Source organism: Acomys minous, assembly GCF_964271855.1.
Source record: "Acomys minous genome assembly, chromosome: 13".
In the NCBI taxonomy this organism is placed as follows: Eukaryota; Metazoa; Chordata; class Mammalia; order Rodentia; family Muridae; genus Acomys; species Acomys minous.
In genome coordinates, this window is record NC_140495.1 from 87752761 (window position 1) to 88004019 (window position 251259).

At 48.3% G+C, this 251259-nt stretch overlaps 5 protein-coding genes and 2 long non-coding RNA genes across 11 annotated transcripts in view; 5 read left to right on the plus strand and 2 right to left on the minus strand.

Moving 5' to 3' along the window:
* The window catches only part of DNAJB12 (DnaJ heat shock protein family (Hsp40) member B12), a 22403-nt gene extending 15476 nt beyond the window's left edge, over nt 1-6927 (plus strand). Inside the window, 4 exon segments of the mRNA XM_084753600.1 lie at nt 1700-1809; nt 3042-3214; nt 3945-4042; nt 5124-6927. Of these exon segments, the coding sequence (XP_084609726.1) occupies nt 1700-1809; nt 3042-3214; nt 3945-4042; nt 5124-5153 (411 nt within the window). The 3' untranslated portion in view covers nt 5154-6927.
* An 8331-nt stretch (nt 6928-15258) lies between these two features.
* On the plus strand, nt 15259-16977 carry LOC311581409. The gene is made up of 2 exons (XR_014773767.1): nt 15259-15775; nt 16784-16977. It is a non-coding gene; the product is annotated as an uncharacterized lncRNA (long non-coding RNA).
* Nucleotides 16978-56495: 39518 nt separating this feature from the next.
* Nucleotides 56496-58590, minus strand: DDIT4 (DNA damage inducible transcript 4). Its single transcript, XM_084754441.1, has 3 exons — nt 58432-58590; nt 58058-58307; nt 56496-57792 (listed from the first exon to the last, which is right to left on the minus strand). The coding sequence occupies exons 2-3, from the start codon at nt 58245-58247 to the stop codon at nt 57299-57301; spliced, it is 684 nt and encodes a 227-aa protein (XP_084610567.1). The 5' UTR covers nt 58248-58307; nt 58432-58590; the 3' UTR covers nt 56496-57298.
* A 25353-nt stretch (nt 58591-83943) lies between these two features.
* On the plus strand, nt 83944-103032 carry LOC311581410. The gene is made up of 3 exons (XR_014773768.1): nt 83944-89932; nt 101358-101451; nt 102663-103032. It is a non-coding gene; the product is annotated as an uncharacterized lncRNA (long non-coding RNA).
* Nucleotides 92064-106058, minus strand: ANAPC16 (anaphase promoting complex subunit 16). 3 transcript variants are annotated; one of them, XM_084753607.1, is made up of 4 exons: nt 105894-106058; nt 100151-100317; nt 94993-95067; nt 92064-93503 (listed from the first exon to the last, which is right to left on the minus strand). In XM_084753607.1, exons 2-4 carry the CDS (start codon nt 100290-100292, stop codon nt 93388-93390), a joined length of 333 nt encoding a protein of 110 aa, XP_084609733.1. In that variant the 5' UTR covers nt 100293-100317; nt 105894-106058; the 3' UTR covers nt 92064-93387. The 3 variants fall into 3 exon arrangements, with proteins under 3 accessions (XP_084609733.1, XP_084609734.1, XP_084609732.1); XM_084753608.1 differs by having other exon boundaries at nt 105769-105903; XM_084753606.1 differs by lacking the exon at nt 105894-106058 and adding an exon at nt 105359-105555.
* ASCC1 (activating signal cointegrator 1 complex subunit 1) lies at nt 105694-190509 on the plus strand. 3 transcript variants are annotated; one of them, XM_084753593.1, is made up of 11 exons: nt 105694-105835; nt 107679-107820; nt 110093-110192; nt 114824-114921; nt 116407-116585; nt 139869-140005; nt 146224-146343; nt 155264-155388; nt 157330-157415; nt 188787-188944; nt 190239-190509. In XM_084753593.1, exons 2-10 carry the CDS (start codon nt 107712-107714, stop codon nt 188901-188903), a joined length of 1071 nt encoding a protein of 356 aa, XP_084609719.1. In that variant the 5' UTR covers nt 105694-105835; nt 107679-107711; the 3' UTR covers nt 188904-188944; nt 190239-190509. The 3 variants fall into 3 exon arrangements, with proteins under 3 accessions (XP_084609719.1, XP_084609721.1, XP_084609720.1); XM_084753595.1 differs by having other exon boundaries at nt 188787-188908; XM_084753594.1 differs by lacking the exon at nt 105694-105835 and adding an exon at nt 106128-106308.
* Nucleotides 190510-196123: 5614 nt separating this feature from the next.
* SPOCK2 (SPARC (osteonectin), cwcv and kazal like domains proteoglycan 2) lies at nt 196124-222054 on the plus strand. The gene is made up of 10 exons (XM_084753610.1): nt 196124-196720; nt 211148-211193; nt 211431-211545; nt 213310-213424; nt 214875-214989; nt 215384-215500; nt 215824-216042; nt 218246-218308; nt 219918-220055; nt 220189-222054. The coding sequence occupies exons 1-10, from the start codon at nt 196532-196534 to the stop codon at nt 220332-220334; spliced, it is 1263 nt and encodes a 420-aa protein (XP_084609736.1). The 5' UTR covers nt 196124-196531; the 3' UTR covers nt 220335-222054.
* Nucleotides 222055-251259: the final 29205 nt, after the last annotated feature.

A 251259-nucleotide genomic window follows, 5' to 3' on the forward strand; every position in this document is an offset into this window, starting at 1 on the left:
CTCTCTCTCCTCCCCCTCCCTCCCTTCACCTCTCTCTCCTCCCCTCTCTCCCTCCCTTCACCTCTCTCTTCCTCCCCCTCTCTCCCTCCCTTCACCTCTCTCTCCTCCCCTCTCTCCCTCCCTTCACCTCTCTCTCCTCCCCTCTCTCCCTCCCTTCACCTCTCTCTCCTCCCCCTCTCTCCCTCCCTTCACCTCTCTCTCCTCCCCCTCTCTCCCTCCCTTCACCTCTCTCTCCTCCCCCTCTCTCCCTCCCTTCACCTCTCTCTCCTCCTCCCCCTCCCTCCCTTCACCTCTCTCTCCTCCCCTCTCCCTCCCTTCACCTCTCTCTCCTCCCCTCTCTCCCTCCCTTCACCTCTCTCTCCTCCCCCCTCCCTCCCTTCACCTCTCTCTCCTCCCCTCTCTCCCTCCCTTCACCTCTCTCTCCTCCCCCTCTCTCCCTCCCTTCACCTCTCTCTCCTCCCCTCTCTCCCTCCCTTCACCTCTCTCTCCTCCCCTCTCTCCCTCCCTTCACCTCTCTCTCCTCCCCCCTCCCTCCCTTCACCTCTCTCTCCTCCCCTCTCTCCCTCCCTTCACCTCTCTCTCCTCCCCCCTCCCTCCCTTCACCTCTCTCTCCTCCCCTCTCTCCCTCCCTTCACCTCTCTCTCCTCCCCTCTCTCCCTCCCTTCACCTCTCTCTCCTCCTCCTCTCTCTCCCTCCACCTTTCTCCTCCTCTCCCTCTTTTCTCCTTCCGCTCTTGCTTGGATTTACCATGCAGTTGAAAACGACTTTGAACTCCTGCTGTCCCTGCCTCCACCTTACAAATACTGGGGTTATTCTTGGGTCACCATGCCTAAACATATGTGCTTTGTTGAAGGTGGCCTTGGTTTTGGTTCGTTTTATTTGTTTGTTTATTACATACATATTGTTCTGCCTGCATATGAGCCAGCAGGCCAGAAGAGGGCACCAGATCTCAGTATAGATGGCTACAAGCCACCATGTGGTTGCTGGAAATTGAACTCAGGACCTTCGAAAAAACAGCCAGTGTTCTTAACCTCTGAGCCATCTCTCTAGCCCTCGGTTTTGGGTTTTGAGACAGAGTCTCACTATGGAGCTCTGGCTGGCCTAGAACTTGCTCTGTAGACTAGCTGGTCCGGTACTTGGGTGTCTGCTGAGTGCTGGGACTAAAGGTGTGTGTCACCACCCCCAGTTTTGCTTGAGACAGAATTTGGGCCTCCCACCGTCAACTGTTCTCCTGTCTCTGCTCCACATTGCTGGGACCATAGGCATATCTTTACATCTGACAGAGAAGAGTTGTTTGTTTCTGCTTGTCCTGGTTTTTGTTTTTTGGGTTTTTTTCCTAAGAATCACACCCAAAGCCTTGTGGGTACTAGAAGAGCTCCATAGCACTGACTACATCTCAACCCTTAATCATACGCTTTTCTATCAGCAGTATATTTGTGTGGCTTGAAATTCAAAAGATGTGGATTGTGGGAGTCCGCCCCCCCAGGCCTGCCTTTCTTCTCTGGGAGACACACCTCCACTCATTCCTTGCTGTCTGCATACACCTTGTGCTCCCAACAGCTGCTTTGCCTTTTTCTGGAAATGCTGTCAAATGAAGGAGCTTGTGCCCTAGGGAGACCTTTGGGAGTGAAGGGAGGATGGCACAGCCACCTGGGTGCCCTTATGGTCCGAGTGCTGACCACGGCTCTCTTGCCTTCAGGGCGGGCTAGGAGTGTTTGTGCAGCTGATGCCCATCCTCATCCTCATCCTCGTGTCAGCACTCAGCCAGCTCATGGTGTCCAGTCCACCGTACAGTCTGAGCCTGAGACCGTGAGTACTCGCCCCTGGGCCAGGTCCCAGCAGATGCCCAATCATAGTACTAAAAGATGGCTTAGGTCAACAGGCATACTGTCCCTGAGCCGAGCCCCTTAGGCTGTCGAGGTTCAGAGGCCCCTCAGAAAATACAGAAGAAGCTCCAGGCCTTTCCTTGAAGCAACAACTCACGTACACTGTCCTGCATGACTTCAGGAACTTGACTCTCCACCACCATCCCCACCTCTGCTGACCCTACATGTCCTCTGCTCTTAAAATCTGTTTGAACAGGATTTAGTCAATCAGAGAAGGGTGGCTGTGCACCCTTGATTCTGCATTGAGAGCTGTGACCCCAGATAAGCTATGTAACCTTGGTTCCCCCGTCTGTAAAGTGGGAACAATAGCATCCGCCTCCCTGTAAGAATTACTGAGTAATGTGCGTCCGTGAGATCCGTCTCATTGGAAGGGCTCAGCGGTGTTTGTTGAGGAGACATCAATCTCAAGTGCCAATGGCTAACTTGGGTGACTTAGTTGACTCTAAGGTGTCAGTGCCTGGAACACTGGGTCCTCGGCTTCTGCTGATGCAAGCCCTCAGCTCCAGTCCCTTGGCCGGCCACAGCCTGCAGACTCAGCAACCCCCGCCTCCGCCAGCAGGGGGCAGAGTTGGCCTTGGCTCCTCCAGCAACCTGCTTGCCTTGAAGCTGATTAACCCTCTTCAGCAGCTAGAAGGACAAGATAAAGAGTGCAGAATGCTGGGCCTGCCCTGCCCTGAGCAGTGGCTCCTGTGGTGTTGTGGCTTCTCCTGCTGCCCGCACCCCCTGTGGCTGCACAGTCTTCCTCACATTTTGTTCCTTTTTGGTTTGTTTTTTTTTTTTTCTTTCTTGTGGGGTTATGAATGAACACTCAACTCGTGCTAGCATACAATTCTATTAGAGAGACAGCTCATGGCTCCAGGCCAGCCTAAGGCACCTGTGAGCTTAGAAACATAGAAGGCAAAGACCAGCTTTCTAGACCAGGGCCCTCCCCACATGCCCTGTTCTCAACAGAGCACTAAAGGAGGGATTGGCATAGGGCTCGGTCACGCAGTGGGGTGCTCTGCCTTTGTCACAGACCTTTGTTTTGGGGAGCCAGTGAGTTCCTGCTGCAGTGGGGGAGGGAGTCCTTTGTTCCTATGGCCTGTGTGGCACCTCCTGCCACTGGGCCATCCCCCTTCCAGCTGCCCACTTTGTGCCTGGTGTGTTTCTGGTCAGGTCGGTGGGCCATATCCACAAGCGAGTCACTGACCACCTGGGCGTCGTGTACTACGTGTCGGACACCTTCTCTGAAGAGTACACGGGCTCCAGCCTCAAAACAGTTGAGCGGAATGTGGAAGACGATTATATCGCCAACCTCCGAAACAACTGCTGGAAAGAAAAGCAACAGAGTGAGTGCACGCGTGTGCGTGTGTGTGCCCTAATGTGTTGTGTGTACCTGTGGAAACCTTTGTTCCTGAGCGTGGGAGGGTGGGGGCGGTAGTGGTGGTGGTAGTTGGAGAGGCATAGCCAGGGACCATGCTTGAGAATAAAAAAAAAAAAACCCATCTCTGGTGCTTTGTGCACCTAACACACAGCACTGCCCTGTGCCAGCCACCTGCCTGCCAGGACCTGAACTCCATTCCTGAGTTCCTCTGGGCCGGCAAACCCAGGACCATTTGATGGTTCCATTAAGGTCCTTCTGAGTCACTGGCACCTGTCATTGTAGTTGCTAGAGATGAATGTATAAGAGACAGATTGGGGGCTGGAGAGATGGCTCAGTGGTTAACTCTTCCGGAGGTCCTGAGTTCAAGTTCCAGCAACCACATGGTGGCTCACAGCCATCTGTAATGGAATCTGATCCCCTCTTCTGGTGTGCATGAAAATAGAGCACTCATACACATTAAATAAATAAATAAATAAATGTTAAAAAAAAGAGAGAGAGACAGATTGGAAACCTCTGGCCACCCACTGATCATATATGCCCAGTCTGTCTGTGGGACCCTGGTCCTGTCTTCCTGTCCCCTCCCAGGAAGCCAGGTCTGCACCTGCTCCTGGTCCTGTCTTCCTGTTTCCCCGTGGCCTCAGGCAGGTAAACTCTACGAGGTCCAGGGTCCCTGACCTTGCCCTGTGTCTTTGCAGAGGAAGGCTTGCTGTACCGGGCCCGATACTTTGGTGACACAGACATGTACCACAGAGCACAGAAGATGGGCACCCCGAGCTGCAGTCGGCTGTCAGAGGTGCAGGCCTCCCTGCATGGATAGTTCTGGGCCAGCCACACCACCCAGGTCCAAGTATGAGCCAGGGCTGCTTCTTAGCTGCAACTCCTGGCAGCCTTGGCCTTGGTCATAAGCAGAGGAGAGAGGGAGGGAGGGAGGGAGGGAGGGAGGGATGATGCCAGAGACTTTCTTCATCTTCACTGTCCTGACACTTCCAACCTCTTTCAGAGATGAGGCAGCTCTGGGCACCTTGGGAAACTAAGACCTATGGCAGGTCCTCCAGGCACCCTGCCCCACTGACCCTGTTCTCCCTTCCCCTCTCCATGGCTGAAGTAGTGAGGGAGGTGCCCAAAAGCCAGACAGTCAGGGCCTGTGGTTCTTTGACCTCCTCCAATAATCAAGCCCTCAGCCCTTTCCCAAGCCTGGCTTTTGTTGCTTGTGCATTCACATATTCCTGGGTCTAAGACAGCCCCTCACATACAGTGCCCCAGTGGAGTCAAGAAGACCCATGGGGAGTGAGTGGGCAGGAGGCCATCCCCCTCTGTCCTTCCAGGCAGGAGGACATGGAGCAAGATGAACCAGCCGTCAATGGGCAGGAGAGGTGTGGGCCCTGACCACTCTCTCTGGTAGGCTGTGAGGCCCTTGGCTCCAATGCTCTGCACCTGGGAGCCTGGAAGCCATGAGCATCCAGCCCCTCCCAGGCATCTCTCCTGTGGTCTTGAAGAAGGGAACAAAAGGTCACAAGTTCAGGGTCAAAAGCAGCCACTTGAGCACTGGAGGGGTAGGGAAAAGTGAAAGTGCTATTAACAGGCACCCCACCCCCACCCTTTCCCATGTGTGGGTAATGGGCTACGTGCCTAGTGCCCAGAGCGGGTATCCTGGCTCAAGCCCAAAGGAGGGTGGGCAGGGCCAGCAGCTCTTTGGATGGGTACCCTGCCCACCCTCTCCTTGCCTATGTCCCTTGTCACAGAGCCAGCCACAGACTGCTCCAAGGCCACTTGCTAGCTAATGTCAGCTCTGGGGCTCATCACTGCAGAGGGCTTGGGGTAGGGCCAGCTGCTGGATTGTGAGGCTCACCTAACTGTTCTTCTCTCCTCCACAGACTATGAAATCCCTGGAGAATTTTTGGTGACACACACTGAGCCAACCAAGGTGATGGACTGTATATTTAAGGAAAGACACAGAAAACATTTAAATGGAACTGGAGGCCAAACACGGCACAACCGCCCTCTCTCAGCCAGCGAATGCAGAAAGCTCTTAGGACAGACAGAAAGCCTGCTACGGGGCTGCTTCCTCCCCTCCCAGGGCTGGCAAGAAGCTCCACATCACTGGCTCCTAGGATACCGAAACCATGGCAACGAAAGTAGAATGTAAAACTTGCAGCAAATGTCTGTGGGGAAGGACTGGGGGAGGGGACACCCCACTGTCTCTCCTCGTGCTCCCAAGAGCCACCACTAGTCACCTCACTGGAAAAGCCAGGCAGAGGCAGGTGTTGGGCCAAGGAACAGAGAGGAGAGAATTCCAGAGAACATAACTTAGAAATGCATATGTATGTATATATATCTATTTATATGTAAATAGACATATATAAAGATATATATATATAAAGTCTTTTTAAACTATGCAGGGATTGGGTTAAGATTTTCAGCTGATTCTTCCATATTTTAGAAAATGAGGCCTGTTTGGGAAGGCAGCCTGGTTTTCAAAAGCTAACAGAAAGTCAAGTCAAATGCTCTTAGCATCACCCTTAGCCCCAGCCTGACTTAGATGGCAGCAGTAATCATGGTGGTATAAATCCATAGAAAACTTTGAGAGGTCTCCTGGCTTATGGCTAAGGTAGGGGGAGCAAGCTGGAGATAGCTGGTCAGTACTGGGCACAGTAGAGTCCCCACCCAGAGCCTACTGGGATGAGCCCAGCTCCTCAAGCTGCCTCCTCCCTGGCCAGCCTCAGGTGGGCTCTCTGCCCTAGTGCCCAGGAACCCTGCAGCCAGTTCCCCACCCAAGTCCCCAGGTGGGTTTGCCTTACAGGTGCCACAGGGCACAGCTCCACCATTGCCAACAGGCTTTCTCTAAGTTGTGCACCAAGGACTCCAGAAGGCTCTTCCTCCAGAAGTTGCCCCAGGACCTGAGTGCAGACGAGCTTGTGAAGAGGAGCCAGTGCTATGGGCGCCTGTCTTCGCTTCCACAGTGGACTCCACCAGGCCGCCTCCGTTCATTGGATGCGCAGTCCACCACAACCAGAATGGCATTCCCCTTCAGACGAGGATTCTTCTCAAAACAGCCATTGCTGCCAGGGGAACGAGGGAGGTCTGACCTCCCACAGTTATAATGGGCCTTTGGGAATTGCCATTTCCCCTAGTTTGTCTATGGTGGTGGGTGTGCCGCTGCACCTGCGGACTTCCAAAGCCTTACTTTCCCAAGCTGCCAGCACAGAGGTGGTAACTGTCCCCCAAGGGTCATATCTCTCTCTCTCTCTCTCTCTCTCTCTCTCTCTCTCTCTCTCTCTCTCTCTCCTCTCTTCTCTCCTCTCTTCTTCTCTCTCCTCTCTCCCTCTCCTCTCTCCTCTCTCTCTCTCTTTTAAAATACAAGCCCCTAACAATAGGATTCTTGCTGGGAAAGGAAGTTTGGTTAGGAATTGTCAAATCTGGTTTGTTTGCTTTTTTAACAAGGTCCCACCCTGCAATGAAGTGGCCACCCTGGCCTAGAAATAATAAGACCTGGACGCAAGCCCGAGTGCCCCACCCACAGTGGCCCTGGTGCTCTGCCTCCCACCACCCCAACTGTCCCTAGAGGGGCTGAGCCATGTGCAATAAGAACATAGATCCTAAAGGATCCCCCTGAGAAGTTGTATTTCTTGAATTAGAATTCTGATATTGTACATCTATAAATATATGTTTACTATGTGATTGGCAGTGGTGGGTCTGCATCGAGCAGGGGATGGGGCAGGGAGCAGCCACCAGTTACTATAGACACAATCCAAGCCTGTGCCTCAGGAGTGCCATGCCTGACCCTCCTGACATAGGGTATGGAGGTCAGATGACTCTGGGCTGCAGTATGTGGTCTGCCAGGCAGCTGTCCTAGATGGGGACCTGCCCACCCCACTCCGACACATTCTGTTTTCACTGTCACTAGGCAGGTGCCCACTGCTGAGCTGGAACATGGGGAAAATTCCCAAGTGGCTCTTGCCGTCTCTGGTCCGCAATCTTCCCTGCCACCACCTCCACTCCCTGGGAGATGGGGAAAGCTAACACTGAGGCAGCCTGGGGCTCCGGGTGAGTGAACAGCAGATCTGCCCGGCCTCCTGGAGACAAGGCCAGCAGTGGTGAGTGGCGGGCCCAGGCCCCTCCCGCAGGCACGCCAGCCAAAGGCAGGCGGGCTGCCTGGTGGTGCCACCGCAGCCTGGAATCTCATTGGCTGTCCCCAAGCAGGGTCACTGCAGCCTGCCCCCAGCCTGCAAGCTGCCACTTGTTAGCTTCACTTGGCAGAGGGGGAGCCAGCTTCCTGCCCCCCACCCTCCCTGACCAACTAAACAGTTCGGTGAGCCAGAAAGGGTGGGGCGCCACCCATCTGCAGCAAAAAAAAAAAAAGCCTTGAGCAGTCTGCTCCTCCCACTGTCAGGTGGCAAGAAAAGCCCTGCTGGGCCTCAGGGATCTGCCTGCTATCTCCTTGACCACCGGGAGCTGGAGGGGCCCCGTGGGACCAGGAACACGCACCTGGCCTGGGTTTTTTTTTTTTTTTTTTTTGCTAGTCACGTCACCTGGCTGGCTGGGGCAGGTGTACATAGTGCCGACATTTGATACTGCCTCAGGAGCAGCTCAGGTCCCTCTCAGACCGTATGGCAGTGAGTCAGCCCATTTCCCAGAGCTGGAAACTAACCTGTTAGAAGTCAGGTGACCCAGAGGTCTTCTGGAAGCTGTTGTGTTTGCATGTTTGGAGTCCAGCAAAATGATCATTCTGCAGAGTCACTTAAGTCAAATTTGCTGTGTCTGACATCATGTGGGTTTGGCTTGGTTTGGCATTTTGTGAGATAGCCTCACTCTATGACCCTGGCTGGCTTGGAACTCGCTGTGTAGACAATTTACAAGAGTGACCCTCCTGCCTCTGCCTCCAAGTGCCAGAAATTACAGGTAGAAACCATGTATCTGATGATCTTGATGACCATTCTGAGTTTTTCTTTCTTCGAGACAGGGTCTCTCTGTGTGTTAGCCTTGGCTGTCCCAGACTCACTTTGTTAACCAGGCTGGCCTCGAACTCATAGCGATCCACCTGCCTCTGCTTCCTGAATGCTGGGATTAAAGGCGTGCACCACCATGCCTGGCCCTCTTCTTTCTTTTCTGGACAGAGTTTCATGCCCTCAAACTTGCTATGTTCCAAAAGCTCACCTTGAACCTTGGTCCTCCTGTCTGTTCCTCCAGAGAGCTAGGATTAGGCATGAACCTACTACTCCACGTGCAATGGCACCAGCACCTTAGTTTAGGAACATGAACAAGATGAAAAGCCATGCTGGGAGGACAGACAAGTGTCAAGACATGGGTGTCCACCTGCTGTACAGGACTGTGTCCCTCACTTGGAATCAGCCCCAGAAGCAACATTTTTTTTTTAAGTTATTAGTGTCGCTCTGGACTCCTGCTGCCTCACACTCACGCTTTGTATGCACTGGCCGGGTGACCTTGGGCATGTTGCTTAACCTCTCTGAGCCTTGGTGGCCTCGCCTACACAATGAGAGGGGCACAGACGCCCAGTTTATGGGCAGTTGTGTGGAGTAAGAGTTGGCTCATGGAGCCGGGCGTGGTGGCGCACGCCTTTAATCCCAGCATTTGGGAGGCAGAGGCAGGTGAATGGCTTCAAGGTCTAGGCCAGCCTGGTCTACAAAGTGAGTCTAGGACAACCAAGGCTATGCAGAGAAACCCTGTTTTGAAAAACCAAAGGGGAGGGGGAAAAAAAAACTAAAAGAAAAACCAAAAACAAGAGTTGGCTTGCTCATGGGAAGCACTTCACACCGTGTCTGGTCACAGCAAGCTCCATCCAAGCGCTATTTGTCCTGTCAACAAAGATAACCTGACACTGGTGTCAGGCCCTATTCTAGACACTGACACCACAGAAATGACAGGAGCACTGCTCTTGAGGAAATGGGGCAGGCGGGGGTGTGTCTGGCGGGGGTACAAGGGCTCTGACTAGGGCCTCTGGGATAAGAGGGTTGGTGGAGAGGTTCCAGACCAAAGGAGCAGTGTGATAGAGGCCTGCAGGTGAAGAGGGACACACAGACACAGCCAGCGCAGGTGAAGAGGGACACACAGGCACAGCCAGCGCAGGTGAAGAGGGACACACAGGCACAGCCAGCGCAGGTGAAGAGGGACACACAGGCACAGCCAGCGCAGGTGAAGAGGGACACACAGGCACAGCCAGCGCAGGTGAAGAGGGACACACAGGCACAGCCAGCGCAGGTGAAGAGGGACACACAGGCACAGCCAGCGCAGGTGAAGAGGGACACACAGGCACAGCCAGCGCAGGTGAAGAGGGACACACAGGCACAGCCAGGGAACCATATGTAGGCCAGATCCCCAATCCGTAATTATCACACCGGAGTCTCGGCAGAGGGAAAAAAGCTTCACACCAATAATAAATACAAGTCCCTGGGCATCCTCTCCCAGAAGCATCCCGGCCATCCTTGGTACCCTTCCTGGCCAGCCAGGGTCTGGGGGTGATTCTGTATGGAAAGTGAGGAGACTGGGATACCACTCCCCCTAAAACTCCAGTAATAGGATGTTCCCCAAGGACAGGGCCCAGGCCCCCTGTCACTTCCACAGCCAGCCGGGCAGAAATAAAGGCCCAGCACACAGGCCAGTCAGAAGCAGCAGACCGCTGTGTAGGCTTACTCAGCCAGGCAACCCTGCCGAAGGCCCAAAGTTTAAAGGTTTTGTTTATGGAAAGGAGCGACTGGTGCCACACCTTGCTGGCCCAGCCCTTCCCTCCGATCTGAGTTGGTCTAAACGAAGTCCCTGGAAAGGACAGGATTGGCTGTGGTACTTCAGATACTGGGTAGGCTTTCCATGGAAGTGGTGCCGCAGTAGAGTTGGCACTGAGAAGGACAAGGGTCAGGCTTCGGGTATTCGGGCACTCGGTGGTGTTGACGGCTCCAAAATCTTACATCATTGTTCGCCTTTTCTGTTGGACATGGATGAGAAAACACAAGAGGCAGGTCCTGAATCAACAAGGATGCTGAGGGTGTCAGCGAGGCCTTACTTCTCCATGATAGCCCAACCATGTCACTTCTAGTGATGATGACACAGCCTGTCTACCCTGGCGTGCACATTGAGGCCTCTGTCGCTTTCCTGGCCTCTTGCCCACCTCCCTCTATTTGCACCATGGTGCTGCCCTTTCACCCGCAGCTCATGTTGAATACTCAGATGCTGAGATGCACAGATGACGTCGTCTTCTCTCTGCCTTCGGTGCCCAGGCCCCAGCTGTCAGCTTGAGGCGGTTGATTCAGAGGTATCTGCATAGTCCCCCCCTCCCCCCACCCCACCTCACCCCCAGTGTCTTCATCCCCTGGAATGGCAGGTGCTAGCATTGTGTATCACCCCGTCCTTTACTACACCCACCAGCTGTGTGGCTACACACTGGCAGGGGCGGGGGGGGGGGGGGGGCAGGAAGAAGGCTAAGGAACAAGGCTGAATGGCAGAAGGGACCCTGGGCACAGCGACAGCTGTCTACACAGGGCTTGTTCCTCCCCATCTTCTTTGCCAGGAGCTCCTGTGGGCCACTTTGCAGCCACAAACTCAGACCAAAGTATCTCTGTCTAAGGCAAAAGGCCCACTGGATGGTAAACCCCATGTCAAGTAGAAGGGTCTTTTTCCTTTACCCCACCTCCTAAGGGAAGCAGGCTCCTACTGGAAATGTCCCAAAATTCCTCTCTCTGAGTAAATTCAGGACCAGGAACCAATTTGAGAACAGCAGTGGCCAGGGAGCAGCCACTAACTCCTGCACTCAGCCTGTGCCAGGCAGCATCACCCTTGTCTGGAATCAGAAACAGTTCTGTTCTTGGCTTCCCCAGTATTGTCCTGGCCACCACCTCCTGGTCACTTCTGACATCATTACCACCTGCTGGCTACCAGCCCGTGGCCTTGTGCTCTAATGCTGACATTCGGGACCCCAAACTAGCCATAACAGGGAGCTACAGGCAGTACTGCAAGTGCCATGCAAGTAGTGGTTGGGTTCTGTAAGGGGGTCGGCCTCCAAGGCACAGGGCCCTCCCTGAAGCTGTGGACCTGTCTCTGGTGAGCACCTTTTCAGATCTGAGGCAATGCGCGAAAGGCCACGTGGATATCAAGGTCCAGTCCCAGCAGGAACAGAAAACACTTGTCACTGGTAGCTCACTCACCCTCACAGGGGCCTCCCCATGTATCACTAGGCTGCCACCCTCTGCCAGCCTGGAAGTTTCCAGGTGTTCAAGTGACATGGGCCCTCAGGTTCCTCAGCCCAAGATCCCAAAGCCCAGGAGTCAGTCTTGAGGACCCTGAGCCCAGCCTACGGCAGCTCATTCACTCACTGCCCGTTGAGGTAGGATCACAGCCCAGAGGATCAAATGGCATGACCTACATCTGCCATTATTAATAGCTCCAGAGCCTGGCTGCCGTCTGGGCCAGAGCAGCCAAAGCCAAAGCACACTTCAAGGAACTGTGGCCTTGGCTTGGTTTCCAGCCAGGCAGCTGGGAGGGACATGGGAACTTTTGGGGGGCAGAGGGATTGGGGTGGGGATACTAGTGAGGTGGGGAGGGGACCCCCTCACCTCTTACAGCTTCTGTGTCCTGAGAACCCAGGAGGCTGGCCTGCAGACCAAATGTCACTCCAGGGTGCTGTTTAATGTCAGCTCATGTGCCCAGGCCTATGGAACCCTGGGGGGACCTGTGCCCTGGGTTATACTGGGTCTGATCTGAGTGAGACCAGGCTTCCCTTTACTGCCATAGCCCTGCTCCTTGGCTTGCTCCCAGCTGACCAGTGCCAGGAGGACAGCTTCCCTCCTTCCTTCCTCTGGTGTCCTTTCCTACTTTGCATGATGGGTACCTACAGATGCCATCACCCCAGGGACAAACCTGAGCTCGGCCAGGTGCCCCAGACTATTCCTCCAGAAGAGTACCAGGGACAAGTGCCTAGCTCGGCACCCAGGGGCAGAACTGTGGAGCCCATCTCTTGAGCTGCCATATGCAGCTCTTGAAGTTGCCACAGACTCTTTTAGCCTTCCTAGCAGATGTCATCCTGGAGAGTCACTGAGGAACAGGGTGCTGATGGGACAGGTGCTTAGTAATGGCTGACATTTTAGAACCAGAAGATTTCATCTCTGGGTAGAAGGTTCCAGGAACCCTGGGGCCTTCATGAAAATTAGATAAAGGCAGCATCCATACCTTTCAGGCCTAAGCAACAGAGTGCTAAAAGCTGTAGATTCTGTAGAGAGGGGTTCTCCATGCCTCCCAAGGCCTCTGGGAGTGGGGCAGCCTGAAACTTCAGCCTCAGTAACACTCCCCTGCCCTGCCTGTCCTTGGTGCAGATGGAGTTTTGTTGAAGAGAGTCCATTGATATAAATAAATATTTAAGCCGGGCAGTGGTGGCGCACATCTTCAATCCCAGCACTTGGGAGGCTGAGGCAGGTAGATCTCTGTGAGTTGAAGGCCAGCCTGGTCTACAGAGCAAGTGCCAGGACTGAAAGGGCTACACAAAGACCTTTTTTTTTTTAAGATGTATTTATTATTTATACAGTATTCTACCCACACTTGTGCCTGCCCACCACAAGAAGGCACCAGATCTTATTACAGGTGGTTGTGAGCCACCATGTGGTTGCTGGGAATCCAACTCGGTACCTTCGGAAGAACAGATGGTGCTCTTAACCTCTGAGCTATCTCTTCAGCCAACAAAGACTTTCAATAACATTTATTTATTATTTCATGTGTGTGTGCATGTGCCACCGTGTACACATAGAGACAGAGGATGGGGGTCTCCTTTTACTATGTGGATCCCAGACTAAAGTCAGGTAGGTCATCAAGCTTGGCAACAGGCACCTTTATCTCTGAATCACCTCTCTGGTCTAGACTCACTAAAAGTAAATAACTTTTTTTTTTTAAATAGACCTTCAGATATGGTGACACATGCTTATAACCCCAACACTTGAGAAGCTGAGAGAGGAGAATCAACTCAAGTTCAAGGCCAGCCTGCAAAACCTAAATAAAAAGTTTCAAGCCAGGTGGTGGTGGCACACAATTTTAATCCCAGCCCTTGGAGGCAGAGGCAGGTGGATCCCTGTGAGTTCGGGGCCAGCCTAGACTACAAGGCTAGTTCCAGGACAGCCATGGGTATCTGGGAAAAACAAAACAAAACAAAACAAGGACAACAAAAGTTTCAGACCAGCCACAGATATATAGTGAGACCCCTGGCTCTAAAATAAATAGCAAAGACCTGACCTCACCCCATAGTTACCAGTGAGGAAGTTGCCAGCATCACCTGACTCAGGTGTGTCAAAGACACAGCCTGGGTCACCAAGCTCTGGACTAAGGAGAAAGAGCTTTGTCATCTTGTGGGTGACAAAAACAAAGAGGTGAGTTATCCCCTTTAGAGGCCCACGCCACAGCCACAAGTCCCCAGCAGAGGGGTTCCAGAAGACAGACCTCTGGCTCAGGAGTCTTGGGGTCCAGAGAAAGGAGCTCAATCCTGGCTAGACCTCTCCCCAATTCATTGCACAGCACAGAGTCACCAGGAGGCAGCCTCCCTGGGACCCAGCTAGCGTGTCACAAGCTTGTCATCAGGTCTTGCTATCCCTGCCCCTCCTCCCCACTGACAAAGGCCCTCTACACTCCCAGCTGCAGCTTCTGGAACCTTCCACCCACCCCTGCAGCCAGGCTCACCCTGCTCTTCACTGGTTTAAGCCAGTTCTGCCCTAGGCCCTAGGAAATAAATGGCAAAGAGAGCCCAGAAAGGAGTCTGTTAGGTCCTTGGCCTCCATCCCAGTCCAACTTTGCTTTCAGGCTGAGAAGGTGGGCAGGGCCACCCTAGGCCTGCAGCAGCCAGAGCCTGCTGGGGACCCACTGGGGTTGTAGCTACCTGTCTGGGTTTGAGGTGAGTCATTTCCTCCCTCAGCTGGCAGCGGTGGCAGGAGGGGAGGGGTCAGAGGGAAGACATCTAAAAATAACCAGGCCCCAGACTAAGGAAGATGGCCAAAAAGCTTCCTGGGCAAGGACCCAGTTTCGGGTGGCACTGATACCAGCTGGGCCCCCCAACCCCAACCCGCCCCACCAAGACCCCTGTCCTTCTGGCTCAGTGTGGACTGAGTGTGAGGCCTAAAGAAGACTTAAGAAGGAGAAGTGGGGCCTGAAGCAGGCAGGACCTCGAAGCTGGAGGTGCGCTCTCCAGTGCTCCACCCCCACCAAGGCTGGCAAGAGATGGACTCCCATCCCGCAGCTCTACTGTGCCTCCTCCCCTCCCAACCACCCACATGGGCACACAGACTCAGCCCCCATGCTTATCACCACCAGGTTTTTCCCTCCTCATAAGACCCATTCCCCTGCTGGGCGGTGGTAGCGCACATCTTCAGCACTCGGGAGGCAGAGGCAGGCAGATCGCTGTGAGTTCGAGGCCCGCCTGGTCTACAAAGCGAGTCCAAGACAGCCAAGGCTACATAGAGAGACCCTGTCTTGAAGGAAAAAAAAAAAAAAGACAGAAAAAAAAGGCCCATCCCCTTCTACGTGGCCCTCCATTGCTGGAGCCACACTCTGGGAGCCAAGGGAGTTGAGCTTAGGACCATCTGCACAGAAAAGAGGCGAAGGGCCCCAGACCCTGTGGGGTAGACCATTTGCCTCAGTGGATCTGGCTTCAACTCCTGTCCTTGTGACCTGAGACATGCATTCCTTCTCTCCCTACCTCCATCTGCCGGTCCACAGCAGGTCACACTATACACGGTGACTTTCCCAATGCAGCTCTTGGTGGAAGATAAACAGTTCTAAAGATGTCAGGGCTCACTGCCATTTTGGGGACCTATGACAAGAATCTGTCTGGGATCCCCTGTGGGGGCAGGAACAGAGCGAGGGGTGCCGAAGGAACTCTTTTAACAACAACAGCTGCTGTGTAGCTCAGGCTGGCCTAGAACTCACGATCTTCCTGCCTCAGCTTTCCTGAACACTGGGATTTTGGGTGCGCCCGCCCTCCCTCCCTCCCTCCCTACCTCCCTTCCTCTGCCTTCTCAATAGGCGTTGCTGTCTTCACCCTATACATGGAACAGAGGCCCGAGTGAGACACATCTGATGATGACAGTCCCTTGTGAATTACAGGGTCCAGGAAGCGGTCAGTCATGTCCAAGGTCGTCTGAGAGGGCATTAATCTCTGCCCCTTTCTGCTTTTGTAGAATGGCCTCTCTGATTAGGAGGCTCTCCTCCTTCTGTCCTATCCAGCCTCCCTCCTTCACGTCCCCAGCTCTCAGAAGCCCCGCTGGGAAGCATGGGGTACTAAAACTCACCACCCCATTGCTTTAGGCAACATCTCAGCCTGGGAAGCCACGCCCCCTTCCGACAGATCACAGACTGGTAGAACTACGCGGTCAGGGGCATACTTCCGGTCACAGAGCTAGAGGAGTGAGCCCTGGCATCACAGACCTCGCCGCAGGAAGTCTGTTTGGAATAGGGATTCTAGCATCTGCTGGGAGCCATCCCTGTTTGCACGCACTACGTTCCATGGAAAAACCCAAACCTCTCATCAGCTAGCCAGTCAGCTCTGGTAAGAGCCTCTTTCAGCTTCTCTGGCTTTCCCTACCGTAATCTGACTCATCCCCCCAACAGTCCCAGGGGACAGGAGAGAGCAGGCTTCCGGTGCCTGTTGCATGGATGCAGAGACGGGCAGGAAGGGGCTTACTGCAGTGAGTCAGGGGCCAGAGCTGGCAGCCGCCTAGGCGGGCAGGCCACAGGTACAGCTACGGGACTGGGGGAAGATCCCAGGCTGCCACTGCAGAGGAGCAGTCTTCAGTGCCTCTCCGGGATCTGTTAGGAAGGAGAAAAGAGGAAGGAAGGAAGGAAGGAAGGAAGGAAGGGAGGGAGGGAGGGAGGGAGGGAGGGAGGGAGGGAGGGAGGAAGGAAGGAAGGAAGGAGTGAGTTAGCTTCAAGCCCTGGATCAACGATGGCGTTTCTTTTCTTTGCTTTTTTTTTTTTTTAAGATTTATTTATTTATTATCATGTATACAGGGCTCTGCCTGCATATACACCTGTAGGCCAGAAGAGGGCATCAGATCACATTACAGATGGTTGTGAGCCACCATGCGGTTGCTGGGAACTGAACTCAGGACCCTTGGGAGAGCAAAGGGTCCGCTTAACCATTGAGCCATCTCTCCAGCCCCAGACGCCTCTAATACAGAAAATGTCAGGTCCCAAAGAAACAAGGGACAAGTCTCGCGAGTACCTTGTAGCTCCATCCACACTTCTCACCCCACCTGGTACCCTAAAGCCCCTCCAGCTTCCCCTCCCCCACCTGCTAGTCCCGTATAACAGCCATTTTGGCCGTGCACACTCTCTTGGTTCTCTCTTGGCCTCTTTGTCTTCTCTTGGTCTGCTTCCCCTCCCCTCCGCTCCTCTCTGTCTCTCTCTACTTCTCCCCCACCCCCACCCCCACCCCATTCCCCTCTCCCCATCTCTCTCCTCTCATGGCCTGGTTCAGTCTGGATCCTTTCAAAAGCCTCTGGCTGTGCGCTCCCTCATATCTATGATAAAATAGTTCTCTCCCAACCACCCTTAGGAACAATCGTGTCTTCATGTCCATTCAGAAAGCATGAGTATAAATCCAAAGAAGAAAAGCGGGAAGGCCAGCCTTGCCCCAGTGACAAAATGGGCCGAGGGCATCCTCACAGCTCAAGATTGCTATCCCGTCATGTATTGGGTGAGTCTTAGTAACTAATGGGGCTTGATGCTTTAGCCACTCTTTTCTTTTAATTTTGACTTCTGTGTGGTGTGTTTTGTTTGCATCGATGTCAGTGCGCCGTGTATATGCCTGGTGTCTGCAGAGGCCAGAAGGGGGCGTTAGATCCCTGCAACTATAGGGATGGCCATGTGAGCGCTGGGAATCGAACTGGGGTCCTCTGGAAGATCATCCAGTGCTCTTAACGATTGAGCCATCTCTCCAACCCCACCACTGTCTTATTTAAATCCCTACAACAACCCAGTAATACTCCCATCATCCCTACTCAGCACATTTAGTTATCTGAGGCTCAGAAAGGTTAAGCAACTTATAAAAGGACGCACAGCCTAGCCCTTGTTCCAACACGCCTGAGACAACAGGAAAGTAAGAAGGGGCTTAGAACTGCTCTCCAAAGAAGCACCCTAGCGCGTGCGCGCCCACGTGGGGCTGCCCAGGTGTGTCTGCGGGTTGGCACCCAGTCCAGGTGTATCTGTCAGTGCTTGTGGGGGCAGGGGAGGAGGGAGGGGAGCCGGGGTTGTAGGGACAGGAGCAGAACAGATCACAGGTGCCTGAACTGCACAGGAGCAGGGATGGGGTGGGGGTGTCAGGCACGTGCGCATGTATTCCTCCCCAACCCCACCCCGTGTGCTCAAGGTTCTGGGTTTTCCCCAGCTGACCGTGGAAACCCAGGGTAGGGGCCCGCCAACCGCTGGACCTACTCCCCCATCCCTGCACCTACTCCCATCCTCCCACCCCCCACCCCCCACCCCCACCCCCACCCCCCACCCCCCACCCCCACCCCCACCCCCCGCCCAAGAGCCCGCAGACTGGCGGGGCAGCACGTTTGCCTGCGATTGCCCCATCAGCCGGGTCTGCTCCTAGGACTTCGGCACGTTGCACACAGCGTGGGGGCGTGGCCGCCGAGGTTGGCCTGGGTCCCCCACGGTCCTTCTCAGCCTGAGTCCCCCGCGGCCCATTAAGCAGGCTGCCAACGCCTTCACCCAGACTCCTCTGATGCCTGCTGCCCTTTGCTCCTGCTGCCGGAGCAGACAAACGAGGGAAATGGAGTTAGCAGGCAGCCAGGCAGGAAACAACGGCCTTTTGTGTTCTTAAGCAACTTTAGGAGTGGGGGTGCAAGGGGACGTGACTCCTGCAGGGATTTCTAAAGCTGAGGAGATGGGGCCCCCCTACAAGTGCCTGCACCCTTTTGCCAGATCTTCCTGACTCCCAGGGCCAGCCAGGCTTGGGGCGGGGAGGCGGAGGGGAGGGGGGGAATGGGGCGGGGGCAAGCAAAAGCTGAGGCGGTCCACAAGTTCTTGTTTGAACTGGTGTACTCAATCTTCTCCAGACGGGAGGGGGCGGCTAGGTTTAGGACTCAAAAGCTGACGTTTGGTTCGGGATCATACGTTTGCTGTGGTTTTTGCTGTTTCGCTTAGGCAAATCTCTTGACCTTCCTGGCCAGCATTTCTCTAAGGAAGGGTTCTTTAATCTACGCCCTTAACCTAGAGCTATGATTTAAAACCGTATGACAAAAATATGCCCCAGTCACCTACAGAATCCAACCTAAAGTCTTGGGTATTCACTACCTCTCTCGCCTGGCTAGCCTCACCGCCACCTACACTCCTGCAGTACTTGGTAGTCTTAGGCTTTCCTTATGCCTTCGCTTCTGCTGTTCCCTTATAGAGATTGCCCCCCCTCCCCATTTATTTATTATGTATACAGTATGCATCAGATCACATTATAGATGGTTGTGAGCCACCATGTGGTTGCTGGGAATTGAACTCAGGACCTCTGGAAGCGCAGTCAGTGCTCTGACCCACTGAGCCATCTCTCCAGCCCCCTCCCCCCTTTGGTTTTTCGATACAGGGTTTCCCTTGTAGTCCTGCCTATCCTGGGTTCGCTTTGTAGACCAGCCTAGACTCAAACTCATAGAGATCCACCTGCCTCTGCCTCCCGAGTGCTGGGATTACAGGCATGTGCCACCACACACACCCCCACTTGAGATTACCTTTTTATTTTATTTTATTTTATTTATTGGGCTTTTTCGAGACAGGGTTTCTCTGTGTAGCCTTGACTGTCCTGGACTCACTTTGTAGACTAGGCTGGCCTCGAACTCACAGTGACCCACCTGCCTCTGACTCCCGAGTGCTGGGATTAAATGGGTGCGCCACCACCCCCCGGCTTATTTTATTCTTTTAAGATTTATTTATTTATTATATACACAATATATACAGTGTTCTGCTGGGATGTACACTTGCTTGCCAGAAGAGGGCAATAGATGGTTGTGAGCCATCATGTGGTTGCTGGGAATTGAACTCAGGACCTCTGGAAGAGCAGTCAGTGCTCTTAACCTCTGAGCCATCTCTCCAGCCCCGAGATTGCCTTTTTAATGTCACCATTGCAGAGCAGACTTTTCACAAAACTGAGTTCAAGCAGGGATTCTGGTTCCCACTCAAAGCTTCCTGCTCTTTGTCATCTTGACACTGCAAAGTCAGTAAAGGAGGCACCCTGTGTTGTCCTTCTCTCTGTCTGCTCCGCCCTCCCTCGGGTGCCTGGGATACAGTAAGGGCTCAGTGAACACCATGAAAAGAAGGGATACATGACTGACTGATGGAACTTGTCCCAGCTGGCCACAGGTGTCGACTGCCGTATATGATGGTAAGGGGGCTGGGCGGCGCTGCCAGCCAGCAAGCAATCAGCTTGTCAGGGGAGTACTGAATATATCTCTAAAAAACAAAAACACTTTCTTTGCTTGTATTTATTTGTGTGTGTGTGTGTGTGTGTGTGTGTGTGTGTGTGTGTGTCCATGTGAGGAGAAGCACATGCTTGTGTGTGTCTGTGTGTCCATGTGGGGAGGAGCACATGTGTGTGTGTGTGTGTGTGTGTGTGTGTGTGTGTCCATGTGTCTATGTGGGGAGGAGCACATGCTTGTGTGTGTCTCTCTGTGTGTGTCTGTGTGTCCATGTGGGGAGGAGCACATGCGTGTGTGTGTGTGTCCATGTGTCTATGTGGGGAGGAGCACATGCTTGTGTGTGTCTCTCTGTGTGTGTGTGTGTGTCCATGTGGGGAGGAGCACATACATGCGTGTGTGTGTTTGTGTGTGTGTGTAGAGGGCAGAGGTTGACAAGTGTCTTCCTCATCCACTCTTCACCTTCTTTTTTGAGACAAGGTCTCTCACTAGGACCTGAGGCTCAGCAATTAGGCTGGTGTTGCAGGCCAGAGAGATCCAGAGCTCTAGTTCTCTCTGCCTCCCCAGCAACCGGCTTGCAGGTACACACACCTGGCTCTTTATGTGAATTCTTCCACCCAACTCTCTGATCCTTGTGCACATTTCACCAACTGAACCATCTCTCTCTCTCTCTCTCTCTCTCTCTCTCTCTCTCTCTCTCTCTCTCTCTTTTGGTTTTTCGAGACAGTGTTTCTCTTTGTAGCCTTGACTATCCTGGACTCGCTTTGTAGACCAGGCTAGCCTCGAATTTACAGCAGTCTGCCTGCCTCTGCCTCCCAAGTGCTGGGATTAAAGGCGTGCGCCACCTTTAAGTCAAAGGGCTTGTTGTCCAAAACCCAAAAGCTGAGGCTGGAGAAGTGGCTTAGAGGTTAAGAGCACTGGCTGTTCATACAGAGGTCCTGAGTTCAATTCCCAGCAATCGCATGGTGCCTCACAACCACCTGTAATGAAATCTGATGCCCTCTTCTATCTGTTGTGCTCTTCTGTCATGCAGTCATACAGGCAAATAAAGTGCTTATATACACAAATACATAAATAAATCTTTTTAAAAGTCTAGAAAAAAACAAAACAAAAAAAAGTCAAAAGCTATACCTCAGGGGTTAGAGCATTTGCCTTCTTGTGAAATACAATAAATAATAAAAGTAGATTTTAAAGCGATTTGCTTTAAAATAAGACAGTACACATTAACCTAATCACTCTACTGTGTTAGAACGTTTGCCTAGCATGCTCCAGACTCTAGGTGCCAACCTTGGTATCAAAAGAAGAAAAAGCCTGCTGTAGCAGGGCAGGCCTATAATCTCAGCACTCCGGAGGCAATACTCACAGACCTCTGTAAGTTCAAGACCAGGCCTTGACTACAGAGTGAGAGAAGGGAATAGAGAAAAGGACAGTTTCCTAAGTGGCTGTCCTCCAGGCCAAGCAATTGCCATCTTGGGGCATTCAGCTGCCACCCCCTTGCAAAAGATTATCCCAGACAGACTTGTCAGTGGTTTACACACATGCCATAGAGGGATGGAAAGGACCCTCACCTGGGTATGCATGCTCTCTACCACCAGCTGTATGCACCTGCGTCTTCATTGCATGTACCCTGGGGGGAGGGGCTGGAGGAAGGACTAGGGGTGGGTGTGGGTACAGGAACCCCTCGTGTCTTATGGATAAGGCTTTCTGAGTGTGGCCTTATGGGAGGAGCACCCACAAGCCTGTAAGGAAGCCGAATAAACTTGTTGGTTCCCCAAAGTGAACTTTGGTGGAATTGTGACTCAATTTCTTTTGAGACCTTATGGGGAGGGGTAGATGTTGTGTGTCTCCCTCTGGGAAGGAATTTCAGCAACAACAAGTTTAGTTAGCCCAAGAGGACAGCGCAGATGTTTACTGTGCCCAGGAAACCTCCCTTAAGGACTGTCCCCTTGGGAGTCTCCTGTGGCCCAGGAGCTGCTTCTGAGTGAAGTGACATCCAGAGTATCCACGCAGGGTGGGTGAGAGCACACAGCCAACAGTGAAGTGACAGGCTGACACTAGGCAGCCATCTTCCCCTGCGGACTATCACCTGAGCAGCACCCCCACCCCCACCCCCGTGTAGAGGAATTTTAGCTTAAGCAGAAAGGGGGGAGTTATAGAGGAATGTTAATTCAGAACATGGCTGCTCTGGCAAGAGATCACATCCAAAGACCTCCTAGGTCTGTGTGATCCAGATAGAATACAGGCACACCTTTAACCCAGCAGACAGAGACAAGCAGATCTGAGTTCAAGGCCAGCCACTTACAGAGCAAGTTTTAGGTAAAGAAAAGCTTAGGTCCAGGTGTGGTGGTACATGCCTTTAATCCCAAGCAATAAAGGTAATGTCAATTTGTGGGAGGAAGCACCCATGTTTGAAAGTGGCAGAAAAAGTGACAACTCAGAGAAAGATTTGACAGAATAGGCTATGCCCAACTCTTAAGGGACAATGCAGAGAGGAGGCAGTTTGACTGGACAGTAATAGAGAGACAGGTTCCAGAGAGAGAGAATAAACTGGACTCAGTTGAAGGCAGAACAAGCCAGAAAATGAGAAGGAGCCAGAAGATTAGAGCTGGAGTTAGTTTGAGGCTAAACAGCAATTCAGAGGAAAGAAATTGAATAAATCAGTTAGGAGAGGATTCTGAGCCAGAACAGCTGAAGTGAACCAGCCAGAAAAGCTCAGAAAGAACAAGAAAGAGTGAGCTTATTAAGCAGTTAAGTTTCAGAGGCTGAAAACGTTCTAGGCCTAGGTTAGATTGTATGGGGGGGGGGGGGCAGGGGGGTGGCTAGAAGCTTCCAGGACTAGACCCAGACAACAATTGAGCCCAGAAGCTGGCCTAGTACAAGGGTGAATGCAGCCGGCTCACAGCTGGGCTGCACTGCAGGGGGCATACAGGATGGCAATGCTGCCTTCTTGCACACTTACCCACTGTCTGTCCCACATGGCTCCCATGGGACATGGAACAATTGGCTTAGACCAACTAGGCCAGGAAGGAAAGGCTGCCAGAGCCTGGGGTCAGCTGTCTAGGCTTCTGTCCCCTCGGGTACAGGGCTAGCTGTTGGCCCAGAGGCAGAGGAGAGCAAGCCTCAAGCCTGTTCCTGTTGAGTTAGCATTTGAGGGCTGGGTAAGTTACTCCGTTGGTATAGTGCTGGCCCATCATGCACAAAGCCCTGGATTGATCCCTAGCACTGAATGAACGGAGCATGGTGGGGCATGCCCGTATCCTAGCCCTTGGGAGGTGGATGTCGGAGGATCAGAAGTTCAAGGGCAGCCGAGCGTGTTGGTGCACGCCTTTAATCCCAGCACTCTGGAGGCAGAAGCAGACAGATGTCTGTGAGTTCAAGGCCTGACTGGTCTGCAAAGGGAGTACTGGACAGCACGGGATACACAGAGAAACCCTGTCTGGAAAAAGAAATTTTAAAAAGTAGTTCGAGGGCATTATTGTTGCGGTTATTATACCAGTCTGATAATTTAACTGCAACACATCCTTGGCTACACAGTGAGTTCAGAACCCACCTTCTGAGACCCTGTTTCTTTTCTTTCTTTTTTTTATTGTTCTTTTTTCCTTTTCTTTCTTTCTTTTTCCTTTCCTTTTCTTTTCTTTTTTTTTTTTTTTTTTTTCTCCAAGACAGGGTTTCTCTGTGTAGCCTTGGCTGTCCTGGACTCACTTTGTAGACCAGGCTGGCCTCGAACTCACAGCGATCCGCCTGCCTCTGCCTCCAGAGTGCTGAGATTAAAGGCATGCGCCACCATGCCCAGGGAGACCCTGTTTCAAACAAGCAGTAGCAAAGTTAGCACACAGAGCAGCAAGCTTCATTGTGCATTCTCCTTGAGTGGCCTGCCTTGCTGCTGCCTCTGGCCTCACCCTGGCCTCCCTCCCGCCCATCTCAGACCCTGTTTTAGCCCATCTGGGAAGTCATGGATAACACTCTGTTCTGAAGTTACCCAGTTGCCAGTGGTTTCATGTGACCCCGCCCCTCTGTGCCTCAGTTTCCTCAGTAAATGAGCCAGTGCACAGGAGAAGATCAGAGTCCACTGACATACCGTGTATGTTCTGGCTACTGTCCCTGAGGCGGGGATAACAACCCCCCTCCTGCATCTCTGATGGGGTTCAGCTCCCTAACACATGTAAAGCACTTGGCTGGGTGCTTTGGTTCGCTGTCTTGCAGGAAATAAGGTGGAGTTATGGCTGGACCTTGACCCTAGGGATTCTGGGGTCCTAGCATAAGTGTGGGTATCCTTTGTCCCAACAGCTATGACTTTGCGGGATTTCATGGTGCTGAATTCTTTGGCTCCCACTAACCCGTCTAGATCAACTTCTAGACAGTCTTTCCCAACAACTCTCCTGGCAGCTGTCACCACCAAAGGCACTGGGCAAAATGTCAACAGTGCTGCAAAATACGTTGGGACTCTATCTGACCCCTGGCTTCCATCCCAACCAGAAATACACTGGCTGGAACTCGCTGGCGAGCTGGAGCAAGCCCGGGGCTGCGGGAGGAAAGTGGTCTGGGTCCCTAGCTGCATATATTTCCTCCTTTTTACTAGTTAATGCTCTGGTTTCTTTGTTAGGATGAGGTTTTTAGAACCTAAGGCTTTTGAGGGAAAGAACACACCACCTCCCCACACTCCCGCATCTCACCGCCCCTTAACTCAGGTTAGTGCACCCCACACATTCTTCCCGCCCTCTTCGTGGACGCTTTTGTGTTCTGCAGGCTGGGGCAGTCTTGGGGTAGTGGTGCAGTCTGGGACTCTCCAGAAACTGCTCATGACCATGGCGGCAGGCAGCCACACCGGGGTGGAATAGGACCAGCTTCAAAGTGAGCCGCTCTCGCTTTCAGTCAAGACCTCCCTCCCCCCATGCCGCGGATGTAGGCAAACCTAGCAGGTCCTAGGCCAGTCTTAACAAGTCTTCCTGCTCAGTACTTCTAGAAAAAAAAAAGTCATTGTCACAAAAGAGGAGCCCCAGAAGCACCCCCACGCCAGACGGAAGACGGGAAGGGGGCTTGCAGGAGGCAGGGGCAAGCCTCGTCCTAGGTTTTTAGCTCAGAAAAACAACAGAGGTGGGAATTCAGCTGTGTATGGGTCCGCACCTGCCTAGCTTGTGGGGGTGAGTGGGAGGGGCGGGGGTGGGGAGTTTGATCCTCATCACCGCAATAATCATCGATAATAGCAAACAGATAAATGAATTAAATAAGGAAAAGCTTGTGGATGGAGGGAACTGGGGAAGAAAAACAATGGGATTAGGATTTGGAGTAGACATTCAGTTATATGGCCTCGAAAACTCACAGCAGTATCTGCCTCCACCTGCTCAGCCTAGCATCACAGGTGTCGTGTCTTCCCTCTGCTCCTACCTAAGCTGCATTCTCCAGAGCTCCAAAGCTCACCAAAACATGGAAAGACCCAAATAGTCAGAATTCCCTGGTTTCAGCCAGACAGTGCTTTTGATTGCAAGCCTTTAATCCCAGCCCTGGGAGGCAGAGGCAGGGGGATCTGTGAGTTTGAAGCCAATGTGGTTTTCAGAGTGAGTTTCGGGAGCTCTGAGCTACACAGGAAAACGCTGTCTTGAAAAATCAAAATCAATCAATCAATTAACCAATCACCCAGACAGGCCATGCTGGCACGCACTTGTGATCCCAGCAGTTGAGAGGTTGAGACAAGGATGGTGAGTTCAAGGCCAGCCTGGGCTACATACATCCTGCCTCCAAAAATCAAGGATTGAGGATGTAACTAAATAGTAGAGTGTTTGCTTGGAATTGGCAAGCCCTGAGCTCCATCCTTAGCACAAAGGAAAGGGGAGGGGCACAACACATTTTGAAGAATTAGAGAAAAACCCTGAAAAATCACAAGCTGAGTTTCGCCTTGGCTATCAGAGTATCCACAGTTTGGACTATGGTCTACAAAAGGAGTCTATAACAGCTAAGGATACACAGCTGGACTCACTTTGTAGCCAGGCTGGCCTCGAACACACAACAATCCATCTGCCTCTGCCTCCCAAGTGCTGGGGTTAAAGACGTGTGCCACCACGCCAGGCTGAGAAACTTTGTCTTGAAAAACCAAAAGAAAAAAGAAAAAAGAAAAAAGAAAGAGAGAGAGAGAAAAGAAAAACCAAAAAAAAAAAAAAAGAGAGAGAAAAACAATGTTAAATATACTATTTTAACCTTGTAAAAACCTTAGTTGTGTTTATTATTTTGTGTGTGTGCATTTATTTCGAGACAGGGTTTCTCTGTGCAGCCATGGCTGTCCTTGCTCTGTAGACCAGGCTGGCCTTGAACTCGCAGAGACCACGCATGCCTCCATGAGTGCTAGGAATAAAGGCATGTGCACTGCCACCACCCTCTGCCACCCTCCTCACTATCCCCTCTCCCCTACCCCCACTGTTCAGTTATTCTTGTGGGAGGAGGGGTGCATGCACAGTGCACATGTGGATATCAGAAATCAACTTTCAGGGGTTCATTTTCTCCTTCCACTGTGGGTCCCTGGCATGGAATCCACGTCATAAACTTGCAATGCCCAGCAAGCACCCTTGCCGGCTGAGCCATCTCAAGGCCTCTCCTTTTACTTTTTATTTTTAGGGAAGGTGTCATTAAGTTGCTCAGGTTGGCCTTGAACTTGGGATTCTCTGGCCTCGGTCTCCTAAACTTTGTGATGGCAAACCTGTGCCACCATGCCTAGCGGAGTCTATTTAGACAGGTGGATTGTGAATCTCCCCATCTGTGCTCTGGCTGGGTTTCTGAAGATTAAGGGTGGTCAATTTGCCATGCTTCTGCTGGGCCAACAGGGCTGTCTGATGGTGTCTCTGTGGTAGTTAGTGCTTGGAAACCGCTCCGTGAAGGACCTGGGAAAAACCACCTCAGCAGAAGTCAGATTGGAATCTGCCCACCACCAGTTTCCCATCGCTCCGCATGCAGGAATTAGTGTGCGTCAGTACAGTCTGGGGGAGCCGACATCCTGTTTGCTAGAAAGGCCTGACTCAGTGCCAGTCTCCAGCTTTGCCTCTGCAGCCACAGCTCTCCAGCTCCCTCTGCTCAGGCTTCCCAGGCTTTTCCCTGCCCTCACATCACATTGGGTCCCCCTCCCTCCTGTAGCTGCCTCCCTTTCCTTGAATAGAAAGGCTGCAACTACTAGCTGGCCACGGAAAAGAGAAGACCAGAAGAAAGAAAGAAAGAAAGAAAGAAAGAAAGAAAGAAAGAAAGATAGAAAGGAGCCGGGCGTGGTGGCCCACGCCTTTAATCCCAGCACTCGGGAGGCAGAGGCAGGCGGATCGCTGTGAGTTCGAGGCCAGCCTGGACTACAAAGTGAGTCCAGGACAGTCTAGGCTACACAGAGAAACCCTGTCTCAAAAAAAAAAAAAAAAAAAAAAAAAAAACCAAAAAAAAAAAAAAGAAAGAAAGAAAGAAAGAAGGGAGCTGGGTGTGGTGGTGCACACCTTTAATCCCAGCACTCCAGAGGCAGAGGCAGGTGGATCACTGTGAGTTCGAGGCCAGCCTGGTCTACAAAGTGAGTCCATAACAGCCAAGGCTACACAGAGAAACCCTGTCTCAGAAAAAGAAAGAAAGAAGAAACTGGATTAGGAGTGTGGTTCATTGTGGATGTCTAGCATGCACAAAGCCCTGGCTTTCATCTCTGGCACCTCATAAACCAGGTGTGGTGGCACACGCCTACAGTCACAGCACTCAGGCAGCAGAAGCAGGAGGACCAGCAGTCCAAGGGCATCCATCCTTGGTTCCATAGCGAATCCTGGGATACATAAGACTCTGCCTTTTGTTTTCTTTTTTCAGGTTAAGGTTTCTCTGTGTAGCCCTGGCTGTCCTGGAACTCAATCTCTGTAGACCAGGCTGGCCTTGAACTCACAGATATCTGTCTGCCCCTGCCTCCTGAGTGCTGGGATTACCGGCGTGCGCCATCACCTCTCAGCGGAGACTTTGCCTTTAACAAAAACAGTAACAACACAGCCAGCAAGCAAACAAATTACAACAACAACAGCTGCTGCCAGGAAGGTTCCTAAAGGTTGAGACAGAGAGAAGGAACGTCAGGAACAGGAGGTGGCCCAGGTAGAGTGGGACACCCCCCCCCAGATATGGCCCCTGAGTCAAAGTGCAGGTCTTCAGCAGACAGAACAGAAACATAGGCTCACAGGGGTCAAGAAAGGGGGCAAGGCAGGAAGTGGCCAATGCTCAAATTCTGCTTCTGCATTTCCCCCATAACCCCCATGCAGCTGTGGACAGAATTCCCAAGTCCCCAGGCCTCATGTCACAGCAGTCCACAGGCTTTATCCCCTTCTTCCTGAGAAGGCTTGTGGACAGGTGATGTGCCTGGCCCAAAGCCCTCAGCTGTTAGCTGTTAAAAAGCTAACAGCAGGAGGATGAGACAGGAAACCCCATGACCAGATTCCAGAGTGGCTGCGCCAGTTCCCCCAGCCCCAGCTGGGTGGCTGTTCCCTCCTAAGCCCCAGGGCCTATGGGAAAAGCCCTCACCGAGGCCATAACACCCTCATGAAAGCCACATATGTTCCACCTTCTGGAAGCAATTATTATTCCTATTCGACGGTGAAGCCTCCGGTGCTCAGAAAGGTTTAAGCTGATTTGCCTGAGACCTCACAGCAGCAAGCAAGGGGTGGCCTGCCCAGGTCAGAGGGGAGAGCATGTGGTGTTCCTGTAACCCATGAACACAGGAGTACATCTGGCAAAACCAGGGGACTTGTGGTGTGTGCAGGAGCTGAAGGGGCAGCTGTGTGGGCAGGAGGAGTTGGTGCAAATGTGTACGCAGCCAGCCTAGACAGCGGCAAGCGGCGCGTGGGAGCGTGTTGATGCAGGGTGTGGGGCGGTTCCACCATCGCCAATGTGTGTTTCTGCTGGCAGCTGGGTGCTCTGCTCCGTGTTGATAAACAACAGTTTGAGTAAGCAAGTGGCGTGAGCAGGGACAAAAGAGAAGCAGGCAGGGCTCTGGCCAGTGGGGGCGTGGCAGGGTGGCAGTGCCGGCCAGGAGGAGTGGTGACCTAGGGACTGGAAGTTCTGGCAGGTTGTTTTCTCAGCTGGGTGTGGCTCCCTGTGCCAAGCACCTGATGCCCATAAATATGAAAACAGGAGTGGGGACACTCTGTCAGGAAGACAGTGTTCCTAATGGCCCGTTCCATTGGCACCTGGACGCAGGGCAAATACGTCATGCCTCCCAGGCCTGAGGATTCCTCAAAAGTCAGTTTCTTGGAAGAGGCTGAGGCCCCAAGGCCAGTGAGGCTTGTGATTGTAACCCAAGCCCTTCATCTGGCACGGGGCATTAGCCCAAAAGGGACATTTGTATCCTGAGAGACTTCTGGGGTTCTACCTCACTTCATTATTATCCCAGAAACTACTCCAGTAGCTTCCACTCCATTATCTGAGCTCTGCTCCATCTCCAAGTCCCCTTTGTCTCTCACTTCCTCCTGGAAGCCCTCCAGGTTATGCGAGGAGAAACTCAGAATGAGCCGCCCCCCACCCCCTAGAGCCCTCATCTTGCCGAGGCTGCCTAAGGAGCTTCTGCAGGGCACTGGACACTGGGGAGAGAGACTGTAGGAGAAGCCCCAGGGAGTGCTCTCATAGTCTTCCAGCTTGGTGTTGGAGAGAGAGCTGTGTAGGTAAAGTGGTAGGCATGCAAGCGTGAGGACCCAAGTTCAAACCCCATGGAGAATGCTGGGCATGGTGCCCTGCATCCATAATCCCAGCACTGAGGAAGTGGAGAGAGAGCTATGTCTAAGTCTGGAAAACTCAGAGAGTGAGGAACCCTATCTCAAAACACAAAGTGGATAGCACTTGAAAGTGCTTCTCAAGGTTGAGCAAGGCACATGCACGCACGCACACGCACGCGCAAAGGCACCCTCGCTCCATTACAATAAAGTATCTTGCTCCTCTCGGTGCACAGCGATGTGATAAGGGCCAATGGAGGGCTATGTAAATGCGCTGGCATATCGACGAGAGTTGTCAGGCCTGGTTTGGACAGGAGCAAACAAGCCACCCTGCGCCAGTTAATTCAGGGTCCATTTGAAACCAATGCCTATGTCTCCCAAGAGGAGGAGGAGTCTGTTACCAGCTGAGGTTCCCATTTGGTGGGGACGGGGATGGGGGGGGGCCGGGGGGGGGAGAGGGGGGTCAGCGGGGGCTAAGCAGGAGTGCAGCTACCTGCCCTGTGTGCTTGAGGCCCTAGGTTCCATGCCCTCCGCAAAGGCACAGGAGAACAAAACCCAAAACTCGACCCTTGTTTGGTACCTGGAAGCTGAGGAAGAAAGTAGGGCCCTGACGCTTCCACAGGAGACTCACAGGTGCGCCCCCCACCCCCACCCCAGGATGAGTCTCAGTGTCCTTACCTAATGGCCTGATCCCTGGGGTGAAGAGCCGTCGGACCTTGCCTCTCTCTGTCACCGGCCAGACCCTGTTCCCTCATGCACCTCAAAAGAGCCACCTCTGGTCTTTGTACTTCAACAGCCCACTCTCCCCACCCCCACACACTGCTTGCCACCTCTGCGACCTTTGTTTACTAGTTGGCTTGTTTGTTTGGGGGCCTGCTTATTTGTGTGAGGGACTTGGGGTTGTTTCTGAGACAAGGCCTCTAGTATTCCACGCTGGCCCCTGACTCAGCATATAGCTGAACTACTCAAGCACCTGGTCCCCTTCATCCAATGACTTTTTGTTTTTGTTTTTGTTTTTGTTTCTTCGAGACAGGGTTTCTCTGTGTAGCCTTGGCTGTCCTAGACTCACTTTGTAGACCAGGCTGGTCTCGAACTCACAGTGATCCGCCTGCCTCTGCCTCCCGAGTGCTGGGATTAAAGGCGTGCGCCACTACGCCTGGCTCCACTGTGTCTATTTATTATTGTGGCTCTCGGGAACTTGGCCTCACACATGTTAGGCAAATATTCTACCTCAGAGTCTCATTGCAAAAGAATCACTTTTGTGGTTTATATATTTTTGTCCACTTTTTAGAAGGGTGGAGCAGGGTGGGATGGGGAGGGTCTTATTCTGTAGCTCAAGGTGGTCTTGAATTTACAACAAACCTCCTGCCTCTCTTAATCCTGGGATTACAGGCATACACCATCACACCCACATATTTTTATGTAATCAAAAATGAAGACAATGCTGATGTGGTGGAACACACCTTTAATCCCAGCACACGGGAGGCAGAGGCAGGCAGATTTCTGAGTTCAAGGCCAGCCTGGTCTACAAAGCAAGTCCAGGGCAGCCAGGGCTACACAGAGAAACCCTATCTCCAACCAAAAAAAAAGGAAAAAAAATGAAGACGATATTTTTGCTTTTCCGTAAATAAACCCATTGACTTTAAAAATATAAGCCAAGTGGTGGTGGTAGCGCATGTCTTTAATCCCAACACTGAATGGGGAGACAGAGGCAGGTAGATCTTTGAGTTTGTGGCCAGCCTGGTCTACAGAGAGAGTTCCAGAACAGCCAGGACTACACAGAGAAACCCTGTAAAACAAAACAAAAAAATAAACCAAAACAAAACAAAACATTTTGGAACCAGAGAGATAACAACTGAAGTCAGCCTGTGTCTACTTTTGTGGCTCAGACAATTAGGAGACCTCCCCCCGGAGAATACTTAAGTGCAGTTATCACAGTCCCACAAGAGGGGCAGTCCTAAGTGATGCACCTCATCAAGGAGCCATGCCCTGGACCCCCAGCCTTGGATGTGGGACAGATGACTGAGCAGAGGAGGGGGCAGAAAAGGGACCATTCCAAACACACACACACACACACACACACACACACACACACACACACACACACACACACACTGTTTCCCCAGCCCTCTGAGTACGAGGTTGCCTTAAGCCACTCCCTCCCGTGGCCAGGGGCCAAGACAAGGTTTTCTTAGTCTCCTTAAGTTGGAGTCTTCACATGCCTTCCTTGTTTAGCAGCTGCTTTGGGGAAGTGGCAAGGGTGGTTATAGCAGAGTATGCTAATCTTCGGAGCTGAAGGGGCCTCAGAGGTCATTTAGTCCATTCCCCTGCCTTCAGGCAGTACTGGCATGAACCCAACTAGGCAAGCCTTTATCTTGTTTTGAGGACTTCCAAAGGCAGGCACTCCCTTCCTTGGACACTGACTCTGATGTCTAAACATTTCTTGCCAGGAAGTCCTTCCTCGAGTCTAATCCAACCTCCTCATAGGATGATGAGCTTCTGCACTACAAGCCTTGTTGATCTGGTTGGAGGCTGTTTTCCTCCTTCCCTCTATCTGGGTCAGGAACCAACAGCAACTTGGTCAAAGTCCTCATTATCTATGTATAAGTCCTGTCCACCCTTCAGTCTCAGTTGTCTCCTCTGTAAAATGAGGCCAGCGATGCTCAAAAGGTTAGAAACAGGATCCTACGTGTAGAAAGGCATAAAGCCTGCTACTGCCGGGAGGTCTTCCTTACTATCCCTTTGCAATGCTGTTAGGTGGAGCCCAAGGGCCCTGCACATGCTAGGCAAGCCCTCTGCCACTGAGCAATACTCCAACCACCCCCTAGCATTGCTTTTTAAATATTTATTTAATTTTATGTGTAGATGGCGAGTCTGAGTGTTCGAATGTGTGTCACATACATGCAGGAGCCCACGGAAGTCAGGAGGGATTTAATTCCCTGGAACAGGGGTTTCAGATGGTTGAGAGCCACCATGTGGGCACTGGGAAGCAAACTCAGGTGCTCTGCAAGAGCAGCCTGTGCTCCTCACCACTGAGCCGTCTCAGGCAGCCCTCCTGTTATTACTGCTAAACGTTATCCAGAACTCCTGGCTGTGCTATTGTTTATGACCACATCCAATGTAACCGTACATGACAAATTTTATTACTTTTTGTTTTCTTCAAGGCAGGGGTTCTCTTTGTAACCCTGACTGTCCTGGAACTAGCTCTGCAAACCAGGCTAGCCTCAAACTCAGACACCTGCCTGCCTCTGCTTCTGGAGTACTGGGATGAAAGGCGTGCCCAACTGAAATAATTTTAAACAATACAAGAACAGGGACAGTGAGACGGTTTAGGCATGAGAGTAGAGGCCACTGGGCCTAATGACCTGAGTTCCATCCTGTATCCTGAGGACCTAAATGATAGAAGAAAAGAACCAACTCCCGCAGCTGGGCATGGTGGCACACACCTTTAATCCTAGCACACGCACACTACAAATAAAGTTTTAATTCTTATATGGAAGAGTGTTTTAGGGCCAGGCGTGGTGGCGCATGCCTTTAATCCCAGCACTGGGGAGGCAGAGGCAGGTGGATGGCTGTGAGTTCGAGGCCAGCCTGGTCTACAGAGCAAGTTACAGGATAGCTAGAACATACATAGAAACCTTGTTTCGGCCAGGCGGTGGTGGTGCACGCCTTTAATCACAGCACTCAGGAGGCAGAAACAGGTCTATTGCTGTGAGTTCAAGGCCAGCCAGGTCTACAAAACGAGTCCAGGACGGCCAAGCCTACACAGGGAAACCCTGTCTTGAAAAAAAAAAAGAAAAAGAAAAAAAAAAAAAAGAAACCCTGTCTCAAAAACAAATATATATTATTGCTTATAGCCAGGCTGGGGATGTGGCTCAGTTGATAGTTCTTGTCAGAAGGCACATCCTTGCAGCACTGTATAAACTAGGCATGGTAATCAGAACACTGCGGGGCAGAGGATGGAGGCCAGAGGGTCAGGAGCTCAAGGTCATCCATCCTTGGCTACATAGCTAGTTTGAGACCTGCCAAGAACAACATAAGACCAAGTTGAAATTGATCAGTCACAGAGTAACTAATGCTGTGGGCAGACTCCGGCTCAGGCACAAATCAGGGAGGCGTTTGAGGAAATGCTCATTTAAAGGAAAGCAAGCCAGTTGGAGAATGAGAGGTAAAGCCTTGGAGGAGGGAAGCATCAGGAAGGCATAGAAAACTGAGGAGAGGGCATCCACCTCAAATGTGATCCTCTCTGGTTTCTGGCACAATCTCTGCTTCCTCCCCCCCTCCCCGCCTCCAGCCCCCTTCCCCTGCCAGCTTGACACTTGCAAGTTCCAGCGAAGCAGGTCCAAGCATCCTGTTCCTATTCGTGGCTTCCCCTGCAGCTTGCTCTCCGATGCTAGAGGCAAGTAGACAAGGCTACCCCTGCCTCAGATCCACCTGCAGTGTCACTCGGCAGTTAGCCTGACAGCCAGTGATAGAAACTCGCTACATCTTAAACAGATCGCCTCTGTCCTCTCAGTTTGGAGGTAAAGAGGGGACCTCAGAGACAAACGTCCCTGGAGCCCTTGTCTGCTAGGCCCTACATGGGAGGCAGGGACCCAGTGAGAGAGAAAGAAGCCAAGCTTTCCAGGGACACCCACAGGCACATGGTCCACCTGTTTTAGCCATCTTTACTTTTTTTTTTTTTTACTACTACTACTTTGTTTTATTTTTTGTTTTTGTTTTCCCGAGACAAGGTTTCTCTGTGTAGCCCTGGCTGTCCTGGAACTCACTCTGTGGACCAGACTGACTTCAGACTTGCAGAAATCCTCCTCCTGTTTCTGCCTCCCAAGTTCTGGCATCAAAGGCGCTCACCACCACCTCCATATCTCCGTATCTGTTTTAACAGAGCTAGTCCAAAACCCAGAGAAGGCTTGGGGAAAAATGGCTACATCTGCCTAGGAGTCCTTAGCCTCCCAGGACCAACCAGGCCTTTCCACCAGAATAACAGAAGATGAAGGCCTCTTGGGGCCCCTGGACCAGCAGAAGAAGTGGGTCTCTATCTCTCTGACCATGGGACTCAGTAATCCCAGCATCCTCAGCAAGGACAGGTACAGGGCTTTCCTTGACAAGAATCTACATCAAGGAATTACAAGCATCCACAAGCCTGCCAAGGCTAAGCACTAGGCCCCAGGGCCCAAGGGTGAGCCACTTCAGCAGTCAACGTTCCTCATCTGTGAGCTGAGGACAGTGAACCTGGTCACCTTCCTATGTCCTGGTGAGGTTAATGAATGCCCAACACCGGACATGACTCTGTGTAAGGCCAGTGCAAGATGCCTGAGGCAAGTGCCTTACTGACCCCGGGTCCTCTCTTCCTGGCCCAGGACTGAGAGCAGTGTAAGACTTACAATTCAGCCTTGGTGTTCATCTTGTCCCCGCCCTGCCCTGGGTGTGGTTTTGGCTGGCACTTCCTGATCTGCTGATAAGCATCTGCTTCAGGAAAATGGCCGCTTGTGTCGGCCTATGTGGCTCTGGCCACTCTATTGCTCCACCGCACCAGGCTTCTCGGTCTACTTGAAACATAATTTTATTTATTTTTATGTGTGAAAGTGTTTTGCCTTGCTCACATTTATGTGCACCACATGCCTGCCCGGCGCCCACAGATCAAAAGAGAGAGTTGGTTACCCTGGAACGGGACTTAGAGGTGACTGAACCACCCATGTGGGTGCTGGGAACCAGACCGGGGTCCCATGAAAGAACAACTGTTCTTTTGTAGGGTTTTTGGTTTTGGTTTGGTTTTTGGTTTTTCGAGACAGGGTTTCTCTGTGTAGCCCTGGCTGTCCTGGACTCAATTTGTGTAGACCAGGCTGGCCTCGAACTCACAGAGATCTGCCTGCCTCTGCCTCCCAAGTACTGGCATTAAAGGTGTGTGCTACCACGCCCAGCAAGAACAAGCGTTCTTAACTGTGAAGCTATCTCTCCAGCCCTGGTTCATTCCTTAAAAATAACCGGAAGCGAGTTTGTCAGGTTCGGCGGCAAGCATCTTTATCTGTTGGGGACGATAGGCCATATGGCCAATGTTCAGCCATCTTGTCTAAGTCTGCACCTTTAAGTCTCTGTCTTTCCTAGAGCTTGCCTTTCACCAGAAAGTAGCTGACCCTGTTATGAGTCAGCAGTTAGACTAAAGACAGACAGAGATGGAGCGACCCTGTTGTGAGTCAGCAGTTAGACTAAAGCTAGATGAAGACAAAGCAAGATACCCTGTGTGGCAGGACATTATGACCCTGCCTGGAATTCCCTATGTTTTGAGAAAAGCCTGCAGCTGGGTTGCTATAGCAATATGCTTCCCTGCCTTCTGAATTATAAAAGCTGCTGCCTGACTAATAAAGTTTGAGAGTTTGATCAATCAGACTTGCTCTCCTTCCTTGTGTCTTGCATTTCTCAACAGGTGACCTCCCTCCCGAGTTTTAGTCCAACCCCGCAGGTCGGGGCATTTATCTATCTTGTTTTCAGAAAGCTCTGCTGAGGATGCAAGGACCACAGAGGTCCGGGAAACCTGCCCATTCAGGTCCTCCTGCAAGCCAGGAGTACCCATTTTTCTCAGCTGATCCGAGAGAAAGGCCTGGAAAGTTGAGCGCCGCCTCTGCGCAGCCTGCTGTGATCAATCTTGGCATGGTGGCTCATCCACAGCTGGCATTTGTCAAGGGCTTGGGTTTCAGTAATCCCGCTCTGTTGCTGTAGCAACCACATTTCCCTGAGAGATTTCTCATTGGCCAGTAAAATTGACACCCATCAGAGAGAACCAATCAAAATCAGACTACTTAAGACCAAGCCAGAAGCCAGTCTGCACCAGCAAACTAGTTATAATGCGGCTGTCAAGTGGGGTCCTGGAGCGCGGGTGGGGGGCGGCATCTCGCGGGGAAATTTCTCACGCTGAACCGGGTGCAGGGAAGAGGGGAGAAGGTTGGATTTCTCCTCAGCGACCCATGAGTATGAATGAGGCTGCAAGGTTGGAGAGCCCCAGGCCACAGGAGGAGGGAGAGTGTAGAGGAAGGTGGTAAGGGTCTCACTAGCCTGGATGACGACTTTGAATCCTTATGCCCTTGCCGCTGCATCACTTGTTTTTGTTTTTCGTGACAGGGTTTCTCTGTGTTGTCATGGCTGTCATGGACTCACTGTATAGATCCAGATGGCCTCGAACTCACGGCGATCCTCCTGCCTCTGCTTCCCGATGGCTGGGATTAAAGGCCTGTGCCACCACATCCGGCCGCCGCAGTGTGACTTTATACATTCACCTTTCCTCTCTGTGTTACCCAGGGGCGAAGGAGGAGTCAACGTCTGTTAACCTTATATTAATCCTCGGGCTGAACATCCTAAGAATGTTTTTTGTTGTTGTTTGTTCTTTGTGCAGCCCTGGCTGACCTAGAACTCACTCTGTACACCAGGCTGACCTCAAACTCAGAGAACCGCCTGCCTCTGCCTCCTGAATGCTGGGATTAAAGGCAGGAGCCTCCACTGCCTGCCTCTAAAAATGTTTTTTTAACTCCCTCAATACAATCCAGCAGTAGGGGGATGCTACCTTCACCCCATTGTATAGACGAAGACACTGAGGTTCATGTGAACCCTGTGCCCAGGCTGTAACTGGTGATTATCTGAGGGGGAAACAAGCTAAGCCATTCCCAGCCCCACCCCATCCTGACCTCAAGCGGCCTGCCCGGAAGGTTCGTGCCAAAACCGGTGGTTTCCTTTAGTCAAACTGCGTCAGACTCTCTCAGGGGGGTTAACCGACAGGAACTGGTGGCTCAGCCTTGGCTGTGTGAAAGATCAAAAAGTGGACAATGCCAGCCTTCTGGGCAGAGTTAACACCGTCCCTGAGAAGAACGGAAAACGTAACTCCCCCATGTCCTTGAGCCCACATGTGTGCTCCCCGGGGAGAGGCTGGACCATAAACCTCTGCTTGGGGAGAGCCCTGGATTTGACATTGGACAGGGCCTCCGATGTGAGCCCCCACTTTCCTTAGCTGTAAAATGAGGTTGATTACTCTGGGACATGTGTTGCTCTTGTCTGTGATGCCAACACGTGGGAGGCAGAAGAAAGGGGAGTACCACAAGTTTAAGTCCAGCCTGGTCTACATACCGAGTGCCAGGACACTTAGGAATGCAGAGTAAGTCTGTCTCACAAAACAGAGGGGGGAAAGGTAAGGCTATGAAGATTAACTCCGAGGGCTAGGGGTATAGCTTATTGGTGGAGCCTTGCCGAGCACATTCAAGACACTGGGTCCCATCCATAGCACTGTAAATAAATAAATAGATTAACAAATTGATTAAATACAGCTGGGGATGCAATTCAGTTGGTAGAGTGTGATTATCTAGCATTCGTGAATTGAATTCAATGCCTGAATTCTTTTTTTGTTTGTTTGTTTGTTTGGGTTTTGTTTTTGTTTTTGTTTGTTTGTTTTGAAACAGGGTTTCTCTGTGTAGCCCTGGCTGTCTTGGACACGCTTTGTGGACCAGGCTGGCCTCAAACTCCCAGCGATCTGCCTGCTTCTGCCTCCCTAGTGTGGGATTAAAGGCATGTACCACCACCCCAGCAAGATTTATTTATTATGTATACAATGTTCTGCCTGTATGTGTGCCTGCCTGTCAGAAGAGGGCACCAGATTTCATTATTGATGGTTGTGAGCCATCCTGTGGTTGCTGAGAATTGAACTCAGGACCTTTGGAAGAATATCCTGTGCCAAGGCTACACAGAGAAACCCTGTCTAAACAAACAAACAAACAAACAAAAAACTGTGAGGGTAACACATGCCTGTGACCCCAACACTCAGGAGAAGAAAAGAAGAACAGAAACTCAAGGACACCCTTAGCTACTTAGAGTTTGTGGTCAGCCTGGGCTACATAAGACCCTATCTTGCTGAGTGGTGGCAATGCACACCTTTAATTCCAGCACTTGGGAGGCAGAGGCAGGTGGATCTCTGTGAGTTCAAGGCCAACCTAGTCTACAAAGTGAGTCTAGGTCAGTCAAGGCTACACAGAGAAACCTTGTATTGAAAAAAAAGAAAAAGAAGGAAAGAAAAGAAAAGAAAAAAAAACTTTAAAAACAAACAAAACAAAAACACAAAAGCAGCCGGGCGTGGTGGCGCACGCCTTTAATCCCAGCACTCGGGAGGCAGAGGCAGGCGGATCGCTGTGAGTTCGAGGCCAGCCTAGTCTACAAAGTGAGTCCAGAATGGCCAAGGCTACACAGAGAAACCCTGTCTCGAAAAAGAAAAAAAAAAAAAAAACACAAAAGCCAAATCTAGAGAGAAGGCTCAGAAGTTAAGAGCACTGGCTATTCTTCCAAAGGTCCTGATTTCAATTCCCAGCAGCCACATGGTGGCTCATAGCCATCTATAATGAGATCTGGTGCCTTCTGGTCTACTGGCTCCCATACATGCAGAATACTGTATAAATAAAAGATATATATTTTTAAGTTGCTTCCAAAAAAAGAAGCAAAAACGAAAAAAAATGACCTTGTTTCAACATTACTATCATCACCACACACACACACACACACACACACACACACACACACACACACAGGCCTCTTGGTGCAGCCTGTGATGATCAAGGATCACACAGGATGCTCACCTGGACCCCAACAAGGCTAAATAAGCATCTACTCAGAGGTCTTTGGGCCTTACTTCCTGGGGCCAGTTCTCCTTACTAAGCAAAAAGGCCCCAATATGCCTCGCACTGGAAGGTTTACTGCTGGGTTCTGAGCAACCTTTTGTTTGTTTGTTTGTTTTTGTTTTTCGAGACAGGGTTTCTCTGTGTAGCCTTGGTGTCCTGGACTCGCTTTGTAGACCAGGCTGGCCTCGAACTCAAAGTGATCCATCTGCCTCTGCCTCCTGACTGCTGGGATTAAAGACCTGTGCTACCACGCCCGGCCTGAGCAACCTTTTGACCATCCCAAAAAGCCATTCCTTTCTCCAGAAGGAAAGAAAGAAAGAAAGAAAGAAAGAAAGAAAGAAAGAAAGAAAGAAAGAAAGAAACCCCCAGCCACGCCCATTTTACAGACTAGGAGGCTACAGTTCAGAGAAGTCAAGACAGTTCACTGGGAGATTGCGCTGCAAAAATGTGATGCAAATGTCAGAAAGCCTGACTCAACTGGCATAGCTAAGAAGGGAACTCTGGAACTTTCTCAGCTAGGAGAACCAGAAAAATGCACCAGGGCTTCCTTAAATCCTAAACAGACTCGTTTGTCAAGCTGGAGCCAGGGTGCTGCTGTGTTGGCCTGTCTAACTCCAGCACTGTACCCTGGCTCACCTCATCCTTAATGGGAGCTAGCCTGGGGGCAAAACTCAGCTTCCCTCTCTACTGTCCCCCTATTTCTCTCAGTTCCCACAGCAGTCCTCACCTCGCTGCAGCTCCTCTTGTTGCCTGGAGGCCTTCAGGAGCTGAGCCTAGCTGTTGCCTACAGGCCTTGAGAGGCCCTCCCATAGCTAGCCAGAGTTGCACTTCAGTAGGCCAGCTGCTTCCTAGCTTCCGAGCAGAAGGGTGAATATTCTCACTGCTCTCCTTTTTTCTTCTTTTTCTCTCCATAGTCTCTGCAGCAAGCAGGAATTCCACAGCAGCCAGTTACTCGGTCCCTTAGGACGTCCGTTATATGCCTTTATTTCTGAAAATTCTGTCATTAGACAGGTAAGATTCTCTTGTCCCTAAAATAATGGAGCAGATTTATCCTTGCTATATTGTAGCCCAGGCTGCCCTTGAACCTGAAGTAATCCTCCTTCCCTAGTCGCCATGCTTAGCTAGAGCAATGGACGTTATTCTTTGATGCTTTAGTGTAAAACACATTACAGAATTCTTTTGTTGCCGGGCGTGGTGGCGCACGCCTTTAATCTCAGCACTCGGGAGGCAAAGGCAGGCGGTCGCTGTGAGTTTGAGGCCAGCCTGGTCTACAAAGTGAGTCCAGGATAGCCAAGGCTAACACAGAGAAACTCTGTCTCGGGAAAAAAAAAAAAAAAGAACCTTGGCTGTCCTGGCTTTCTAGACCAGGCTGCCCTTTAACTCTGCCTCCCAAATGCTGGGATTAAAGGCATGTGCCACCACTGCCCAGCTCACATTATAGAATTCTCAAGAGCAAGTTTTGTTACCATGAGCACCATTTATCGTTTCACTGTTTTGCACTTGTTCAAGCCCTCCCCCATGAGTGTGCATGTGGTGTGTGCTGTCTCTAGCCCTTAAACGCTCCTCGTGTATCGCCTCATTTAATTCTCACAGCCTCTGAGACATATACTTTTATTTTCCTTGTCTTACAGAGCAGAAAGCAGGCCTGGGGAGGCTAAGGAGTTTGCCAAAGGTCTCCCAGCAGCAGAGCAGTGATGGTAAGGCAGGAAGTCTGGTTCCAGTTCCTACAGTCTGTCACTGTTTCGTATGCTGACTATACAAGGCACTGATGACTGTTTTTTTTTTAAATATCTATTATTTATACAGTATTGTGTACAACAGAAGAGGGCACTGGATCTCATTACAGATGGCTATGAGCCACCATGTGGTTGCTGGGAATTGAACTCAGGACCTTTGGAAGAGCAGCCAGTGCTCTTAACCTCTGAGCCATCTCTCTAGCCCTGATGGCTGTTTAGTATACTCACGTAAGCAAGGACACCTGCTCACGCGGCTGGCTGCTAGGGCCACCTCATTGTACAGAAGAGAATGTAGAGGTGGCTAAACTCGGATGGCTGGTGAGTGACAGCTTCAGGATTTCACCCCAACAATGCCAGCTCAGATCAGCTCAGCCCGACCAGAGACCAGAGTTGGCTCAGTGGATCCCGGAGACAGGGGCAGCATGGTGACTTTCACCTTCCTTCATCTTGTTTCTTCTCCCAATCTTCTCCTCTCTCCTTCCTTCCACACAGCTGTGTAGCCACTAAGAACCCAGTAAGGAAAGAACCCAGGAAGACCAGAGCAGATATCTTCCCAGAGAGCCGACTGTCCCTCAACAACCAAGTTGGAATGTAACTCAGTGGCAGTACAGCAATTGTCTAGACTACACGTAAGGGTCTGGGATCACCACCCCAGCCTCTGTTTCTTTATGAGTATCTGGGGGTGGGGCCTGTGTTGAGTTCTGAGTCCATAGCTGTTTAAAGCCTTTCATTTCTTCCATAGGAGGCTGAGAGAGACTGACCCAAGGTCAACCCAAAGCCAATTCCAACCTCACTTCAGAGCTCAGCCTCTCACCACCAGGCTGGTGACCTTTAGCTGGAGATGCCCAGTAGGTCTTTCTGAGTTGATGTGTGTGCACACACAAAGACACAAGTGCCACACACAAACACACACAGCGCCTCTAACTCTTTGACTCAGGCAGTCAAACTTGCAGTCTCCCAGCTCTTTTCCACCACCAGGAACCAAGCCATCCCAGCAGGAAATGGGAGGGGGGGGGGTGTGGAAGGCCACCCCTTAGGGCAGGGACAGACCGTCTGACTTGAGGACCTGTGTCTGGAAACCCCTTAGGCAATTGATAACAGGGCAGACTAAAAAAGGGACTAAGTGTTTGAAAGGTCTCCTAGGATATCTCTAAATGACTTTCCTGGGCCCCAGTTTCCTCCTCTGTGAATTGACCAGTCATTAAGCTGTCCCTGAAGGTTATCTGTGGGAAATGCCTTAGGGTCGGCTAAATGCCTAGCCTTCCCAATTTCTCACAGGGTTCTTCCTGGATCTTCACTGCAAGTGCGTTTCCTAGTTTGCAGAAGCATAGAAAAGGCTCAAGAACTTGCCTGGTGGTGCATGCTTGTAATTCCAGCAGTCTGGGAGGCAGAGGCAGGTGGATCTCTGTGAGTTTGAGGCCAGCCTGGTCTACAGAGCGAGTCCAGGATAGTCAAGACTACACAGAGAAACCCTGTCTCGAAAAAATATGTCAAGGACCCACTCAGAGCCTGGTGGAATGGCTTCATGATGAAGCACTTGCCATAAAAGCATAAGGGCCAGCCTGGTGTGGTGGCGCACACCTTTAATCCCAGCACTCGGGAGGCAGAGGCAGGCAGATCTCTGTGAGTTCGAGGCCAGCCTGGTCTACAAATCGAGTCCAGGACAGCTAAAGCTACATAGAGAGACCCTGTTTCGGGGGGGTGGGGGGGTGGGGGGGGGGAGAAAGAGCATAAGGGCCAGAGTTCAGATCCTCAGATCCCATATAAACTCAGCAGGCAGAAACAGAAGATTCCCTGAGGCAAGCCAGCTAGCTAGATTAGCTGGAGCTAGTGAACTCTGAGTTCATTGAGAGACTCTGTTCTTATAGGTAGAGTGAAAAAGTGACCAGTAGGGATACCTGGCATCCACCTTGGCCCTCTACACACAGGCATACACGCATGCACCCACGCACAGGAGGACGGGGCACCCATTCAGGTGTTTTTATTATTATTTTCTTCTTTCTGAGGTAAGGTCTCTTGTATCCCAAGCTAGTGTTGAACTCACTGTAAAGCAAAAAAAACTATGAACCCCTGACCCCCCACCCGCCCCGTTTCAACTCTTAAATGCTATATTTATAGTTGTAAGCCAACACCCAACAAGTCCAATTTTTTTTTTCTGAGATAGGGTTTCTCTGTGTAGCCTTGGCTGTCTGGACTCACTTTGTAGACCAGGCTAGCCTTGAATTTACAGAGATCCACCTACCTCTGCCTCCTGAGTGCTGGGATTAAAGGCATGTACTACCACATCCAGCTAAATTTTATTTTTTTTTAATTACATTAATTTATTGGTATGGGGAATGTTATACACATGCTATGGCTGAGGACAACTTTTGGGAAGCTGGTTCTCTCCTTCCACCGTGGGTTCCAGGGACCAAACCAAGGTTATTATCCACCAAGATGCTACACCAAACCATCACCAACCACCCCCTTTGAGATCAGATCTGTGCAATCCAAGCTAACTTCAAACCCACAATCCTTCTGCCTCTGTGTCTTGCCTTATTTTATTTTTGAGATGGAATCTTGCTCTGTCACCCTTGCTGGTCTCGAACCCTTAGATTCAAGCAATTATCTCACCTTAGTCCCACGTAACTGGGACTCACCCATAACCCCACACAGAGTCAATCAAGCCCTCATGGTACGCCATAAGCTAAGATGAACCTAAGAGATAGAGCAGTGACCAGGAGAGGTCTGTCTTACCTCTAGGAATACAATCCCCACAGGGAGGAGGTGACACATGGGGAGGAAGGTTCAGGTCAGTGGTTCTCAACCTTCTTAAGGCTGCTCAATGCTACTTTGCTACTGTTAGGAGTCATAATGTAATGCAAATATACCTGTGTTCTCCAATGGTCCTAAGTGACCCCTGTGAGAGGGTCACTCAAAGGGGTCACAACCCACAGGTCAAGAACTACTGGGTTAGATGGTCATAGTGACTAGAGTCAGCCGACTTGGTGGTGCAGAGCAGGCTCTGCTTTGGCTCCCACAGTGAAGGATCCATCCTAGCAAAGGACTGAGAACGGAACGGAAATGAGGAAGCCTGGGTCCCTGACCTCAGTGTGCCTGGCTCTGTGTGCTGACTCAAAGGAGAAGTCAGAGCTGCTGACCCTCCGCACTGCTCCATCTATCCAGGTGACTTCCCGGCCCCGCCTCATGCTCTCAGTGCCCTGCCTGTCTGCAGTTTCCATAGCCTAGGTGTTTTCCAGCCCCACCCACTTTCCTGGAGCTGGATTCACCCATCACTCCTGCCAGGTGTGTGCCAGTGTCACTCTGAGTAACCCTAGGGACCAGGGTGACCTCACCTGATCTTGATTCAGATTGAGTCACCTTACTTCCTGCACTGACATCTTGGGGAGTGTCAGGTCCCCATCATGACTTCCTCAGTTAAACCAGCTGGATGTCACGCAGGAGACCCTGGCCGCTCAGAATAATTCACTCCCATAACTCAGTAATGATCCTAACATGCCTGACCTGGGGTGAGGGGCGCTTAGCAGGGCCATATAATCACTTCACAGACCTCATGACATGCCCTTTTTTTTTTTTCACTTTCCACAGGAGAAAACTGACCTTAAAGAAAGGATTTTTCTTTTCTTTTTAAGTGCTGAAAATGGAGTCCAAGATCTCCTGTGCAAAAAGCAAGCCCTCCTGAGTTGCATCCACCACTCAAACTTGGCTTCTTCAAGGACACATGGCAAGAAGTAGACAGAGGTGGGGCTGGAACCGGGGACTCTAACTCCGGAAATATTTGATGAGTATTGCACACCTAACCTCTTGGTGAGAGAGAGGCCTCCCTGCCCACAGAACCCAGGCCCATTCAGACCCAGCCAGTACCGCTGCTCCTTTGTTCTGTGCTGGCCTTGGATGGGACTCACACTTCAGAACAGCCACTATTTGTTGGTTGTTTTACACAAGAGACTCAGGATTGTCATTTCCTTAGTAGACAGGACCTTAAGTTGTGGGGAAAGCCAGCTGGCCTCCTCCGATGAGGACCAAACCTGTGCTATCTTGTGGGATTCTGTCTCTCTCCACAGCCTTCCTTTTACAACTAATCCTTGCTCTGTAGGATTCCCCAGCTGCCTTGCGTGTGTGCGCGTGCGCGCGCGCACACACACACACACACACACACACACACACACACACACACACCAGGATTCCTTTCCTCTTGCTGGGCACCAGTCTCCATCTTCTGCTAACCAGCCTTTCTGGCAGGTAAGGCTGGAGCTCTGTGCTAGCCACCCACCCACAATGGCAGAGCTCTTGAAAAGAGAGAGTCAGCCGAGACTCTGAATTTTACATTTAATTTAGTTCCAATTAATTTGCATGTGAGTTGTAAAATGCTATGCAGCCAGGCATGGCAGAACATGCCTTCAGTCTCAGGAGGCTTAGGTGGGAAGATCGCTGTAGTTTCTTGGTCTACACAGTGAGTTCCAAACCAGCCAGAGCTACATCACGAGACTCCTTCTCAAAAAAAATCAACAAATAAAAAAGTGACATACAAGTCAATCATTGGAAAACTTATTATATTTAGACAAACTTAGGCATATATAACTCTCTCTCTCTCTCTCTCTCTCTGGCTTTTCGATATGGTTTCTCTATGTAAACTTGGCTGTCCTAGACTCACTTGGTAGACCAGGCTGGCCTCGAACTCACAGCGATACTCCTGCCTCTGCCTCCCGAGTGCAAGGATTAAAGGCATGTGCCACCATGCCTGGCTCATTACTTTTTTTTTTTTTAAAGATTTATTATGTATAGAGTGTTCTGCTTGCATGTATACCTGCAGACCAGAAGAGGGCACCAGATTTCATTATAGATGGTTATGAGCCACCATGTGATTACTGAAAACTGAACTCAGGACCTGTTGAAGAGCAGGCAGTGCTTTTAACCTCTGAGCTACCTCTCCAGGCCCCTCTTTCCTTTTTTAAAGATTTTTTTTTTCGAAATAGGGTTTCTCTGTGTAGCCTTGGCTGTCCTGGACTCACTGTGTAAACCAGGGTGGCCTTGAACTCGCAGAGATCCGCCTGCCTCTGCCTCCTGAGTGCTGGGATTAAAGGCGTGTGCCACCACGCCAGGCTTAAGACTTATTTTTATTTGTGTACATGTATGTCCTGGGTATCTGCCATGTGAGTGCAGTGTCCACAGAGGCCAGAAGAGGGCATTGGATCCCTTGGAGCTAGTTATTAGTGGTTATGGTTATGATTTCCCCAATGAGGGCGCCAGGACCTGAACTCTAAAGAGCAACAAAAGCTCTTAACCACTGAGCCATCTCTCCAGACTCCTCATTTTTTTGTTTTTGTTTGTTTGAAACAAGGTTTTATGTAGTCGAGGCTGGCCTCAAACTCATGATGCTCTTGTCTCTAATTCCTGCTGGGATGACAGGTGCATACCACCATGCCCCGCTGTTTCTCCATGTAGCCCTGGCTGTTCTGGAACTCTGTAGACTAGGCTGTTCTCAAACTGGGAGATCCTCTTTTTTCTGCCTCATGGTTCTGGGATTAGAGGCATGTGCCACCACCTGAATCTTTTTTTTAAACTGTAGTTTAAAAAAATCTAAATATAAACTCTTATTTTTTATGTTTCTTTGTTTATATTTCTAGACATTGTTTTTGGTATGTAGCTCAGGATGGCCTGAAATTCTAGCCTTATGCCTTTGTTTCCTGTGAAATGGGATTATAGGTGGACCTAGCTTCAGATGATTTTTTTTTTGTTTGTTTTTTTGAGACAGGGTTTCTCTGTGTAGCCTTGGCTGTCCTGGACTCGCTTTGTAGACCAGACTGGCCTCGAACTCACAGCGATCCGCCTGTCTCTGCCTCCCGAGTGCTGGGATTAAAGGCGTGCGCCACCACGCCCGGCCAGAAGATCTTTTTTTGTTTGTTTGTTTGTTTTGTTTTTCGAGACAGGGTTTCTCTGTGTAGCCTTGGCTGTCCTGGACTCACTTTGTAGAGCAGGCTGGCCTTGAACTCACAGCAATCTGCCTGCCTCTGCCTCCCAAGTGCTGGGATTAAAGGCATGTGCTACCATGCCTGGCCACACCCAGATTTTAATAAAATTTTAACAAGTGGTCAGGCGCTGTGGCAAACACCTGTAATCCCAGCACTCTGGGAGGCAGAGGCAGGCAGATCTCTGTGAGTTGGAGACTAGCCCAGTCTATGAACAAATGTTGTTAAGCATGAAGAAAGCACCAGACTAAAAAGGCTTAATTAATCTAAGAAAATGTAAATGGGGCTGGAGAAATGGCTCAGAGATTAAGAGCCCTGACTGCTCTTCCACAAGTCCTGAGTTCAATTCCCAGCACCCACATGGTGACTGACAATGGTCTATAATGTGATCTGATGCCCTTTTCTGGAATGCAGGTATACATGCAGGCTGAGCAGTGTACACATAATAATAAATAAGTAAATCTTTAAAAAGAAAATGTAAATGATCTCATTAATATTTTTATTGACCCATGGTGACAATACTAGTTTATATGTCAGATTAAGTAAAATATATCATCAAGGTTGATTTGCCTGAGCCAGGTATGGTGGTTCATTCCTTTAATTGCAGCATCTTGGAGGCAGAAGTAGGATGATTGCCATAAATTTGGGCTGTAGGCCAGGCATGGTGGCGCACGCCTTCAATCCCAGCACTTGGGAGGCAGAGGCAGGCGGATTTCTGCGAGTCGGAGGCCACCCTGCTCTACACAGCGAACCCAGGACAGCCAAGGCTACACAGAGAAGCCCTGTCTCGGAAAAACAAAAGAAAAAAAAAAAGGTGGGCCACAGAGTGAGCCCCTCTATCAAGCAAACACATTAAGTATTAATTTCATTTGATTCTACACTTTAATGTGGCCACTGGGGGAAAAAAAGTTTAATTTACGTATATGGCTTACATTATATTCCAATTGGATGGGACTTGCTGGAAGGGCAAGCATTAAGGTTTAGATCTTGTGTGCCCAGGAGTTATGTAGCCAGCTCTCAGGAAGGGGAGAGGACAGGTGGTTCCTCCCTGGTGGGGCTGATCAAGGAACAAGTAAGATGTCTGTAGAGAGTCCACATGGTGCCTGGCATGCAGTAAGCACTCACGGGGGAAAAAAGTGGTTATAGTTGAAATTTTACTCGGACACTCTAAAGTGCAGTCCAGTAGATCTCAGCAGTATCTCGAGAGCCTGCTGTGTGTGTGTGTGGGCCCTGGGGACTTGGTGGAGAACAAGCTTAATAACGTCTTGATTTTCAGGGTACTCCCACTCTCCAGTGGGAAGGGAGGCCATTGCTTAAAAAAAAAAAGGCTCAGGCTAAGTCAGGAGAGAGAAAAAGAGAAACAGGGAGGCTTTAGCTGCGACAGCCGGGGGAACACTTCCCTGGGGGACAGAGAACTGTTGAGCTGCACCTGACAGTTCAGGGGCCAGCCAGGTGCTGCTCTGAGTGCTCTGAGGGAGAGGTGTCCAGGCAGCCGGAACAGCTGATGCCGAGGCTACCCAGTCAGCCGTGCACCGGCAGCATATCCTCCACCGTCCACCATCCGCTCCATCATAATTATTCTTTCTTTGCATCTAGTACTGCTTACCACTGCATGGTGCCCGCCTTCACGGAAACCTTGTCAAACAGCCCCCGAGCTGTCCCCCTTCTCATCCAGTCCGCCCACCAGATCTCTCCCCCTCCTTTGCTTCCCGCCCTCTTCTAGGACGTTTCCCCTGATGCTTGGATCCCTGTGGTCTCTGGCTGGGATTCTTTTAGAAGACTATTTTTCACCCGCCCCTCCCCTCCCCCGTTCCTTTCCCTCTTTCTAGGTCAGTCCTGCCTCTCCAGCAATCTTGCCCCTCTCTTCCACCCGCTCCAGTGCTGGGCTAAGCTATTCAACAAGACCTAAGGCTCGCTGCCGCCAAACTCTGGGGACTCTGAGAGGGATGTCTGCCTAGGCAGAGTGGAAAAATCCCTCCTTGCGGGGGGAAGGGCCGTGGAAATTTCTTCTTTGGGAAGTCGTTCCCGACTTGGACGCCCCCCAAGAAAGCAGTCAAACATTTGCTCTGTGACCTGTGAGGTTGGCTCCGGCTCTTCCTCTCCACCTCCACCCCAGACTCGGGGTAGGGGGTGGGGCGGCGAGGGGAGGGGGAGGAAGGATAGGCGCTGGAGGAGAGGTGGGGAAAAGGAACGAAGACCCAGGACAGCTGGCAATCCAGCCCCGCCTCAGAGTCACTTTGGGATGTCATCCATCCTCTGCGTTCAGAAATGATGAAACAACGGACACTGATGAAATCACACAAGCCACAGGTCACTCCTCTGCGGGTCCAGGCTCCTTCTGCTGCCGTGTTTTTGGTTTTCCTCACCTGTAAACTGGAGATAAGAGTTGCGGCAACAGCCTTGTAGGGCTGATGATGTAATTTGACTATCAAGTGGCTGGTAAATATGAGTGATCTAGCCTCTGCAGGCTGAGCTTGCTTTGTCACTCCATAGCTGGCAGAATGCCCAGTTCCCAATCTCGGTCTCCACGGGGCCTGTCCCCCCACTGTAGACTGTGTCCCTAGCACTTTCTCTTGTAATTTTTTTGAAACAAGCGCTGCCTAGGCTGAACTTGACACCACCACCACCACCATCACCACCACCACCACCACCCCCCAACACACACACACACACCCTTCATGCTATCATCCTCCTGACTCTGCCTTCTGAGTAGCTGCCATTTTGTTGTTGATGTTGTTTTAGACACGGTCTCACTGTGTGTCCCTGGCAGGCCTAGAGCTCACTATGTAGACAAGGCTAGAATCAAATTCACAGAGATCTGCCTGCCTCTGCCTCCGGAGATTAAAGGTGTGCACTAACGCAGCCAGCTGTAGCTGCATTTTTCAAAAATGTTTATTTTTATTTTGTGGTGCTAGGAAGGTTGGACTTATGTGTGCATGCTTTACCATTGAGTTATAGCACTAGCCCTCTCTTGGTTTGTTGTTGTTGTTGGTGGTGGTGGTGGTGGTGGTGGGTTTTTTCTTTTTTCTTCTTTTTCTTTTTTCTTTTTTTCTTTTTTGTTTTGTTTTTGTTTCTTGAGACAGGGTTTCTTTGTGTAGCCTTGGCTATCCTGGATTCACCTTGTAGACTAGGCTGGTCTTGAACTCACAGAGATCTGCCTGCCTCTGTCTCCCAGAGTGCTGAAATTACAGGTGTGCATCACTGAGTCTGGTTTAGCCCTTGGGTTTTTTGTTTGTTTGTTTGGTTGGTTGGTTTGGTTTTTAAGGCTGGGCCTGGGGCTATGTAACCCAGGGTTTGAATTTGAAATACTTCTGCCTCAGCTTCCCAAGTATGGGGATACAGGCTTGCTTCATCTTGCCCCATTCAAGTAGCTGTCTGTTAGACTGTGGCAAAGTCTAATTTGTCTTTCTATTTTGGTGCACATACTTATGGGTAAGCAACCACTCACTCATTTTTTTTAAAAAAGGCAAAAAATATCACCAACCCAAGCTCAGGACAATCTGCCTCTATGTTTTCTTCTAAAGGTTCTATACAGTTTGCTTCTGTTTAGGCCTATAGTCTACTTTGAATTGAAATTTTGAGGGTGGAGAGATGGTTGAACAGTTAGGAGCACTGTCTGCTCTTCCAGAGGTCATGAGTTCAATTCCCCACAACCACATGGTGGCTCACAACCATCTATAATGTGATCTTATGCCCTCATCTGGCATGTAGATAGGGCACTCGTATACATGAAATAAATAAAGAAATTTTTTTTTTTTTGGGAGACAGGGTTTCTGTGTAGCTTGGCTATTCTGGACTCCCTTTGTAGACCAGGCTGGCCTCGAACTCACAGTGATCTGCCTACCTCTGCCTCCCGAGTGCTGAGATTATAGGCGTGCGCCACCATGCCCGGCCCAAGAAATCTTTTTTAAAAATTAAACAATGTGGGTTTTTTGTTTTGTTTTGTTTTGGTTTGGTTTTTTGGTTTTTTGAGGCAGGGTTTCTCTGTGTATCCCTGGCTGTCCTAGACTCACTTTGTAGACCAGGCTGGTCTTGAACTCACAGTGATCCACCTGCCTCTGACTCCCGAGTGCTGGGATTAAAGGCGTGAACCACCACACCCAGCATTGTTTGTTTTTTCAAGACAGAGTTTCTCTGTATAGCCTTGGCTGTCCTGGACTCATTTTATAGAACAGGCTGGCCTCCCAAGTGCTAGGATTACAGGCATACACCACTGTGCCTGGCTTGCTTTTGTTTTCTTTGTTTGTTTTTTCCAAGACAGGGTTTCTCTGTGTAGCCTTGACTGTCCTGGACTCACTTTGTAGACCAGGCTGGCCTCAAACTCACAGCGATCTGCCTGCCTCTGCCTCCCAAGTGCTGGGATTAAAGGCGTGCACCACCACGCCCGGCCTGGTTTTGTTTTCTTCAGACAAGATTTCTCTGTGTAGCCCTGGCTGTCCTAGAACTCATGTTCTTTCTGTATTTTTTTGTTTGCTGGGCTTTTTGTTCATTTGTTGTTGTCTGAAACAAGTTCTCAGGTATCCTAGACTTTGTAGACCAGAATGGCTACCTTGAAGCCTATATACTTTTTTTAAAAAGGTTTACATTTTATTATTTTAAAAATTAAGGCCGGGCCAGGCGTTGTGGCGCACGCCTTTAATCCCAGCACTCTGGAGGCAGTGGCAGGCGAATCGCTGTGAGTTCGAGGCCAGCCTGGTCTACAGAGTGAGTCCAGGACAGCCAAGGCTACACAGAGAAACCTTGTCTCGAAAAACCAAAAAAAAAAAAAAAAAATTATATGAGCTGAGCATGATGGCACATGCCTTTAATCCCAGCACTCGGGAGGCAGAGGCAGGCAGATTGCTGTGAGTTTAAAGCCAACCTGGTCTACAAAGTGAGTCCAGGATAGCCAAGGTTAACACAGAGAGACCCTGTCTCGAAAAACAAAAACAAACAAACAAAATTATATACGCTAGCTAGGCTTGGTGGCATATGTCTTTAATCCTAGCACTCAGGAGGCAGAGGCAAGTGGATCTCTGTAAGTTTGAGGCCAGCCTGGTCTGCAGAGTGAGTTAGTCCAGGACAGCCAGGGCTATTACACAGAGAAACCGTGTCTTGAAAAACCAATGTGTGGGGGCTTGAATGATGGCTCAGTGGTTAAGAGCACTGACTGCTCTTCCAGAGGTCATGAGTTCAATTCTCAGTGATCACATAGTGGCTCACAACCATCTATAATGTGATCTGATGCCCTCCCTTCTGGCCTGCAGATGTACATGCAGGCAGAGCACTGTAACCATAATAAATAAATAAATATTAAAAAAAAAAGAAAAACCAGTGTGTGTGTGTGTGTGTGTGTGTGTGTGTGTGTGTGTGTGTATTTGCATGTCTCAAAATGGACATGTGCATTTTTGGGATCCTTCTGTGGCTAGACTTATTGTTAGTTGTGAACTGCCTGATGTAGGTGCTGAGAACTGAGCTTGGTCTGAGCTTTCTCTCCAGCCCCAGTTTATAAACCTTTACTCACTCTACACCTTTGGAATGTTTTTTCTTAGGCACTTAGGCATAGAGAGCGTTCATTCAGGGTGTACCATTTTGCCTTCTTTGTGCCCTACCTATCGTTTTTGCCTGTAAATGTATGTGTGTGTGTGAAAGAAACAGGGTTGGGGAACGTGGAAGAAGCCTACGCTGTCATCTACTAAGGATTCCTGCTCCCTTTGTCTTCTTTTCCATGAAGCTCCCCACAGCTCCATGCACAGGTTGAATAAGGGAAATCTATAATGAAATAACAATCCAGCAGCTTCCATCTTCACAGCCGCCACCATGTGGCAACCAGCTGCCCCAGATATCTTCGTGAGCTGCCCTGATTGGCATGGACAAGAAGACTCCTCATCCGGTCCTGCTGTCTAATCTGTGACTCCATTATCAGAATCCCTTTCTGCTGAGTGGTGACAGTGCATGCCTTTAATCCCAGCACTAGGGAGGCAGAGGTAGGTGGATCACTGTGAGTTCGAGGCCAGCCTGGTCTACATAGTGAATCTAGAACAGCCAAGGCTACACAGAGAACCCTTGTTTCGGGGGAAAAAAAAATCCCTTCCTTGGGGATTATTGCCATGCCCTGTAATGATCTACTGTATGATTTCGGTGTCTGTGCTGATGCTTCCTTGGCCTTTCCCTGGATCCTCCCAAAGGTCAGATGCAGCCTACCTAAGGTCACCTGAGCTGGAAAGCCTGGAGAATGTGGGGTATCATGGAAGGCCCGGAATGTTGGAGAACCCTAACACATGCTCCCTGAGCCACCTTGGACTGCAATATTTCCTTCTGAACCACATGGTAAAATGAAAAGGGAGTTATGTGCCTAACTCAGAAGATGAGCTGGGTAGATGGTGTTTTCTATGAGAACTCATTAAGGTTGGGCTGAGGGGAGAAGCTCAGTGATAAAGCGTATGCTTAGCACGTGTGGGAGCCTGGGTTCAATCTCCAGGTCTACAAAGTGAGTCTGGGACAGCCAAGGCTACGCAGAGAAACCCTTGTCAAAAAACAAAAACAACAACAACAACAAAACAAAACAAATGTTTTCTAACTTGCCTTGGTCATGGTTTTTTAATCATAGCAATAAACACGTAAATAAAACACCCAACACCAAAAGACCAACATATTATTATTATTGTTGTTGTTGTTATTTACTTCCCTGAGTGCTGGCATTATAGGTGTGTACTACCACACCCAGCTCACTTTATTATTATTATTTACATATTTTTGGTTTTTCAAGACAGGGTTTCTCTGTGTAACCCTGACTAGCCTGGAACTAGACCAGGCTGGCCTCAAACTCAGGGATCCGCCAGCCTCTGCCTCCCACGTGCTGGGATTAAAGGCATGCGCCACCGCTGCCCAGCTTCAAACACACTACTATTTCAGACTGGTTTTAAAATACTGACTTCTGAAAAGATGTTAGAGGAAAGCAAGAACAGAGAAGAGAGCCAAGGAGCCGCTGTGAAGGGACGCTTGCTCTACAGCCAGTCCCAGTACTGCTCAAACCCAGAGCTGGCCTTGCCTCTGCCCACCACAGACCCCGGTGACGTCTTCTTTAGAGTCATTTCCCAATATTACTACCTCTTCACAATCACAAAGATCAAGCGACTTGTTCTAGTTTATCTGCTACAAAATGTCTGAGTCAGGGTCTGAATCCAGATCAAATCAGTTCTAAATCATGTGGCTCTAGCCACAAAGACATACGTCCTCGGAGGCCTCAAGCCTTTAAGGGGCCAGGAATTAGGCTCAGCTGGGTAGAACAACTGTCATGCACATATTTCAATCCTCAGCACAAAAGACTTTAACCGGAAATAGTTCCCGAAGCTAGCTAGTAGTCCTACTGAACAATTAAGTGTCTCTACACTTTCTCCTCACAAGGCGGAGGTTGGAAGGACTTAGTATTCTCTGAGTCTAGGGGGAGTGAGTAGCTGAAGACTCCGACGGCAGGGGAACCTAAGAGCACCCCCACAGGGCTGTCAGGATACAGAGCAAACAGATACAGTGACATCTAGGACTGCCAAGATTTTTTTTTGTTTGTTTTTCGAGACAGGATCTCTCTGTGTTAGCCTTGGCTGTCCTGGACTTGCTTTGTAGGCCAGGCTGGCCTCGAACTCACATCGATCCACCTGCCTCTGCCTCAGGAGTGCTGGGATTAAAGGTGTGCTCCACCACGCCCAGCTCGTGACTGCCAAGATTTCAACATGGTCATTGTGAAAGGTGGGGGTGGGGTAGGCAGAGGAGAGCTTTGAGAGCCTTGAAAGGCCTGTACTTTTCCCTGAGCTTTAAAGGAAAGGCAGAGGGGAGCCACGTCCCTGGCAGAAGCCTCCAGAAAGAGCAGAGCCTGGACTGTGCCGGCTTTTTTTTTTTTTTTTTTTTTTTTGGTTTTTTGAGACAAGGTTTCTTTGTATAGCCTTGGCTGTCCTAGAATCACTTTGTAGACCAGGCTGGCCTTGAACTCACAGCAATCTGCCTGCCTCTGCCTCCTGAGTACTGGAATTAGAGGCGTGGGCCACCACGCCCGGCCTTGAGTCGGCTTTTATAAGCGCCGGGCGTGGTGGTGCGCGCCTTTAATCCCAGCCCTCGGGAGGCAGAGGCAGGCGGATCGCTGTGAGTTCGAGGCCAGCCTGGTCTACAAAGTGAGTCCAGGATGGCCAAGGCTACATAGAGAAACCCTGTCTTGAAAAACCAAAAAAAAAAAAAAAAAAGAAAAGAAAAGAAAAAAAGAAAAAAAAGAAGGCATCTTGGATGGTCACAGTGGTTCTGAAGAACCAGTCCTTCCTCCTGCCTCCACCTGACCAGCTTTAAAAAGGAAGGGCCTACTGAACCATCCCACTCAGGCCTGTAGATACCAAGGCAGGGGAGGGGCTGGCCATGGCTTTCCTTGCTCCGACTCGAAGACCAGGAACACAGAAGACCAAAAGATGGCACAGCCTCAGTTTCTTGAGCAGTGTCTGTCAGCTAAGAGGGAGGGCTGGGCTGCACTGCACCCTCAGGCTGAGTGAGCATGGGTCAGCCTTCATCTGAGGAGATGCCCATTCTCCACATGTAAAACGTTACAGGACACTCCTACCTTACCCACCCCGCCCAGGGTGAGGTGAGGACCTTCCTGAGCCTGCCTCCCCCCCCCCTCTCTCTCCATGCTTTATTTTAGTTTGCTGTATTTTGAGAGAAGGAGAATCTGTGTTGCTATAGCTGATCTTAAAAACTCATTACGTAGCCCAGGCAAGTCTAGAATTCACTATAGAGCACAGGCTGGCCTTAAACTCCCTATGTACACTGGCCTGGCCTTGAAGTCATGGCAGTTCCCCTGCCTCTGCCTCCCAAGTACTGGGATTCAGTTGTGCACTGACTGCCACGCCTGACTCCTAACGCGGGTTCATTCATTTCGGGGAGTAAGTTCTGAGGGCTCTATGAAAGAGATGTGGGTCTCCTGAGTTACTCCAGGCCCTGGATAACGCCCCTGAGGAAAGTAGTTTTTTTGTTTTTTGTTTTTCATTGCTGCCTTCAACTTACTGAAGGGATCTGGTTTTCCTTTGTGGTTTATGGGATGTGGAGATTCAATGTATGGCCTCTTACATGCTTGGCATGTGCTCTCTGCTGTGTTATATTCTCAGCCTGAGGGATCTCTTCTAACCAAGCCCTCCAAAAGGATGCAAAGTAAAGAACCACTTTACTGTCTTGGGCACACAAAGACAGTCTGCAATCAGGAAGAGAAACAGAGGAGGCAGCAGCTCTCCAAAAGGCCAGTCGGTGTGGGTGGACCCTGAAGTCAGGGAGAAGTGAGAAAGGCAGGCCTTGGCCTTCTTGGCCCAACTCCAACATTTCTGATAAGGAACTCAAATGCAGCCCATTGTCTGACTGGGCCCTTTCTCCGGTAAGGAAGCCAAGGGTCACCCTAGTCATCCCTCTGCAGCAGTTGTGTTGACTCAGCGCCTGCCTGGGCCACGTCTCCTGAGTCTAGGTTCCTTGTGTAGTGAGAAGTTTGACTCGAGTTGTTCTTTCCAAAACCTTTTTATACCCAGAACAATTTAGACTTTCCTCAGAGGACAAGGCCTCAGGCTAAGGAGAGCCAGGTAACCCTCTTTATGGGAGACTCTGCCTTCCAGGGAGGTCTGACTCACCCTTTACCTTGGGGTGCTTTCCAGCACATTCCCCCAGTAGCTGTAGCCAGCTGAGGGAGCCTGGGTTCTCCACCCTGCTGGCAGTCCCCATATGTTACCAGGTTGTAGCCCCTAGAATCTGATGAAACTTGTCTTCAACAGCACCAGCCCACCCCTCTCTTTTTTAATTCACGACACTGATGAGACTCAAGTGTTTTAACAAACATGTTTATTAGAAAAGTAAAAATATTGCATAGGTCTTAATACTTGAACATCAAGTGTATTCATGAACCGTATCTTCATGTAAACAGTTCTAGATGGAAGACCCAGGTGGCACTCCTCTGGGGGAGGGGCCCCATCCCCTCACAGTTCAATCCTCCACACAGGGCAGGGGATGAGCTGGACGCAGCAGCTCCCGGGTGTTGTTGTTTGTTTGTTTGTTTTCAAGTGTCAAAGATCCCAAATGATCCTAACACCCACCCCCTTCCTGCTCTTACATTCATATGTCTGTAAGATAGCTGCCTGGAACAGGTCAGTAGTGAAGCTCCGATCCCCAAAAACAAGATACAAAACAAATGACAAACACACTTGGTCCTCTCAGACCATGATATACACAAACTATCTCGGAGAACACCCCACCCCACCCCTCCTCAATAGCTAGCACACACCCCTGGTAGAGGCCAGTGCAGACCAGCTGCCTTTTGGCTGTCACTACTGTTGTAACTGTCAGTAATACAAAAAAATAAGGTACATGCTACATACACATCCAGCCAGAAGCCTGTGTGGCCCCTAAGCCTTTGTTTCATGCTACAGTACTGAGGGGTATGTCCCCCAACAAGGAGCCACCTGCACACAACCTAGAGATCTTCCTTCTCCGCACCACCCCCACCCCCCCTTTCAGGTGGCCATTGTCAGTTTCCTAACACAGGCGGCAGTCCTTCAGTCCTTGCCTGCTGGTTCCTAGTCTCCACTTTGGGGGCAGTGCGCCCCCCCACCCCCACTCCTGGACGGAAGTTCAGCACTCTTCGATGAGCAGCTGCTCCGAGCTGTACAGTTTCTTCTTGATGACTCGGAAGCCGGTGCTCAGCGTCAGGGACTGGCTGTAGCCAGGGACCAAGGACGAGTTGGCAGAACTCAACAGCCCCTGGATTTTGGGCCAGAGGCGAGAGTCCAGACGCAGCACCAGGGTCAACTGAAAGGTGGGCACTAGACTGGGGTCGAGGGCCAGCTGAGCCACGCTGTGGCAGCTCTTGCCTTGCTCCACACAGACGTCCAGCAGTGCCCCCCGCAGGCCGCACGGCTCGCTGTAAGCCAGGCGCAGGAGTTCCTTGCCCACCTGGCTCACCAGCTGGCTCGGCATCAGCAGGCGGGCAGGGCGCCGCGAGCCCAATCGCGCCTGGGACAGGCTTTCCTGCAGCAGCTGCATCAGGTTGGCACACAGGTGCTCATCCTCCGGGTCATTGAGCAGCTCAAAGTCGGGCAGGGATACCCCATCCAGGTATGAGGAGTCTGGAAGAAAGAACACAGCGAAGGATATTAGAGCGGCTTCCACAGGAGCTGTACGGGCGGGGGAGGTGCAGTTTTGCTAAGAAAACAGCGTGCCTTCCCACTCTGTGCCTCAGTTTCCCCCTCCCAACTCGTGTCCTCTAATCCCGGGATAATCTGGTTTTCGTGCTGGGGTGGGAAGCCAAGGTGATTTTGATCTGGTTCAGCTCGGTTTGTCCCCACCTCCCGGGTCCCTGGAGTCCTGTTTAGGCACCGGCTGAGTGCTCACCTTCCTCCGGTCCGAAGCCACTATTGCTGCTGTCCAGGGACTCGCAGTCCGAGCTCTCCAGGCTCGCGCAGCGGTCAAGGCCCTCTTCTCTGGCCGCAGATCCCCAGGCGGAGCGCGGCGACCGATCAGTGGCTGGAGTTCGGGACGAGGACGAAGAGGAAGACGAGAAACGATCCCAAAGGCTAGGCATGGCGGGGTCAGACGCCAGGGCTCTGGCTACTGGGCTTCGGGTGATGGAGAACAGAAGCCGCTGAAAGACAAGAAGGACAAGGATCCCGCGTCAGTGTCGGCGTTGCACAGGACTCAGGGCGCTGGGGACCCAACAGCTAAGATCGCCCCCCTCCAAGATATGCACACCCAGAAAGGACACTCACCAGCTAGTGCGGTCAGCGAGGACTGTGGACAAGCGCGCCCTGCCTCTCGAAAGGTAAGCGAACTGGTGCCAACCCCCGATTGCTGCCGGGGCCTGTCCCTTCGAACCCTCTCGCACCTCCCCCCTGCCTGCTGCGATCCCTAGCAGCAGAGCGCAGGAGCCTATAAGGGCTCTCCCGGAGAGGCCACGCCCCCTCCACGTCAAGGCCCAATCCAGACCCGGGAGTGTGGCCCACCTCAACCAATGGGCTCCGGGCGCACGTTCGCAACGTTCTCTCCTGCCTGGTGACAGCGGCTTGGCCCCGCCCCCACGGAGCCCCAGAACGCTCCTGGCCAAACCCCTCTCCCTCGCTTAGCTGCGGCCACACCCCCTTTCTGGAAGGGATCCGAGGCGGCTTTCAGCAGCTGCCAAGGTCCCTGAGGGCGCTCGCGGCAGGGGAGGATCAAGGAAAGACTTGTTTATTATAGGGTCGTGTAGCTGGGGGAGGGGACAGCCCATGACTGCACTGGAACGAAGAGTTGGGGGACCTGGAGAGGCATTGAGCAGGGGAGGCAGGTACCCCCAGAATCTGAGAGCCCGAGGGCTAAGGGCACTACCGGACGCACAAGGGGATGTCCGTGGGACCGTGGCGCGGCGACAGACGTTACCCCGCTGTCCCGCGAGCATCAGTCCTACGCAGTCTCTGCTGGCGACACGCGATGCACGTTTGTTAATAGGTCTAAAGACAAGGCAACCCAGGCCTGATGGCTCCCATGTCCTCCCCTCAGTCTTCCTGTTTCTCTACAGCCAACGCCCCCTGGGGGGGTGGTTCATAAGGACTTCAGTAATCTCCTGTGCGAGTTTGTCTCCCACGAGAGGGTTTGGGTAGGGGTTAGAGTTCACTGACTGAGACTCAGAGCTCCGGGTCCATGACCAGGGAACTAAGACTCACAGGAAACCGACACACTGACCCACCCGCAAGCCTTAGGAATAGAACACTGCGGGGCTAGTCCCTACTCAACCCGCTGCGGCAGAGCCCCTGGAGTCCGCGGGGTCCTAGAACTCCTCTCAAGCTTTGTGTTAAAAAACAAAACAAAACAAAACAAAAAACCAGGAGAATTCAGGACCGAGATCTCGGAAAAGCCAGTATGCAATAGCCATCCGGGGTTTCATCATTCAAGCAAAGCGAGGCAACAGGAAATCTAGCCTGGCAGCGTTGCTCGAGGGCAGAGAGTGATTGCTTAGGGTAGGAGAGTCAGACGGACTTTTTTTTTTTTTTTTTTTTTAAAGCTTTATCAATGTAGGACACTGGGACCCTGATGGAAGAAAAGACCAAACTTGCATCAGACACTCTACCCTGCGGGCAGGAACCAAACCAGATCAGACAGGCGAGCATCGCATAGCTAGCTACAGGGCAGTTTTGCTTGTGACACCTGACACTTGCCGGGGAAGTCAGGCCACGGTCCTTTCCCGCCCAACCCCCCACACCCCAGGTTCATCTTTTTGACAGTCTCACGGCTGGCCCGGCTGGAATTCACTGTATAGATTAGGTTGGCCTTGAACTCTCACCCTGCCGTTGCCTTCCTAGTACGGGGATTAAAGGCATAAGCCACACAGTTTAGCTCCTACCACCGATATTTTAAAAATTAAAATTAAAAGCTTGACTTTTAGAACAGCCAGGTCCTAGAACTGCAAAAGGACCAAAGTCCAAAATGTCCCACACTCTCATTTTACAGGTGGAAGACCCATTCCTTAAAACACATTCATGGTGAAAAAGCCCCTCAAGGGGGGACCGGTAGGCTCAGATTAGGAGCCACAGTTAGAGACAGCTACAGAGTAGAGTACTGCGTTTGCCTCTGGCAGCCCCAGGCCTATGGTAGCATTCTTTCCTGACATTTAGATCTGCCACTTGCTGGGATAGGATAGTGAGCTGAAGTGCTTCAGCGAGAGTAGGTGACATCATCTTATAATTCCTTTCGAAGAGGTGAGGGGCGGGCTGTATGAGTGAAACTTCCTGTTGCCAGGGAGAAAGGAGAAAGATCAACTGACCAGTAGGGTGCCCATTCTTCCTACTAGGCTTTTCTTTACCTTCCCACCCCCACCCCCCCACTAGGGATGAACCCAGAGTATTTCAGGCATGCCACTAAGCTAAAACTGCCCTTTCTCCCCCTTTCCCTTTCTTCTTCTTTTACATTTTTGATAGAAAAAAAAAAAGAATTACTTCAGAAAAATATGACAGTAATGGCCCCCCAAAATAGTTTTTCTTTAAAGCGATCGTCAATAAGCAAAAGAATCCCTGACCAGTTTGGAAAGGAGTTTACTAGAATTTACCCATTCGACCGACAGACACCATCTTGGGCTATGTAACCACCTTTCCCGGTGTGTGTGTATTTTTGAGACAGGGTCTCATGTATCCCAGGCTGGCCTAGAACTTGATATGACCTCTTGAATTTCGCCAAGTGCTGGGATTACAAGCCTGCACCCGGAAGCCTGGTTTGTGCTGTGCTGGGGGGCAGGTTGACACCCCCCACTCCCTATTCTGTGCACACACACACACACACACACAGAGAGAGAGAGAGAGAGAGAGAGAGAGAGAGAGAGAGAGAGAGAGAGAGAGAGAGAACGCCCATGTGGAGGTCAGAGGACAGCATATAGGAGTCAGTCCTCCTCCTGCTCCACTGTGTGTGTGTGTGCCAGAGACAGATAGAACTCGGGCTCTTGGGTTTGGCAGCAAACATTTTTTTGCCCACTGAGCCATCTCAACAGCCCTGAGATATCCTTAGTTTTTGTTGGGAGTTTTGTTCACTATTTGTTTTTTTCTTTTGCACTAGGGATTGAGCCCAGGGCTTCACACATTCTAGGCAAGTACTCGAGCACTAAACCATAATATCAGTTATAAATCTCTCTTTAAAAAAAAAAAGTGAGCTGGGCGTGGCGGTGCACGCCTTTAATCCCAGCACTCGGGAGGCAGAGGCAGGCAGATGCTTGTGAGTTCAAGGCCAGCTTGGCCTACAAAGTGAGTCTAGGACAACCAAGGCTACACAGAGACCCTGTCTCAACCCCCCCCCCCAAAAAAAAAGTGATAAAAAGAAAGAAAGCCAAAAAACTAGTAATCTAGCCCTGGTGATCTTTTTTCATATTAGGAGAGGGTGGATAAAGGACTGTCCTACAAGGAGGCTTGACAGAGGCCTAGAGTGGGGGGGCCTGGCTTGCCTTGTGATAGCTACTTGATATGACAGGGACCGAGACCTATCATTACCTGCTTAGAGAACATTTGGACCTAGAAATAGGGAGTTTCCAGACCATTGGCTTCTCTGGGGAACTGGAGAGACCCCATGTGAAGGGACAGCCCTGTCTGCTGGCTTCGGAACCAGGACCCCTAAGAAGCCGTAACTTTGCATTCAGTATTCACTCCTCCTTCTCCCAGTGCCCTTGGCTAAGGCTGCCTTCCAGGTGGGCTTGCCTGGACATGTTTCCCCTGCACCCCCATCCCCACCCCAACCCTTAGGTTCCGTCCTCCTCTTTCATCCTCCCACCTCAAAGCTTGAGGAAGAATGTTCTGCCCATCTTTCTACATCCTTTAGCCAGCACTGTGCTAGCTCCATAGGAGAGTCCCAGGAAGTTCCCCCTGCCCGAATGAATGTTTGGACGGGATCAGCTACACAAAACAAAAAGACAGCATTCCCAGAACTACACAGAGGTATAACTAAAATCTCTAAATCTTGCTGGGCGTGCAGACTGGTGCTTCAGAAAACTTCTGTGCTCCCTTTCTAGCCCCTTTGCAACTTGAGCGGGACACAAAGCCGAATAGTCTCCTTTCTCAGGTGGGGGTGGGGGTGGGGGTGGCGGGAGGCTGGGAGGCTGGGAGCACCACCCAAGGACATCCCACTTCTTCCAGCCTGCAATGCAGCTTCCCTAGGCAACCGGCAACCAATCACCCCTGTTCCCAGAGCTCTTCTAGGGAGTCTTGAAAAACAGTGTTTTCCCTTTAAGTACCTGAAAACACTGACAGTATTTTATTTTATTTTTCTTGATGTTGGAGCTGGGAAGGGATCCCACAGCCTCGCACATGCTAGGCAAGCGCTCTCACCACTAACATACACCCCCCCCCCAGAGTGAAATGTTTTTAAAAACTGAGGTGAGATTCTTATTGAAAACTTATCCTTTCAAGGCGAACAAATAGTAGGTGCAAAATGTTGCCAACTACCTCCTCCACTTGTTTCAGAACATCTCTACCACCCCAAAGGAGACAAGGTACCATCCATCACTCCCTTCAAAACACCTTCGGGGCTTAGCATCCTTGTCAGTGAGAGCAAACAGGGTGGGCCCCTTTGTCCAGCCATGGAAGTGTCATTCCCATCAGCATCTTCCTTTTGCATGGAGGGGTCCTGCTCCAGAGGACAGGTCACACACACACACACACACACACACACACACACACACACACACACACGCTGTGCAACGTGCACCCTACATAGAGAAGGCCCTAGTGCACAAGTGGCTTGACTTCCAGTTGGAGGTGGGTTAATGTCACATCTTGGGTGACCTGCCCCTCTAGAGTTGGCAATCAGGCCCCACGCACACCCTAGTCTCTGTGGCCAGAGGCCTGACCATGCAGAATAGATGATGCCTCGCCCTTGGTTGTGCTCTGTTCCCGTGGGACCCACCAGAGCCTGCAATTTAAAGTCCCTAAGCACCACTCTGGGCCACCTGCTCCTCCCTCTGCAGGCGGTGCCTGTCCTGAGCACTGGTTCCCAGGGCCTCACTCAGTCTGGCAAGCCGCCCCAATCGGGTTTGGGAAGTTAAACCAGATCTTGGGGTGGGGGTGTGTGTGTGCGTCTGGGAGCCCCAGCATTTGAGATGAAAATCCCTGAAGACCAGCCAGGTTGCCTCTACTTCTGTGCTAGTAAATAAGGCTTCCTCAGCGCTCCGGTAACTTCAGGGTGATGCTAACTTGGAGGTGGCTAAAGAGCACTGAGCACCCCTGGGGTGGTGAGGGACAGGGTGGAGCGGGAACAGGAGGAGGGGACAATAAGCCTGCAAATGTGTTCCCTAGGACTTCTCTGGCTCGTTTGCTTAAAACAACAACAAACAGCTTGGTCAGAATAGCAAGATTGGAGGCGCACCTGGCCCACTGGAGGGTTGTGAAAAGCTGTTGACAGCTCACAACTCAAGACTTCAAGTGGGATTTTGATTGTTCTAAAGGCAGAGTTAAAAACCCAGTGGGAGGCTTTTTGCAAATGAAGCTGCTTTTTGAAATGGAAATACTGACAACACAACGTAGCACAGCTTTTGAAAGCAGGTTTAAAAAAAAAAAAGCTTATCTGGAAAAGACACCCCAAAGAAAAAGCCCCCAACCCAAGATCCCATTAATCTTTCCATCCCCAAGGGGCTTTTGAATCTGATTAAATATTGGTATTAGGTGCTGGGGGTGTAGCTCAGAGATATAGCAAGTATTTAGCATGCCCCACGTTTTGGCCTCAATCCCAGCGCCACACACAAAACAACAGCAAAGATTGTTTTCCAGGGAGGGGACTTGCAGCATAAAGGTGCCCCTCTCTCAAAACCCAGTTTCGGTGGGGGTGGGTCCAGCTGGGGTCCTTTTGTACGAGTGACCCCATGGAATTCTGTGCTCATCTCTGCAAATCTGCTGACCTCTCAGGAAGAAGGTCAGGGCCAAGGATGGAGGCTAGGCTGGCTTCTCAGCTAATCCAAACCTCCCTGTGGGGGCAGGGTGCTGTGCCAGGGGTGGGTGAGGGCACACAGCTGCAAAGACAAGGCGTACATGTGACCACAGTGAGCTCACAGATGGCCAGTTCTGCCAGGGTCCTGAGTTTCACAAGATGTCATTTCCTCTGGGGACAGGGCAAAAGCGATGGGAACCCCCACAAAGGGCTGGTCTGATAAACCCACTCCTGTTGACAGCCAGAGAGATCTTGAGCGCTGGGAGGGCAAGCGCAGGATGCTGCCAAACCATTTATCCCAACAGAAGCAAAGACCCAGACAGCCCGCCAGCCTTGGTGTGTGTGCCCACCCATCTTTTCATTTCGCACCAAGCTGGAGTGCTCCCAGGGATCCATCAGCTTAGGGATCCAGCTAGACTTGGAACTCCAGGTCACCGGCTCTTTTCTCCCTCACCCACCCATGCCAATGGCCTCTCGTCATCTAAACTTCTACCAGTTTTGTAGGACTCCTCTCACGTCCTGGGTCTGAACACTGATGCAGAAAGAAAATGACAGAATTGGGGAGGGCTAGGCAGCCCCTTCCCTACTTAGTCCCTAAAGACAGGCTATATAGCTCTTTATTTCCTGCAGCTAGTGGAGGGCCTTAACGGACCAGGAGTTCAACTACCCTGGTTTCAAGGCTGTTTGGCTGCTAAAGATGGTGGAAGTTGTTCTGGGCTATTCCCCTAGTACAGATTGCAGGAGGCATATGACTTTATTATACATCATACGACATCGCATTCTGTTATATAGTTGATCTATGTTAATATAAGTAATAAAATTTACTCACTATATTATTTAAGCGTTGCTTAAATCTTTTTGTTTGTTTGTTTGCTTGTTTGTTTTTTTAAGACAGGGTTTCTCTGTGTAGCCTTGGCTGTCCTAGACTCACTCTGTAGACCAGGCTGGCTTCAAACTCACAGCAATCCACCTGCCTCTGCCTGCCAGAGTGCTGGGGTTTCAGGCATGTGCCATCATACCTGGCTCTGCTTAAATTGTGTGTGTGTGTGTGTGTGTGTTAGCTTGTAGAGGCCAAAGGACACCTCTCTGGAGTTTGTTCTCTCCTTTCATCATGTGGACCCCTAGAGTCAAACTCAGGTCAGCAGGCTTGGTGGTAAGCTATCTCACTAGCCCTTTTTTTGTTTATTTTTTTTCTCATGTAGCTCAGGCTGGCCTTGAACCCTCTGTGTAGACGAGGATGATTTTGAACTCATGATCTTCTTGCTTCTCCCTCCCATGTTAAAGGATTACTGGGGTGTGTGCTACCATGCTCAGCTTTACAAAGGAAAAAAATTCCTTTAATAAAAATAGAGACACCCACAGCTAAAAAGATGCACGATGGTGGGGGGGGGCAGGGGGGCAAGGGGGGAGCCGTGGCCCACACCTGTAATCCCAGCACTCAGGAGGCGGAGGCAGGCGGATCACTGTGAGTCCGAGGCCAGCCTGGTCTATAAAGTGAGTCCAGGAGAGCCAAGGCTAGACAGAGAAACCTTGTCTCAAAAACAAAAACAAACAAACAAAAAAAACCAAGAGCTAAACAAAGAGATGCATGATGACACAGCAGTTAAGAGCACTGGCTGCTCTTCCAGGGGACCCAGGTTTGATTCCCAGCACTTACAGGGCAGCTCTTAACTGTCTGTAGCTCCAATTCCAGGACATCTAGCGGCCTTTTGTTGGCCCCCCGGATTACCAGGGGACCACGCACATGGTGTGCAGACACACAGGCAAATCACCCCATATACACAAAAGAATAAGTGAAATTAAATAAATAAAACAAAGACACCAATTGTTTATTCTGTTGCTTTATGCGAGTGACATTTTCAGAGGCCTGTTCTGAAAACTCAGAAGTAGAGACTTTGAACAATGTTTTCAATCTCACAAGGATCGTGGGGGTGGGCCTGGCGGTAGGTGGAATAACAAATTGCCAGGAGCTGCTTTCCCAAAAATCCCAGGCCAGAAAATGGGGCCTGGCCTATAGAAGGTCTCAGTGCGGCGGAGGCCACAGCCATCGCAGCCACAGCCACTAGCCACGTCCCATCTGTGGGAGCAGGGACAGGGTGGGGCTTGTTCCTCTCACAGGAGACTGTGAACAGGAAATAAGAAGGTTGTTCCTGCTGGAGGTCAGAACTGAAGATCACCAACTGCCCACACAGCACAGCAAGCTCAGTTTTCCTCCTTTCTTTCTTTCTTAATGATTTATTTTTATCTTATGTGCATTGGGTTTTGGATCCTCTGGAACTGGAGTTATCATGTGCTGCTAGCTCAGTGATGGGAGTAGAACCTGGGTCCTCTGGAAGAGCAGCCAAGGCTCTTAACCTGGGAGTCATCTCTCCAGCCCCCTTTTCTTTTCTTTTTAAAAAGATAAATTTGGGGGCTGGAGAGATGGCTCAGTGGTTAAGAGCGCCACCTGCTCTTCCAGATGTCCTGAGTTCAATTCCCAGCAACTACATGGTGGCTCAAAACCATCTATAATGTGATCTGATGCCGTCTTCTATAGATAGGGCACTCATATGCAATAAATAAATAAATCTTTTTTTAGAAAGATAAATTTTATTTATTTATTTATTTTTGAGGCAGGGTCTCGAAAAACAAAAACCAAAAAACCACAAAAAACATGCATGTTGCCAGGTGGTGGTCATGCCTGCCCTTAATCCCAGCACTCAGGAGACAGAGGCAGCTAAATCTCTGCATTAGAGACCAGCCTGATTTACAGAGGTAGTTCCAGGACTCCCAGGGCTACACAGAGAAGCCCCGTTTTGAAAAAAAAAAAAAAAGAAAAAGAAAATTGTATGTGTATGTGTGTCTGCGTACATATGAGCACAGATGCCTGAGAAGGGTGGAAGCCAGCATTGGTGGTGTTGGATTCCCAAAATGTGAGGGGGATGGGGTCTGGGTGGGGTGGGGCTCATGGGTGTCAAGAATTGAACTCAAGACCCTGGGGGAACATCAAAGGCTTCTAACTACTGGGACATCTCTCCAGTGTTTCCTTTTTTTAAATTTTTTGGGTTTTTGAAACAGGTGTGTAGCCTTGGCTGTCCTGGACTCACTTTGTAGACCAGGCTGGCCTGGAACTCACAGAGATCCACCTGCCTCTGCCTCCCAAGTGCTGAGATTAAAGGCATGTGCTACCACGTCCAGTTTATTTTATATTTCTTAAATAGATCTTGCTATTGTAGCCTTGGCTGGGCTGGAATTTGCTATACAGATCAGGCTGGTCTCAAACTCTTAGATAATTCTCCTGCCTCTGTTTCTCTAGTGCTGAATTCTGGGGTGTTCCACAAGGCTCAGCTAAAATGTCTGTCTTTATCTCCAATGGCTTTAGCAGCCAACAGCGCAGTGTTTATATATCTGTCAATTAAAGTCATCAGTACAGGGCTGGGAAGATCGCTTGGTCAATAGAGTACTTGGCTCACAAACAGGGTAACCTGAGTTCAACCCCGAGCATCTAAGTAAAAAACCAAAAAAACAGGCACAGGGTATTCCAGCGCTGGGGAGGTTGAGGCAGGTGTATGTATGCCCAGGGCTCTAACCGGCAATTGTAGACTAATTAGCAAGCTCCAGATTATCAAGAGACCCCCTCCTAAAAAGACAAGGTGAACAGATTCTGAGAAATAATACTAGAGGTTGGTTGACGTTTGAGCCTTACATGCATGCGTGTGCGTGTACACACACACACACACACACACACACACACACACACACACACTCACCAATATCGTAGGCAGGGTTTGGGTTTAGAATATGGGAGTTTAGCTAGGTGGACTGACAGCCTACAGTTGCACCATGAGCAGATTGGAATCATGATTCTAGATATGTCCTGGATGCTAGGCCCCAAATACTCTCAGCTGTGAGCCAAAGGAGACTGCGGAGGTTGGTGGGGCGGAGCACCGCTGGGGCCCAGAACAGCTGGAGTGAGCACCTGCAAGCCATGGAGTTGTTGACATAAGACACCTCTGTGCTATCTGATCAGCTTCTTCCTCCTTCCGACTTCAGCAGGGCCCTCACACTGCTGTCCTGACAAAATGGTGAGAAAAGCAGGCTGACACCCAAGCTGGTTCCCTTCACAGGACATTCTGAGTCCCAGAAGTGATAGTGACTCTGTCTCCACATCTCCCATTTGGAGTCCACTTAACCTTCCATCCCACCCAAAGCTCTGATGTCCCCCTAAAAGCGGTGTATGAGAAGGGGGAGGGTCTTCCTGGCTCTAGTTGTTCAGTAACAAAGGGACAGAATTTGGCATAGACCCCCAAGAACTTTGATTTAAAGCAGGGCGTGAGCTGGGAGTGGTGGCGCACGCCTTAATCTCATCCCATATGTGGGAGGCAGAGGTAGGCGGATAGCTGTGAGTTCGAGTCCAGCCATGTCTACAAAGCGAGTCAAGGCTACACAGAGAAACCCTGTTTCGAAAAACCAAAAATAAATAAATAAATAAAATAAAAATAAAATAAAGCTGTGCTTAGTGGCACACACCTTTAATCCCAGCACTCGGAAGGCAGAGGCAGGCAGATAGATCTGAGTTTGAGGCTAGCCTGATCTACAACGTGAGTCCAGGACAGCCAAAGCTACACAGAGAAATCCTGTCTCAAAAAAGTCAAAAAACAAGAAAGAATGAAAAAAAAAAAAAAAGAATTTTGATTTAAAAAGCAGTCTCAGGGCTGGGGCTGTAGCTCACTTAGTAGAGAGCTTGCACAGCATGAAAAAAGCCCTGGGTTCAAAACTCAGCATTGCATAAACCAGGCAAGATGGCACATGCCTATAATCTCAGCAACTGGCAGGTGACAGGTGAGACAGAAAGAAGTTTATGATTATCCTCAGCTGCAGAGTGAGTGCTACAGAGGCCAGCCTGAGATACTGGAAACGGTGTCTCAAAAAAAGTAAAAAAATAAAATTTAGAAAGTAACAAATGCAGAGAAACACAAAGACTTACAGGATCTGCTCTGCATATTGGTACACCCACAAACACGCAACTTCCCAAAAGTGTGCAGTGGCCAGAGGTTGGGACGCGGGGGGCGGGGGGGGGGGGAGGTGAGGGTGTGTGGGGGGACAGGGGGGGAGGGGAGTTGCTGCTGTTCACTCTTCCTCCTCCCACACATGAGGTGCTCCCAGGCTACGGAGGTGACAGATGCAGAGCAGCTGACTTGGAATAGGGACTCTTTCCCCACCGACCCCCTACAGAGGAGAAAGCGAGGACGTGACTCAGAGAACGTGCCTCTGGTGGTGGTGGGGGACTGTGGACAGAGAGCAGGAGACAGGCGGGGCCTTCCAGGCTCCGCCCGCCGCATAAGCGGCTAAGGTGCTGAGCTCAGCACTCTGGCTGCAGCTGGGGGTGGGTGGGGGTGGGGGGGGCGGGCCACGACAGCCTGCACTTTTCTGGAGAGGGTCTGGGAAGGATCGAAAAGTGGGGAAAGGCTAAAGAGGCCCTCACAACCCTGAGGCTGTTAGGGTGGGGTCGTGCTAACAAAGCGGGCTCTGTAGGGATGAGGGGTGGCGGTGGGGGTGGGGAGCCTCGCGTACACTGCACGCACAACCTAAAGGATGGTGGGGGGTGGGGATTTGTGTGAGTCACCACCTAAACCCTCACTTAGCCCCAATAACTTACCTCAGAGAGGCCAACCTCTGTGCTCTCTGACCTAGGATTTACTTGGTGATGGGGTGATGGGGGTGGGGGTGCAGGGGGGAGCTGGGGCCTGCAGTCTACCATAAGACAGGGACTTTTTCAGGCGACCTTGAGGAGAACAGAGCAGGTCAGCAGTGCAGCTCTTTGTCTCCACCTGGCACCAATGGTTACCCAGGCTAAGTGGGTGGGTGGCTATTTTTGAGCTGCCCTACATACCTATTTGCCTCTTTATCTTTTTATTATTGCGTGGTTATTATGGGAGCTTCTCTGTAGGACTCTGTGGGGCCGTGGTGTTTGCTGAAGGCTGCACAGTGAAGCTCTAGGCACTGTCTCACTGGCCCAGAAGTTTTCAGAGAGTCTGGGCTGAAAAGAAGGGCATCCATAGGCCTAAAGAAGCTTCCCCAAGCTCTTCCTTCGACCTTGGGGTACCAGCCCCGCAGGCAGAGAACCGGGCTCAGATTGGACAAATAGTGTCACTGGTATTTATTTCCTCTGCCAGCCTAAAGTGGTGGGTCTGGTTCCTTGGCAGGGTGACCCTATGGTCTGCAGCCCTGAACTGTGGCTTTCTTTTATAGATGAGGAAGTGAGGCCCAGAGATGAGTTGTGGGTAAACTGGTTTAGGAGTTATTGCTTTTAAGTGTGGCCATGCACCCCCATCCCCTGCAACTCTGTTTACCTTTGTTCAGCCTCACTTAAAGCCTCAATCTCCAAACCTTTTAATAGCTCCTTCTGGTCTTGAGAGCACGTCTGGCTCCTTACCTCAGCCTAGCAAACCTCCAGGGCAAACCCTTGCCTATCTGGAGATTATCTCCCTCCCACAGCCCAGGAGGGGGAAAGCACATATGGTTCCAATTACTTCTGAAACGCTCTTAAATTTTCCATAAAGTACAGTATGCATGGCTTTGCACACATAGCTTTGCACAGTAATGTGGATGTTAAAAAAAAAAAAAATACAGCCACTAAGATGGATCCTAAAGGGAACACCAAGTGCAAGGATATAATTTACAGTATTTTTAATCAGACCTGAGACTGAGCTGGGCAACAGCAGGTTTCTGTCTTCTCTCATCTGCTACCTCCCCAGCCCCCACGAAATTTTTAGTCCCTGAGAAGATTGGATGGAGTAGGGGAGGATTTGCAAGCATTGTTCTTTTTTCATTCTGAGTTTTCTCCCACCTCTTTCTTGTGTGTGTGTGTGTGTGTGTGTGTGTGTGTGTGTGTATGTGTGTGTATGTGTGTGTGTTGCATGCCATGGTGCACCTTGTGAAGGTCAGGCGACAACTTTGTGGAGTTGATTCTATTCTCACCTTTCCACCTTTATGTGACTTCCGGGCAGCAAGCTCAGGTCTTTGAGTTTGTCCAGCAAGCACCCTTACCCATTGAGCCATTTCACTGGACCTTTACTTGGATTTTTTGGTTCAGCGGTGTTATAATTGACTTTGTCAGGGCCTTCTGTGCCTTGTGCAATGGCATCTGTTGCTCTGTGATCTCAGTTCTTTTCCAGCCAGCTCTCCCTTTCACATCAGCTAGTCAGCCTGTATAGCCATGCCTTTGATGGAGCAATCTAGAGATAAAGAGCCTCAGAGGCTAGGCGTGAGAGACGTGCAAGTGCAATCTTATAGTTGTAAGAGAGTTGTTAAGCGTCAGTGAATGCTGGCAGGGGCAAAATGAGGAAGCTACAACTCCCCCCCACCATGGATACCAAGGAAAGGCTGTGTCCTTTCCAGAGGTCCTTTTTATGGAATAGCTTCGACCCAGCTTGTCTTGAACCAGGCATACTTGCAAGAGGCCTTTCTCAGACAGATCTATTCCAGTACTGGGGAGAGCAGGGCAGAGAGAGTGGGGCAGGCCTGTTTGCCTTGGAGCCAGAGCTTAGTCCACAGCTTATACTGAGATGACCCTGCCCTAGGCCGGAGCCAGTGTTAACTTCTTCAGAGCTTATGTATGTATTTAGTTTTTAAAAACAATTTATGTATGTGTGCTTGTGCAGGTGCACGTGTGTGCAGGTGCCTGTGAAGGCCAGAAGAGGGCGTCAGGTTTCCTGACACTGCAGTTAGAGGTGGTTGTGAGCTGCCTGACATGAGTGCTGGGAACTGAACTCGGGTCCTCAGCAAGACCAACAAGTGCTCTTAACCACCAGGCCATCTCTCCGGTAGCCCCAGACTGAGTGTATTTTGCCTATTTGTGTCTGTGCCACTGGAGATGGAATGCTAGGCAATCACTCCCTTGGGCTATGTCTCCAGCCTGAACTCACAGATTTGAAATATTTAACACCTTAACAGCTCCCCAGCTCTCTTCAATACCACCTGTCCACGTTGGACACATGCAGTATATATTCATGCAGTCAGTATTTAATGGAGCCAGAGCCCACCCACACATCATGGCCAATGGGGAACCGGCAGGAATTCTGCTGTGACCTCTCCTCAGCAGTAGGGAATTCTGCTTCCTTTGAACTTGGATAGCATTTATTATAGTCACAGAAAGTTCAAACTGGAAGGGGGATTTCCCTTCTAAACTTGAGGACACTGAAAGGGAAGTGTCCCAAGAACACAGAACAGGGAACCAGATCCCATGGTCTCGCTGTTGCAGCTGCCACCTCTTCAGAGAGTGCACCCCAACCTCGAAGCACCCATTCCATTCATAATCACAAATGTGTTTATTGGTCAGTGGCCCCTGCGTGCTTGTCTGGTCAAACCGCAAGCTCTAGGAGGCAAGGGTCTGCATCTGTTTTATTCTGGATCTTCCAGTGCCCAGAGTTACCCAAGCAATAAGCAGGAAAAGAAAGAACACATGAGCATCCATTGTCCTGAGAATGTTTCTCTAAAGCAGCCCGCCCCAAAGCTGGCTCAAAAACTGCTGAGTTGACTGGCCTATAGGGCACCTTGCCAGGAGCTCCAAGGCCACACCCTGGCCAGAAGAGCTTAAGGTACAAGGGGAGATAAGACACCACCGAGGCTGGGAAGATGGGAAGCTTGAAAAGACACACCAGATGGAAGATGGACTTGTGGGTGTGAATGGCAGATTGGGTGTTTGAGAACCCCCTCCCCCCCCAGGTGGGTTTAATTAGCTATTGAGTGTGATAATGGAAACTCACCCCAATGTTTGTTGTAGAGGAGTTGTTCAATAAAGTACAGTGTGTCCAAGTGATGAGGAACCTCGAGGATGTTAAGAAAGGAAAGGTCAGTCGGGCGTGGTGGCGTGCGTCTTTAATCCCAGCACTCGGCAGGCCAGTCGATGTGAGTTTGAGGCCAGCCTGGTTTACAAAGCAAGTCCGGGACAGCCAAGGTTACACAGAGAAACCCTGTCTCAACCACCCCTCCCCCCCTAAAAAAGCCAGTGGTGGTGGTGGCACATGCCTTTAATCCCAGCAGGTGGGAGACAGAGGCAGGTGGATCGCTGTGAGTTTGAGGCCAACTTGGTCTACAAAGCGAGTCCAGGACAGTCAAGGCTACACAGAGAGACCATGTCTTGAAAAACCAAAAAGAAAAAAGAAAAAAAAAAAAAGAAAGGGAAGGTGGAGAAGGATGTAGCTCAGTGCCAGAGGGCTGACCTAATATGGGCAAGGCTCTTGGTGCATCCTCAGCACTGCAGTGACAACAAAAAGGGAAAGTCTATTTGAGAAAGATGTCCATGCCACATTTTTAGAGGAAAAGGGGTTGCATGCTCACACGCTCACACACACATACACACACACTTAAAAAATAGGTCATAGCCCAGGCTAGCCTGGCACACTTTATGTAGTTTAGATTGGCTTGAAACTCCCCCACACACACTCCCACACACGTTGAACAAACACATAAGATGTAGAGAGACCGTTATCTCTGAGGGAGGGGCTATGGCCCCTTATTCTCCATCCTTCCCAGTGCTGGAGTTTCACCATGAACACATATTACTTTTTTCTTATTTTCCTTTCCTCCCCTCCCCATTTCCTTCTTCCTCCTGCTTCCTTTTTAAGATGTGTATTTTTTTTCTTATGTGTATGTGTGTGTCTATGCGAGTGTAGACCATGTGTATACTGTGTATACCTTAAGAACCAGGAGAGGGTGTTGGAGCCCCTGAAGCTGGAATTACAGGCAATTGGGAGCCACCCACTGTGCAGGCTGGGAATCGAACTCAGGTCTTCTAGAAGAGCGTGCTGTTAACCACTGACCCATCGCTCCTACCCACTGACCCATATTTTTCACCCATTGACCCATCTCTCTTACCCACTGACCCATTTCTCCAGCTTCCTTCTTCTTAGGGATGGGATCTCACTCTCCTGGATGCTGTGATCACAGCCATGGACCCCCACCATATTAGTCTCACAGTTTATTTTCTTTATTGTTCTCTGGTTTTTTGTTTTGTTTTATTTTGTTTTTTTGTTTTGGTGCTGGGCATATTCTCCAGGGCCTCCAGCTCCTTGGACAAGTACTCTTACCACAGATCTACATGCCCAGCTTACCAGAACATTCCTACTGTGGCAGGATTGAGGTGGACTGAAGTTGGTGAAGTACTGCAGAGAAGGGACACCTAAGAGCGAAAGGCTATGGGGACAGTGACACTTGGGGGCAGGTAGAGGGGGCTCATTTGAAGTGTCTGAGGGGCTAGGTACCCTGGGCTGGAGCCTGCATGCTTGTGTCCAAGGCTAGCAAGCGCTGACATTTGGGGAAGACTAGCGAGGAAAGAGAGCAGGTCGACCTTTAGGACCCTACGGATTCCCTGGCTGTCAGCAGCACGTCCTTGGGTACAGAGCGTTCCCTGCTGCTCCAGAGAAACAAACAGATCTAGGAGGGGCCAGAAGCCAAGCCTGGAGTGGAGGTCTGCCTTCTTTACCCTTGGTGGTGCAGCCCCCACCCCCTCCCGCCTGCTGGAGCAGCCCTAGGCTCCCATCCAAGCCCTGGGTGAAAGGCCGCTGTTGCTGGAGGCCTGGAGTAAAGGAAGCCAGAACAATGCAGTGCACAGAGAGCTGGGGCGGGGGTGGGGGTGGGGGATGGGGTTGGGGACGGGGTGGGAGACGGGGTGGAGGTGGGGGAGGGGGGAGAGGAGGCGCCTGAGTGGGGGTGGAGAGGAGTTTGTCTCAGATAAGCTAGTAAGAGCCTGCAGAAGGTCAAAGATAGGGGGATGTTCTGTGATTTCGAAGACAGCAGCCCATTTATCTCGTAAACACTTGCTCTGAGCCCAGAGCTGCCGCTGCCGGGAGGACATGGATTAGGAGCTGCTGCTCCCTCGACTATGCTTACAGTTTTCTCTCCAAGGTCTCCGAGCTTCTGGGAGCAGCTGTAGCATGCTCACAGGTGCCTGGTCTGCACCAGAACCTTCTAAAGAGGGTGTTCTTACAAAGCGAAAGAGCTGAGGATGGGGAACACGGTGCCTTGCCCAGGACCTGCCTGTTAGGAAGTGTAGAGACTTGGATATGAACCTGGGTGTGCCTTCATCCTGTTATAATTTAGCTTCTTGGAGCTCAGGACACATTTTCCCATGAAAACAGTGCTGTGAGGAGTGGTGAGGCTACCGCAGTGGCCAAGTTCACCCAGGCTGTAGCCGAATTAATTTTATGTTTCAGTGCGGTTGTGGATGAATCAGGCTTCTGTGGGCCAGCCTGGAAAGCCACAGGAGAGTGGTGGGTGTGCCCGCCCAAGAACTTTTGCCCTCAGCGGAGCTGCCTGGCTCAGGGCAAGCCGAGGACTCAGAGGGCAGTTTTCAGCCACGGTGGGTTCTAGCTAGTGTTTCTGGGTGTGTGTGGCAGGACCCCTAGCAGGCTGTTTCTAAGATTTAGAGTGACACACACATTTAATCCTAGCAGAGGCAGGTGGATCTCTGAGTTCGAGGCCAGCCTGATCTACAGAGCGAGTTCCAGAACAGCCAGGACTACACAGAGAAACCCTGTCTCAAAAACCAAACCAAACAAACAACTAAGATACAGAGTGCCTTGTGAGATCATGTGTTAGTTTTCACTAGGGAAATCTTAGTGTGTTCTCTCTCTCTCTCTCTCTCTCTCTCTCTCTCTCTCTCTCTCTCTCTCTGTGTGCATTCATCCTTTTGGAGAGAGGGTCTCAGGTAGTCTAGGCTGGCCTCAAATTCTCTATGTAGCCGAGGATAACCTAGAATTCCTGGTCCTCCAGCCTCTACCTCCCTCGTGTTGAGACCACAGGGGTGTGTCACCCCGTCTTGCTATCTCTCTCCTAGCCCTCTACTCCATCAGGGTCTATAAGGATCCATCAGGATCTAGGGTTCACTGCCACCACTAACCGGAGGCAGCGTAGACAGCCAAGAGGCATTCGGGTGGTGTTAGAGGTGACGATGGGACACGGCCATGAGAAGCGCGAAGTGAGGCAGGCCTTTACCGAGACTTCATGCAACTGTTCATTCAGCAAGCATCTGCCCCGAGTGTGCTCTGCACGTGTACTCTTCTGTCTGTCTGTCTGTCTGTCTCTTTTCTTTCTTTCCTCCTCCTCCTCCCCCCCCCCCTTCTCCTCCTCCTTCTCCTTCTTCTTTTTTGTTTTTCCCGAGACAGGGTTTCTCTGTGTAGTCTTGGTTATCCTGGACTCACTTTGTAGATCAGGCTGTCCTCGAACTCACAATGATCCACCTGCCTCCACCTCCCAAGTGCTGGGATTAAAGGCGTGCGCCACCATGCCCGGTTTGAGCATAAGTACTCTTTTTAAATTTATTTATTTTTATTTTTTGAACACAAGTACTCTTAACCACTGACCCATCTCTCCAGCCCCTAGAAGTAATATTTTTTTTTTCTTCTCTGCATAGCCCTGGCTTTCTTGAAACTCACTCTGTAGATCAGGCTGGCCTTGAATTCAGAGATCCACCTGCCTCTGCCTCCTGAGTGCCGGATTAAAGGAGTGTGCCACCACCTCCCAGCAAGACTGAATCTTTTTATAGCTGGAAATGAGTCATTTATGTGTTCAAGAAGGCAGGAATAGGACTAAATTTTGAGTAGCTATTATAAGTATGAAAACTGAAGTCTCACTAGAGGCAAGAATTTGCCAAGTATCTTCTTGCAGGGTCCCAGTACCTAGCTAGAACCTACTGCTCCCAGCGATCCGCTGCCTTCCTCAGCATGCCCCCGCCATCTCTTATGGGTTTCTTTTTCCCCTAGACTGGAGTGGGATTGGGGAAGGGCAATGGGTTCCTTTCTTGCTGGTGGTAACAATGCCTGGGTTGCCCCCTAGGATGAGGTTAGGCCTTTCTGATGCTGGAGTTCTCAAAGATTACAGACTTGTCCTAGTTCCTTCAGGGAGTACCTGCCCTTGGGTCCTTACAAGCACGCCAGCTCAGCCTGACCCCTTTCTCTGCCTCCTCCTTCTGCCTCTTGTCGTTTTATCTGTTTGACACAGGGTCCTCATGTAGTCCAGGCTGACCTCAAACTCAAAAAGCCAAGGCTAACCTTGAATCCCTGATCTCCTTGCCTCTGGTTCTCAGTGCTACAATTACAGGCGTGGCATTCTCTTTTCTTAAAAATGCATTGCTAGGCAATTTAATTGAGAAAATAATTGATGTAATAAACTGCATTTTCAAAGTATGCCACCTAAGCTTTAAAAGTTTAATCAGTGCATAATTTATGAAATACAGTGTTCTGTTCCAATACTTTGTACAGTGTATGTTGATTCAATCAGGGTAATTAGGTATCTGTTTCCTTTAAACATTTACCGTGTGTGTGTGTGTGTGTGTGTGTGTGTGTGTGTGTGTGTATGTGCGCGCGCGCGTGCGCACGCACTCTCGTGTGTATTAAGAACATTTAATATACTTTCTACTAGATTTTTTTTTCAAGGCAGAGATTTTCTGTGTAGCCTTGACTTTCCTGGATTTACTTTGTAGACCAGGCTGGCCTCGAACTCACAGCGATCTGCGTGCCTCTGCCTCCCAAGTGTTGGGATTAAAGGCATGCGCCACCAGTGTCCAGCTAGATTTTTTTTTTAAAAAATAAACAAAGACAGGGCCAGTAATGCCAGCACTCAGGAGGCAGAGTCTGGTGGATGAGTTCAGAGTGATCCTGGTCTATGTAGTGAGTTCCAAGACAGCCAGGGCTATGTAGGGAGACCCTGTGTTAAAAAACCAAGAAAAACAAACAAACAAATAAACAAAAGACAAGGCCTTACATATCCCAGGCTAGCCTTGGAAGTAGCTGAGGATGATTTTGAACTCCTGACCCCTCTGCCTTCACCTTCTGCACTTTTGGATTGCAGGTACAGGTCACCTCGCCCAGTTTCTGAAGTGCTGGGCTCTCATGCATGCTGGGCCAGCGTGCTGTGAGCCTGTTGTTCTTTGTTCGAGACAGGGTTTCGTTGCGTTGCATAATCAGGCCTGCCTTGAACTTGCGGTCCTCCTTCCTCAGCCTCCGGGGTGCTGTGCTAGGATTACAGACATGGGCCACCACGCCTGGCTGTCTACTGGTTATTCTGAAACATGCCATTAGCTTTTGCCATGCATAGTTACCCTACTTGTCTTAGGATGTTGGCTTCATTCCCCCCAAGCAGCTGTACCCCGTGGGCCCCTTAGCCATGCTCTGTTCATCCCTCTTTACCAGTTCTTACTTCCTCTTTGGATTTCAGTTTACAGACCTCTTCCTTAAGGAGATGCTCTTGGGCCTCTGGTGTTAGGTCTGTGCACACCCCCAGGCCCCCTGGGCACCCCGGGACAGTGGTTCTCAACCTTCCTAATGCTGTGACCCTTTAATACAGTTCCTCAAGTTGTGCTGACCTGAATGAACCGTAAAAGTCTTCTCATTGCTACTTCATAACTGTGCTTTTGCTACTGTTGTGAATTGTATGGTATTTGGGATATCTGATATGCAACCCCTGTGAAAGGGTCATTTGACGTCCCAAGGGCTTGAGAACCACTGCCTCAGGCACACCAGGAATCCCGGGGATTGTTGTTGTTGTTGTTTTTTTTTTTTATTGCATGTCTGTATTTCCAGACTGTGTTGTCTCAGAGGGGCAGAGTCCAAGGCTGCCTTTCTCTGTTGTGTACTTGACTTTGGCAGTTGCATGACCATTGTTCTAGCTTGGTGCAGAGCAGGTGTTCAGTGTGCAGTCAGTCCTCAGCTGGCCCCTTGCCTGGAGGAAAGGGCTTCCAGTGAGAGACCTTAAAGACTGCATGCAGAAGGCTGAGGGTGTGATCAGACACAATATAATAACTTGAAAGGGAGGTGTTCAATCTTTTTTTTTAAAATGGTTTATTTATTTTTATGTGCCTTGGTATTTTGCCTGCATGTATGTCTGTGTGAGGGTGCCAGATCCCATGGAACTGGAGTTACAGACAGTTGTGAGCTGCCATGTGGGTGCTGGGAATTGAACCTGGATCCTCTGGAAGAGCAGCCAGTGCTCTTAACTGCTGAGCCATCTCTCCAAGGGACAATCTTAAGAGAGAAATCTGTAACTCAGCACTAAGGCTGAAAAGTGGCAAAATCCTCCCTGAACCAGAGAGCCTCTGCTGTGATTTGGATGTGGCTAAAGTGTACCTTCTAAAAGTCTGTGTCCTGGAAGCTTAGTTCATAAAGTGGTAGGCTGTTAAGGCCTTTAAAGGCCTGGGTAGGGCGTTGGCCTCAGTTGGTAGACTTTGCCTTATATGCAGGAGGCCTTGGGTTCAACCCTCAGTAACACACAGATCAGGCATGCTGGCACTCACCCGTAATCCCAGCGCTTGTAAAGTGAAGGCAGGAGGATCAGAAGTTCAAGGTTACCCTCAACCTCACACCCAACTTGAAGTCATCAAGGGATACATGAGGTTGTGTGTCAAAAACCAAACCAAACCAAACCAAACCAAACCCAAAAAACTAAGTTGGGGCTGGGGAGATGGCTCGCTAGGTAAGATCACTTGTTGTTCTTGCCAAGGACAAATGTTCAATTCCCAGCATGCACATGGGGCCTCACAACCATCTGTACCTACAGTTCCATGGGAATCTGTCATCTTCTTCTGACCTCCATGGGTGCTAGACAAGCATTTTACACACACACACACACACACACACACACACACACACACACACACACACACACTCTGTCTGTCTGTCTCTCTCTCATACAAATAAAACAAATCTAAGCAAACAAATAAAACCTTACAATTTACTAGGGCTGGGAGATGGTTCAGTGGGTGAGAACAATTGCCCTGCAAGCACAAGGACCTAAGTTCAAATCCCCAGTATCCATGTAGACAGCTGAGTGTGGTTTTGTGTGCACCCCAGTGCTGGTGGGGTGGAACAGAAACAAGAGGATCACTGGGCATGTTGACCACCAGCCTAGTATGAAGGACACCCACAGCACAGCTTCAAAGAGACTCTGTCTCAAAGGCATAAGGGAGTGACCGAGGAGGACACCTGATGACTAGAGTTTGAGCCGTGCAACCTGTGGTGGAGAGAAGAGTCTCCCATGCATGTCCTCTACATGCACACTGCGGTGTGTACACACACACACACACACACACACACACACACTAAACACACACAATAAAAAAGAAAGAGGAAAGAGAGCGCCTATTGTCAGGCCTGGTGGCTCGTCCTGTGATCCCAGCACTTGGGAAACTAAGGCAGAAGGACTGTCTAGAGTTCTAGGTCAGCCTGGGCCAGATGAAACTGTCACAAATGAACAAAATGTCTTTTGAGGTTAGGGGTATAATTCAGTAGTGGAGTTTGTTTGGGGGCGTGTAAGGTCTTGCATTCTATCTGCAGCATTGCCAAGATAGAGAAAACAAACAAAAACGAATGAACAAACAAAAAAAAGCCCAAACCATTTAAAAGGCTGTATTAGCTCTCAGCATCCAGAAGACAGGAAAACACATAGATGGTGGTGAGTTCTACCCTCTTCCTTGAACTTCAACCCTGTCACTTCAAGGACATTTTGTTTTGAAGTGCTCCTGTGTGACAGCACCATAACCAGGAAGATGCTATGGAGTCGGCTGGGGACCACACTCCATAGGGGTGACAGGACAAATAGCTCTGCTGGGATACCAAGGCTGAGGCCTGGTGAGGTACAGCACTAGGACCCAGAAGCTGAGAAGGGAGCAGCCCCCACACGCTAAGTTCAGAGCCAGAACACGATGTTCTCAGCTCGCCCACAGGAAACCCTGAAGAAGAGAACTGCACACAACCTCTGTTGGGCGTGTTCTACTCTTGGCCTTTTATTCTTTCTTCTAACCTCGGTCCTCACTTTCACATCCTGTAACCTGCAAAGCCGACACACCCCACCCCTCTGGGCTGGTTGGTCCCAGGCCCCAGGAGAGCAATCAAGGCAGGAAGCCCAGGGTCTCTAACCTTGGTTTCCTGAATGGACGCTTTGTGACGGAAACTTTTTATAGTGCAGAAGGCAGGCTCAGACAGAGCTGTGCTTCTAGCTCTGGTGAGGGGAAACAGCTGACGGCTCTGCACCTCCTCCTCCCTTCCTCCTGAAAGGCCAGGCCCCACCTGGGCCCAGTGAAGGCTGCCACCGTTGCAACATAAATCAGCCTTGGGGAGCTGGGGCCACGTTTGCAGCAGAACACCCTGTGATGTGGTTCCTAGTTTTTATTTCCACGAATGCTATAATATGTTGTCCCATAGAGCTATTTTTATTGAATGAAAAAACAAAAAAACAGCTAACGTCTGCAAAACCAGGAGGCCTGGTAACAGGGAAGGACAAGGTGAGCAGCTTCCTTCCTTGCAGCCTGCTAACTTGGTTTGTGGTCTGGTGTCCCTCACAGCCCGGGTGCTATCTTCAGGCTTGAATTTTTTGCCTCTGTGTCTGTGGCTTTTTTTTTTTTTTTTGAGACGATCTCTGAATGAGCTGACCCCAAACCCATGGTAATGCTCCTTTCTCAGCCTCCCCTGAGTGCAGTTGTTATAGCCATGGGCTACTGTACCTGGCTGTAGGTGTGTTTGGGGTCACAAAGGCATGCCTCTGAAACCTATGCCACTTGTTCTAGTGTTTTCTTAGTGACTTCTCCAAACATATGGCTGCTCACTGGCTTTCTGGGTCCAAGAGTGAACAACAGAGAGCCCAGCCAACTCAAACAAGTGCTGGCCAGCTGTGCTGTTGCACCATTCACAAGACAGGCACAGAGCTGTGTGACACACTGCTCTCCTTCCTTCTTTATTACGTGAGACAGGGTCTCATATAGCCCAGGCTGGTCTTGAACTTGTTTTAGAACCTCAGAACTGAAGATGGCCTTCAAACCCTGATCTTTTTACCTTTACCTTTTGAGTGCTGGGGTTACAAGTCTGTGCCGCCACACCCAGTTTTGCACAGCGCTGGGGGCTGAATCCAGGGCCTTGTGTATACAGGGCAAACAGTACCAACAGAGCCACATCCCAAGGCACACTCTGCTGCTCCTGGAGAAGTCTACCTGAGGACCTCAGCAATAAAAGCGCTAGGTTCTTAGTCCCCCCCCCCCCCCTTGCTGGTTGTGTATGCTACTTTTTCATCCAAAGCCTCCATGCCCTCATTTAGCGACAGCTGAGGGCCACCAAGGTACCTTAGCAGGTAAGGATGCTTGTTACCAAGTCTTATGATTTCAGTCAACCCCTTGCACACACATGGTGGAAGGAGAAAACTGACTCCTCCAAGCCATCCTCTGACCAGCACATGCACACACAGCTAAATGTAGTCATTGTTTTGATTTAAAGATGGTTGGGCTGGACACTCCTAATAGGTATCAAATTACATCTTTCCAAAATTCACACGTGGGCATGTGTGAGTCCTAATCCCAGTACTTCAGGAATGAGCTTCTTCGAAGCGAGATCTTGACAAAGGCATTCAAATAAACAAAGCCTGTAGGTTCCTAATGCACCCATCCAAACAACATGGGGAGTACTCATAAAAGAGGCCCACAGAGGGAAGACTAGAGGGACACTGGGAGGGCTGGTGGAGTGCTTGCCTAGCATGCATAAAGCCCTGGGGTTGGTCCCCAGCATTGCATAAACTGGGCATGGCTCGGGAGATTGGTGGCAGGAGGATTACAAGGTCACTGTCAATTATAAATTGCATTTGAGGCCAGGATGGGTCTCATGAGGCATGTGGGGGTATTTACAAGCCACATGGAACATTCTAGAACAGAGCCTTCCCTCATGCCCTCTGTTTTTGTTTGTTTGTTTGTTTTGTTTTGCTTTGCTTTTTTGAGACAGAGTTTCTCTGTGTAGCCTTGACTGTCCTGGACTTGCTTTGTAGACCAGGCTGGCCTCGAACTCACAGTGATCTGCCTGCCTCTGCCTCCCAAGTGCTGGGATTAAAGGCATGAGCCACCACCGCCTGGCCCCTTGTGCCCTCTGAAGGGTCCTTACTGACACAATGATTGTGGACTTTGGGCCTCCAGAGTTGAGTTAAATTTCTGCTGGGTAAGCGGGTCAGTCTGTGGCATGTTGTTACTAACAACCAACATTGTCCCCAGGTCCCTTGAAGTTTCTTAGGCCATGACTCTTCTTGGCTATCCTTGCCATGCCTTGGTGGCTTCCTCCCAACCACAGGGCAGTTCCTTTTACCCCTTTCTCAGGGAGTAAATGACATGTGTGGGAAGTCCCTGGCACAATGCCCCACATGTAGTCACGCCTTTCTATGTTAACCACTGTGACTGGAGTGTCCTTAGCATTCCCAGAGCTTGGGTACCACTGGTAGCTACCCCATACTCTGTTGAAACAAGAGGCGTGGCTTTGAGCCCAGGCTCTCCCGATCCTGCCTTTGTTACTGAGGACTCCTTCCCACCTCAGCAGCTTTTAAAATCTAAATGTGCCCATTTGGCACTTGCTAGAGCAGAACTCTTTAATGGAAGCTCATTTTGGCCACAGAGTCAGCAGGTTTAGAAAACTCACAATGGGAAGTTGTTTCTCTGTGAACCCATGGTTGACTTGGCTTTCCAGGGTAAGTCAGAACTGCAGACCTCTGGGATTAAAGCCCGGGTCGGCTATTAGCCTAGTGTGGGCTCCTGTTGATGGCAGAGTATTGATGAGGCCTGACTCCTGGGGTTTATAATTTCAGGAATTAATAATTTCAGACAGTAAGTTGTGGCCTCCCCCACAGTTTCTGTTCTTTTCCTTTTCTTTTTGGTTTGTTTGTTTTGTTTTGTTTGTTTTTCAAGACAGAGTTTCTCTGTGTAGCCTTGGCCATCCTGGACTCACTTTGTAGACCAGGCTGGCCTCGAACTCACAGTGATCAGCCTGCCTCTGCCTCCCGAGTGCTGGGATTAAAGGCGTGCGCCACCACGCCCGGCTTCCTTTTCTTTTTTCCTTTTTGTTTTTTTGGCTTTTCGAGACATGGTTTCTCTGTGTAGCCTTGGCTGTGCTAGACTCACTTTGTAGACCAGGCTGGTCTCGAACTCACAGTGATCTGTCTGCCTCTGCCTTCCGAATGCTGGGATTAAAGGTGTGCACCATGCCCTGCTTTTTTTTTTTTTCTTTTCTTTTCTTTCTTTCTTTTTTTTTTTTTGAGACAGGGTGTCTCTTTCTATAACCTTTGTTGTCCTGGAATCACTCTGTAGACCAGGCTGACCTTGAACTCACAGAGATCCACCTGCCTCTGCCTCCTGAGTGTTGGGATCAAATGGCCTACACCCCCACCGCTTCTTGTCTAGCTCCTAAGAGTCCTCCTCTGAGTCTGGGGTCTCTGGAGGCCGTACCTCTTGTATCTCTGCTGCAGTCCTAGATCCCTGCCTGGGTCTGACTTCCCATTCCTAGGAATGCTGTCAGAATGCATTCTGTGAATGGGGCCACAGGTGAGACCTGGGTCTTCTCTAGGCGGTGACACAGGATTGGGATGAGAGTGTCCAAGGTTGTCTCTCAGCTATTTTGAGTTTGTCTTGAGCCAGGCACCCTGACTTTGTAGGATGTTCTAGATGGATTTTGCTTTTGAGGCCCAGTAGAGAGCTGAGTGGGTACTGTGAGACCCAGTCAGCCCCAGTGTGACCTTGGGGTCTGCTGAACAAATTAAATGCTGTGTTTGTGTGGTTAGCTTTCTGGTGCATGCCCAGAGACTTCGGAGAACAAGGGAGAGACGGGCCCAGGAGTCAATTGAGGGTTTTAGGGCCCCAGGAAGGGAGGAGAAGCAACAATCTGGAGAAAACAACTCCCCACAAGGTCAGTACACTCCTCTGAATGGATCACTCTAAGCTGCCTCTTATCCTGACTCTTGGCCAGGAGCCCGGAAGGGAGGGGCCTTCACTCATTCTCTCCCAGTTTAAGATGAACGCCTTTTTCCTAAAGCAAGTAACTTCAAAGCTGTGGGTGCTGGGTTCCAGTCCCTCCTAGTTTGCAGATTACCCCTGATGCACTGGACCAGCCAGGGGCTCTTCCCCCAGCCCCAGAGCCTGGTTTCCCAGCGTCTATGGTGGAGTCTCTTGCAGACATTTCCTGGCTCTTTTGGTGGAAAGTGGAGCACAGAGAAGAACAATGTGCTTCTTGCTTTCTTCTCCCAGAGACTGCCACTGCCGCCGCGCACCACTCCCCTGTTTACACGGTGTGTGTTCCAGCTACACCAAATGACTAGGAGTCCCACAGATGTGGCCCTGACTTTGCACATGCTGTTCTCCGGGCTTGGAACACTGGTTTGGCACCTTCTCAGCTGGGTTAATTGGTGCATCTTTTCACCCTCAGCCTGGGCTTATCATTACTAGGAAGTTGTCTTTACTACCCTCTTTGTTCCCACCTGGCCCTTTTCTGTGCCTCTTGGACTAGGCCAAACCAGCAGCTACCACACTGAATAGTCTGTGCTTACTGCTCCTTTGTTCCAAATCTTGACTATGGAAGAGACACATTTGAGTCTGACAGCTATTGAGCACCAGGATAAAGGAGACTGTAGTTTTATTTATGTGGTGTTCATCTATGCATGAATGTTCGTGTGTGTGCACAAGCATATATAGGCCCATAAGTGACTGGACATCTTTCCTTACTCATTGAGGCAGTGTCTCTAGGCTGAAGCCAGAGCTTGCTGATCTTGCTAGCCATCCTGCCCCAGGGACCCGTCTCTTGAGTGTGGAATTACAAGCAGGTGTTTGCATGCCTACCTGGCATTTATATACATATAAGTTCTGGGGATCAGCTCTTTAGACTTGGGTGGCAAGGGCTTTATCCTGTGAGCCACCTTTCCAGCCTTTATTTATTTTCAAGCAGGGTGTCATGTTGTCCAGGCTATCACCAAACCTTGCTATGTAGCTGAGGATGGGCATGTATTTAAAAAAAAAAATCCCTTCAGATGTCTGAGTGTATGTCTGCAGAAGCCAGAAGAGGGCACCAGTCTCCTGGGACTGGAGTTACCGTGATCTGCCATGTGGGTGCTGTGGATTGAGCCTGGATCCCCCAGAAGAGATACCAGTGCTCTTAACCACCCAGAGTCGTTTCTCTACTCTGGACTCTGACTTTCTGATCTTCTTATTTCTATGTCCTTACTGCCATGACTGCAGATGTGCATCACCACATTTGCTGTATTTGATACTGGGGAGGATGGAGTCCAGCGCTTCAAATATCCTAGACAAGCATTCTCCTGAGCCATAGCCCTGGCCAGGAACCTGTATTTTTGTTTGGTTGCTTTTTGGTTTTGTTTGCTCTATACATAGCCTGGAACTCACTATGTAACCTAGGCTGGTCTCAATCTTAGAGATATGCCTGCCTCTGTTTCTCAAGTGCTGGGATTAAAGGTGTATGCCACCAGGCCTGGCTTGGAGCCTGTATTTTTATTTGGCTTGATTATGAGGCGGGGCCAGGCCTGGGAACTTCAGGTTTTCATGGTGCTGTGTTGTAAGCCAAGGCGTTGCACATGCTGGGTGAGCACTCTGCCAGAGTGGCTGCCCCAGCCCTGCTTTTTATTTCTGCCTCCTGCATGCTGTCAATGCCCCAATGCTTTTCTTTCACTTCCCTCTCTCTCTAGCCTAGGACTGCAATTTGCTTACACCTTTGCCCTTACCATGCAAAACCTCCACCACCAGCTATTTCTTGTTTTCTTTCCCATTGCCAGGCTGTGGGAACTCTTATGTACTTCCCCTCAGGACTGTGCCAGGCAGTGCAGACTTTACTGCTACTGCAGTCCTCCCCCCACAGACCTCACATCTGCCTGCCTCTTCCTTTAGGCAGAAGACTAGCTTCTTTTCATCTGAGAACAGGAGCCATCAGATGGGACCTCCCTCAACTTCTGTCACCTCACCTATGCGGTCACCCACATCAGCAGTATCCTTTCCCCAACCAGTTGCCAGTTTCTCAGCCTCCAGAGCCCCCTTCCCTTTCCCGTTGACTGGGTCTGTCTATGTGCCAACTCTTCTGAAGAAGGACTTTATGGACTACGCTTTGCCTCATCCTCCCCTCCCCCAGCTGTCACTGCCTCCCTGACCTCTGATGTTGCTGAACAGAAGAAGATCAGCAGCTGACGCCTTCATCCCTAAACTCACTTGTGTGGCTGCCCTAGCTTCTGTTGCCTCGGCCTCTGGCTTCTCCTGCCATCTCTTTGGTAACTGCCTGCAGGTCCCTTTCCTGGCACCACCCCCACTCTGCCTACACATGTTGGCAGTTCCTGGGGTACTCTTGTGGTGACAATTCTCTGCTCACTTCATGGACTCTCCCTCTGGACAGTTTCACCTGTACTGTGCCAGTGTTGTTCCTGTGGTGCTGGGAATGGAAGCCAGACCCTAACGTATGTATACCAGGCAGATACGTTGCCGCTGAGTTTACTTCTCATTGTCCTTTGGCTTAACAACCCTAGGCTGCTCAATTTGGAGTCCTGTTCTCCCAAACTCTAGACTTCCTTAGCCTGCTCCTGTCTGAGCCCTTATCATAGCGAGTAGTACTACCTGACACGAGAAATTTGGCTGTCTGCCCTAAGTCTGGCAAATTCCACCAACTACTGAGTCCTTTACAGGGTACTCTTGAGCAGATCCCAGATGAACCCCCCCCCCTCGCTACTGTCTTTGTGTCTTCAGGCTATTGCCATTTCTGATTTCCAGAACTTCTCAGTTTTCTACCATGCTCAACTCAGTTCACTTCATCAGAACCAGAGCTTGGCATTTCCCTTCCTCAGCCCTCAGTGGCTCCCATGGTCTCAGGGGGTCAAAGTTCACATTGCTTAAAGAACTCATGGATCCTAGCCTCACTGCTTGCCTATAGGCACTGAACCATCCACGGCAAGTCACCTGCAATCCAGAGCATGGAGCCCTGCTCACTCCAGGGGCTCTGCACACATTTAATTCCCTCCCATTGAAAGTCCTTTTTCTTCCTTGCCTGCCATTTTTATTTTTTTGAGAAAGGGTTTGTGTAGTCTTGGCTGTTCTACACTTGCTTTGTAGACCAGGCTGGTCTTGAACTCACAGAGATCCACCTGGGTGCTGGGATTAAAGGTGTGCGCCACCATGCCTGGCTTTCCACCTGCGTTCTGTTCAGGTCTTGGTTTAATCACACTCCTTCTGGAAAGCATTCTCAGACCTGTGACCCAGCTGATTTCCTCTCAGTTGTGATATTTTATAGCACTCCAAACTTTCTAATTAAGTTCCTTTGTTGTGTTTCCATAAACTCCAGGGGCTGATGACTGTGTCCTGCTCTGCACCATGGCCTATTATCCAACAGACCTACACAGGCAGAGTTAGTGCTCAATGTGTGTTGAGGCTCGCCCCTCCTCCCCTTCTGGAAGTGATAACCAGCATGCTGCTTCATTATCTGCTCTGGACAGCGCGTTATAACAGTGACACAATGCTGGCTTGGGAAAACAACTTCTAGGGAGACTGGGCAGACTGGAAAACTAATGTGTGAAGCAGGGACTGGCTTGTGGATGCTGACACTTCGCACTGCCACCATGCCATTTGCATGTGGGTAGGAAGCCACCAGCATTACTGGCCTCAGCTCATTGCAGGGATGTCATCATGTGTTGCATGATTCAAAGTTCCTATTTGTTCTGTAGTTTATGCCCATCAGTGGAGCACATGACAGAAGGGGCTCTGGGCTAAGTCTAGGGTGGTCTTGCCTCTGCCCCTTAAGTTTCTGAATTACTTCATACAGTATTCCACTGTGAATTTTACATCGGAAACTGCTAGTAGTTTTTAGACTAGAGAAATGCTTCAGGATATAACTTAGTCAAGGTGAAGCCCTGAGCTCAATCCTGTTAAGGTTTGAATATAAAAAGGCAAGTGTTTGAACACATGGTCCCTGGCTGGAGTGCTGTTCTGGAAGGCTGGAGAACCTTTTGGATATGAGGCCTGGCTGGCAGATTTAAGGCTGTAGGAGCAGGCTGAGAGCAGGATAGGCTCACCTGGCTCCCAGTTTGTTCTGCTTTCTGGTTGGAGCTATGTAACTGACAGTGTTATATACTCCTAAGGCCATAGACCAGGTCTAGCCCTTGCCTTCCCTGCCACTATGTCCTCTAAACTGTACCAGGAGCCAAAACAAACCTCTCCTGACTTAAGTGAATTCTGCCAGGTATTTGGTCACAGGATCAATAAAAGTAACATACAAATTCCAGCAACTGAAAGCAAAAAAGACCTATTAAATGCAGTTAGTTAGTTAGTTAGTTCTGCAGTGTCCGGCATGGCATCCGGGGCTGTGTGCATGCTAAGTGCTTTACCACTGAGCGATATCCCCAGCCAGCCCTGTTATCTTTTCCTATGTAGCATGCAGTGCTTCAGGCACTGAAGGCTCAGCAGTCACAGCAGGTTGCATCTTCCTGTCCTGTAAGTCAGGCAAACATCTCTTCTAGCTTTAAGACCCTCGACCCGCCTTAACCAGATGCTAATAAAGGGATGCACGGAAACCAGTGTGCAAAGCAGCAAGCAGCAGGCTGTCTCCCCCCAGCAGCCATCTCCTTCCCAGATTTCACTTTGGGAAAACAGGAAAAAAAAAATCTGGTGTTATTTATGCTCTGCCTGTAGTCCAAGATTTAACTCTCAAGTTTCGTCACTTTTGTGACACTTCAGGCAATTATAAAGAGGCCTGTTGAGATATACAGGCAAAATTAGGTGCTTTGGCAAAAGGACAGAGGCAGGTGGCCTCTGCCTGAGCCTGGTGTCTCTAAGGTGTGCCTGGAACGGGGCTTTGTCTTCCCTCAGCATGATGGCTCTCTCCTGCTCTATCTCCTTCCTTTACAGAGGTGAAGACTCTCAGCTTTAAGGTCCAAGATTTCTACAACCCTTGCACTTGACTGGGAACAGGGGACTCAGGGGCTTCCAACCACGTGGAAGAAGCCACAGCTGCAGATGAATGGGAAAAGCTCCTTGTGCCAGAGAGCTGGTGTACAGTCCAGGGCACTGACACACTGTATGAGCATCAGGTATGTGGTGGCAGTGACAAATAACACTCTCAGGCAAACCCTGCGAGATATGCCTGTCACCTCAACCCTCGGGGGCAGGAGGAGAACGGCCACAGAGGGGTTCAGAGCCATCTTCAGCTGCATAGCAAACTCAAGGCCAGCCTTGGCTACATGAAATCCTGTGCCAGAACCAAAAGGGTGTGGGTGTGCCAAGACTCCTCTGGGTCTACATACAAAGCTAGGAACCATACAGTGTGTCTATAATCCCTGTACAAGGCAAGGCAGAAGAAAGAAAGGTGAAGAATGGCTGTGATGACACCTGATACCAACCAGCCTGTGGCCTTCACATGCACACACATATGCACATGCATATGCATGTGTATACACATACAGCACACACAATACACTAAAATGTACCAGGGGAAACTCTAGCTGTGCAGCTTGTCCTGGGCCTCGCTCCTCTCCCGTGCTGTGTGTGGGGTATTGTATATGCTAGAGAAAGGGGAAGGTATGCTAGTGACCGTGTAAGTGTACAGATGAAAGGAGTCAGATGGTCCATTTTCTTGTCCAAAGCATGGCAGAAGTGTGGGTGAGAGATGAGGCATGCCTTCAGAGAGTAGCCAGAGTCCTGCTGGCAGGGCTTGTGATGCAGTTGTGATTCATGCAAACCATTCACAGATGAAACCTGTGGTTTAGCTCCAGGTCTCTTTAATCTCTCTGTTTGACCTCCCAAGTGCTGGGATTACAGGTGTGTGCTGCCAAGCCTGGCTTCTCTTTAATGTCCAAGGTCATATTAAGAAATGCTCAACTTGGGCTGGAGAGATGGCTTGGTGATTAAGAGCACTGGCTGCTCTTCCAAGGGTCCTGAATTCAACTTCTAGCACCCATATGGTAGCTCATAGCCATCTGCAATGGAATCTGATTCTCTCTTCTGGTGTGCATGAAAACAGAGCACTCATATACACTAAATAAGTCCTTTTATTTTATTTTTTCCTCTAGATGGGGTTTCTCTGTGTAGCCTTGGTTGTCCTGGACTCACTTTGTAGACCAGGCTGGCCTCGAACTCAGAGATCTGCCTGCCTCTGCTTCCTAAAGAAATAAATCAGTGGGCCCAGGGGTCCCGCTCAAACTATGGCTCCTGCCAAGGACAATACAAGCTGTAAACTTCAAACCCCTACCCAGATCTAGCCAATGGACAGGACATTCTTCACAGTTGAGTGGAGAGTGGGGTCTGACTTTCACATGTACTCTGGTGCCTCATATTTGACCACGTCCCCTGGATGGGGAGACCCGGTGACACTCAGAGGAAGGATAGCAGGCTACCAAGAAGAGACTTGATACCCTATGAGCATATAAAGGGGGAGTTAGTCCCCCTCAGTCACAGTCATAGGGGAGGGGAGTAAGGGGAAAATAGGAGGGAGGGAGGAATGGGAGGATACAAGGTGTGGGATAACCATTGAGATGTAATAAGAATAAATTAATAAAATTAAAAAAGAAATAACTCAGGAAAAAAAAGGGGGAGGGGGAAGAAATGCTCAATTTAAATAAGTATATACAGCCAGGTACGGTGGAGCACACCTATAATCCCAGCACTCGGGAGGCAGAGGCAGGCGGATTTCTGTGAGTTCCAGGCCAGCCTGGTCTACAAAGTGAATCTAGGACAGCCAGGGCTACACAGAGAGACCCTGTCTCAAAAAACCAAAAGCAAACAATCTACTCAGAAGGTAAAGGGAGGTAAGTGTCAGTGCTGCTGCAGTTTCACATATGAAGTGAGGGCGACAGCTTCTGATCCAAGGGCTTACTGCACTTACTGCACTGGGACACTCTATTCTTCTGTGGGGAAGCAGCCCAGTGACAGCTGCTGGGCAGTACAGCTGGGAAGAGTGCTCTTACAGTGGCTGTGCAGTATAATATGGAGAAGGTGAGTCTGGTGGGCTGGTACTTCTTAAGTTCTAGTTTGCTTCAGGCAAGAACAGTGGGCCCCCTAACCGATCAGTTTCCATCCACTGCAACTTACCAGGCTGTCTTCTGCCTGATCTATCTGCCTCAGCAGTAGTCTATCTCCACAGGGCTCAAACTTTACCAAGTGAGTGAGATCAACTCCTCCCTGTCAGGGAGTGTGTGGTAAGTATTTTGAACTCCTGAGATTAAGGCCAGTTGCTACTAGATTAAATTTATTCATAATTAAGCAACTCTAAGCAGATCAGGGGTAAGTTATTAATTAACAAAAAGAAAGATAAATACTGGATAGGGCAAATTTGTATGTAACATAATACGTAATCCTCCTAATTGTGCAGCATGAGGTCCCATGACAAGGCCTTTTGTCTTCCAGGTTTTTCTCTATCATTGTGTAAACACCTAGTGAAGAGAAGGAGGGTAATCTTAACACTTAGTGGGCTGAGGCAGGAGGACTACTATGAGTTTAAGGCCAGCCTAGCTACAGAGAGGGCCAATGCTTCAAACAAATGAACTAAGCAACAAGTAACCCACATTCTCACCTACTGAGGCCGCAGTAAGGTGGACACTTCTGTAAAGCAAACTGCTCAGAAGTAAAACAAATCTACTGTTTACTTAGGAGACATGACTTTAGAGTCTAATGAAAAACTAACCTGACCTCTTTTTTCTGGTCCAAATCCCCCAGACTTTGAAAGGATAAGCACACCAATTTGGAACTCTTGTAAGGATTTATTTGCTACAGAATTGCTTTCATAGTCCCAGTGAGCTGGACTAAGGACTTTTGGGTCTGAAAGGATTTAGGTCACTTTACTTTTTTTTTCAAGTGCTGCAACATTCAAAAAGCAAATTTGGGGGCAGTAATGGGGTGGCGTAGCACCATTTGGCATGTCATAAGAGTGACAAAAATAATCTATAATATTAGATGTCTAAGAATAGAAGGAGAAAGAACACTTTAAAATTCTCCTATCTGGATAGACCCTGAGCTGAAATCACATTCATTGTGAAGAAAATGTTTGGGCTGAAACCACAGATGCCAACGTTGATTGGACTGGACTGGTGAGAGCTTCCGGATACTCCATGAATGGCAGGATATACGCCATTCAGTCGGCTGACACTGGCATGTGTCCACTTGGCTTGTAAGAATAAGCCTCTCTTAAATCCCAACCCATCTGGTTCCCTGAAAGGGCTGTCTTAATCTGATCCCCAATACTTGTTATTTATTTGTTTGCTTGTTTGTTTTTTGAGACAGTCTCTCTACATAGACCTGGCTGTCTTGGAACTCTATGTAGACCAAGTTGGCCTTGAACTCACGGAGATCCTCCTGCCCCTGTTTCCCAAGTGCTGCCCAATATTTTCAAGAGCAGAAATGTGACAAACATCGCAGCACCACTTCACATGAGATTTGTTGCCTATTATTAGAAACAGAGAGACCAAGTATGGCTGTGAATTCAGACATGCAGCTCACGGTACAGCTCTCAATATCTGGGGGCTGTGCCCCAGGGGCGACTGTGCAGGCAACATCAACCCGAAGATGGTGTGAACCCCAGCAGCTGCTCAATGGGTTTAAATCGCCACTCGTCGGCCTCCAGCTCTTCCACCAAACCAGCCAGTTTTTCCATCCGAGCAACTTGCTGATCTGTAAGGAGTCAAGAAGTGACAGAGCACAGCAGGGCATTTCTCACGAGACTGTCACCAATCACCAACATGACAACTGGTCTAGGCTTAATTTGCAGATGGACTTTCCACTTGTGATTTAGTAATGGGGTCTTCCAAATGAAGGAGAAGAGAATTTAGTAAGAAATTTTAGGGCAACTCGCTTTCAAGTGCCTCTCTTGCTATAGGGAGCTACTTTGCTACAGCAATAAAACTCTGCTTGCCTTGGTGTGTGTGTGTGTGTGTAGCTTAATACAGATGTAAAGCAAAGGGATTTATAGAAATAGAGACCCTTAGGAAAAGGAGAGTACATACCCAGGAGTGGGTTTGGCTTCTCAAGAGTCACCTGTATTTCAATTCCTAGCACCCTTGTCAGGGGCTCACAACCATTTATGTAACTCCAGCTCCAGGAAGATCTGATACCGCCAGCCTCTTGAGGCACCTGCTCTCACTTGCACAAATCCATACACGGATGGCACACACAAAAAGAAGAGAGTGAGAGAAAGACAGACAGACAGACAGACAATCAGAGATACACACATACAGAGACAGAGGGGAAGGGGAGAGAGACAGACAGACAGACACACAGGTGGGGGAGAGAGAAAGGAGGAGGGAGGGAGGGGGAGAGAGAAAGGAGGGGGGGGAAGAGAGAGAAAATGAAAGAAATAAGGTGTGGTAGCTCAAGCCTAGCACTGGGGAAGTGGAGGCAGGAAGACTATTCAGAGTTCCAGGTCAGCCCGAGCTACTTAGTGAGTTTCAGAATGAGAGACTAATAAGGGGAAAACACAGTTATTAGACTGGGGATGAGCCCCGCGGTGGAGCGCATGGCTAGCACGTGCGTGTGCCAGGCCCCTTGTTTGAGCCCTAGCACTGTAAAAAGTCAAAGGACAAGTGGCATCCTCTCACTCGCAGACGTGCTGGAGTCTAACAGCTGGAGCTGACCTAGTGGCTCACGACTATAATGCCGGCCCTCAGGAGCCTGAGGCAGAAGGCAGTCATTATGAGGCCATCTGAAAACATAAACAGGCCTTTGCCCTCCATGCCACAGGGACTCTGCTCAGAAGCTTCTATGGTTTCTTCCAGGAGGAATGGTCAGGAGAGGAAATGGTTTCTGGATGCACAATGGAGACGCGGTAAAGTGTACACATCACTGGGGGCTCAGAGTAGACGACAGAGCTGAAGATGCTACAGATACAGAGGAAGGTGCCGCATGAAGGGACGCAGCAAGAGGTCACAGAAGGACAGGTAAAGGCAGCGGAGGAATAGGAAGCAGCAACTCACTCCCCCAGAGAAGTGAACCCGGAGCTTCAACTTCTAACCTCTAATGGGATTTTCAAGCTAGATAGGCTCTTAGGATGTTCTTCAACAGGAAGTTCACTTGACTAGTGGGGCTTTTACCACAGCAATGACCTTTCAGGACACACGCCCCTTTGCTACTTACACATGTACAGGACAGCAGCCCATGTACTTACCGTGCTTCACCTGTTTAAGTGTGGATGCCACTTGATAGCTGAACACCGACTCACAGAGGAATCTCTCAGAGCCATCTATGAGTGAAAGGACACAGGCATTAGCTTTCACGGCCTCTGGGAAAGCACAAGAGGCTGTCCACTCTTTCCCTGCTTCTACATTTGAGGTTTAAGGCCTTTCTGGCATGAACAAAGGGGGTCCTTTAGAACACTGCTCGGTAGAGGCTACCTCTTCTATACCTGGAATATTAAAATAGTCCTACTTGTTTGAGAGTTCAAAAATAGTGTCACAAAAACAAAAACAAGAAGTCTAGGCCTGAGGTCCTGGTCACTACTGCCCGTCCGTCTCCTGACCTGTTCTTTTCTGTACCGTAGGCAAACAAGGCCACTGGCACACCCAGCTCTGCAGTACTTGTGTCACTTACTGTGACAGAACTCCAATCACTTTCATTCTAAAAGACAGAGCCAAGGGAAAAACAGCTGTTGACTTTTAGTATATCAAATTACATCATCATGACCATCACAAAAGCCTGCTGGGAAACTTCATTCTGTAAACACAAATTGCAGCTTTGGTTTTCCAACTGAGCCAAGCACTGCAATTTGAATGTCATAAGCGAATGGTGGAAGCTCAGAACTGAGCATGAAGCTGGTGCCAACAACTGCCAACGAAGACGGTGGCTGGCTCAGTTACAGCGCTCATCAGTGCAAAGGCTGATCCTGCAAAACACATCTCCAAAGACACAATTCACATAGGAAAGTTCCATGTTTTAGAAAGGGCAGCAACTCCCCCTCCCCCAGGGCAAGTCTCAAACAAATGGAAAGAGAGGACACAGCAGTCTGAAGGGACACAAGGTAGGAGCTCACATCAGCTCTGCTGGGTGTGAGTGCTCATTCGTGAGTCATGGACTAGTCCCGGGTATTAAGTGACAGGGGGATATTCACACTCTGGCTGCACGCTGAGTTTACACAGCAAACCTTGCTTTACAACTCTCGATAATCAAAGGCAAAGCAGAAATACTCACGCTGAGTGGTGTGACTACACAACCAAAAGGGCTTCCTGCCAGTACTATCTTCCAGTCAATGCCAGAGGGACAGAGACAGAAAGGGAGATGTGGGGTGGGGGCAGGGTGATATATGTCACTCTTAGGATGAGTAGTCTGTAAGTTCAAGTCTTTTTCCACCCCTGGCTTTCCATCTTTCTTTCTTGTAGTCACGCCTAGAGCACTGCCATGCCAAGAGTACCCCTTGCTTCTAACTGTGTAAAGAGTTAGACAAGCTGATGACATCATGAAGTGTCTTTAGATAAGAGCAGAGGGCAGTCCACCAAGGTCAACACTTGACACCAATGATACAATTTATTATGTTCTTGCATGTAAACAACACAGTGGCATCCTTCTTGTTTTTTTTTTTTTTGTTTGTTTTGGTTTTTCGAGACAGGGTCTCTCTGTGTTAGCCTTGGCTGTCCTGGTCTCTCTTTGTAGGCCTCGAACTCACAGAGATCCACCTGCCTCTGCCTCCCAAGTGCTGGGATTAAAGGTGTGCGCCACCAAGCCTGGTGGTAGTGGCATCCTTCTCAAAGAGTCAACTATAACTCAGGGTTTACTTTACAAAGAGCAAAACAGAGAAGTTGAGTGGGCCTGCCAGGTGGTTTGATTCTGAATTGTGGGAAGTGGGGGTGATAGGCTGTAAGGATCAAATGATGTGTGAAGAGGATCCTGGGAGTGTTGCCTCCCATCATCATTTAATCACTAGGCTACAGTGCTAAAGTTATCACACTGGTAATGAGTTCCAAAGAAACACAGAAGCTCACCTTTCAAAAAGGTGCCTGGGTACCACTCTCCCACACTTCAGGCCTAAGAATGCATTCCAGCTGTCATGCAGCTTTGCATTAACTACATTAAACCACATCCTATCAGAGACACCATCTACCAATCTAAAGGCTGGGATTTCTCTACAGAGGAGCCAGCCCGAGGCGATGTGTTTGTAATCAACACACCAGTCAGCAGTGTATATCAGCTTTCCTCTTAAGGGACAAGCAAAGATTATATGTGGCAAAAAAAGTTCAGGAAATGGCTCAAATTGAACTCCATCACCAATTGCATTAAATTCAATGCTAAGAAAACTCATTGAAGAGTTATTACTACACAGTAGGAAGCGAGATAATCTCAGGTGATTTATAAATCAGTGGCCTGTGAGGTCCCTAAAATACAGCCACTTCTGGGCTGGAAGGCAGCCTCTAATTTGCTCACTAATAATTGGTTGAGAACAATCTTAGCCAAGGGCAGGAGACTGTTGAAGCTTGCTGCATGTTACTCTTAGCAGACAGCAGATGTACCCAGAAGTTCGCTTGAGAGGTTAAGTATAGGTTGCATGGATTTATAACTGAGGTTTAGGAGTAGGCAACATCAAGTCGAACCTGTTAGGATTATGACCCAACCTTGATTCGTAAGTGCTTTTGTGCTGTACTCTCAAAGGCAGCCTTCAGAAAGGCTTGCTCTTTGCCCAGGCTGGCACAGATGTTTCTATGTAGCCCAGGCTATCATCCAACTCACAGCAATTCTCCTACCTCAGCCTCCTTAGTGTTGGGGTTACTTGAATCTATTAATATGATTTGTCTGTTTGGTTTTTAGTTTGGTTTTTCGAGACAGAGTTTCTTTGTGTAGCCCTGGCTGTTCTGGGTGGACTCAAACTCACAGAGATCCACCTGCCTCAAAGCGTACCACCATTGCCTGGTTTAACATGATTTGTTTCTGTTTTCCTCTTCCATTACACTAATGAAAGAAAAATGGGGATGCAGCTCAGCTGGCACTGTTGGGTTTGATTCCCTACATGGAATAAACCAGACATAGTAGTATATGTCTGTAATCTCAGCACTTGGGAGGTAGGAGGAAGAGGTGGTGGAGGAGGAAGAGTTCAAGAGGTCAGCCTGGACTACATGAGACTCAAAAACAACAACAAAAACCCAAAACAACAACAATGAATAAGAAAATGCTTTGAAACCATGCATGGTGGCACATGCCTGAAATCCCAACACTCAGGAGGCAGAGGCAGAGGCAGAGCCAAAATAAATAAATAAATAAATGAAAGAAAGAAAAATGCTTTTTATGTACGTACATTAATGTACAACAGTATCACCTAGAAATCTGACATTCTTGTAAACTCACATTTAGGAGTGCTACAAATCCTATGTAAATACCATGTCATTCACATTTCGGCATCCATGAAGATGAGGCATGGGTGTGGCCTACAGAGGTGGTGTGGGAAGGGAGGGGAAGCAGGGCCACACCCCAGCAGATACTGAGCGGTAATGGTGGTCTTTTCATTTTCGCTAATCTGATGTTTGTTTATTTATGTATGGGTACTCATGGGGAGGCCAGAGGACAACTTTTGGGAGTCAGTCCTTTTGGTCCATCTTGAGACCCAGGGATCAAACTCAGGTGGCCAGGCTTGGTGACCAGCACCTTTTACCACCTGAGCCATCTCACTGGCAGTCCCTTTTCTGTATTCTTGATATTAAATAGTATGTCAGATACTTGACTTGGCAAGGTCTGTCTTTAAGTGTAAGCAGGTTTTAAGATTCCTAGGGAGACTTTGGGACAAAGAAGGGCCACTACTTGTGCACTGTGAACTAAAACATGCTAAATCCATGCTACATTAGAGTCCAATCAATTCCTCAATGAGGCAATGAAAACAGCCAGCTATAACCCTGCCAGAATGTCAGCTTAAGACTAACGCAGATGACATTTTCTAAAGCAGTGTTAAGCACTTATTCTCTTCTGCTCTATAGAGCTCAGTAAGCAACTTAAGTGTCTTCAACTTGTCATTTGTTTTGTGGCAAACTCCCTTAACCACATCTCTGCTGCAAAGGCTAAAGTCGGAATCTACTTTTAGTGCTATGTAGGGAGATAAAGCCTCTACTTCCAGTCAGACTTGGTGATTCCAACTTGAATGGTAACACAAATGGAGACAACAAAAAGGCAAGGGCAGAAGTACACACAGCTGACTCATTACCTTCCACACCACAGTAGCCTACTGCTGCCCTAGCAATCAGAAGACTTATACGCTAGAGTCTGCCAGGCATGCAGCTGGGTCAAAGAGTACTTGCCTAGCATGTATGAGGTCATGGGCTCTATCCCTAACTCTACAAGAAAAGAGAATCGGAATGTTTGGCACTATAGAAACTTTTTAAAAGCTTTTTTAAAAAAAGTATTTGATATAAATGGATAATGAATAATGATCACCTTAAAAAGCCAGCACCCCAAATATAGTTTGTACCTTTCTCAGAGACATCTCCTAACTAATTTAAAATATATTCATGCCAATAAGCAAGATTTAAAACAAAAAGAGACCATTTTATAACTCAATACAAAAATGTTTGACACAAGAGAATTTTGAGTCCTTGTTTTTAAAACATGAGGAGACTCTCTCATGAGAAGGCCCTGGACACTGGTCAAGGCCCTAGGACACCTTCTAGACTAATTCAGGATATCTAAGGTGGGCCCAGATATTGCATTTTATTTTTTGTTTTTCTTTTTTGAAAAGAAAAAGGGTGTCATTGTATAGCCCTGGTGGGCCTGGAATTCACTGTGAAGACAAAGCTGGCCTAAAACTCAGAGATCCATCTGCCCAGAAAAACAGGTTCATTTTAAGTAAGTGTCTCACATGAGTTCTATGCTCCTACAATGAATTACCAGTCTAGCTGAACACGAATCTAATGCATTCCAGTCACCAGCGCCATTTCATGACTACTGCCTGTGACCTATTTCTAGCCAGCCAGTCTGCAAATGTGTGATAAGATAGTGGCTGCAAATCTCCAGTGCTATAAAAACCATGCAGTCACACAGCAGTATCCTGCAGTGGGCCGTCAGTCACCTTCACAGAGCTAAAGACATTAACTTTTATTTCCCCTTCACGCCTCTCTGGTGGGGTTAATCTATCTGTAGACACTCACTAAAAAAGAAAATACATCACACAGGTGCCAAAACAAGGCAACCTGGAGCAGGAGGTCAGTAAGGTCCCTGGCGCCAGTGCCAACCCTGGTCAGCTTCTCGAGGGCTTTGCCTTAATGAATTCCAGCCAGCTCTCTAGCCCTGGCTTCTTTACATTACACATGCACTGAAGGTCTGAAGCCAATTATTCAGCCAATGCAGCATGACATCACCTTCTAACATCTCTCCGGCTCCTTTGGGGTAGGTGAACAGAGCTTTTCGAGGTGGGGCAAGGTCTGAAACGCTGAAACCAGATCCGGTGACAGAACTTCCACTAACTCCACCAGCTGAAGATGAGGATGAGGAGGCAGCCATTCCTTCCAGTAGAATTCTTTCTTCACTAGAGGGAAAATCCAGCAATTAGCAAGTTTATAAAAGCCAGATCGAGAATATTTCATTCTAGCCCAGAAGGGATGGCATTCCGTATCCTCTGTCCTTACCCGGGATTTTATAATGTCACTTAGGAATATGTTTAAGCTGGGCGCATGCCTGTAATCCCAGCACATGGGGAGGCAGAGGAAGGGTCTCTGTGAGTCCAAGGCCAGCCTGGAAAACCCTGTCTTAAAAAACAAAAAATTAGGCTGGGCGCAGTGGTGCATGTCTTTGATGCCAGCACTTGGGAGGCAGAGGCAGGTGGATCTCTGTCAGTTTGAGGCCAGCCTGGTCTACAAAGTGAGTCCAGGATAGCTAAGGCTACACAGAGAAACCCTGTCTCAAACCCCCCCCCAAAAAAAACAACAAAAAACCCAACAACAAAAATTAATTAATTAATAAAAAATATATGTTGAAGAAGAGCTTGAAAATCAGCGTGGTGGCACACGCCTTTAATCTCAGCACTTGAGAGGCAGAAGCAGGCAGATATCTGTGAGTTTGAGGCCAGCCTGGTCTATAGAGCAAGTCCAGAACAGCCAGGGCCACATAGAAAAACCTTGTGTTTCCCTACTTAAAGATTTCTATTTTCTCCATTAGCAAATTGTGCCATTTGGATTGATTGTGGGTAATTTATGAGTTATGAAGGGTGATATGGCAGTGCCAAGGCAGAAATGAGACCAAGGATAAAATAATACTGCTCCACAGGACAGTTTGTCTTCGGTACATTCCTAACCAAGCCACACCAAGAAGTTCACTTATCAAGTTTTCCAAGTAGGAGTCCAGAGTAACACTGTGTTCTGTTCCCAAGGAAGGAGATTGCTTGGGAAATACATACTGGTGCTTTTATTAAGAAATTGTTAACCTTTTCATCTGAATGCAATGCCTCAGTCTAACACTTGATGGCACCCAAAAGCTGGAACAAAATAATTCAGGAATCTATCTCAGAAACTGTGGCCCTTTGAATTGAGCATCTGTGGGCCTAATTCTGTGTCCTATCTGAAAACCCAGATCCCAGGACTGACCACATGATGTCTCATAAGCTTCAGAACAAGAACATGGCCTCAGAGCATATGAAGATTCTACAGTGCATGATTTTTAAATGGTGAGTACCATGTTTATGCCATCTAGAATGTTCTGTCACCATGGAAATGCTCTGATAGAGTAGCCATGTCTCATGTTGAGTTTACCAATGTAACTGAAGAACTATGTATGTCCATTCTTAAATGCTAAACAAAATCTCAATACAACCGTGTGACTAGTGGTTTCTCACTGGATAAGGATTCTAGTATTTAAGTGGACAAATGACTTTACATGGGAGTAGTGGAATGCACTAGTATGTCCCAGTTACACAGGAGGCTAAGGCAGGGGATTGACTACATAGTCAAAAGCCTGTTTCAGTAACAATAGACAATGGGTAATTTTTACATTACATAAATTTTAGCATTAAAAAATCTATTTATTTATCTATTTTAGGGAAGGTCTTAATTTGCTAGCCTGGAACTTACTATATAGCTTGGCCTGGCCTTAATAAAACTCATGGCAACCCCATTGTGCCAGCCTCTGAAGTGCTGGGATTACAGCCATGTGCCAGGGCTGGGGATCCTGTTCAGTTAGCAGTTAGCAGTGCTTGCTTAGTATGCAGGGAGCTCTGGGCTTAGTTCCTAGCACCACACAGATGAGGTATGGTGGCACGGAAGTAAAATCCAGCACCTGGACAGCAGAGGTGGGAGAATCAGAAGCTCACGGTCATCTTTGGTAATACAGCACGTTCTGGGATACATGGGATCCCTCAAAAAGCCAAAACCGACAACACAAAGACACAACACCCCTCTCTTGAAGTCAGGGAGAATTTTGATTATCAGCTTTACCCATGCTTCCCCTTAGTTCTGGCATACTTGTTAGAAAAACTTGAGGGCTCAGTGGTTGGAGCACAAGCTTCAAGCATTTTATGCTCTAGTTCCTAAACGCTTAAAAAGTTGAAACTTTTTTTTTTAACAGAAAAATACTAGAGAACGCTATGCTACTCTAAATCCTTTATGTCCAGAGAGGATCCAGTGTCCTCTTGAGGAAAATGATATACGATGTTCGAGACGGTGGCCGCTGTCTCCTAACTATGTGGCGGTGACGCGTGGTTGCCAGAGAAGCAGAGCCTGGTTTCTAGTCCCACCATAGGCTGCACTAAGGAACACCAGAGCCAGAGCCAACAGGGCATAGAAGGAAATAGCAAGCCTCTTGCTATTAGACTATTAGCCTGCTATAAATGCAACCTCATTAATGATCTTTCTATCTTTTTTTTTTCTTTTTTTGAAACAGGGTCTCACTGTGTAGCCCTGGCTGTCCCTGAACTTGCTATGTAGTCCTCGCTGCCTCAAACTCATCGAGTTCCACCTGTCTCATAGTGCTGGCATCAAAGGCGTGGCCACCATGCCCAGCTCATTGACAATGCTCTTAGGTTACTTTGAGAATTGTACTTGTACCCATCAGGGAAAGTAACTTTTCACGTGGAATTTATAACTACCCCTTTGTGCCACGATGGCTCGAAATATAGCCTAGTAAACTTTCAATTGTTCCTTAAAAGAGACTTAAGTATTGATGGACAGGGCCCAAGTGTCTAGCCCATCCCTGGTGGGATTCAAATGAAACATACAGAACACTCAATCTCTCCCTGGAGAGCGGCTCTGGAGTTATTTCCCTCCCCCCCCCCCACCGCCCCCCAGTTCAGTGCAGAGCCCACTGGGAACTGTTTATGTTTCTCAACTAAGATTTTAAACACTGATCTTTTCATCTTCCACCCTGATAATATCCTATTTAGTTGCTAATGCTTTGTGTTTTGAGATCAGCTGCTCCACAGTGCATCCAAGCATTAGCTTCAAAGGCTAGCCACAGTGACTATTCTAAGCTGAAGGTCATGAAAGGAACGTCCTTTCATCCTATTTTCTTCCCAATTCTCAGAACTAAAGCTCCATGTACAAAACAGCCAGGGTGGAAAACTGTGCAGAACCAGCACAAGGTGAACTTTATAACCCATTTTCTACATAGGTAGAGAGACGTATCTGTGAGATGTCTGGTTCTAAAGATTTGCTTATAGATTTCCTCCCCCACGTCTGGTGTGGAGATGAAAGCCAGCCCCCCCCCCCCAGACTGTTAAGCACATGCTCTACCCTGAGCTATACCTCAGTCTCTAGCTCTGAATGTCGTCATTAAGGAACAACCCTACATTGTAAATGCTGAGTTCAGGGATTACCCAAGCCATCAGTAACTAAGTATGTTCATAGGATGCATACTTAGTTCGCAGGAAGCCCTGGCTTCCTAAAGGTCATCTAACTGCTGAGCGATGGCTTGTTGATGTGCTGCTGTGCGCCAGGGCAAGCTAGCACAGGGATTAAGTAAGGGCTGCCTGTGGGGGAGTGTTGGAGAGTTGGCTCAGAGGTTACGACTGCTTGCTGTTCTTGCAAAGGACTGGAGTTAGGTTCCCAGGATCCATGTTTGGTGGCTTATATCCACCTGCCTCTCCAGCTCTGGGGTACCTGCTTCGTTCTTCTGACTGCTTTGGTTGGGTACACACGCACACACACACACACACACACAAGCAAAATAAATAAAAAGGTGTGTGGTGGCACATGCCTTTAATCCCAGCACTCAGGAGGCAGAGTTGGAGGCCAGCCTGGTCTACAAAGTGAGTCCAGGACAGCCAAGGCTATACAGAGAGAAACCCTGTCTCAAAAAAACCAAAACCAACCAAACAAAAGTAAATCTTTAACCAAGAACTGACTATCAAAAACTACCTGCCTGGGGCTGTATCCTGACTTTGCTATGTGACTGGACAAATCGGTTGGCTTTTCTGCGCCTTAGCTGCCCTTGTCTGTAAAATGGAACTGATAGTGCCTACCTTATAGAAGTGTTAGGAAGATTAAAAAAAAAATACAGGTGAGGCAACTAGAGGAGCTGCAGGCTGAGGAAACACTACTTTTTAAACCAAAACCAAAGCAGTAATTAGCGCCCTTTTTTTTTTAAGTCTCTTGCTTTGTAGCCCAGGGTGGTCTTCAATTCTAGATTCTCCTGGCTTGGCCCACTGAGTGTTGGAATTACAGGTACGCACCATCACACTCAGTTTTCACTGTTCAGAACCCAGTTCTTCATACTTATTATGTCCCAACACACAGGGGAAGTTTCAATTCTCTTTAGTGCAGCTGTGGTAAACTCGTGCAAGAGCCTGCTCAGGAGGCAGCTAGTGTTTCCTCTACTGTGCACTTGACCCGTTCTACCTCTGGGCTATACCCTCAGTCAGCACATTCACTTTAGGATCTTATTAAAATCCTCCCTGCATGTGCTGGGGCTGGGGAGATGGCTCAACGGAGAAAGTGCTTGCACTGGGGTTGGAGAGCCCTTGAATTCATTGAATTGCAGCGCAGGTGTGGTAGTTGCTTGAAATCCCAGCACTTGGGAGGGAAAGATAAGTGATTCCCATAGCAAGACGGTTAGCTAGCGTAGCAGGAACGGGCACATTCTGAGTTCAGGGAAGCTATGAAAAGCTATGGAGGGAAATGGTAGCTACATCTTCAAGCCTCCACACGCATGGGCACTCCCACCTGTGGCCTCCGGTCTGGAGACAGACGGTTGAGTGGTAGAGCATTTGCTTAGCATGTGTGAGACAGTGAAAAGAATCCTGTGATGTTAGAAAGCAGAAGACAAACTTGAGGCATCGCATAAAATCCTTATCACAGTGTTTTTTTGTATGAATGATTTATAAAGGACAGAATAAAGAGCTGGCAGCTCAGAAGAGAATGCAGGGGACAGAGGTGGTTGGAGTCATGGGAGGAGTACACAACTCTGCCTCCCAGGAGGCTACCAGGCCCATAGGAGGCATTCAGGAAACTTTTCTGAATGCTGATGACTGGGAATCTGGAACTTGACCCTATCAGGGAAGCTGGGGCTTCTGATGGCAGAAACGCTCATAGGAAAAGTAATGATATTTTTGGGACAGAGTTATGGCTTGGTTAAATACTTACTTTGTATACGACAGAGATGACCTCGCACTCATAAATTAGTTTCCGCTAATTTTCTTAAGAAACAAAACAAAAAAAAAGAGATCCTTCTTTAAAATAACTATCAGAACAAACCGCTTAAGTCGATTAGCATCCAGTGCGCAGGCTAATTATGACAACCGTTGGGTTCTACCAACAAATCATTCCAGTGTGTTCCACCTAAACAGACGGATCACCATACAAACCAAATAGACGCATCAGCTCTCTCTGGGGCCACGCTGGAGAGGGGAGGAGTAAGCACACTAGCCCTGGCTACGCTAACTCCACCCAAGGCACGCTTCCCACCCAGCAACTCGGGAGGAAGCGGAGGCTCGCGGCCGCCCTACTGCGCAGGCGCCAACCCTCCGCCCGCATGCTCAGTTGGAGGAAATAACCTTTGCACAAGCCCGGCGCGGGAGAGTCTCCAGAGTCTCTTTCCACCTTCTCAGTTAGTTCTGGCAGGTAGGAACGTACAGGGGTCAACTCCCCACCGAAGGTTCTGGAAGCCTTGTCTACTTACCTCAGTAGCTTCTGCCCTTTGACCGACAGCCACGCCCCCTGGACCGAGCAGCGCGGTCTCGCTCACTACGACGTAGACAGCGGCGTGCGCGTGCCCGCCGGCGCTGTGGGAGTTTTCGGGCGGCGTGCGCCTGCCCCTGTGGCGGTGGGGTTAATGGAGCAGCGCCAGTACGCATGCGCGGGGCTGACCGAGGCGGAACTTTCTGAGAATACTTCCGGCTCCTCCGCCCCACCCCCACCCCCTCCCCGCCTCCCTGGGTTATGTTGCTTCCGTGGTGTTTTCTGGTTCCTTCCTCTGGAGTAGGGGGTTCTTTGTTTGCGTTTATGATTTAGGACTTCGTCTCCCACGATAATTGCACGAAAGAACCCCTCCAAACCTCCGTGACACTGAGCTAGTCCGTTTTCATCCTTGAAAGGTAGATGAGTGTGCACCACAGCCACTTCGTCCTCAGGAACCAAACTTTATAAAGACTACTTTTGTACAGAACTTGTTTTTTGAAGTGAGGAAGGGATGCTGAGGGAATAGCACGCCAGGGTGTCGTGCCATAAGACTGTTGATACGTGCATCGACGTGCCTTTCTGTGTTCTCAAAACACAAACCCTCTCCTTGGTTCTGTGCAGACCGCAAGGGATTAGCGACTTGGCAGAGGGTTGGGCCAAGCATTTATTTAGAAGGGATTGTTAGGTTTTCTTGGCAAGTTTTTAAGTACGTGGGCTTGACGACCCAGCCATCTGTGATGGGAGCATGGATTAGTTTATAAGGAGTCTTTACTTCCTAACTATTGAATTCAAGCGGTGACTAGAAGCGTCACTTTTCTCAGTAAGTGATGCACAGTTTGTTGGGCAGTGGCCACCGGAAACTGTTCCTTCTCAGTAGTGTGCCTACTATGTGTTAGTAACGTGACCGAGAACTATGTTAGTAAGTCCTATTTTAGTTGTGCTTTCTGATAGGTATGTATTTCTAGCACCTTTAAAAGTACTTAGCCCTCTTCCGTGGATATTGTATGACTTGAGTCCTCACTGTATTATCCTATTGGATAGAAAGAGTGAAGCACTCTGCACGTGGTTAGGTCAATATCAAGACTGCACCCCCTTAGGTTAAAGTCACATGCGGGCTGTTTACACGAATGCCTCTTAGTCACCTCGTTGGAGGGCTCATACACAGATTACAAATTACTGTCTAGAGTGAGTCAGGACGTGTACTGGGATGGTAGAAAATGCAAACCTTGACCTAAAAGCGCTTACCCACAGACAGTGGCGGGCCAGTGCAGAGCGACACTGTGTTTGCTTAGGATGTACTGTGAACTGCTGCCCAGTTATGCCCTTTCAGGCCTACATAATGGTCCGTATTAAAAAAATGGAGTGTTTTTAGTTAAATTTTTAATACGTTTATTTATTTATCTAGTCTGTGCCTGTGCTTCCTGCCTGCCTGTGTAGTTCAGAGGACACCTACAGGAGTCAGGTTTTCTCCTTTCACCATGTGGGTCATAAGCCTTGGGGAGCAAGTGCCTTTACCTTTGCTGACCTAAGTTATCATCTCTAATTAAACAAACAAACAAACAAACAAACAGAAAAGCCAGGTGTGGTGGCATACGCCTTTAATCCCAGCACTTGGGAGACAGAGGCAGGTGGATCACTGTGAGTTCAAGGCCAGCCTGATCTATAAAGGGAGTCCAGGACAGCCAAGGCTACACAGAGAAACCCTATCTCAAAAACCAATAAATAAAAAAAATAAGTAAAATAAAAATAAAAATAAAAAAATAAAATAAAAGGATTTCTTTTTCAGGATTGTACTGGAATATCATTTGGAACAAGTGTCATGGACGTTTTACGCCCACAGCTTATAACAATTGATGGACGGAACTATAGAAAGAATCCCATCCAGGAAAAAAATTACCAACATGAAGAAGATGAGAGTTTCTATCAAGGTAATCCTAGTTGGTCTTCGGTCAGAAGAGAAGTAAAATGTTCTTTGTACTGTAGGGACAATTGGCTACAGTTCAGTTCAGCTTTGTCCTGACAATGCTGCAAATGAGGTATTCTTGGTGGTACGTCATATGTCAAGATATGTTTCATCTTGTACAGATGCTTAAATGCCATGCGGAGTACTTTTTCCATTATTATTTTTAAAAGTGTGCGTGCCTGTGTGTGTATGTGTGCATGCATGCATGTATGTATGTATGTACATGGGATCATGGGTATCCAAAGAAGCCTGATGAGAGTATTGGCTCTCCTGGAGCTGGACTTATAGGTGGTTGTGAGCCACCCAGTGTGAGTGGTGGCATATGAACTTGGGACACCTGCCCCGTGTGGAGTAGTTGTGTTTTGTTTGTTTGGTTTTCCGTTTTGTTTTTTTGTTTTTTTAAGATTTATTTATTTACTAATGTGTACGTAGTGTTCTGCCTGCACATACATCTGCAGGCCAGAAGAGGGCACCAGATCTCATTATAGATGGTTGTGAGCCACGATGTGGTTGCTGGGAATTGAACTTGGGACCTCTGGAAGAGCAGGCAGCACTCTTAACCACTGAGCCATCTCTCCAGCCCTTATTTTGTTTTGTTTTTGGTTTTTGGAGACAGGGTTTCTCTGTGTAGCCTTGGCTGTCCTGGACTAGCTTTGTAGACCAGGCTGGCCTCGAACTCACAGAGATCCGCCTGCCTCTGCCTCCCGAGTGCTGGGATTAAAGGCGTGCGACACCACGCCCGGCTCTCTTGTTTTGTTTTTCAAGACAGGATTTCTCTGTGTATCCTTGGCTGCCCTAGACGCAGTCTGTAGACCAGGCTGGCCTCAAACTCACAGAGATCCGCCTGCCTTTGCCTCCCTGAGTGCTGGGATTATGGTGTGTACCACTGTACCTGCTGAGATTAAAAGTGTGCACCACCATGCCTGGCTAAGAATACGAATTATTGAAATAAACATGTGAGCGGCTGGAGAGATGGTTCAGAGGTTAAGAGCACTGACTAATCTTCCAGAGGTCCTGAGTTCAATTCCCAGCAACCACATGGTGGCTCACAACCATCTGTGATAGGATCTGACGCCCTCTTCTGTCTTGCAGGTATACATGCAGGCAGAGCACTGGATACATACTAAATAAATAAATCTTTATATATTTTTTTCTTCTTTATAGTCATGTGTTGACAGTTCAAAAGACACAACTAATTTTATCTTATTTGTAAATAAACTAAATAGGTGGGGTTGTTTATAAGTATTTTCAGGGTAATGTCCATGAGATTAGAACCAGTGCATAAACAGGGCCTTTTACATTCTGTGCAACTTTCCCTTTCTGGTTCCTGAGGGTTCCCACTGAGCCTTAAACCTTGGGGGTCACAGTGGGTGTGGTGGCACACACTTTTAATCCTAGCACTCGGGAGGCAGAGGCAGGTGGATCACTGTGAGTTCGAGGCCAGCTTGGTCTACAAAGTGAGTCCAGGCAACCAAGTATACACAGAGAAACCCTGTTTTGAAAACAAACAAATAAACAAACAAACAAACCTAAAAAACCTTGGGGGTCACTTTCCCCTGTGATCTTTTTTGCTGTCTTCAGTCAGCCTTGAGCTTGGAACTCCTTATTCTCTCGCTCTCTCTTCTCTCCCTCCCCCCCCACCCCCCACCCGCCAGTATCTTTCTTTTCTTTTTTTGTTTTTTGTTTTTTGTTTTTTGAGACAGGGTCTCTCTGTGTAGTCTTGGCTGTCCTAGACTCGCTTTGTAGACCAGGCTGGCCTCGAACTCACAGTGATCCGCCTGCCTCTGCCTCCCGAGTGCTGAGATTAAAGGCGTGCGCCACCATGCCCGGCTATCATTCTTATTTATTAATAATTTGTTGAGGTAATTTTGTGCCATAATAGTAAAGGAATGATTTCTGGACTTTAAAAGAGTGAGTTTATGTTGTGTGGCCTTCGTCTCAACAGAATAATAGTAAAGCGTTGTTTAGGTACCTTAACCTCCTCAGAGAAAATAGCTAAATATATGGTATGTATATTCTGCTTTCCCAAGCTTCTAAGACTGAAGGATTTAACATAACCACCTGTTCTTTTTATTCTTTGTCTCTCCTATGAGCACACTAGGGTTACTAACGCAATAGTCAGGCTGTTCTTTGCATGTATTCTAGCCTCCTTAAACCCCCGAGAGTGGTTGGCAGCTGAGGAGGGGGCTGCTTCCCTTTGAGCAGCAGCATTCAGAGATGTTACGGTTTCTTTGCAGACTCCATGGACTACTCTGATGAGCCGTGCGATGCCTATGAGGTGGAGCAGACCCCTCAAGGATTCCGGGCCACTGTCAGCGCCCCTAGCCTGCTCTACAAGTGAGTGAGTGAGCGAGCGCCCCATCAGCTTCAGGGGATAGCAGTTCCAGGAAGCTCAGCAGGAAGCCGCCTCTTGAGTCTGTCACATTTACTGTGATGCTTGATTACTGACGATGATAAGAGTTTAGCGGTCTGTGTCCTGAAATGCCAAAGGACTGATTACAGATTAATGTAATCACTCTGTGTTTATTGCCACATCCTGCTGACTTTTACTTTTAAATGTCCTTTGAGTCTGCCATTCACCTTCACTGCTACCTCTTTCTTTTCTACAGATTTCTTTTTTTTAAAAAATTATTTATTGTGTATGTGTGAATGCTTCCATGTATGTGTGTACACTACCTAAGTGTCTGGTGCCCAAGGAGGATAGAGGAGTTTGTTGAGTTCTCGGGAACTGGAGCTAACAGGTAGTTGTGAGGTGCCTGTTGTCTGTAGTGGGCATTGAACCTGGGTCCTGGGCAAGAGCAGCAAGTAACTCCTATTCACTGAGCCATCTCTTCAGCCCCTCTCTGGATTTCTTAAAATAGCCCTCAATAGTCTCTCTCAATTCCTGTTCTCTTTTTAGCCCCTCAAATTAAAAGTGGGATGATTTAAGAACAATTTTTTTTCTTGAGATTTGTTATTCTATCAGTTGGTGGTTTGCCTGCATTTCTATGCGTCATGTGGATGCAGTGCCTGTGGAGGCCAGAAGAGGTCACTGTATTCCGTGGGCTGGAGTTACAGATGGTTCTTAGTCACCATGTCAATGCTAGCAATGTAAACCAGGTCCCCTAAAAGAGCAGTCAGTGCTTTTGATCACTGAGCCATCTCTCTCTGCCTCCCCTTAAAAAAACAAAACAAAACTTTTTTTTTGAGACATGGTCTTTCTTTATCATTAAGGCTGACATGGAACTCTCAAGCTCTTGATCCTCCTGCCTCAGCCTCCCATTGACTGAGATTACAGATGTGTATCACTTCTCCAGGCTTGGAACGATCTTTTGTTTGTTTTGTTTTTTGAGATAGGGTTTCTCTTGTAGCCCTGGCCATTGGGACTCACTTTGTAGACCAGGCTGGCCGCAAACTCACAGAGATCCGCCTGCCTCTGCCTCTCAAGTTGCTGGGATTAAAGACGTGTGTTACCACAGCCGGCTTTTTTTGTTTTGGGCTTTGTTTTTTGTTTTTTGTGTGTTTTTTGTTTTGTTTTTTTGAAGGAATGATCTTTTTAAAAGGAAAATCTGATTATTTTACCACTTGTGCTTAAAATCCATCTGTGGCAGCTGGTGAAATGGCTTAGCGGGTTAAAGGGACTTTCCATGAAAGCCTGGCAGCCTGACCTCCATCCTGGATCGTTTGTAGAGGTGGATGGTGGGAACTGACCTCACAGAGCTTTTTTCTGACCTCCATGTGACATGCTGTGGCAGGCGTACCCACATATGCACGTAGTTATATACACGTACACACTAATACTGCTTTTAAAATACTGTCACTGGTTTTCTACTGGAGATGGAATTCTAGTTCATTAAAGCAATGGCCAAAATTATGAACATGCCTCAGCTGATTTGCGCCCCCCCACCCCCATCTGTCTGTCTGTCTTCTCTGTAGCTTATATTACCCTTTCTCTGCTTTGAGCTTAGGGTTAGAACACCCACCTGATCTTTCCAGTTTCTCATATGTGCTCTGGTTTTTCCAGCCTTAGAGCTCATGTGTGTGGTGTGCCTTTTGCCTCAGCCTTTCTCCTTTCCTACCTGGCTAAATTCTCCTTCCTAGAGAAGCTTGCTCTGATCCCAGCCATCCTTGCCAATCCCTGACTATCCTGCTGTGTGTGGATCTACTTATGTTTGTAGCACTTATAGTCTGTTTTTGTATTTACCTGTGTGCTGCTTGATGTCCCCTCCACAGACAGGAAGATTCTTGAAGACAGGCATGTGTCTGTTCCAGCAGTCCTTAGTGCTTACCAAGACTACTGTAGCCTTGGTCACTTCAGCACGTGCTTGTGTGCACGCTCCCCCATACTAGCTGCTAGTAAGATGCTGTCAGCAGCTGAGTGGCTTCTTTGAGGCTTGCCTGGGAAGATCAGCTGGTCTAAAAAGTCCATCAGTCATTGCTGTTTTTCTGTTATACCAGATGAGTTAGGTCCGCTTGTGGGGAGAGCTACAAACATGGGATGCATTCGAAGCCCAGTAGTTTCCTTTTCACCGTCTTTGAGAACATTCTGAAATGCCTGTTGTGGACAAAATTCTCCTTGAATGTAGCCAAAGGGGAAACCAGAGCTAACGCTGACAGCTTCCTTCCTTCCTAGGCTAGGCTGACATTTCCTCCTAGTAGACGTGATTTCAGAATAACATGTCAGTTTTCTGGAAAAAAAAGGTGTAACTTGTCTTAATGTACTTAAGTGCTACTGCCAAGGTGTGTCAAAATTCCTTAGATGTCTAATTCTGATGAGGACACTTTGCGTTCTGTAGACTCTAAGTGCTTGTATTCCCGATAAACATGGATGATAAATTAGATGTGGTCCTACTAAGCCTTTTTTTGAGATAGGGTTTCTCTGTGTAGCCTTGGCTGTCTTGGACTCCCTTTGTAGACCAGGCTGGCCTCGAACTCACAGTGATCCACCTGCCTCTGCCTCCCAGAGTGCTGGGATTACAGATTTGTGCCACCACACCTGGCTCCTACTAAGTCTTAATTAGTAAATAATATTCACTGAGAAGCACCCCAACCCCCCCCCCCCTTTTCTTTCTTTCCTGTCTCCATCCCCTTCCTCTTCTAATAGGGTCTCCATATAGCCCTGGCTGGCCTGGAATTTGTAGTTTGCCTGCCTCAGTCTCCCAACTGCTGAGCTTTCAGGAGTGTACCACATACCTGCTGGGAGCTTTCCTATTTCATTTCTGTAGGCTTATTTGAGTCAAGGTTTTGCAGTGCTTGGGATAAAACCCAGAGCCTTTTTCTACATTGTTGGATAAGTGCTCTACCAATGAGCTGTATCCCCAGCCAAACATCTCATTGTTGGGAAAAAAACTGGCCCACTACAGTAGATCTTAGTGGAAATAGTTAGGTGTTGTTATTCCATGTAAAGACAGTTGACTAAGGGCTAGGAGCTAGCTGCAGCAGTACAGTGTATGTGAGGCCCCAGGTCCAATTCCTGAACACTTCCTTAAAAGAATCATTTTAGCCATCATCAGCTGTGGTATTGAGTTTGTAATTGAAATCATAGAGGTTGAAATTCTGTTGATGACAGGAAGGTCTTTCCATTAACTTCACCATCCCGTGATGGTCTCTCAGTGCTTTATAGACTCTGAAACTTCTCCCCTGGGACCCAGCAGACTCATCCACACTAGCACTTCTAACACTGTGGGTTCCAGACGATAACCTTGATTGCCAGTGTTATTTATGCGAGGCCCAGGCAAGGAGTCAGTAGTGAACGAGAGTAGTAGTGAATGGCAGGTGAAAGCTGGGAGGGAAGGGCAGGACTTGTCACGAGTCTGTCCAGTCTGCAGGGGGAGGTTGGAAGTCATCGGAGTTTTAGTATTTCAGAACCTGTACACGTACAAACACAGACAGTAATAATGTGTATAATATTATATTATATAGTATTATAATATATCTTTGGTGAAATTTCCCAAAGAAAACACAAGTATGTGCTGTGCTTAACTTAAGGGTCATGTTTACTTCCTGTTCCCCCTTTATTTTCTTCTTCCTGTTTTTGAGACAAGGTCTCTTTGTCTCTGTCTCTGTCTTTCTCTCTCTCTCTCTGTGTGTGTGTGTGTATCCCAGGCTATTCTTGAACTACTGATCTTCCTAAATACTGACCCCAGATCTCAGCAAGGATGGCTCTTTTAGTGCGTTACAACCACCTGAATGGTAACTCCTGACCTCTTGTCTGGGCTCTTGACCCTTTGTGGAGGTTTAAATGAGAATGATCCCCATAGGCTCATATATTTGAATGTTTGGTCCCCAGTGGATCATTTAGGAAAGATGGGGAGGCGTGGCCTTGTTGGAGGAGGTGTGTCACTCAGGGTGGGCTATGAGATTTCAAAACCCCACACCAGGCCCATCTCACGCACTCTCTGCCTCATAGGTGGATAAGATGTGAGCCCTCAGCTACTGCTGACAGTGCCATGCCTGCCTGCTGCCATGTTCCACGCCATGGTGGTCATGAACTAACCCTCTGCAACTCTGAGCAAGGCCCCATTCAATGCTCTCTTTTATAAGTTGCCTGGGTCATAGTGTCTCTTCACAGCAGAAGAACGGTAATTAAGACACCCTTATTTAAACAATCAAGGAGAGTTCCACTAAGATGAACTTATAGTTAATTTGTTCTCTAAAGTGGGCAAAGTTCTGCTTCTAACCGTCGACCCATTGGTAGCTGAAAGCACTGTTTGAGACTATGTGTGATTATTCTCTGACTGCACTGCAGACCCAGGTTTTGAGTCTGGTCTGAGAAGGAGGCAGGTTCCCGGCACAGATCTCCAGCTTACACATTGAACCAGGGGCGGCATCATTTTGCCCGTGAGTGAAGGGAGCATGTTCTCTAAAGCTTAGGGACTCGGGGCTTTCTCTGTTTTGTACTTTTGCCGAAGTGTTTCTCTATTAGGGAGTGTCTCTGGCCATAATGGAACTTAATCATGTATTTTTATTTTTATATTTTTGTATTATAGGCACATAGTCGGAAAGAGAGGGGATACCAAGAAGAAAATAGAAATGGACACTAAAACATCTATCAGCATTCCTAAACCTGGACAAGAAGGAGAGATCGGTAAGACTTGAACATAAGTTATTTCTATACTTCTTTCTCTTTAGTTCTTTATTTTCACAGATGTACAGAAACATACCTAACCTTTAAATTATTTTAAAATGCATTCATTTATTGTGGATGTGTGTGTGTGAGTACATAGTGTTATGACACATGTAGAATGATTATTACTATTTAATATTGGTTATATAACCCACTGTTATATAAATACCAGACACAGAACCCTGTTAGTTTTTTTTTAATAACTTTAACGCTCTGGGCCTGGGTAGAACTTAACCCTCTGAGCTATCTTGTCTATTCCCCAGCCAAAATCCTGCAAAATACCTGCACATGTTGTCCATTTGAGCTTCTTCTCTCTAGCACACCAGTCCTCAGAACAAGCTCCTCCCGGCCATGTGCTTCTAGTTCACACTTGTCACCCATGGTGACCTGTCCTCTCCTGCACCTCCTCTCTCTTCCTCCTCCTCCTCCTCCTGCGTCCCCCAAGCCCATAAACTTTAGCTCTGCCTACCTTCTGCCCAGTCCGTGCTATCCACAACTTTATTAGCCACTCAGGGATAATTGGGGGTCAAAGTTACACAGCATTACTTGGTGTACATGAGAATGTGCTCATCTGGGGTGTAGCCAGATCTTGGGCCAGTAACTAACAAATACATAGCACCAGACCAACCCCCAACAGACATGGAGGTCAGAGGCCAATCTATAAAGGTTGGTTCTCTCTGTCCTGTGTGTGGGTCCCGAGGATTGATCTCAGGCTGTCAGGCTTGACAATAGTAAATGCCTTTATCCATTGAGCCATCTCACTGCTCACTCCCAAACCTCTCTTTTTTTTTTTTTTTTTTTAGATAGGGTGTCATATAGCTCAGGTTAGCCTTAAATTTACTATATAAATAAGTCTGGTCTTGAACTCTTTATCCATCTGTCTCCACTTCCAAAGTGCTGAGATTGGAGGCATGTGCTGCCACTTGTGCCTAAGATACTTGTGTGTGTGTGTGTGTGTGTGTGTGTGTGTGTGTGTAAGCCAGAGGTTGATAACAAGTGTCTTTCTTCTTCAGATGGTCCCATCTTATTTATCTGTTTGTTTATTCTGCTCTCCCACTGAACCTGGAGCTTGCTGATTTGGCTAGCCCGGCTGGCCAGCGAGCCCCCAGGACCCCCTCTCTCTCCGCCCCCCAGCCCTGGAGTTACAAATGTGCTCTCCATACTCAGTTTTTATGTGGGTTCTGGGGATCCAAACTCAGGTCTCAGGGCTTGTACGGCCAGCACTTTACTGACCAAGCCACCTCCCCAGCCCTAAATAGTTATTTTCAAATTCAGCGTTTAGATTGAATTCACTAGCAGTTTCCTTGGCCTTGGCACCATTCCCCGCTCAGCTTCACGCCCATGTTCCCTTTCAGATCCCTAGAGATGATAGTATTGGATGGCGTCTGCTGGGCAGGTATTTGTGGGCTCCTGAACCTGTTAATGTTTTTCCTCCTTTGCTTGCAGTGATCACTGGTCAGCATCGAAACGGTGTAGTTTCAGCCCGAACTCGGATTGATGTTCTCCTGCACACGTTCAGAAGGAGGCAGCCCTTCACTCACTTCCTTTCCTTTTTCCTCAATGAAGTTGAAGTTCAGGAAAGATTTATCAAGTTCCAGGAGGAAGTGCTGGAGAAGTGCTCCAAGGTAAGCAGGGGGGAAAAAAAATAATAAAATAAATAAGTAAAAACTTTTTTTTAAAGTAAGAAATGGGCCAGGTGTGGCAGAGGCAGGTGGATCTCTGTGAGTTCGAGGCCATCCTGGACTACAAAGTGAGACCAGGATAGTCAAGAATACACACAGAAACTCTGTCTTGAAAAACCAAAAAAAAAAAAAAAAAAAACCAAAAAAACAAAAAACAACAACAACCCCCCCCAAAAAAAGTAAGAAATGGTTCATAATTCAAACAGGAATATAGACATATCTGCCCATATGTTTTTACATATAATATGGAGCATGTTCATACATGGTGTGAATGTGTGTGGGTGCACCCGCCCATGCGGAGAGCAGAGGTTGATGTTAGCCCCTGAGGTCCTCCTGTCTCTGCCCCATGACCCCTCTATCCCGCGCTGAAGATAGAGGTGTCCGCCATAGCACCCGGCTTTTATGTGGGTGCTGGGAATCTGAAATTGGGTCCTCTTGCTTGTGCAGTGAGCACTTTACCTACTGTACCATCTCCTCATCCCTCTATTCTTTCTAATTTTCAGTTATTTTTATTTTATGTCTATGTGAGTCTTGCCTACACGTGTATGTCTGTGTGCCATGTGATGCCTGGTGTCTGTGGAGACCAGAAAAGAGCGTTGCTCTCCTGGGGCTGCAGTTGCTATGTAGCTGAGGCTGACTTTGAACTCTGGCTCTTCCTGCCAGCACCTCCCAAGTGCTGGAATTACAGGTGTGTACCACCATGCCCGGCATGTTCCTACTGTGCATGCTCCTACATGTTACAGAATTGGATACCGTGCCTTTTGGGTAGCAGAACAAAGGAAGTACCATTATCTGCCGGTCCTCTGTCTTCAGGCAGCTGTGGCTCATTTGGGGTTAGTACCATGATAAAGATACATTTGTGTATACAGTTGTAGGGCTGGAGAGGTGGCTCACTGTTAAGAGCACTCACTGCCCTTCCAGAGGACCTGCCTTCAGTTCCGAGCACTCGCACGGCACTCTAGCTTCAGGGGATGCACTGTCCGCTTCTGGCCTCTGTGGGCACCAGGTACACCTGCAACATGCACACACTCATACACATAAAACATAAAATAAATCAACCTTTAAAATGGTCATGGAGTGGTGAAATTCTGTGACTAGGATAACAGGTAAACAGACTTTAGCTAGGCATGGTTGTGCACACCTGCAATCCAAGCATTCCAAGGTGAGCATCTGGAGTTCAAGATCAGTCTGGGATAAATAGACTTTAAAGAAAATGAAAACAACAAAGATTAGGAAGCAGACAGTAAAGGCACAGTTACAGACCCCGTACTTCCTCTCCTACCGAGTGTATAGCACACCCAGGATGCCGAAAGCAGGAGGAGCTTGAGTTTGAGGCAAGCTGGAATTACTCAGTGAGACTTTGCCTAAAAAACAACCAACCAAACAAATAAAAGAACAGACCAAGATGCTATATATGTGATTTTATATTCTGGTTTCTCTGGACCAGTGTTCTATTGTGTGTATGGTCATGGGACAAAAAGCTTGATTAGCTATGAAATTACAGCAGTCCTGACTAAAGTGAAATAACGGGTTTCACATGACTTCTCTCCCTCCCTTCCATACACACACACACACACACACACACACACACACACACACACACACGAGAGGGGGGGCAGGGGACTAGGAATGGAGCATGCTTGACTTACCAGGAGACCATATCCCTAAAGAAAACCGGCTCTCCGTTCGTGGCAGCTTTCAGCTCCAGTAGCTTTCCGCTCTCTCTCTGCTGGAATGTCCCCTGCCTTCGTCTTCTGCAGGTCTTTTGCAAGCAGCCATAGCTGTTGAGAGCTAATGAGTGCACTACATATTTATGTACAGAGATGCAGTTTGCCTCTGGACCCATCTCTTTCCTTTTAAAAGATTTATCACCTATTTTAAATTTTATGTATGCCAGTGTTTCACCTGTATGTAAATGCACCATGTGCACAGTGCCTGTGGAGGCCAGAAGAGGGGAGCGGGTCCCCTGGAATTGATGATGTTGGACACTGTGAGCCACTATATGGGTGCTGGGAACTGAACTTGAGTCCTCTGTAAGAACAGCCAACGCTATTAATGCTGAGCTGTCTTTCCAGCCCTGGCCCTTTGGCCCTTTGAATCTTTCTCCTCTTTTCTTTCTTTTTGTTTTCTGAGCCTTGAGTTTTTGTTTTGTTTTGTTTTGTTTGTTGGTTGGTTTTTCAAGACAGGGTTTCTCTGTGTAGCCTTGGCTGTCCTAGACTTACTTTGTAGACCAGGCTGTCCTTGAACTCACAGGGATCCGCCTGCCTCTGCCTCCGGAGTGCTGGGATTAAAGACATGTGCCACCAAGCCCGGCATGAAAGATTTTTAAAATATGGATGGTCTACTTAAAAGTTCAAAGACAAGCACTTAGTTCCTAGCTAGAGCCACAGTCCTGTCCCCTGTCCCCAACCCTGCCACTTTTATTTACTTACTTTTCATTACCTTAAATCTGGGAAGAGAACTCAGGTAAATACCGACCGAGCCAGAGAATGAGAAGAAGCCAGAAGATTTGAGCAGATTGCTGAGTTAATTTGAGGCCATGAAGAGCAATGCTAGGCCAAGAGAGAAGCCAGATTAAATAAGTCAGCTGGGAGAAGAGTTTGAGCCAGAAGAGCTAAGTTGGGCCAGCCAGCCCCAGAGAACAAGAAAGGGTGAGTTTATTAAGCAGTGAGTCTCAGAGGCTGAAAACATTCTAGGCCTAGGCTAGATTGTACAGAGGCTAGAAGCTTCCAGGACTGGGCCTAGGTTAGCAGAAGGAGGCAGTAAGCCTCCCAGACAACAACTGAGCCAGGAGAATAAAAGTTACTTTTACACAGGTCTTTGAGTTGGCCCACCCCAGCATCTATCCCATCTGTGAACGGTTGGAGCGCGTGAAAGGGACTGTCCTACAGATCCAAAGCTGCAGGAAAACAGGGTACTTTAGAGGAGTCCTGGTGAGGATCCAGTGCTGATAGAGTATCAGAAGCCAGAGGCCTTGCACCAGACCAATTACTCACTGCAATGAACATTGGCAAGCAAAGAAGTGTGGACAAAAGGGTATACCGTGGGGCACACCGTGATACTGCAGCTTCCACAGTGAGATTTTTTCTATTTTGGGGAGGAAACTACAAGAGCAGAGGGAAGGTACAAAGGGATGGGGAGAGGAGTGGGATTGGAGTACACGATGTGAAATTCACAGAAAAGCAACACAAAGTTAAAAACACAATAAAACCAAGGAACGTGAAGTCCCTCCCTCTCTCCCTTTCTTTCTTGTCTTGTTTGTAGCCCAGGCTGGCCTGCTCACTGTATAACCCAGACTAGCCTCAAATTTGAAGCGATCCTCCTGCTTCAGCCTCCCAAGTGCTTCATTGCAGGAGTGAACTACCATACCTGGCATTAATTTTCTACTTATATTAAAATTATCCTTAATTTTTCCTGTTTAAGATGGTATTGTAAATAGCCTTTTTTTTTTTCCAGACAGGGTTTCTCTGTGTAGCCTTGGCTGTCTTGGACTCACTTTGTAGACCAGGCTGGCCTTGAACTCACAGCGATCCACCTGCCTCTGCCTCCCGAGTGCTGGGATTAAAGGCGTGCACCATCACGCCAGGCCTGTAAATAGCCTTTTTAAAAATTGCAGTTTTCTTTTTGTGCTTGTTTCAGTTTTCAGCTGCCCATCGCTGTGACATGGAAGTGATTGGATTTTGCTTGTTGACATTGTCACCCTCACATTTGTAGATTAGTGTGGAGGGCTGCAATAACAAAGTGCTGGCGCCTGCAGGGCTCACACACACCAGTTCATTTTCCTGCAACTCTGGAGCCTAGAAATCTAAGTCAGTTGGTGGGATCGGTTTCTCAGCTCCAATCTCCGTGGTTTGCAAATGACTGTCTTCTATGTGGACTTCCTTGTGTGTGTTTCTGTAGACAATCTGTTACCAAATATATTCATACTTTAAGGGTCTCAGCTCAGGCTGGTCTTGAACTTGAGATACATCAGAGGATAATCATGAACTTGTGATCTTTCTGTCACTGCCTCCCACGTGTTGGGATTATGGGCGTGTGCCACCACACTGGGCTTCAGAAGCCCTGTCCTGTCCTTTTTTTTTTTTTTTTAAAGATTTATTTATTATATAGTATTCTGCCCACATGTGTGCCTGCCCACCACAAGAAGACACCAGATCTCATTACAGGTGGTTGAACTTGGGACCTTTGGAAGAGCAGACGATGCTCTTAACCTCTGAGCCATCTCTCCAGCCCCCCTGTCCTATCCTTTTATCACCTGTCCTGCAGCTTCTTCTTTTAAAACAAGTGGCTCTTCTGTCTCTTTCTTAGATAGCATGCTTGTCCTTGACCTCACCCATCACTCTCCAAGGAAACAAAATTTACTTTTAGCCAAGTGTTTCCTGAAATCACCCTATTTTGCATCCGTCAGTTATATAAGAGTGTTATCTGACTCTAGACGTTACCGCCATCGTCCTGGTGCCGCGGCTCCCTAAGCCCGAGTGTTTAATGTGGTACTCAGCTGCTCACAGTTATCTCTGTGATCTGCAGGTAAACGGCACCTTATTTTTTCAGTCTTTCCTTGCCCACATTGTGATTCATAAATGTGTTCCTGTCCTCAGGTTCAAGAAGTATATTACAACCCTGTGCATCTCTCAATCATCTGTAGCTGGCAACGCCGCTATAATTCCACTTTATCTCACAGCAGGGGCTGGTCGAAAGCACATCGGTAATGAGAAACAGTAATTCAAACTGTGTGCTGGAGCGTTCTAAAGGCGTATGGACTGTGCAGCAGCAGCCAGGGACTTTGCCGGCTGCATAGAGCACCTGAATTGGTCATAGCTGCAGAGACATGATTTCTGTACTGTGGGAAGCTGACACTGGCATGAAACGGCTCTTGGGTCTGCATTCTCCTACAACCTCCCCAGTTAGAGTTATTTTTTGTTTCCTAGTAGGATGATTCACTGCAGAAGAAAATTATATACAAACTTTAACATATACCTTAGGATTCTTTATATATTAGGACAATTGGAAAATTGTAGTTATCTTATGAAATGATTTAGAATGAAGATAGTCTGGTTGCAAGTCTTGAGTTTTCATGTTAAGAAAAGGGAGGCACTTGTAGGACTCTCATATTTTACCATTTGGATAGAGGGCAGTAGTTACAAACAAGCTGTTTCTCAGTTTGGATATTTTATTAAATGCCTACCACATGCTGGCCAGGCCTAACGCATAGGAAATCTGTATTTTATACCAGTAGTGAACTTTTTCCTTAAAGATACCACACCCAGCCAGGCATCGTGGCGCACGCCTTTAATCCCAGCACTTCAGAGGCAGAGGCAGGCGGATCTCTGTGAGTTTAAGGCCAGCCTGGTCTACAAAGTGAGTCTAGAACAGCTAAGGCTGCATGGAGAAACCCTGTCTCGGAAAACAAAAAACAAACAAACAAAAAGATTCCACACCCTACTGTGAGGGGAGGGGTAGGAAGAGTATCATAAGGGAAGAGCTATTGGAGCAGCACAGCGGGCACCCAGCTTGCTAAGGTCAGTGACACATAGGGTCTTAAAGGCAGGGCAGGGATTTCAGCCAGGCCAACCTGGAGAGGACATGGCGCACTCGAGGTGTTCAAGGGCGGATAAAGATTCTTGATACTGGAAAGTGGGTAGGCAGGAGTGATGTATAGGGGCTTGGGGTGAACAGGTCGATAGCCTCCAGGTTCGGAAGAATCTTAATTTGCTTATGTCCTGTCAAAAACTGGGGTGGTGGATTTAGCACTGTAGAAAATACTGGTGAGGGTGCCATGGCAGATGCCTTTAGGATGAGAGTTCAGTGCCTGCTTGGGGCATGTTAAGACAGCCTCTCGAAAGAGGCTAGAGGTCCTGCATATTTGGGAGGACTTATTCAGGGATGTTTCAGAGGCGTTCTCTGAAGTGGAGACAGTAATAGTAATGCAGTCACATGTTGGAGGATGAGTACAACAACTTCACTTTAGAGCAGACCGAGGCACAGAGGCACTGCGGAACGAGCGTCAGGTGGCCGGCCATGCCGTTAAACATTATTACATCAAACAGGACTCGCAATAGTCCTGTGGGTTAGAGAGTAAAGTGAGGGGAAGGCTGGTGTCAGGTGGCTGCTGAGGGGCTGGGGGAATAGTTCATTGGTAGAGCACTCACCTAGTGTTCACGAGGCATTGGGTTCCATTCTTAGCGCTGCTGAGCTGCAGTGTGTGTGTGTGTGTGTGTGTGTGTGTGTGTGTGTGTGTGTGTGCGCCTCCTTGGACCAGTTAGGCTGCAGAGTCACTGAAGGTGGAGTCATCAGGGTCTTTCTTTGAGAATCAATGTGTCGTTCTGGAAGCATTTCTCACTAATGCTTTTAAGCAGCTCTGGGAGGCACACTTAAGCGTTGAGGAACATAAGCTTGTCTCTCACAGAAGCTAAGTGGGTTCCTCCCTTAGGAAGGGAGAGATTCTTCTCATTAGGGGATGAGAATCTAAGCCGTGCATGGGAAAGCTTTTCTCTCTGGTGTATGAAGGCTGATTCTCCACTGCTCTTTCTTACTAAGAACTGCTCTACTTCCTCCTCCTGTCTGAATAGAGAGAATTTATAAGCCAGAAGAATCAGTGTGTACAACTTAACAAGATATTTCATCAATAACACACAGAGGCTCTCAAATGGAAGTCAGTTTCCCTGGACATTTTAAAGGGATAATGGCAATGACTCAGCAGAGTCTAATTTAGTTCCCAGAGCCGCTCCAACAGGGAGCATTGAGACGGTTTGCCTACTGATGTTCGGCCGGGTAAAAAGCAGAGGAGGCCCCGCTGCTGTGTGCACAGACTTCATATACACTTCATGTTGTCTCCAGAATGGACCCGACACAGAGGTGTTGTCTGTTTTACACATGATGAGCTGGTTTCAGCGCAGCTCAGTGGCACAGCGCTGACAGCTACAGAGTGAGAACTTGAGCCTAGTGTGTCTAGTTGCAAATCCTAACACTCTCACCGCTCTGCCTTTTTTGAACACCTTCATATGCTAACGAAGTTGATATCATTTGCCTTGAAGTGCTTCGATGGGATTTCGCCATCAAATAATAAAAACATAATGAGCAGAAGGACAGGCCTCCTTGCTTATGTCCTTTTTGTCTGTATAGACTGTCAGGAACCGAACTGGGGAGTCCTTCACAGACGCCTGTTTGCTTAGCAGGTCCGTATCATGGGCTTTGTGCGAAATAATTTATATGACCTTTGACTTAGAGGTAAGGTAGGCAATTTCATAGAAGAGGAAACTGCAGCCAGGAAAAGTGAAGTGACTTGTCTAGCAGCAGTGGGCTGGTAACCGAGTGGAACTGGAACCTGGGACAGTATTTCCAGATTAAGGCACAAGCTTTTGTAACTCCTGGAGCTGCTAAAAGATGATAGATGTGTATGTCATGGGATGATTATATTTTTGTCCCTGGTAGTCAACATCTGCTCTCAAGGCAGAACACAGTGATCAGATTCTTCAGAGTCTGTTTCTTAGTCATCCTGTAGTGAGCATGGCCTCGCAGGTTTGAGTCTGAAGAGAGGCTCCCTCTCTGCCTGCAGGCACTTTGGCAGGTGCACCTGTGCAAGGTCCCCTCTGCTTGGCCGTGCAGTGTTAAGAAAGCAGAAGGAATGCTCCATGGTCGGCTAACCCTCTGCGCTCTCCGTGGGCCTTTCCCCCAAGCTTGCCAGTGTTAGAGATGCAGTGCAGCATTTCCTGGGGTCCTAGACCGGACATGAGGTGGGGCCTGAGGGTGTGATGCTACCCACCTGTCATCTGAGCTGCTTGGGGTGCTAAAGCAGGAGGATGGCAGGTGCAGGGCCTAGCTGGGCTACCTATGGAGTAAAAAGGCACCAAAGTAGCTTAGCAAGATTCTGTCTCAGAAGAAAGGGCAGGCATGTAGTTCAGTGGTAGAACACTTGTTCACCTAGCATGTGAGAGACCTTAAGTTCAGTCCCTAGGATGGAACCCTGAGATGATGGTGTGATTGCCAGTGGTAGGCTACAAACAGCAGTTTGGCGCAGAGTTAAGGCTGTGCACTGGGGGCTCTGAACTCTGGTTCAGGCTTAAACACAGTTCTCTGATGGAGCTTGCTTTACATTCATTTTGTGAGACCATATTTAACACGCAAAGACAGCCTCAGAGATGTGACTTTGCCATAAAGAAACATGCTTGTTTTCATCCAGACAGAACTGCCCGGGAACTTTATGTCACTTCACCCTTGGCTTGCCTCTCCTGGGTGGAAGGTCAATAGCATTAGAATTTTCAGGCGCCAGCCTGGGTGGCCAACCTAATGGAACAGAGCAGTTCCAGCTCCAAATAATGGCAGACTTGGACCAAGGCCCAGCATAATTAAACCCTGGAGTAAAGAACTTGATGTTGGTCTTGATTTGTTTCAACAAACAGGCTTGAGGCAGGAGTGTGTATTCCGAGCAGAGAGAAACAATGGCCCTAGAGATTTATACCATTGTCTTAAAGATTGCCTGATCTTATATTAAATTTAGGCAGTTCTGTAAGAGACATGGCTGCTTTATTTTTATTTATTTATATTTATTTAGGAAGATGGCAGTTCTAAGCAGGGTAAAATTGAGTGTTTCTCTTCTTATTAAAGACTTCCCAGTAAGGTTACTTATGAATTTCCAGTAGATTTAAAGACAGGCTGACCTCACAACTTAAAATGTCCTCAAGACTTGAGGTCATGTCACCTTGAGCTATTTTACTGTTCTATGTTCTGTTATGCTTCATACAATTAGTTTCCCAGTGTTCAGCGTTTCCTTGGCAAGTAAACCCAAGCTGCTAAGAGTGGTAGTCTCGTAAGGGTGAGGTAAGGTGGGCTAGTTGGCGTCTCTGTTGTTGTGACAAAACACTTGACAGGAACAATGTGTTGGGGGCTATTGAGACGGCTCAGTTGGTGAGGGCACTTGCTCGCAAGCCTGATGAACTGAGTTCAGTCCTTGGAACCCACATGGTGGAAAAGATAACTGATTCCCAAAAATTGCCCACTGACACCCCCCATATGTGTATTGTGGCTTCAACATGTGTACACGTGTGTGTGCATAAACAGTGTGACAATTTAAATAATAAACAAATAATTTTTAATAGAAAGGAATAAGAAGGGAAAGGGTTTCTTTCGGCTATTTCAGAGGTATCAGTCCATGGTAGACTTTCCCTTCCTTGTGGGCTTGACAGAGGGAGGGTGGGGGTGTGGGTCACAACAGCAACACTGCTGAATGCTGCCTGTATAGTCTCAGGCAACCTGGGGTATACCATGAAACCCTGTCTCAAATAAAAAGACAAGAGAAAAAATAACTCAGGGCTTGTTTGCAAATCTTTGTCCAAACTTACCCAAAACTGTAATAAAAAAAATCAAGCATGTATTTGTTAGTGTGAACTTGATGTTCATTTCACACATATACACACACATACACCAGTATGTGTTGTTGGGATAGAAACTATGGTTTTGTGCATGTTAAGGACACACTTTATTGCTGAGCTATACCCGTTGCCCCTTTAGTTCATCTGTCTTTAATTTTTTTCCCTTCTTTTTAAATCCTTGTTAATTAATTAATTAATTTAATTAAGTAATTAATTTATTTTTTGGTTTTTTGAGACAGGGTTTCTCTGTGTAGCCTTGGCTGTCCTGGACTCACTTTGTAGACCAGGCTGGCCTTGAACTCATAGCGATCCCGCCTGCCTCTGCCTCCCAAGTGCTGGGATTAAAAATGTGTGCTGCCACACCTGGCTTTCTTTTTTAATATGTATACATTAGCATACATCCAAAAGGCAATCCTATATAAAGAATCATGCCAGGTGTGGTGGTGCACACCTGAGGTCCAGCATTTGGAAGGTAGAGGCAGGTAGATCTTGATGAGTTCAGCCTGCTCTACATAGTGAGTTCCAGACCAGCAGGGCTCATAGTGAGACCCTGTCTCAAAACCAAACCAAACCAAATCGTGTGCACACTTGTTATTTCTTTTGTGTATTCATTGTCCTTTGTAGGCAACTAGTTCCATTGTTAGTTTATTTGTCCTTTATTTTTAAAGAGGTGTGTGTGTGTGTTGTTGTTGTTGTTGTTATTGTTGTTGTTGGAGTTGGAGACAAGATCTCTTTGTGTGTTGTTGTTGTTGGAGACAAGGTCTCATGTAGCCCAGACTGATGTTGAACTTGCTAAATAGTTGAGGATGACCTTGAACTTCTGATTCTCCTGCATCTACTTGTGAGTACTGGAATTATGGGCAAATACTGTGATTCAAATGGTGCTAGGGTTCAGACCCAGGCCTTTGTGTGTGGCAGGCAGGCTCCAGACAGGGTTTCTCTATGTAGAGATGGCTGTCCTGGAACTTGCTCTGTAGACCAGGCTGCCCTCAAACTCACAGAGATCCACCTGCCCTTGCCTCCCTAGTGCTGGGATTAAAGGTGTGCACTACCACTCCCCAGAACTTCTATTCTTTTCTTGTACAAATGGTAGCAAAGTAAATACATTCTTCTGTGTTTTGCTTTTCACTTAATTCAGTAATACATTCTGGAAAACCACCCATTGTTGTTTAATATGTTCACGTGTAGTTTTCACCCTGAACACCTACGTATCTTGCAATAATGCTTTAGTGACCAAACTCATACACAGCAGTTTATATTGTTAGAAATACATCTTCAGTATCCATATCTAGAGAAGGACATTGAGTGTGTCACTCTGCTTAGTTCAGAAAACTTTATTTTCTCATGGTTCTAGAATCTGGAAGATGAAGACTCGGGTACTAGCAGGCTTGAGACTGGCAGATGACTTTCTGGGTCCTCATAGGGCACAGGAATTCCTGGCATTTATTATTATTATTATTATTATTATTATTATTATTATTATTATTATTATTTTCTTTGTGTAAAGATAACTGTTATGTAGTATTAGAGCTCCACTTAACGACGTGAGTTCACTTTATCTGCTTTGAGGCCCCTTCTCCAATGGGAGTGAGGTCTTGGACATAGGACAGGGGAGGAGGATGACTCCTCCTGTCTATAACTTTGGGTCTTTTATTTATTTATTTTTATTTTTTTTGAGGCAGGGCTGACCTGGCTGACATTGAACTCCCAATCCTTCAGTCTTTGCCTGTAAGTGCTGGGATCATAGGATATTTTTCATTTCTACTAGCAACATGTGGATATGAGGGTGTGCTCAGTCTATATTGCGCACGGCCTGTCAGGCTTTTGGACTGTCAGTTGATAGATGAGAAGTAGTATTCAGTGTAGTTTTCATTAGCGTTTATTTTTCTTACTTTATAAATTTATTCATCTTTAATGATCTGAGAGTCTGCAAGACACATTGATATAGCCAGAGGTGGGTGGCAGCATGGGAAACCAATGGTGCTGCAGCCAGCTGGGGGCAGAGGCTCTCTGTGGCTGAAGGACCCCCATGGTGGCAGTTCTCATCTCCTGGGACTCAGTATCCTGTCTCCATGGAAATCCGTCTGATACTGCTGGGGCCAGGGGGACCATCATCATCATCATCATCTCCATCAACAGCGCTGAGAGGTGCTTGCAATGAAAAGCAACCATAGCTACCGCTCACTCCCACCCAAGCTACTGTCTAAGTGTTCCCTCCCGCCCTCTTCACAGATGGAAGAAAGGAGTGACTGTTTGGATAAACAGAGGCTTCCCCAGGGGAGGAGAAGCTCCAGCTCTGCCCTCTGACCCTGGGGTCAGGCCTGTAGGCAGGGGTTGCCTCTCACCCCAGTATGGGTCTTGAGCAAACAATAGAAAAGAGTTCATACCGAGGCTCCCATGGCCAATAGGCAGGGTTTGGTTTTAGCAGGCTAGTAGGCAGAAACAGAGTACAATGGGCAAGGGCTGCGTCTTGTGTCCTGACTTCACTCTTCCTCTCCTTATGCAGCCCTAGAGTGGTCTCAGTCTTAGTGCAGCCAGTACTTAGAATTCACTCTGCTACAGCTAGATGCAGCAATGTGCAAAAAGGTGAAGCTACTCATAAAGTTGAGCCATTTACTGGGGGAAAAGGGAAAGGACACTGGTGTCTTCCCTCCTCTGGGGCAGGTGGGCTGGGCTGTGGTAGGAGCTGGTTCAGAGGCCACTGAGACTAGCTTTTTTTTTTTTTTTTAAGATTTATTTATTATGTACACACCTGCACACCAGAAGAGGCACCAGATCTCATTATAGATGGTTGTGAGCCACCATGTGGTTGCTGGAAATTGAACTCAGGAGCACACAGTGTTCTTAACCTCTGAGCCATCTCTCCAGCCCCAACTAGGCTTAACGAAGCCTAGTCCTATCTATTTAACTTGACTCTCTCTACCCTTCCTTAGTGCTCCTGACCTCACAGTTTTAACTCTCAGCTCACATTTGCTTTAAGTACAACACTGGTGCTCTGCAGATAGGGTCTGCTGCTGGAACGGAGAGGAGAGAAAGCTGAGAGGTTGGGGGGCAGGCTCTTGCTGCAGCTGTTGCTGCTGCCTTTGTTTCTGCCTCCCCTGTGCTGCTGCCCCTGCACTTGCTGCCTCTGTTGCCACCAGGCCTGACCCTCCTGCTGCCGGACTTCCTCCTCAGGTTCCCCTTCTCCTGAAGGCGGCCCTCTGACTTTGGATCTTGCCTTTTTTTTTTTTTTCTCCCCAAGTCAAACTGTGTCTTACTTTTCATATGCAGTCAGGGTTTTTCAGCACATGGAAGCTCCAAATTCTGAAACTCCAAAAGATAGTCCAGTGAGCTCAACCTAGACCATAGGAGGATTTCTGGCTGTTGAGTAAAAGCCAGCATTCTTCAGGAACTTGTGAAAATGCTCTTATCTACCAAAAAAGAGTCATTTCCCTCACCTCTGGCAGAAAGGACATATGGCTATCTATGGCACCTATCAGCATATCAAAGTGCATGCTGGCCTCCAGGCTCCCTCCATATCACAAGTGTCTGTTATACATTACAGAGCTGGCTCCTCTCCCCTCCTCCCCAACCCTAAACTTTCTCTGTTCTGTGCTTATGTTTCTCTCACTGTGTCTTCTCTATTCTCTAGCCCCTGATGTTCTCTCCTCTCTTGCAGATAGCCCTAGCCAGGACCAGTCTGCTGGTCACGTTCAGTACTTTCTCTCTCTGTTCTGCCCTCTTCCAGTTGCCTCTGAGATCTCCCCCACCCCTACCCCTAGCCATCTGTGGCAGACAGGAGAGTTGGTCCCACCCTCATCGACTGCAGCACGCAAGAAAGTGGGCCCTGCACCTCTCCTGGGCAGCACAGTAGAGCTGGCTGTCCCTTGTGGGTAAGGTGAGGGTGAGATGGCCCTGAGGGCATGAGAGCAGGAGAGCTGGCCCTGCCCCTTGACTGCTGTGGCATTTGGGTGAGCTAGCTGAGGCAGTACTGGAGAGCTCACCTTGGTGGTATGTGTAAGGGAGATCAACTCAGCTACCACCCAGGCCCAGATCCAGGGCTTTGAGCTGGCCCATCTCAACATCTACCTCATCTATGAACTACTAGAGGGCATGAAGGGGCTGGTCCTACAGATCCAGAGCTACAGGATCTCTATGACACAGGGCAACAATAGGATGTTCAGAAGGAATCTCTGAGGATTCAGTGTTGATTGTGTAGCAGAAGCCAGAGGCCTCCAACCAGACCAATGACTCATTGCAGTAAACATTTGCAAGTGAGGAGTTGTGTGATAAACATGCTGGAGGTGCTGAAATGAGCTAATTCAAGACAAAGTATATAAATGCTGGTTTATTGGGAACAGTTCACTGGCTTTTGTACTTGCACGGGGGTGGAGGGTGGAGGAAGTGCAGAAAGGAGAGGGGAAATGCAGAAAGAAGGAAGGCAGGGGGACCAAAATGTCTAGATTATATAGTGAAGAGCCTCTGGGGAAGGCGAAGCCCTGCCCTGGGCTGGAGAGTTCAGGATAGAGGCAAGGTTTTCCAGCCATGCCCTGCAGCAGGTAGGGACTGAGGGATGCTGGGAGAACCTGGAGGCCAGGTCTGCCTTGGTTGAAAAGGCACTTCAGCTGCTTGTCCAGGTCTGAAGCCCAACAGTGTGGGCAACAGGATTTACTGAGGGACACCCTGTGACACACTACAGCTTCCACAATGAGATGCTTTTTAATTAAAAACATTTTTTTTCTTATTTTTTTTCAGGGGCATTGCAAAGGTGGAGGGTGGATACAAAGGCATGGCGAGATGACTGGGATTAGGGTACATGATGTGACATTCACAAAGAATCAATACAAAGTTAAGAATTAAATAAAAGCAGAGCTGTCAAAAATAAAAAAATAAAAAAAAGAAAAGAAAAGAAAAGAAAACACTTTCCCTTAATCATACCGTGGAATGGTCATGTCCTCAGTTTATATAGTGTGGACTGTGAAAATCAGGAAGCCACTGGATGAAATCTGCTATTTTATTTTATTATATTTTTTTGTTTTGTTTTGTTTTTTTGGTTTTTCGAGACAGGGTCTCTCTGTGTAGCCTTGGCCATCCTGGACTCACTTTGTAGACCAGGCTAGCCTCGAACTCACAGTGATCCGCCTACCTCTGCCTCCCAAGTGCTGGGATTAAAGGCGTGCGCCACCACGCCCAGCTTTATTTTATTATATTATCTGATGCTCTGAATAGGGAAAGTTAGATCCTTCAGGGATGTTGTATAACAGCCTTTCTTGAGGTGATTATGACTTCAGTGATGTGCAGCCCAAAAGTCCAGGAAAGGAAACACTGTTCCATGGAGGGACACCTTCTCAGTGATGTCACTGCAAGTTCAGACCACCCGGCCTACTGGCCAAACCAGCTCTGGGTGATCCAGCACTGTGTCTCAGTTTTAAAGGAGTGGAGATGGGTTGGACGACATAAAAAAGCAAATTGTAAGTTTCCCTTCCCACAAGGTGTCTGCTAGGTGGCTTCATGTGTAGGGACGGGGAAACTCCTCCTGGGAGCCAACAGGAAGTCTGAAAGCCAACAGTCCAGCTGGGAGGCATTCTGTTAGTGACACGTGCTCCTTTCCCCAAATATAGCTAAATGTTGTATGTGCAAACAACATAGCTTTAAAAAAGTAAAACGAAAGTATGCGTTTTTATAAAACTTGACAAAAATAGTCAGATGTACACGTTCTCTCTCACTTAACACACACACACACACACACACACACAGAGTTTTCTGGCACCTCCGTCCTTTTGTGTCTGGCCTGCTTTGGCATCTTCATTGTCTGCAGGCTGTTCCTATCTTGCCAGCATCCGCTCTTCCCTCTGTCCCTCTGAGTGCCTTCTCTCATTCTGTACTGGGGTTTTCAGGCTCGGTTCTGGTTTGGGGGAGGTAGCACCTTCAGATTGTCCTCATCTTGACGTTTATCCTCTAACATCCTCTTTGGCTTTTCCTTCGGTCATGGCAGTGACAGTGGTGGGATGTAGGCCCTGGATGTGGGGGTACGGGGTGGTCAGGAATGGGTCTTACCTCTTCACACTGCTCCTCTTTTTCTCAGTGAGTGAAACTGCACATCATTAAGTGTGTGTGTGTGTGTGTAGTATCTGTCTTTTGCCTATTTAATGGCATTTTTCTCTTAAGTTCTTTTGAAGATTCACTTTTATTTATTTATTTGTATGTGCATGTCAGTATCTGTGGGTGCATATGTGCATGAACATGTGATGTCCCAAAGGAGGGTGTCAGGAGTCCCTTTGCATCCTTCTCTGCCTGCTGCTCTGAGACAGCATCTCTTCCTGAGCCTGGGGCTGGAATCTTTGCTAGGCTAGAAGTCAGCAAATGTCAGCAGTCCTCCTGTGTCCACCTCCCTTGGAGTTGGAGTTGCAAGTGTTTGTAGGAAATGCCTGGCTTGTTGCTAGGGGCACAGTCCCCAGTTGTGTTTGTGGTGGAGCTGTGCATACTGGAGTCACATAGGGGGCATCGTATGCCTTTCCTAATATAGCAGGTGTCACCCTGGGCTGGGGTACTTGGGATGGCATGCCCTGCTCTTAGTTTGCCCTGACAGTTTAAAGATGATGCTTGCTTTTCCTTTGAGACAGTTTTACTATGTAGCCCAGGCTGACCTTAAGCTCACGGTCCTCTCGCCTCAGCATCTGGACAGAGTGCTGGCATTTCAGGCGATGCTGCCACTCCCTGTTTAAAGCTGTTTGTTCCTTAAAATTACCTCCTTTAAATGAGGCAATTTGGATTGATAGGTAGAATAATAAAACTCCTTCATCAGATACAAAAATAGCTCAGGCTCCATTAACACCTAGGAGTGGGTACTCTGTTAACTACGTTGCTAAGGCAAAAATGAGGCAAACAAAGAACAAGGTACAAGCTGTGTGTGGTAAATGTGTTTCTTTGGGTGCCTTGTTAGGTTCGGGATCTTACTGTGGAACTTAAAATTCTAAACTAGAATTCTTCCTGCATGGCTCCTATTTAGAGGAGCGCCTCAACGTTTTTTTTTTCTTTGTTTTCCATTTACAGAATGAGGTTAATGAAATCTGACAATTACCTATAGTTAAGGGTATAAAGTGCCTTTATGGTACCCTAGATGTGGTCAACCTGAAAAACATTGTGCTAAGTGAAGAACGCCAGCCACTGAGGCTGTCTTTTTGCATGATTCCTTTCATGTGCTGTGTGTAGACTAGGCAAATCCATCAGCAAATCCAGAGACAGAAGTCACACTAGGGCTTGCCTGTGAGGACAGGAAGTGATTACTTAATGTGCATGGAGTGTTGTGAGGAGATGAAAAAGTTTGAAAGTAAGGAGAACCTATTGGTTACACAACATAAACATGCTAAATGCCACCGAATGGTAAAGCAGCCGATTGTATGTGAAGTGAATTAAGCTTTAATTTAAAAAGGACTTAGGAAATGTATTGTGTTTTCCAGAGGCAAAGATATGATAACCACATAAAGCTCAGGTTTAGCCCTTAGAACTTAGTTTAATGCAAAGTATTGGGGTTTTTCTTTAAAAAAATTTTTTTTACATATACATTTATATTACACATATATACAATAGATTACCTATAACAAGACGAACCATGACACAATCAGGAATTATATAAATGTTACATTCTTAGTGTTTTGGCTATTTGTATTTGACAGCCTTGAAGAAGACATCTTTCCTATCTTGGTGTGTCTAAATTTCTGAATGTAAATCAATCTCCATCACATATTGTCATTATCAACTTAAAACACCTTTCTAGACCTAAGAAAATATGGAACGCTTCACAAAATTGCAACTCATTCTTGCGCAGGGACCATGCTAATCTCTGTATCGTTCCAATTTTAGTATAAGTGCTGCCGAAGCAAGACCTGGTGCAAAGTACTGTTATCTGAATGTATTGCAGTATCTGTTAAGATAGATACATTTTGTTTTGTTTAAGGCTGGGTCTCATTCTATAGCCCACACTGATCTAGAGATTACTTTAGAGCTCAGGTTGGTCTCAAACCTAAAATCCTCCTGCCCAGGCTTTCCAGGTGCTGCGATCACAGATGTGCACCACCATACCCACTGTAAGCCCTCCACATTTTATAGTCTGGTTTGGAGGTAAGTGCTTAGGGTCAATTTTTCTTGGGGAGCTCATGATGGACTCAGTTGTCATGAAATTATCAAAGGTGATGACAGATCCCAAAGAGATAGTCCTCATTTGTGGAAGCAGGATATCATTTGGCCTGGGCTGGCCTTAAATGCCTCATCCATCTGTCTTCATCTTCCCAAACTGCAATTCCACAATTATATGTGCTGTCACACCCAGCTCAAAAAGATTTTATTAAACCAACATTTAAAATATTGTGCACTCAGCCACGCAGTTTGGGCGCATGCCTTTAATCCCAGTATTTGGGAAGCAGAGGCAGGTGGGTTGATGTGAGTTCGAGGCCAGCCTGGTCTGCAATATGAGTCCATGACAGCCAAGGCTACACAGAGAAACCCTGTCTTGAAAACAAAACAAAACAAAACAAAACAAATTGTGTACTTGGGCCTGGAGAGATAAGGGCACTGATTGCTCCTCCAGAGGTCCTGAGCTCAATTCCCAGCTACCACATGGTGGCTCACAACTATCTATAATGAGATCTGGTGCCCTCTTCTGGTGTACATGCAGACAGAGCACTGTATACATAATAATAAATAATAAATCTTTTTTTAAAATATTGTGCACTCAGGGCTGGAGAGATGGCTTAGTGGTTAAGAGGATCACACCCCTGCACTCACGTCAGAGAGGTCACAGTCACCTGTAACTTCAGCTCAAGGGGATCCAACCTCCTCTGTTTATGGAATCTGACACCCTCTGCTCTATACAGGCAGCTGTGTGCATGTAGTACACATAAACTCAGACATAGATACACATACACACCAAAAAAAAATCTTTAAAATATTGCATTCTTTCTGGGCATGGTGGTGCAACCTTTAATCCCAGCACTCAGGAGGCAGAGGCAGGTGGATTGCTGGGAGTTCCAGGCCAGCCTGGTCTACAAAGTGAGTCCAGGATAGCCAAAATGACACAGAAAACAAACAAATATTGTGTTTTCTTTTTCCTGAGAATTGTTGTTTTATTGGGCTACTGTTTATTTCTTTAGGGTAAGATGATTAAAACCAGAACCACCCAGGTGGGCTCTACTACCAAGTGTTGCCCCCCAAGTCCCTAAATAGTATGTAAAAATCACATAATATTGGAGATTCCAGCCGTAGAGGCCTTGCTTCTGGGAGTCCCAACAAATCGTGTCTAGCCGCTCCAGAAAATGTAATGACAAAAGGCCAGAAAAGAGTTTATTCATGGTAACTACATGGGAAAACAGGATCAAGCCTCATCAGCCCACCTTGGCAGGCACTGACAGGAGCCTCGGGTTCACATACTACAGGGGAAGGATTTGGGTATATGGGCACGAGGTGTGCATAGCTAACCAGTCTGGGTCAGACTATGTCTGCTTCTCTTGGGCGCCTGGACTCTGGGAAGTTTTATTGTTTGGGCAGGCAATTTTATTGCCCTGTTACTGCTTGGCACATGGGTGGAGGGACACAGCCTCATTTTGGGGTGATCCGTCTGTAAGTGTCACTCTTCTGGCAGGGTTAGGGCTTTGCCTGGCAACTTCCAGTTGCCATTCCAGGAACCTGCAATTGTCCCTGGACTCCTCTTATTTGGTGCCTTCAGCCAGGATGCAGGAGCATTGCCAGCTGCTTTAGATCAACGTTTTTTAAGTGATTGACCTGCAGAATTGAGCAAGAATCTAACCCAAAGTTTTCAGGTGTAAAGGAAATGTGCAGCACAAAGGCAGAGCTGTGAGGCACCTGTCCTGCTTTAGCCACTCCCTGGACATGTGCTAGGCCAAGTGGAGAGTTGGTGCTTTGTAGCAAAAGCCTCCTCTAAGTCTCTGTCTTGAGCTCATCAAATTAACCATCTTTTTTTTTTTTAAGGTTTATTTATTTATCATGTACACTTGTGCATGCCAGAAGAGGGCATTAGATCTCATAGACAATTGTGAACCACTATGTGGTTGCTGGGAATTAAGCTCAGGACCTCTGGACAAACAGACAGTGCTCTTAACCTCTGATCCATCTCTCCAGCCCCAAAAAGATGTCTTTATTTTATGTATATGAACACACTGTTTTCATGCACACCAGAAGAGGGAATCAGATTCCATTACAGATGGTTGTGAACCACCATGTGGTTGCTTGGAATTGAACTCAGGACCTCTGGAAGAGCAGTCAGTGCTCTCAATCACTGAGCCATCTCTCCAATCCCAATTAACCATCTTGAAGTGAGTGGTGCAGTAGTGTTAAGTACATTGACATTGCACAACTGCCAGCTATGTATCATTTTATGCCATTTTATCCTTCCAAAAGGAATTCATACCCATTAACAGCTGCCCCCTGTCACCCCATCCCTAGCAGCCACCAATTTGTAGTCTGTTCTCCATACTCTAGGTGCTTCATATAATAGAATAATAAATTATGTGGTCCTTGTGCCTTGTTTCTTTTATTTAACATCACGTTTTTGGCACACTCTTGCTTAGGCTGATGTTTCTCCAATTGCGATAACACAGTTTGTTTACCATTCATTTGTTGATGTAAATTTGGACTAGTCTCATCTCTTGGCTGTGTGAATAGCACTTTTAGGAACGTGTGTATACATGTTTCTCATTGGGTCTTTTTTCATTCTCTTGGGCATGTACCTGGGTGTAGCATTGTTGGTTATGTGGTAATTCTGTCTGTTACTTTTCAGCAGCTGCCAGCATGTTTTTCACAGTGGCTGCACTGAACTACTTTACTTTCCTGGCATTGTCTGAGGTTGCAATTTCTGGCAACCTTGTCAGTATTTTTTTTTTCCCTCTCCATTATTTTAGAGTCAGTACCTCATTGTGGCTTGCTCTGCAGTTCCCTAAATTATTAATGATGTTGAAGGTCTTTGTGCGTTGTTATTACAGCTGATTGGGTTTCTTTGGAAAGATATCCATCTAAATCTTCTTTATTTTAAAGATTAGCTTGTTTGTGTTTTGTTTTTGAGTTGCAGGAGTTATTATATATTTGGGATATTCTATTTTTAACGAATAATGCAAATGTGTCTCTTATTCTGTAAGCTTTCTTCTTTCCTCCACTCTCTAGATCGCCCCTGCTTTCTCTTCTCCTTTGCTCCCCCTTCTTATCCTTTCCTCTCTCCTCCTCTGCCTCTCTTCCCTCCGCTTTCCTCCCTCCTTCCTTCTCCTATGGTTTCTCCTTCTTATACTCCTCCTCTCTCCTCCCCTGCCCTCTCTTTTCCTCTCCTCTCCCTTCTTCTTCCCTTTCATTCCCCTCCTCTCCCTGTCCTTCCTCCCCTCTTTTTCCCGCTCTTCTCCCCTCTCCTCTCCCATTTTCCTCCTTCTATCCTTTTCTCTTCCTCTCCCCTCGACCCCCTTCCTTGTTTCTTTCTCTGCTTCCCTTCGCCTAGGGTGACTTTGAACTCACGATCCTCTTGCCCTGGCCTCTTAGTGCTGGGATTACAGGTGTACCACCATGCTTGGTTTCCTTTCCTCTTACTTGCTTACTACTAATGTATTACATTTGTGAATTTTGATTAAGTCCCATTGCCCTGGGTCTCATTGTTTTTGCTTTTACTATTATATCTAAGAACTCATTGCCAAATGCAGGGTGATAGAAAATTAATTCTAGTCGGGTGTGGTGGCGGACACCTTTAATCCCAGCACTTGGGAGTTTGAGGCCAGCCTGGACTACAGAGCAAGTTCCAGGATAGCCAGAGCTGTTACACAGAGAAACCCTGTCTCAAAAAACAAACAAAACAAAACAACAACAACAAACAAAAACAAAAAAAAGAAAGAAAGAAAATAAAATTAATTCTATTTACTTTCTGAAATATTTGTGGCTTGAGTTTATGTGTAAGTCACTGATCCATTTTGAGATAATTTTTATGTACAGTTATGCTCCACCTTTGCTCTTCCCATGTGTAGACATTTCCTGTGTATATAGGCTTATTTTTATGTTCTTAGTTATATTCATACCTCTTACGTGTGGGTTTTGTTTTGTGTTTTGAGAGAGTCTTATTCTGTAGCCTTGCCTGGCCTGGAACTTTCTATGTAGACCAAGATAGCCTCAAACTCATTGAAATTGGCCTGCCTTGCCTCCTCAGTACTGGATCTAAAAGCATGTGTCACCATGCCTGTGTATATTGATAGATTATCTCCAACGATGAAATGAGCCAATTCAAGCTAAATGAAAAGTATAAATGCATGTTTATTGAAGGTGAGTTCATCGACCTCATGGGAGGGGGTCAGTAAAGTTGCCATGTAGAGCGGAGACAGAGAAGCGAGGTGAGGGGCAGAGAGAATCAAAATGGGATTATATATGGAAGAGCCTCTGAGGGGAGAGGAAACTCTGCTTCTTGGCTGTAAAGTTCAGGGTAGAGGCCAGGGTGTGTACCAGCTATGCCCTGTAACTGATAGGGACTGAGGGATGCTAGGAGAGCCTGGAGGCCAGGTCTGCTTTGGTCAAATGGGCACCGTAGCTGCTTGTCCTGGGTCTGAATCCCAACATACATATTTGAACATTTTATTTATTCACATATATGTGTGTGTGTGTGTGTGTGTGTGTGTGTGTGTGTGTGTGTGTGGTTTGCCTGCGTGTATATCTGTGTATTACGTGTTCAGTGTCCAAGAAAAGGGTGTTAGATCTCCTGGGATTGGAGCTATAGCCAGTGGTAAGCCAACTGTGCATGCTAGGGATTGAAACTGGGTCCTCTAGAAGAGCAACCCAGTGCTGCTAATCACTGAGCCACTTCTGCAGCCATTAAAAAAAAAAAAAAAAAAAAAAAAAGACATGTTTCTGTTGTGCTTCAGAGCCAGTACAAACAGCTCCAGGTTCTCCCAGCATTCCTCGGTCCCTATCTGCTACAGGACATGGCTGGCATACCCTGCCCTCTAACCTGAACTTTCCAGGGCAGAGGCTTCTCCTTCACCATAAAATCCAGACATTTTGGTTTTCTCTGCCCTCCCACCCCCTCCCCCTTGCATGGTGGTCAAGAGTTGCTTTCAATGAACCTACATTCATATACTTTAACTTGCCTTGCATGAAAAGCAGTCCAATGCCCTCCTTTCCACCTCACCACCCCTTCCTAGTTCCTTATTTTTTAATTATAGGAAAAGGGAGGAATGTTAGTTCACAAGCAGATCCACTAGCTTGCTTCTGAGTTGCTTAGCAACCTCTGATGTCATCACCTGCCACCACCAGGTGTGCTTCAGCTACACATCAGATATAAAGGACCGACCAGTCTCCTCTCTCTCTCTCTCTCTCTCTCTCTCTCTCTCTCTCTCTCTCCCTCAGTTTCTCTCTCTCTCTCCTTGTGTCTATGGTGCCCCCTTCTCCCATCTTTCTCTCCTGCTCTCTCCCGAGTCTCTCCTGGTTGTTCTCCCATTGTCTCTCTGTCTCTGCCTCCATACAATAAATCTCTTTCTACCATATCTGTTGCATGCTCTCTATATGTAACAATATTATAACAGTTTCACTATGTATCCTGGCCATCTTAGAACTTGCAGTGATCCTCTTGCCTCAGCCTTCCAAATGCTGGGATTACAGGTTAAGCCCCCTTATCCTGGTTAAATATTTTTGCTTGTTTTTGAGATGAGTCTCACCATGTAGCTCTAGCTGGCCTGGAACTTCCTGTGTGGCTCAGGCTGTCTTGGAACTCAGAGACCCACCTGCTTACGGTCTCCTGAATGCTGGGGTTAAAGGCATGCTCCATCTCGCCCAGCTTTGTCGTGAGCATTCTCGCCATTTGCTTCTCTATGAACTGAGGTTCTTGTTTCTCTTCCTCTGACAACAGGATCGTGGGGTTGACAGCTCCATTTTTCAGAATCCCAAAAAGCTTCACCTAACTATTGGCATGTTGGTACTTCTAAGTGAACAAGAGATCCAGCAGACCTGTGAGATCCTGCAACGCTGTAAGGAGGAATTCATTAAGTAAGTAGCTGGCAGCAGCGGGAGGGAGGGTAACCCAGGCTGGGATCTGTTCTGTGTTACAGACTGGGTTTTGGATGAGAGAGCTTGATGAAACGCAAATCATTAAAGTATATATAAGATCTATTTATTTTATGGGTATGAATGTTTTGTTTGCATGTTTGTATATGGACCTTGTATGTGCTCAGTGCCCACAAAGGTTAGAAGGTGTCAGATTCCCTGGAACTTAGGTGATAAATGGCTGTGAGCCCCTGTATAGGTACTGGGAAACAGAGCTTGGTTCTCTGCAGGAACAAGTGTTCTTACCCACCAAGCCGTCTCCTCAGCCCTGATTTGTTCATTTGTAGTACTTAAAATTGGGCTATCAACCAAAACTTTGAAAATTGACTTAAAGCTTGCATTTACAGTTTTTAAATTGTACTAATTGATAGGTAAATTTTGCTCTTAAACAGTACATCCATTGTTTGATCCAGAGTAGCGAATTACTGCTTCAGTGGCTTAAAACCACACACATTTATCATCCGATTTACCAGGTCAGGAGTGGGGAGGAAGGTCAGCACAACCACAGATTTGTTTTTAGGTGAGAGAGCTGGATGACATGGGGATTTTATGGTTTGTTTGTCCATAAAGAATACAAACACATATGCCCATGCCATGTTTTAAGGGAAAATGTCTATTTTCTTGCCTTTGAAGTCTAGCTTTTAGAGGTTTCCCACATTATTTATCTAGTGTCTTCTTTTCCCCACCTTTAATTCTAGTGTTGTATTTCTCTTGTCACCTGTCTCTGTGACTGCAGCAGGAACAAGCTGTTGGCTTTTAAGGGCTCTGACTTGATTGAATTCATCTATGTAATCAAGACAATCCCTGTTATCAAGGCTCGTAACCAAGACCCGGAGGATAGTAGGACCTTTCCTCTGGGAGGGCGGTTTTCTGTTTCAGTTTCTGAGGCTCAATCCTCCAGTCATAGCTGAGGCTGAGAATGGAAGCTCATAGGCCAGCGAGCTAGAGTATGCAGTGATGAAGGAGAGATCCTCACCAACAGTACAAACAAGGACTAACACCTGAGGTTGTCCTTTATCTTCACACAAGCACCATGGCGTGTGTGCACTCATACCTCTGAGTGTATGTGCACATTATTATATACAGCTGCCATATTATTCTACATGGCCTTGTAGAAATGGGTCACCTGGCTCACTGGGTAGAAAAAAGGCAAAAAGATTTAAAGTTTTTCTCTGTGTTGCACACAAGACTCTGTAGTACATTGATTTGTTTGGGGCCCGTTACTCATTCTCTTTCTTCTCTTCTTCCTCCTCATCTTTCTTGAGACAGGGTCTCACTATGGCTAGGCTAGCCTTAAACTGACAGAGCTCCTCCTGCCTCTGCTTCTAGCTTTGCTTCCTGAGTGCTGGGGTTAAAGTTGTGCATCGCAAGCTGGGTGGTGGTGGCGCACACCTTTAATCCCAGCACTTGGGAGGCAGAGGCAGGTGGATCACTGTGAGTTTTGAGGCCAGCCTGGTCTACAAAGCAAGTCTAGGACAGTCAAGACAACACAGAGACCCTATCTCAAAACACACACACACACACACACACACACACACAAAGTCGTGCATCACTACTCCTCATCAATTATACTTTATGCTAATTGCTTTAAAGATAAGATTGTTGATTTTTTTTTTAAGACTTGGTCTTCTTTTTCTTTTCTCCTCTTCCTCCTTTTCCTTCTCCTCCTCTTGTTCTTCTTCTGGATTTATTTATATACCTGCATGCAAGAAGGGCATCAGATCCTAGTATAGATGGTTCTGAGCCACCATGTGGATGTCAGGAATTGAACTCAGGACCTCTGGAAGAGCAGTACAGAGTCTATGTAGCCTTGGCTATCTTGGAATTCACCTTATAGACAGGCTGGCCTTGAACTTACAGAGATTCACCTACTTTTGTCTTCCCAGTGCTGCGTGATTAAAGGTGTGCATCACTATGCTTGTTTTCTTTATTTATTTTAAAGATAGATTATTTATTTATTTATTTATTTATTTATTTATTTATTATATAGTGTCCTGTCTGCATGTGTGCCTGCAGGCCAGATGAGGGCACCAGATTTCAATATTGATGGTTGCGAGCCACCATGTGGTTGCTGGGAATCAAACTCAGGACCTCTGAAACAGCAGCTAGTGCTCTTAACCTCTGAGCCATCTCACTAGTCCCGTTGTTTTATTTTTTTTTAAATCTTACTTAAAACTGAAAATAATTTGGTGTTCATCATTAGATAGTTGCAGTTTTCTTTGTATAAAATAAAAATATTTAAAGGACTCATACTTCAATATATTCCCAGTTCTTTTTCTGCTAAACTTAACTGAAAATAGCTGCATTTTCCTGGCTGCCTCTGGGATAATCCTGTAAGAAAAATGTAGAATTAGATAAAATATTTATATAGTGAAGTATTTGTTCTTTTTGCCTTAAGAAAAATCAGGCTCCAGGTTTTAATCACTGAGTTTTAATCCTAAGCTATGGGCAGACCTAGCTGAGCTCTTCTCTTTTGTGTATTTAATGCCTTTGCCAAATTGGAGCCTGGATGCGTGTCAGAGTCGGTGTGCACTGGGAATAAAGAACAGTCCTAATAGTTCTAAGACCCTGACGTGACAGGATGAAAATGGTAATTGTAGTTTTTCACATTCAGCAAAGCTTTTGAAATTGTACAAAGTTGCCCTGCCAGAAATCTGCAGCGTATGCAGAAAGATGTTTGAAGATGCTGTTTTCAAAAAGCTGGGAAGATTTGAGACCAGCAAGTAAAATCAAGCAAGCTCCCCCTTCTTTTGCCCCTCTGTGCTGAGTGCTCTTGTTTAAAACATTTACAGTGGTAACCTACTTCTGCGATGTCAGACGAGGGTCAGAGTCAGGAGTCTGGCATGCCTACACAAGACCAGTTTCCCCAGATGGAAGAGACTTCACTTTTTAAAAAATGTATTAAATTCTGGCGAGTAAATTCTTTTGTTTTTTACTTATATTTGTCCTTTGATCTCAGCCTTTGCAGTGGGTCCCCTTAGGAAGTATGCCAATGTGTAATGGGATTTCTAACCTGAACCTGCTATGCTGTAAAAATCCCAAAATAAAACGTGCAAAGGAAAACACTGGAACTAAGAGGACCAGTACAGACTGTGCCATAGCTTAATGTGATGGCATTTCAAGTTGGAATATTAAAACAAACACAACTTACAGTGTGACTTGCTAAAGTTGCAGTGCTGTGGGTGTGTGAAGGACATGGGTAGTTGAGTCTGGAGCCAGTTGTTGAAACCAAAGGACTCTGTCTAACCCGAACCCGGATTTTCATGGAAACTCTGAAGCTCAAGGCTCATGCAGCTCAATAGATTTTGAATGAATTATTCAGTGTTGAGGAAACTCTGACGCTCAAATGTGTCCCTTGTGACAGTTTTCCGTGGGATGTAGGACAGAAACAGGGCAGTGGCTCCGAGAATCTGCTCTGACAAACATAAACCAGTCCCTCTTCAGCTGCAGCCTCTGTCTCCTGAAGCCCGAGAGAGCCTCAGAGGCGAGGGCCTCAACAAGTGCACGTAAGAGGGACAAGGGGCTGGCCCCTCAGCTGCGCTCAGTGGCCCGCCTGGTCTTATTTCTTGGCCAGTGTGGGCACCCTCTACTTGTCTGAGGCCCTGTTGATTCAGGGTAGCTCCATGTTGGTCTCCTCCAGCCTCTCAGTCTCTGTAGAGACTGCACCACAGACACCAGTCTGCCTGTCTGGCAGGTGTTGGGGGAGTTACCCCAGGGGTAGCAGCTTCTCCTGCCCTCCCAGATCTCCCACTTGGAAGATAATTCCATAGGAACATGCCACTCAAGTGCACTCAGGTCTTCTGAAGGTTGAAGGCCTTGGTGGGGACACTCTGATCAGACTCCTCAAGGAGGGATTTTATTCCAGCTGAATCTAGCTTGATGATCACACCATACAGGGCAAAAAGGAAGTTGTGGGGCACCATGACAGTCAAGTGGTTTCCCAGGGTGCAAGGCAGAGCTAAGGAACAGGTCTCAGGGTTACCAGTAGAGCCCAGAGGAGGCCTTGAGATGACAGGCATTCCTCTCAGTTGTCCAGAGCAGCTTTCCTCAGATGGCAGGGCATCTGTTCAGTGTTGACTAGAGATCCCTTGAGCACCTGTTTTATTTAAGGTATAGAGATATAAAAGTGAGAGAGATGGTGCCTAGCCTTATGATGCTTAGGGAACAGAATATAGTGAGTGGAGCTTTTCTGGCTATCAAAAGGGCAGGAAGCTCTTTCCGGTTGAAGTATATATCTGTTAGAATGATCTGGGAAGAAAACACAATGATGGGATTATTCTGGGCACTGTTGTTTCCCATTGGATGACACTTTTCCAGTTTCCAAGGCTACACTTTTTCATGTTCCCTTAGACCAAATAGGCTGAGACTCTTAGTCTTACATTGGCAGTTGAGAAGTTGTGGGGAATGCATCTTAGGTTATCACCCACTCTTAAGATTAAGGGTTTGAAGTCTCAGAGGAGGAAACTGGAACAGGACAGGAAGAAGAAAAATTGAGGAGATATGGGAAGGGACACAAGTGCCTGACTCCAGAGTCTGGTTGGAATCTTGTTAGCCTAGAGTTAAGAATTTTGATGCAGTTAACAAGATTTGCTGTGAAGATTGCCTACATAAAAACAATGTTCTTTTTCTTTCATTTAGAAACATTTCAAATGGGGATGTTATAGTAGCAATGAAGAATACTAAATGTAACCTTTTTCTTTCCCAGGTGTGAACCTGTGACTTTTCCAAACTGTCACGGACCGGAGCATGAATGTTGTTAGAGTGAAAGCCTGCCTGAGGACCTAGTGTAGACATTGTGTGTGTGCCTGAGGACCTAGTGTAGACATTGTGTGTGTGCCTGAGGACCTAGTGTAGACATTGTGTGTGTGCCTGAGGACCTAGTGTAGACATTGTGTGTGTGCCTGAGGACCTAGTGTAGACATTGTGTGTGTGCCTGAGGACCTAGTGTAGACATTGTGTGTGTGCCTGAGGACCTAGTGTAGACATTGTGTGTGTGCCTGAGGACCTAGTGTAGACATTGTGTGTGTGCCTGAGGACCTAGTGTAGACATTGTGTGTGTGCCTGAGGACCTAGTGTAGACATTGTGTGTGTGGTTTTCTCTTCTCTGTTTGCAACCCTGTCTAGTGGACTTTCGAACTGTCCTGTGATCTCATTTATCAAAAGAAGTTCCTGAGAAATGCTTAGAGCCCTGTGCGGTGGTTTGAGTGAGAGTGGCCCCCATAGGCTTATATGTTTGACTGCTTGGTCCCCAGTTGGTGAACTGTTTAGTAGGTGTGGCTTATGGAGGAAGTGTGTCATTGGGGTGAGCCCATGCCATTCTATTAGCTCTCTGTACCTCATCCTGTGGATTGAGATGTAAGCTCTCGGCTACTGCTCCAACCGTGCCTGCCTGCTGCTGTGTTCCCACCACGATAGTCATGGGCTAACACTCTGGAGACCTGAGCCCCAAAGTTGCATTTGTCATGGCAACAGAAAAATAACTTAGACACAGTGTAAGCCAGAAGCTGTCAAACTCATATGTGGGTTTTGTTAAGACACTTAGGGTGACTTCTCTTGAGAGGCTTGTACCCATAGTTTAGTGTGTACTGTCATTTTCCTAGGCCTGTCTGCTGCCTCTTTCTCCATCTCTCCTTTAATGCCCCTGCTTAAATTTCTATGAAACTTTCTTTTTTTTCTTTCTTTTTTTAAAAATGTATTTTATTGATTTATTCATATTACATCTAAATTGTTATCCCATCCCTTAAAAGCTCTTTCTTAATAGACTTTAAACACACACACACACACACACACACACACACACACACACCAAACAGACCAAAGACCTAAACGACTTGGTTCAGCAGCTGTGGTTGGCTGTGCTGCCACTCCCTTGGAGTGAGTCCCTAGAAAGATGGGTCTAGGGGGCTCTTCATTAATGTTGACGGGAGCTCCTGAAGTTGTGTTATTGCTGTGCACATCTTTTGTTGATAGTGAGTGGAAGTCTCTAGTTACTTGAAGAAATAAAGGAGAGAGAAAGGCCATTATAGAATGTCATTGTCAATCATGTCATCCCTCGGCTCTGTCTTAGAGCTCATCAGTGAGTATTGGCACATGGTGTGGTGCTGAAATACTCTCCCGTGGTTTGCTTCTCTGTTCACACAGCTGTACAACCTTTTTGACAGTGACCTTTCTGGAGGCAAACCCCTGGAGGTGGAGATGGCAGGGATCGAGTACATGAACGACGACCCTGGCATGGTGGATGTTCTCTATGCCAAAGTCCACATGAAGGATGGCTCCAACAGGTAAGTGCTTTTGTTGTTGTTGGTTTGGTTTGGTTTTTACTTTTTGTTTTTCTTAGAGACAGCCTTGGCTGTCCTGGAACTCACTTTGTAGACCAGGCTGGCCTTGAACTCATGGAGATCGACCTGCCTCTGCCTCCTGAGTGCTGTGATTAAAGGCCTGCACTGCCACCGCCCAGCTGAAAGCTAAAATTTTATTATTGATGCAAAGTGTAGACAGTTGTTTTCCTTCAGGCTCTTTTTAAAGAAAACCATCTGCCAAAGTCAGCAGTGGTAGCACATGTCTTTAATCCCAGCACTCAGGAGGCAGAGGCAGGCTGGTCTCTGAGTTCAGGGCCAGCCTAGTCTACATAGTGAGTTCAAAGACAGCTATGCCTACATGAGGCCCTGTTTCAAGAAAACAAAACAACAAAACAACAAAAAGATAAAGGAAGCAAAAGAAAACATCTACCAAGTAGCTGAGTCTGATCAGCCATAATTTGCCTGTCAGTGCTCTTTCAAGTACTAATGGTGTTTGGTGGGCAGAGATGGGCTCAGTGCCCAGCTCTTCCAGACAGCCGTCTACTTAGGTGTACACGCCAAGTGCTCCGTACATAATGTCAATTTCACCACAAGAATGAAAGGGATATATGCCCAAGGGAAAAAAATTCAATAAAGTTTTATCATTTTTCTGCTTTATCAAGAATAAATGAGGTTGAATTTTTTTCAAGTTCTAAATGTTTAGTGAAGACTGTTTCTAGTGACACAGCCAGGTGCCACCAAGGTCCTTTGTGCCGAGGGACCCCAGTTTTTCATGCCATTGCTTTTCTCATTAGTTTGAAACATTATTTCATGGCTTAGCCCAGGCTAGCGTTAAACTTTCAATCCTCCTGCCTCAGCCAACTAAGTGCTGGGACTTCAGGGTCATGTGACCATGCTAGGCTGCACCATTGCTTTTGCACCATGATTGCAAATGCTGTCCAGTAAAAACAGCAACAGTATTTCCTACTGCATGCTCTGCCCGTGCTCTGCCAGCGGGCCATTCCCCAGCTAGTGTTCTGTGATTGCTCTGAGGCCAGCCTAGTTGCTCAGCAGGTCACCGTGCTTGATGTTCAAGCCTGGAAATCTGAGTGCATGAAAGGGGGGATGGAGGGGGGCTTCAGAGAGCTGTCGCCTGACCGTCACATGTGTGCCACACATAACCCCCACACTGATAATTAAAAAGTTTTGATGTCATGATCCCTATGTCTCAGGACTTCACAGAATAAACCAGGAGAACTTGTAGTCTAAGAGTCCTATCTTTGACACGTAAGACTGTGTCATTTCTGGGGAAAGTGCAATTAAGTTTTGGTTAGCATTTAGTGTTCCAGGCCAGAATGGAACCATGACACATAGCGCTCATGCATAGTATGCTCACTCAGCACTGCACACGTATGCTCATATTATCTTCATGTGATCTTTGCAATATTTGCACAAAGTAGAGGCTGGTGTGCAGAAACACACTTAAAACTCACTGTTGTGAGACTGAAATCTATGCTGGGGGGTCTGGAGAGATGGGTCAGAGGTTAAGCACACCGTCTGTTTTTTCAGAGGTCCTGAGTTCAATTCCCACCAACCACATGGTGGCTCACAACCATCTATAATGAGATCTGGTACCTTCTCTGGTGTGCAGGCACACATGCAGGCAGAATACTATATACATTATATATATATATATATATATATATATATATATATATATATATATATATATATATTGTTTTTGGTTTTTTGAGACAGGGTTTCTCTATGTAGCCTTGGCTGTCCTAGACTCACTTTGTAGACCAGGCTGGCCTTGAATTCACAGCGATCCACTTGCCTCTGCCTCCCGAGTGCTGGGATTAAAGGCATGTGCCATCACGCCCAGCATAATAAATATATTAAAAAATAAATAAATCTATGCCAGTTTATAGGCACACAGGAAGGCATATGGGAAGTTATGTGAGATTATAATGTTTGATTGTACAGAATAATGAAAGTCTCTGTGTGCTTCAGTCCTGTTTTAAGGCACATGTGTCAGAGACCAGACAGTTAGGACTTACTCTGCTCCTGGTGGCTTCCAGGAGAGAAAAGAGAAGAGCTAAGAAAGAATGAGGACTTAGAGCTTTGGGTGTTTGCCCTTGCTCTTGCCGCTTAGACCTTTAGTTCTGTAGGTCTTGAGCTGCAGAGAATATGAGGTTTGAGAATGGAAACAATAAGACCATGAAACTAAGTTTCTTTGCAAGACAGTTCTCACACTTGATCTGCCCCCTCACCGATGGAGAGTTCGGGTCTCAGCAGCCAGTTCCTCATACCTGTCCCCACAAAGCCAGCCCTTATGTGTTTGGTGCACTTCATTTTGTCAAAACTTTGTGAATTAAAAGGCGAGTTGACCCTGCATCCACAAACATGATCAATCAAGAACATTCTTGAGTCATTGCCATCTTTTACTGCTCTATTTCTGACTTTCTATTGTCAATTTCTCCACAGGAAGTGCCATGTATAAATCTCTCCTTCTCATGTACACTTTTTAAGAGACATGTATTCTAAAGTTCTTATTTAAATCAATTTATAAGCCTTCTGAAATGTCTCCTTTATGCAAGGACGTTTGCAGGGCTGTGCTAGTTGATACAGAATAAGACGTGTGTGTGTGTGTGTGTGTGTGTGTGTGTATCTGTCTGTCTGTGTTCGTGTGATGTGGGTATGTGCACAGATGCAGAGAGTTTCTTTCTCTAATTGTTTTTTTGTTTTTTTGTTTTGTTTTGTTTTTCGAGACAGGATTTCTTTGTGTAGCCTTAGCTGTCTTAGACTTGCATTGTAGACCAGGCTGGCCTTGAACTCACAGCGAATCGCCTGCCTCTGCCTCTCGAGAGCAGGGATTAAAGGCATGTGCTACCACGCCCGGCTCTTTCTCTAATTTCTACCTCATTTATTAATTAATTTGCCTTTGCAATGGGGTCTCTCATTGAAACTGAAGCCTACAAAGTTTCAGGCTGGAGAGGGCTACATATTAAGACTGGGTTCTTGTTTTGTTTAGTAATGTTGTTTGTATAAAGTCAATATAATAATTACAGTTGTTATCCAACAAAACAGCATCATTTAAAAGTTAAAAAAGTATGTACTCATTATAGCAACAAAAATTATAAGATAATTAGGAATAAATATGACAAAGCACTCACAAGACTGTGTTGCAGGAAATCATAAACTGTAAGAGATTTGCATATTTGATAATAGATGCTGTCTCAGTCCATGTTCTGTGGCTGTGAAGAGACATCATGACCACAGCAACTCTCCTGAAGGAAACATTTCACTGGGACTTGTTTGCAGTTCTATCAGTGTAGCCCGTTCTCTTTATGGTGGTGGTGGTGGGGGGGGGGAGCGTGGTGGCGCACAGGCAGACACGGCAGCTGAAAGTTGTATATCCAGATCGGAAGGCAGCAGGAAGAGAGAGCCACTGGGCCTGGCTTGGGCTCCTGAAACCCAAAGACCACCCTTAGAGACAGACATCCCTCAATAAGGCCACACCTTATAATCCTCTCAAGTAGGGCCTGTTCTTAATGACCAAGAATTCAAATCTATGAGCCTATGTGGGTCATTCCTATTTAAACCACCACAGATGTCATTTAAAAACATTTTTTGTTAATTCTTTGAGAATGTTATACAATGTATTTTGATTATATCCATCCCACATCCCTCACCCTTATTCCTCTTAATTATGCCTGTCACCTTAGTTTGTGTCCAATCCTTTAAAAAAGCTTTAAGAAGTTTTAAATTGTTTTATGTATATGGGTGTTTTGCCTGTGTGTAAATCTATGTACCACCTGTATGCCTAGTGCCCTCAGAGACCAGAAGAAGGAGTCAGATCCTCTAGAACTGGAGTTAAAGATGGTTTTAAGCCACCATGTGCGAGCTGGGAATTGAACCTAGATCCTCTGAAGAAGCAGCCAGTGCTCTTAGCCACTGAGCCATCTCTCCAGGCCACCTCCATCTTAAAAATAACCCAATGGGTTCTGTTCATGCTGCCTATAGACTCCTGGGTGTAGGGCATCCCCTGGAGCATGGTCAACCTATTATTATCTGCACCCTTAAAGACTTTGGACTCTCCCTTCCCCAGTGGCCATCAGCTCTCCAGGGCTCCTCAGTTAGGGTTGGGACTCCAGCACCCTCTTCCTTTTGTCCTAGAATGAGACTGATGGGGTCTTGTACAGACCCCATTCTTTAAAGAGGCCGTTTGCCCTGCATGGTTTGGTTTTGTTTTCTTTTTTCTAAGACAGGGTTTCTCTGTGTAGCCTCAGCTGTCATAGACTCGCTTTGCAGACCAGGCTGGGGCTCGAACTCACAGAGATCCTCCTGTCTCTGCCTCCCTGAGTGCTGGGGTTACAGGCATGTGCCACTGTGCCTGGCTCCCACATGGTTTTATATGAATTTAAAACAAGTCATGTGCTGTACACATAACTGAAAGGGAGAGAGCCAGGAGCAGGAACCATTAGGGTAGGAGTAGTAGCAGGGTGTTTAGAAGCCATTAAAATAGTCTAGGAGAAGCAAGATGGCCCAAATTAGAGCAGTGGCCATGGGAATCAATAATTGGATGCAAAAAGTAAAATCTGCTTGATTGGGCAATTTTTTTAAAAGTGCAGGGTAGAGAGATGACTAAGCTAGTTTATATCAGGAATACAAAGGTGATTCACACTAGGAAATCTAATAATATCGCTATCAAAGTTAAAAGCAATATCCAAATACATGCTTGAAAGGATTTTGCTGGGCACAGTGGCACACACTCCCGCATTCCCAGCACTCAGGAGGAGGAGGCCAAGGTGGAGTTCAAGGTCATTCTTAGCTACAGTGTGAATTCAAGGTCAAGACTACCAGAAACTTTAAAAAATGCCAAAACTGAGAGAGATGGCCCAGTGGGTAAAGGTTCCTGCCACCAAGCCTAAGGACCAGATCCTTAGGTCCCTAGAACCCACAAAGTGGAAGGAGAGACCCGACGTCTCAGGCTAGTCCCTGAATTCCACACCTGTGCCTGCACATGTTCACAATTAAACAAATGTGTAGTGGGAATCTCTTGTGTATTGTGTAGATGCAACACCTATCAATAAAAAATACCTATGGTCCATGGCTGAGGCAGGAAATATAGGTCAGACATCTAGTAGGCTGAAGGGATTCTGGGATAGAGCCAGGTGCACGAGATTCAGCTAGCAAGATATGAGTAAGACCAGACGCATGGTGCCTGAGCTCAGGTAACCAGCCAGGTGGCAAAATGTAGATTAGTATGTTGGGTTGTTTTAAGTTATGAGATAGTCGGAGAAGAACCTGGCTTTAAGGCCAGGGACTTGTATAATATTTAATGAGTCTCATGAGTCGTTATTCTGGGAGTTTGGGGACCGGAGGAAAAACTGGCCTAGAACATAATGGCATCCTACTACACAAATGCAATTTAAAAATAAAAGCAAAACAAATAAGAAGTGGATGGAGCCTAGTCCTGAGAGTTGGCAAATGAAAGAGTTGTATTTGTACGTTTTGAAGTTAAATTTTATAACTGCATCATCACTGTCTGTTAGCTGCCCTCTCACTCACAGCCAGGCTTTCTAGTTTTGTTTTGTTTTTAGCAGATAAATGAAGTAAAAATTAGCCCGCCATCCTAACCTCCTAGTCGGCCTTCCTAAAGGAAAGAACCAGAACTACATTATACTACCCTGCAGGTATTTCCCAGACAGTCTCATGGCTTGGACTTGCCGTGTAACCAAGAACGACCTTGAACTTCTGTCTTCCTGCCTCCCCTCCTACATGCTGGGAATAAAGGTGTAGGCCACCATGGCTAGTGGTATTGCTGTTAGGATGGAGCCCAGCACTCCACCAACTGAGTCTTTTCTGCAGTTCTTCTGATGGGGTGGGCCTGAGACACTCACTCACATGCCAGCGTGTCTAGGTGCTCCGAAACACTGCAGCAGCTTTTAAAATTTTTACTTGGAGGCCACAGGATTTCTTTGCGGTAAAATTGCCCATCACCTCACATCTTTGAGTTAATTGATAACTGCCAGTCTAGTATTCGAGTTCTTCCAGCCTGACACCGAGTTAGCCCGTGTCTCCTGCTCTCCTGTGTCCTGTCCCTAGGCCTCAGCTCGATTCCTTGCCTGGGTCACAGGTCTGTCCTTCCTTCTTGTGCTCCGTTCCGCCTCTTGGGGAGGTGGCCAGAGTCTTGAGGCTAGAGAGCACTTAGTTTTCTAAGTCTAGCACTTTTCAAATAATGCATGGCTTACAGTAGATGCTCCCTAAACAGCTGATACTTACTTAGGTTGTTTATTTATTCAGCTGCAATCCAGTTGTGTTGCATATTCTCAGCTTTTCGTCTTCATCTACTTCCGTCCTTGCTCAGTTATAAGCCCCCGCCACCACCACCCCCCACACCGCCCCATACATCATCCAGAGTGCTTCATGCTGCTCTTACCATCAGGTTTACTTTATAGCCCACTGTGCCTTGTTTCCCTGTGTGTTGGTGTCACCTTGCCATCCACTGATAGACACTGAAGGGCTTATGGAGCTTTTGCCCCTTTGTGCTCTTCTGTCCTTTCCTAGTGCCTTAGTGAACATGTTATTTCTATAAACAGGAAACAACTTAAGAGAACAATTATGGAGGCATATCTCCCCTGCCCCCACCTCTGTAGTAGTGACTGAACCCTGGGACTGCACATTGATCTGTTTCAGGTGGCATGCTTTTCGCTCCTTAGTTCCTGGCTTTTAGAAGCCTGCACTTCTTGTGGCCTGCCAAATGCTGCCATTTCTTTCTTTCTTTTCTTTCTAGTGTCGTAAGACTGGTGTGCACTTGCCGCCTCCCTTTCTGATTCCTACTCTGTCCTTTGTCACAAGGCTTTTGATTGTGGTGTGGTGACAAAACTGCTTTGTTGCACGTTTCTCTGCTGGTTGTGCCCTTCATCACTCCTTCCAGCCTCTTTGGGCTCCTCTTCCTGTTTTTTTGCCCTAACCAGCTATCTTCTGGCTCCTTCTCTGCCCTTTCCATAGGTATGTGTCCCAGGAGGCTGTCTATAGCTGTCTCTCGCCTTGCTCTTAGTTCTCCTCCATGCTGCACCTTCCTGGGCTTCCACTGCTCTTCTTGGTTTATTGAGACAGGCTCTCTTGTGGCCCAAGCTGGCTTCGAACTCAGTATGTAGCTGAGGAGGACCTTGACCTCCTGCTTCTATCTTCCAAGCGTTCGTGTCACCACATCTAGGTTAAGGTCGCTGAGCTGACAGCCCCACATTCCCATCATTTACCTACATTGAACTTCAGACTTGTATTTCTGCCTGTTCTTGGACACATGTGCCTGAACTGTCTATCCTTCAGACCTGATGTCCACACAGTTAGAGTGGTACAGCATTAACCCTGTCTCTTGACAACAGTGAGCAGATGAGTCTTCATAGCGAGATGGCTCAGCAGGTACAGGTGTTTTCAGCCAAGTCTGACAACTTGGAGTTCAAGCCCTAGAACTGACACCGTGGGAAGAGAGAACTGACTCTTACAAGTCGTCTTCTGATCATTCCTCCTCCACACTTGCACTGTCACACATGATCGCTCACTTGCCTTGCTTGCTTGATGTCTCTGTGTCTCTGTGTCTGTCTGTCTGTCTGTCTCTCTCTCTCTCATGCATATACACACACAAGATAAGAAACAAAGTCATGTTTAAAATAATAGAAATGTTGTTTCAGTGCTGGGATTGAATCTGGGGCCTTGTACATACTAAGCACACATTCTACCACTGAGCAACACCCCAGCCCTAACGTGTGTGTGTGTGTGTGTGTGTGTGTGTGTGTGTGTGTGTGTGTGTGTGTGTGTATGTGTGTGTGTGTTTGGATTTGACACTTAACAATTCTGTGACCTTGCCCAAGTTCCATGACTTACCTTTCCTTAGCTCCTTCATTGGTAACTTAGTGGTAATGATGTGTTGTGAGAGTGAAGTGATTCAGCAGATAGTGCATACTCAGTGCGCTGGGCTCAGTGCGGTGGCCAGTGCATTATCTGTTTTTCTTTCTCTAACAACGAAGCCACCCAGCTGGTCCTGTGCCACTGCCCTTTTCCCGTCTGTTCTCCACTTTGAAAACACTTTCTACTCTGCAGAGTCAGAGTTCGGAAATGGACACTGAGTCATAACATCCCTGTTAAAAGTTTGACCCTGTGGTCTGTCCACTACTCCATAGCCAGCCCTCCTTACTCTGTCACAGATGTGTCTAGTACCCAGCAGGCTGCCGTCTGTGCTGTGGCCTGCATGCCTTGGGCTCTTGAATGTACTGCTTTTTCTTGGCTTGAAGTATCCTTCTTCTTCTGGTTTTATCTGTGGGCCTTTATTAATCCTTCAGGCACGTGCTTACATCTCTGTCTCCATGCAGAGTCGTTTGCTCATAAAAACATGTTGCATTGCAATGATACCTCTTTTTCTCTCCCTATACCCATCTCCAGGATTTTGTTTTGTGACCTGGGCTGCCCTGGAACTTTCTGTTTCTCCTGTTTGCCTCAAACTTATGATCCTGCTGGGCCTGGTGGTGCACATCTTTTCAATCCCATTACTTGGGAAGTGCAGACAGGCTGATCTCTGTAAGTCTGGGGCCAGTCTGGTCTGCATAGTGAGTTCTAGGCTAGCCAGTGCTACATAGCAACAAGACCTGTCTCACAAACAAACAGAAAATAACAACAAAGTTATGACTCCCTACCTCAGTCCCCTGGGTGCTGGGATTACAAGCTTGTGCCACCATAACTGGCAGCGACTGATTCCCAAGGCTGCCTTCTTGACCAGACAGTGAGCTCTGGTGGGGCCGGGGCCCTTTCCCCTGCTGGCGCAGAGTTTCACATGACGGGCACAGAACACACACTCCATACATGCTGAATTGGTGGTCGGGTTTGGAGTTTCCTAAGATTTCGGTGCTTCACCCTGCAGGCTCCAGGAGCTAGTTGACCGAGTGCTGGAGCGCTTTCAGGCACTGGGATTAATAGTAAAGGAGTGGAGCAGTGTGAAGCTGCATGCCACGGTCATGAACACACTCCTCAGGAAAGACCCCAACGGTAAGTACCCCCAGAGCTGCAGCAGGGCTATGATCAGCAAGGCCTGTGCGGCCAGCTAGAGCCTTCCATGAGTGGTGGCTGTGAACCTCTGATATGCCTTTGCTCTAGTGAACCCAGTGGCAGGGGCATACCTAGCATGCACTTAGTCCTGCCACACACGGGGTTGTCAGATTTTGCAAACAAAAATATGAGATGAGGGTTGGGATCCAGTTTAGGATAAAGTGCTTGCTTAGTGTAAGTGAGGCCCTACTCCCAGTCCTTAGCATCTCTCCCCCAGGAAGGAGCCCAGGCCAACACAACCTAAACAATGCAGGGCCTCAGTCTCCCGGCACCCTGCCTCTTCCCTCGATGCCATCCACCTTGTTTTCTGAGACAGGGTCTCCCACTTGCTTGTAATTCACTAAGTAGGGTCCTCGGACTATTCAGTGAGACCAGGATCCTCCTATCTCTGCCTTCCTTGGGCTACAAGTATAAGTGTGCCATGGTGCCAGCTTTTTTTTCCACCCCTACTTGCAAGGCTCATACTTGACTGACTGAGCATCTCTCTTCCCAGTTACTGTTTTTTAATAGTTTTTTTTTGGGGGGGGGGGTATTGATTTACTTTTTTCCAAACTGCTAGTGCTCTTTGTTCTTAGCAGGGAAGTAGTTTTTTGTTGGTTTGTTTTGCTTGTGCTTTTGAGACAGGATCTCATGTAACCCAGGCTGGCCTTAAACTTGCTGTGCAGAGGGAGATGACCTTGAACTCTGCATCTCCTGCTTCCATACCCTGAGTGCTGGCTCTGTAGGGTGTGTGCCATGGCAGGCTTTCAGAACACATTTCTTAAGCTGATGGGTACGCCTGAGGCTGGGGTCTTCTTCAGAACAGTGGCCGTTTGAGCTGGGTCAGGAGTTCCCACACACTTAGCCCATGGAGTTGTTAGAGCTCTGGGTAAGTTTTTCAGTTCCAACTGGGACTCTGCAGACCTGTACAATGCAAGAGATTCTGAGAAGTAGAAATACGATGCTTATAGATGGTCTGTCAGTGAGCAGGAATGGGTTACCAGTCAGAAAACATTCTGGAAGTTAAATAATTTGTGAGGGTCCTTTGAATTTTCTCTTCCCTGTGCTCGTCTCTGTATTGAATTTTTTACTTGAAAAGGACATGAAAAGATATGTTGCTTTTTTTTTTTCTGTCTCCATTCCCTTTGATAGTCTTCTGGCTGTCCTTTAAGGACATCTTTTGGGACACGCAACCTAAATTAACTTAGTCAGCTGGAGTACAGTTTTGTCTAGGCCAAGGTCATGGACTTGCTGCCTTCCAGTGTAGAGTGTAAGGATAGCTTAAATGGTGGGACCCTACCCCCAGTTTGGACTGAGTCCTTAAGTCAACCCAAAACCTGGACACCAGGAATTTCGAATAGATTATATATGGGCTTCTGTGTATTTTAACACCATTAAAATCACATGCCAGGCTGGGCTATGGTGGCGCACACCTTTAATCCCAGTACTCGGGAGGCAGAGGCTGGCGGATTGCTGTGAGTTCAAGGTCAGCCTGGTCTACTAAGTGACTCCAGGATAGCCAAAGCAACACAGAGAAAACCTATCTCAAAAAAATCAAAAAACAATAAATAAAATTAAAATAAAATCACACGCCATTTCTTTTGGGGTAATAGAACCCTGGAGGTGACTTAGTAAAGAACTGAGGTCCAAGGAGGAGCCCGTTACATACCCACTGTGTGCAATTAGTGCTTGGAGAATCTGGAATGAATGCAAGGAGTTGGCGACTGCAGCATTGGAGGCCTCCTCTCTTGGCTCTTAGTTGCTTTCCCTCCCACCTTGTGCTGCTTTCTACAGCAGGAGGTGACAAGTTTGCTAGTCAGCCTGTGGATCTGTAGACACTCAAGTGGGTGGGTACAAACAAACTTCTCAGGTTTCCTTACAGCGTCTTTGGATTGTTTACAGCTGAAGGCAGGTATAATCTCTACACAGCAGATGGCAAATATATCTTCAAGGAACGAGAATCATTTGATGGCCGAAACATTTTAAAGGTCAGTATGATGCAATCATGTGGAAGTCTTACGCCGCCAACTTTAACACTGATATGTTTCCTCCTGCTTTTCATGAAAGGATGGCAACATGTTTTAATGTCAGAGGGCGGGGTGGGGGGGCAGAGGGGAGGAGGTGAGGTGTTGGGGGTGATCTTTAGATCCATCCGTCCATCCATCCATCCATCTTCTTGGCGCTTCTATAACGTATTTGAAATTGTGATTTAAGAAAGAGTAACATAGCCAGGTGTGGTGGTGCACTTGTGAGGCAGAGGCAGGCAGATGTCTGTGAATTTGAGGCCAACCTCAAGCAAGTCCAGGACAGCCAAGGCTACACAGAGAAACTGGTTTTTTCAGACAGAAAAACCAAAAAAGAGTAAAGAAAGAAAGGAAAGAAAGAAAGACAGAAGGAAAGAAAAAGTAACATTTCCTGGCTACTTTGATACTTGATTTGAACATAGTAAGTTTTACTTTATACTCTAGAGGTTTGAGTTTGCATTTTTTTAAGAGAAAAAAAAATTGTTTTGATGGAATACATTTTTTCTCTTCACCCACAAAGTTGCTCTCCAAGGTTACTTGTAGTCTATTTTTACTCAGGAGCAGCCTGTGTCCTAAAAGTAGGTAGTTGGTGTCTGCTGAGACCTGGCTCTTCTGAGTCACATTAATCTATGAGACAGAAGTGCAAGGAGTTCTTCGGCCTTGCGTCCCTCCGTCTCCTGCACACCACCTCAGTCACAGCCGCTCTGTCAGGTTAACATCAAACAGGCTTTTGACGATTCCCTTGTTTGGTGATGGTTTGGGTCACACAATTTCAGGACCAGGAATGTGTTCTAGAGGTAGGGAGGTGTGCATACTGATTATTCAGGGCTCTCTAGAGGACCAGAATTGACAGAGCGAACCTGTATATATTAAAAGGGGTGTTTATTAGAGCTGCTTACAGGCTGTGGCCCAGCTAGTCCAATTGGCTATCTCTCAGTCCAGGAAGCTGGATGTCTCAGCTAGTCTTCAGTCTACACTGGAACCCCAAAGAAGTAGGTTCTGATACTAGCTGGCGCGCACACGAGAGAGGGGGGGGGGGGGGAAGAGAGCAGGAATAGAACAAGCACTGCCTACTTCCATGTCCTTTATATATCCTGATACAAGAAGGTGTGGTCCAGATTTAGGGTGGGTCTAATCACATCAGATGACCTGGATTTGGGGTGAGTCTTCCCCCTCTCACATGACCCAGCCAAGGAAAATCCCTCAGAGGTGTGCCCAGCTGCTTTGGTTTTAGTTGACTCCAGATGTTGTCAGGATGGGCCGTCAGGGTGTATACCCGTGGGCAGTGTGCCTGTCCTGCCCCTCCCTTCCCTGCTGCTGTTCCTGTGTCTCATCCAAAGGCTCTTCCCAGGAAGCTCCTCTCCCTGAGTTGTACCACAGGCTGTTTGAGCTTCAGCTTAATTCCATGAGAATCAAGTTGGCTTTAAGCCTTTCCTAAAGATTTATTTCTCCAATCTTCTTTTCAAAAATAATTCAAACTGACGGCACCGACAAAAAGCAAAGTAAGTCAGGCACAGTGGTGTAAGCCCGTAATCCCTGCATTTAGGAGGTGGAGGGCCAAGCACCAGAACTTCAGGGTCTCCACAAGCATATAGAGAGTCCGAGGCTGGCCTGAGCTGCATAAGATCTTGTCTCAAAAACCAAAGAAACAAAAGCAGTGAACGGAAAACCCCCAGACCATGGAAACAGAGGGAGAGAGACACGGAATCCTCCAGAAGAATGGTGATGTTAATTGCAGCTGAACTCATCATCAATGGGAAACTAGTAGTCGTGGTGGTGGTGCACACCTGTGGTGTGCAATCCTTGCCTGGCACACTCACGACCCCAGCCTCTGGCTGCAGGACCATGAATCTGCAGAGAGAAAGATCCTGTTCTTGAAATTTCCTGATCTGGAAAAAAAAAAATTCCTGATCTGAACCACCCTGTGATGACATGAATGTAGCTCCCTCTAGTGTTAACAAGCGTCGCTTTGCCACAGGACCCTTCTTCATGCCTTGTTGGTTTTAGCATTGGGCCCAGGGAGAGGTTGGAGACCATCTAGTGCAATTCCTCTCTACCACAGGATCCACTGTGGTTAGACCTGCCAAAAGTAATTCTAGTTAGTGGCATAGACTGGAATCCACAGAAATACTCAGAATTTTCAGGTTTAGCATTTTCCTGTTGCTTGGTGCAAGGGTAATCAGTGTTTAGGTGGCAATCATGAGATATTTAAGCTCATGTCTGTCAGAGCCAGAGTAATGCCTGATTAAAACTCCTAGTGGTGGGGCAGACTTGAGGGGCCGGGCGTAGCCCCGTGGTAGAATCCATGTTCAGTGTAAGCCAGATGCTGGGTCCAAGCTCCAGCACCGAAACAATGAGTTCCATGCTGAATGAACCAACAGTAAAAGAAACGCTTCTTAACCCTGAAGGCTGGACGGCAGTTAGGACTCAGTTCCTGGGGTTCAGGAGTTCCTGCCTCTGAGGGGTATAGCTTAGCAGGCAGTCACAGCATAAATTATGGTCAGATGTGTGGACGGGAAGCAAGTGCCTCTGAACACAGGACAGAGCATCCTCTAATACCTGTAGTTTCCCTTCTCTTACTCCTTAATTACTAGTTCCAGAAAATAGAATCTTTCACCTATGTTTCAACCAAGGGAAATCTCTTCAAAAATCAAGGTCCTGTAGGTGGAATTGCCACACCACCCCAGAGTAAAAATACCCTCTGCAACTGTAGTCGACCACCTTTGGGAATTGCTCTGCCGACTAGAGCAAGAGAACCCACATCCTCTGAAACCCTTGGAATGAAAGAAAATACTTAGAACACCAGTCGATTATTTTTATATTTTTATGATAAAATTATTCTCATTTTAACTTTTGGTTCTTGAGACAGGGTCTCGTTATGTAGCCTCACTTATGTACAGTAGACTGTCCTTGAACTCATGGAGATCAGCCTGCCTCTGCCTCCTAAGTGCTGGGATAAAAGGCAAGTGCCACCATGCCTGACTTATTTTGAATTTTAAAGTAGACACACACAAGCATGTGGAGACCGGAGGACATTATGTGTGAGTTGGTTCCTCCCTTCTACCGTAAAGGTCAACCTTAGCTAGTCAGACTTGGTGGCAGCTGCTTTTGCAGAATGAGCTTTTTCACAGACCTCACAGTTATTATTTTAAGAAAGAAAAAAAGTCATTAATGAGCTAGGAACTGACTGGAGTAAACGGAAAGGCTAAGCATGCTGGGTACTGAGGAGCCCGGGCTCACCTGTGCAGCACACTAGCCGCTACATAACAGGGATCAGGAGCAGCTGCGGGAGGCAGCCTCGGAAAAGTCAAGCTCCTCAGCCAGCCAGCCAGAAACAAAGCTGGAAAGTCATTGCTCATTGCTGTAAGAATTTAATGAGTGCCTGCTGATTGCTGCTCTGCTCCAGCATGGAAATTGGCCCTCTTGGCTCTGTGGAATAGTATGTGTTCTGGGTGCCTTAGTAATAAGAAAAAAAAGTCTCTAATGGCTTTTGAAGGTAGAAGGCACTTTTTTCTTTTGTATAGCTCTTTTGAGAGCCAAAGAAGCTGTAATTGACTATTGTCTGCTTATTCCTAGTTAAAATAAGACTTCCCTTAGAAAGAGTTTAGAAGGAGGACCTGACAAAGATTACTCTGCTATGTCATTCGGAGCAGACATAGTCAGCGCTGGTGTTTTATGGCAGGCTGACAGCTCCAGAAGGAGGATGCATTACTGATGATGGCCCAGCCCAAATGAGCAGGGTGGTGCTCCCTGAGAGGTTCCATTTCTAAGAGGTAGCAGGGAAGATGCTGTTTGTGTAAGCATTGGCTGTGAGGCCACATAACTGGAGACCTGAAGACAGTGGGGAGCTAAGGGCAGAAGATGTTCCCGCACCATTGGGAAGTGATTGGTCATCAGCAGCCAGCTTCTGACAGCCAGGCATCATGGCTTTCTACATGGGGAACTTGGAAAGTAGCCTGGAGTAGCAGAATCAGTCTTGAAGACCCTCCCCTCAACAAACTGACAGCTTTCTAGTGTTTGCAAAGTGAGCAAGAAGTCCTAGAGGACAAAGACAAACCAGGGAGACCCAGAGACCATGGAAAACTCCAGGTCCCAGACCAGAGAGCACTGCCGTTTCCTTAGAGGCTTCAGAAACTCTTGGTACAGGCTGAGTGATGCAGACCCGTAACCTCAGCTGTTCACAAGCTATTCAGGAGGATGGCAAGGCCAAAGCCAAAAGTAGGTTGGAAATGCTGCTCGCTGGTGAGTGTTCGTCTAACATGCACAAGGCCCTGGGCTCCGTCCTTGGAACTGGAGGGGGAGTTTGTTTTAATCCTGATATTCTAACTCATGAATGTAGCCCTAGCTCAGGAGTGGAACCCGGGGCAAAAGGATTGCTATCTGGTTAAGGCCATCCTGAGTGACATAATGAGCTCCAGAACAGCTTAGGCTATAAAACGTGACTCTCTCAAAAACAAAAGCAATGTGAAAAATACAAAGCAAGTCCGAGGGAGATTAACTTCTTAGGAGGATGTTTAAGCTTAGGAGAGTGGCAGCATTAAGCTGGGTATTTTAATTTTAATAATTTCCCCTAAAATTTGGTTTCAATCATTCCTGCTACACTGAGACTAGAATTAGATGTGAACTTGACTTATCCTAGCATTTTATTAACTTTCATTTGAACCTGTTTCCATTCCTTAGAGTCCTTACGAGGAACTCAGAAAGGATAAATGGATCTCATTTGGTTATTTACTTTTACCTTTTAGAAGTGAGCTTTATTAGGAGAGTGAGCCTTGTGACTTTGTGAGGATGCCCAGTCAGGCCTTGATATAGGAGAGCGATTAGGAAGGAGAGTGGAGCATCATCCCAGAGGCAGCATCAGGAGCCTGTGAAGGAGAGACACTCTGCCCTTCCAAAGCCTGGAGAAGAGCTTCCTGAGGAGAGAGCTTCCACGTGTATTATAAAGAAGACAAGTCTTCAGAGAGAGCCCCAGAATGGATACATTTCTTTTTTTCTTTTTTCTTTTTGTTTTTTTGAGACAAGGTTTCTCTGTGTACCCATGGCTGCCCTGGACTCATTTTGTAGACCAGGCGGGCCTCAGACTCAACAGTGATCTGCCTGCCTCTGCCTCCCGAGTGCTGGCATTAAAGGCCTGAGCCACCATGCCCTGGCATCAGAATGGATACATTTCAATGAAAGCATTAGTCAGCTTTACTTAGAGAAGTTTTTATAAAGGACGTTTGAGGGGCACTGGCTGCTCTTCCAAAGGACCAGGGTTCAATTCCCAGCACCCACATGGCAGCTCACAACAGTCTGTAACTCCAAGATTTGACACCCTCATACAGACATACATGCCGGTAAAGCACCAATGCACATAAAAAATAATAAAAAATAAATTTAAAAATATAGAAAGGATTGAAAAAAAGGACGTTCGAATCTCATAAAGGAATGTTTTCCTGCAAGTGTACATGGGCAAAGCATGTATCTGTACCATCTGATAGAGTCATAGAAACAGCACAGCTACTAGCCAGGTCAGGAAGTGGGACACGCCCCTGCACCATGCCTCCTGACTGGCTCTTTGGTCTGGGATACACATGTTTCAGTTTCAGATATTCCCAGGAAAGAGGCTTGTTTTGAACGAATGCTTGGTTTTTATTAAAAAATGAATTAAATCCTTTTGCTTTTTGAGAGACAGAGTCTTGTTCAGGTTCACCTTGAACTCATAATGGTTCTCTTGCCTTGTAAGTGCTACACCATGACTGTGTGTGTGTGTGTGTGTGTGTCTGTGTGTGTGTGTCTGTGTGTGTCTGTGTGTGTGTCTGTGTAGACAAGAGGTAAAATGTAGGATTTATATAATCTTTAGAAATTTGGAATTAAGTGATTTTTTAAAAATTATTAATGTATACGTGTCTCTTGGTGTGTATGCCACATGTATATGTGCCCATAGAAGCACACATTACTTCTATGTGTTGGTCCTGGAGATGGAGTTACAGGTAGTTGTGATCCACCTGACATGGTTTCTGGGAACTGAACTCAGGTTCTCTAGAGGAGCAGCAAGCATTCTTAACCCTGAGCTCTTTCCAGCACCTATGTACTATTTTTTAAATTAATAAACTTTATTTTTTTAGAGGAGTTTTAGGTTCACAGAAAAGGTGCATAGTAGTAGAGTGCCCCTCCGCACCCCTCCCCAACTCCTGCGTCTAGCCTCTAGCGGCACATTTGCTGCAGACTGAACAAGTCCATCGTTGCATAAGGCTCACTCTTGTCCTGGTTGCACATCGTATGGGTGCCTTCACCTCTGCAGAAGCAGACAGAGCAGCTGCTGGGTCTCTACCCCTCCTGTCCATGCCTTTTGCCCGCCCCAGCCGCCAAGGGCATCTGCTCTCTACTGTCTCCAGAACACCCTAAGATAGAAACCACACAGCAGGATGCATTCATGTTCCCTTCATGCCTTTCTGATTTTTATTTGTATTATTTTATGTGTTTTCGTATTTTGCCTGCCTGGATTTCTGTGTACCATATGCGTGCCTCGTGCCCGCAGGGGTCAGAAGGGGGCATTGGATCCCTGGAACTGGAGTTAGAGACAGTTGTGAGCTGTCCTGTGGGTGCTGAAAATCAAACCTGGCTTCTCCAAAAGAGCATCCAGTGCTCTCAACCGCTGAGCCGTCTCTCCAGCCCTTCTTCATGCCTTGCTGTGGCTCAGCATCTCCTCCTTTTAGTGCTAAACGAGACTCTGCTGTCTAGATGTCCTGTGCTTTCCCATTCACCTTCTTGAGGGACTTCTTGATTGATTCCGAGTTTTGGCAGTTACAAATAAAACTATAAAGGTCTGTGTGCTAGTTTCGGTGTGAATTTAATTTCTTATCTTCCTTGGCTAAATAACACAGAACACAGTGGCTGGGCCATGTGTTAAGAGTATGCTTAGCATTAAAAAATAAAACAAAAACAAAACCCCAGATGTCTTCCATAGCGGATGTACCATCTCGCATTCCCACAGCAATGATTGAGAGTTCCTTTGATTCTGTGTCCCTGTCACATTTGGTATTTTCCAATGTTTAGAATGGAATTAGTTTGTTCTTTTTGTTTGTTTTGTTTTGTTTTCGAGACAAGGTTTCTCTGTGTAGCCTTGACTGTCCTGGACTCACTTTGTAGACCAGGCTGGCCTTGAACTCACAGAGATCCACCTGCCTCTGCCTCTGTCTCCCGAATGCTGGGATTAAAGGCATGTGCTACCACCGCCCGGCCCGTTCTTTTATATATATATTCTTTTTAAATTTTACTTAGAGAGAGAAAGAGATAGGGTGGGTGTGGATGTGTGTTCCTGCACATACCACAGTGTGCACCTAGAGGTCAGTGGGCACTCTCCAGGCATCAGTTCTGTTCTGCTGTGGGACCCAGAAGTATAACTCAGGCAGTCAGGTTTGCACAGCAAATGCCTTTGCCCGTTGAGCTCTCTTGCCTGCCTGGGTTTGGCCCTCTGTCAGGCACATAGCAGTGCCCAGTTGTCCTGATTTGCAGGTCTCTGCAACACAGTATTGAATGTCTTTTCAGCTACTTCCTTGCCATATGTGATCTCATTGGTGGTTTCTGTTCAGGTCTTTTGATTGAGTTTTTGTGAGGAACTGAATGTCTGTATCTAGATTCACTGTCTGGCTGATGGATGTTTATTTGTGCCAGTGGAGTTTTGCTCCATATTATGACCATTGCTCCCTTATAACAGTCAGTTGACTGTATTTCTATGGGTTTATTTCTGAGTTCTCTGTTCTGTCCCATGTGAGGACCCGGAAGCCCGAGTGATTGTTGACAAGGACAAATGCCTCAGACTCTTGGGAGTCAGCAAAGCCTTCCTCTGGTCAGGCTCAGGGGATGGACCAAGCTTCCTCCCTATGTTGGGTGTTGGCAGTGTGTGTGAACACTGGCATCCAGTGCCTCCTCTTCCGGGAGGACCACATCCCGAGACTGCTTTGGGTAGAGGCCCAGCTGGCCCAGCTCACTGCCCTTGTCATGTCTACCCTTCCTCCATTTCTTCCCTTCCCCAGTCAGGTTTCCAGGACCACGCTGCTGGGTGTGGTGGGTCCACTTACTGCTTTTGTCGCTTTTCACCAAGTCCCCACTGTTCCCTTCTTCCTCCTTTATGGCAGGAGTTAAGGTTGGATAGCGCCAGTCTTCTGCCTTCTGGTATTGACTTGGCTTTTTTTTTTTTTAATTCTAAAAAACTTTAGAATCAATTTGTTGATACCCATAGAATTATTTTTCTGGGGGTTTGATTGAGGTTGTCTTAAATCAATAGATCAAGTTGGATCTATCCATGAATTGTTTAGTTTTAAGGTTTTTGTTTTGATTTGGGGGTATTTTATAATAGAGTTTTGTGGCTTTCCTCAGGTAGAGATTACTTGTGTTGTTAGCTTTTTATCTTTCCTTTTGGAGTGTCAGGATAAATGATACTGCATTGATTTTTTTTTTCTTTTTTTACTTTAAAAAGATTTATTGGGGAGGCAGAGGCAGGCGGATCCCTATGAGTTTGAGGCCAGCCTGGTCCACAAATTGAGTCTAGGACAGCCAAGGCAACACAGAGAAACTCTGTCTTGAAAACAAACAGTTTTGCGTGTGTGTGTGTGTGTGTGTGTGTGTGTGTGTGTGTGTGTATGGAAAGAAAGAGAGAAAGAAAGATAGATAGATTTATTTGAGCTGGGCTGTGGTAGTGTACACCTTTAATCATAGCATTTGGGAGGCAGAGGCAGGTCGATCTCTGAGTTTCAAGGCAAGTCTGGACAACAGAGCCAGGACAGCCATGGCTACACAGAGAAACCCTGTCTCGAAAAACAAAACCAATACCCCCAAAAAACAACAAAAAATTTTTAAAATTTATTTTACCTGTGAATGCTTTGCCTGTATATCTCTGCACTACATGCATTCCTGATGCCCTTGGCGGCCAGAAGAGGGGGTTGGATCTCACAGAACTAGAATTGCAGATGGCTGGCAGCCACCGTGCAGGTGATGAGGCTTGAACTCAGGTCCTAGGGAAGAACAGTCAGTGCTCTTAGCTTCTGAGCCATCTCTCCAGCCCTGTCCCCCACCCTAACCCCTTTTTTTGTTTTGTTTTGTTTTTGTTTTCTGTGTTTTGTTTTTTGAGACAGGTTTCTCTGTGCAGCCCTGGCTGTCCTAGAACTTGCTCTGTAGACCAGACTGGCCTGAAACTCAAGAGTTCTGCCTGACTCTGCCTCCTGAGTGCTGGGATTAAAGGTGTGTGCCACTACTGCTCAGCTTCCAGCCTCTATTTTAATGTCATATTCTGATTATTCATTGATGATAAAGATAAAACTGAATTTTGTGTATTACCCTAGTGTCTTACAAGCTTGGTAGATATTATTACTAAGTCTAAGAGAAGTGGTTTGTTTTTTATTGTTGTTTTTGTTGTTTTGAGGCAAGGTCTCACTATGTAACCTGGCTGGCCTGGAGCTTGCTATGTAGACCAGGCTGTGTGTAAACTCAAGAGTTCTGTGTGTGCTTCTGCCTCCTAGCGCAGGAATTGAAGTCCCAGAGTTTGGATTTTTCACCTAGAGTCTAGTCCCTAGAGCATCATGTCATCTGTGTCAAAAGGCAGTTATATTGCTTCTTTCCAAATATGTATTATTTTTATTTTTCTCTTACTTCTTCCTGGGATTTTGAATATGGGTCTGAAAGGCAGGAGTGATGGGGCATCTTTGCCTTGTTTTGGACTTAGCAGGAAAATGTCAGGTTTCTCATCATTAAGTATATTCTGGGTTTTAGTGTTTTATGAGACAGTTAGCTCCCCATGTAGCTCAGGCTAGCCTTGAACTCTCGATTCTGCTGCCCTGAGCCTCCTAAGTGCATGAGCCTCCGCACCCAGCAGTGTTTGTACCTGTTCCTCACCCCTAGAGTCCACACAGCACCTCCTGCAGTTTCTCAGTTCCAGCCGCGTCTTTCCAGGTTTCTTTCCTCCTTGCTTGATTAAGTTAGTGATTTTTTTGACCTGTTGAAATTTTTATTTGTTTTTAATGCTTATTTACTTATTTCTGTGTGTGATGTCATACAGGTAATGCATGAGCCATGGTGTGCATGTTGCAGTCAAAAGACATCTTTTTTTTTTTTTAAGATTTATTTGTTATTTATATAGCATTCTGCCTGCCACAGGAAGGCACTGGATCTCATTACAGAGGGTCGTGTGCCACATGTAGCTGATGGGAATTGAACTCAGGACCTTTGGAAGAGCAGCTGATGCTCTTAAGCTCTCAGCCATCTCTCCAGCCCCAAAAGACATCTTTTCAGAATTGGCTCTCTCCACTGACTGCGGGAGCCTATGGTTGAATTTAGGTCCTCAGGCTTGCAAGGTGAAAGTTTTTATTAACTGCTGAGCTGTCTGTCTAACTGGCTCTTACTTGTTTTAAGTATGGAAAGTTGACTGCTAAACCCTTTCATGGTGAACCAAAAGCCAGACTTTTTACAGCTTGAAAAATGTTTATCGAAGGCTAGAGATACAAGTCAGGTGGTGGAGTGCTTGTCTGACACGCACTCGATTTGGTCCCCAGCACCACGTGAACCAGGTGTGCTGGCACGTGCCTGCAATCTTAGCATTTGTGAGGTAGGGGCAGGGTGATCAAGAGTTGGCGGCCAGCATGTGAGACCCTGTTTCAATCAAATAAATATATAAACACAAAATGTTGCCTGCAAAGAAAAAACATTAGGAAGTATATTTTCTTACTTGAGAATACTTGTACTTATTAGAGTTTTGTACAGTTGAATTCTCAAGCATTCCCATCCGTGGAAACTGCTTCTCTGTTGCTTGGCTTTTTAATTCTTCTCCCCAAACCTCAAGCTTTTCTGAGCTCCCTTGGCTGTTCACTACAGCCAGGATGGAGGACAAGCAGCCGCCAGCTGCCCCTGGGGCTCAGTCACCATCTCCGGATTCATGCTGCATACGGCTCATCTTTGCTGCCTGATATGCCTACGACTTGACAGAGAAAAGTGGGGTGTTTTTTTGTTCGCTTGCTTGCTTGTTTGTCTTTTGAGACAGAGTTTCATGTAGCCCAGACTGGCCTTAAACTCCACTGTGTTGCCAAGAGTGAGCTTGGCCTTCCGGTCCTCCTGCCTCCCCCTCCTGAGTGCTGGGATTGCTTCCCTCAGGCTTTTTGCAAGTTAGGCCAGTGCTCCATAAATTGAGCTACATCTCCAGCCCTAGGATTTGAACATTTTTATTATACTTAGTAAAGTCACAAAGCAGATGTCACTTCTCTCATCTTTTTTTTTTTTTTTAGTAAATTGTCTTTATTGATTTCACACATAATGACTAAATTCTCTAGAAAAAGGAACATCACCATTATAAAGCAAACACCCTTTGAAAATACACTGTACATGTTGATAAGTTCTGAAAGTTTTTCATGCAATTATGCTAATTATCTTTGTTTTCCCTTGTCTGTTAGTAGCTGTATTTTCTCTTGGATGCTAAGACCTGTTAGTCATAGCTATTGTGATTTGGAACTTTGCAGCTTTTATTGAGTAATCCTAGTTTCCTGTCTGTCAGACACACAGCTCACGCAGCAAGCTCTTCCTGCTTACATACTAACTGTAGCTCACTTGACACGCTGCCACTCTAGAAAAGCTTCTCCACGCTATCAGAAGGAACTGTTCATCCTTGACAGTCACATGACCTAGGCATGGGAAAAGCATGGGCAGGGGAGGATTTTTCTTGCATATAAAGATGAGATATTATGAAAGAGAAAGAGAGAACATATACACTAGTTCATGCATGTATTAGCAAAACAGAATGAGAAAATGGGAGGAAGCTGACAATGAAAATCTTTAGGCAGTGCAAAAATTATTTGAGCTGGGTTTGTTCTATCAGCACATGAGAGACTGAGGCAGAAAGATTGCATCTGTGTGAGGTAAACTTGAACTACATCATGACTTCAGGGCTAGCCTGGTCTATATAGTGAGACTCCATCTCCAAACACAAAACAAAAAATGTAACTAATTCACTATTTGGTTCTAAAAGAAGACACAGAGACCTTGAGGTCCGCCTGTGTCAGGAGGCTTTCGGCTGTAGTGTTTCCAGGTCTATGACAGCAAATGAAATTTTTCTCTGGAAGAATGTGCCGCCCTTCTGTCTGAACAGTGTCTTTTCAAGGAACTCTCCTCCCCAGAGTGGCCAGTGAGCAGTCAATAAAGAAGAGGCACTAAGGAGCCCATTCATAATAATCAGACTTCAGAGATGATGCAGCAGAGTGGCGGACTTGGACTGTACTCAAAGAAATAAAAGCCAAGCTTAGAATTTATCAGGAATCTTAGAACCTTTGAAAAAGAAGCTTTTCAAGCATGGTGATATACACCTTTAATCTCAGAGGCAGTTTTATCTCCATGAGTTCAAGGCCAGCCTGGTCTAACAGTGAGGTCCAGGTCAGCTAATATATAGTGAGACCCTGTCTCAAAAAGATAAAAACAAAATCAAAGAAACAAACAAGTAAATCAGTGAGAGGAATTGTCAGAAAAATTAACCAGGGCCAGGTGTGGTAGCACATGTTTGTAATCCCAGCACTTGGGAGGCAGAGGCAGAGGATCTCTGTGAGTTCGAGGCCAGCCTGGTCTACAAAGTGAGTCCAGGACAGCCAAGGCTACACAGAGAAGCTCTGTCTCCAAAAGCAAACAAACAAACAAACAAACAAACAATAACAACAACAAAAGACAGAGAGAGAAAGAAAGAAAGAAAGAAAGAAATTAAAAGTGAGCTCCCTATTTTTAGTGGTGGCACAGGACACAACACAGTGGAAGTGTCACAGGGCATTAGAAAATTATGTGGTACTCAAATAAAAATGTTGAAGGCAGGCTGTGGCACAGTGGCAGAGCCCTTCACTGACGTTCATGAGGCCTTGTGGTTAGTCTTTCTGTGGGCCTCATACACTTGTCTTGGAGCATAGTATGGCCTCATGGGACCAGTTGGCACTGATGTGACCGAGTGTGTGGCCATCTGGCCTCTTACAGAAGCTTGCTGACCACAGACTTCAAATTTAGAGTTTAGCTCAATCATTCTTTTTGTATGTATGTGTGTGTATCTATGCATACATGTGTGTGTGTGTGTGTGTGTGTGTGTGTGTGTGTGTGTGTGTGCTCTCGTATGGAGGCCAGAGATCAACCTCAGGTCTCCTCTGTCATTCTTCACATTATTGTTTGTTAAAACTTTTATACAACTAGTTTTTCTTTTTTAAGAAATGTATTACTTGGGTTGCACATGTTGGGGATCTGAACTTAGGTGCTGCTTGTGTGATAAGCAGTTTATGAACTTATCTTCCCACCACTAGTTAATTATTCTAGCTCACTCAGTACACCGCTGCTTTTTTGGGTGGGGGCGGTTTTGAGACAGGGTTTCTCTGTGTAGGCTTGGCCATAACTCTGCTTGATGATTACATGTGTCACACTTTAAAAATTAATTATTCATTTTACATCCTGGTCATAGTCCCCTCCCTTCGTCCTCCCCAACCCTCCCTCCCTGCTTCTCCCCTCCATTCTCCCCTCCGGGGTACCCCTGCCCCCTCCCCGCCCCCAATCCCCCAGCAAATCAAGTGGCATCAAGACTGAAGGCATCCCTGTGGCCCAGCGAGGCAGTCCTGCCAGGGGAAAGCAACAACAGAACGGGCAGCAGAGCCCTATCACATTTTTTGTTTGTTTGTTTTGAAACAGAGTCTTAGCTGGGTGTGGTGGTGCATGCCTTCAATCTCTGCACTTGGGAGGCAGAGGCAGGCATATCACGGTGAGTTCAAGGCCAGCCTGGTCTACAAAGTGAGTCCAGGACAGCCAAGGCTACACAGAGAAACGCTGTCTCAAAAAAACAAACAAACAAACAAAAGGGCTGGAGAGATGGCTCAGAGGTTAAGAGCACTGCCTGCTCTTCCAAAGGTCATGAGTTCAATTCCCAGCAACCACATGGTGGCTCACAACCATCTCTTCTGGCCTGCAGGCAGAATGCTGTGTACATAATAAATAAATAAATCTTAAAAAAAAGAAAGAAAGAAAGAAAGAAAGAAAGAAAGAAAGAAAGAAAGAAAGAAAGAAACAGAGTCTTACCTTGTAGTCTGCTGGCCTTGAATTTGTGATTCTCCTGCCTCTACCTCATCAGTACTATTGGTGTGAGTATTTAACAGCCTTGAGATACAGCAAAGAGTTAATAAATACCTAGTAAACAACACTCAGAATCAGTACTATTGAATTTCTGTGTACTCTCTTCAGTGAGCGTGTTTATGTTTGTTTTGGGAGTACTAGAGGTGCTGCTGACCGACCGAACTTATCTGCTTCCCTCCTGAGTACTGGAATTGCAAGTGGCTGCCAAGTTTATAATCAGTACAGACAGCAGAAAAATGTGAAGTGTAGGAAGATTGTGATGAGATGTCTTGTCAAACTGTGGGTGGAGTCACTTCACTTTGTTAATGTGGTCACCAGGCTTGGCAGCAAGTGTCTTTGCCCACTGGGCCATCTTGAGTCCCTCTTTCTTCATTCTGGACGGCTAGAAATAGGGAGATTGTGGGGTGATTGGGAGTGCTGCTGTTTCCCCAGTGCTAGGCAAGTACTCATGTCAACCGTCTGCAAGGCTCCTGACAGGGGCTTGAGTGAGAATCTTCAGAACAGCTCCAAGTGCTCTGGCCTGGTCTCTTATTGTATGCTGTTTGGAGGAGGCAGATCAAATCCATGCATCCTTCTCTCTCTCTCTCTCTCTCTCTCTCTCTCTCTCTCTCTCTCTCTCTCTCTCTCCCTCCCTCCCTCCCTCCCTCTCCCCCCACCCCCCTCTCTCTCCCTCTTTCTTGCTCTCTCTCTCTCTCCCCCTAAAGTTATGTGCTCTGTTTGCCTGGAGAGTGAAGACACTAATGAGAGTGCCAAAGATGCAGCTGTCAGTGAAGCCATTGTTGAAATGAAACTAAACTCAAACTGCGGATTTTTGATGAAGCTAGCATCTCTTCTGGAAAGATACCCTCTCACTGTTCTGCGGCTGTCTTTTCTCATGTGATGCCTCTTCTCTCTTGGCTCTTTTCCAGTCACAGTCACTGGTGACTTCTCTTTGCAGTGGCATTGGAATACTTCCACATGTTTTCTTGGCCCAGGAGAGATGATGACAAGGTTCTGTAGGGTCTAGCCAACACAATAACAAGACATGGGCCACAGTCTGGCAAAGGCAGCAAGTGCAGAAAAAAACCCAAGAGTTTGGCACTGCTGTTCCTGGACTCACTGTTGGCTCCCCTCAGAATGAAATATCTCCTAAGCATAAAGCACTAAGAGAGATTCCTGTTTGGTGCATTTGAGGGAAAAGGAACGAATACTCAGTCCTGAGCTCATTCCCATGAACTCTTTGAATGGGCACCTGTTCTTATTGAAGGAAATACTTATCTGCATTTGTGTCTAGGGATCTGTTTGTTTTCTTTTGTGTGTTATTCACTGAAGAATTGAGTCAAGTTTTGGTCCTCTTTAGAGTCGGTGTAGTTAGTGTGTGTGTGTGTGTGTGTGTGTGTGTGTGTGTATATGTGTGTGTATGCACGCATGCATGTATGCTCACGTGTGGTTAGGTTGTATGTACATGTGGAAGTCAGATTTCATGTTAAGTGTCTTGCTTGATGGATGCTTCACCTTGTTTATTTTTTATTTTTTTATTTTTATTTTTTGGTTTTTCGAGACAGAGTTTCTCTGTGTAGCCTTGGCTTTCCTAGACTCACTTTGTAGACCAGGCTGGCCTTGAACTCACAGTGATCCGCCTGCCTCTGCCTCCCGAGTGCCGGGATTAAAGGCATGTGCCACCACTGCCCGGCTCCTTGTTTATTTTTTAAAATGTAAAAAAGTTATTTCATGTGTCTGAGCATTTGCCTGTATATGTGTATGTACCACGTGAATGATGGATGCCCATGGAGGCCGGAAGAGGGCATCAGATCCCCTGGAGGTGGAGTTACAGATGGTTATGAGCTACTGTGTGGTGCTGGGAACCAAGACTGGGTCCACTGCAAGAGCAGAATGTGATTTTAGCATTTTTTGAGGCGGGGGTCTCTTACTAAACCCAGAGTTCAGCAGTTTGCTAGGCTGGCTGGCAGTGAGTCCCAGGGACCCCTCTGTTTCCACCACGCTACCATGGAGGTTTCAGGTGTGTATTATTATGTGGGCTCTGGAGAGCCAAACTCAGGTTCTCGTGCTTAAGCAGCACTGCTTACTGAGCCATGGTGGCTCCCGTTGTAGTTTGTTGTTGTAAAATATAAAGAGCATGTATGTAACTGGCATTAAGTGCATTCACATGATTGTGAAACCTGTCACCATCTGTTTCCAAAAGTTGGAACTGTACCCACCTCCCAGGTGCCTGCATTCTTCCTGTCTGTATGACTCTGACCATCCCGGGCACCTCATAAAAGTGGCATGTAAGGAATAGGCTCATTTTCTCGTGTGGCTTGTGTTTCACTGATATGTTTGGGGATTCATCCACTGTATGGCATGCATAAGAATTTCATTTCTTCTTATGGCTGAATATTATTAGTTGTGTGGTTTTAAGTGCAATGTGAAAAAAAAAAAAACAGTATCAGAATGTAAATCTGGACCCAGAGATAATGAGGGGACGCATCCTCTCTGAAGCATGCCTTATGTGCTGGCTGGTTTTGTGTGTCAGCTTGACACAAGCTAGAGTCGTCACAAAGGCAGGAGCCTCAGTGAGATGCCTCCACGAGACCCAGCTGTAGGGCGTTTTCTCAGTTAGTGATCAGTGGAGGAGGGCCACGCCCACTGCGGGTTTTGTCATCCCTGGGCTGGCTGGTGGTCCTGGGTTCTCTAAGAAGGCAGGCTGAGCAAGTCAGGAAGCAGCAAATGAGACCTCAGCTCCTGCCTCCAGGTTCCTGCCCTGCTTCAGTTTCTGTCCTGATTTCCCCCCAGTGATGAGCTGTGATCTGGAAGTGTTAGCGGAATAAACCTTTTCCTCCCCAACTTGCTTTTTGGTCATGGTGTTTTGTTGCAGCAGTAGAAACCCTGACTAAAACCCTGCAAGCCTAAGAGCACACCCACCACATGCACATGCGCGCACATGACTCCTGATTGAAGGAAAGCATGGTGGGTAGGTACCCTGGTGGCACTGGTATCTGATTATTATCTAAATGTTAGAGAATTTAGCACAACATAAACAGTAAGTACTGTGAAGCTTTGATAGATTTAACAAGGACAAAATTTCAGCCATGAAATCATTTTAGAATCAAGGCTGAGCATTATTGTCAAAAATTAAAAGCTAGGGAGAACGCTGTCTAGTTAGAAATCCAGCAGAATTCCAATTACTCTGTTTTTTAGATTGTCATGGCTTTCAACTCCCAAGGCATGCTTGGGCATGATAATACTTTCTTCCACAAAGCCTTTTGCTTGCTTGATATCTAGCCACGCCTTCACGGAGGGAAGGCGCTGTCTGAGCTGGACCATGGAGACATAAGTGCATGTCACAATGTGTATAGCACTGGTGATGCTACTGAAGGCATGTTGCCTGTTGCTCCGGCTGAGGGCTCAGTCGTGGCTAATGAGGTGAAAATAATGTAGTTGATAGCATGTGGTGGTCTGCCTTCTAGCTTGCAAGGAGCTGTTCCTAGCCCAGCGATTATTTGGACAGCTATTGTTTGTGCATATGTCGATGCTCTGTTGCCTGGCATCTAATTTGTTTTTTTAACTTTTGGACACCTTCCCCATGTTGGAGAAGTTGGAATGGAAATGGGCTTCTTTCCCCCACTCTTTATTTTTGTTTATTTATTTGTTTTTTGTTTTTTATTTTTATTTATTTTTTAATTTTAATTTTTTGATTTTTCGAGACAGGGTTTCTCTGTGTAGCCTTGGCTGTCCTGGACTTGCTTTGTTGACCAGGCTGGCCTCAAACTCACAGAGATCCACCTGACTCTGCCTCCCTGCTGGGATTAAATGCGTGTGTGCCACCACGCCTCCCCCCCCCCCCCCCAGCTCTTTGCCCTACTCTTAATCTCCTTTTTCTCCTTTGCTACTTTGACACAGCCAACAGTCAGAGCTTGGGTGCCCAACCACTCTAAAGCCCCATGCTGAGAGTCACTTAGGCCACCATCTCCTGGGAGAAGCTGCTGCCAACCTGCGCTCCTTTCTGTGAACCTTCTCTTTCCGGTCGAGTACCGTTCGTTATGAGTGCTGTCTGCGGGGAGGTAACCAGACAGGAAACAGAAAACGAGAGTGGTAACGAAGTTTAATGAGCTTTTGTTCTTCCAGGGGAGCTATGTGCAGAACCATCGCTGGGTCAGCCCTGAGAGAGCAGCCACCCCTCGAGGTTGGCATTACAGGCTTAAGGCCAGAGAAGTTTTTCTAGCCAGCAGCCGCCAGGCAGTTTACTGTGGTAAAGCGATGCCTCGAGGCAGGATTTTCTGGGGGAAGAAACTTGGCAACAGATTGAGCTACCATCAGGCCGTCTCAGATGCCAGCTCTCCAGTGGCACCATGTGCGGCCTGCTCAGAGGTCAAGTGCAAGCTTTCCAGTCCTGTCAGCACAGCCTCCTGTCTCCACCACCTCCCCGCCACCCCCAACTCCCTTTTTTTTCTCTTGCGACTTTTCTGAAGTGGAAAGGCTCTGCAGGGAGGGGAAGTCCCTTAGCATTTTGCATATTGAGGTGCTCAGCAGAACCGCCTGACATCCTGTTTGTATGTATTGGTTTTAATTCACTCTCTAATAGGTCATTTGGCCCTAACAGCAATCTTAAACTTGATAATACTTGCATCAGCAGTGAGGTGCAGGCCAGCCGTCCAAAAGCGCAGCCCTGAGTGATTACTTGCAGAGGATTTTATAGCCTCCGTTCCCTGGCTCTGTTTGCTACCTCCCTATGCTAGGCCAGGCTATAAACAGACCTCTCCCACACTCCAGCAGAGACCTGCAGGTGGTTGGGAGCAGAAAGACAGTGAAGTCCCTCTTCTTGCAAGGAAAGCCATCCTCATGAGAAGAGATGGGGGCTCCAGCTCTGGCCAGTGTGATGAAGCACTTTGGTATTGTTTGAGTGGATAGAAAAGATGCAGGTGGATACATGTGGCGCACTGACAAGGTGAGGAGTCTTAGCTGTCCCCTGCTGTGCAGCACAGCCTTTTGCACTTTGCTTATGGGCGCTGCTGCTGATAGGACTTGCTTCTCCCACGCACTGTCCTTGGCCTTGCTCCTTGGCTCTGAGGTGCCCAGGCTTTCTGTGAGAACACCATGTCCTCTTTTTATTGGCTATTATTAGCTATTGTTATTGACTCTCGCACCATGATCACTGCAGTCTGAGGTTTCAGATTAAAAGTAGCCTGCCTGCCCAGAGATAGTGCTGATTTTGAAGATGACTCAAAGATGGCAAATCCTTGCCAACAACAATGCCTTTTATTCTGAAGTAGATGTTGCTGTTCCAGTCTTTAGAAGTATTACAGCTCCATGTGACCAGATTGTGGCTTTAAAGATTCCTAGCAAACTTCCTCTTTTCCTCCTTTCAAGGAAATTGGGTTTTATTTCTTTGTTTATTTCTGGAATGATCTTCCAGAGACTGTTGCCAGGGAGTAACAGTAATAAAGTGTACAGTAGTTTGGCTCTGCAGTGTCCCCCAGATTCTTATATATTAAAGCTGTATCCTCTAGCTGTGTGTGGTGCTATTGGGATGAAAATAGAACCTTTAGGAGGAGGGGCCTACTTAGAAGACTTAGTGCATTGGGATGCACCCTTAGAGAGGATTAGGGGCTCCTGTACCTTCTTGGCTCTCTCTCACTTCCTGGATGCCACAAAATAAAATTTTCTCTGCTACACAATCAGATGAGTTATACTGTGCTGCCGCAGGCTCAGGGTATAGAGGTCACACAACCATGGACTGACCTCTCTGAAACCACGAGCCAGACAAGCTTCTCAGCCTCTTAAGTTGGTTTGTGTCTGTTGCAGCAGTGGAGAACAGAGCAGCAGCACTGGGGATTTTAACTTCCCATTTTTTTCCTATTGTAAATACAGGGTGTCTTTATAAACTGTCGTTGAAAGGTGGGAACATGTGGCAGAGAGTAGCTCCACGGTCACTGTGGGAAAGCATCAAAGCCTTAGTGACCTAAGAACCTCTTAGGTCCTTCTCAGCTTGCTTTTGTATCTTAATGAACGATGGATCGCTGGGTGTGGTGGTGCACGCCTTTGATCCCAGCAGAGGCAGAGGCAGGCGGATCACTGTGAGTTCAAGGCCAGGCTGGTCTACAAAGTGAGTCTAGGACAGCCAAGGCTACACAGAGAAACCCTATCTTGAAAAACCAAAAACAAACAAACGAATGAACAATGGCCTCTCAGGCCTATATCACCGTGCTGGGCTTATGCAATGCTGGGGATTAAGCCATGCTAGGTGGGCACTCTGCCAGTTGAGCTACAGCCCCATCCTCACTGCCTGACATTTTGCTCCCGTATCTGTAAGCCTTTTTTTGTGAAGAATGCTTCAGAAATGTACCACTTTTAAAGGTGATTTTTTTTTTCATTAGACCCTCCCAAGGGTTGTGACTATAGCTTTTTATGCCATATGATTCCCACTCTTGGCCTGTGTGTGCTAGCTTTCTTCTTGTCATGAGAATGCTGGCCATAAACAGGAGGAAGATGCAGAGCATTTGGTCCATGGCTATTTGGGTCTGTGTGCTTGGACAGGACCCACCCAGAGTGAAGCAAGGGGCCAGGGACCATGAGTAATTGTCAGAGGCACACTTCTAGTAACCTGCCCCAAATTCTTGATGTTTCAAGGACCCGCCCCCCAAATGGCACCATCAACTCAGGACTAAGTATTGGGGGGGGGTATTTCATAGTTGAAAAGGCTATGTAACAGCCCTGAAACATGTGAACACTTGGCTGTGAGCATATGCATATGTCCAAGGGTGGAATTTCCTCCCAAGTTGGGCATCTTGGCTACAGATTAGTTATTCTGCTCAAGAGCATGTACACTGTCTCATGGTCACAGCCTTCTCTTGGCCACTATACTAGGCCCAGCACTAGGAGCTCTTAAAGTCATCTCCATGTTAGTGGTCCTAGACTGTCTCCGTTTCTTATCTTTTAAGTGAGAATAATTATGTTTAGCACTGGTTCTCATCACTACCATTTTTTGAAGGGTTAATGAGCTGGGATTTGTAAGATACTTTCAGATCCCTAGATGAAAGGTGTTATTTAACCACAGCAAAGCTTTGTAGTGGGAGTGCCTTCCCAAGGAGCTCAAAGCGCTTGTCATGCCAGCTTCAGTTACTCTGTTACCTGCCCTCCTGAGTCGGGAGGTAGGTGGGTAAGCGCTGTGGTTAAGTATCAGATAGTACCATTACTGTTACTTTTATCTGTAAACAGGATAATTGTGTAAAAGTAGAAGTTGGTGAAACAGTATGAAAAACAAACACCAGGGAAACTTCAAAGTAGCATGCATTTAGTATTCCTTAGCACACCCCCTTCCCTGTGGGCTTCGGAAGTCTAATCACATGTGTGAAAACAAGAGAAAGCAGGCTTCCCTAGGGAGAGAGACCAGCACAGTTCCACCCACCCACGTCAGTCCAACCACTGAGGCCCATTTGTGGTTGTACCAAATACATTAGAAAGCTTAGTTTAACTTAGGGGGACCAAGAGCGGCTCGTAGATTGTATGGGACGACATGATACATGTTGCCTTCTTCCTTCCTTCCTTCCTTCCTTCCTTCCTTCCTTCCTCCTTCCTCCCTCCTTCCTTCCTTCCCTCCCTCCCTCCTTGGGATTCAGCCCAGAGCCTTACATGTGCCAGGTAAACTGCTCAAGCACTAAATTACAACCTCAATCCTATCACACTTTAAATTTCCACTGTGAACTTTAGAACTGAATGTTCTCTTACTGCAGTCAGGGTCACTAAGCCCATCCAGCATGAGAAGCGCTCTTTTGTGCTTTTGTTTTGTTTTGTTTTGTGCTAAGACAGGGTTTCTCTGTGTAGCCCTGGCTGTCGCTGTCCTGGACTGGCTTTGTAGACCAGACTGGCCTTGAACTTGCAGAGATTCCCCCTGCCTCTGCCGTCTGAGAAAAGATGTATGCCACCATTGCCTAGTGAAGCACATTTTCTTAAAAGAGGAATCTTTGGGCCAGCCAGTAAAAGCATTTGCCACACAAGCCTGATGGCCCAAGCTCAGTCCCTGAAACCCACAAAAAGAGAGAACTGACTTCTGCAAGTTATCCTCTGACCCACACATGGCTCTAGCACACGCATGCCCCCACCCCAGCACACACCCACATGCAATACTAATAGATAAGTCAAATCTTTTTATTTATTTGTGTGTTTGTGTGTATGTGCGTGTGAGTGTATGTGTGCGTGTATTTGTTGTGTGCAAGTGTGTTGTGTTTGTGTGCACGCGTTATGAGTGTCTTTGTGTGCGAGTGAATGTGTGTGTATTTGTTGTGTGTGCATTTGTGATTGTGTTTGTGTGTGTGTTTATATGTGCGCATATGTGTGCACGTGTGTGCGTGTGTGTCTGTGTGTGTCTGTGTGTGTAGATCTAAGCCCTTGGGAGTTGATTCTCTCCTACCCTTTTTCTAGGTCCTGGGATTGAACTGAGGTGGTGAGGCTTTAAGCATCAAGTGGTGCTACCGCCTGCTCCTACTCACTTAGCCAGCTCACTTTCCCATAAATAAATATTGTTTTCAAAAGAAGGCTCTTTGAGGACTATGAACACAGCTTTGTCTCAGACTGAAGAAGGGGCAGGAAGCCTGGCAGGCTTGTTGTTGTCTGTAGAGGACTGGCTTTCCTTTAGTTTTGTACCTTGAGGTCACAGATGTGAGCGGCTCCGAGATCTCCAGTCTCTTTTCTGCAGGCTCTTCCCAGTTGGAGTTCTTTCTGGTGCCTGATGGTTTTGTCACCAGACTGGGAGGAGGGAATTGAAGGTCCCAGGTGAATGCCAAGAAAAATGAGCACAGTTAGCCCTTCAATCTTGCCATTTGTCCTCTTTCAGGGTTACTCCTATGTTACTAGAAATCAATAGCTCCCTCTGTGCTCTCCTGAGGAAACAAACGTGTGCAAACTAAAAATGGTGGCTCCACAGACCATGTGAGCATGGGGCAGCAGGATGCTTGGGATTGTTTTCTGACAGGGCTCTATGTGGCCCAGGCTCGTTTCATCCCGGCAGTCTCCTACAGCTCCCTCTCCAGTTCGGGGATCACAAATGGGCGTGCGTGCAAGTGTGCGTGTGTGTGCACACACATGCGTGTGTCCTGATTCTGGGTAGGGGATTCAGTTTTAACTTGTAATACTGGGGAGGCAGTGACAGGGAGATCCCTGGGGCATCTGGCCAGCCAGTCTATCCTAATCTGCAAGCCATGAGTGAGACTGTGTCCCAGAAAACAAAAACTAAAAAACAGTGGTAACTGAGGAACAGTAGCTGATGTTCTCTTCTGGCCTCCATACACACCTGCACCCAACACACACACACACACACACACACACACACACACACACACACTAAAGAAAATTTCTTTTTCTCTTTCTTTCTTCCTTTCTTTCTTTCTCTCTCTCTCTTCCCCCCAGTTTTTAGACAGGGTCTCACTATGTAGCTTTGGCTGGCCTGAAGCTCCCTGTGTAGACCAGGTTGGCTTCAAACTCACAGACACTCACTTGCCTCTGCCTCCCAAGTGCTGTGATTAAAGGTGTATGCCATGTTACCTGCAAGAATGTAGTTTTCTACTGATTCTTGGAGTACACAGTACAGGGTAGCAGAGTGTACATCATGGTTGTCAGATGTCTCGTTGACTTAGGTGTTAGTGCTTACTCTTAGACTATCCAAGTGTGTCTTATTATTGGCCAGGGGACACAGCACTGGCAGTTTTAAATCCCACTGCAGTCCTTACCACAATCAGTAGTTGTGTGTAGCTGTTCTTTATAGTGGGTTTTAAAAACAGTGGTTCCCACAGCTTCAGAGCTGTGTGGGGTGACAGGAAAGTGATGTGGTGAGAGAATTTAAGAATCCCTGGGGTGTTGTTATAAAACAGGAGGAGAGAAAAACAACATGACTGAAATTCTTTGACTAGATTTTTTTTATTTAAACTTTTCTTTAATTTAAAAGTTATTTTTTTAAACAACAGAATACTTTCTTTTCCTGCTCTTTACCAGCCACCTTAAGTTCAAAAGAGCAGCCGAGTATTTCTGCTGCTTTTGAACTTTGTAGTTTAAGCTTTTTCTTCTGTTTCTCCTTTTTATTTAGGTACCTAATTCAATGTAGCAACTTAGTTGATTTATACTTATTTTCACCCAAAATTTAATTTAAAAATTTTCAGCTGAGCTCTAGGTACCTGCCGCATAAACCAGATTCAGGGAAAGAGATCACTGCCAGCCATGCACTAGAGGGTTACAGCTTGGCTAGACCTCTCTTAAGGGGAGCTGTCCACAGTGAGGGATCACATGGCTCAAATTCTAGAGTCAGGCTTCCTGAGGGGAAAAGACAGATTTCTTTCCTCTCACTAGGTCCTGGTACCACACTGGAACCCTCTTTTCCCCTGGGTCCTGCATTCGGCAGTGAGCAGGAATGGAGAGAATTGGAGGATCCACTTACAAGTCCACCTCCCACCCACTAGGGACCGGGAGGTCACAGACTTGAAGGAGTGGGATATGCTAATAAGGGGAGGGGTATTCATATCTTTCTTGGGGAACACCCCAGGATCTCCCAAGCATTTGGGCACAACCTCTTCTACTCCCCCCCTTCCCCGCCCTGTTGTCATGGTGTCTGTCAACTGTCTCAGTCCTATGGAATGTGTCATTCAGCATGCAGGTGATATCAGAGTGTTCGAGGTGCTTACCCTGGCAGCCATCATGAGGTCCATCCCATTGGCCAGCCCACCAAAGGGCAGCTTCTGGACCGGACGTTCTGTCTTCTGGGATACACAAGCTTGGGAAGAACATTCAATGGGGTCACACAAGCAATGCAAGACTCGGGGCAGGGTGATAGTTCAAGGCTCAGGCCCCACCAACAAAATGCAGACTAATAATGGGAAAGCACACATATACATTTAAGTCATTTACAATGCAGAAGCCTCTAGAATAAAGTATACTTATCTGTTTTTTTAAGCTTGATAAAGAGTAGAAGGTCATAGATAGATATAATTGGAGGATAAAAGAATATGATGGGATGGAAATGAACTAGAAGGACTTGATAGAGCGCAGAGAGAATTTTCCCCTTCATCTCTCAAGAGTTTAATCTTTAAATGTAATAGTGGCTGGGTTACTAGGGAAACAGAGCACAGATCTATTATGTGCACACATCATGGGAGTCACAGAAAATATGAAACTCAAAGAGAAGCTTGTAGACCCAGGGAGCTGAATACCAATGGCAGCTGGCACAACGTTCTTCATGGCTAGGAGGAGAGAAGGGAAGGAGAAGGCCAGACTGTGTGCAATCAAGCACAGATGAAGTCCTCCATGTGCCCAGTCCCCTAGCTGCCACTGGAACATAAAAAGGTCTGTGTGAGCATAGTGAGGTGATGTGGTGTGATTGTGTCCTTACATGGATCCATGGGACTTGGACCTGACTGGGGGTAGTGAGGGAATGAAAAAAAGGCAGATAATGGCACAGGACTTTAGTCCCAACACTTGGGAGGCAAGTGCAGGTGGATCTCTGTGAATTCAAGGCCAGCCTGGTCTACATAGAAAGCTCAGGACAGCCAGGCCTACACAGAGAAAGTGTCTCAAAAAACAAAACAAAACAAAAAAAAACCCAGAAATGTGGACACACAAACAGAAGTTGGGGTTTGGTGGTTTGTACTCTTAGATAGAATCTCAGCATGTTGATTGTGTAGAGTTAAGCATGGCCGTGGGTTAATGCATGCAGCTGAACATGGTGGTGGGGTTATAGAATACAGCTAAACAAGGAGGAAGGGTTTGTGGTATACAGCTGGATTACAGTGGCAGGTTCAGCTACTCTCAGTAGGAAGGCCTCTCTAGGGGAGCACTCTTCAGGCTATAAATAGCCAGGGATGTGACAGTTGGGAGAGAAAGCTATAGAGGACATTGTCTGCGCTCACTGCCAACACTTGCAAGTGGTCCCCAGGAACACTGCCATCCTTCTGAGCTGAGGCTGTGGATGGCATCCTTGGCATGGCCATGCTTATGCCAACACAGTCGCTCAGGACTTCACTCCCTCAGAGCTTCCTCTGCTCCTTACAGCCATGGTCACAGGTGTGTCATATCTTCACAAAGAGTGCTCTTTGTCTTGGATTTGAGAAGTGAGTCTCTTTAGGGAGTATCTTAGGATTCACTTCAGGGGAGTAGGGACACGGGAAGAAGAGAAATCATCCTGTCCCTGTCTTCCCTTAGATGCTGTAGTGCCATTTGTGGGGTGGCCTGTCCTGAACCCCATCAGCTTGCTCTGTGCCTTTGGTCAAGTTACCATAGCCTTTCCAGCCTCACACTGAGAGTCAGATGGGGTCAGTGGAGCTTCTGCTCCCAGGGTTGTGAGGAAGCATCAGCCAGTCATGGTGCTGCTCAGTTAATGTTTGCTCTTGCAATTTTTATTGGTTTATTATTGTCACCGCTAATGCAGTTTATGGTTCACCTTCATCATTTAGCATATAATTGTAATGGTGTCAGGACATTGTTTTAAAAATCTCTTGTTACCATAAACGTGAGTTCATAAAAATTTAAATTGACATGTGAACACCATCATAAAGCCAAAAGAAAAAAGTGACAGCTTTTTATAAACAAATTACGAAGGCCTACTTGTAATTCATAACAAAGGGTTCATTTCCCTAATATTGTGAAGACAATATAATAAAAATATGGGCCGGGCGTGGTGGCACATGCCTTTAATCCCAGCACTCAGGAGGCAGAGGCAGGCAGATCACCATGAGTTCAAGGCCATCCTGGTCTACACAGCAAGTCCAGGACAGCCAAGGCTACACAGAGAAACCCTATCTCCCGGGGAGAGGGGGATGGGGAGAATGACTGTGAAGCTCTAAATGGTAGCATGCTTCACGGGCTTGACAGTGCTCCAGAGCTCATGACAAATGCATGGTCACAGCCTGTCGGGGAAGTCATAGGCCGGAGAAGGGCCTGAGACATTGTAGCTGGAGATTTAACCTTAGTTATGGACAGCCATGTAGAATGTGTCTTTGTAGGGGTACTTGTAGTATGTGTCTGTGTAGGGATACGTGCAGTATGTGTCTGTGTAGGGATACGTGCAGTATGTGTCTTTGTAGGGGTATTTGCAGTATGTGTCTATGTAGGGATACGTGCAGTATGTGTCTATGTAGGGATACGTGCAGTATGTGTCTATGTAGGGATACGTGCAGTATGTGTCTATGTAGGGATACGTGCAGTATGTGTCTTTGTAGGGATACGTGCAGTATGTGTCTATGTAGGGATACGTGCAGTATGTGTCTATGTAGGGATACGTGCAGTATGTGTCTTTGTAGGGGTATTTGCAGTATGTGTCTGTGTAGGGATACGTGCAGTATGTGTCTATGTAGGGATACGTGCAGTATGTGTCTATGTAGGGATACGTGCAGTATGTGTCTTTGTAGGGATACGTGCAGTATGTGTCTGTGTAGGGATACGTGCAGTATGTGTCTTTGTAGGGATACGTGCAGTATGTGTCTTTGTAGGGATACGTGCAGTATGTGTCTTTGTAGGGGTATTTGCAATATGTGTCTGTGTAGGGATACGTTCAGTATGTCTTTGTAGGGGTATTTGCAGTATGTGTCTGTGTAGGGATATGTGCAGTGTGCAGGTGCCTGAGGAGGCCAGACAAAAATGGCTCCCTCTCAGGAATGCTGTGACACCCTCCTGTGCCTGCTCACCCTGGTTCCTGTCCACACCTAGAGTGTGTTCTCTGTCTCTCACTCCTACTGCTCCCCATTGCTCCAGCCTTTCTGTGGCTGCTGTTTCAGTGAGATGGCCTTCTGCACCCAGGCTAATCTCTCCAGGATACACTTCCAGCAGCCTGCTCAGAGCCCCTCAGAGGTTTCCTCTGGCTGACGTGAGACCTAACTTGTAAACCTAACCTCAGGGGCCGCTGTAATCTGTTTCTCGCCACTCAGATCTTTTTCACTGTCATGTTCAGGACCCCTCCCAACATCTGTTTGCCTGGCCCTGCTCACCACGCTCATTCTTGCCCCTGAACCCCATACCCTATCTTGTACATGCCCCAAGGTCCAGCTCGGTTCTGGTCTCCTCAGGGTGGCTCTGCTGGCACCCATCCCTCAGTGCCCAGTGTCTCCTCAGGTCCTGCTGCATCCCTGAAGCCTAGAGAAGCTACATTTGTGTTGCTGTCCCAAAATATCTGACAATTGTCACCATAAGTAAGCTTGGAAAGGTTTGTGTTGGCTGCTGTTGCAGAAGGCTGCAGTCACCATGTTGGTCCAAGCATGGTTGTACTCACAGATGTCGGAATGCGAGGTTGAGTGTCGTCTTCCCATCACAGACCAGAAAGCAGAGTGGCCAGAACTACGAGCCAGGCTGCAGCCTTCAAGAATGGCGCCTCGAGCTAGGGAATGCCATTCAAAACACAATTTGGGAGTTGTGCGTTTTAGGTTCAGAGATAACAGTGACTGTGCTCTCACCACACACTTAACATTTGCTGTAGAGTTTTTATGTCTGCTTGTTTTTGTTTTGTATTGTTGAGACAGGATCTCACCTAGCCGAGGCTAGCCTCAATTTTCAGTGCTTCAGCCTTGGCCTCCTGAGTGCTGGGATTGCAGGTGTTTACCTCCATCCTGGCTCCCGAGAAGCATTTTTGCTGAGGTAGAGAAGGCACATCTACATGCATAGAGCCAGTTAGAAGTGAGATACACTTCCCACTCCCAGCTTAATTAGAGGAAATACAGTTTTTGGTAAGTCCTCTTCATGGGTTTCTTGATGCTAACTTATAAATTAATTTCAGCCTACACATGGACATGCCATGTTTTTCTCCCTTCACGCACTTGTAGACTCAGGGAGAGAATCTACAGCTTAAGTTTTTATTGTCATTTTGCCCATCAAATACTTACTGGTCCCCTGTAGATGACTAGATACTGGTACAGAATATAGTGGGATTCAGTTCCTCCTTCCGCAAGGTTTAAATTCTGATGAGTCACTACAAATAATTGATGGCACTAGCAGCAAGGCTTCACACTAAAAATATAACAGTGACTAAGGAATAAAATAACTGAGAAATCATTGCAAGATCATCTGCCCCAAAGTTTTCTAAGCATTCAGAGAGAACAAGGACACAGAGGTGGGAAAGGCTGTAAAAAAAAAAAAAAAAAAAAAAAAAAAAAAAAGAGAAGGTTAGCCTGAGCTAGAGACTTCTATGTCCAGAATCTACCTGATGGGCTGGTACACAAGAGAGGGCAGGAACTTAGGAAGGTAAAATAAATGCAAGATGTAGAGAATAGAGAGGTTTTAGAAGCATCATAAGAAACTCCTGATTCTCATTAACCATTTACAATTTACAAGGCAGTTTTGCTTGTCTGTCTTGCTGGATCTCTGCTCATTGGGATCTCTTATCCCATATGGGTTGTTGGCCGTGAGCGCTGTTAATGCACCCATTGTCTGCACAGCCTGCACTGGCCTCGTAGGGTGTAAGAATTTGTTTCTCCTCCTCCTCATATTCTCGAGTACCTCATTGTCATCACATCTAGCTAATTTAGTTATTACCATGTGCGCTGCTTCCATTCATCAACCTGAATGTAGTGAGGATTCTCCTGGGCATCTGTGTCTCTGGGGTCTGTAGGAGGAAAAGCCCAGTCCTTCTAGGTGGAAGGTGGGTCACTTGCAGCTCCTGCTGTGGTACCTCCTTTACTTGGGACTGTGGACACAGAGACAAGGTAGAGGACTCAAGGGCCACCAATCCTTCTGGGGTAACTTGTAGGGCATGCACCCCCTGTTTGTTTGTCCCTCCTCTTGCCTCTTGGTTATTATGTATTTTCTGTACCTAGAGGGCTTCAGTTTGCAAAGCTGTAAATCTGTCAGTCTTGTTTGCGTGGTTTTCACTTCAGATTAATGTTCAGCAAAGGGATTAGTAGATAACTATTTCAGCCTGAATTTTTTTTTCTTTTTTCTTTTTTTTTTTTTTTTTACAAGAAGACTGAGTGTGGTTTGCACAGGCTGCCTGAGCCTGGAAGCAGAGTTAATTGTGTAAGTCAGAGCAGGAGAGAGCTGTTCTTTCAACCAGACAGTGCAGCTCACGGCCTCCACATAGATCCATTGGGGTCAAATTGATGTCATGTTGAAGAATCAATATTTACTGGACTTTGTAAAGTTAGCTTTTAATGAACCTTTCTAGGCCACTAATTGCAGGAAGAAGAAAGGAGGCCGTGCCTGGAGTTCATGGGTATGGGGCCTGGTTTAAAAGTAAGCGAAGAGACAGTTCCAGTGTGTTCCACTGGGAGGTCCCACTCAGCATTGTTGGGTACTTATATTGAAAGACTGCTTAGAGGTGAAACACATGTAGAAACACTGAGCTCTACCCCAGGACCAAAAGAGAGAGAAAAAGGAAGGATTTCTTGGGTTCTCTCTGACTGTAAACAGAGCCGTTCATGCTTCCTAGCAGAAGGTTAGCTGTTCCTCCATCCCAGTTCCTCACAGGTCTGACCTTGCTTAGCTTCTGAGATTAGATTGGATATGTTCAGGGTGGCATGGTCATAGGCTACTCTTTGCCAGCCATCCCTCAGTCCCCCTGGATGAATTCCAATGTCATTTCAGACTCTGCCTTCTGAATGTATCTTCACAAGGTCAGGTCCTTCCCCCCCCCCACTGATGCTCTTGACCGCATTCAGAATGGAAGAGTACACTGCGGAATAGTTCCTAGAGGAGGCCGGCTGAGTCCCTTCTGACTGAAGGGCTTCCATAAACAGTCAGTGTTCCTCTGGTGCTGTTGCACACTTGTGTACCCAGTGTCCCTTACTGGGTTGTCCCCATCGCGTGCGGCACTGAGCTTTATCCCCTGCTTACGCTGTCAGTGCTCCTAGGAAGAGCTGTTGACATGGTGGAGGAATGTGTCCTGTGCACTTGTATGTTGCCCTAAGAAAGTCTGATTCTAAGGGGTCTTCCTTGGTCAGTACCTGGAAGCTGAAGGCATTTTGCCAAGCCCCGTGAGTCTGATGCAGCCCCAGGGTGTTTACAGCACACTCTTGTCACGTCTGCTCGGCACATGCATCTTGGCCAGGACTCTGCAGCTCTCCTGTCTAGTGCGTTTTCTGGGGAGACTTTAGGATTAATGAGGAGAACCGGCTGTCCCTTCTCACTCCAACCCCATCCCTCCTCTCGAGGATCATTATTCAGAATAAACAGCGAGAAGAGAACCATGGGGCGGGGGAGGTTGGGATTGTTGTCGTGTAGTGTTTAAAGGCAGATGGGACAGCGAACGTTGTCATCCCCAGCTCTCTTTGATCTCTTCCTTTGCAGAAGTTTGAGAACTTTTACTTTGGTTCCCTGAAGCTCAATTCCATTCACATCTCCCAGAGGTTCTCAGTGGACAGCTTCGGAAACTATGCCTCCTGCGGACAGGTTGACTTCTCCTGAAGTTGGTATGGAAAGCACTAGAAATGGAATGTCTTCCTAAGGTGATGAAGAAGAGGGCTTCATTCCAGTCACTGGGGTGCTGTGGGGATTTGGCTGATGTGCTGGTTAGCTTCTTGTCAACTTGCTACAAGCTGTAGTTATCTGGGAAGAGGGAACCTCAATGGTGAAGATGCCTCTAGGAGACTGGCCTGTAGGCAAACCTGTGCAGTGTTATTTTGGTTAATGATTGATGTCAGAGTGCCCAGTCCACTGTAAGTGGTATCATCCCAGGGCAGGTGGTCTTAGGATGTGTAAGAAAACAGGGCGAGCAAGCCACGAGGAATGAGCCAGCAAGCCAAGCCTTTCCTACCCAACTTGATTTTGGTCATGCCCTTCATCTAACAAAGGAAGCAAATGTAGAACAGATGCTGATTGTCCTGGGGTCCCCCTGAATCCCCAACTCCACGTTCCCTTTGATGCTCATCCACAGTCCAGTGTCCAGGAGAGCTTGAGCCCATCACCGTTGGCTTGCTCTGTTTTGCATGTTAGGAAGAAACAATGCAATTCGTTGTCCCAACCACCTTAACTATAAGGTTTGGTTTTAGTAAGTACATGCATAGCATTGCGCTGCTATTACCACCACGCATTTATGTATACAACTTTTCATTTCCTAAAACTTGTAACTTTGCCTTTAAGCATTTCCTCATCCTTCATTTCCCACAGCCCCTGGCAACCCTTTATACCTTTCTGTCCATGATTGTGATAGCTGAGTACCTCATGTAGATAGCACAGTGTTTGCCCTGGCGTAATGTCCTCAAAATTCATTGTGCCATGTCATTTGACGGTCCTGCCTTTTTAAGGATGAGTAGTATTCCATTCTGTGTATACCACATTTTAATATATAACGGTGCATGGTGGCCCATGCCTATAATCCCCGCAGTTAGGAAGTAGAAGCAGGAGGATCAGAAGTTCAAAGCCATCCTTGGCTACATAGAGAGTTTAAGGCCAGCCTGGAATACATGGGGCCACGCCTTCCCCTCAAAAATCAAAGGAACCTCAAGGGACTGGAGACCTGGGTCAATGGTTAAGAGCACTGGCTGTTCTTCCAGAATACATGGGTTTGATTTCCGCCACCCACATGGAGGCTCACAACCATTTATAACTCCAGTTCTAGGGGATTTGACACTCGTCTGGCCTCTACAAACACAGGCATGTAAATAGTGCCCAGACATATATGCAGGCAAAACACCCAAAGCACATAAAATAAAAATACATTTAAAACAAACAAGCAACAAAATTGTTGAGTGCTGTTCTGCCACATCCCACATTGATTGCTCTTTCCTGTGTCTTTTTCAGGAGAGCAGCAGACCGTGACTGCGGTCATCAGAAGTCTGGAAACATGGTGGCCACAGGCCCTCTGGCCTCCAGCTGACTGGCAGAGGAGGGAGCCCCAGCCCACGCTCCTCCCCCTCGGTTTTCACTCCTCCTTTTCATCCTCTTTCTTTCTTGTTCCTCATTCCTTTCTGTGAAGTCTGCTCCTGAGCTCAGTGTTAAGGTCTGTGCTGTAGACATTCGCTTCTCTGTGAGGCGGCACAGGCTATTGACAAATAAAGGCATCCCCAGCTCACTGTGCTGTCTTTAATATTGTCAGGCAGTTGTGCACCATTGTCACTGTGTTGGGGCTACAGGGCTTCAGTACTTACTGACTTAACTGTTCTGTTTACCAAGGACGCGCTCACTTACCAGATCTCACCTCAGGTCGTTTCAAAGGACATGGCTCCACTTTGACCCCACTTGCCTCCCCAGAGCTTCTCTCCCCAGCTATCGGGTAGCTTTGCCCGTTGGAGTGAAGATGACTTTTCTGGGTGTTGGGGATTAATGACTTGTAGGGTTCTAAGGGGTTTTGTTTGGAAAATTGCAGTGTGATAAGTCAGAACTAGGAGTTCTGCTATCAGACCTCAGGGTTTCTGCTCCCTACTCACACAAGCAGATACCAGATCATTAGGCCGGTGGTGGATTGTTAGTTGGTTTCTCAGGCACAGAGGGGAGATTTCCAGGGGTGACATGAGGAGTGGCAGTGCAGTGATTAATGGGATGTATGTGACGACGTTTGTGTTTTGTAGTACTTTGCACTTTGGTGGATATTAGTAGAATTAGGATTGTTTTAAAATTTTTATCCTTTTGTTTTATTTTTTTTGTTTTTTTGGTTGGTTGGTTTTGGTTTTTCGAGACAGGGTTTCTCTTGTAGTCCTGGCTGTCCTGGACTCACTTTGTAGGCCAGGCTGGCCTTGACCTCACAGTTGTCGCCTGCCTCTGCCTCCCAAGTGTTGAGATTAAAGGAGTGTACCACCATGCCTGGCTGTTTTTGTCTTTTGATACAGTGTCTCTATATAGACTGGCTGGCCTAGATTTATCTCTCTAGACCAAGCTGGCCTTGAATTTACAGAGCTCTGCCTGCCTCTGCCTCCCAGGTGCTGGGATTAAAGGCGTGCCCACCATACCTGGCCAAATTTGAGATTTTTTTTTTTCTTTCAAACAGTAGTAGGTAATATTAACAAACTATACCCACCTGTCATGTATTTGGCTCAGCCCTCACAGCAATCCACTGGGCTTGGTAACATAATTATTATCTTTATTTTTCAAATTGATGAGTAACAAGATTAAGAAACCTAGAGCCAGAGAGATGGTTCCGTGGTTAAGAATGCTTGCTGCTCTTCCAGAGGACCTGAGTTTGGTTTCTAGCACACACAGTCACATAACTCAAAATTGTTTGTAAATCCAGCTCCAGGAGATTTCTGGAGCTGGATTTCTGCCCTCTTCTGGCCTCTGTGATCACCTGCACACATATCACACACACATTTTGGAAAATATGTAGAGCTTTTTTCTTTCTTTCTTTCTTTTTTAAGGTTTAAAAATTTTGCTTGAGTTCTTTGGCCTCAAAGTATAGTTCTTCTGGGAGGTCTTGACTAATTTTATAAAAGTACTAAGGTATTGGTGGCCTTTTTACTCTCCAAGAGGCCACTGATACAATGACGTCACTCTGGTAGTTAAGTGCAATGTGTACTTGTGTGTTTTTGTGTTTCCTAGGGTGCAATAAGGCGTGCCATTGTGTGTTTTGGAGGTTACCTAACCCATTTTTGTCCTCAGTCCTTCAGGCTATTACTAGATTTCTTTTGCACCTGCTTTGAGAATTGTGCCCTGCCCAGACCCCAGTACCTCTATGTTGCTGTTTTTAGAGACAGGGCCTTGAAACAGACGATTAGGGTGGACCCAAGTCCCACTGGTCTGGAGTTCTTAAGAGGAAATTGGAACTTCCTCATGAAGAAACAAGACCTGCACTCACCCAGAGGAAGGACCTGAGGAGACCCCGTGAGAACGTGGTAATCTACAAGCCAAGGAAAATGGTCCCGGCCGAGACCAAACCCGAACCCTTTGATCTGGAACTTCTAGCCTCAGGAACTGTGAAAATAAACTGGCTTATAGAGGCCTTTGGTCTGTGGCACTTTGTTATGGCAGCCCTCTCAGATGGCTGCTGGGTGGAGAAGCTCCCGGGCTACCTGTCTTCCTTTGAACCAGACATTAAAGGAATTTGTAAAAATGGAAAACAATGCCACTTTTCCCCCCAATTGTGAGGGATTTCTATTTTTCATATAATACATTATTGTTTTGTTAATATGAAATGGAGAGGATATTTTTAAATAAGTTTTTAAGTTCCTAGTTTTATTTTCAAGTATACTAAATGCCAATGTATGTCTGCTTCATACAAACAGATGCTCTTGCGGTCCTTAGTAATACTTTGGTGTAGCGGCTCTTGAGACCAGAAGGTTGAAAGTAGGATGCTGCACTGTCTTCCAAGTGGGGTCCTGGATGAGACTGCTGTAGTTGGAAACTCCTCCTCCAAGGCCATGTGTTTGAAAGCTTAGCCACTATGGGATGGGCGGCATTATTAGGGAGTGGAACTCTGGGAAGTGGGTCCTTGTGGAAGGAAGGTAGGACATTTGGGGGAGGCATCCTTAAAGAAGATAGTGGGACTCCAGGCTCTGCTTCCCTTTGCTTGCCAGCCACTATGAGATGAGCAGGCCCACAGTGGCCCCTCTTGCTGCAATACACTGTGCTGCCACTGAGACAGAGCAGCAGGGACCCTCCCAAAGCATAGGACACAGTGAGGATTTGAGAGGTTGTCTCAGGTGTTTTGTCACAGTAACACAAAGCTAACTGACGCAAGGATCAGCTGGGGAGTATTTGCAGCGCTGGGAATCACGTGTTGCATAAGCTCTCTGCCTCCGGCCTCCATCCCCAGCACAGTCCATAGACCAGTGAGCTCTTCTCATCCAGTAGTAGCTCATATTACTTTCCATAGATAGTGATCTACATTATTTTTTGTCTGTGTGGTAATTCTTTGTAGATACTTGCTTTGTTTGAGGTGGGCTTTTGCTGTGTTCCCCACGCAGGTCCTAACATGCCTCGTTGATATGGCCCTCCTGTTTCAGCCTCCCAAATTCCAGAACTACGGATTCACACAACACTGTGACAAGTTGTTGATACCGTTTTAAATTTAACAGTTTGATTATTGGTTAACAGTATATTAGTCAGGGTTCTCTAGAGGGTCAGAACCTGTAGAACATATACATATATTTATATAGAACATACATGAGATTTATTGGAATGGCTTACAGCAGCCCTACAATGGGTTTCTACCAATGGAAAGGCCAAGAATCCCACAGGTTAGCCTACGAGGCTGGATGTCTCAGCTGGTCTTCAGTACACACCGGAATCCCAAAAGAGTGGGCTCTAGTGTCAGTGAAGGGATGGGCTTGCCAGAGAGAGTGAGGGCAAACAGAGACAGCAAGAGCTTCCTTCTTCCATGTCTTTTATATAGGCTGACTGCAGAAGGCGTAGCCCCGATTAAGGTTGTATCTTCCCACCTCAAAAGATCCAGATTAAAAGTAGTCTTCCCATTTCAAATGATTTAATTAAGAAAACAAAAACTCCCTTACAGGTGTACCGAGCCGCCACTTGGGTGTTAATTCCAGATGTAGTCAAGTTGACAACCAAGAAGAGCCATCACATACGAACATGAACTAGTTTCTAGATATGGTTGTTATGAACAACTTTGAAGTATCTTTGTTCAATTATCTTTTTGAACTTGCAGCATCTAGAAATGAGAATGATGTTTTTCACACAGAGATCTGGCATTTTTATTACAAAATTAAGGTTCTCTATTTTGTTTTACTAAATATTAAATGCAACAAGAAAAAATGTAAAAGACACGCATACACACTATTTAACAAATGTGTCCAGCAGTATCTCATATTCGGGGCCTGTGATTTGGAAAGGCAGACTTGGCAGTGATTCTCTAGAAGAAAAGCCTTTTTCTTCTTTATAAATTAGATTATTAGTTATTTTGCACAACTCTTAGATCTGTCATCTAAAATTTTGGACTCTTCCTCTTAAATAGTTTCACCTTCAGTTCTGGGTCCGTGTCTCGGGCTGTGGTGCTGCAGGAGGCAGGTCCCCTTGGATGAACTCTCCATGTGTGGGAAACATTGCCACCTTCATGGCTCTGTGACCTCCCGAAAGGCATTGGCTTAGTTTCCACCCCCCTTGTTAAGCAGTTCTGGTAGCTAGACCACTTTGTGCGTGTAAGCTGTCTGCTGAGTGCTTTGGAGACTTGTAGATCACTTTACTAAAAGACTAGGATCCAGGGGCACGTGGCTCAATCAATAGAGTGCTCACCTAGCATGGAAGAAGCCCTGGGTTCGATTCCCCAGTGGAGAAAGGAGGATCAGAAGTTAAAAGGTCATCCTCAAGCTACATAGCAAGTTAGAAGCCACCCTGGGCTACAGGAGGTCTTATCTGAAATAAAAAAGGCTGGAACTAAGAAGAAAGGCAAAGATGACAAGATTTGGGATAAGATTTGGTCATTTTTAACAACATGGATTATAACCTCTTTCCAACTCAAGTAGCAAACCGTTTTGTTTTGTTTTTTTAATGCCTGGGATAATTTTGCTAGTTTGACCGCCATTGTATGATATGCACAGCATTAGCGTTACAGCCTAGATGGAACCTGGGGTCCTCTCAGGTCCCTCCAGTCCACATGAGGAGCTTCGCTTCGCTGTGAAGCACCACTGTACCTCCTGGGAGGGCTCCCCATCCACTGTGGGATGCAGACTTCAGTATCTGGAGCTTGCAGCAACACAGGAAATCCGAGAAAAACCAAGGGAACTATTGTTTCGTGTTTTCCCAAGGGACCTCCACCCCCACATCAACCCAGGCCACGGAGGCATGCAACACTCAGGAGGCATGCCAGCCCCAGGATTACTGCAAACCTCACAATGTGTGATGTGTTTTTTCTACTGATTAGGATCATGTTCTTTCATTGCCTTTAATTTTTTATTTTAACGTCACAGCAGCCAAGTCTTAACACACACACACACACACACACACACACACACACACACAATCTAGGGCTTGGGGTCCAAAAGTTTAATGTTTTATCCTGTCATGCTCTTCCAATTTATTTGTAATGTAAATCTCATTTCTACTCTGATCCTGGGTCTGTGCCCAGCTTGCCAGCCTTCCCAGCTGGTAAGTCAACACCCGGCTATAAGGCAATGACTAGGGTCACAGTTTTAACAAAAACCTCAACAACCTCCAACAAAACCAGCCTCCTCCCACCCACCTTGTCTCCTTCCCCAGTGGCTCATCAAACTTAACTTGAAGTCAAAACCACAAGCAAATAGGCCTGTTTAGATTTGCAGAATCGAGGCAGATGAGAAGGCTAGACATGCGTCTTTTAGGGTTGCCCTAGGAAAAGCTAACAAAAGGGTGCCAGCCCCTAAACAGCTGCGTGGGGAGGTGGACAGCATCTGCCCTTGTTTTGCCGGCCATTCAGTGCTCAGGCCATACGTTGAAAAGAGCGGTGGGTCTGGGGAGCAATAGTTCAGAGGCAGCCAGTTGTTAGACCGCCTTTGTCTTAAGGAAGCCACCCATTACTGAAGCGTCGTAACTCGCAGGGAGCCAGCTGTCAGAGCTGTGGCACAGGCCACTCGGGAGCTGGAGGCAAGTGGAGAAGAAACTGTGGCCAGATTCCCTTTTGGACACCTGAGCCTGACTGGCTTAGTAACCCGAGAGTTTCCGACCTCTTTTCAGCCCTGTGAAAGACCCCAAACCCTTGTTTGCTGTCCATTTTTGGATAGACAGCAGGGACATCTCAGGGTTCTGCTTCCCTAGCTTGCAACTCCCTGAGAGCTGAGCTGGCTTGCCCAGCCCTGCGCTGCGGCTTCGCTGGCTTGGCTGCTCTGATCCAGCGCTCTGCTTTGAAATCTACCCCCTCCTTTTTTTTTTTTTTTAACCAGGTATGATGATGTCAAACGTGATGCTGATGCTACAGTTACAGACACGGCCCCCGCTGGCGCAGCCTCTCTGATTCTCTCTCCCTCTCCGCGTCCAGTGCTGGGCTTTTTCAGACAAGTGCATCTGCTAACCAGGTCACATTTCAGCCACGACCCACCCTCCGTCAGTCACTGGAGTCAGACGGCAGGAGGAGGGCTGAGGAGGACCGCAGCGCTTCGCCAGCGGCGCGGTGGAGGGAAGGACATCAAATCCTGCAGAAGTCGATACACCCCCAGGTCTAAGCCCAGACCACGATGAACCCCCCGGGCTACGGGCGGCTGGTGCTGCCGCTGCTCCTCTTCGCTGTGGTCGCCTTGGCTGAAGGCGACGCCAAGGGGCTCAAGGAGGGCGAGACCCCCGGCAATTTCATGGAGGACGAGCAATGGCTGTCGTCCATCTCACAGTACAGCGGCAAGATTAAGCACTGGAACCGCTTCCGAGACGTGAGCGGCGGGGCGCGGAGGGCAGGGTTGGGCGCGGGTTCCGGGAGGGGAGGCCGGGAGTGGAGACCCTGCGCGCGCCGGGAGCCGCCGCCGCGTGTCAGAGCCGGAGCCTCTCGGGCCTGCCAGGCTAACTGCGCCAAGAGTAAACAACGCCAAGAGTCCCAACCCCGCGCCCCTCCGGTGTTCCTCTAGCCACTGGCATTGGGACCTTCAGTCCCGCAGCCTCCGGGAGAGTCCCAGGCGAGGACGTGCTCCTGGGGCGCAAGCTCGCGATGGGGTCTGCCCCGTGGCGTGGCGTGGCGCGGAGCAGGGTTGCGGGATGTTGAGACCCGGGCCCAGGCTACTCCTGGCCCCGCCTGTGCCCTCCCTGCATCTGTCCCCGCGCTAGGCCCCTGCCGGGTGCATGCTGCAGATTGAACACACCGGCCTTGGCAGAGGGAGCAGGTCTGGGTGGGGCCGGCAGGGAAGGTAACAACTGCACCGGTGTCCTCCGTCTCCACCTTGGGCTTCGGAAGAAGGGGACAGAAGGCACAAGGACTGAGCGGTGGCCAGGGCTTTGAGTTTGGGGAAGGGCTCCCCCTAACCCTCAAAGAGATGTGGAAGGCGTGTCCATGGGGCTGGGGCGGGGGGCACAGTGAAAATGCCCGAGGCTCTCTCAGAGTGGTGGTCAGAGCCAGGTTAGGGACTCTGTGTGCAACAACCTAGGCTCGTTTTCTTGGACCAGGCTTGGCGGTAGAGCAAGGCTAGCAACCCAGGGCACCCATCCTTAGTCCGGTGAACGTGAGAAACAGAAGCGATAGCCCCGGGAGCTGGGTTGGGGTCCCTGACAGTCGCCCGCTGCAACCAGACTTAACCTTGGGACTTGCTTTGCGGGTGGGGGCGGGGAGGAGGCTGCGGACCGGCCGGCGCCGCAGCTCTGTTTACCAGCACCTGTAGATCAGAGAGGGAATAGGAGGCGCGTTCCCTCCCGCAGGGCGGCCGCGCCTCGCAGATGGTGGCGTGGGCCAGGGTGAGGAAGGGAGGGTGTGGCTGCTCCCTGGGCACCTCGGAAGGCGATGGGGTGGGGGAAGTGGGGAAATGGGCCGGGAGATGTAGAGCGCCCCTCGATCTGGCACTAGCTGACGCCCTGACCTCGGAAAGCCTCTTCTACATTTGGCTCTTATTCCGCATTCCCCAGATTCTCTCATTTTACCCACCTAGTACTAGACAAGCTACACCATGACTGTCCTCACTTCTTAAACTTAGAGCATCCACAAGTTTTTTTTTTTTAGATGTTTTTCTATTCAACAGTTTCATTATGTTTCAGAATAAAGAGCTTGTTTTTAATACGGCAAGGTGCACTGCTGGTATGGCATGCTGCGGGTTGTTACTCAAGGAACAGATGTCCAATCAGTGACCCAGAGGGTTGGGGAAACGTGTGAACACATACTGTCGTAGCATGTAGAACTGGTATTTACAGGTTTTCTTCTTGAAACCGGCCTGGGATATCTGTCTGGCACTCATCCACACTATAGGAAGAGACAGAGGTTCCGGTTTATTTTATTTTATTATTTTTGTTTTGGTTTTGTTTTGTTTTTATTTTTTTCCAAAGTCATTCATAAAGGGAAGGAGCAACCCCTGGCATCCAGGCCCCTGGACCACATAGAAAGCCTTTGCCCCTATGGAAGGCCTTCCCCAGGCACCTGCAGGCCCAGCCCAGATTAGCGCAGTCTCCTGCCACTGTCTGCAGTCCAGCAATGAGGAGGCAGTAGCAAGCTGGGCTTTCCAGAAGGAATCCATGTGTCACTGGTCCAGGCCTCCCTCTGACTCTCTGGCTGTTTGATCTGCCTGGGACTGGTGAAGGTCAGAACAGCAAGGGCTTAAAAAAAAATAAAAGGGTCTTTTCCCTTTTCTTCATCCACCTGCTTCCAGCAGCCAACCCAGTGGATACCAGTAAATGCTTAACTGGCTTAACCCCCAGCGGAGGGCTGCCCACATGTCTCCCTGTATTGGTGCCGACCACCCCTCTCCACGACCAATGCATGTTCTCTATGAACCCTGCAGGGCCTGGTCGTCCAGTTTTAATACGTCTACCTTTCTTCTGATGGGGGAAACTTGTGCTTTGAAAGCGTGGAATTTTCTCTAAAGCCCCATTTTTGGGGAGCCCTGGCGGCAGGAGGATGGGGTCAGAGAGAGAAGTAGGACAAAGAAGCCAAGGCTGGAGGACTTGGCCTTGGGGAATCTGCTGGCAGCTGCTACTGAACGGCAGAAGGGAGGCTGCTATCTCAGAGACCCTGCCTTGCGTAACTGCAGCCATGCCACAGGGAGAATGGTGCCTCCCGGAGTTGTGTGGTGCACAGACTGTACCTAGGGACTCTGCCAGGGCTCCACACACTTTCCATCCTGCCCTCAGAGCCGTGGGCCTCCAGTCAGATGCCGGCGGCACAGATCTTTATATCCATCTCCACTGGGTCAGCTCTTCTGAAAAATATGAAAACATCAGCTCTTCATGAGAGAAAAAGGAAATTATGCTTTTGGAGTCCCTAAGGGACAGCCAGGTTGAGCTTGACTCTGGTTCATAAGTGATCACAGATGGCTCAGGGCCACCAGACTGCCTAGGTGAGAGAGAGGTAAGCAGGAGGGTGGGCTGTGCTGGGGGTGGGGGGAACAGGATTCAAGGCACCAATAACACAGACGAGGGGCCGTCTCATTGAACAGTTGACAGATGAGTGAAGAAGATGGAGGAGATCATGGCAGAGGGGTCAGAGGAGGGAGAGGCTCTGAGGTGCTTGGGTGTGGGATTGACTGCGGGGGAGGGGGGGGCTTAGCATTCTCTCTGTGAGACAGCAGGCTTTGCCTGCAGAGTAATCCTCCCCTCCAGTGGGCAGCAAGCTCTCACATCCTGGGTCTTTTCTACTCTTCTTCCAGGGAGGAGCAGATTCCTGATGGAGTGGCTAGGAAGCTAGTGGCCTAAGCCTGGCTCCTTGGCTCCCAAGTTCCCTGTTCAGGGCAATGAGTCCTGCTCTTCGGTGCTCTCATATCCAGAGTTTGGTCCCTGCTGAGCTGAGTTGCACTTGTCTATGGGTCACAGCTTTGTGGATATGGGCACTTGAGAAGAGAAGGCCAACCCTGCATCTCCAGGGCCGGCTCCAAAGAGCTGGACTGGGAAGAACTGACCATTCTCTTTCTTCTTGGCTCTTCTCTGTTTTGCACTCCACTTCCATTAAATTTTAATTATATTTGTGAGTGGTGAGCATAGTGCTTGGCACCCAGAGGCACACTGATAATCCATGTGGAGTTAATACTGGCAGGAAGCCTTCCCAGCAGGCGTTGTCTCTTGCCCATCTCCAGAACCCGTGAGACAGTTGTCCCTTGATCAGCTACCCTTGGTATGGTCGAAGGAACTGAGACACAGAGACACTGAGTAGCTTATTTGGGGATCCACAGCTAGGAAGTGGCAGGGCTGGGATTTCGTTGTAGTTTTGTTCCTTTGAGACAGTATCCCAGGTGAGGATTGCAAGCACACACATCACTGTTCCCAGTTTCTTCCATGCTGAGAATTGAGCTCAGGTTCCTGTGCACGCCAGGCAAGCACTCGACCAACTGCGCTGCACCCCAGCCCCAGAACTTGCACTTACATCCAGATCGCGTTAATTCAGCTTTGTTTTCAGGCTATCTGACATTCCTTCTTTTTACTGAGTCGGGGAGGAAGGGCCCACTGTAACAAACCAAGTGCCCCTGGCTATCAGCTTCCAAGGCTGTGCTGTCCCAGGAAGGAGCAGCATCTTCTTGGAAGGATGACAAAGACTCAAGTGTCTTCAGCAGCTGCCACCAGCCTATTCTCCATCCTGGCCTTAGTAACAGCCAAAGCGAGTCAGGGAGGGCAGCGTTCTAGGCTGGCCTGGGTTCAGGTTCTTCCAACAGGACGGCAAGCATGGCACATCAGCCCTCTGAGCCTCAGCTGCTTCAAAAGCTGCTTCAGCTTGCCCAGGAGGAGGGTATTCCCTGCAGGCCTCCTCCACCATACGGAAACAGCAGATGGAAGATTGTCGTTGAACTGGCCTACAACTTGCCTCATTCTTCATGGCAAGGATGGAATGGTGGCTTGACCAGTTCCGTCATCTGCTGTGGACCTGATGTGGATCTTCATGCTGATTCCCGAGGCCACAGAGCAGAGGGTCTGGGTTTCTATCTGCTTCCTGTGTGCTCGTCTCGGTGCACATGCCCATAGGCCTGCAACGTGGAAAAGACGCAAAAGGGTTCCCAGATGACTAGCCCCTCCTGCTCCCAACCTCCAAGCCAGCCAGCGTGAGTGTAGGGACAATCTGTGCATATGTTGTGAGGGGGTGTGGATTTGTGAGAACCCAAAAGTGGGTCAGAAGGGATTCTATAATTTGGGTTGGGAGCAGGCCAGGTCCTTCAGTGGCCTCCTCCTCCACTTTGGTTTTTGACTCTTCTCTCACCCGAGGGATGGCGTTTCCAGAGCAGGTCAGCATGGTAATGGATTTGAGGGGCCGGGGAAGGGAGGGATAGAAGAGGCTTGCTGCTTGATGAGGCTGTCTTTCAGCGGTTCTCAGGGGACAGACAGGCAGCCCATGCCACCTCATTCTCCATGAGATCAGAGCTATCTGAGGAATGGGAGAGTTCGGTCCTGCCTCAGGTCCCAAGGGCCCAGGCAGAGAGCTTTGTTTCTCATCCCATAGGGAAGACAGATTATCTGTGTGAGCCTGAGGCAACTGTGCTGCCTTTCTGAACCTTGATCTTCTCATTGGCTTAATGCACAGACTGATGAAAATGACCCTCTGAACCCTGAGCGTTCTGTTACTCTAGGATCATGTTGAAGAGCAAACCCCGCCCCCACGCCCCTCCCCGACTGAGCAGAAAGGCTTTGGGTTCGAGGAAAGGCTTTTCTTTTCCTCCCCAGGAAGGGTCTAAGACACCTCAGTTACACCAGCTCCCTCCATTGTTTCTCTCTTTGCAGTCCTGGTTGTCCAGGAGGTTGAACTCACAGAGATCCTCCTGCCTCTTCCTCCCGAGTGCTGGCCACCACCGCCCAGCCCTCTCTACTGTTTCTTATCTGCTGCAGGTGCTGTAGGTGGGCAGGCGTCAGCAGCAAGGCCTTTACTTCTTATGGTCCAGAAGCCAGAAAGTCCAAGACCAAGTTGCTGGTGCATGCTGTCTGGCAAGGGCTTCCTTCCGGTTCTGGTGGCCTTCTGCCTGTATCCTCATGAGACTGAGCACCAGTCTTTGCCCATGTTATCTTACATGTATGGCTGGTTTTTGTCTGCATGTATGTTTATGCACCATGTGAAAGTGTGTGGAACTGGTGTTACAGACAACCACGAAACCTCATGGAGGTGTTGGAAATGAAACCTAGGTTCCCTGGAAGAGCAGCCAAGCTCTTTCTCCAGACCCGTTTATTTTGTTTTTTGTTTTCTTATGTGGACTCTGGTCCCATCATCAGTGCTCTGTCCTAATGAGCTCATCTAAACCTAGTTACTTCCTAAGGTTGTCACCACCTAATTCCACCCCTACACCGGGGTTTAAGATCTCTGTATATGAGTTTGAGGGGAGGATGAACCCCAAACATGCAGCCTGTAACAGTCTCTTCCTGTATCGCCTAGGATCCAGGTGGGTCGTACTAGGGCTGTGGACAGGGAAGACCTGGAGGTGGGCCTAGACCTGGGTATAGAGTTTAGTTCATTTGCTTCTTGAGTCAGAGTATCATATACTGTAGGTTGAATTCAACCCCATCAAAGCTGGCCTTGAGCTGATCCTCTTGCCCCACCCTCCTGAGTGACGTGACTGAGTGCCATTAGGATGCAGTTTAAATAATATTGTGCTCCACTGTGGCTCTGGGGTGGCCTGGTCTCTGACAGTCCCCCCACCTCCCCGACTAAGAATGTTCTCGACATGCTGTTGCAGGGCCAGCTTCTCCCTCGCTGCTGTCATTGGCTGCAGGTTCATTGGGCACTTGTGGGTGCTGCCTAGGGCAGCACTGCACTTCAGGCTTGGATCTCAAGGGCCCTCCTGCGGAAGCAGTTCATGTGTTTGTCACTTTTCTCCTGAAAGCACAAGCCCCTCGGGGCAGGATCTGGAGATGTGTGCATCCACCCCCGAGTGCTGTTCAGAGTGTCGTGGGTGCTCGGCCAAAATGTTCACACAGTGGAAAGTGACAGCCAGGACAGGGTCCCTTCACTTTCCACCGTCCTGTAAGCCCTTACTATTACTACTACTACTACTAGGCAGCCACAGCACTGTGACTACAGGCCATGACGGTGAGGCAGGGAAGGGGCTCTGGGCTGGGGCTAAGGATTCAGGGGGGGGTCTGCTCCTTTTTTCAGAGTGATGAAGACATAAGGAAAGATGGTCCCCAGCCTCTTTATCCTCCAGGCCCTTGGGCCTGTGTGTCTGTGCTTGGCTGAAGGCAGATGCCCCGCCTTTCCTGCCTCGTGGTTCCAATATACTTGTCTGGGATGTGTTGCAGAGGTTGGAATTATTCAGATTCCCCCCACACACACACACACACATACTCCATTCTGTTCTCATGTCTTCATTTGAAAGATCTGGGGAAGCAGACCCCCCCCCCCAAGGCCTCACCAGCTTTTAGTTCCCATATCATATCTATGAAGAAAAGGGTCCCCAAGGTCAGGTGCCTGTGACTCTGTCTGCTTTTATAGTCCATGATGTTTTTCCATGCCCCGCACCCATGTTCCCTCAGCTCATGGCTGAGGTCTTCCTTAGAGATCCTGTCTTTGCAACTTTGATTCATCCCCAGTGGTCCAGTAGGGAAACCAAGGCCTGAGACAGTTCAGAGGAGAGCCTAAACCCTTAGCCTCTCTCTTCTTCTTCTTCACCTTTTTACACACAGCAGGGACCACTGTTGGGTATAGGCTCCAAGGGCTGGGGGGTGGGGAGGGGGGTGGCCCAGATCCTGCTAGACTCATGATAGGTCGTGCTCTGGCTTTGTCAGTGTTGGCAAGGGCGTTGGTTGCAAGCATACCTGAGCCCAGGCCAGGCTCCTGGCATGCAGGGTGCAGTGAGAAGCACATTTTTACCTTTGGAGGAAATTCCTGAGATGGGGGCGGGGGAGGGGAAGGGGGAGATGGCATCTTTCAGATGCCTGCCTCCATCTGTTTGCCCAGGCCTCACACAGTGGACACAGCCCTGTGAGAGAGAAGCAGGTGTTTAATGACGCCCCTGCCCCAGCCAGCCCTCCCTTTCACTGAGGCAGAGGCTGTGCCAGGCAGCTCCACTGCTCCCCTCTGCAACCCTTGTGGCTGTGGCTGTTTCTCGGGAAAGACAGGAGAAGGTACCCTATGAGGCTTCCCCCAACTCCAGGCCTTCCCCAGGGGTGAGGGACATTCCTGCAGTAGCTAAGTGGGTTCTGGTATGAGGTGAAATGATTGTCAGATAACAGTCCTCTCGGAGCTTAGGTGAGGCCTGGCCCACTTACATTTTTAGAGATTCTTAGCCGGGGAATGCTGGCATACACCTTTAATCCCAGCATTTAGGAGACAGAGGAAGGCGGATCTCTGTGAGTTCCAGGCCAGCCTGGTTTAGAGCAAGTTCCAGGACAGCCAAGGCTGCACGGAGAAACCCTGTCTTGAAAACCAAAAGTTGGAGATTTTTGATCTATTAAGAAAATGGGGGGAGGAAAAAAAAAAGCCCTAACAGAATTACAGAAGCCGAGTCTCACGAAGGGCGTCTGTCCTGCAAATGGGCTGTGACAGTATCCTCACTGAGTGACAGTGGCAGAAGTCTATATTTGTAGCCTCTTGTCCCCGTGCTGCCAGGTACATGCAGAGAACCTGGTTTCGATGGTCCTAGTTTATGTCCCACATGTCCCTGTATCCCTGCATCCTGATTCTGAGCACTGCAGAGAGTGGTGAGGGCTCATCCCCAATTCACAAATAGGAAGTAGAGTTTGTCCAGGGCAGGTGACTCTTGCCAAGCAGGAACCCAGCGCCCTGGCCCCATGATGGACTTTGGGGTAAGGGATCAGTTTTCTTATCACCTGCTGCAAGGGGGGGGGGGGAAGAGAGACAGAGAGGGGGGGTGAGGTTGTCTCACCCATAAGTCAGCGATTCTCTGCTGGGTTCCCTGCCTCCTCCACTGCCCCCAGCAAATGGAAGTGATTGGGTTAACTCAAGCTGTGAAGTGAGCTGGTGATTTGGGTGCTAATTAAAATGACAGGAAGTAAACAGCCTCCGAAATACCCAGCATGTGCCCCCTAAGCCCACTAAGCCTGCGCACTTCATCGCTTCCCCCAGCTTGGCGCAGTGGGCCTGTCTCCATGGCAACTGAGCTGAGCTGCAGAGATCAAAGCAGGAGATGGGTTAGCTCCAAACCTGCAGAACCAGGGGCGGGTAAAGAAGGGATTGCTGGAAAGAGCCTGGAGAAGGGAGGGCCCCCCCCCTCTAGAAATCTTACCCCCAAATGCCAGTCCCTCCCCTTGTGGTTTCAGGACTCCCTGAAGCATGCTAACATGATAGAAAAAGTAACATGGCTTGGGAGTTGGATTTCCTGGTACCACCTGACCTTTTTTTTTTTTTTTTTTTTTTAAATCATTTAACACTTATGGTGTGCTGGTTGGGGACACAGGTTTTTTGTTTGTTTGTTTGTGTTCTTGGGGGTTCAGTATTCTGTCGTGCAATTGCTGTGTGATCCTTTACAAGACATTTAGCATCACTGAGCTTCCATTGAGAAGTGGAGATAGCAACAGTAAGTTTCTCTTAGGGTTTCTGTGAAGAGTAAACAAGGCCGTGAGGGGACTGTACTTTAGCATAATGTTTCCCAGTGGTGCTTGATGCAAAGGCGTTAGCTGTCGTTTCTGGCGATATTGCTGTGTCCCGGGTGCTGGGCAGGGAAGTTGAACTGCATATGGCATCTTCCCTTAAGGAATTGGCTGTGTAAATAAGGCAGAGGGAGGCAGAAACATTGCTGGGTGTCACCTGAGCCACACTAGAGTCTCCCAGGTGGGATAAACAGGCAAGGGCGGGGTTGGGGAAGACAATGCAGGAGCTGGGTTGCAGACACAGTACTAGCTGCTCTGCGGTCAGACTTGAGCAAGTGTGCCAAGTGAAGGCAGCCGTGCAAAGCTATGGCCTGTTGAGAGATTCCCTGGGTGGACACAGACACAGACACAGACACAGATGAAAAGGCGAGCCTTTTTCTGGAGGTGTCGGGGAACCAGGAAAGGGTTTTAAAATGTAACAGTTACAGTGATTTCCCCCCCCCCCCATTAAAAGCAATATACGTTCATTGCAGAAAAATTTGAAGATGGAGGAGAGCAGAAAGATGCTAAATGTTTTCTGCATCCCTGCCCTGCAGAGGAAACATCTTGTAAACACTCTGATAGGAATAGGTTTTTCTCTTAGCCTGTGTTTGTTTGTGTGCGCGCATATGCCTGTCTGTCTGTCTGTCTATCTGTGTCAATCCATCCACCCTTCTAAATCAATGAGTGCAAACTGCTCTGGTAGTAAGTAGGGCACATGATTAGGAATATGAGCCCCCGGTCACTGGCCTGGGGGAGATGAATGCAAAGCCAGCAGGGAGTTCTGCAAGCTCAACTTAAGCTCAACTATCTCAAAGGGCTGGGTGTGGATGTGAATCTCCCTCAGAGGGAGACAGAATGGCTACTGTTTCCATCCCCAAGGCTGTGGTATAGGGAAAGGAATCAAAGAACGTGCGCAGACCACCAGGAGATGCACCGGTGGAGGGACTATAAAGTCGAGGCCTAGCTTACTGGCCTTACTCTGGCTGTCCTAAGCTTGACCATAGCCAAGACACATGAGCTCAGCAGTCCCTAATCATGCTGGGGCATTGGGAGACCCACACAGTTTCTCCTGCCTGTGGCCCTGGGCCATGTAGTACAGAGTAGGGATGCAAGCTTCTGTGGACAAGTAGCTTTTGAAGGACACACTCCTGGCCTGAAGCCTTTCTCCTTAGGTCTCTCTTCAAGGCAGGGGACGGCGATGCCAGGCCTGGCTCTTATCATCTTCTGCCCAGTTGTCCTGTCTCCCTATACCCCTAAAAAATGAGTTTTCTCATTGTTAATGGCGTTACTGCAAAGTACTTGGAGAGAACTTATTTTCTATTTATTCATTTAAAGAGGTATGGTCTCCTATGTCCTAGGGTAGCCTTGAACTCAGCTGAAGATGACCTTGAACTTCTGATCCCCCTGCCTCTACCTCTGGAATGCTGAGATTGTCTGTGCTCCAGAGGATGGAACTTCCTGCATGCTGGGTGAGCAGTCTGCCAACTGAACCACAGTCCCAGCCTGGAACCTTGCTTTAAAATTACCATTCCGCTGGGTGTGATAGCACATGCCTTTAATCCCAGCACTGGGAGGCAGAAGCAGGCGAATCGCTGTGAGTTCAAGGCCAGTCTGGTCTACAAAGGGAGTCCAGGACAGCCAAGGCTAACACAGAGAGACCCTGTCTCGAAAAACCAAAAATAAAATAAAATTAAAATAAATAAATAAATAATAAAATGAAATCACCATTCCTTACAAACATGGTACATCCATACATCCCAGAAGTTTTTCCTCACTTGTCTGCTTTGTGATCTTACCAACTGCACTACCCAGGGAAGAGAGAGGCATGCCCCTCCATCAGTCTAGAACTCTGGGTACCCACTCATTCCCCCTCTGCACTGGCTGCTGCTCCAGAGCACTGAAGAAAGGCTCATAAAACCTGTCAGGTGGGGATGGGTCGTAGCAGAGCCATAGGGCACCCTCTTTCTCAAGAAGACCCAGGTACCTTGTCTGATCATTTCTCACAGCCATTAAGAAGCCCAGTTGGGTGCTGTAGACACAGTGCAGGAAGGGTGTAATTCTCCCAATTAACCGCAATCACCCTCATCTGTTTAAGGATGGTACTGGCCCCTCTGACCGCTGTGTTCCCCCAGTTCTACCCCAGAATGCCCATTCCCATGGTGCCTCCAAAATGCCTTTGTCATCGCTCCCTGTGGAGCACGCCTATGGACAGCGATTCCTCTCACATCCCCAATGGACCCTGCTCCCCAGCAGTGACCCCTCTTTTGCCAACTTTCAGAGGCCCCCCTCACCTTTCATCTCTTGCCTCCTCCCCATTTTCTGTACCCAGATCTGAGTTTCTTGGTGACATAACAGCTTTGATGTAGGACGCATTCCTCTGGGAGAGCCCAGGAGCTTCGGCAGGCAGGAGTGTACTGGAGGCACTAACAAAGGGGAGGCGGGGACCCTAGGTAGCTGCAGGGCCTCGTGTTCCCAGCCAGCTGGATGGTTGCTTCCACCTTCCAGGGGTAGAAAGGGCTGAGATGCAAGGGATTCTGAACTGCGGAGTCACTCCAGCCCCTCCCCAGCTGTGCAAGGCAGTGGGGTCACAGGGCTTAGCTGGATTCTCTAATGGCACTCCTATTCTGAAGGACCTCCTCTGTCCCCAAAGTCAGATTGGAGGCCGCCTCCTCCTGGGGGTGAGGCATGGCATGGGTGGATTCTTAAAGCCCTTCCCACCATCACTTGAGTTTCTAATGAGACATTCTTGGTCCTAAGCTTTAAGAAGCCACTTTGTATTGAGTCCCGAGGAATCTACTTTGTGTCTTTCTTTTTTCTTTTCTTTTCTTTTTTTTTTTTTTTTTAAGATTTTATTATTATGAACACATTGCTTTGCCCGCATATACACCGCATGCCAGAAGAGGCCATCAGATCACATCATAGATGGTTGTGAGCCATCATGTGGTTGCTGGGAACTGAACTCAGGATCTCTGGAAGAGCAGTCAGTGCTCTTAACCTCTGAGCCATCTCTCCAGCCCCTACCGTGGGTTTTGACTGAAGTATATGAGTGGACTCCAGAGCACTCAGCGTGTGCTCCAGAGGGGAGAGTCATAGATTATAGATCACCTTAGGCCCTGCGTATCCCAGCATTAAAGTGGGTGGGTGTTGAGGGTACAGATCTTGATAGTCAAGGACAGCCAGTTGACGCCTGCTCCCCAAATCCCAGAAAACCACAGCATCCTCTGTGCTTGAAGTGAGGGTCTCAATATGTAGCCCAGGCTGGCTTTGAACTAGATACCCTTCTGCCTCAGCCCCTGAGTGCTGGAATTGTAGACTTGCAACACCATGCTTCCCAGGAAAGGATGAGGGTAACAGGAGACACCCCTTGAAAAAGGCTGACGCGGTACCCACTTCGGCTCCAGCCCTGGTAACCCTAGCTGACCTCGGCTGTTTGGCCACTCTCATCCTCTTTCTCATCTTTGGTAAGGGAGGCTCAGGGGAGAGGACCCATTGTTCACCCTGAGATGCTGTTGGAGAAGGGCTAGACCTGAGCTGTCATCCTTTGCGCCCCCACAAAGGGTCAAGTGGGGTAGTGGGGGTGGTATTCATCTCACGGTCTCCAGAGCAAGCCCTGAGCATTTGGGCCCAGTTGACCTTTCTCCTGTCTGATCCTGGGCCCCAGGGCTGAGGGACACTTGGCTGCTTGCGGATGTTGTGGTGTCCAGGGTGAGAAGAGCCAAGGGTTAGGGGCGAGGCTATATGGGAGAGACAAAGAGCAAGAGAGTGAGGCAGAGGCATCCAAGAGTCAGACCCGCCCTCCCAGGGAGCCTGGTCCTCTCTGGGCCCTCCCTCCTCTTCCACCCATCTCTTAATACCTTCCCTATATACGGAAGAGGCAGTAAGGCTGCAGTAAGTGTGAAAACTGGAGGCTTCTCACAGAAATGGGGTCTGCTACTTCATTTCTGGATACCATCTGGCACTGGTGGATGACCTTAAATGCTCCTGTGATCATATGCTGCACATCTGCGTGCTTTTGTATGTCTATCCACACAAGGGAGAAGGATGTAGGTACACACATGGCTGCGCACACACACACACACACACACACACACACACTACACAGTACATTCCCATAGGCACCCATGTAAACACCTAGGTAGGCCTGAATGAATGGCCCATTTATTTTGGCCATTGCCTACTTGGCTTTGCCCTGGGAGCCTTCATCCCTGTTGTTTTGTTACCTGGCAGTTTCCAGAGGAGGCCTCCAAAGCCCTTGTGGGCAGCTCTTCATTATGTACCTTGCTGTTCCCACTGGGGTGCCCTCTGATACCAGAGCCCCATGCCTTCTTTTTCTTCTTCTGGGCATAACAGCCAAACATCAGGCCTACGCTGCCCCCCACTCCTTCACATCTCTGACTGGGGTATGGCAAAGATAAGGAGGGGTTGCAAGCAGCTAGGTGGGGTTTCTCCTCTGTCCCATGCAGAAGGGGCCGGTGACTGGTTCTCGGGGATAATTATCCTTCCGGGCTCCAAAGCTGTTCCTGCCTACCTGGCAGAGTTTCTCCCAGAAATTCTGAAAGCTGTTGGCTTTCAACAACTATCTTCATCTCAAAAGGCAAAAGGAGAAAGCTAAGAGGCTTGGCACGTTTTGCAAGGGAGGTGAGCCTATGGGAAGCTTTCTGCCTCTGGTCAGGCTGGGGTCCTCCGGGCATGGGATGGAACAAAGTGAGAAGGTCTTTAAGGGCCTCCTGTCTCAGAGAACCTGTGATGTAGTGGGAAAAGAGAGCTGTGCTGGGTGTCAGAGATCTGGCTCAGTGAAGGTGGAATCTGAACCAAATAACTGCCCACCCCTGAGTGTTCCGGGCTAGCTTTTGTGACCCAGAAGGCCACCGCTGGCGCCGTTGCCTCCTTCCCAGTGTGTATCATCTTGAGCTCTGTCAAAAGGAAGGAACCCTGAGCAAAAAAATCAGCTCTCCTACAGCTTGGAAGGGAGGGTTCTTCCTCACACCTCCCTCACAGGGTGGGCAGGTGACAGCAGGGTGCCTGCCAATGAAGGGGCTGCGGCAGGAGAAGCTGGGTGCTGTTTCCCAGATACCCTGAGCGGTAGCATGAGAAACACCATATTCCCAGGCAGTACAGCCCCCTCAGACATCTGCCTTGGTGATAGGGCCAGGCCTGGGCTGGGCTTCATTACCCTTCCAAAACCATGGGTCTTACCGTACAGCTTCCGGAGTACAGATTGTCTGTGCAGAAGACAAGGGAGTACTGGTCCCCAGTTGGTGTGGCTGGGGATTGGGCCTATGGACTTGACTCACAACCAAAGGAAGCCGGGGATGCCCTGGGATTCATGGTCTGAGGATGGGCCTCACATTATCTTTCTCCTTCTTTCCCGTGCTTGTTTCCTGTGGATCCCATGGCGACCTGTCTCCAGGAGGTAGAAGTGAGTACCATCTGGACCTCCCCTTAACTGTTTTCTCTTTCTCTCCCTGCCTGCACCAATGTGGGGTGGGGAGAAGTCCCATGTGGGAGAAAATGGAATGGGAGGGTTCTAGGGTATTGAATGTGGGGAGGCTACGGGCAGTGCCTGGGTAGGCAGCTGTAATGGTCCCAGGCCCCTCCTACCCTGTTCCCTGAGGTTAAGCCTCAGCCCTGAGCCTTTCCTTTCTCCCCATCCCTCCGTCCCTTCCTAGGATGACTACATCAAGAGCTGGGAGGACAGTCAGCAAGGAGATGAAGGTAGCATGTCCCTCCCAGGCACGTGGGGGAGGAGACTGACACCCATGGGAGCAGAAGAACGATGATGACTCTGCACGGGGGCTCTCTGAACAGCCAGGCATCTTGGGCGTGGGACATGAAGTCCTGAACTCTGGTTACCGAGGGCTGCTGGAGAGCGGGACCTTTGGGGTCTGCAGTTGGGCTGGGGATCCTGGGTTCTCCTAGGTGGTCAGTGTCCCGACCTTGCATCCCCCACAGCCCTGGACACCACCAAGGACCCCTGCCAGAAGGTGAAATGCAGTCGCCACAAGGTGTGCATTGCCCAAGGCTACCAGCGGGCCATGTGCATCAGCCGCAAGAAGCTGGAACACAGGTAGGTGGCAGGAGCCAGGAGCCCCGGAAGGGCCTGTTTTGCTCAGAAGGTGGGACTGCACGACCCCCCCTCCTTACATACTAGGCATCTACTCTTGCAAAACACACATTAGTGGCTCAGAACAAGAACACGTGATCACATTGTTTCGGGGCAGTGGTTCTCAACCTTCCTCATCCTGGGACCCTTTAATACAGTTCCTCTTGTTGTGGTGACCCCCAACCATAAAATTATTTTCATTGCTACTTTGTAACTGTGATTTTGCTACTGTTACGAATCGTGATGTGAATGTGTTTTCTGCTGGTCTTTGGCAACCCCTGTGAATGGGTCATTTGACCCAAGGGGGGCTGTGACCCACAGGTTGAGAACCGCTTTTTCGGAGCATCAGGACATCGGGATTGGCTCTGTTAGTTTGGATGGGTCTGTCTCAGGGTGTGTGGTAAGAGAAGGTGACTCAGCCGGGCGTGGTGGCGCACGCCTTTAATCCCAGCACTTGGGAGGCAGAGGCAGGTGGATCTCTGTGAGTTCAAGGTCAGCCTGGTCTACAAAACGAGTGCAGAGGGGCAGCACGGGCAGGAAGACATGGCCTCCATCAGAAGAAGAAAAAGTCTGAGAGGAAACAGAGTCCCACCTTGAGAGATTTTTTTTTTTTTTTTTTTTTTTTTGGTGATTTTATTACTTACTTACTTACTTACTTACTTACTTGTTTGGTGTCAGAGGATAAAGGAGATGATATTTGTGAAAATGCAAACTTCAGCATCCCATGGAAGTACAGGAAAACCTGGGCTTAGAATGTCCCCCCTTTCCACACGTCTCCTGGCTGTTGGTTGGAGGTGTGAGCTCCTGGTCACCTGACAACTCCCTAGGGACATTTGGGGCCTCTTGGCCTCACCTCAATGGCAACTGGCTTTCCATAAATGAATAGAAACAGGGATAAAGGAAAGGAGGGAGGGAAGGAGGGGGAGAGAGGGAGAGACAGACAGACAGACACACAGAGAGGCAGAAAGAGACAGAGAGAGGCACATCTTACCAAACACACTCAGGGCCCAGAGGACCACAGCTCCTCTCTGACCCGGGTGTCCTGTGTGTCTAAGACAAACAGGTTAGACCACATGTCTGGTCTGAAGCCCTGTTCTGATATGCAGGGAAATATTGACGACTGTAGTTTCTGAGACCTATGGAGGAAGAGGCTTTGAGGGACATTTGGGGGGTTTTATGCCAACTCTCCCATTTTATGAGCAAATAACTCTATTGAAAAACACAACAGTGGGGGCTGGAGAGATGGCTCAGAGGTTAAGAGCACTGTCTGCTCTTCCAAAGGTCCTGAGTTCAATTCCTGGCAACCACATGGTGGCTCACAACCATCTATACTGAGATCTGGTGCCCTCTGCTGTCATGCAGGCATATATGCAGGCAGAACGCTGTATACATAATAAATAAAAATATATTATTAAAAAAAAAAAAGAAAAAACACAACAGTGACTCTAGGTGGTTAGACAAAACGACAAAATGACCTCTGCTTTGGTTGATGCCACTTGCAAACAGACCTGACTTTGCCCCCTGGAAAAGCCAAGGGAGGGCCTGCATCCTGCCTGGTTGGTGCATTCTTAGGAGCTGGGTTTGGTGGGGAGGGGGCAGGGAGAAGATGGGCATTGTGGGTGACCGGAACACTGTAGGTCGCTGAACTGGACTCTTGTCAGAAGGGTCTCTTGGACCCTTCTCTTACTTTTACCCCCATCTCCGCATCTTCCCCATCCATTCTCATAGGATCAAGCAGCCTTCTCTGAAACTCCATGGAGGCAAAGACTCCATCTGCAAGCCCTGTCACATGGCCCAGCTCGCTTCAGTCTGTGGCTCTGATGGCCACACCTACAGTTCGGTGGTGAGGAGCCTTGGTCCTGTGGGAGGCAGAGGCGGGGGGTGTTACCCAATGTCATGGGGAATAGAAGACTGACCTCGGGAAGAGTTTCTAGGATTGATTAGGGGCTCGGTCAATGTGTTCAATGTAGCCCTTCAGCCTTGGCCAGGATGATCTGACCTTGGGTGGGTGGAGAGCAGGATAGAGATGGGATGAGATGATTAGGCAGGCAATGCAAGTGGAGTCAGCCAGGGAAAGGCTCACAAAAGTACTCAGAGCCCCTGACGGAAGGAGGAAGCTCATGTGGTCAGTTGCTGCGGAGAAGGACTTCTATGTTGAGGTCTTGTTGCTGTCTAGCCAACAGGGGGCGATGTAGGCAGGACACAGCCCCCATAGACACAGCCCCCATCATAAGGTGCAGAGCAGCAGCCCTATGAGGGAGCAGATTTCTACCTTGTGAGATTTTGAGAGGATGAAGGTTGATAGTTATAGAAGCATTTTGTCAACACCCTATGAGCATATACAGGGGGAGGAGGTCTCCCTCAGTCACAGTCATAGGGGAGGGGAATAAGGGGAGAATGGGAGGATAGTAGGGATGGGATAAAATTGAGATGTAATATGAATAAATTAATAAAATATATTTAAAAAAAGAGTTCTAGAGAAACAAGGGGGATGGTTGGTAATGTTGAAGTAAGAAGCTGGGCATGGCTAGTGAGGGTTGAGTTGAGGAGACCCCAGTTGTTTGTCGTTTGTTTTGTTTTTGGGTGCAGGTTGGTGTTGGAACTCATTTTCCGCCTTAGTCATCCGTTGGGGTTTCTCAGTTAAAGTCCAGCGATGTTGCTAGTCTTGTTAGCCAAATTGTTCTGGGGGGGGGGCAAGGGTGGGAGGGATTTCCTGTTTCTACCTTCTGAGGCTGGAGTTACAGATGGGGCCCATGCCTACCTGAAGAATCCAAACTTAGGTCCCCCCTGCTTGTGCAGGAAGCACTTCAACCGCTGGCCATCTCCCAGGCCTGGGGGGAGACTTCTGGTCAGCGTAAGAGTTCCTGGCTGAGGTTCAAGTTGCTGAGGGGACATGGTCACGGGGTGGGACGGGGAAGAAAGAGGCGAGAATGAACCATGGGTATGCTGAGATTGCACGTGGGAACCAGGGAGCTTACAAAGAAGAGACAGGGAAGAAGGGTGGGGTGGAAGAGTGGAAGGAGAGAAAAATAGGGGTGCAGATGGGGAGGACGAGAAAAGCTGTGTCCCACACACGGGGACAAGGTAGCTTAGGAGCATGAAGCTGCCAGTAAAGGTCAGAATATCTAGCTCCACCTCAAGCTCATGGCCCTGGGCCTCCCTTGGCCTTGATGTTCTCTAGAAAGTACAAAAACCCATGGTCCTTCCTATTAGAGTGATAGAAGTTCTCAGGGCCCCTGGCTGCAGGACCCACCGTTGAGCCCCCATCACCTAGCCTGAGCTCTCTCCTGCAGTGTAAGCTGGAACAGCAGGCGTGCCTGAGCAGCAAGCAGCTGGCAGTAAGATGTGAGGGCCCCTGTCCCTGTCCCACTGAGCAGGCTGCTACGTCTACCACCGATGGCAAGTCAGGTAACCATAGGGTATAACCATGGCTAGGCCCAGGGTCTTGGGTCTAGCCAGGAGATCTGGGCCCCACCCTTCAGGACCGTAGGACAGGTTATAGAATAGGAAGGGATTATTGGCTATAACAGGAAAAGGTGTCGGACCCTGCGTGGTTTGGCATCCTGGTAACAGAACAGGAAGCTGGGGCTCCATCCCTTTTCTCTTCACTGGGTCTTAGGGAAGTGGGAGAAAAGAAGGTAGCCCCTCCACAAGGAGCCTGGCTGAACTTTGAGTGGGAGGGAGGGGAAGAGCAAGGGGTGGGGGTAGGGGATGGGAGATGGAGAGGAAGCCCCTCCCCCCTTTCCAGATCTGTTGCTTCATCCCATCCATCCTCAAACCTCCGCTCTGTTCTGCACTGCAGAGACCTGCACGGGACAGGACCTGGCTGACCTAGGAGATAGGCTCAGGGACTGGTTCCAGCTCCTTCGTGAGAACTCCAAGCAGAATGGCTCAGCCGGCAGTGCAGCCAGCCCTGCAGGTGGCGTGGGGACCAATGCTCTGCCTGGGATGGGATGGGATTGGGGAGATAGGAAGGGGCCAAGCAGACAGGTGACACAGCCAAGCATGCTTTGCAGCCCTGGGTCTGCTCCCCAGGACCAAGGAAAGATCTTCAGAAGGGCTTGTGAAATGGGCTGTAAGTGGGAAGGTACAGTTCTGGGGGTGACTGTTTCTTATTCTCTGTACCTCAAGGTTAGGCGTCAGGTTAAACTGACTCTGAACAGAGGTCTGGGGCTGAAAAATATGTAAAGAGACGGGTGGACAGGCCACAGAGTGTACTTGAATTCCCGCCCTCCTCTCCAGGGCTGGACAAGAGCCTGGGAGCCAGTTGCAAGGACTCCATCGGTTGGATGTTCTCCAAGCTGGACACCAGTGGAGACCTCTTCCTGGACCAGACAGAACTGGCTGCCATCAACCTGGACAAATACGAGGTCTGCATCCGCCCCTTCTTCAACTCCTGCGATACCTACAAAGATGGCCGCGTCTCTACCGCTGAGTGGTGTTTCTGCTTCTGGAGGGAGAGTGAGTACAGCCTGTGGCTCTCTGGCACTGGCTTCTTTCCTGCGGGGCTCAGCCCAGCTTCAGCCTCTCATTGGGAGTCACAATCATTGGTCACGAGCTTAAGCCCAGAGCCTTTCCAGCCCACCTCCTTGCTGTAGCTATCCAGTCTTTTCATCAATTAGAATCCAGGGCTTGCCAACACTTAGCTCTCTCCCTGGGCAAGCTTCTAGGCGGACTAGATTTTGTGGGTCCCGAAGTTTGTGCCCTTTTGGATACCTTTAAATGAGAATATGAAAAATAATACTAATAAATGAACATGGGGTCTCAGAAGCTGGCTCAGTGGGTAAAGCATTTGCCCTGACAACCTGAGTTTATGTAAAGGTGGAAGGAGAGAACGGTCTCCACAAAGTTGCCCTCTGACCTTCACATGCAGGATGTGGTATGCTGGCTCATGTCTGCCCTCACAAATACACACATATATACCATGCATACATGATAAACACACAATTATGAGAATCTGAGGGGATGGCGCAAGGGAAGGACTTAGCTTTTCAGTGGCTCCCCTTTTGATGGACACATCTTTGCCCAAACAAGTGATTATATAGGATATCATTAATTAATTAATTAATCAATCAATTAATAGACAGGATTTTATACACCCCAGGCTGTCCTGGAACTCACCATGTAGCTGAAACTGGCCTTTTCTGTAATTCCCAATGCTGAGATTATAGGCATGTATCAGCACACCCCGCTTTTACTTTAAAAAAAAATTTATTTATATTTTATTTTATTTTTTTATTTGTATTTTATGTACATTGGTGTTCTGCTTGCATGTATGTCTGTGTGAGGGTGTCAGATCCCCTGAACTGGAGTTACAGACAATTATGAGCTGCCATGTGGGTGCTGGGAATTGGACCTGGGTCCTTTGGAAGAGCAGCCAATGCTCTTAATCGCTGAGCCATCTCTCCAGCCCCTCTGCCCCCTGCTTTTATTTTTATTTGTGTTTCTTTCATCGTTTTGAGACAGGGTATCATATAGGCCAAAGTGGCTTAGAACTCACTCTGTATCCCAGGCTGGCTTTGGCCTTGTGCTATTTTTACTTGCCTTAGCCTCCTGAGTACTGGGATTACAGGCATGTGTGACCACGCCTGCTGCATGACATCTGTATGCTGTGTATGCTCAGAGCCAGAGCTGGCTGTCACCTACGCCAAGAGGCAAATGATGGGGAAACTGAGGTCTCAAGTGAGCTGCCTGGCCAGCAGCTGGGCTCTGACGACTGTATGAGAAACATCTACAACTGAAGGCTGAGGCTTGGCCAGGGCTCCACCATATGTGACTTTGGGATCCCAAACAAGTGACCACATCTTTGTGAGTTCACTTTCTGTATCTGAACTGGGAGATAACAGTATCTAATTCAGAGGCTGTGGTGGGCACAAACCTAGATAATCTGGGTACACAGCACTGTGGGAGTCACACATCCCTCTGTGATGTGAGGCCCCATGAGCAGCCTTTCTGTCCTCAGTGTGCTGACCAACCTCCCTGCTGCCTGGGCTGCATGTCCACTCCCCAGGCTCTTGATGGTCATCCCATCTCTTCTGCATGTGCAGGAGGCCTGGACTGTCCTGTTTTGCCATCAGGCAGACCTCTGGTTTGAAAGGCCAGGGTCTCCCCAAAGTCTCTGACAGCAGAAGTGGGCCTGGGAGTTAAACCAAACATCCTTCGAACCTTCTTTTCTCCCATGATTTCTCAGCCTATGGTGTCTGCCTGTCTCTACCCCCTCTTGAATTTCGTATTTGTTTGTTTGCTTGGTTTGGTGTGGTTTGGTTTGAGACAAGGTCTCATTGTCTGGCTCTGGTTATCCTGGAACTGTCTATGTAGACCAGGCTGGCCACAAACTCACAGCTGTCCTCTGCCTCAGCCTCCAGAGTGCAGTGCTTAAAGATACGCACTATCACATCCAGTTCTCTTTTGAACTTTTTAATCCTCCTGTGAGAACCAACACCCCAAGAGAGTCCTGGGACTCTTGGAATCCTTACCCTGTCCTGAGCTGTAGTGGCCTCCCTTACAGAGAGAGCCCTACATTAGTTTGAGGACCTTAGTGGGATCAGTGCACACCACCACCAGATGTGGCCTGATGTGAGAGACCAGCTAAGGGTTCTAGGTTTGGGGGACTCCGTGTGTTTTCAGCACCATGGGCCAACCCTAAGGCTACATCTCTCTACAGAACCCCCCTGCCTGGCCGAGCTGGAGCGCACACAGATCCAAGAGGCAGCCAAGAAGAAGCCAGGTAAGGAGGGGTGCAGAGGAGGGGTCCCAGGGTGCTTCCCTGAGCTCCCAGAGATTCCAGCTGCCCTACTTTATGGCACATGATGAACCTAGAGGAGGCCCTGGCCTAGGACCACACAGGAAAACACCCTTCTTCCTTCCATTGGCTTGGTGGGCGATAGTCTCCTCTGCTGCCCCTCAGGGGGTGTGTTTAAGCACCTTATGGCTATCCAGGCCAGGGCTGGAAAGTCCTCTACCTGACTTCATTGTAGCAGATGTGTGTCTAAGGCTGGAGCGGGGGCCCCTCCGTGGAAGATGTTCATTCACATTCTAAATGGACACTCTGGAGAGATGAGAGAGCAGCCCAGCCTAGGTCAGCACTGATGCGCAAGGTAGACAAGGGTCTTGGCCCTAGAATGCCTTTGGACAGACTTGCCATGGGAACACTCAACACATAGATCAAAACACTCAGAGGTTAAGCGCACTGGTTGCTCTTCCAGAGGTCCTGGGTTCAATTCCCAGCAACCACATGGTGGCTCACAAGCACCAATAACGAGATCTGGTACCCTCTTCTGGCATGCAGGCATACATGCAGGCAGAACATTATATAATACATACACACATACATACACACATGTTAAAGCACACACAACAACAACAACAACAACAAACCACTAAAAAGAGAATTCCCAGCTTGGATTGCTCTGTGGGGACTGAGGGAGAATGCAGGTGGGCATATGCCTTCTGAAAGGTCAATAGAGGTCTTTCTGGGGCCTTGGAAGGTGGGGGAATGTACTGAGGTAGGATAAGAAGCCAGACACATACACTGTTGACATTAGGAAAAACCTTGAGGTCTTAAAAACAAACAAACAAACAAACAAAAACACCCAGCAGGAAAGAACCCATGCAGCTGGAGGGTGACGTTGAGAGTACAGCAACCCTGAGACGTAGGCACACAGTGCCAGCCTTGTAGTTCCCTGAGAGTCACTTGACTGGGCTCACAAGACCAGCACACAGAATGAGCACCCAGCCCCCAAAGCACCCATGAGGCTGTGCTGACTGGGCCCACTGGCCTGCAGCCTGTCATTCATTGCCCCATGCAGGCGCCTGTGCCTTAAGATCCCCACTCTAGGGTACCCAGTGTTACCCTAGTTGTCTCTGTGGCTCTTATCCTCCAACTAAAACATCTTAGAAGATGCTTAGTGGACAGCTTGGGGACCTGAGGGAAATGAGTGGGCCCTGAAGAAGGAAGAGAAACCCCACATTCCTAGCTGAGGACAAGCCAAGAGTAGGATTGAGATTTCTAAAGTGATGAGGCCAGAATGTCCTAAAAGGTGAAAGTCATGAGACCCAGGAAACAGTGACAGTTGATGGTGCCCTTGAAGCAGTCTGATCATGTGATTTAGGGACATCACAGAAGGAAGGTCTGTGCTTTCTGTCAGTAGTTCTGGAAGAAACAAGCCCCGGGTGTCTGGTTTCTTGGGGGATGGGGTCGGGTGGGCGTTAGTACCAGGCTGGCCAGGTTCTTAGGCTGTCTGGGCCCCTACACACACACACACACACACACACACACACACACACACACACACACACAGAGGACCTACACTCAGAGCACCCACTCTACTCCTCAGGTGTCTTCATCCCCAGCTGTGATGAGGACGGCTACTACCGGAAGATGCAGTGTGACCACAGCAGTGGTGACTGCTGGTGTGTGGACCAGCTGGGCCTGGAGCTGACCGGCACACGCATGCACGGGAACCCTGACTGCGGTAAGAGCTGTGGTGGGGGGAGCTTTGGAAGCCTCCTGAGAGGCTGTGCTCATGTATGTGGGGCAGGCCTCCAGGCGGAGAGTCGATGCAATGTGTAGGTTCCTTATCGGCCTTTCTCTTGATCCCTCAACAGATGACATCGTGGGTTTCTCAGGGGACTTTGGAAGCGGTGTCGGCTGGGAGGATGAGGAGGAAAAGGAACCGGAAGAGGCAGGCGAGGAGGCCGAGGAGGAGGAGGGTGAGGCGGGTGAGGTAGACGACGGAGGCTACATCTGGTAGATGGCCCTTGAGGGCCTCGGCAGGCCAGGGTGCCGATGGCCAGAAAGACAGGCTGGAAGAGACCTGGACAACAGCGGGCAACTTAGCAAATGGATCCGGAAGTCAGTGTGAAGGACCCTGGCTCCATCGAGGAGGACTGGAGAGTGTGGCGTGTGTGTGTGTGTGTGTGTGTGTGTGTGTGTGTGTGTGTGTGATGTACTGACAGATGTGTCATTGATCCATGCTGCTCCTGGCAGTGAATCACCCAAAGGCCCCTTCCTCTTTGTAATTATTTTCTTTTCCTTTCTGTCGATTTGAAAATGCACACACATGTACATACTAACGGACCAAAATCAATGAAAGGAGATGCTCCTGATTCTGTCCCTCAGCTCAACAACCTGCTATCACTTACCCTGCTCCACCAGCCCTACCCACTCCTGCCATCCTTCCTCCCTCTTCTGAGGCCAAAGAGAGGGAGGGCAGGAAGCTGACTGCTAGGCATACTCCCCAAATTGGGCTAATTTGACATGAAAGCCCCTCCCCCCATCGTCTGGTGAGATGACCCAGGACTCTGTTCACAGCAAGGCTTCATCTTCTGCCAATGTCTGAAGAGCCTGTTGCCCCTGTGTCCAGCCACGGCCCTTGGGTTGTCCATGGTTAAGGACGGCTACTGATGCAGCCCAAGACAGAACTGTAAACTTACTTAAGACATAGTTGTTTTTGAGGGGGGGGGACAGGGAGGGGTTTCGATACAGGGTTTCTCTGTGTAGCCCTGCCTGTCCTGGACTCACTCTGTAGACCAGACTGCCCTCAAACTCAGAGAGATCTGCCTGCCTCTGCCTCCCAAGTGCTGGGATTAAAGGCGTGTGCCACCACCTGCCGTGAATTTTTTTTCTTTTTTGATAATTCGATTGAAGAGGAATTCTTGAGTGTCAATTTTGCAGATGTCAGTACTCTGTCACAATGTCAAAAGGTGGGCACACCTAATAGCTTATCTCTTAACCTATTCCTGAGTAGCCAGAGATAGCCAGAACAGGCAAAGACCATAAGGCAGAGGAGGGTAGGTTCCTTGATGCCAGACCTCAAATTAACCCATTCAGTCCCTGTGGCCTCATGGAGAACTAAGCTGCTTTCTTGGCAAAAAGAGATTGTCATCCTGCAGCTGAACTTTGGTGCAGCCTACCATGAGGGCTCATTGCCTCTCTCCCCTTAGTGAGGTTCCGCCCTGTCCTAAGGAGCTGAGGACCAGAAAGCAACATGTGTGTGGCCACCTCCTCCTTGACTCTCTAGGAAATGGTCCCTTCTTGCCCAGACCAATAGCAAGGCATGTCCCTGAGATCCTGTGTGTCCCTGAGACCCTGTCAGAAAAAACAATGGGAAGCTGCCACTTCCTGTGCCCCAGATTGTCCTGGGGGAGAGGTCTAGAGTCTCAGTCCTTTCAACCCTGGGGTTTCTTTGTCTCAAGGGTCCCTAAGACAGCCCTAGCAGAACTGTGCCCCAAGCTCTATGTAAAACCCTATAGCATATGTGAATAGAGAACTGCATCAGAGGGGAACATGCTGGGCAACTACGCCCTGAGGCCATGCCTCCCCTGGCCCCAAATATCTGGGCCCAGGGGGGGAGTCCATTTACCCAGATGCCCTATGGGGTTTCGTGTGTTTATTGCTTCCCACTTCTCCCTCTTAAAGGACATTTCTTAATATATTTGATGAAGTTTTTTTTTTTTTTTTGAACCTGGGCCTCTGATACCTTTTGGTACATGCACGTGTGTGTGTTGTGTGTGTGTGTGTGTGTGTGAGAGAGAGAGAGAGAGAGAGAGAGAGAGAGAGAGAGAGAGAGGAGCGCGAGCTCACTGGAGGCCTGCCCTGATGGCTGGGGAGAGTGTGAGGAGGCTGGGCAACTCCTGGGGTCCTAGTGGTGAGGTTTCCAGGACAAGGCCCTAGTCTGGTTCTCCCCAGCATCTCAGGGCACTGGCGTGATACATCCACTGAGTGTTGGTTGGACTTTGGGGAAGCGCTGCATCCTTTCCATTCCTTTCTGCCACCCTGGAGTGGCCATCTTCTTTGTCATCTCCTGGGGGGAAATGCCACTAAGCCCCATAAAGTGCTCCTCAGTCCACGACACAGTCCTGACACTCCAGGTGTCACCTGATCCCACCCCCTACCCCCTCCCTCCCTTCCTTAGGCCTCTGCAACCTTCCTCTGGTCCCTGGCTCAGTCACATCACCCCTCTGCATTCCAGACGCAGCTACTCCTCCTCCTTCCTGTCCCTCCTCCCCCTCCTCCTCCCCCTCCTCCTCCCCCTCCTCTTCCTCCCCCTCCTCCTCCTCCCCCTCCTCCTCCCCCTCCTCTTCCTCCCCCTCCTCCTCCCCCTCCTCCTCCCCCTCCTCTTCCTCCCCCTCCTCCTCCTCCCCCTCCTCCTCCCCCTCCTCTTCCTCCCCCTCCTCCTCCCCCCCCTCCTCCTCCCCCTCCTCTTCCTCCCCCTCCTCCTCCCCCTCCTCCTCCTCCCACTCCTCCTCCCCCTCCTCTTCCTCCCCCTCCTCCTCCCCCTCCTCCTCCTCCCACTCCTCCTCCTCTGGCTGGAGTTACTTGAAACTTCCTGTTCTCTCTAGGGTGGAGTCTGATTCTTCCCCTGCCCCAGCTGGGTTTCCAGAACCTCCCTGGGTAGCTGTGAGGATTTTTAGGCTCTCTGGGATGGGGAGGGGTGTGTGTGTAAAGGAAGAAGCACCTTCCCTCTTCTTTCACTCTGCTTGGTGGGGGCTGTGCTCTGTGTGTTTCTGGATCTTCCGTGTATCTGACTTTGTAAATACGTTTAGGAAGAAAGCAAGTGTTGGACTCCACTGTGGCAGGCCTGCAGGTGTCCAGAGGCTTGTCCCTCTCCAAAGCCCTGCCCCCTGTCATTCCCCCCTCTATCCCCCCCCTCTTGCTTTTTACCCCACTGAGACTGAGTCCCACAAAGGAAAGCAGAGCTGCTGTTCCTGGTGGGGCTGAACGTCCCCAAATAGCTTCTGGCTAAGCAAGCTTCGTGTTTCCTCAGGAGCAGGGTCACAAATTAGATCATTGCCAGTCCTGTGGCCTCCTCCTTGAATAAGCTGCCTGCTCAGGCCCTCCCGGGGCTCCTTCCCGCTCTCACTCCCTTGGTGTGGGGCCTTGGAGTTAGGACTGTGTTGGAAAGAGTTCAACCACATTACAGCAGTGCCACATCTTGCCGGGGCCCTGGAGCTGCCCTGCTAGGAGCTTCCTTGGCCCGTGGGTGCTGGGAGGGATGGTGCAAGTTGGGGCAGGTTGGGGTTGGAGGGTATAAATGTGCCTTGAGAGACCGCTCAGAGGTCCCAGGAGTAATAGGGATAGGACTTAGCCTGGGAGTTCTGGAAGGAGGCAAAGTTGGTGAGAGAGACATGGGACATCCTGACTTCCTCCCAGTGTCCCTCAGGGGTTGTGACCACATGTAATGGGTGAGCACAGGTCCTTCCTCCCTCCAGTCCCCCTGGTTTAGCTTGGCACATATTAGGCCTTTCTTGAGCTTTTGTCTGCTTCCAGCTTCACCTCTGGGTGGGTAGGTCTTTTGGTCTTTTGGAATCACCTCACCAAAGCATGAGCATACATACAGCCCTTGGCAAGAACCAGGGGCCCATCTTTGACACCTGGGTCCTTCCGGCCTGCAGTTGTCCCAGGGAAGGGCCTGGGGGTGCAAAAGGAGATTCGAGATATCCTTAACAAGTCCCAGGCAGAGCAACCGCTTCACAGCCCGTGTCCCACTTAACCTGTCTAATGTGCAATAACTGAGCTTAGAGTCAAACGTTTGTGGTCAAGTGCTTGGGTTCTTTCTGTCTGTAGATTTAAGTGCTGACATTGTATCTCTCAGTAATTTTAGATGTCTTAAAAAACAAACAAACAAACAAACAAACTGAACAAGTGTTAGACCTGTGTGTGCGTTGATGGGCACTCAAGCGTCCCGTGGGTCATCCACTCTCTCCTTTTCTTCTGTGCCACATCCCCTCATGCCCCGCCTCTCCCCCACGCGCCTCCACCTGGGGTCCCCCACCTTGCCGTGGTCTTTATCTGCCTATTACTCAGCCTAAGGAAATGAGTTCACTCTACACATGCATAAAGGAAAGCAAATGTTATTTTTAAGAAAACGGAAAATAAAACCTTTATAAACACCACCTGCTGAGAAATCTCTGGTGATTTTGCCTCTTAGCATTTTCATGAAAGTCGACCTTTGCAAACGAGACCCTGTGGTCTGGACTACCTCGGTCAGCTCTGTGCTCTGACCTGACCGTCGCAAGAGAGATCTCGAAGAAGGCAGGCCTGATTCATCCACAGAGGACCAGGCACAGCTTTGAAATGTGCAGCATTATTGCAAAAACCGCCTCCCATCTAAATCAGCCTCTCTACTAGTAAGCACCCCCACAGTATCCACCACAGAGCAGAGATAAAACTGTATGTGTGAGCCGGGCATGGTGGCACACGCCTTTAAACCCATCTCTTGGGAGGCAGAGGCAGAGGCAGGTGCATCGCTGTGAGTTCGAGGACAGCCGGGTCTACAAAGCGAGTCCAGGACAGAGCCAAGGCTCCACAGAGAGAACCTGTCTTGAAAAACCAAAACCAAACCAACCAACCAAACAAACAAAAATCACTTAATAAGGATCTGGGAGATGGCTCTGTGAGTAAAATCAGACCTGAGTTTGATCCCTGAGACCTGTATGGTGGAAGGTGACACTTGACTCTTGCAAGTTGTACTCTGACTTACACACACACACACACACACACACACACACACACACACACACACACACACACCATGTGCTGTGACTGACATGATACCCTCCCCCCTGTATGCATAAAAGAAATAAAAATATAAAAAATTAAAATGATGTAATAGGTACATAATATTGACCTTCTGGATCTTCTCTGCAGATTCAGCATTGTCCCTGTTTGGGGACACTTGTTTCTGTTCTGTTAATATAGATGGTACCATGATGGGCTTGGGACCCCTCTTGGGTTACTTCCCTAGCCCACATTCCCAGGAATGGAATGGCCATGTGGTTTTTTTGTTTGTTTGTTTGTTTGTTTGTTGTTGTTGTTGTTGTTGTTGTTTGGTTTTTTCAAGACAGGATTTCTCTGTGTAGCCTTGGCTGTCCTAGACTCGCTTTGTAGACCAGGCTGGCCTCGAACTCAGTGATCCGCCTGCCTCTGCCTCCCTAGTGCTGGGATTAAAGGCGTGCGCCACCACGCCCGGCTGACCATGTGTTTTTGTTTTCTTCCTTTTCTTAATGCAAGATGATCTGGAACTCTGTAGGCCAAACTGGCCTTTAGGTCGTAGCTACTCTCCTGCCTCAGCCCGCGAGTGCTGAGAACACAGGTACCACCAGCATACTCAGCTTGTTTTCGAAAACACATGATAGGAAAGTTGCCATATAACCTTTTCAATACTTCCAGCCACCACCACAACCTAGTTCTAGAACTTTCCTCATAGTTGTAAGCTGGGTATGGAACCCAGGATGTGGCAAGAGCTAAGCAGGTAGTCCCAGTGATCTTAAGCCACACAGCAACTCTCTCACCAGACAGCATTGTCAGGAAGGCTGAGCTGTCGGAGGCAGTCCTGTTAGCAGAGTATGCTGTACGGGGTCCCTTTGGGCTGACCAGCATGCAATACCAATTTCACAGGTCTTCCCAGTTAGTAAGGTAGGGGTGCATTTTATTTATTTATTTATTTATTTATTTATTTATTTATCTATCTATCTATCAGTCTTCTGCCTGCATGTATACCTGCACACCAGAAGAGGGCACCAGATCTCATTGTAGATGGTTGAGAGTCACCATGTTGTTGCCCTCCCCCGTCCCCCATTATTTTTATTTCTTTCAGATCTGGAGACAGTTATGCTGAGACTCTCCTGCTCCCAGGCCTCGCTGCTATGGCTTCAGTGAGAGCCATGTGTTGAAGTCTTGGGCCTGAGCCAGTGGAGTGCAGGGAGGTGGCAGGGCCTTTAGGAGATGGAGCCTAGTGGGAAGTGGCAGGTCATTTGGAGGGATGTCCTTGAAGGCAATTATGGGATGTTGACCTTTCCCCCCTCTCTCTTTGCTTCTGGGCCAAGTGAACAGCCCGCCCCTCCACTGGCTCCTTCTGCAGTGGTTATTTTTTCTCATCACTGGGACAACATACCCGACAAAGGCAACACAGGAAAGAAGAGGGCTTATTTTGGCTCCTGGTCTGACAACAGTGGGGAAGGCATCATGACAGGAGTGTGAGCCACTGCACCCTAAGACAGAAAACAGAGAAAGATAAATGAGGGTGTTCAACTCATTTCACCACCACAACCCCCCCCCCTGCTTTTTTTCAATTTGGTGCAAGACCCCAGCTCATGGGACAGTGCAGCCCATATTCAGCATGCGTCTTCCAGCCTTTGTCTCCACATCCCTCCATCCCCCAACCTCAGCCCCAAAGCAATGAGGCCAAGTGACCTGGGACTAAAACGGTCTGAACCTCCTTCAGCTGACTAGCGTCCTCCCTCCCTTCCTGTCCCCTACCTAAACACATCTTCCTTTGAACCAGCTTTTGGTAGCTTGAAAGTGGGGTGTGGAGTCCAGACCCCACCTGGGAACCTCAACTCTAGCCCGGAGACCAGCTACCTGTGACCACAGGTAAGTCCTCTGGGTGTACAGAGAACCTGTAGAAGTGCATTCAGAGCAACGGAAGGAAGCCGCACCAACATGTCGTGTCATAGCTCATGCCCTACTATGCATGCTGGGTCCTATGGCTGGCACAGAGGATCCTTAGAAAGGGGAGAGGAAGCCTTGTGGGGGTACTTTGTTCCTCACTGAGACTCACTGGAACCCCGCGAGGCCAGCCTCGAAGCCACAGGAGCCTTCCTGGAAGAAAGGGTGTAATATTGGGGGCGGGGGAGCGCTCCCCCACAGGAAGGAAGTGGATAGAGGTGAGAATCAGGACCCTAGAAAGGCTTCCCTGACTGGGCTTGGTGGGAACTGCAGCTTCAAAGACAGAGGCATCATGGGAGATGGGGGCTTGTGTCTATCATCAGCTCAGGCCTGGAAGCTGGTTTGTTGAATGACATCTTCGGGCCGGCTCCAAGGAGGCTGCACAGTTGCTGATACCCCAGGCCACCCGCAGGAGCCCTCTGTGTGGGCATCCCCAGCTTCCAAGGAAAGCTTGGCTTTTCTACTTCATGGATCAGCATTTCTTCTGAAAGAATCCGTCTGTTGTTGCCATATCCCTGCAGCCTGGATTCCCAGGATCACTTGGGCTAGCAGCAAACGGGGTGTTGCTGGGAACAGACTCAGGCCAGTTGGCAGCAAAGGCCAAAGCCATGCGGACTTACAGGGTGCTCACTGCTCACCGGCTTCTCTGGACATGTCCCCGTTTTCGGGCAGCCTCCACACCTCCTTCTCCTAGCATCTTGCTTCTCTTTGGTGTTTAGATGTCTGGGGACAGGACAGAATATATACCGACTTCATGCAGGTTTTGGTGGGGGACGGAAGCAAAGAGGAGGGGGTGGGACAGCTGAGAACGAAGCTGTCAGTGATGGTTTCCCCACGCCCTGTGGGACTCTAGATGTTAGTCCCATTACCCACCCTCTCCTCACGCCCTTGACTTCTCTTTCAGCTACAGCGTTGTGCTCACTCTGTGAGATGAACTTACTTAGCAGCTATATGAGACTACGCAGCAGTTGTCCTTTTAGGTCTGGCCTGTTGCACTTAATATAATGGCTGCCAGTCCCATCCGCCTTGCCACAAATGACAGGGATTTCATTTTTTTTTATGGCCGTATATATGGTATTTCATGTGCTTATGTGCCACGTTTTAAAACCACACTTATTTCTTTGACTTGGGTGTATGTACATGCCATGGCAGGCATGTGAGAGCCAGAGAATGACTTGTGGGAATCTGCTCTTTCCTTCCACTGTGTGTGCCCTGGTGCCTTGAACTCAGCTCGTGGGGCCTGACAGCAAGTGCCTTTACCACTGAGTCATCTTGCCTGGCCCCTGTGCACCACATTTTAAGTCAGGCTATGGGTTTCTAGGTTGATTCCATATTTGGCTGCTGAGAGTAGTGCTTCATGAGAGGGAATGGGCAGATGTCTCTTCAGCATGCCAACAACCTTCCCTTCCTGTTGAAATGATTTTTAATATTTAATATTGAATTATTACTTTAGTATAATCAGCGGTTACTCCTTAACCAACTTTACACAGAGAGACTAGAATGTGTTTAATTAGCCTAGAGCACAATGCTTTGCAATAATCACTTCATTCTAAACCTCCAAGGGAGTATAGTTTCCTCCCATTCATACTTCCCGCATTATACTCTCTTTTTACTCATATCCTAGGTCCAGCTCATTCCTCCTGATACTTCCTGGACCTCTTCATGTGCATCCCTCTCCTGTCCTTCTATATGGATCAGGATGTCCCGCCCTATTCTCTGTTATTGCTCTGCTTTGGCTAGCTGGGTTTTATTGGCAACATAAAGAACAAATGATGACATATTTACACAAACCTGAGACAGGAGATATTTAGAATAAACATCACAATGCAATGTCTGGATCCAAACCAGATAGTGGGGTAGAGAAATCAGCATTTAAATGGACAAGGGTAAACTGTATACAGCCCACCAGAACATTATGCCAATACTTTCCCCTGGTTATATAACCAGCATTGAGATGATTGTATCATGTGGTTTTATTTCTAGTTTTAAAAAAAATTTTTCTTTATTATTATGTATACAGTATTTTGCCTGCATGTACACTGTCACTCCAGATGAGGGTGCCAGAACTCATAATAAATGGTTGTGCGCCACCATGTGGTTGTTGGGAATTGAACTAGGGCCTTTGGAAGAGCAGCTAGTGTTCTTAACCTCTAAACCATCTCTCCAGCCACCCCGCTCCCCCACCTGTTTTTTTAAAAAAACACCCATACTGCCCTCTAGAATGACTGAACTAATATGCATCTCCACCAACTGTGGGAAAGGGTTCCTCTTTTCTTCAAATAATCACTGGCTTTGTTCTTCCTTTCTTTGTTTTGGAGTCAGGGTCTCCCATGTAGCTCAGGCTAGCTCACTATATAGCCAAGGCTGCCCTTTAACTCCTGATCCTGTGTCTGCCTCCCACATGCTGGGATTAGGTGAGTACCACAATGACTGGCTAGTTTTTGCCTTTTTGATTCAGAGTCATCCTGACTGGGAGGAGGTAACACCTCATTTGTGGCTTTGATCTACCTTTCCTCAGTGACTAGTGGTGTTTAGTGCTTTTTAAAAATTGTGTTGGCCATTCATTTATTTAAATTTATTACTTTACTATAGGATTATACACACATAGAGATCAGAGGACACTTCTGGAACAGCCAGTTCTCTCTTCCACTGCGGGCTCTGGGGATCGAACGCAGATTGTCAGGCTTAAGTGGCAATTGCTTTTACTTACTGAGCCATCTTGTCAGCCCTTGTTTACTGTTTGTCTGTCTCCTGAGAAATGTCCTTAGAGGTGAGAAGCATCTCTAAAGCCAGACCGTGCTTCTGCTGCTGAGCGGGTGGCGTCCCATATGCGTTCTGTATGCCAATCCCCTGTCACACGAGTGTTGGCAAATATTTTCGCCCGTGTGTGAGTTGTCTCTTCACATTGTGCATCTTTTCCTTTCCTGTGTGGAAACTTTTAAGGGCATCACGAATGCTTCATGAATTTGCATGTTGTCTGTGTGCAGCGGCCTTTCTAAGCCTACCCATATTGCTCCAGTTTTGTACATGTGCAATTGAAACCAGAAACACATTTGTACTTAGAACATCCTAAGTAAAGGAAAGGAGGGCGGAGGGGGGGATACACGTGGGCTGAGAGTGAAAAAGCACTCACTTGGCTAGCACCTGCAGGGCCCTGGATTTGATCCCCAGCACAGAGGGAACGAAACCACGATTATTTCCATACCAACCCCCTGCATCTTTCCACACTTTACAGTCCTCCCTGAATGAATCTTTACAGGGAGTCTGGCCACTCTTCCCAACGGCTTGTATATAAATCTGCCACAAGTGCCTGTGACTTATCCAGGGGTGGTAGGGGGGAAGTGGGGGATACAGTATATAGGTGGGGAAGGGGCCTCCAGCTGTGAAGTCATGGGAGAGTCATAACCTATGCTGGGTGCGGACCTTCCTGCACTGCTGTTTTAAGGTCACCCACACTCTTGCCGGTAACCGCTCCTCCATTGCCCTGAAAGGAAGCCTAGTAAAGTCATAGGTTCCCCAGAGCGAACTTTGAGGGGACTTGTACCTTAGTTTGTCACTGGGACCTTGGCGGGTGGGGGGTTTAAAAGAAAGTGGTCCCCATAGACGAGTAGAGAAGTGGCACTGTTGGACTTGTTGGAGTAGGCGTGGCTTTGTTGGAGGGGGTACTTCATGAGGGGCTAGGTATTGAGGTCTCAGATGTTCCAGCCCGGCCCAGTGTGGCATTCTCTTCCTGCTGCCTGCTGATCCACATGTAGAACTCTCAGCTCCTTCTCCAGCACCATGTGGGCATGGACGTTGCCAAGCTTCCCACCATGATGATAATGGACTAAAGCTCTGAAACTGTCAGCCAGCCCCCATTAAATGCTTTTCTTTATAAGAGTTGCCATGATCATGGTGTCTCCTCACAGCAATAGAAACCCTAAGACATCCCAACAGAAGGAATTTTAGCAGTTTAGGATTTCTCACTATAGTGGTGGCTAGCCTATGAACTCACTATGTAGTTCAGGCTGTCCTCAAACTTGTGAAAATCCTCCTGCCTCCACAACCCAAGTGCTGGGATTGTGGATGTGTGCCATGCTTAGAGGCAGATGTAGGAGGGTGCTCTCCTAGAGTCTGCAGGCTCATTGCAAAGGGGTGAAAACAATGGAGTAATGGTGGGGAGGGTTGGTTGGACCCATGCACCTGGCTGGTGCACGCCTGGCTGATGAGGCTGCTTCTTGGCAGACTTGTGTCAGAATTTCCATAGACACTGGAGACGCTAATGTAACAGCTGAGAGGAAGTTGAAGCCAGTCTGCCAGGGTATGGCCCCTTTGTGGTGGATCCTGCTCTGGCTCTTGTTTGCGTGTGAAAATGGTGCTCACATGCCACAGTGTGTGTGTGTGTGTGTGTGTGTGTGTGTGTGTGTGTGTGTGTGTGTGTAACTTGTGATGACAACTGTCAGGACTCAGTGAGTCAGTTCTCACTTTCTTCGTGAGGCAAGGCCCCTCTTCGCTTCTGTTGCTATGCTGTGTACTGCAGTTAAAAGTGTGGTCATCCGGGTGAATTTCCTGTCTGCCTCTCAGCTCATTGTATGAATGTAGAGACTGCAGATGTACATAACTGCGCCTGGGATCCAAACTCAGTCAGGCTCACACAGTAAGCCCTGTTACCCACTGAGCCATCTCCCTGGCTCACAGCCACTCTTTTTTTTTTTTTTTTTCTGGCAGGTTGGCCAGGGAGCTTGAGCCCTGGCAGGTGTCTGGCATCTTTTGTTTCAGGCAAGTTCCCATGATTCTCTAAGAAACATGGCCCACTGCTCCTAAATTATTCAGCAAACAATATGGCATATGGTAAACACCTGCTTTTCTTCAGAGAGTCTGGAATTTTTAGGATGGGCCGGGCATATGGTTTCTACATGACCTGCCCCAGTACACAAGCTGGGTTCTGGGTCTGAGCTTCCCAGTAGAAGGTGATTGAAATATTGGAATGAGCTGATTGCAAGTTATATGTAAATGCAGGTTTATTGGAAGCCGGGCTCCTCTCTCTCTCTCTCTCTCTCTCTCTCTCTCTCTCTCTCTCTCTCACACACACACACACAGACACACACACACACAGAGAGAGAGAGACAGAGACACAGAGACAGAGACACAGAGACAGACAGATAGACAGACAGACAGAGACAGAGACAGGCAGAGAGGTAAGGAGGAGGAGGAAGAGGAGGAAATCAGAAAGAGAGGAAAGCGAGGAGAGTGTTGGGGGGGGGGACCAAAATGTCTGGATTATATAGAGAAAGGATCTGGGAGTGGGGAAGCCCTGCCCCTGGGCTAGGGAATTCAGGGTCCAGTGTAGGATATGCTAGCCACGCCCTGCAGCAGCCCCCACAGCAAGTTGGGACTGAAGTCCCTGAAACCCAACAGAAGGGCTTTCACTTGTATTGTCAGAGCTCTTTATAGCAGGGGTGAAGTGACCTCTGTGACTCACCGGAAGAGAAATCTTGAGACTCACACCTGTTCCCTTTATCCTTTATCCTTTAGTGCACCATAGCCATGGGTACAGATGTATAGGATTTCGGAGAGTCTCCTTAGCCAAAAAACCAGACCTAGGAGCTCCTGGCCCAAGAGCTTCCTCATTTATCTATGGTCTTTAGGAATAGCCCTCCCTTGGATACAAGATGATAAAGTTACCTTTGGAGTGTTGGGTGTTGGGACACTTAGCCTGGCCTCCTGGTGACCATGACACCATTAGCTGAGCCAAGTGAGGAGGACCATGGGGAGGAGAAGGAAGAGACTTGAGGGACAGTGAGATGGTCTGAGCCATTGAGGGCTGTGTGATAACAAGCCCCCATGTCAACTGAGCTGTCTCATTCACTTCTCCCCGAGGCCAGGCACTGGGAGCTCTGAGAGCAGTGGGTATTTGGAGAGGTGGTAGAAGACCGCCCTGATTCTAAGGAGGGGAGCCTGAACTTCTGGTCTTAAAGCCAAGGCCACCCAAAGAGGTCCTCCAAACAGGCTCTAACAGAGCCACAAGATGCCCACCCCCATGCCTCTTCTCCCCTAAGGTAGCAACAAAGCTCCTAGGTTCTAGCTGTAACATGGCTGGCCACAAAAGGATCACATTTCTCAAGGTCCCTGTCCACGTCTGGTGTACCCATGATGCTATGGTTGTGGGCAGGAATTAAGAGCTGCCACTTCCCAGTCCTGGCTTTCAGGAGAATGGCTGCCCTCTACCCACTGGCAGGCTGAGGATGTGGTAGGCTTTTGAGTCTGGGCACCCCTAGGCTCAGACAAGTTGACCCCTGAAATTAACCTTTGCACTTTAGCACCCAGGCCAGCCTCAGCCTCTAGAGCTGCTGAGTCTCAATCTTCTTAATGCTTCGACCCTTTAATATATAGTACCTCATGTTGTGGTGACCCCCTCCCCCTCAACTGTAAAATTATTTGATTGCTACTTCATAAGTGTAATTTTGATACTGTTATGAATCACTACGTAAATATCTGATATGTGAGCCCTGTGAAAGGTTTGTTTGCCCCCCCACCCACCCACAAAGAAATTATGATCCACAGGTTGAGTCCAGTGGTGATTAATAAACTCCCTCCTCCCGCCCACCCCCACCACCCCCCTCTCTCTAGTTTTTCCAGACAGGGTTTCTCGGTATAGCCTTGGCTGTCCTGGACTCACTTTGTTGACCAGGCTTTCTCAACAGCAATCCGCCTGCCTCTGCCTCCAGAGTGCTGGGATTAAAGGCGTGCACCACCACTGCCTGCCTGATTAATAAACTCTTAATTTCCAGTTCAGTCCTAACCATCTGTCGCTACATCAGTGACACAGTCTGTAGACTGTGACCTTCTAGACTTTTCTTTCTAGTCCTCCCAGCCCATCTGTGCCACATCTGCTAAAGCAATAAAGCATTTTTCTTCTCCCTGTAAAACCTTTAATGGCCCCTACTTTCCACAGCATGAAAAGTCAAATCTTTTGCCTTTTAAAAGCTCCCTAACCTCCCCACTAGTCTCACCTTCATCTCCCCCTTCCTGTTCTCTGTGCCCAGAGCCTTCCCGTAGGCTATACTGTACTCCCTGTTTGAAAAAAATCTCTGCCATTCTTTTTTCTTTTCCCTTCTTTCCTTCCTTCCTTCCTTCCTTCCTTTTCTACCCTCCCTCCTTTACTCCCTCCTTCCTTTCTTTCTTCCTTCCTCCCTTCCTTCCTCCCTCCTCCCTCTCCCCTTCTTCCTTCCTTCTGTCTTTCCTTCCTTCAATCCTTCCTTGTGTGGACTCTTACATTATGGAGCCCACCCGAGTATCTCATCTTCCCTTGATGTGCTCCTCACCCTACATTCCTCCTTAGGCAGAAAGGGCCAAGTCACTTCAGTTCCTCTTTGGCCTTTCATGCAGCTCCAGCTGCCTTGCACCAGGGCCACTGAGTCGTAGCTCCTTAATTCTCTGGATTCCCCCACGGCCCCACCCAAGTTCCATGGGCATAGGTTACAATTGAGCCTGAGGCCTGGGCCTGCTAGGTAACCAGGAACCTGGTTGCTACATGGTAAACAAAGGAAATGATTGAGTACATGATTTGGCCCCATTCAGCTCTGATGTCACTTTGGGCTATCTGCTTTGCTTACGGTGTTTTGAATATTACCTTTGTCTAAAGAATCTGTGCTTCCACTTTGCCCTCTGGACAAGTTGGAGATGGCCTCTGTGCAGTACCTTCCAATAATCGTGTTCTTTTCTTTCTCCTTTCTTCCTTTTTTGTTGGCAGGATCTCATTCATGTAGCCCAGGCTGGCCCTAAATTGGCAATGTAGCCAAGGATAACCCTGAACTCCTGATCCTTCTGTTCCTCCCTCCCTCGCTATGTGTTGTGATTGTAGCCATGCACCAAGTACAGTTTTATGCTGTGCTGGGGATCGAACTTATGGCTTCCTGCATGCTAGGCAAAAGCACTACTAGCTGAGCGCCAATTTATTCTTTCCTATAGAATCCTCCTGCAAATTCTTTCCAAAGCCATCCCCCCCCCCTTTTTTTTAAGAGAAAAACAAAAACAAAACCAGGATCTCATCATGTAGCCCAGCTGGGCTCACACTTGTGGTCTTCCTGCCTCCATCTCCTGCTCTAGGACTATTGGAAGGCACCACACCTGCTCCCTCCCCTCCTGCTTCCCTCCCCTCCAACTGCTTCTTTTCTGGAAGTAAAGCTTTTAATACATTATGAGTTTCTGAACACTTACTTTGTGATAGCAAACTGATCTTAGGGATTTGTTTTGTATATTTCTCTAAGTGGCCAGGCCACGAGAGGGGGCGAGGAGAGCCAGACAGGAAGAGAAAAGAGAGGGTGGGGTGGACCAAGAGGACAAAGAGAAACAAACTAGCCCATGGTTGAAATGGCTGCATTATTTAGGAATCAGAAGGTGGGGGGAGGGAAGCAAAGCTCAGGGGCTGGAGAGCTTTAAGGTAGGGGTGTGTGTGTGTGTGTGTGTGTGTGTGTGTGTGTGTGTGTCTGTGTGTGTGTGTGTGTGTCTGTGTGTGTCTGTGTGTGAAAGAGGGAAGTGCTGAGAGGAGCCAGGACTCTGAACAGGTTCTCAAAATGCCAAGAAAGCCTAGCAGCCACCATCTACCTTAATATGTGAATAGGCCCCTCAGTTAGCCACTTTTCTCTGTGGTACCTGACAGGAGAGACATGGCACCTCTCTTGAGAATACCTCCTCTCCTTCCAGGATGGAGAGCCACTCTCACATACCTGATTGTCCACACGTCCATTCCCAGAGGCTTCTGGGTGAAACACTGTGATTGTCATGTCTAGATCACATGCCCACCTATGCAGCCTAGTCATAGGTCTGTGACCTGTGGAAGGGACCCAGGGATCGCTTCTGGAAAGATTCAGGACCAAGGACTCTGGTACAAGAGCTTGGTGCAGGAGGAGAGTACAATAGCTTAGTGTGGGGAACTTTTCAGGGATGGCAAAGCCACACCTAGTGTGGTTAAGCTTGGGGATTTTAGAGACTGGACCTTCACATCTTACAGCTAACCTCTTGAGCCCACTCAGTCACACACCTCAGCTTCGAGCTTCTTGCTCAGTGCTTAGTAATGCAGAAATAGAAAGGACCATGGCTTACACCTCCCCACTCCCGGGTCTTCCACCCTCTGCCCTCAGGACCATGCTGAGCACCCATCTGTTCCTGCTATTTTTCACCATCCCCCAATCCTGTAAGGTCCAGGTCGGCTGCTGCCTCCTCTCTGAATCAGTCCTGGACCTCTACCCAGCAGGGATGGCAGGGTCTAACACTGCTGGTACCCTCAGCTGGCTCAGAAGAAAGAAGGTTGTCAAGCGGATGAGAGGTGGTGAGCATCAGATCAGTGGCCTACTTGGGGGATGTGGTAGTGAGGGTAGGACCTCTCGGGATTATATACTACATGTTAAGAGTCGGCTTCAGTCTGCCTACCTGCGATGTCATTGCCTACCTGCCACGGGGGCGTGGCCCTACCCAAGATTATAAAAGGCCAAATCCTCCTGTAGCTCTCTCTCTCTTACAAAGAACCACAAACAGAGTAGAGTCCGACCACAGAAATGTGTTCTTCTGAGTCCTGCAGGTCAGAGGTTTGGATGGAGACTCCAGCTCTTTTGGGAGGCTCTGAGGGAGAGTCCAGCCCGTGCCTTTCTCCTGGCACCTGCGTCTGGCAGGGTCCTTGGCTTGTAGATGATTTGCTCCAGCCTTTTGCTGTTTTCTTTCTTTCTTTTTTTCCTGGGCAGGGGGTGGGGTGGGGGTGGCTTGAGACAGGCTTTCTCTGTGTAGCCTTGGCTGTCCTAGACTTGCTTTGTAGACTAGGCTGGCCTCTGCCTCCCGACTGCTGGGATTAAAGGTGTGCACCACCGCACCCGGTGCCTTTTGCTGTTTTCATAATGGCATTCTCAGACGTCCTGCCTCTAAGAAGGCACCCAGCCATGGAATTAAGTCCACCCAACATCCAGGCTGGCCTTTGGGGGGGATTTTTTTTAACCAATTAATTTCATCTGGGAAGACATGCAGATTTGTAGGAAGAGACTATGCACGGTCGTGTGTAAAGTAAATTGAACACAAGCAAAGTGGCTACAGAGGAGTCCAGCCAGATGTAGTATGAGCAGAGAATGCGACAACCTGGCCCACATGGCCTAAGTATTTCTGCCAAAAGCCACCAGAGGGCGCCCAAACATTGTGCTAAACAAGGCTCTGGCAACCAGGGAGCATAGTCACCTACAACTTTCAGTAAGCTAGTAAATTCTAAGCAGGAAGTGAGAAGGGATAGACAGGAACCAGCCTAAAGTCAAAGCTGTTTCCGCCTCTCCCCCCCCCCCCCCCGTTTTCCTTCCTCGTTCCGTTTGTTGTTGTTTAAATTTTATGTTTACTTTATGTGCATGTGTGTTTTGCCTGCATGTATGTCTGTGTGCCAGTGTCAGATCTTGAAGTTACAGACAGTTGCGAGCTGCCATGTAGGTGCTGGGAATTGAACCTGGGTCCTCTGGAAGAGCAGTCAGTGCTCTTAACCAACCGCTGAGCCATTTCTCCAGCCCCATTGGCTGTTAGTTTTTTGAGACAGTGTTTCTCTGTGTAGCCTTGGCTGTCCTGGATTTACTTTGTAGATCAGGCTGGCCTCGAACTCACAGCGACCCGCCTGCCCTGGCCTCCTCGAGTGCTGGAATTAAAGCTGTGCACTACCACACTTGGCTCCTTCCTTCTTTTTTAGAACGTATTTTGAGGCTGGTCTTCTGAACCCTGAGCAGACCGTGTACCTGAGACTAACCTTGGACTTCTAATCTTCCAAAGGCACAGGCAGGAGGAACATAGGTTTGAGGCTATCTTGAGTTACAAAAGGAGATCTTTTCTGAAACAAATAAATATTGAGACTACACCATCAAGGACTGTATTTATCTTTGTAACAGACAGAGACCACACAGAAACCCACAACCAGTCTTAGTAGACACCTCCATCCATACCCAAGGCTCAGGGAACACTGAGGAAGAGGAGGGTGGGAAGACTGTAAGAGCCAGAGGATCAGGCGGTTTTCTGTGAGACTGTATCTCCTAGTAATGTCAGAAGCTACACCCAAGAGTGAACAAGAATGACACCAAGGGACATGACAAACAGGGGGAGGAAAAGCCAGGAGACCTCAACCCTTCATGCAGAACTGTAGGCAACTGAGGAAAGCTGGCAGCGGGAGAGGTGGTCTTCTCTAGGGAAAAGCACACCAATGGGTTGTCCAGTGTTTGCAAATGGTCAGCCCTGAAAACGTACACATAAGTAACATTATTCAGACATAACAGGCTGTATTTGGGAATGTATATGTGTATAGTATATAGGAAGAAAGAGGTTATGAATTTAAGGGGAGTTGGGAGGGGTACACGGGAGAATTTAAGGCAGGAAAGGAAAGGGAGAAATGTTGTAATTAAATATAATCTCAAAAAAATTTTTAAAATGCATTAAAGCCCAGACTAGGGGCTGAGGATAGTTCAATTGGTAGAGTAAACAGGGCCAAGAAGCCCGAGATACTGTCCTTAGCTTAACTAAAGTCTGTCATGCAAGTGCGTGTCTGTAATCCCAGCACTCAGAGGCTCAGGAGAATCAGGAGTTCAAGACCATCCTCAGTTACATACTAAGTGTGAGGAGACTGCGTTTCAAACAAGCAAAAATGAAAAAAAAAAATGGAATATGGGCAAATAGTGTTTTGTAATAGTGTCCCAAGGTCTGCAGTTGTAGCTTTGTGGCAGGAAGTGTGTGTAACATAGTAAATAATAATAATAATAGTAATAATAATAATAATGACAACAAAAATAATAATAGTAACCTAACCCAGCCTTGCTTTCAGACAAAGATGGCCACTGCCAAAACACATCTCTTGCTCAACATTTAGTGCCCCTGTCCCATCATAGCTCAGTACTGGAAGGTTTAGCTGAGGCCCACAATGCCTGAAGTTTATGTTGATAAAGGTCTAAGGGTGCCACTGGCAAAGGTCACAAGGCATTCACTGACCTTGGCATGTCTTTTGTCTGCCCTCCATATTGGTGATGGCTCCGTGTGGAAGATTAGTTGTTCAAAGATAGTTATCTTATCTCCCAGTCTACACGCTATTGAGTGACCTTGTCGAGCCTCCACTGAGAGAAGGCTTAAGGATGCCCCTTGACCTCGTGGGGCTGTGTCTTACTCTTAAACACTAGAAAGAACAGAAGCTCCAATTGACTCCAGAAATACCCTGCCCAGCTAGAAACTCGGCCTGAGAGCACCACACTTCCTGCAGTACCCATAGACCAGCAATCTTGAGTCTGCCATGCTGATCGGAAGGAGGCCCAGAGACTGTGTGAAGACGCCATGGGGCCACATATATGAACAAGGCAGGGTGTGCAATACTTAAAAGAGAACATTATTCTTTTTTTTTTTTTTTTCTTTTTTCAAGATAGTCTCTCTGTGTAACCTTGGCTGTCCTTGACTCACTTTGTAGACCAGGCTAGCCTGGAACTCACAGGGATCCACCTGCCTCTGCCTCCCGAGTACCAGGATTAAAGGCCTGCGCTACCACGCCCGGCTGAAAACATTCTTGAAAGTGTCCTAGGTGTGGCATTGGACAGGATCCCAGTGTTTGCCTTTGGGAGCGGAGGCTGGCCACACTTCCGGGCAGATGGTGCCTGTGGTGTCTTTGATACTGGCAGCTGGTCTGAGGTGCAGTGATTTGTGTCATGAGCAGAGGAGAGAAACAGAGGCTGTGTGTTCCCTTCTGGAATGGGGCTGAGGAAGGTTGGGGCAGCGTGGCCTATGACTCCGGTGGCTCTTGGGTCCTGTTTACCTCCTGGCAGAGCAGGAGGCAGGAAGCATCTGGCTTCCAGGACCAGAGCTTCAGCCATCTCATCTTTGGGCCCACAGAGCAAGCCCTTCAGCCACAGGAAGGGGCCGGTGCTTGTCAGCAAAGGCTACATACAGACTGCCATGGCGGTGGACAGGGCCCAACACAAACAGCCACCAGAGAAAGGGGCCTTTATGGTCAGTGGAGGACAGCTGCTGAACTGGCAGAGATGCTAGCTCCGTGTGGCTGGGGAAGGGGCTGACAGGTGCGGCCTGGCTGCTGGTTGCTGTCGTCCTGGGGGTGCCGGGGGTGGGAGCGGGGGGCGGGGCTTGGGCGCTGAGTGCAGGGCTGGGGGTGGAGTCCAGAGCCTAGCCCGCATCTCACTTCCTCTTTCCTTTCCTCCTACTTCTCCGTCTATCTTCTGTTTGTTTGTGTTTTTCCCATTTTCTTTTTAAGAAGTTTCCCTCCAAAACCTTTACAAAATTCAATCATTGTATGAGCACCATGTGCTTGGCCAGTGGTCCGTGCCTCAAGCCGGCTTGGAGGAAGGACAGACAGCCTCTTCACTCTCTCCCTCCCGACTTCTATCACTGCTGCATCTCTCAACAGCAGTCTCAGGCCCTTCCCCTGGCACATGCACACATAGACTCAGCCGCAAGCTCACAGCCAGGCTCCTGCTCTTCTGGGTTTAAGGCTCAAGGCTCAAGCCTCAGGCGTGTTTCCCAGTAGGGAATGTTCGGGACTGCAAGGAAATGTTGTTTGGGTTTTGTTCTTGTTTTGAGATAGAGACTCATGTAGCCCCGGGGCGGGTGTTGAACTCATTGTGTAGCTGAGGCTGACCTTGAGTTCCTAACCCTCCTCCTGGCCCCAGTGCTGGGATTACAGGCCTGTGCCGCCATGATGGCTTGATGACCTTTCTTTTGCCGTCATAATGGTGGGAGGGAGGAGGTGGAGTGGGTGCAGGAGGGTTCTATAATTACACAGGGTAGGGACACAGTAGGGGACAGTCACCATCAAACTGCTGCCTGTGGGTCACGGTGCCCCAGTCCTGCATCAGGCTTTATAAACTGACCACCATGACTCTACCCTCCCACATAGAGGCCGTGCGCCTATCTGTTCTCTTTGGCTCACTTCCCAGGCATGTCCAGAGCCTGGTAGGGAAGCTGGTCTGGGGAGAGGCTGTTCCCCATGGGCAAGTCACGGGAACTCTCTGGAGGTCTTGACTTTGAGCTGAGGGGAGAGGTTGTGGGCAGGAAGGGATCCAAGTAGAGGCATCACAGACATCTCCAGCACTTGCCAAGACACTTAGATACACCTGTGGCAGGTGTCCACCCCACTGCTGTCAGTCAGTCCCTCCCACAGAGAAGTGTGGGCAGCTGGCTTTGCCAAAACTTCCTACCCTATAATTTTCCCGTTTGCCCTGGGTGCTTATTCGAAACCTTCCCAGGAATGGTCTTTTTCAGGGGTGAAGACACGCTTCAATCATTCCCTGACGAAGAGTACCAGCCCACCCACCATCACTTCCCTTGGAGGCCTGCGCCAGAGGTGCAGGCGCCAAGGCCCAGGCTTCAAGGCTTTGTCCTAGTCCCACTGTGATACACTTTGAGGTTGGTCCATATGTTAAGCACATCTCTGTGACATAGAGGCCATTGAAGGACTGTCTCTGTCACACACGCACACACACACACACACACACACACACACACACACACACACACGCTCTGTGCTAACCACCAAGGGAGAGGTGCCTCCCTTCCTGCCTCAGGCTCCTGTACGCAGAGACTGGGGGCTGAGGATGTGAGCAGGTGGTCCCACGCACAGCTCTGACCCTTTCTGGATTCTTCCAGACTGATACACAGCTTCCAGTTGAAGGGAACTTAGAGCTCTCTGGGTTTCCCAGGTGGCAAGGAGCATGACTTGTTCCATGCTGTGGGAAGGGACAGGGCTGGGCATGTGTCCTGACATGTGAGGCGTCAGAGGTGGCTTTGGGGATGCTGCTTCAGGAGCTTCCTGATTTGGGTCAAGCCAAGGCTGGGAGGTGAAGCTCCAGCTTCTAGTGTCATCTCTGACCTCCATCAGCTATGAAGCTGGCTACAAGCAGGTTTTCACATACCATTTTTCCCAGCTACAAACTGGAGCTAAAGCCATCTTTCTCTGGGGTGCTATGACGTTCAAGCGAGAGGAATGGTGTTGAGAACATTTTCTGGGTGGGGCGGGACCCCAGCCTCAGCCCCGCCCAGTCTCTGAAGGTACGAACCTGAGGCAGGAAGGGAGCCATATCTAAAAGAGTAGAGGGGGTGACACAACAGGAACTGACTTTCAGTGGAATCTATGTAACAGAGACATGTTCCGCAGATGGACCAGAGCTGCTTCCTCTACAGACACGCATACCCTGCCACACCGATGGCTTCTTATCTATGAGAGAGGTGTGAAGCGTGTGTGTGTGTGTGTGTGTGTGTGTGTGTCCATTTTGCCAATGGGAATGACAGATGAACGCAGTGCCAGGCTTGCCTTTCTGCTGGCCGCTCTCCAGGTATGGAGGAGGGGGCTTCAGAGAGCAGAGCGTGGGTCAGGATCACCTGAGTGTCAATCAGACTCTAAGTCTAAGCACTCAGGTCAGGTCATGGGAGGACAAGGCGAAAGGAGACAAAAACAAGCCTGCCTATTTCCTGCTGGGAACACCAATACTGTTTTGGCTCCATAAATAACTTTCATATTTAAATAAATACAGACCAGTACGACATCTTTTTTTCCTTCTGAAGAAGAAAAGGTCATTTATCCGCCTCCAAAAGCTGAACACTTATTCCCTTCTCCTCGGTGACATTTCACAAGGCAACCCAAGAGGAATTGTCACTCTCAGACACAGGTGTGCTAGGGCCAGGCGCTAGCACAGAGTGAGGCAGGAACAGGGCTCTCTTCCCCTAATGGCCTCCAACGCGTGTGCACCTGGATTTCTTCTGAAGCAATACTGGAGGTGGTTTTAGTTGTTGTTTTATTCTGGGCTAGAGTGGTGGCCCGTTGTGAAGGCAGGAGGGTGTTAAGTCGGCTTTGTTCTGTGTGACTTGTAGGATGTGACTCAATTTCTTTTTCTTTTTTTTTTAAACAGGATTTCTCTGTGTAGCCTTGGCTGTGCTGGACTCGCTTTGTAGACCAGGCTGGCCTTGAACTCACAGCAATCTGCCTGCCTCTGCCTCCTGAGTGCTGGGATTAAAGGAGTGTGCCACCACTGCCTGGCCTATGACTCAATTTCTAAACTCCCCATTTCCCCTGTGGATGATCTGGAAGTGTGTGTGTGTGTGTGTGTGTGTGTGTGTGTGTGTGTGTGTGTGTATGTATGTGTGTGTGTTGTGTATGCAGGCACTGGGATTAAAAGGGTGCAACATCATACCTGGCTTAAAACCATTTTTGTATGTATTTATTTTATTTGTGAGTGTTTTGCACAGGTATGTATGTGCATTACATCTATGCTTGATGCCTGAGAAGGGAGAGAAGAGGGCAGTCGTTGAATCCCTTGGAACTGGAGTTACAGGTGGCTGGGATGGTTGCCTTTACCAAAATCCCAAATGTTTGATTTTACCAATAAAGACTCAGAGCCAGATGCTGGGGAGAAAGCCTATTAGCTCAGAGATGCAGAGAAAGCACCCAGCTGACCTTCCTCCTCAGCCAACATCCCAAAAGGAAGAGAAAGGCCCAGCTCTCCCTCTCCAAGTGTGGACCCCTCAAAGACCCCTCAAATTCAATGTCCCTCTTTTCTACTTCCTGTGTGTCTTGTTATCCGCCCTCCTGACTTCCTCTTAGTCTCTATGGTTTTTTCCCCTCTGTGTTCACTCCCTGTCAACTGGTTGTGTGCTCCTCGGCTCACTGCTTAATTTGACTGGTCAGTCACGGGCTGTACTATTCTTCTGGCATTAATAAGCCTGACTCTTGCTGGAGAGATTTTCTGGAGACCACCAGCCACCACCTCAAGAAAGTCTAAATATTTCAGCTTTGCCTGCTCCCCTACCCTCACCCCAGAAATCCGACCATTGAATTTTCTTTGGTAAAACTGAATGACTGAGAGTTTGTTGAAAACAACATTTGGCACTCCAACATGTGGTGCAACCACACGGATGGAGAAACCATGCCAGCTATGGACAAACCGAGAAGCCATCAGTTTGTCACCTGGGAAGGACACTTAAGAAAAAGAGTTAAGGATGGGGAATACCACAATACAAGGCATTAGGAAACCATTCTTTCGTATGGTATGCATTTACTCTATGGGAAGCAGATATTAAATTCATGAGCAACTCAGAGCAGAATTATTCCCCAAGACTGGAAAGATTTGGCATCAGCAATATTGGAAGCTGATCCTCGCTTACAATGGCTGATGTTGGATCTCACATTGATGGTGATACTCTGATAGGAGAAGTAATCTCTAAAAGTTTTAGGAAAAATAAAAATGGTAACTGTTTTAATTGTGGTAAGCCAGGTCATTTGAAAGGGGAATGTAGGCAAGGCATTCTTAAACACAATGTTTCTTCTAGAGATAATTAAAAAGAAGGCCCCAGACTTCCAGCATATGCAGAAGGTGTGGCAAGCGCTGGCATTGGACTGATGAGTGCAGATCAACAAGAGACAGACAAAACAGTCCTTTGCTGAAGGGAAATGCTCTAGGGTCCCTCCCCTCCAAAGCCCCTTACCAAATTTGATTCAATTGTTGCCTGTTAGTGTCAGAGAAACTCATCCACAGAGCAATTAAATAATTTAATGCCTGTGTTAAAAACAACACAGGAGCCTCATGTGGATGCTGGGGATGGAACCTGGGTCCTCTGCAGGAGCAACAAGTGCTCTGGACCACTGAGCCATCTCTCCGGGCCCCATGCCCATCCTGACCTAAGAGATCCTTCCAAGGGTGGGTGCTGCTGTTCGTTTACAATAGTGTCTAGGATTGGCTTCCAGGATATCTGTATAGCATGTGGCGGGGAACACAGAGACTGTCCTCCTCCGGGAAAGAGGGCAGATCCACTGCCCACTGGCACTGCAGAATAATAAAGACAGTGTCTCTTTCTAGAATCCAAGTGGGGCAGGTTTTCTAGAACCATCCAGAAGATCGGAAGTCACCTGAGCACAGTGACCCTGGGCTCCAACATGAGCAAACTCTTCAGGCTATAATCTGCCCATGACATGAGGGGCTGGCTGCAGAGGCCAAGGGGTACTTGAACTCATGTCTGCCATGCTCCAGTACCAAAGTCCTTGGCTGCTGACCCAGGAGTCCTGTGTCCAGACAGCGGCAAGGAAACGATATCAGGAAAACTTCCTAGTTTGCAAGCAGGGTCAAATCTCATTCCCTCCATTGTGTTTTTCCTCCTACTCCTCTTCTTCCTCTTATTTGAGACAAAGTTTGATGTAGGCCAGGCTACCTTTGAGCTCACTATGCAGTGCTAGGATTATAGACATGTGCCACCACCTCTGGTTTATTCAAAGCTGGGGATTGAACTCTGGGCCTCATGTGTGGCAAGCACTCTACCAACCCAGCCACACCCCTACCCTACCCTTTTGTTTTGGATTTTTTTTTCTGGCTTGCTTGGAACTCACTGTGTAGACCAGGCTAGCCTAAAACTCATAGAGATCCCACTTGCCTCTGAGTACTGGGATTTTGTTGTTGTTGTCCCAGGCAAGGGTTCTCTGTGTACCCCTGGCTATCCTTGGACTCATGTAGACCAGGCAGGCCTCAATCTCACAGAGATCCACCTGCCTCTGCTTCCTAAATGCTGGAATTAAAGGTATGCATCACTGTACCTGGCTTTGGTGGGGGGGGGGGCGGTAATTTTATTTGCATGTACATAGGTGTTTTCTCTGCATGTGTCTGTGCACCTTACATGTGCCCAAGGAGACCAGAAGAGAACATCAGGGCCCCTGGGTTAAAGACAGTTACGAGCTGTCATGTGAGTATTGGGAATTGAACCCTAGTCCTCAGGAAGAACAGCCCTGACCCATCCCACCAGCCCCCTTTTTTCTGGCTTTTAAAGACAGGGTGTCATCATAGCCCTGGCCTGGAACTTGTATTATAACCAAGGCTGGAACTCCCGATCCCCCTGCTCCAATCTTCTGAGTTCTGGAATTACAGGCCTTGCCTAGGTGACCTCCGGTGGTTCTCAAGGCCCATCCCCAGGGTTAGACTGTTTACCTTGTGGCTGTGAGGGTAAGAAGCCACACTTCCTGCCTGGGCTCTGAGAGGAGTTAATTAACAGTGGCTGTAACCCGTTTTTTTTTTTACTTTGGTTTATTCTCTGTGGCTGGGAAGTTGGTTACATACACTCGTAACTGCCACCGTGGTGGCATTGCAGCCTGGCCTTGGCTCTGGGATCAGAGTGGGACAAGCTTGCTAGGCCTGGGGCTATCTATCTTTCCAGACTTTTCTCTGTATATAAGTATGTGCAGAGAACGGATGGTTCATTTTACTGTAAGAGATTTTGACATATGCATTGTTTTTTGCAACATTGGCTTGACATTTATAATATATTATGGGTACTGTTTAATGTCAGTGTGCTTACCTTTAAAGAGCCTACTATGTTTATGGTTCATAGTCATATTCTGGGCAGATTCTCCTGTGAGGCTGTCACATAGTTTTATTATATTATTTGATCCCTGGTAACAACATACCCAAGTAATTATAGGTATAGTTCATAAAATTCTACCTAAAGAATATTATTTTAAGAGGGGACATACCTTAAGTGACAGAGTACTTGCCCAGTGTAGAAGAAGCCCTGGGTTTAATTCCCAGCACTGCATACATTGGATATGGTGGAGAGTGGCTGAAATCCTAGCACTCAGGAGGAGGTGGAGGTAGGAGACTGAGACGTTCCAGGTCATCTTTGGCTACATAGTGTACTGGAGGCCAGCCTGGGCTATATGATACCTTGTATCAAAAAAGTAAAAGCAAAAGCAAAAGCAAAGGGCAGAAACGAAGAAGTCCACCTGCTGCCACACAACTCAGGCAGCACAAAGCAGGAAGATGAAGGCATTCAGAGATCCATCGGCAGCCATACCACATGGCCAGGGCAGGGAACATCTCTGGTGATGTCCAGAGACCTGCCTGTCCCCCATGGCAAGGGTGCGCCGTAGGAACACAGAGCCCCACCTGCCACCATTCCACAAGGGTGGAGAGGCCCATCTGTAGCAGGAGCCATTACAAGATGCAAGTATGTGGTGGGCAGATGGGAGAGAAAGAGACGCACAGTAGTTTGAATGTTATTTAGAGAGATGGAACTCTGGACTCAAGGGTGGAGTCCCTGCTGTGAGTAGCCTGCCCTGTCACCTGAGGCCATGGTGAAGTCCCAGCCCATGCTACTGCTGAGGGTTATGTCTGAGTCCATGGCTATGCAGTGGCAGGGGTTGGTGCTGATGTTGGTGGCTCATATTATCACTAGAGAACATGGGGACATCCCAGAGGGTCTGGGCAGCACCCTGGGACCACAAAGATGAGCAAGGGCTGTGCAGAACCAGCCTCGGCACTCTGGAGAGCTGGCCCCATGCGGCAGCACTCAGGAGAGAGGGCTTGTGTGTCACCTGGGCAGCACAGGAAAGCAGGCCCTGATGGTGGTGGGGGGGGGGGATGAGGTGACTGATCCTGAGGGCATGAGCACTGGAGTGTTGGCCCTGTCAGTCACCTGCTACCTATCTGCCCTGAGGAGGCATGGGCAAGGAGGTAGTCAGGGGTCATGAGAACTGGGAGAGCTCTCCCTGCCTCTCGCTGGCTGTAGCACTGGAGAGAGAGGGCCCTGCATCTCACCTGGGCAACACAATGGCATGGGTGAGCCAGCCCCAGGGGTATAAGAGCAGGAGGGCTGTTCTAGTCCCTCACCAACTGAAGTATGTGGGAGAGTGATCCCCAAGCCTCAACTGGGCAGCATAGTGGAATTAGCTCTGGAGGTGTGGGTGCCCCAAAGAACCTGACCCTGCCTCCTGCCAGTGGTGGCCTTGAGTGGACCAGCTGGAGCAGTGCTATAGAGCTTGCCCTGGTGGTGCAGATAAAAGAGAGCCAGTGGGCTGACCAGGTCAGTTACCACTCATCCCAAAATCTACGTCATCTGTGAACTGTTGGAGTACATGGAAAGGCAGGTCCTGGTGATCCAAAGCTGTAGGATCTCCACGATACAGGGAAACAACAGGATTAAGTGGGAAAAGTCCAGATGAGGATCCACTATTGATGATGTCACAGAAGCCAGAGCCTCGAACCAGACCAATGTGACTCACTGCAAAGAACATGTACAAGTGAAGATGTGTGAACAGAGGGATATATTGTAGGATACACTGTGACATGCTACAGCTGCTACAAGATGTTTCCTATGCTTTGCTTTATTTATTTATTTATTTATTTATTTATTTATTTATTTATTTATTTTCTTTTGCTTGGGGTAAGGTTTCATGGGCGGAGGGCAAATGTGAGGGAATGGAAAGATGAGTGGGACTAAGGTTCACGATGTCAAACTTACAAAGAATTAATAAAAATGCTGGGGGGAGGGAGAGTCAAAAAACAAAAACCAACCACGCCCTCCAAGAATATAAGTTTTTCACTCGTAACAAATGAATATCAGAGGTCCAGAGTAATTACCCTTTCATACAATTCATCGTATCTTTCTTGATTTTTAAAATTCTTTCCCCAACATTATTTGTATATGTATTTTATGTGTATAAGTCCTCTGCATGTATACCTGCATGCCAGAAGAGGGCATCAGATCCCTTATAGACTGTTGTACATCCTACCTTTCTTTAGAAAGACCTCATTTGTTGCCCAGGCTATCCCTTAACTCCTGGGCTAAACAATCTTTCTACTTTAACCTCCTCAGTGTCTGGGATTCTGAAAGTGTAACACCAAGCCTGGATCTTACTATTTTATTCTTTTAAAAAAATATGTATCTTTTGGATATTGAGAGATGGCTCAGCGGTTAAGAGCACACGCTGTTCTTGCAGAGGACCCAAGTTCAGTTCCCATCACCCACATCAGACAGCTCTCAACCGCTCCAGGTGATCTGATCTCTCCCTGATACCCCCCTCCCCCACCACACAAATAAGTAATAACTAAGATCAAAAAAGAAAAAAACTTTTAAATATTTTATTTAATTTTGATGTGAGTATGCATGTGTAGCTGAATGGGTTTGTGTGCACCACATGTCTGAAAGAGCTTATAGAAGCCAGAAGATGTTGGATCTCATGGGCCTGGAGTTACAGGTGGCTATGATCCACTATTTGGGTCCCGGGAACTGAACCCAGACCCCCTGCAAGAATTGTAAGGGCTCTTAGATGCTGAGTCCTTCTCTGCAGCCCCTTCTATTTTATTTCAAATTGCCTGTGGATGGGGGCACGTGTCGGTGTGGGTATGCTCATGTAAGTGTGGGTACCTGCAGAGAGGCCAGAGTCATCCAATCTCCCTGGTGCAGGGGTCACAGGCAATTGTAAGATGCCTGTTATGGCTACTGGAAACCAAACTCAGGTCCTCTGCAGGGAAGTAAGTGCAGTTAACCTGAACTGCCCTCCCTACCCTTTTTTTTTTTTAAAGGATGTACGTTATTATTTATACAGTATTCTGTCTGCATGTGCACCTGCAGGCCAGAAGAGGGCAACAGATCTCCTTATAGATGTTTTTGAGCCACCATATGGTTGTTGAGAATTGAACTCAAGACCGTTGGAAGAACAGTCAGTGCTCTTAACCTCTGAGCCATCTCTCCAGTCCCATACCCATTGTATTTGTTTGTTTGTTTGTCTTTTTAACACATATTTTAATTTTAATTTTATTAATTTATTCAGGTTACAACTCAATTGTTATCCCATTCACTTGTATCCTCCAATTCCTCCCTCCCTCCCGCTATCACCCTATTCCCCTCCCCTAGGTCTATGACTAAGGGGGACCTCCTCCCCCACTATATGGTCATAAGCTATCAAGTCTCAACTTGGTAGCCTGCTTATTTTTTCTTTGAATGCCATCAGGCCTTCCTACCAACGGGAGGTGGTCAAATATGGAGCACCAGAGTTCATGTCAAAGTCAGTCCCCGCTCTCCACGTAACTGTGGAGAATGTCTTGTCCATTGGGTAGGTCAGAGTAGGGTTTCGATGTTTACTATTTTATTGTCCTTGGTTAGTGCAATAGTTTGAACAGAACCCCCTGGGCCCCGATCCACCCATCACGATGTTCTTCTTGTAGGTTTCTAGGACCCCTTTGGGTCCTTCTATTTCTCCATCTCCTATATTTCTCTTACCTAGCTTCTCAGTAGGATGTCCTCACATCTATCCTAATCTCCTGGTAAGTGAAGACTTTTGTGGGACGTGCCTTTTGGGCTAGTGCCCAATTTTAAGTGAGTATGTACCATGTGAGTCTTTCTGCTTCTGGGTTAACTCACTCATTATGATCATTTCTAGTCCCATCCATTTGTCCACAAATTTTGGGATTTCCTTGTTTTTAATAGCTGAGTAGTATTCCATAGTGTAAATGTACCACAGTTTTTTTAAAATCCATTCTTCAACTAAGGGACATTTGGGCTGTTTCCAGGTCCTGGCTATTGTGAATAAGGCTGTTATGAACATGGTTGAGCATATGTCCCTGTTGTGAGGTGGAGCATCTTCTGGGTATATTCCAAGGAGTGGGATAGCTGGGTCTTGAGGAAGCCCTATTTCCAGTTTTCTGAGAAAGCACCAGATAGATTTCCAAAGTGGTTGTACAAGTTTGCATTCCCACCAGTCATAAAGGAGTGTTCCTCTTTCTCCACATCCTCACCAGCATGTGGTGTCACTTGAATTTTTCATCTTAGCCATTCTAATGGATGTAAGATGGAATCTCAGAGTCATTTTTATTTGCATTTCTCTGACTACTAAAGACATTGAACATTTCAATCAAAAGAAAAAGCAATCCTATACAATAAAAGATCCTCTGGAGGAATTTCCATACCCAATTTCAAGCTGTACTATAGAGCAATAGTAATTAAAACAGCATGGTACTGGCACAGCAATAGGCTGGCTGATCAATGGAATCAAATTGAAGACCCAGAAATGAATCCACACACATATGGTTACTTGATTTTTGACAAAGAAGCCAAATCTATTAAATGGAAAAAGGATAGCATCTTCAACAAATGGTGCTGGTCTAATTGGATGTTTACATGTAGAAAAATGCAATTGGATCCATATTTGTCACCATGCACAAAACTCAAGTCCAAGTGGATTAAAGACCTCAACATAAAACCAGAGACATTAAATCTGTTAGAAGAAAAAGTGGGGAAGAGCCTGGAACACATTGACGCAGGAGACAACTTTCTGAACAGAACACCAACAGCCCAGGCCTTAAGGTCAACAATTAATAAATGGGACCTCATGAAGCTGAGAAGCTTCTGTAAGGGAGGAGACACTCAACAGACCAAAGCGACAGCCTACAGACTGGGAAAAAAATCTTCACCAACCCTACATCTGACAAAGGTCT

What these genes read in the sequence shown, in the direction of transcription:
- DDIT4 (XM_084754441.1), bottom strand. Translation starts at nt 58,247, where the DNA reads ATGCCTAGCCTTTGGGATCGTTTCTCGTCTTCCTCTTCGTCCTCGTCC. An exon ending in TGGCTTCGGACCGGAGGAAG is followed by an intron (nt 57,793 to 58,057) that starts GTGAGCACTCAG and finishes TCTTTCTTCCAG; the next exon opens with ACTCCTCATACCTGGATGGG.
- ANAPC16 (XM_084753606.1), bottom strand. Translation starts at nt 105,390, where the DNA reads ATGAGTGCGAGGTCATCTCTGTCGTATACAAA. An exon ending in TCATCTCTGTCGTATACAAA is followed by an intron (nt 100,318 to 105,358) that starts GTAAGTATTTAA and finishes TTTTCCCTCTAG; the next exon opens with TGAAGAAAGAATTCTACTGG. An exon ending in ACTTAAACAGGTGAAGCACG is followed by an intron (nt 93,504 to 94,992) that starts GTAAGTACATGG and finishes GACTCCTTACAG; the next exon opens with ATCAGCAAGTTGCTCGGATG.
- ASCC1 (XM_084753593.1), top strand. Translation starts at nt 107,712, where the DNA reads ATGGACGTTTTACGCCCACAGCTTATAACAATTGATGGACGGAACTAT. An exon ending in TGGACAAGAAGGAGAGATCG is followed by an intron (nt 114,922 to 116,406) that starts GTAAGACTTGAA and finishes CTTTGCTTGCAG; the next exon opens with TGATCACTGGTCAGCATCGA. An exon ending in TGTAAGGAGGAATTCATTAA is followed by an intron (nt 140,006 to 146,223) that starts GTAAGTAGCTGG and finishes CCTTTTTGACAG; the next exon opens with TGACCTTTCTGGAGGCAAAC.
- SPOCK2 (XM_084753610.1), top strand. Translation starts at nt 196,532, where the DNA reads ATGAACCCCCCGGGCTACGGGCGGCTGGTGCTGCCGCTGCTCCTCTTC. An exon ending in GCCACACCTACAGTTCGGTG is followed by an intron (nt 213,425 to 214,874) that starts GTGAGGAGCCTT and finishes TCTCTCCTGCAG; the next exon opens with TGTAAGCTGGAACAGCAGGC. An exon ending in TACCACCGATGGCAAGTCAG is followed by an intron (nt 214,990 to 215,383) that starts GTAACCATAGGG and finishes TCTGCACTGCAG; the next exon opens with AGACCTGCACGGGACAGGAC.